Raw genomic sequence first — 285,341 nt, forward strand, 5'->3', positions numbered from 1 at the left:
TCCTACATTATTTAGATGTATTTCACCTTCTGGTTATACAGTGTGGATGACTGTCATGAATTTGCTGTCAGGAAAACAAGAGATTTTCTTGTAGATTTTCAAGAGATAATTCGTGATTCTCACAATTTCATAGAATTATAGAATCATAGAATCTTTAAGGTTGAAAAGACCTCTAAGGTCATCAAGTCCAACCATCTGTCCAATGCCACTGAGTCAACTAAATACCATTATGTAAACCTTATGCTGGCCATACTTTTCAGAGGGATGGGCACTTCCTGAAAATGAGGTTCCTGACTGTGAGCTGAATTTGGATCCCTGGTGGTCCCTTTCTTATGGTTGGCCAAGTTCAATGGCTAAAATCTGTCTTCTGCCATGCACCAGCCTTCCCTGTCTCATATAGGGTTAGCAGTGAAAAATGAAACCTTCTAGATGAGACAGGCCCATGAAAGAGGATGGGACACAGAAAAACACACTGTATGTGCCCTACATATACATTCTTGCTGTTTCCTTTTCCCAGTTCCACATTCACACTAAAACTGTTGTTTTCTTTAAAGCTCTTCCTCAGAAGACAATCCATCTCTTGCCTCAGAGCATAACATAAACACGAAGCAAACATCACCCACCAGAACAGCACGTCCCCTTACGCCTTGGTTATTTGTGAATTACCTTCACTGTTTTGTACCTAATTAGTCTTAATTCTCCTCAAATTGCCTTGTTTTGGTACACTCGAATAATCCCACTGATTTCAAGTGAGATTATTATTTGCTGATAAATGGCAGTTTTAGGATGCAGTGGGTAGAGGAAGGGCTGCTTAGTGTCTTATTGATAGCTCACTGCTAAAAGAAAATTCCTGTAGGCTTTGGTGGTCTTTTCGGATCAACTCTTCTTTGTGGCCAGGAATTAGGAGTGGCTTTGTCTGCAGTCAATCGCATATAGTTATGGAGCTCACAGCTCTCTAGCCTGGAGGAGCACTGATATTTCTAGCGGTGTCACAGGGCAAGGGAAAGGGCATTGCACTGCTCCTGTGCAGCACAAGCCCCTGGACAGCTTTGTGAGTCTGAGCTGCCTCTCTGAAATCTTCCATTGGACTTGAAAGCAGGACTGCATGTAGTGCAGTAACTTACTATCACACGCTGGAGGACTGGGCTGGGCTCCGCGTGCGGTGAGGCTAAGCCCCGACACCCTTCCCCATCGGCCAGACCTCTGCAGGCAGGTGGGAAGAGCTGACCTCATCTGCACCTCGGTTCTGCTGCTGCTTCCTTTTGGATTTGTACATGTTGTCCTTGCAGTACCTTTTCGCTTGAAAGTCTGATGATATCCCTCATTTTTTAAAAGCTGTTGATAACTAATAGAAACTCAGCAGTCCCCTTGCCATGTGTTTGTTTCTTCAACTTTTTGCTTTCCATTTTCTCTTCAGCTTTAAGCTGAAAGAGGGTAGGTTTAGGTTAGATATTAGAAAGAAATTCTTTACTATGAGGGTAGCGAGGCACTGGAACAGGTTGACCAGAGAGGTTGTGGATGCCCCATCCCTCTAGGCATTTAAGGACAGGTTGTATGGGGCTTTGGGCTAGTGAGGGTGTCCCTGCCCATGGCAGGGGGGTTGGAACTAGATGATCTTTGAGGTATCTTCTAACCCAAAGTATTCTATGATTCTATGACTTTGCTTTCTCATCTTGCACAGCTTAGCACCCACCATGGTGGCCTGCATACACACCAGGTGATGGGACATTAAGCTGTTTTCAGCAGAACAGACCCATTGACTCATGGCTTAAAAATTTGGGCCTTGCCTCAGGATTACAGCCCCAGAGAAAATGAAGGGAGGTCAGGGGTAAGCCCTCCCCTGTGATGGAGGGGGAGAGAAAGGAAAGAAGGGTCATGTGGATGTTCAGGCTGCGAGGGGAACTACTTGTGTGGTGAACTGCCTCTTTCTGCACCATTGCTGAACTGTTGAATACTATCATAACCTGGGGGGAGAGTGGGTGGGTTGGCAGGAAGACTACAGTGAGGGAAGTGGGTCCCAGCTCATAGTTCAAGGGCATACTCACAGCCATCTTCTACAAAGTGCTGATGAATAAAGTAAGATCCCTCCTCCCAGATATCACGGTGGGGCCACAGGAGTGAATGGGGCTGGAAGCAGTGGCACAAATCCTGCACAAAGCAGTGAGGTCCCTCTTGATTTCTTGAATGGTCTGTTCCATGGCTTGAGGAAGTACTTGGATGTGTATCTGCTCACACTACAAACGGACGTGCCAGTCTTAGGTGACACGGGAGACAGAGAGACTGTTGATATACTCACATTTAAAAATCCTCTCTGGTCTCAACTGTGTGGCCAGAGTGTCTGGAAATGCATTTTCCTTTCTTGTCTTGGGTGTTCCTGATGCAGTGCAATTTGTCGCACTCTTTCAGGCAGAATGCAGAAGTCTTTAGGTAATCCAATAAGACAGGTGCAAGGAGACTCCTGCAGACAATTGTAGGAGCATTATTGTAAAGGAAAGGGCAGGTTATGGTGAGGTTTACCTCTTGCAACAGGGCCCAACAACCCTCTTGTCACTCTAGTTTATAGGTCTCTAGAAGATGTAACACCAAATTACCTGAAGGATGAATTATCTTTCACCTTGTATTTCGCTCAAATGACACCAGGCCAAATGCCAGTGATGACTGTTTACTTCAGAGGCTTAAAGTTAGGGTTATTTTCTTCTGCTGTTAGTGCTTCAAGGAGCTGAGGCAAATCGCCTCTTGTGTTTGAAGGTAAAGGGCTGGCTCTCAGTGCTACAGGAGGAGGGAGGTCTGCACGTGTAAGGACCAGGTAAGAAGAAGAGGGCCATTAACAGAAGAATGCACAGACAGCAAGTTGTTCCTGATGGGATTACGACTACATGTAGATAAATACCTCACCCCGTGCTGGGAAACATGTTCCTGCTTCTGTGCCTTCAGACACACCTTTTCTCCCAGCTGTCTCCCTCACTGTGTTTTAATGTAGTATTTGTGAAGAAGCAGGAGGGGGTCTATGGATGCCCTAATGCTGAGCTCTGGAGGGGAGTAGCAGCAGTGATGCACTTTGGTCATCTGTTTGTCTTGTAACAAAGTGATTTGTGTTCTGTTAGAAGAAATAAGGTGCTCCCTTTCCAGCGGTGAGGACGCTGACTCCTGACATGTCCCTGTACATAGGCAGGAATGACACATGGATGTGCAGCTTTCTACCAGGCACTTGGGAGGAGTCATCTCACCTAATGTCAGGTATCCAACAAAGGACATCCAGATCTCAGCTTGTCACTCTAGGCTTTCCTTCTAGTCTGTAGGAAGAAATTGGCACCCTCAGCCTGACCTCTCCTAGACAAACATTTTAAGGTGGGCTGATCCTTGCTGTAGCCACCCGCTTCTCTCGCCTCTATAATTACTTTGGGGGACATAAGCTCTAACTTGGATGTTCAGTTTGGAACACTCTGAGTTAGAGGAGACATATCCTGCCCTCTGAGGGAGATCCTTGGCAGTCCCGAACTGTGGAGGTGCTTTACCAGGTGGTGAAGTGGCATAAACTCAGGAGTGTGCGCTGCCAATCCCGGTCCCTGGCTTTGCTTTGTGTGAGATTCCCTCATTAAGCAGCTGCCTCCCACTGTGTGGGGAAATTATTACTTTGCAAATAGAACTGAGTTAGTCTGGGCAGAGCTTTGCTGTCAGGAATACATGTAGGATCCTCAGGGGAACACTCTAATTCTCCCGAATGCTAGCGATGTTCCTGGGGGATTTAGATTCTGTGAGCCCTTCATGCTTTGATCACTGCTTTGGATCTTTGATTTTCCTGGTTATAAAAAATCTATATTTGGTGTATGATTTTTGGCATCTCTTACAGAGGCGTTGAACTGAGTCCTGCCTTAAAGGTTTCTTCAGGTCTGTGATGTGCTGAGGTAACGATGCCTGTAACGACTGCCCAGCGCTTAATCTTGCAAAAGACTGTGTGATAAACTGTCACAATCCCAGAAGGTGCCAGATCTCCAGTCTGTGCTTATTTAGTTACACACTGGACAGAGTTGGCAACAACAGTGGAGGATCACTTCTGGGTGATGGGAGAAAGTTAGATGACTGTGAGTATTGCTCTGTCTACATGGGTATTGCTCAATTTGCTACTCCATGTTGAGGTCACAGATGGTGAGGTTTGACTGAGCTGTCTGTAGAGCACCACACGACTGCACAGGGATGGTCCTAAGCACTGCCCTTCTCTGCTTTGCTTCATGCCCCCAGCAAGCAGGCATTCACCTCTTCAGTGTGGGCAATCTCAGTATCCCACAGGTCTCCATCCAGAGTGGGTGGTGGTGGTGGTGGTGGTGCTGGGGTCACAGCTTTTGTGGCCTATTAAAGTATTAATGGAGGAAAAATGCAGCAGCAGGTATTTAAAGGAACAACTTGCTAATTATCGTAACATTTAGGCAGGTTTGGGAAAAAATGGGGAAGGCTAAATTTTTTTTCCCTAACCTGTTCACTAATTTACAAGTCCCTGGAAACTGATAGCTATTCTGGTTTGAAATGGATAGGTGTCATTCTTATGGGGCATAATTTACCTTTTGCAGAGAGACAAACTTTCTGTCTCTCTCCTTATTGTTGCTGATTAGGTCCTTATTTTTGCACTACTCATTTGTCAGTACTATTTTTGGAAAGCTGGGTTTTTGGCAAGGTCACCACCAGCCGCTTTCTTCCCTTTAAATTGGATTATTGCCTGTAGCTGGGCTCTGTGCAAATGCTGACTTTCCTGTTCTTGTTTCTTATTAGGCAGTCTAATACAGCTGGTTTTGTACTGTCTTCATGTAACACCCACCCTGGACTTTTGTCCTTGTCCTAGCAGCTCAACTGCATCCCCCATCCCTAAATTGCAATTTGGGATTTTTTTTCCAAAGTGTTCTGGGCTTCCTTGAACCTTGGCTTGCTCCCATTACCCACTGAAGAATTTTTCCCAGAGTTTCATTTGTGATTTCATTAAGTCAAGGATTTGCTTCAGAAGCTGTGGTGCTGGCCAAAATCCATGTTCTCCATGATGGTGCAGGCTGTTCCTTGGGATCCACAGCAGCCCAGTCTGGTCTTCCTAGTGTTGGTCCCAGTTCAGCACAGAATTAGTCATGAGTTTACTTTTAAGTGCAGGATATGATGGAAGTTGTTCACGCAACCTTTGTGCTGAAACAGGACTACTAGTAATCTTTTTTTGACATTCAAATTTGAGTGCAGACCATGGTATTCATGCAGTGAGGTGCAAAGAAAGCGGGGGAGGGGGGGAGCAGCTCTTCAGATAAGGTGCATCAGGAAATCGTTCTCTACAGAGGCAATTGTCTGCTTTAAAACAATACCACACTTTCCAAAGTGGTGTTCATTACACCTAGGTGAAAGCACTCAAATGAAAGTAGTGATGGAGACCCATGGCCAGCTGAGGTGGCTCCTGCAACCAATGGAGGAAGGCAGGCCTGTTGGAGAGATCCTCTCCAGGGGTGCAGGTCTTTCCCCACAGAGAGCCTGGAGTGGCCAAGGTTTGGTGGGAAGAGCCCAGGCCTGAGCGATGGCACCCCAAAGGATACCAAAGGAGAAGGAGGAGGGATAAGGGGCTTGGAAAAGGTTGCTTGTCTTGCTCTCCTTGTAGTCATAAAGCAAAACTGCTTTTCCTGAACCTGACCTCAGCTCAGCCTGATCCCAGTGGCTCCCAGCCATTCACCCAGCCTTGAATTTGGGGATTGAGCCACTGAGCAGGCTTTCAGCGTTGTGTCATCTTTGAAGCCTGTGGCAAAACTCCAGCTGAGCTGAGCGTCAGCAGGAAGGAGGATCATAGACCACATGAACAGCACCAACCAAATCTCACCAAAGTCATTGGGAATGTATCCATTTTAGCTCTTCAGTCTTTCTATGCCTCTGGGTTAATAGGTTTTGTTGTTGGTTTGGGTGCAAAAGGTAAAATCACAGAACTTTCATTTTTTCAGAAAAATATAACTGATAGACATGTTTTCTAAATGAACATTGAACATCTTCCTTTTGATTGTGGGCTATGCCAAATCTCTAACATACATCTTTGATCTTACGGCAGTGTCTGGAGAAATTATGGGATTCTAATATGGAATAATAGATTCTCATCAAGACTTCTAGCTCCAGGAAATTGTTTAATCTCCATTCTCAGTGGCTGTTTCTTTGATGCAGCTGTGACTGAAGGGTCCCAAGTGCTGGGAAAAACAGCTCACCAGCTCAGAACAAAGCTGATTATGTAAATTGTGCATTAAGATTCAGCTTCGATTTAATTTTATTCTGTAAATAAATATCCCATTAACATCCATCTGTTAAAAGTCAGGTAAAACATTTTCAAAACCTCCATTGCTATGGCAGATGTGACTGTACCATAAATAGTGGGGGCACGAGGATATCAAAGTATAAAGTGCAAAGCACATTTCAAGACGCAAGGAAGGTGATAAAACTTATTATAACAAAAGGGACCTTGTCTAACTGTTTGAGACACAGTGCTTCTGTTTGCAGTTGTACAGTTTGAATCATGCAAAATGCTTTCTCTGATCACTGCCTTTGAGATCACTAATAATTATAGCTCATTAATTCACTTAAAATGGGGAAAAAAAAAAAATCAGCTGATGAAGGTCGTTACTGGATGATGTCCAAGCCTTTTGCTTAACGTCTTTTTATTTCAACAACTTACTTGTGAGTAGTCACCCTCCCTTGGCCTAGCTGGTACTCTAACACCAGCAACGTAAATGATTATACTGATCACGACCAGAATGATGAACCCTATCAGGTTTTCTAAATTAATCTTCAAAGAGTATGAAAAGGTTCAAGTGCTCTTCACCCATAGCTATTTTTAACTATTTTATATAATCAGAGAGTTCATGGGCACTGCAAAAGAGCACTCGAGAAAGAAGCAGGTAGGGGATTGGAGCAGATTTCACTTAGAGTGGCAGTATAAAACTGTGTGCCTCTCTCAGCTGGAGATCAGAAGCAGGTTCCTTATATATCCTTTAACATCCTGAAGGAGGAATTGCAGCAGTGCTCATTTAGTTACATAACGGGAATGGAAAAGCGATTTTCTATGGGCCTCACTGTAGGGAGTGGTTAGAGGTAGTGGGTTGCTGTATGGCTGCGAGATGGAACAAGCAAGGGAGAAATTACAATTCTTCAAGGTACTGTCAGACTTAAATGCAACCTTCCAGTGCTCTGCTATTCTGCCTCAATTCCTTGTCTACAGGAAATCTGCGCCATATGTGCAAGCCCTTACTGCTTGGCAGAAGCTAGCCTTAGGCGTAAAATTGCATGCCTGTAAATATACCTAATTGTTGATACAACAAAGTACCATATGCCATGCTAAAGCTGACAGTCCGATTCCCAGTAAAACCAGTGTACGTTAATGCTGCACTGGAACCCTTTTTACCAGAGCAAATAAAAGGAGACAGTGTCCAGAATGGTTCACTGCTCCATTTAAACGCATTTGCAAATCCAAACCAGCCCAGTGGTTCTCCAGGTATCAGGTATCACTAGCCATGTCCTCATTCCTGTCCAGTTGTCCAAAGAAGGTGCGAGCTCGTGGGGACTGTAGATACAACTGAAGAATACATCTGATATTATGGCCTCTTGCAGCCCGTTGGTATGCAGCAAGTCTGTTCTGACTGCGCATCTTCTCTGTGCCTTCTCAGCTGTCTTAGGCTTTCATCTTCCACCAGATTTTCCAGTGATGTGGGTGTAGGGCAAGGAATAGAGGATCACACAGCTTTGATCACCTCCCATGTCCCCAGCTGTCACATGTGCAGTCAGATTAGAAGAGGGAGGGTATCCTGCCCCACCAGCGTGTTTGCTCCAATGAAGCGAGAGTGACCTCTGAGGGGGACATGGAGGGGGATCTGAAAGTACTGTTTTTTGGCACGGACACCAGCTGCTCTGTAAGTAGAAAGCTCAAACTCCTCCTGGGAATAAACACAGATAGAGTATGGATGCCCTCAGTCAATGGAGGTATTCTTCTCTGGGCCAGTAAACAACTGCAAACAAAGCTTGTGTGTTTTACAACATATAATGAAGGTGTCATCTGGTCTGGTTTTCACAAGATTCAGATGCAAATCTTAAATATTCTTCAGAAAAATGCTTGGGTTTCTCTCCTCTTTGGCGCCCCATCTCACAGATTTGGTCTGACCCTCTGCCCATGACATGACACCACGGTTATCCATTTCCTCACTACAGCCTTACCTGGGACAAGGTACTGTAAGAGACACAACATGCATGTTGAAATAAAGGGATGAGGTTCCTGGGAACCCTTGGGTGTGTGACGGCTTTTGCAAGTATCTAAAAGTAGGCTTGGATTTCAAGCCCAAAACTAATTTCAGGAAATTACTTGAATGCAGGACTGATCAGAGTTATTTCTGTTCTACCTATTTACATTTGGCAGGGAAGAAAAGCCTTTCCACAGCTGATGGATTTTCTATCCTGTGGCAGACAGAGATCAGTAGGACTCATGAGGCTGGGTGGGCTTAGTGAACAGCCCCCTCACCCTGCACTCACAAAAGGGACATTTCCGATTCATTATGTGTTGTCTATCCAGAATGAAAATCTTTTTAAAATAGGATTTTTAGAAGACACACGTTATTCTAATCAGATGCCTCTGTGATCTTTGCAGCAGAGAGGCCAGGGATTGTTGGCAAGCTTTATTGAATATGACTTAAATGCATTAGATTAGAAAGCACTCAATTTAGCTTGTTGTTTTTCCTGATTTGCTTGGCTACTCCAACCATCTCTCCCTCCCGCTCCTTTATTGTGATGGAGATGCCGTGAGGCTGGCATGCAGAAAAGGCTGTGTGTCAGCATATTCAGGGTCCTAAAGGCAAGATACATCCATGATTGCATAGCTCTATGATGAACCAAATTCCAGGGCTTCCTAATTAACCTATCTAATTTATCTTCCCAACGTAGGGTAAATCGGAAGTTGAATACAAGAGAGGAGTAATTCAAGGCCTCATTTTCAGAAGGTCAGCCTTGCAATTTGCACCGACTCTTTCCACTTGGGATTGAAAAGCAAGCTCAGAAAACACTTGTGCCACCTCCAGTTACTTGCTGGGGTAAAGGGGAGTGGGGGAAATGCGAGCCCATGGGGAAGACAGAGTTCTACGTTAAAAGGGAGACTTTGCATAAGAGAAGATGGTGTACTGAGATCCTGTATGGACTGAAAGGAGTTTTTCCTCCTGACGGCACAAGGTGTATTAGTTCTAGCCCTGCAAAAACTGCTTGCAGGGTGTGTGAGCGAGGTGGATTTAGGAGAAAGACTTGATGACAAGCCCCTTTCCCAGGGCTTGCATCCTACTGGGGGTCCACCATCAGTCCTCAATCCTTTACGTCATCCATTCCTTCCATTAAGACCCCTCTCAAATGGATGTCCTTGTTTACTGGCTGATCATCCATCTACAGCTATGGCTTTCCTTTCTGCCTGGCCTCAGTCTCTCCTGCTGTTAACCAGTATATGTACCCAGTAAATATCCCAGGAGACACTATGGTTAGAGATGTGCTGGTCATTTGGGGAGAAGGGGCCCATTTTCTTCCCCAGCACCGTGACTTTGCCATCCTACATCTGTGTTGCATCGTGTGGAGGTGTCACTAACAGAGGCAGCGGCAGTGGAAATAAGGTGCTTGTGTAAATATGTGTATCAGAGGTAAAACGAAGGTGAAGAGGCACAGTTCATGCCTGGTTAATTCTTTTTATGGATCATCTATTTCCAGTATAATTCCAAGTTATTCTATGTGTGTGTGTATATATATCTATCTAAAAAATATGTAAGCCGTATGTACACACACATACGTGCACTCACACATGCATGTGCACACACTCAGATATAGAATTCACTAGAATTAATTTCCAGGTCCTTTAAAGGTGTCCAGGAGTAAACAAATAGTGCCCACTCACAAGCCAGGTTTCGTGGATGTTTACAAAGCATAGCAATATGCACAAGCATGCAGCCATAAGGCTGGTGATGGACGGTCTTGAGAACACAGCCCAAATAATACTTACACGGCACTTTGATGCCTCAGAGTGTGCTGGAAACACGAATAAATCCTGTGAAGCAAACAGCTTGGTAGCACTACCTGTCTCTTTCAAATGTATTACGAAGGAAGAAATGCCGCCATTAGCAGCAGCCGGCTTCAGGTTTTCACTGAAGAAAGAAATCAATGACTTGAACTAAAAGCTGAAAATGTGGGGAGGGTTGCAAGTTTTAAGGAAAAAGTAGCATCAAGGAAGGCTGTGGGGACCCATCACAGCCACTGTGAAGGTCTTCAGTGTTGGTACGGGGGGGTGTTCTCTCACTACCACCTGCACAGGGGGACTGCGGCAGCACCCTCATGAGTGCTTATTTCTTTGGCTATAAAGGAAGACACAGTAATTGGCTCAGGTGTAAACACCTACATTTTAAACTACAAATCTGGGCGAGAGATCTCGGATTTCTTGTGCTGCCAGATTTGCTGCTGCTAAGTCCAGCTTTCTGTGTAAAGGAAAGCGAACAGCGGCAAAAAAACTCCAGGAGGTTTCACACCATCGCTTGTTTCCCTTTGCTGCAGGAAGAGACAGGTTTAGCACAGACACGTTTTTCCATCCATTTACAAACCGTTTGCAAAACAACCCATCGAGTATTAAATGCATGTTTGGGTACTCTGCTGAATTAGGACTTTAAGAAAACACGTTATGTCCACAGTAAATTCAGATGGTGAAATAAAAGAAAAAAAAAAAAGAAAAAAAGCAAAAAAACAAGCAAAAAAAGCCAAAAAGCAAAAAAGCAACTGATCTATTTTTATGTTGTCTGTGACAATGACTAAAATGAAACCTCGTGGGATCATATTTCACCGAGGAGAGGCAGAAAGCAAGTGGTCGTGAGCTGGTGAGATGTGTTGCTTCATCCCTTCTGGCTCTGCATGCGCTGGCAGGCGAGGGCTCTGCGCAGCCCTTCCATTTCCATATGCTTCTGGGACTGATGCTTCTGCTGACACTGGGAAGTGTGTCTGCATGATCCATGTTCGCGGTGTTATTTCCTAATGTGCAATTTGCTTTTAGGTAGAAACCGTTGGAGAAATTAAGTTGTGGGCGACCAAGCTTGAAGCAATACTGCAAATGGCACTAAAGGTTCCTTGCAATACGGTACACCCTTCAGAGCAATATACTCCAGTTTAAAAGGGCAGGTGACAAGCAATACCTTCGCTGGGGTTTTTTCCCTTCTGTGCTTTAGCAGCTCAGATAAATTATAACATCTCCTGCACTCCTTTTCCCTTGGAGTAGAACTTTAATTTTAAATTTCATAGTATGCTGGAAAGAAAAGCAAAGCTAAAAAAAAAAAAAAGAAATAAAAAAAGAAGCAAATGGCAGAATAAATCTACTGGGGAAAAGAAAATGATGGGGAGTCGCTCCAGTGACTGCCAAATGTTCGAGTTGTCCACTTGATTTCATGGGTATAGCAGCTTTGACGTGGTCAGAGCTACCACTCTGTATTGCAGTCACTGCAGTTTGGTCATGAATGTTTGGCTTCCTGTTTTCACTTTAACCTTTTTAAGTCCTGAATGAAAAGAAAGACAACGAACATAGAAAGAAAATGAAAAGCTCAGGTAATGGCATATTCCCTGGGCTTTGGTCTGCCAAAGTGTACAGCCCACCCTGGGGGCTCGCACATTGCTCCTCTGAGCAAGCAGTAGCAGTGGGGACAGAGCACTGAAGACAAAATTAACAAATCATTTCAGTTATTATTTTTTTCTGCAAAGCATTACCAGTACTAAAAAAAGAGGGCTCCATAAGCAACACCCCTCCTGGATATCCTCACGCCTTGTTTTCTCACTGTGAACCTTGGAAAGCAATCAGGTGTCCTCCTAAAAGGCATGCCATGGGTTGGCAAGGAGTTTTTGAATTCAGAGTGAGAATAGTAAGTGAAATCACATGGCCCTTAACTGTGCTGAGGAGCTCAGACTAGACAATCACCTCCTTCCTGGAATAAACATTTATTAATTTTGCACCAGCAGTGGTGGGAACCAGGAACTTTAAGCCAGGAGAAAGTCTTTGTCACAGGTGATTTCTCCTCTGGTTTACCATTGTGATCCAGCCCTTTATGGGCGACCAAAGATTATTCACATAATAGAGAGCTGCAGAAGTGATCTCTTTATTACAGCTGCAGGACTGGGGAAGGATGAGAGGATATTCTAGACTTCAGACTCCAGGATCAGTGAGAAATGTCTCTTTTGAGGCTATGTCCTTTAAGATGTGTGCAGATTTAACCATACTGCTCAGATACAGCTCCTCAGACATGTGAGGTTAGGGAGATGTGCATCAAGCAGAGGATCACAGTGATGCTGTCTCTGTCAGACAAGGTGTCGCAGTTTCAGCTGAGATAGAGTTAATTTTCTTCAAACAAGGTAAGAGTCAATTTTCTTCAAACAGACACTTTCAAGTTGCAAGAGCTCTCCTAGCACAGAGATCCAAAAGCAATCAGATGAGGTAGATGCTAAATGCACTAATTTCTTCCCAGAGACAGTAAAGGGAGCTTAGAGTGAGGCATTCAAGAGAAGACTTCTCTGTTGGCACTCCAACCTAGTTGGGACAAATCCCCAGTCCTTCTATCCCAATTAGCAGCATGCTACCCCTCCAGATCAGCTTCACTGTTGGAAAGCTGCAATGGTTCCCCCATGTCAGTGCTTCATAGAGGTATGTGAGTGCATTGGTCACTTCCTAGCAAAGAAGAAACCTCTAAAAGGTGTGCATGAGTATATGTGCATGTGCAATAATACAATGCAGTGTATTACGGGATTTATACTGAGTGTCCAAATTAAGTACACGTGCTCCAGGAGGACAAGGAGCACTCACCATCTCACTTCTCATCTCTCTCGATTGGTCCTTGGAGTCACCTACCCTCCTGGAGCTGAGGCTCTTGACTTTGTGCTCCTTGTGCTTGTAGCAGAAAGGAGGTGGTCAGGCTTCAGCCTGTCATACAGACAGACAGTAAGGCTGTGTTTATGTTCCAGGGCAGTCATAGCTGTGGCCTGTGTTGTTTGCTGTCCTCACGTGCACACCGTGCAAGTGCATCCCAGCAAAGACAAAGCTATTCAGGCTAGTCAAATCAGGGAAATAATCATTACTTGCCAAATTACTGCAAGCTGATTTTCTCATTAAAATTTCATTAATGTATTTTTTTTTCCTTGACTGTGCTAAATCCCACACTTTTAAAAGCATCTCATTCTATTATATTTCCATTAACACTAGCCACCATATTAATAGCTTGAAAACACAAGTCGGTGCATTTATGCTGCTAATGAGCACTGCCCTCCCTTCTCAAAACATAGTTATGCCACACAAAATAAATATCACAGTTAATACTTTGCATTCCTCCCGTGGACATGTTTTAAAGGAATCAGTGGGGTTCCCAGTTGATCTCAAAGGTCTCATCTGTGTTTGGTTTGGAAACAAAACGACACCAAGTTATTATTTTCTCCATCCCAGCACAGTCAGAGCCCGGCTCACAAAAGAAAAGTGTCACATTAATGCAGGCTGCTGCTTTATCATTTTCTCTGGGCTCTGAGATGGGCTGTTTCACAGGCAGAGGCTCATCCAGCTGCCCCTCAGTAGGACTTGCTGAGCTCTCCAGTGCCATGGATTTCTGCGATGGGACCCGTTTCCTGTGGCAGCTGCACTTCTCCAGAAGGGCTTTTCTTCTCCATCCCTCGCTGAATGGCTTAAAAAGTTGAGGGAGGGAAACTGGTCAAGGACATGCCTCTCTGGGACAAGGAACCGTTGGCACCAGCAGGAGCTGGAAGAAGCCCTTCTGCTGTCTTTGGTCCTTCCCTGATGATTGTGCAGCAAAGCCTTGCATGCCTGCCCTCACTGGGGTGTCAGGCAGGAAAAAATGCACTCTGGGCTTGCTGGAGTGAAGGATGTCAGGAGGAGACCAGTGGGGAGAGTGTTTCACCATGCGCCAACATTGAGCATCTTCTGAACGCTTACCCCACTGCCGGCAGCCTGCATCCCCAGAGGACGCCAGCCATCACAGGCCCCAACGACGGGGTGTGGGCTCCTTAGTTCAGACCACATAAGCGCACCCCTGCGGCACGCCGCCGGGAAAGCAGCCCTCACGCCATGTCCCACTGACATTAAAAGCCGCTTTTAGGGTTGCAAAGGTTTGGCTGGATCAGCAGCCTCAGAGGGATCAGGATCACCCCTGGTGCACACAGACCATGCAGAAAATAATCCCATTTAAAAAAAAACCCAACCAAACATGAAATTGCTCCTAATCACCATAGGATCAAGTGAGGCTGGAGGGAGGCAGATGGGCTGTGGTGTACCAACAGGACATGACACGCAGGCCGCTCTCCCCAGCAGCGCGGCTGCTTGATGCGGGTTCGTGTTGGTGTAAATGGGGGGAGAAGTTGATTGATTGCCTCAGCATCTTGCAAAACACCACGTAACTCCCAAGGGCTGGGAGAGGCCCCCCCGCCGCTCAGCCTCCCTGGCTGCGTAGGTGAGCTTGGCGTGCTAATAAAGCAAGCGGAGAGCACAGGGCAGCCCGCTCCGCTGCGCCAGTTGTGGTGCAATCAGTGGTGTTTACTCTCTCTTACTTTTCTAATTAGGGGGAGACAAGAAGCAATATCCATGCACACTGTCTCGGGGGAGGAGATTGAATTTTAACACATAACTTAAGGAAAAGATAAAGTTATCTTTTTTTTTCAGGAGCTAGGCTAATCTCCCCTTTCCACAGGGGGGGATTAGGGTTAGGGTTGTAGGATTTGCCGTTTTAATCAGAGGAGCCTTGACAACTTTCATTGTCTGCTCCAGATTACTCCGGTGTCTCCATAGCCTCCCTTCCCTCTGAATAATGAGGATCCACAGACTGAATCCTATCTTACTGATACTGCTGGACTTCTACAGCTTCATGGAAATCGTCAGTAACTTAGTCTGCTGCCTCTTTTCTCAGAGCAAGATGAAGGTTTTGTTGGCGTTGGGTCCTCACCCTGCTCCCCTCAATGACCCAAAGGATCTTGAGAACTTAATGAAATTTTTTTATACTGATGGTGGGAGCAGTAGGTCCAGTCCTGCCTGACCTGGGTGGTGGTTGATAGATGGCCCAAAACAACAGCTAAAAAGAGGAGAGGGGAGGAGAGAGGGGAAAGGAGAGGAAGGGAGGGGAAAGGAGGGGAGGGGAGGGAGGAACTCTCATCAGTGGACTCTGTCTCTCAGACCTCAACACACATTTAAGCTCCCGCCTCAGAAAGCCATAAGATTTAAGGGGAAAAAACCCAACACTCTTCAAGACTGGAGGATTCAAGAAATTGATTAATTATTATGGAGGGTTTGTTTTGTTTTGTATTCCTACAAGACAAATTTTGTTAGTAGAGGCCGATATATTTTGGCAAACCACTATTTATTTATGTGGAATGGAAATGAAACCCCATTTTCATTACTGAAGTAGAAACAAACACACTTGGCATTTTTCTGGCTCAGAAATCCCATTCTGGTGAGTTCTGGCAACAAAAAAATCTCATCTCTGTCCTTGTGTGGCCAGCCTGCCATTGCAGGTTGTTCTCACAGGTCAAATCTCGGGGATCAGTTCTGGCTTGTGCACTCCTACCCCATGACCTACATTAACCAGCAATGACCAGACCTTGAGATGAAGATAATTTTCTTGGTTGAGGAGCTAACACAGTGCCCACCTACCAGACAACAGAAAGAAACTTACTTTTTGTTTCAGCTGGGATGTCTGGGAAGAAAATGTGCTTAGCAGAGTTGTAAAGAGAACTCTGTTTCTTTTTTTTTTTAAATTTAAAAATATATTTATTTATTTACCCAGAATAAGGTATTTTGTTTTCATATATATATATGACCACTATATTTTCACATTATGCTACAGTGAAGTTTGAGGTGGACTGTCTGGTTATATCCTTGAGGGCAGGAAACAATGGGGGAGTAACACAGAAAGACCTGAAAGCCCCAAGCTTTTCAATCTTCCTGAGAACCTTTTCAATCTGTTTTGACATAATCCCCTTCTGTGAAAACCATCAGAAGCTATGGGATTTCTTCTAATGGGAAAATTAAAGCAGACTTCAGAACCTCGAAAAGTCTTGTGACACCAAAGTGAATTGCCAGCCTCCATCCATCCCTCGTGCCTTGCACAGCCAGGTGCTTCAACTGGACCTGCAGCTGGCCTTGAGTTATACTTTGCTTGCTGGTCACCACTTGCTTCCCTCATCTTCATGAAACGAATACTTCAGTTTATGTATAGCATGTCTGTCCTTATTGCTTATGGCAATAAGCAGCCCCAGAAGAGGGTTGAGGCAAGGAGGTGGGGGGTCCCTCTGTGTGGGAAGCAAAGTGTGGGTGTGGGAAAGAGCTTGGCTTGGTGTTCTTGGAGGAAGGACACATACAGATGTGCAGCAGGACCCAGCAGCTGAGGACACTCCTGGGTCCAGTTATCTAGGGGGAAAAAAAACACCCTTTCACCTTGGGGCAGCTGTGAGGGCACCTGGTGTCCCATATAAGGATATCGTGCTTGCTAATGAAAATAGCCCTGAAAGATTGCTCAGCAGTTGAGCAGCAGCGATCCAGAAAGGGGAAAAGCACATATATAGAAGGTTTTCTAAGCAAAAATTTCAATGGCTTCCTCAGTGTTTGTGTATTTATTTGTATTGAACACAGACATGCCTATAATTGGAGTTGGGTAGTCTTAGCCCAGGGATATCAGAATCTCCATCCACTGACATAACCGAAAAGGGGCCCAAGAAGCTGGTGTTGTACTTCCTGGGAGAAAAGGCAAAATTTGCACCACCAGACACTCTTGTAGCTCTGCAAATTGTTTGGTATTAATCTCAGTCATGTCAGTGATACCGGCGCGGTGATAACTGGCTTTTTTCCAATTTCTCCGGTATTGCTTGATGTAGGGCTGATCAGCTTTCAGTCAAAGCTGATGTTTTTAAAAATAAATCTGGAAGCAAATTGAGTTTACGTTCAGTCTCTTTGTCTGTAATGCAGTTTACATTGATGCAGTAAGTTTGCAGAATGAATTTCTTCTGAGAGTCTTTATTATATTTGTTAACAAGAGCAGGGCTATTCCAACGGAGTGTTTTTACTGTAGCATTTTAAATACAGAGTTTGTTTTTAATCTCTCAGTTGCTCTCATTAAACTTAGTGGCTTGAGCAACTTGACTCCATGTGGACATTTGCAGGCATGAGGAATTTATCATTTGTTCAAACATAAATCCTGCTCATATCCTTCCTGAATCCACCCTTGTTTTGCCTGCAGCTCTGGGAAAACCGCTTCTTTTTACGGATGTCTGCAGCCTCCTGCATTACCCTGTCACTTCCAGAAAATAGGATTTCTCACCTACAGATGGTGAGGAGAGAGGAGGATAGCCGTGAACATTAGGTTGAAATTGCTTGTCAAGTTTGATCAATTCATGGAAAGACAAAAATCCCTTTTGAAAAGGCACAGTTGATATTTGAAGATTAGTAGCGGTGTCCTCGCAGCTCCATTGTTTGGGTAAATTATATGACGGGTGCAGTTTATTACCTAAATGAAAGATACATTTGCATGTAGATGGTACATAAATTATTTCATTCTGTTCTGGACGGTGTGATAAACAGCCCCTCTCCTGTACACGCACACACACAAACCCACGCTCGCACACCCACCTACCCAGGACTTATCGAACAGGGGGTGGTTCTTTTCCTTGTGTTTTCTTTTTTCCTTTTATCACCTTGTAAGTATTACTATTTGACAAAGCACCAGGGAAGGAGTACATGAATCTATTAAAGATAACAAAGCTCCATTATGACCTGAAACTCAGGAAAGCAGACAAATAAATCTTTCATAATGTGGACTCACTGGTCCCTAGCTCTTCAAGCAAAGGAGTCGATCTCGAGATGAACACTAATCTGAATCCCGCTGTTCTTGTGGTGACTTCTTGTTGCAGCAATTTCTTCTTACAATTTAGTCATGTCATGATGCATTAATTACCATCTGTGCGGTGCTGTTTAATGGGAGCATTAAGAGACAATACCTGTTTTGTTCCCTCCTGGAGTAGCATTTGCAGGAGACAAGCGTGCGTGTGCCAGAAAGCAGCTCCTGATCTGCTGCATGCTTTATGGTCTGCTGATGTAGGCTCTTAACAGGCAGGCAGTTGACTGTCTTTGACAGGAGAAAAAAGATATGTTTCACAAACAATTCCAGCTTCCCACTCTGATTTTCAGTCTAGTTTCATTCAGAGATGTGGTTTACGCAGCCCTGTGCCGTAAACGTCCTCGTCATGCCTGAACCTTAGGACAACTGTGCCTGGGTGAACCAGAGCTGTGAGTGGCTCAGCCTCACTGCCAGCATCTGTATTCAAGGTTGGATTTTGGTTCTGCTCCTCACAGATGTGAGCAAGTCTTTCCATCTGACCCACTTCTCTTCCAGGCTGGAGAGACGCCCATGTGTCAGCTGTATGGGCAGAGGGGGAATTGGGTGTCCCATGAAGCGAGTATCCCAGATTAACCTGGAGCTGACAGGTGGGCCACTTTCAAGCCTGCAGAAGTATCCCAGGCTTGTGGAGAGGTCCAGCTGCAGCTCACAGTCCATCTCTTACACAAGGCACATGTTTAAGCTTTGGGTTGGAATAAAAAAAGTGTGAATGCCTCAGCCTCCAGCCCCTATAAATTGGGGAAAATAAAACTGTTTCTGTCTAAGAAATATTCCAATTGCCTGTCTTGGGCAGTGTGGAAATCCACCTAAAATACTATGAAAGCCCTCTCTGACCCACTTTGTTTGCTGATCATGTGCAAGCAGCCTCAGGAAAAATAAAGCACCTCTTAACTTCCAGTGGGTTATTTCCTTTGTCCATTAACATCTCATTTTCCTAAGATTAAGGAGGAAAAATTGAAGACTCAAACAGCCTCGTGTTTCTGATACTTTGCAGCAGCAGAAAGAAACAAAATGAAACAATACCTCAAATTATTGTATTTTCAAAAAGAATCATCATCTCATCATAGATACAGTGTGCACCAGGTCTTCATTAGCATCCTGGGCTATTTTTAACCCCTGTTCTTGCTGTGCATGAAATTTGGCTGTATTGCAGGAAGTACCATGCTGCCTTCCTCCCAGACATCATTTCAGTACACAGGAAGCATTCTGACCCTTCCTGCTTTGGGTTTGAAGGCACAAGTGCCTTCTCTGCAAATTAGCAACTGATCTGCAACCACAGGGGTATTCCCACCAGGGGAGTGGGAAAATCACCTGCCAAATCTTTTTCTGACATCAATTATGGGGTTTTTTTGTTGCTGTTGGTTGTGGGTTTTTTTGTCTGCTATGAAAAAACTTGTTAATCCTGAAAGATGTGGAGTCCTCCTCTTTAGACCTTGTTGAAACAGAGTCTAGGATTGTGTTGGCAGGCCAGAGAAAGAGAGGACTAATTAAATTAAATTATCCATTTGCTGCTGAACTGGAGACAGAGGCTAACCCACAGCCCAGGATGCTCCTTTGGAAACCTTCTGTCACTGCCAGCTGATAAATGAATGGATTCCCTGGGGAAGTTTAGCATCTGGCAGGAGCGCAAGCGTGAGGCACCATTTGCTTCTAGCCTGCAGTGTTTGCAGTAGGTGACACTCTGGTTTTCCTGGAGATTTGAGCCTTCAACAGAGAGTGGAAGTTGATGTGAGCAATGTAATGACTTTATTCCTTTCCTCCCCAGGTAAGTGTCTAAGTAGCTGAAATGAGTTACGTCCTCAAAGTTCCTCTACAAGGGAAATTATGGGTGACCTGCACAGACCCAGGCACTTATCTTCCAGGTGTCTAAAATCAGAGGGGACAACATCCGTGCTTCATGTCCAAGAGAAGTTGGTTCTTGTAGTCCCTTCAAGTCTACTTTTATTTGCACATGTAGCAGGGAATCTCAGGTGCCTCCACTCTTGATCAGAGAGTTTTCCGTCACTGTTCTGCTGAATTATTTAACACAATAATCTCATGTCTCTCACAGCTAGGTTCCAGAGGTATGAGTAGTAATGAGGCAGTGATTTGTATGACAGACAACAGGTCAACTGAAGGCACCCTGTTCTGAGAAGAGGGTGGAGGTTGCTCCAATAAACCATGAATATTCATCTTGCACATCTGGTCAGTTTTGATCACTCGGCTCTTTTCAAGGCAATTTCTATCAAGCTTCATGAGCACTCGAAACAGGTTTCAGCAATGAGAGAGCAAAGAGAAAGATTGATGTTAAAAGGAATTGACAGGCAATAGGGTTAGAGATCCTGCCCAATTCTGATCCTGCAAATAACCGCCCTGAAATTAAAGAATTAATCTGTGAAGGTCCTGGACAATTTATGGGCTAGTGCTAAAGTCTATTCCCTGTAAATTGTCCAAGAGAAAAATAAAAGTGAACAAAACCAATGCCCTGCAAACGATGTGGAGCAGCCTCGTGCTGCTTCCATTTAGTCAAATGACAGAAGGATCAGAAAATGCCAAGAACCCCTTTCTTTGTTTCCTGGCCATGACCAACTTTGAGCTAGACACAGGCCCAAAGCTCCAATTCCCTCGTGGGTTTCCAAGCTCTCACCACCAAATGCAGGCAGTGCTCACAAAAGCAACCAGGAACAGCCCAAACTGGAAGTCCTGGGACCTGTGTTTTGCCTGTGGTTGATGGTGACACTTTCTTTTTCAAACTGGCTGTGACTGTAGGAGATTAAAGGTAGGCAGTAAAGAATTGTAAGGCAAGCTTTTGCAGGCAGTGCACTTTGGCAATTGTTCTTTTCTTCCCAATATTTCATTTCTACCCTCTCACGATGCACTACCCTCTTCATAAAAGTAGCCCTTCAACACGAGCGGGTGATACAAGATGAGAATGCCAAATAGGATTTAATGGTGTTTTTCATGGCAGGCATTGTGAAATACTTTACAGATACCAATAGAAGGGTTTATTGCTGCTCTTTCATGTAATGCATCATCATAAGGATTTCTAGAAAATTATATGTGTTGGTTCAGATGACGAAATTCTGTCTGAGGCACCACTGCTTGTTAAAGCAGAGCACTTCATGCAATGTAATATATTAAGTCGATATCAAATATTGGGGGGATGACAGTGGAATATCAACACTAGCAAATACAAGTACATTTTAAAAAGTATGGCATAAAACGCTTCTCAAGATTTATACACTAAATTTCTTACTTATTCCTATGCTGCTTTCTTTACTTAAATTCCAATCTGGTGTACTTCACCTGGTTTCAGGCCAGTAATCCATGCTTATCATTGAGTTTGTGCTTAGTCCTTCCTTGTCTGTGGAAGTGCTTAAGTATATGCACAGATCTCCTGGCTGAAGTCATAGGAAATGATTGCTATGCATGCATGTCCTGAAATGAAGCAGCTGCTTTAGGAGCTTTGCCATCATAAGGTTCTTGAGTGGCACAGCCATGTACTGCTCATCAGAAAAGGAAGCTTCAGTTTGTCAAATTAATAATCTTCTAGAGGCATTAGCAGAATGATACTGATTGAATTTGAAAAGAAAAAAAACAGGCTTTTGAAGGTACTGTCATTGACACTTACAGATGGACACACCTCAGCTTCTTGGAGGTTAAGCAAAGCATTTGGATTAAATGACCTGAACTGTAATTAGATCATGGACTAGTCATGTTTCACAAATGCTTCTTCTCCATAGTCTTCTGCTGAGCTTCAGGGATGTCCACCTTGCCAGGCCAGCTCCAAGTACTTCTTATTGGACTCCTTCTTTCTCACTAAGTGAAACTGGAAGTCTGTCTCTCTGTCTCTTGCCGGTTGTCTGCCTAGCGCAATGCTTGCACTGCTTTGCCTTAGGGTTTAACATGCCTATCCTGGGAAATGACACTATGTTATGACATGTGGCATCTAACACAAGGCTGAAGAGATCCCCTAACCCTTTGGGAATATGAAGTCTTGAGCAATTATGTTGACATAACACAGAGGGTTGTTTGGGTTGACTTTTTCAGTGGGAAAGTTCTCTTTAGAGGAATTAAGTGAGGGTGTTTGGACTGGAGGCAAGGCTGCTTGCCAGGGAGGGAGACTGCTCTGGGGTGGGGTGATGAGGCTCCAGCTCGCTCTGCTGCCTTTGGGGCAGTGACCCCACACCCCATCACAGTATCTAAGCTGGAGCTACAGCCTGGAGGATGTGGTCTGCGGGACTGAGGACCATTCTCAGGGTTATGTGTCACCATGACCACAATTAAAATCTCCCTCAGACAAAGTGATTTCAAGGCGGTCATCACCACTGGATGAGAAGAGAGCAGTAAGTCACAGGAATTTTAGTAAGCATTCTTCCCAGCATCACCACTGCTATTTCTGCCTTTCCCTAGGGGACCTGAGACCAAACATGTGTGTAGCTGAGGAGTCAGGAGGACATCTCCTGATCACAGGCTTGTGTGGGAGCTGCCAAAAGCAGACTCTAATGACACAGCTCTTTTCCAACACGCTCCAGCTTGACAACAAATAAGTCCCCAAGACAGTTCAGTTAGTGCTTCTCTGATCAGAGATGACTGCCATCGAGTCTTTTAACATGCAATTATACTTTGAAAGGTCACTCTGTGAAAGTGGTGCCGCAAGGCTCCATGTTTATTGACTCCCTTCCCTGGGCAATTTGCTCAGTTTACATGTAATGAATAAATGCTGTTCTTGGCTGCTGCCCAGCCCAACGGTACTGAAAGCCAAGCTGTTTCAGCTTTCTGACAGGGCATTATCACCAAAACTACAGGTTTCTTCAGAAAAATCTCTTGACCTGTAGCTTAGGAACATCTTTTCACATTTGCATTTGGGCACTTCGTCATAGCCTTCCTTATCAGCATCCCTGTTGCTTCCTGTTTTCAGCTGCTGCTGAAGTCCACCACTCCTTATATCTGAGTTAGATTTTGGAGCCATTTTGTCCTACTGTCAATGTTCACCTGTAGCTGAGCAAATGACTCAACCTGGTGAAGTGGTGGGACTATTATGTCAGGACTGCTTCTGATGCTTGTTCATCAGATCTGATCTGTGGTCAGATCATGGACCTCACAGCAGTGCAGTATGAATGTAACTGCTTTACAGATCTAAGGCTGGAAAGGATCACTCTGAGCTTGTGGCTTAAAGGCGCAGATGTGGTTTCTGCACCAAGCCTGCATCTGGGTAGCATCATCAAGTCTGGAGAAAAGCTACACTATACGTACACAGAAAAGCAGTCATGTCAGTCACTGAGGAACTGAGAGCCCAAAGTGTTGCCCATTTGACCTGATAGCTATCCAGTCTGAATGGGAAGTGCAACCATCGCTGCATAAGGAAACTTCAAGAGCCACGGTAGGGCTTTTACTTAGCCTGCAACTTGAGTTGTAAGTGCATTCTGTTTTTATCTGGATGGGAGGATATCTGCAGTTAATGCTTATTTTCAAAGACTTCTCAGCATTTGGGTCTGTGCTGTTTAGGGTTTCTCTCTGTGCAAGCAATGGGTTCTTCAGGATGGACACGCCTATGGTGCTTCTGTGCTGGCCTCAGTGTCCTGGAAACCTGTGACTCAGCTCTGGTTCCCCCAGGTTTCCATCTGAGAGAACAGCAATCAGGAGGCATGGGTGAGATGAAATCCAGCACAGGCAGTATGATTAAGTGCTTACCTCGATGTACTAAGGACATTCCTCATGCAGAAGTGTTTTTTTCCAACATGACTACTCTGTGTATACATAACCACCAGTCAACATATGTCAGCCCCGAATAACAGGCCACAGGGCTGGTGAGTTTGCCATAACCCACAGCCAGCTGTCAACATCAGTTGGTACAGACATACAATGCTGGAGGGCCCAGGTTTAATCTCCACTGGTTTTCAATGCAGGAGTTATCACATGTAATCGCTGTACAACAGCAGCAACAATTTACAGGCTGTCAGTAATGCAACCAGTCCTTCTCAGACCTGGGGCTGTTCCTGTCTTCTGCCAATCCAGCCAAGGACCTGTGTGGAGGCTTTCCCAGAGGAGGCTGGATAAATCTCCTTGGCAGCTCTCACACTGGTCACACCGCTCTGTGGAAATTTATAGTCTTTTTTTTCCACGGTCCCAGCTAAGTATTTCTTTGCAAAAACTCTGGAAGTGACAGAGCAGAGGCTGTGACATGCCAAAGTTCAACCCTCTCTGCCTACTGGAAGTCCTTATTCAAGGCCACAAGTCACAAGAAACTGCTGCCCAAAGGCGACAGCAATATATTCCTGCTTCACTCAGGAGTCTCTTAGCTATTTTTGGTATTTTTTTTTCAGCTCAGCATTTCTTTGTGTAACCAGGATAGCCCTGAGACTGTCACTCTTCTGTATATCTTCTTCCACATCTCAATAAGGCAAAAGCACAGGCATCACCTGAAGCCCATTTTGAGTAATGATCCCTTTCAGTATCAGCTGCTGCTTTAAAAGATGTTATCAGCCCTAAAAAGCCTCACTGCATTATTATTTTATGTTAGTATATTATACTATTATTCATTTATATTACTGTAGTTCCCAGAGACCTTTCTGTGGACCAGGACCCTACTGTGGAAGGGGCAGCAGCACCTAGCCATGCTTTATAGCCTACTGTCGTTATCTGAAGCCAGGGAGGAACCCATATCCCAAAATAGGAGCTATCTAATGGAGACATGAAAGGGGCTAATGTTTATGTGCAAGATCCTGTTTTAATTCTCAAAGCTAAGGGAGGGACTCCCATTGATTTTGGCTGCTGTTGGACCGAACATCTCTAGAACTGGTGGCATCCAGTGCTGTGGACCAGCCATTTACCACTGTTCATATGACACCCAGACTGGTCCCTGCGGATGTATCTAATGCTCCTGCTGTGAAATGCAGAGGCAAAGACACTGGGTTTGCCTGCATGTCTCCCATGCACACTCACCAATAATCCCAGCAGAGCCTCAGTGGTGCCTCACTGTCTTGTGCCCTAAAACTATCTTGGCCTAAAAGTCAATATTAGAAGGTATTTTAGTGAACACTCTTGAAGTCATCAAAGGCTTCAAGCCAGCTGCCTGACAGCTGTTATCTTCCATAGTTGACAGACGGATAGGTTGTGTTTGCAGCTCTGCTTTCACCCTGAAGAGGTAGGAGGTGAAGTACTCTCCCCACAGTCTGCTTGCCAGGAAGTCTAGTCTGAAAAGAAAGATCCTTTCCAGACTTGTTTCATACATGACAGTGTTTTCTTTACTTCTTATAGCAGTTTCCCTTAGTAGAGAAAGGAAGAATATCTTGAGTTTCTCTTGTACTCAAGCCAATAGGACATGACTGTCAGTGAAGTGACTCTTGCTATGCAGACATCCAGTCTAAGGCAATAAGGAATGTGCTTTTAAGATCACCTGGAAACTCTGCCAGCAAATCTCACGTTTACATGTGGATGTTTATTTCTTTGTCTAAAAGCTCTCATTTTTCAGCCTGCACTGCATGGATGTTGAAGCAGTTCATCACTGTTGCCATGAAAGTTCAAAGCCATTTATCTTCAATAAGGTTACTTGATGCAATTTCTAACAGCAAGAACCCCTCAGTCCTGAGGCTTTCTACAAGATTAAGTGATCTATTCAGATAGGCAACATCTCAGGAGGATTTTTAGTACCTGGAAGATATAAAGCTCATTCTAGTTGAAGGACAGCAGGCTTTCCAATTGGTGTTTCCCATTTGCCTCCCACTAAGGTTCGTTAGGCTCTTTTTTGGAGCCTGGCATCCCTTTGTAAAAGCACTGTGAGAACAGCCATCCTTGCAATGAACATTAGCCCTCATCCTTTTTTGGAGATGATTACTGCCTGGTAATGCTTGACACCAAGGTTCTGGAGGGGCAGAGGCCAAAGTGGGATAAAAAAAGCTATGCATTATTCTGTTGTTTTTGTGGAGAGAGAAAGAAGTCCTAACCAAGGGTATGAGGTATAGATTTAATGTGATTGTCTGCCAAAGATTTTTTTTTTATGGTTTTCAGCAAATGCTCTCCAACTTTGGTGAGAACCATGCAAGTGAAATGCAGCAAAATTGCCATGTGTCATGACTTGGAGGAACCACTAGCAGCTGCAGGTAGCTGAGTATCCACAAAAGCCAGAGGACCTATGGGGCAGGAGAGAGGCTGGATGGCTGCACTAACTATGTGTCATTGGGGTCATCTGCATGCAGATCTGCACTGACTCTGAGACAAAGGGTACCAGTAGAGGAGAGACCCTTCTCCAGGTAGAGGGTGCTGGTGTGAAGAGACACATCTGCCCACAGAGCCTCTGCTCCCCACTGGTTTGCTGAAGTTTGATGATTTTCCTGTCAGCCCCCGTTGTGACCTCACTATGAGTGGCTTCCATTGAATGATATTTTTGTCTGGAGGTTGAGATCTTCCCTCTGTTGTATGTGTACACCTCTGGAGCCTGAAGGAGCTGCCTTGTGCTACCCTGCTCTGAAACCCAACTCGTTCTCTGCAGAGTCATCTGTGCAGAATAGGAATCACCTTTTTGTGTGAACAGTTCTAGCGATGATATGTGTGGCAGAGTACAATCTCTGTTTTCTGTTCTTTGCCTGGACTGTGTGAGCATGTAGAGTTAATTGGATTAAGAAAAAAGAAAAAAAAAGTAAAAAATTTATGCTTGTGTCTGAAGTCTGGAAGCTACAGCTCCTCCATGTGAGAAGGTGTTTCTAACCCAGCTGGAGCAGAAGTGCACCTCCGAGTCTGTTCTCAGGGACTCCCTCCAGATCAAACTGTTTTTCAGGTGTGTTATGGGCTAGAAAAGCAGATAAATCAGCTGTAGTGACAATACTCTCAATCAAGTTTAATTCCTCTGATGCCCAAAAGAGAGAGCTATGCAACAGTATCCAATAATTTATTAGAAAGCATTCATTTTTTATAATGCTTTCATTGTCCAGAATTTACTATCCCTCCTTTCTTCAGTAGCTTGCTGGCCTGTATCTAAAGGATGGTATGAAACAGAGGATGGGATACCGGAGTCCAGTGGGAAGAGGACTACTGCCCTACTTCTCAGCAGTCCCCCTGGCTGGCACTTGTACAGCAAGATCCTTTGTCATCTTCAAGATGATGAGACTTTGGATACTTCAGCTGATTTATAAGGAGTCATGGATATGTGATGTGAGCTTAATTCATAATGGGATTGAGCTGAAAGCACTAATGCTGTTTTACTGCAGATCTGACATTAACATTCACACTGTGTCTGATGGATAGTGCAGAAGAACCAAAGTAGGTTTTCTAGTGGGGTCTGGTAGCAATCCATCTGGCTCAGCCTGATGAAATTATTGTTGCAGTTACCTAATCTAGGCACAAGAAAATCCATCCATGAACACAGATACCAGAAAATCTAAAAAAAAAACCCCAAACCCACTATTTTTGCTATGTACCCTCACAAAATAAAAAGGAAACACTGCTCTCACATAGCTAGGTAGGAAAACAGAATTTTGTAACACCCACATAGCAATTTGGCAAGTCCTCATTTGTTCCTGCACCCAGTGAAGGGTATTTCCTTACTTAAAAGCAAAGTAGGGCTGTATTTTTCATTTTTTGGAAGGAATTTTGGATTACTGAGTATAATACACTGTAAAGGTGTAAAATATTGGAGTACAAAGTTAATTCTAGAAGCCCCAATTCCAGCACAAATTTGGGAAGTCAAGTTACAGTTGCCTTTCAACCATGAGTAGAACACTGTAAAAAGAGGTATATTATGGGCACTGAAAGAGTGCATGTAAACTGAATTGCACTGTTGATCCTACTTGCCAGCATTTTAGGATTTATGTCCCGCTGTGCAGAGTATTTGCTTCACCTTCGCTTTATGGCAGTGAAGAGCTGCTCTTAGGCTTTGGATTATGACAGAATGACAATGTCTTCCACGGAAGAAAGGCCTTAAATATACCCTTAACATTTGAGTTTTATGGTGAGGTGCATAGGAAGGTGGATTTAGGTCCCTGTATCTCCTTTCTCCCCAAAATGTGTATCCCTTTTCCATACTTTGAGTCTTACTGGGCAGATTTTCCTCAGTACCCCAACATATCTGGGTTTCTGAAATCCCTGCCAGACCTGGGGCTTTGCAGCTGTGGAGGGAGCTGAGCAAAGAAGTTACTTGGTTGGCTGCAAAGAACAGCAAGAACAATTTAAGCAAAGTCATTGAAGAGGCAAAAATGGGAGGAGGCAAGAAATGCCATGGGCACTGAAAGCTGGAGAGGGAAGCCCAGGTTGAGAGCAAGAGAGAGGGCTGAGAAGGTTTGACTGCCAGATGAGGGAGAGAACTGGGAAGGAAATGAAAGTGTTGAACTTTGGTCTGTTAGTGGGAAGGCTCTGGGAGAAGGACGTGTGGGGTGTGAGAAGGTTTGTGTCAGGGAGGTCACATTTCCACTGTGTCTCCTGTAGGTTTTTCAAGAAGATAAGGTGCCAACTAGCACAAAGTATATAGTCTGGAATAAGGGAACAAGTATCCCTTCCCTGAGAACTGGCTGTCATCAGGCAACTAAAGCAGTGTTGTGTTAGGTCTCTACCATGGCGTACAAAGAGCTCAGGAAGTTTGAGCTAGAGGAACTGTTTTCATTGGGATTTTATTGCTTTTATTGTGTTTTAATTCAGCAGCAGAATATTTGCCGGGGGATCTGGAGGAGCCAGTTTCAGTCCACAAAAATGCCAATGATTTATTTATTGCTATCATTTAGGGAAAGGGCAGCAGTTGCTGGTCCTGAATATTTAACATCACATGGAAAAAGCAAGCCCATCTGAATCCTACATGTTCCAGTGAAGCGCTGCAAACCAGCATACCCCTCTGGACCCCAAATTCAGAAGCAGGAGAGCTGTGAAGGTATGCCCCAGCATCCCCTTACAGGAACTGAGACTTCTTCTTCAGTCTGCAGCCTGTGTGGTCACAACCAGGGTGTTGAAGAGACCCTAGGTCCTCTCTGAGTGGTGACCTCCTATGAAAGCCCAGGGAAGGAGGAGAGGCTCAGTCATCACCTGCAGAGCATCCATCTCAGGAAAGTTGCAATTTGTTTTACTTCACACCTCATTTATAATAATTCCCAGGAGAACAGCAGGTGGGACAGATTAGCATCAGAGCTCTTCCCTACCCAATGCTAGCTGTGGCAAGAGGAAACACTGAAGAAATGTTCTTAGCTCGTTTCCCCCTTTCCTTGGTTTTCCAAGGGACTCAAGCAAACAGCCTCAATCTCTCCAGCTACTAAATGACCCAACCAACCGTTTCTCAAAAAAGCCTTCAGGAGCAGGCAGGCCACAGCCACACATGGGGAGAAGGGAAAACAGCAAAAGACAATTTCCCATGCTTCTTGAGTGTGTCCTTTCCTTCAACATGTCACTGTTGGTGGGATTTCACTGTTGTCTTTGGCTACAGAGGAAAGAAACATGCCTGACTGCAGATGGGACTGAGTATCAGGTGATGGCCAGGACCTGCCTCCGGCTCTCCCAAGGGAGAAGTTCTTAGAGAAGGCCATTTTTTTTAATTGTGACCATCACTGTCTGTGAAACACTGTCAGCAGAAGAAAAGGAGGTGTATAGAATTAAAAAAAAAAGAGGTTATTTTTAGAGGAGAGCATTTAAAATCTCGTAGTCAGTTTGCAAACTGATATTCCAGCTACGCTGTATTAAATCAATATATGGCAGCACATGTTGTAGGCCTAAGTGGCACAGAATTCAACAGCAAGAGCAGTACACAACTTAGGACCTTCCTGATATTTTATTTTCTGAAAAATCTCTTTCCGAATGCTTAAGGAAATAGTAGCTAAAAAGGTGAATGCCCTGATGGCTGGCTATGGTTATCTCCATCCTTAAGCCAGGCCATCTAGCAAGCCTCTTATTGTGTATCATGATACAGGAGTGAGATTTAACCATGCTCACAGTGACCACCCACCAGCTGTCATTGACCACTTAATGCAGGATGAGGGCTCCCGGGCCCCAGCTCTGAGTAGGTGATGACTTTTTTTCTGAAGCTTTGTCTGGGTGTTGAACATTGCTTTCTCAGAAGCTGAAGAGAGCTCTGAAACTATGTGCTCCCTGGGGCTTGTTTGTGACCACAGTGTAAGAGTTAAATCATAGAATCACTATTGCTAGTACAGAAACCCATCACTGTGTGCAGGGAAGGTGAGTGGGGAGAGCACAGACATCTTCTGATAGCCCGAGACCTGCTCCAGTTCAATCCACTTGAGGTCAACGGCAATAGGTTTGTGAAGCTGCTCTTGAGCCAGTGGTCGATGAGCCTGTTGCAAATCATGAGCTCTTGCCCCTTAGTGGAATACTTTACCTTTTACCAGGCATAGGGGCCTCATTAGTACCAGGCAATTAGGCAGGCAATAAAGGAAACACATTTGCATAGAATGCTTGGACGAAAGGCTGCTATGAGTCACCCTGGGTGCACTTTCCAGGAGAAAGTGTTGCTTCCAGCATTGCTGGAGGGCGACAATAAATTGATTAGCCTCTTTAAAATTTCTCATAAAATTGTATTAACAAAACGGTAAATACATTACACAGAGACTGTGACCACAGAATGTTTACATAATGCCCACTGTGGACGAGTACTAAATACCATAAAAGACCTGAGACCCCCCCTGGAAAAGTCCACAAAGTTCTGACTCTCGCAAGGCAGCTAGAGCACCACTGTTCCTCCTGCTCCTCTTCTTCTTCTCCTTCCTCTTCCCCCTCACATTTCGTTTTCGGCATTGTGAACTTTGCTGGTGGTTATTGCGATTCCTATTGCTAGGCTTCCGTTGTCGGAAAAAAGCTGAGCCAGGGAAGTGTTCAGCACAAGGCAATCCCCGTCCGAAATGACAGAGTCAACACACTCCAGTACCGACCTGGGGGTCGCCTCCCACTTGAGGCGCCGCTGGTTCCTGTTGAGCTCAAGACGGTAGGTGAAGTTGTCAGCTTGGGTCTGCGTGCCGATCAGCATCATCGTAGCGAAGAACTGGGGGTGGCCTTCATACTTCTCCTGCTTCCTGAGGACCAGCAAAAACTGGTGGCCAAGGCAGGAGTGCATGATGATCCAGTCCGTGGGTGCAGGCAGGTGCATGTCCGTGGCCAGGAAGACAATCTCTGCCCCCTGAAGGATGTTGATGCGGTGGGTCTGCCTCAGGTGGGACACCACCACCTCCAGGTGCCCTTCCCATGGGCAGGAGAAGAGTGGGCATGTGCAGGGAACCAGCTGGGGGTCATGCACTGCTTCGTGGTGATGACAGGGAGGAAGGACGCCTTGCTCCGCGGACGTCTGCGCAGCTGCACAACGGGTCGGTGCATACTACGAGAAGAGAGAAATTGCACATTGGTAACAGGTGGACCAGGAACTAGTGCAGATACACAAGGTACAGACCCCACAGACACCTACCCCACCTAAAACAGCACCGATGAGAGCACCGGGAACTCAGCACTGCTGAAACCAGGCTGAGATCAGGGGCAATCCGGGCCTGGATCTGAACAGCAAAAGGTGCTTGTTCTCCAGGAGAAGAGAGAAACCGTTTGAGCCATGATAAGTCATTTAAAATGAAAGTGATGTATGTGTTTAAAGAGCGATTTCATTAGTTTTGGGGGGAAAAATCTGATTAAAAAGGAAAAAAAGGACCAACAAAGCAAGGACAGCATGGGGCATTTTATATTGTTAAGGCTCTTGCAACTCAGAACAAGGAAATGAAATATGTATGGCTTTATTATTCTTTAATGAAACACACTGGCAAATACAGACATTTCTCCTGAAACAATACGCTTTATAACACCCATAATTTGTGAAATAAAAGCCAGTTTTTATTGCATATGATACCTTCTTTTTTTTTTCTTTTGCCAATGTATTTGTGCTTAATTGATGTGCTTGCCTCCATAAATCTTAAATGGCTCTCAAAGGTGGATGGATGGAGAATTAACAGCATTTTTATACTAAAGTAAATTTGGATTAAGGTAGGGCAGCTAGCTGAAAAGGCAGCAGTTCTTGGAGAATAGTTCCACGTGAGGACCAGGAAGCAAACCTCTCTGCTTCTGTCAAGTGGATGTTTTTGAAGAGGGAAGAGTAAGTCTTTATTCAACCAAAAGTATGTTCACATGTAATGCTATGCAGGAAGAGTAATGGCTCCCCTCAATAGCTACATGCATAGATAAGCCCTAAGGCACAGGCATAGTGGTTATGATTCATCCTGCCCAATTTTTAGCATTGGGTTCAGCCACCCAAGATGGAAACCTCACTAATTTGGACTGCCTTTGCAGCCAAAAGAGGGAGGCAGCCCTTCCCAGTGGCAGATTCAGCTCTTAGCTGCAGCAGGTCACCGCCAGAAGATCCCAGCTAGGGCTGAGATCTCTGTCTAGTTGTACCTAAATTTTAGATGCTCAAATGTAGGAGGATGTTATAGGCTCAATATAAGAGGACATAAGCTGTGCCATGGCAGGTTCAGATCAGATGTTAGGGAAAAAATTTTCACTGAAAGAGTTGTCAGGGCCTGGAACAGGCTGCCCAGGGAGGGGCATCCCTGGATGTCTTCAAAAAAAGGGTAGATGAAGTACTTAGGGATATGGTTTAGCATAGGACAGGAATGGTTGGACTCAATGCTCGTAAAGGTCTTTTCCAAACTTGTGATTCTGTGATTGTCTCCCTCTAAACTCCTTTGGAGATGTTTGTAGGGAGTATGAGAATAGAGTACACACACACATATATATACACATGTTCATTTTGCTTTAAGATATGTTTTAGGTAGGTTCATGTAATTTCCTGGATACTGCCCCATGCTAGCTCATATTGACATATGCACCCAAAATGATAGGAACAAGAGTACAGTTCTAACATCTAACAGTTGTTCTCCTCCATGCCATGCCATGCCATGCAACACAGCAGATATGGGCTTTGTTCAGCTATTTGTGAGCAAAGGTTTGTTTTAAGCAGAGTTAAGCAGAATGCCATATAATAGGTACCAGGTACGTTGCAAGCGGTGTGTTGTCTCGCCTGTCCATGGATAGTGTGATGCCTTTCACTACAGCCTTGGCATTACAGCAAGCATTCATACCACAGGCAGTTCTTTGTCACCAGAATTTGCACTTTTGCTTTCCAGCACATTTTGGAAAGCAATCTCTTGGGTCAACCATGCCAGCCCTCAGGTGACAGGGGCTTCCTTGCCAACCAGGATGACCAAGTCCTGGATGTCCATTCTCATTTTGTCAGTAGCTGCCAAGGAACATGATGGGCACAGCAGTGCTGTGAAGGCTGCTGATGTGAAATTCATGGTCATGCCCAAGGCACTGGGTGTCAAAGGGAGCTGCTTCTTCTTCCTCTGACATTTGGTATGAAGAATAATTGGCTATTTAAGCTCTGTTATTGAACCTTGCAGCTTTTTCTTTGGAGAAATATTACTTCAATAGTACTGTTCTACTTTTCCCTTCTTCATATTTTATTTGTTTTGCTATATAAAAATCAAGAATATAAACTTTCCAAGAGGATAATGAATTGAGGACAGATGAATGACTATCATTGTCTGGGAAATAAAACAGGTCATTATAAACTAATAGAGGTTTGTGGCTTTAGCTGCCTGCTTATCACGGTGGGATTGCTGGTTCATACTTAATTCTACATTAATTTTTGCATCCCATTAAGATGAAAGTTATGGTTAATTTAAACTCTTTTTGGTGAAGGAGGCTACTGCAATGGTGGATCATAAAAACCTTTTTAAAAATCCCTGAAATGCTAATTACCTCATAAAATGAATTCTAATCTCCCAATCTAATACAGTGGGTGTGAGCAATTACTTTCTCTCACCAAACTGTTAATGCAACATTAGTGATTATACTAATTAAAACTAATGAACTCATACTCACATGCTGATAAACCTCTCAACCACTCGACAAGTTCCACCCTTCTATCAGTTTTATTTAACTCCTCTTTAGGAAGATGAATCTTAAATTAACCTCTTGAATAACATTCAAAATTAGGTTTTGAAATGTGAAGCTTTATAGACTGTGTATAATTTCTCTCCAAAGATTACCAGTCAGAGAAACCATTTCCAGTGAGGATGTAATTGAATTTAGAAGTGCATTCTCCTAATTTGATAAGCATGGAGAGCAATGGTAGCTTATCCATCTAAACTGTATCCATGTTAAGAAAATACAAGTATCTCTAAAAACCACTTCACAAGCGTGTTTCTGTGGCACGGGAACTGAAAAAATAAATTACCATGTGCAGTTTATTCAGTGTAACGTTCTTCTTTCCTTCATTTGTGATTTTGTGTGTGTGTGTGTGTGTGTGTGTGTGTGTGTGTGTGTGTGTGTGTGTGTGTGCAAATAATTGAGAATTCCCTTTCACATCCATGGAGTTCATGGAAACATTTCCACGAATTACTTCAGCAAAGGATTTTTGGTCTGGCTTTGTTCAGTTCAGGCTTATTGAAAAACCCAGAAATCCAACACAAACCATGGGATTTGTTTTTATTCTCTGACTAGGTGAGAGCCATCTTTAAAAACAGGTTTCTGGATTATTCAAAACAACAGTTTCTACATTATAATTTTTTTAATATTAGGAAAAAATATTTAAATTTTTCTGCGTGTGAAAAAGTTTCACTGAAAACTATTATTTTACTTTTACTTTTGAGGTGTGAATGTAACTACTGGGGTGCCTGTGCCCTTGTTGGCCTTCCATGTGTCTGTGAATCAAACCTCTAAGATTGAAATGCAAAATGGGCATAAAACGGTCACCTTCAGTGCATTTAAATGCTTGAATAAATATTTATGAACATTTTTTCCATGTTTGATCTTCTCCAGTGTTTACTTTCCATCATTTATTGCCTGATTACCTAATTAAATTATGTTTATTATATTGTTATGTCAGTCCACTATTATTCTCAATTATCTTTTAGTCTGTTTGCCATAACTGTGTGATAGAAGTCTTAAAGTTGAGGGTTTTTTAATTCTCAACTTGTTTTGTGAGAAAAGGTGGCAGGGTGGAGAAGTATGACCCCATCAGGTCTCCAGGGATGAAGAGCTTGCCACGTGGGTGATATTACATTGTCAGATAGGAAAGAACCTAAAAAACAGCAGTTTGATCGCAAACGTATTATAGACACCAGAGAACCCACACGAGACAACGCCTTTATGAACAGGAGAAAAGGCTTCAGCCAGAGTGCTCCTCATTAGACATGAGATAATCCCATTGTGACACACCAAACTGCAGGAAACCGGGCTCTGCTGCTCGCAGAAAAAATGTCTTTTTAATGATGCAGCTTATTGCAGTGTAATTCTCTTTAAGAACAAGTCATTTGGCAAAGAGCAATTTATAAACACGCAGAGCTTTTCTCATGGGAAACACACACACACACACACACACACACACACACACACACACAAAAGCTTATATTTGAACCTGGAACACAGGGTTTCTGGGTCCTGCCCCAGGATTTCTACAGACTTTCTGGGGAAATGGCTTGCTGCAAACCCCTCAGGGAGGGCCGAATCCAGTCCTCCCACCCTGTGGGCCAGGATCCAGACACTTGATGATCTGGAGTAAAAGGAGGAGAGCTAGCACTGCCGCAATGTAGAAGAGTAAATGTTGCTCAAGTTTCTTTGGTGAAGGCTAAATATGCCCTCTCTGCACCTTCCAGTTTTCCCAGGTGTTATACTGGGAGTTCGGATGCCTCACAAGTGCTTTTACTTACAGTAATGTGCATAACGTGCAAAAAATCAACCTTTCCCATGCCCATGAACAGTGCAACATGTGCTGAGGACAACATCCCAAAGGAGCGAGGACAAGGACCTGTTTGTTGCCCAGTCATAAGCGGTTTCTGACAGCAAAACAGGTGCTGTGAATGATCAACCTTTTCCAGACACTGCCCATCTATGCAACTGTATTCTATCCAGTGATCACACATAACTCTGCAAACGCTCCTCAATTCGCCCATGGGCTGGGTGATTTCACCTGTCCGCTCGGGGAAGTCAGCAGTGGTGTCTGATGGCCATCAGAGCTTCACACAGAAAAGGTCAGGGATGAAAATAAAGCCATCAGACCTGCCAGCCAGCCTGAACTAGCTAAAAGTGCTCCCTTTGTACCCTGGTCCAGCTTCAGCACACCCTGAGGCACCAGAACCTAATCCTTCTCCTGAGAGGAACCTGCATCTGGTCCTTCTGTGGATCCAAATTCTTCCCTCCTCAGCCACAGATTTCTGGGTTGGATTGCAGGACCCTGGTAGCTGTGGGAGCCAGGGATTGAGAGGGGCTGCCCTCATACCCCTTACAAACCTGCTGTCAGTGCCAGTGCTGCCTGCTGCTACCCCTGCCTCCACTGTGAGATGCACTTTCCTATTGTGCACAACCCTGTAAAACTTTTGTTGTTTAGGATAACAGGTGACTCAGGCTGGCTTTAAAATACATATTAAATTATACATGAACTCACATAAGCACACACATGTCTTTATATAGACCTATAACACAAGTCTGTTTGAATGCTTCTGAGGATAATGCTGTGGGGAAAAACACATTGTTTTGTCCTGGTTAAACCAGTCTGGTACCTTTTTCATTTAAAAAATCGGAGGACCTGGGGGATGGAAGCCCATGAATTTTGATGATGAGCTTATTTTTGCTGTGAAAATAGTCCCAAATTTGAGACTCCACATTTTCTTAAAAGCTGTCTCTGAGAAGAGTGCATGTTGTCATGTATATTTTCCTCTATGAGGGCCATTGCTGTGGCTGTGCATCACAGGCATCCCTCAAATGATACGTACAACGTTGAGCTAAAGAACAACAGCAGTATTATTCCCCAGTTGAGGGTCTAAGCCTTAACCTTCTGCATCCTGGGAGCAGAGGTTGACTGACTAGGAGCCATCCAGGAACAGCTTGCTGTAAGTACCTCTCCAGTATCATACAGGGCTTTCCAGGCAGAGGCATGAGAGGAGACCTGCTCTCCATGACAATGTGGTCTTCCTCCCAGCTAACCTGGGACCTGCTTGCTAACCTGATATCACTTATCTCTTCTCCATCACCCTACATGTGATAAGGGACAACAAGGGATGCAGTCACCAGGTAGGTACGTAGGTGAGTAACCTGGAAACATGCCATGAGAGCTTGGTGTATTTTTGGCTATGAACTAAGCATTTCTCCAGACAAGGAAGGACCTGGGCCTGCAACTCTGGGATGCTTTAGGTGAGAGCTCCATTGTGATTTTCAGGGTTTCTGTTGAAAAAAACTTGGCATTTTCTTTGCTGGTGGAAAGTGGCATTTATTCAGTTTTCTTACTGTCTTCCTCCTCTTCCCTGGCTTCTCAGGGTCTGATTGCTTCTTCTCATCTTAACGGAAACTGCCTACAATAATTTTCTAATTCTCAGCTTCTTTCTGCCTCATAAAAGCTTTGCCACCCACTAACATCCACCTCCACGTTACTTACACCCACCACACAGGGACAGATGCTCAAAAGAACTATAAAGGTGACATGAAGAAACTAGTGAGTCTTTAAATCCCAGTCTTCATTTAATTTATCTTCTGCTATTTTTCAGTATGCTAATGAGATTTTGTAAATCTCTCAGATGAAAGAAAAGAGTAGGAAGAAAAAGAAAACCCCTCCTCAACCTATTTTGTCAAAAGCTGTACTTCTATATCTGAAATTAAGAAGCCCAAGCCAGGGCTCATGTCGGGGATTTATTTAAAATTTTAATTACACAAAATCCTATTCATTATGAATGCATCAGTTGAATTTCTTAAGTACTGAATATTAGTTGCAGCTTTGGCAGTGGAAGGATTTGTTTTCCCTACTATCAAATAGCAGCGAGAGGACAACTTGAAGCTCATTTTGCTAATCTCACTTTGCAACATAATCAGGCATGACTTGGTGACACAGCGCAGGGGATGTGTTAATGGCTGTCCTCCTGCTAATTACACACCTCCAAGCGTGCAGAGAAAATGCTGCTTTAGTACATGCACACCCCGTAGCACCACACTTCTCTGCATCAGAGCACCCTGAATTTCAGATGAGGCCACATAGTTTTAGAAGTGTTTAGGAAAAAGCATATTGTTTGTTGTGGTCATTAGAAATGTAGTAAAAATACATTACAGTATTTTAAATTTATCCCAGGTGGGAAGAAAGACATTATTCTCAAATTCAAATCCCTGTCTTGCTTTTAAAAATAATTCAGGTGTTTTAGAAAGAAATTTGCCACCCTTTGATATATCAAAAGCAATGTAATTATAATGAAATATAAACAGGACCCATATGAAGGCTTTTCAGTCCCATAGATGCTTTCTGAGCGAGATGAAGGTGTAATACATGCTGTCAGGTGGAGCAATGTAATGCTCTCCTGCTTTAAAATTAAGTCTGATGAACCATTCCCTGCCCAGGTGGGAGGACACTGAAACTCCACACATTTCAGGCTGAAGGGAGTCATGTTGCCTCGCTGACCCAAAGACAAAGCTGCAGATGGATCGTGGACACCCGCACACATGATCCCAGTTTAGCTGCAGCGTTTGCTGGGTCTTTCTTGAGATCCCTTGCTGTGCTTTCTTTGAGCAATGAAGTACATTGAGACAAGCAAAACTATACACATGGACAATTCTTGCGGATCACCTGGCAGAGTTATTTGCTAGCTAGCCAAAATAAATGAAAAGCTGGGAGATGAGTGACATGGAAGCATCTGGACCTGTGGCAGGTTGGCAAGTTGATATACAATGCTTCCTCTGGGTTAATTGTCCCATTTTTACTCCAAGGGCTTAACAAAGGATGAATCTTAGCTTTAAGATCTGTTACAACAGAAAAAGGGGCATCCTGGCTTGGGTAAACACATCATCAGACCATGACTGTGGGAACAAATAGTCCAGGCACACTAATAGCACCAAGAGCATCCTTGCTCAGTGTGGGTTTATTCTGCACCCATGCTCACTACCCTCAACTATTTTGCCTTTCTGCTCTCTGTTACTTGGGCTTGGGACCCCCTGACAGGAATGGTAACATCAAGGAAATTTTGAAGGACGTTTAAAATGAAAGGGAACAGTAGAAGACAACAATCAAATGCTCTGGTTCCTCAAGGAGAAGCCCATGGGGGCACTCTTGCCAGTACCATTTAAGGTGCCCCTTTGCAGAGGTACCCAAGAAAGGAGCTGAACTGAGGCTGCTGTTTTCAGGGCAGCAGGAACCAATGTCCCTGCTGTCACCATGGAGGGAGCAGAGACACACTTTGTCTCTCCCATAGTCAGCTTCCTTAAGTGCAGACTGCTGCTGGGGATGAATGCTGATCCAGATCCTGATCTACCATCAGCAATAGAGGTGGGTCAGGAGCACGGCCTTCTCCTCTCCTCCTCTAGCTGTTTAGAGAGAATCTGAACATTCCACTTTCTGATTTGTTTCTGAGGGACACAGAACCTCCTCCTGGCAGACTTCTCAGGCTTACAGATTAGCTGGAACCACTAGACATACAGAAGAAACCAGGCTGGAGGGTGGCACATTCCCCAGGGACCTGTTTTGCAACTTGAACCTGTTTTGCTGCATTTTGGGGCCAGGCAGAATGTGGTGAAAACAAACTGTTGTACAGAGTATTTGATGCTGCACCGGGGCATGGAGGAGTTTATCATCTTCTCCTCAGACAAGCAGATTACTTTATACCTCCTTTAAGCAAGGGTGAAGCCTCTAAGCACCATCCCTTCTGGTCACACAGGGAAAGTATCTGAAACCAAGGCACAAACCGCCAGCTCTTGCTCAGGAAAGGCAGGCTACAACCACTTGTCTGTTACCAGATCACTCCTGAGGCAGTGCTGGCTGTGGGTCTGGGTGATGTAGTGAATGGCCTGCACGTGTAAAGAGAGATAATCCAAAATGTAGAACTATCTGAAGATTCATTTCATCCTTTATTCACTTTGCATTTTGTATAAAGTCTGTTAACAAAGTGCAAAACCCTTATAGCCTTTAATTAAAAGCAAAGTGATAAAGTAGTTCCAGACTGCATCTGCTCTGTCTGATAGGGCAGGCAGAGTTCACGAGAGCTCTGTATCTGACCTGTGGATTTTGTGTTTTACATTCACACTGGAGAATAAATTAATATGGAAAAAGGAAAAGAAAAAAAAAAGAAAGAAGTGATTGCCCACTGAGCTCATAAACTTACCAGTTCAGACTGGCTCTAATAACTCATCATCCAATATTCATTTACAAGTTACTACAGTAACAGCATGTCTCCAAGAGGAGCAGATTTACTGGTGTCATCTGAGATAATTAGACCAAATCCACCCCGAGACAATCGAAATTCTTCACTTCCATCAGGCAACCTCCAGCTATCACAATTATACGACATTTAAATTCACAAACTGCTCTTTCAGGAGCACACCCTGGGAGTGCCAAAGGATGACACAAACATTACTGGTCTGTTGGAAGGAGAGGAGAGATGAGGTGGTCACTGTTCAGGAAGCCCATGACCTCTTTTAGCGGAACCCATGTCTGCAGTCCCATCTGCACGCACCTCCCGGGCAAGGATTTGCTCTGAGGTCTATGTCACAGTGCTGTTGCAACTGGCGTGGGGTAATGAACCATTAAGCCCAGGCCAGGTATGTCACAGCTGAGGTCAAACCTTGGGCTGGGGCCACGTAGGTCAGGTAGGAAGGCAGCACAGGACATGCAACGCTGCCAGCACTGGTTCTGTTTCATAGGCTGTGTCTGTGCCTACACCTCTGTAGCAGTCGCTGATCAATGTATCAGCTGTCAGACACTTGGCATTTTTGGTTAAGACTGTGTCCTGAGAGCTGTGTCTGGGGGAATGCAGGAGTGGCTTAAATCACGCCTCCCTCCCTCCCGCTGAGGTACTGGTGAGCAATGGCATCCTGGACCCATCCACGATGGCCTGGTGCAGTGCTCATATTTCAGGAGCATTAGGCAGTGAACAGAGGGGAAAACAAATTGTGCTGGGCTCAGAGTAACTCCCCTTTCCCCTACACGTCCCTGCCCTTTCTCCACCAGTGACCTTGCCTTGAGCTTTCAGCTCACCCTTGCTCTTGGTACCTACAATGTCAGTGCAGCATTAAATAATGAAAAAAAAAGTCTTCCTGTTACAAAACAGCCTAAAGTGTGTCTTGAGTTCGTGCAATCAGTCTTAAGGAAGGGGAAAAAACATGAAAACAATCCAGAAAACCTCTGCAAACCATTAGTCTTGGGCATGAAAAACAAACTGCAAGCCTGATGAAATTTGTTCAGTGTGTGTAACGTCTGCTGCTGCTTCATTGATATATTCTTTTCAGTAAGGAAAGGGACATTTCTGTGGGAACATTTGGCTTGTGTCACAAATGCTTCTTTTAATTTTGTGCAAATCATAGCCTGTTCCTTTTTTCTTTCTCCCCCTCAATTTCTCAAAGAATAGTTCTTCTAGAAGTTTTCTGCACATGGGGAGGACGCAGGTGGAAAGAAAGAACAGCAAGGGAGGCTCAGGTTAGCCAGAGAAGACAATGCTACACCTACACCAAGAAAATTATCTCTATTAATAGATTGAACATTTTAAGGGTTTTGTTGAAGAAAAAAAAACCCCAAGCAATATTAATGCTTCCAGAAAGGTACTGTACTGACAGCCTCTGAGTTTGCAGTTCTCTGCCTGCAGAAGGAGCAGAGCATGGAGAACAACTGCATTCTTTTTTTTTTTTTCCCAAACTTTCTGTCAAAATGCCTCAGACCTGGGACAAAATGGTCTCCTCTAGCCAGAAGTTGAGTCAAGGTGAGTCAGTCTCCACACTGCTCCTCCTGCATCACTGCCTTTTTGGAGAGGGAATTTCTGCACTGCAAGTACACATTGCTGAGTCCTCCATGGGTAGGCTCCTGATCCATTCACCACCCAACCTGTGTTGACACCAGGGGTTGCCCCAACCAGGTGCAGGACATTGCATTTGTCCTTGTTGAACTTAATGACTTTCACAAGGTCCCCCTCCTCAAGAGACCCCGAGGTCTCTCTGGATGGCATCCCTTCCCTCAAGCAAATCACCTGCATCACACAGCTTGGTATTGTCGGCAAATTTGCTGAGGGTGCATTCAATCCCACTGCTTATGTCACTGATGAAGTATGGACCCTTGTGGGACACTGCTCATTACTTTTTTCACTTGGATATTGAGCCATTTACTGTAATTCTTTGGACACTGACACCCAGTCAATTTCTTATCTATCTAACAGTCTATCCATCAAACCCAACTCTCTCCAATGTCGAGGTAAGAATGTTGTAGGAGACAGTATAACAGACCTTACAGAAGTCCTGGTAAATGACATCCATATCTCTTCCCTTGCCTACTGGTGCAGTAACTCCATTGTAGAAGGGCATTAGACTGGTCATGCATAATTTTCCCCTGGTGTACCCATGCTGTCTCTAATCATGACCATGTCTTCCATATGTTTCAACGTCTTCCTGGAGAATCTGCTTCATCATCTTACCAGGCAGATGAGGTTGGCTGGTCCAAGGAATGACAATGTTGTTCACGGACAAACCATGAACAATCCAGAGACAAGGTATCTGTCACCCACCAGAGCTGAAGCTCCTGGAGTCCATTTTTAAAGTTGGGGAGGCTCCTACTGGAAATCCGTTGGTTGTTATTCAGTGCATCTCTGACTGCAGCACCACAGGCTCTTTCTATTGGCTCTGGTCTCTCTGTCTCTCCATCCTATTTCAGTGCAAATACAACATTGGAGAAAGGGGGAAGAGCTGCCACATTTCTTATTCAAAGCCATTCATGCATTTTAATACCTCCCCCCCAACCTTTATCTTGTGGGAGGGTTTTAGGTTTTCACTTCAGCCAGGTTCTTCTTATGCAGGTAGCATAGTACATGCTCCTGTAAACTTCTCTGGCTGCTCAATACTCCATACCTTGCACATCATAAAAGTGAATAATTGTACAACTATTCTGATACACTCATGGTTTCAGGGTTTTGACAGTGGAATGAGATTTTTTTGAGCTTTTTTGTATTTTCAGCTTTCTATAGAGAAATTTTTATACAGCTTTATGTGCGATATGTTATTGAACATGATGACAGACCACTCATCACATCAAAGGCGTTTCAGCCTTTCTTTCCCAGGACAAACCTCTCTCCTTCTTCCAAAAGCATTGCCATGGCTAAAGGGAGGAAGCTTGGAGGCTCAGGGATGGGACACCAAAGGAAGATCCCTGCAGTGTTGCCTACCTGCTCCCTGGGCCAGGGTGCATGTGGGCAGGAGAGGGCACATCTCTATCACCCGGGGCTCAGGCCACTGAGCTCCTGGCTGTAGTCCCAGCTCCCTGTATGGACATCACCCGGGGTGAAGAGCATGGCTTTGCTGCAATGAACTGCATGCCTCCATGACAACCTGAGTCAGTTGGGATGACCACTACACTCCCTTCTGTTTTCACACAGGGATAGAAGAGGTCTGGGCATACTTCTGGAACCAGGGTTGAAAAGGAGGAATGGCTGTGTAGTGTTTTTTACAGCCTGCCAGGCCAAAAGCATAAATCATGTCTGTCATTACTGCAAGAGAGACACCCACACTCCCAGGCGGAGCCACTCAAGTGTTTCTGAGACTTCTCAGGCAGCTACTTGCTCAGTGAAGGTTGTTAGGCGTCTTCATACTCCTATCAACATAGCTTCCATCTGTCTTTAACACCCTTCATTTCCCTCCTTTCCACTGTATGAGCATGCAGTGATGGCTCACCCTGCAATTTCCAAATCCACAGCGAGTCCATGCTAACTCAGAATAGTATCTTTGAGACACATGGGTCTTGCAAAGCCTTCAAGGAGAAGGATAACGCTACTTAGCAGAAGAAATGCCTGTGACAAACAACTGGATAAATTTTGGGTGGAATTTGTCTCACCTAAATGTATATGTCTAAAAGATAGACGTGTTCAGGTCTGAGTTACTCACCTGCAACTCCCATAATAATGAAGATAAGATGTAGCTCCACAGAGCAATTAATCATCTCTACCTTGAACATGCCCATCTTCAGGGAAAGATGAAATTACTGTGCAGCACTTTAAGAAGATGCTCACTTCTCTTCCATGGCTAGAACTGGAGGTGGGGTCACTGGCCCAGAACTGGTCATCAGACTTGAAAAGTTTCAGTTTGGTGCAGCAGGAGAGTCAAAACTTGGAGTAGCAAAGGGTGCCAGGAGGCAGCTGCTGTGACTGTTTAATGAGTGATTATGAGCTGCCTATTTGCCTAATGCAGAAAATCCCTTGAGCTGACACATTTTCTTACTAGCTAAGGGCTGGTCATCCTAATTTTCAGGCCTCTAGATTTAACAGTGAAATAAAACTAATTTACAGCTCTTGCCATTAGGAGGACAAATTTTCATCTCTGTCCTTCGGCTGAGAGGCACTATAACAAATGAATGATTACTGACCCATGATACCTATTAGAGATTGCAGTTGGGTCATCTCATTTGTTGTTTTAACACAAGAAATTAAGAGCCCTAGCAGGGCTGTCACAAAAATTGAATTGATAATGAGATGAACACTGCCTTTACCAGAGGTTTTTTCTAGAATTACATGCAGGAGAAGCTCAGCAACAAGAGGACCTTGAGCAGTGGGCCTGAATCACGGAGCCCAGAAGGACTTCCCACTTGCACTGGCTTTCTCTTACTGCTACCTGGAAGTTCAATCTAGCTGCTGTGTGCCAGACTTCATATAGACAAGGAACAGTCAGACATGTACTTGGTCCTTTTCTGCCCTTCACTGCCTGCAGCTAAATTGCACCACAAAGAGGTTTTGAATCAAAAGGGAGTCAGTGGACAGTTTGCTCCCAACAGCAGCCGCTGTGACAGGCTCCTGGTGCTGCTACCACGTAGCAAAGTTGGTCTCCTTTAAAAGCATCCTCAGTGCTGGGAAACCAATAGCTCTTAATTTTTAGGGGAAATATTGAAGAACATCATGGATAACCTGACTCTAAGCTGTGTGAAGGCAAAATTAGACCCTAGCAGTCCTGCAGAGGCTCACATACATATTTGGCTTCTGTTCAGACCCTTCTGCCCCTGGTATGGGGGCTGTACATTATGCGCATGTATCTCAGCACTGCAGTGCCTGTCCCTGTCTGAGACTGTGTTCCAGCTGCATCCTGAACCCTCAGATCTGCCAGCCAGCTCTGATCCAGCAGTGTTGATCCTTCCTGCAGCCCACCCAGGGTTTTCTCATCTCCAGGCTGTTGTGGTTTTGCCCCAGACCAGAGCCAAACACCACACAGCCTCTCTTTCTCTAAAAGGATGTGTGTGGTGTATCAGGACAACAACTGAAAATATAAGGGTGTTAGATGCACTGCTCCCATCCTGACTCCCAAGCACTATTGCACCGGCTGCTAGAAAGAAAATTTACTCTATCCTTGACGAAACCAGGACAGAAGGAAAACCATTTTCATGCCCACCACCAGGCATTTCCCATCATGTGGCACAGTGCCCCGGCACTGTCTCATGTACTAAAGGGAAGGAAATTGTAAGAATTTACCTTCACTTAATTAACTACTAGCAAGTTGACTAGTTGTTCCTTTTTTCAAATCTAATGTAAGATAGAAAACTGTGACTTTTCTCTTTCACAGAGGTTTGTTTAGTGCATCCACAGGCAGAAAGTTCTCAGAGCAGTATCCTACCCTTACTTTCTGGAGTTGAGATATAACTTTGTTCTTCATAGTGGTTTTCAGCTTAGCACTGGATAGAAGGAAATCAGAGCTATAACTCTTTCTTCTGTAGCAGAGAAGCTGAACTGAATGCCCCATTTTCATGGGCTCAGGGAAGCATAAATAGGAGGGTCTGCAAGGTTGTGGTGTGACCCTACATGGCAAGGCCTGCTTCAGATTTAGACCATAGCACAAGAGCTAAATGATCAACGAAGAACTTAATATCTTCCCTGTTTTCCTCTATTTATCAGAAATTCTTTTTTCCCCAGAGTTGCTTTGCCTTTCTGGTGGACCTGAGGTTCGGAGGTCAGCATTGCAAAGTTGGACCTGCGAGTCACCTCCATGCTGCTTTCCATGTGAGCTTTCTCCTCATATATTTCCTCTGCCTCTTTTACACAAAGATCTGCTCTAGCTTTTGGGCTTGCTAAAATTATGTCAAGTATTGATTGGTAGCAGATATATTACAGGGGCAATGCTAGTGAGGATACATTAAGTAAATGGCGGAGCAGGCCCATGCTGCTCTCTTCCTTTCCCTCTCTTGCTGTTTATCAGAATGGCAATCATCATCATCAGAGATGTACAGGATCTGAATCAGGAGCAGCTTAAACTGGCCAGAGATCATCCAAATTAATAGGTTACAGAGAAGACTCTCTTGTGTTAGATAGCTGTGGGCCTGATCCTGCCCATGATTATACAGCAGTTACATAGATGAACTTGTGAAAGGAAAAAGGAAAAAAGTCTCTTATGATTCAAGAACCTCAGCACTGGGGTGATCTGCCATACTGCTTTGTGTTTCATTTTCACTAGCTATCACTCAGTATTTTATTTCTTTCTGTAGTTACATAGATGCCAAGCACTGGTGACAGTGATGACTGGCTGCTATTTTTCAAGTCATGCAACTAGGGTGGTGAAGTAGAAAAGACAGTAAGAGAACAGGAAAGGGAAGACAGAGCTGCACCTGCAGGCCATAGACATCAAGGGGACACTGGCAGAAGATAGGAAAGTGAATGTTTCAGATTGAGAAATTGAGGTTAAAAAAAGAGTTTTAAGCAGCAAATTTGCACCAAGATATGGAGTAAAATAAACTACAACCCTTTCTTATCAGTCAAATATAAAAATGAGCATCAGTGACATCAGCATCAACCTAAACTGACTTGCTAATGCCCTTTTGCCAGAGTGCCTTGCTGTTGGCCTTACACAGGTGATTGCTGTTAAAGGATTGCAGGCTGAAAAATCAGACAAGCCTGTATTTGAAATACCATCAGGAATAAGTTAAACCAGCCGAAGATGTAGAGTGGCAGAGTAGTAGCTAAACTTCCTTTCCAGCTCAGTCTGGTTTTGTACTGATTCTGGCATTACTTGGCTATTTCTTTCCATTTCCTGTAAGGGAAGTTGAGGGTGAATAAGTCAAGCTTATATGCAGACATCTATTTTTCACCTCCTATACTCAGATGGTATGACTCCCATGCTACTCCTGAGCTTCCTGATCATCCTCAGCCCTTTGATTCTGTCTCTTCCTGATCCGTCTGCCTGTCTCTGCACTGGTCTGACTCCACATTGCCTCAAATATGGTCCTCTTGATGTCCCCATGTCCTTCTTCAGATTAATACCTTCATTAATTTCCTCTGTCCTAATGACATCTTTGTGCTTCCCTGAATTCTACCCTGAGCCATAAGACAGGACTGTCAACACCTCACTCTAACCCTAGACTGCTTTTGGGATCTCAGCTAGCCTCCGTGTCCTCACAGATCACACAGATCTTCCTGTGTGAGGGCACACCTTGACACTGATGCTCAGGCTGATAAACTCTATAGCACCTGTTCCCTTGTGTGAAAGAGTCCCCATGACAAACCATGTATCCCTGTTTCCTCCATGGCTTGCAGCCTTCAAAGGACAGTGATGCACACATCTTACATGCAAGGCCTAAATTGCCTAATAAAGGAGGTCTAGGGGTAGATCTCTGATCCCAAGCTCAGGTGACACAACCTGGCTTAGAAACAGACCAGCCTGAACCTATGCCAGCAAACAAGTCTTGCAGATGGTCAAGGTGCAGACATTAGACCCAGACCTCATCTCTAATTTATCATCCTTTATACAGGCAAATAAACCAGACTCTTCCCTGGCCCTGAAGACAAGTGCCGTAGCTCGTGTCCATGTGGTTCAACTCGCCTCCTCATTGTGCCTGGTGGGAACAGCCCCTGGTCTCTCCAAAGCCATCAAGGAGAGACCTTGCTGGCATGGGGCAAATCCAGGGAGAGTGCCGGCCATTAGTCAATGTGAATGATTGCAAGTTGGTGCTGTGTCCTTGGTCTGCTGCAGCTTGGTGGTGGATACAGCCATACCCGAATTTCCCACGCTCAGAGGTGGCTCAACTTGCACAGGCGTGAGGCAGAAATTCTCATCAGGGGAGTTCATGTGCTGCTTCTCAAGCCCTTGAAGGTTAATGGTTGCACAGAGATTGTCATCCCTCAGGGACATCTTTTGGCACATTTCCTAAGTGCTCAGTCATTTGGCAGAGAAAATAATGAGCGCTTTCCCATGAAGACTTTTCTTTTGGCAACTTATGTCAAGATGCAGTTACATGTCAGAAACGTGTTTGTTTTCATAAGGCACTATGTTAAAAACATCTCTTCCTTCAAGTGCATGTTATGTCAGCAGATTTTTTGGACTGGTTTCAACTCCTCAGCCGTGCTGCAGCTCTTTTACAGGTAGAAGAGGGCATTCAGGCTTTACCTTCCCTGTCAGCTGAAGAGTCACACTGCTCTGCAAACTGCCCTTGAAATCAATGTGGTTGTTATATTAGAAATACTTAGCACATAAATTGTAGGACATGGAGGCAGCGCATGCTACAAGGCGCAGTGAGCCTGCGGTGAACCTGCTGTACAAGCTCATTTCAAAATCTCACACAGACTCCTCATTCTCCTACCTGCTTGGTTCACAACTTTAGGGCAGGGTGTGCTTCTGAGGGTATGCAGCTAAGACCATCCAAACTCCAGACAGCCAGAAGTGCAGCTGAGCTTTCTCACATATTATTTTTTTTATATATAATGATACGCCCACACGGCAGGTTTGATGGTAAAATGAGCTTTCCCACCTAATTTGTGCACTTTTGCCTGAATCCGAGGATATTACTGGGTGGGCAGTGTTTAATGAACAATAAAACAGGAATAGAAGTGGCATACCCACATTTCAGCAGGTGCCTCTGCAGGGCTCGATGATGTACACACTGATAAATAATTATGAAAGGGCACCTTATTCTGGAGGAGTGAGACAGTGAGGAAAAGAATGGGAACTACCCGTGCAAGTTTTCATGTGACTGGGCATTTGAAAGTCAAGGAGAGTAGGGTAAAGATGGATCCAGAAGGTGTTTTCATTTCCAAGCCCACCGAGGAGAGCTGTGTCTATACCTGTAGCTATTAAAGGCGTATCTTCCATGTTCGCAAACCCGAGCCTATAAAAAGACAAGCTGGTTTACTGAGGAAAGGCTTTCTCTGTGAAAAACCTAAAGGCTCTTTAGACGTGCCAAATTGATTTCTTTGTCTTCAAGCACGAATATCAATTAAGCTGAGGTTATGTCCTAGCTTAAAAGCAGGGTGAGATTTATGTGAACAATCAGTTTCAGTTACAGGGAATTAATCTTAAGTGTATAGTACGAGCCTAGGAGTGCATTACTTTCCTTTTATGTCATTTGTTTCCTGGTATTGGCACTCCGGAGCAAGGGTATCTCAAGTAAATTTGGCTTCTCATTATACATCCAAATCCCATCAGCACGACTACAGACACCTGGCAAAGGGTCACATTCAGTTGAATATGCTCAGCTGTGTGCAGGTGACATCATGTTTCATTGGAGGCACCTCAAGGTTTCATAGGTATTGCTGGTAGAGGAGCTGCGGCTCCAGGGAGAAGAGCAGATGCTGAGCAGCCGGAACAGGTCTCATTTCCACCAGACCAGTGCATTTCTCACTTGGCTGCTTTACTGTCGTGCCACCCTCATTATTTCTGCTATGGGCTTGATTTTTTTTTCTCCAGCACTGAGAATAACAGGTACCATGGAAAAGGACTGTACAGAAAAGGTGAACTGCTATAAACCCAAATTGTTAGCCGGATGAAGCCAGCATAGCTCCGCTGTAGCCGTTGCACCACTGCTATGGAGCTGTGCTGCTGGGAGCCGGGAGACACCAGGAGAGCAGAGCCTTTCACTGTTTACATGCTGACGTGAGGGAAGATAAATATAGGATCCAGTCCTAGTTTTTGTGGATTTTGTTTTACAAGAGACAGTAAAAAGAAGACAGCGAATTGCAGCTAAAAGAAACCAGGCTGCAGCTCACAGTCTCCACAAGAGACATGGGTATGAAGTCACATTTCTTCTAGCCCAAGGCACTTATGTTTTTGACTGCATCTTGCTTCAACAAAAAGAGTGGAAGATGATCCTTGCCTTGATCCCTTTCACCTTTAGGGAATTCCTGTGGGAAGTAGGAGGTGTGGTTCCCACCCCACGGGAGAGGCTTCTCACTTCTAGGTTGTTCTGCAAACCATGAATGAAATGTAGACTGAAAACTGCTGCCATGGATTTGTGTCTTCTCCTTCCCTCTGTGCTGTCACTCCATGTTGGGTACACTCACAAATTAAATAGCATCCAATCCCTCAGGAGCTGATTTTGCATCCAGAGACATGCGAGTGGGAGATGGGCGAGATGTCAGGCCTTTCAAGGTGGAAAGGCACACTAGACACATTAGCCCCTTTTCAGTGCCAGCTTTTGTGTACAGGGGCTCTTACAGTGTCAAAGTGACCAGGTGAGTTTTTCAGAGTTAGAAATCAAATAGCATCTAATTATATATTAGGAGCTGGATCTCACCCAAAGAAGTCATGGACAGATACAGGAAATATTACATTTTCCCCTACACTGGCTAAAGGACCATTCATCATGGGAGCGTCTCCATCTCCTGTATACTGGTGGACCACTGAAAACCTCAGGCATCTCAATTTATTGACAGCAGAAGATTTACCTTGCTCTGCCCAGCAAAGAGAAACTGAATGAAGACATTGGGCAAGTGCATTCCAAGCAGGAGCTAGGTACTGGAGGTGTCTGCTCTGCCAGTGGGGGCTAAGCATCTGAAACTAGGCTCAACCTGACTAGGGGTTCAGTCTGAAATGCTAGTATGGGGGTTCCCTAGATGTGGAGCACATGATATTGGTTGCATGCAAAGCCTGGCATGGTGCCAGTACCTGGAGAAGAGGATTCTGAGGGGAGACCTTATCACCACCTACAACTACCTGAAGGGAGGTTGTAGAGAGGTGGGCGATGGTCTCTTCAGCCAGGTGACAGGAGATAGGACAAGGGGAAATGGCATGAAGCTGTGCCAGGGCAGGGTTAGATTGGATATTAGAAAAATAATTTTTACTGAAAGAGTTGTCAGGGCCTGGAACAGGCTGCCCAGGGAGGGGGTTGAGTCACCTTCCCTGGATGTGTTCAAAAAAAGGGTAGATGAGGTACTTAGGGATATGGTTTAGCTTAGGATGGGAGTGGTTGGACTTGATCTTAAAGGTCTTTTCCAACCTTGTATTTCTGTGATTCTGTGATATGCATCCTCCCCAGACTTCTGATCTTGGATCCCAGAAGAAAAAAATCCCTCTTGGATCTGCACAACCATAAATCTCCTCTGCCTGGACACAATTGCAACTTCCTCTCTTCCTAGAAATGTAGCTCTCTGGGATCTGGTTCAGCCCAACTGAGCCTTGGCTCAGACTGCTGAGGAAGAGCTGGGAGAAAGTCTGTAGAGCAGTGAAAAGGCAAACAGAGGTAGGATTGCAGATATGGGGATAGGGAACAACAAATATTCAAGATGAAAAACAGCAGCATGGAAAATATAGTCTTATATGGCAAGACAGAGAGTTGGAAATTGCAGCTCAACAGCACTGAGGACCTGTCAGTAGAAACCAGCCCTTCCCCACCTAATGGCTGACTGCCTGGACAGCAAGGTGTCCCCTCAGGTGTCTTGCTGGGGACACTGAGCTTACTAAGGCTTAGCCTAGTAGCACACTAATGCTGAGCCTGGTAGCACATTAAATCTCAGCTGTCTCTTGTCTCTGTCACCCAATAAATAACCATGTCAGACTTCAAAGTTGGGTATATCCTGCTTTCAGAGTCTCTTTGTGCATAGCAAAGGGTGCCTGAACAAAGTGACCTAGAAAGGAGGGTTACACTTTCCTCTCTCCAGCATAGAAAGCCAGCATGACCAACAGAGGAAAATCCGGTTTCTTTGTTCTTGTTCTCCCTTTTAGTCTTCATCTCCACCCTCCTCCCCAACCCCTGTGTTGGTGTGTGGCATTACCAGAAAGGCAAAGGGGTTAAAATCGCAGCCAGAGTTGTATGTCCACTTAGTGCACAAATGGAAAGTGATGTATGCAGTATGTCATGGTGTTGACTCTTTTTAAGGACAAAAATTCAGATTTTAGTAAGAGTGCCAGAACAAAGTACCTTTGAAGATCTGGGCCATTTTGGAAGAAGAAGGTGACAATCTGCTGGGCTAGAGTATCTATGGCCTCAAAAAGAGAAACCTGGCTGAAGTTTTATCCTCTGTCTTTGAAAGTTTTGAGATCATAGAAAGGTTTCACAAACAACTAAAGAAAAAGTGCAATTCATCTTACTTAACATCACAGGTTTGCAGGCATCTGCATCTGACCTAGTCAATAGAGGCTTTCCTAGCAGTCAGTGTAAATAAAATAGTCCTCTGGGCTTGCCTCCTGATCTGCTTTTGGGTCTAGTTAGGCATGCCTATTTCCCTCCACTGGGTAAAACAGGACCCTCCATTTAGTCAGGCATCTTTTGTATTGGGCACCAGGAAGGGAGGATTCACTGAGGCTGTGGAGGGAAATCAAAACAAGGAGCATTGGGTCTGCCTGGGATGGAGTTAGTTTTCTTCACAGTAGACCTTACAGTGCTGGATTTTGGATTTGTGGCCAGAACAGCATTGACAACCCAAGGATATTATAGCTATTGCTAAGAAGTGTTTGCACAGTGTTGAGGTGTTTTCTGTTTCTCACTCTAACGCCCTCTGGTTGGCTGGGGGTGGGCAAGAAATTTGGAGTGGACACAGCTGGGACAGTAGATGCCAACTGATCAAAGGGATATTCCATATCATAAATGTCATGCTCAGCAATAAAACTGCTGGGTAGACTTTCCAAGGTAGCCTTTGCTCAGAGACTAGCTGGACATCAGTCTGCTAGTGGGAGGTGGCAAGTGACTGCATTTGCGTCACTTGTTCTTTGCTGCTTCTTTTTCCTTCACTCATTAAACTGCCTTTATGTGGACCCATAAGTTTGTGTTAGTATTGCTTCTCTGATTCATTCCCCCACTCTAAGCTGGTGGGTGCTCAGTTGATGGCCAGGGTTAAGCCACCACAAAGGGCAAACAGGGCAAGAAGTGTTAGTGAAGATCAAAAGTAAAGGAAGCAGAAAATGGATGTTTACATAAAATAAACCAAACTGTGTAGTGCTCTGACAGCATTGCTGAAATATGGAGGAGGTGGGAAGGGGACTTCCAGGGCTCTGGTGCCACAGAACAGGCAAGGATCCACAGCCTGAAAGTGGCCATGTTATTGGAAGTTCATAACATCTGGTTGCATCAGACATAGAAAAAAACCTTCCCACTTTGTATAAGGTCTGATGTATAAGTGAACGAGCAGTTTGGCAAACGAAGCTGAAGCATGACCCAAAGCTAAGACCAACAAAGCAGGAAGTGAGAAAAAAATCAGAATACTGAGAATGACACATTTGGAAACAAACTTGTGTTTTATCCATTTATGGAAAATACAGTCTGCAGGGCTGAGCTATCCCTGCATGCAGTCCAGTAGCAGGGAAAGACCTGGCAATACAATGCTGAGACAAGGCAGAAGTGACAAACATCAAGCAAGATGGTCCCTGGCCAGCTACTACTGGCCCACTACACCCCTGGTCCACTACTACTTACATAGAGAAAGCCCAGGATGAGCAGCAGCCTCAGACCTCCACTAGAATCACCGACAGGGAAAAGATAGTCAAAACTCCTGGGCTGTTTGGAGAGCTGATGCACACCACACACCTCTTGTTTCCATTGGAGGAGCCATATGAGCAGCAAGCAACTTGCAGCACCAGGAACTGGAATTGCAAGGGTAATTTTGTGATTTGCATCAGGACAAACAGAGAATAAGTGCATAAGAAATGAGAGGTCAGGGCAGCACGTCGGCATGAGGCCAAGATCAGCATGCTAGCTTTGTCAGAGGACTCCCTGAAGGACATGGACTGAGCTGGTAGTGAAGACTGGAAGCGTGGTGTTCAGTCCCTGCAGATGAGGGTTTACTCAAGCTCCCTACTGCTGTGGTGAAGAAGGGGGCTGTAGGCATGAGGTATCATCATGTTTTTAAAATTAGTTTGTTTGTGACCTATGCTGGAGAGCCACAGCAGAGGGAAGTGGTAATTTACACCCTGTGGGCATATGAAAGGAGTCCCACAAAAGCCTGTCAGTGTTTCCATCCGGCCCTGTTCAAGGAAGAAGAGAAGTGATCTTCTCTTTAACCTTTCCACGTGTCTCCTTGGTGTAGGGCCATCCCAAAATGCAGAGCAGATGTGTCCTGACCACGGGCACATTTAGCATCACTTACGTGTCTCTCCTCCAATGGGCCCTTCCTTCCCTGCTGCTCCGGCCCCACTCTGGTAGCACACAGCTCGGAAACCAATATGACCTCTGCAGCCCACCCCCACCCTCCAGTCTGCAACTTGCTGTCTGTGATGTTCCCCATGCTGGTAGCCAAATCTTGGCCCACTGGCCAACACTGCAGCACTGTGTCTTTAGGGTTTCCTCCCTGTCTCAGTTCCTATTATTATATCATAAGAACTCCCGGTGGTTTGGGAACATCCTGTCATTTTCTTACCCTAAGCTAAACTTCCTTATGACTACATGAACTTCTCCTTGTCTGGTTGTGTGTGATATGAAATGCTTAGGAGTTCAGTGTCAACCCTTTGGCAGCTTGCTGCCCGATGCACTGTTGTCTGGGGTTTTTTGTGGTCCTCCGCCACACTGAAGCGAAGCTGTGTAATAAATCAGATGTGATGAACCCAGCCTGACCTGCTGCAAACGCAGGGACCAGGTTTGGGAGCCTCTTTTCATATAAAGTGCATTTGCAGAAACATGGCAGCCTGTTGCTTCCAGATAAATGCAAATAAAGAAGGAATGACTGAAGTGGGCTGGTTTCCCCTCTCTTTCTACATGATGAAGGACACCACATTAACAAGTCTCCTAGCTAACATTTCTGAGCACGGAACCAGCGCTGGTACCCTCAGTGTCTCTTTCCCTTATGTCCTCTGAGACAAATTGACCCTGCCTAAGTAAGAAAGGACTTTCCTAATCACATTAGGATCAGCTTAGATGGCAGAGAGGGTAACAAAATTAGAGCTTTTAAAGCATTATCTCTTCTTCATGAACATCTGCGTTGATACCAGCCTGCAGAGAGTTAAGGAAAGATGAGCCACAGCTGATCTCATTATAGCTTTAAAAAACAAAAGTATGTGGTGAAGACCTGGTCCATGGCTGTAAGAAAACCATCAGTAAGAGTCAGGAAAGGGCTCTGCTCAGGCCCAGAATTGTTACATTCTGATTCTTGATTTAACACCCACCCCCCAAAAAAAAATCCCCATTAAAAAAAAGATTATCCTCAAATCTTTTCCTAGATCCCATATGCAAACTAATACATACACATATACCTAGTCAGGTAGTGTGCCTATAATTTCATATTATATGTGTCATGCCATAGTGTTTTAATCCTGTTGTCTGCATCCTGCTTGATGTAATAATTTACTGATGTAATATTTTACATAACCAGAGTTGATATATTGTATGGAGAAGCCAGGGAGCGTGTCTGATCTCCTTTCTATGACAGCAATAACTGAAGCAACATGGTTATTGTACTCAGAGAGAAACAGGAACTCTGCAGAAAAACTGGACTGGATGCAATAGGGGATAGGACTGGATTTCGATTAATGCAAAGTAGACACCTATATGGCAGATGATACGGTGCTCAGGGGTTTTACTGGGCAACATGTTTTTCTTAAAAGCACTGTATAGGAGCTATTCACATATTTCCTAACATAATTCAGGAAAAAATAGGACTTCCTCCTGACTTATTTGAAGTATAATTTACTGTGAAAAAAACCCCACCTCCTTTTGTTTATATATTTCCATATAAATAAAAACCTAAGAAGGTAAAAAAATCAAACCAAAATATTGTGAATTTGATTACATCAAATAGATGGGCCCAAAACTCAAAGCCAGTGTCTTATGGCTATGTCCAGTAAAAGAAGGTCAAGTAGTGAACCCAGGCACTGGGCGTCTCATCATCTTCTTCTTGGACTTATACAAGGCATTCAACACTGTTCAGCATTACATCCTTGTCTCTAAATTGGAGAGACATGGATCTGACAGATGGACCACTCAGTGAACAAGGAACTGTGTGGATGGTCGTCCTCAAAGCCTTGTGGTCAACATCTCAAAGTCCATGTGGAGGTCCATAATGAGTGGTTTTCCTCAGGGGTCAGTACTGGGACCAGCACTGTTCAACATCCTTGTCAGTGACATGGACAGTGGGATCAAGTTCACCCTCAGCAAGTCTGCTGATAACACCAAGCTGTGTTGTGAGGTCCTGCATGTGGGTCAGTGCAGTCCCAAGCACAACTATAGGCTGGGTGGAAAATGGATTGAGAGCAGCCCTGAGAAGGAGGACTTGGGGGTGCTGGTCAACAAAAAGCTCAACATGAGCTGGCAATGTGCTCTCATAGGTCAGAAGGCCAGCCGTACCTTGGGCCGCATGAAGAATAGCGTGGCCAGCAGGTGAAGGGAGATGATTCTGCCCCTCTGCTCTCGTGAGACTCCACCTGGAGTATTCCATCCAGCTCTGGGGTCTCCAGTACAGGAAAGACAGGAGTTGTTGGAGTGAGTCCAGAGGAGGGCCACAGAGATGTTCAGGGTCTGAAACACCTCTCCTATGAGGACAGGCTGGGCGATTTGGGTTTGTCCAGCCTGGAGAAGGCTCCAGAGAGATCTAATTATGACCTACCAATAAAGGGGTCCTACAGGAAAGCTAGAGAGGGAATTCCTGTTCATTAGGGAATATAGAATAAGAATAGAATAAGAGGCAATGGCTTCAAGCTGAAAGAGGTTAGGTTTAGATTAGATGTTATGAAGAAATTCTTTACACTGAGGGTGGTGAGGTACTGGCACAGGCTGCCCAGAAAGGCTGAGGAAGCCCCATCCCTGGAAGTGTTTAAGGCCAGCTTGAATAAGGCTTTGGGCAACCTAATCTAGTTGGGTGTACCTGACCATGGCAGGGGGATTGGAACTAGATGATCTTTGAGGTCCCTTTAGTCTGTGATTCTATGATTTTATCATATCATTCTATCATCTGCATACCCAAATTATCAACTCACTCCCTGTCTCTGCACCACTCCAGCTACATCTCTCCGAGGTGGAATCGCTCCAGTGAGCGCTAACCCAGTGGAAGAGCTCATTGGCATTTAGCTTCAGGCAAGAGATTGCTTCCTGTCCCTCTTTCATTTAGCAACACAGACATAATCTGCCAGTCTCGGACTTTGATACCGCACGTTCCCCGGGCACACATGGCTCCTGCAGCACCCTGATACTGATGTGCACAAATGCACACGTGTGTGCACACACACACATACGTCTTCTTCCTTGCTCCAGCTCGGCAGGAACCAGAGCCCGGTTTTGAAATGTCACAGCTCAAATAGAAACACCCAAAAGAGTTTGCAATGCAGATCACTTCAGCAATCTGGTTCACAGCGCAGCCCCCAAAATGGTAATATTGGTAACAGACTGAGATGAGAAGAGCAGAAACTTTTTAAGCCAACCTCACCGCTGAGGTCTATTATGAAACTACCCTCTCCATCTACTGACATTTAATTGCTACCTGACTTTTGGCCTCATTAAATTCCAGATAATTAATCCCCAAGTACTAGATTTTCACTCTGCCCCAAGACACTTCAACAGGTTTTCTTAGCAGTGGCCCTGAAAAGATCGTTTCCTGCTCTCAGTGCCGAACATGCTGTGCCAAGCAGTTTGATGCATGTCCATTAATAGCAGACCACTTTGCTGTATTAAAGGGAAGAAAAAGACAGGAGGAAAATACAAGCCCTGCACCATCATCAGTTTTGTAGCGAATTTGAGTGTTCAGAAAAATGCAGATTCAACCACTCGCGGGACAATTACCCTGCCGTGTTCTCCGGGGAGATCAGTTTGCAGAACAGCCAAAGGCCCATGCTGAGCTTCAGAGCTGACGCTGCCAGAGATCCATCTGCTCTGGGGTTGTCACCTGCCCCACGGGGACAATCATAGAATAGTTCGGGTTGGAAGGGACCTTAAAGATCATCAAGACCCAACTCTCAGGCCATGGGCAGGGACACCTCTCACTAGACCAGGCTGCCTAAAGCCTCATTCAACCTGGCCTTGAACACCTCCAGGCAGGGGGCAGCCACCACCTCCCTGAGCAACCTGTTCCAGTGAGATGACCATATCCACCCAAAGGGAAAGGGCTTCTTCTTCTACTCTCTTTTCTCCAGTTCAGGTCCAAAGGTGGCCAAAATCTCAATGAAATAATACACTCCCCATTGTGAAGTAGGGACATAAGACTTAGCTGCAATTTAGTAAATTCTACCACAGATTTAATTCAATCAAATCTTTCCTCTTCCTCTGAAATAATCCGCAGAAGGCGTTTGCTGCATGTGTCCCCTCTGTGACCATCACCAGCAGAGGCATAGCTGGAAGGCAGCATCCTGAGAGCGATGCCCAGGAGCTGCTGCCCTCAGGGACAAACAAAAGGCATCTTGCATGAAATCTGAACTTCTTCCCCTGGAGACTCAACAGCATCTTCATTTTCTCTATGATTTGGATAACTAACTCAACGTAATCTTTAACGATACAGCACAGGCTTGAAAGTAACTTTCCTAATTGATTTTCTAGACTGTTTGGTCTGGCAGAAAAGCCCTATCAGGAGCTGGAGTGTCCTCACAGAGCTTCTGGTTCATGTACTTTGTTGTGAGATAGGGAATAGCGTCTGTCCTTCAACAAGCATCTTTTCTGGATTATAAATGCTATCAGTTTACATTTACTTTTTTTGTTGTTGCTTTTTTAAGCACCATATTTTGGTTTCTTCTATGTGGCAGGTGCCTAGACTGATTATCTCTGAAAACAGCATAATTAAGGGCTTTCTATGACTTCAAAAATCAAATGTATTTTGATCAACTTCAAAAAAAGTCCCTTCTTTCTGCTGATAGGAGATGTGAACCTGTAAGCACCGAGCCCCTGAGACTTTCCCTGACTTCAGAAGAGGTTTCATCTCTTGTTCCACAGAATTGCTGAGAATGAACACCTCCTTAATGAAAAGAGAGGAGACTCTGCAGACTTGGCTTTAACCTCAGAAAGGCCTTGTTTTTTTCCAGCTCTACAACATGGGTAACAGTATTTATAAGCAGGCCCTGAGTTTCTACTTGAGGAGCATTTTATGAAAACCTGGCTATTTGCCAAAGACAAGCATGATATTTTCCAGACCAATGAGCCATGGACTCTATACTGCAAAAAAAAAAACCCAACAAAACCCAACCACAGACATACAAGAAGATCCAGTCCCCCGCAACGAGAGTTTCAATATTCAGTTAGAAGTGGGGCATTAAGGCATTGTAACACTGCCAGGCTGGTATCCCCAAGGCTGAGGGAGCAGAAAGCCTGATGTCCCTGATGTGGGATAAGCCAGGCTGCTTCAGGAGCCTGCAAGAGCAGATGCTCTGCCAGGAGAGAGCTCTCTGACTGCTCCTGGATGGAGAAACCAGATGGATGGGTCAGGATGTGACTGGGGGGAAAAATAAAGGGGCAATCTGACAAGATGGGGTAGAGGGAGGGTGCTGTGGCTACTGTGGGGAAGCAGTGGGGAGAGCTGGGACTCTGCTGTGGGGGTAAGAGGTGTGTACAGGCATCGCTGTCTCCAACAGAGTGCTGAAGCACCACTCAGTAGGTTTGCAAGCTGGGGTGACTTTCACAAAGCCTCAGAGGGCAAGATGTGCTGATCCAGCAGTCAGGATGAGCTGCAATCGCACCTGCGAACACTGGGAGAGAGAGGAGCACGGGGGAAAGGTGCATGGAGGGAACAGGCTGATGCAGTGAGTGCGGGTGGATTGTAAAGCTATTGAAAAATTATCCCATGGAAGGGGATTCTCATCAAACCTGTGCAAAGCTCTTACTGTTGATCAGCTGTAATTGAGATTTCTGGGGTTATTTCATTGCCCACCCCCCTCCCCACCCCAGACCCCGGCAAAGGTAGTCTGTTTTTTACAACCCACACAGTGTTTCAGTGGGGATATCAATGCTCACCAGAGCAGAAGGGACAGGATACTTAATTTCCAGGCTTTTGTGTGGGATCTCAAGTTGCTACTATTTCTATTTTGTTCACATTCAGGAAAAAGGAAACACCGTAAAGCCCCTTCCCAGCTTCCCCAAAGCTCTTCCAAAGGTAATCAAATGTAGCCTTTTTTTCTGCTGACACTATCATTTCTAAAAATACCGTATTTTGTCCATAGGCAAGTGATCTCTATCAATGAAAGTCATTGTGTCTAACCTAGAGGTCTTTCTAAAAGACATCAGGGAGCTCCTGAGAAAGGATCTTGACTGTGGATTTGTGCAGCTAGCCTGGTTATGTTACTGTAAGAGCCTTTTTGAACTTTAAAGGATGTGAATTTATGCCTGAGAGGCAAGAAAATGTCACTGTACCCTCACCAAAGCTTCACCCTGTGTTATGTCAGCAAAGTTTCAAAACAGGATCCCTCCTTACCCCTGTCCGTTCCACCAGCTTTGCAGGTTCGCTCCAGATGCTTGTCCTTAATGATGGATGAACGTGCCATGGGTATACAAATCCAGCGACAGACAGTTCCAGATCCTCAGCCTTGTGACTTGCACTTCATTTAGGCCAAAAAAGACACAAATGTGATGCCCTGTGGCTCCTGCAGCTGGCGTCTAAGAGGCAGTTCTGCTGTCCCAGGGGATGGTGGCATGAACCCTGTTCAAGGGATTGTTGCTGCACTTCCCAGGAGAACTACATCCCCGAGCACAATGCAGAAACAAAGGAGCCATTTGATTTGTACAATTCCCATCTCGTCTAGGGAGCTACAGTTGTAGGAACCCTTGACAGACTGCACTGTCAAGGGTGCTGACAGAGTCAAATTCCCTTCCCAATTAATATTGGTTTATATATATACAATATATATATTCCCCTTCTCTGGAGATATTAAAGATGGATGCCTATCTGTGCGATATGTCCTGCTTTGGCAGAGGGGTTGGACCCAATGATCTCTTGAGGTCCTTTCCAACCCCTAGGGTTCTGTGGTTCTGTGTGATTCTGTAATATATATTGCTTAACCCAGATCTGGGCACAGAAAGGTTTTGTTCGTGGTTAAGTCTCCTCTCCTTTGATCATGGCAGGCCAGGAGTTTTATGAAAGTCTTTTGTACCTGCTGTGTCTACAGAAGGGCTGATTTATGGTTTGCTTAATTAACGTTGTTCTATTGCATATTGATTTTCTGTGTGGTTAATAGTTTAACTTAAAAATGATGTGAAGGCCATAACTACATTAAGCCTGTATGAACAGCAAAATGCCCCAATGTAATAAAGCAAAAAATTGTTGCTGACCTGCAGCTGGTGCATCCTGTCTCTGAGAACCTGCTTAAGCATTATAGCTAACACAGTCTCTCAAATAATTTTTCTCAGAGGTGAGCTCATAAGCAAGCTAATTAAATACCAAATTGGTTATTGCGTGTGCATTTACTGGGCATGAAAAAGTGATGCATCTCTGACATTTCCCTCTGTAAATACATTTTAAATAAGTCGTTGGTAGTTAATTACCATACTGTAAAATTAAGGCAAATATAGATGTATTTTGGATGCTGTAAGGCAGCTGCTTTATGGTAATTAAATAACATCAATGGATTGTGCTTAGATAAAAATTCTGGAAAATCAGGACCATCGCATCATTGTATGGCATTTACTGCTTCCCCAGGCATAGTTTCTGGATTAAAGGAGAGAGAGAGAGAGGATATGTCCACATTAGCAATGAGGACAGCACAGAGCAGGAAGGAGGTGGCCAATTTGCAGCAAGCTGCTGTATTGTGAGGATGACCCATCCACACTCGCCATTCCCTGACCATGAAGTTTGGGGCAGCTGCCAATGCTGCATGTAAAACCATAGGTTTCTTCCCATGTGTGAACTGCAGGTCACAACTGCATGCTTGTGACCTTGAGGGACACCTCATCCCTGCCACTCTTGTCCAGAGAAGGATTTATCCCCTTGTACACATGCACTTCTTTCTTTCAGCTCTGGGACTGAGTTTGAGAGACAAGCCCACCCACCAGAAGGGCAGGCTCCCTGCTCTTGCTCCTCTCTTTGCTTTGCCACTAAAGCAGCCACCCAGGGCTGAAGGGGTGTGCACCTTTTTTTGAGATTTGACTGTGACCCTGTTATTGTGTCTAAGATGCAGTTCAGCAGGTCCCATAGACTAGCCAGCCCAGAAGTAGCCTCAGCCTTATCTTGCATACTGGAAGTGAAGATAATGCTTGAAAAAACTTGTTTGGGACTGTGACAGCCTCAGCACTCATTTTCAGTGGTGACAGGCATCTGGAAAATTAGGTTCCCTGGCAATAGAAAGGAAGACCTTGCCTTTGACCACGTAGTATGTGCACATCTACTATTGCCTGCCATGCCCCTCCATTCCTGTTTTACCCTATCCAAAGGCAGTACAACTCGATGATCTCTTGAGGTCCCTTCCAACTTCTACAGTTCTGCAATTCTGTGCATTTTCTGCCAGCTAAGAACCTCCTGAAGGTCACAAGGTCTTTTATATGCTGTATGACTTTTGGACATTTTCTACAAGGATTATATCCCTCCCCTGACATTAAAGCTCAGACTGGCTGGTTGTACTGGAGACACTGTGATTTCTACCTCTGCTGCAGTGCTGGGGACTCGCCTTGCTTGGGACTGAATGAAGTGCAGCCTGATCACCATTGTGCATGGGGAACCACCAAGAAAGCTTTACTGGTGAAGATAAGGCAGGTGAATACTGCTCTCTCCACCCTTTTTTTTTTAATTGTGTCATTGGTGTGATGAAGCATAGATAAGTTGTGATTTATCTTATATTGACCTATAATTATCTAAAGAATAGGTGTCAGGAGGATGGGGTGAGTCTTTTTTCATTGGTGCCCAGTCACAGGACAAGAGGCAATGGGCATAAACCTGAATATAGGAAGTTCCACCTGGACATGAGGAGGAACTTCTTTACTGTGAGGATGGCAGAGCACAGGGACAGGCTGCCCAGAGAGTTTGTGGAGTCTCCTCTGGAGATACTAAAAAACTCCCTGGATGCAGGCCTGTGAAATCTGCTGTAGGGGATCCTGCCTTAACAGGGGGTGAACTACATGATCTCCAGAGGTCCCTTCCAACCCCTGCTATTCTGTGATTCTGTGACCTGCCACAAGTTTTGCCTTTGCTAACTTAAAAAACCTGAATTTGCTGCACTGACACTCATTTTTGTGAAGCAATACCTTGACCTAGGTTGAATTTTACTCTGGTTGGAAGCTAAAAGAGGCATCAACATTTCTGTCTTTGTTAAGGCAAAAGTCAAGATGTTAGTGCAGATCTGTCAGAAGAGCACAATGATAAGGGAGGTACACAAGCCTTCATGGTGTCTTTCTTAGACTGTCTCTCACCTCTGTCTCTTCCCACAGTCCCAGGTGGAGCAGTAATCTTTCATGTCCCTCCTGAAGGCAGGCAGGGACAGCCTGCTGCATAATGCTGTAGCAGTGTGATTGCTTCATTCCCTCTCAGTGGTGGATGCATGTTAACTGCGGATTAATGACCCCTCTAAGTATTACTTAATGCTCCTAAAATGCTTTATATTTTCTACTTACAGTATAATCATCATTAAGGGATTAAGGTAAAAAAATGATAAACTTAGGTGGCTACAATTAAGCTTCAGCATCCTCATTTTGAGTCTTAGGTATTTACAGCCCGACCGTGAGATTGTCAGGGTATACCCCCCAAGTCCCGTTGACACCTAAAGGATCATCAGCTTCACAGTGTTTATGGCAACTTGACCAGCTTTGCAGATGGGTCCCCCCCACACACACACAGCAGCTTAACCTACAGAGGGAGATTTCACTATTTTGGCCTCCATCCCAAACCACCTAACCGATGATGGAGAATGTTGTCCCCCACCTCATTTACAGAGGGAGAAACCAATGGCATAGGCACCTGCAAGAGCAATCCAGTTTGCTGATCCCCACCCCGACACTGCTCCGGTGGCGTGATGGGCCACTGCAGCACACGGATGTGCCCATCAGGTTTAGAGGCAGATAACCCCCAACGCCTCAGCAGGATGCTGCAGTGAACAGATCCTGTCTCCTGCAGGGATTATTAGTTCAGGCACAGCACCCGCCTAATGCAGCTATTTAGCTCCCAGGCTCAGACTGGCTCGTATCCAGCCTCTGCTGCATCCCGGCTCCATCCTTTCTCGCACCTCAGCTTCTGGGGTGAGCAGGGCAGAAGACAGGCAAGCTGCCAGTGCTGTCGGTGAGCTCAAAGGTTGTGTTTATACACAGAGGGGAAAAGCAGTTTTGGGTACAGAGATAAGCACGGCAAACTCTCTATCACTGTTTGCTGTAGCCTGGGCTCAGAGCATTAGGTCAGTCATCACCGAGTGATCTCCAGGGAGCTCAGCCCCATTTTGCCCAAGAGCTCAGGAACGGATGCTCATTGGGGAAACCTGATGATGCCCACCAAAAGGTAGGGTTCTTCACCACCGTGCAAACAAATCATCCACAAACCTGGAGTGAGGCTGCATGAATTCTGGCTTGCAGAGAGCTAGGCTGGGTTCTCACTCGTTTTTCAAGGCTCCGCAGTTCGCAAGCACCAGGTGGCACAGGTCTTACTGAGTGCCTGAGCTGTAATTACGGGTCAGCGAGGACTGGATCTGGCTGCAACCCACTGCGTGACTTGCCTGTAGAGAGCATCAAGGTCCTTTTTCATGAAAAACAACTCAGAAGCTACTATAAGTTTCTCCCATGTTGTAAAAACCAAGAAGCAAAAGCTACTTTTACAAAAAAATGCTGAAAGGCTGCTTTTGGCATCAATTAATTTTCCCTATGAGTGAGTAAAGAAAAGGTCTTCCTTTCCCCAACATCTGCTTCATCAGACTGAGTTCTCCTTGCTATAGGCTGTTGATTGGCCTCTGGCAAATTAAAGTTGCTTTAGTTAAAGCAGCAAATAAGCAAAATACCCAGATGCAGCCTGGATTTATTTGTGAACTGGGATGTTGTTTTCCAACCACTGGCTTATTATTAAAAAATCATTAAAAGCTTAAAAATTATTAAGAGATGCCTCACCAGTAAGCTTGCATTTAGCTGCAACACTAAATTATCTCCAGTTGCCTTGTGAGACTTCTGGAGATTAAGCTGGCTTCAGATCTGTTTTCTGATAGTGCCTTCATCTTTTACCAACAGCCTGAAAGAAAAGCCAGTCTTTATAATCAGTTATTTACAAACCAGTGGTTATGTTTGTGCAATCTTGCGTGACCTTAACATTTTTCGAGTCTCAGTTTTTCAAATATCCTCTGTGGCAGAAGAAAACCAGCAAAAGTTTTGTTTTATTTTTAAAGCTGTGTGCTATTTCCCACATGATTTAGACCTCTGAGATTCTAGGCAGGAATTGCAATTGGACGAAAGATTCCAGTTGTAAGGGCAGAACCAGATGAAGTGGTGGTGAATTAGTACAAGCACTCGTGTCTGTTCTCCTGCCACATCTTAAATCTTGAGCTGGGCTTAGCCAAAAATTGCCTGCAAGTAAACACATCCCTATTTTTTAAGGAACATGCTCCTGCTAGCTCCTGCCTTCTTTGAGTTTGCATTCTGGTGAGGTTGGTGTGTGGCCATGGAAAATGTGCCTTTGCACCCACTCCCAAAAGCACAGATAATGAGAGGCCTAAGCCCATGTATTTGTCTTGAGGGAAATACTTGTATGGGATACTGCTTGTGTCTGCATTTCAGCTGCCTCCTCAGCCTGACATACCAATGCCAACTCTTTTAGTAAGCCCACAAAGACCTGTGAAATCAGTTGGAGGTGGCATGAGGACCAAGCTTTATCTCCCTCTCTGCTGCTCCTGCACTAGGGTAGTGACAGCTTTTAGGGGAACAACAATGTCATGTGGGATGTAAGCTGCTCCAAAAAACATACAGGTCACCTGCAGACTTCGTCTGCAAACTGGACTAAAAAGTCCAGGTAAATTGGCATTTCCTCACCTTTAGTGATGCTATTTCATCCTAAATCACCTCTGGCTTTCACTGATGAAAGTTGAAAAGAAACAAACTCCATCCAGCTTGGGATCAGACCTAGAATCCAGGCAGAGAACAGAAGCAACACTGCCTAAGTAGCCTCTCTGCTTTGTACCTCTTCACATAGCTAATTAACAGAGCTCTCGTGCTCTCATGCCAAAAAGTGAGTCTGAAGCATTAGGGATCCTGCCGTAGGGGGAAAGTAATCATGAAGCAGTTAATTGAATAAACCTCAGGAAAGTTTGTTCTGCTGGAGTCCATCCCACGAGGAGAGTGAAAGGCAGGTATTTCTGAGTGGATTATTTGCTCCACATCACTTGCTCCATGTTATTTTCTCCCCTCAGCGCTCTATAAGAACACATTTACTCTTGTGCCATGGTGCAAATACTTCACTGATAAATGTTGAATAATCTGTCCTCTCCCCTTCAGAGCTTATTTCATATTGTTTGTAGTTACCAGTAAGGTTCCTTATCCCAAATCATATTTTGAAGTACTTCTTACTCTCTTTTGCCATCCATCATCTGCCCCAGTGACCCTCTTTCCAACCCAGACCAGTTTCATTAGCTGGTAATATCCTTGGGCTTTGGACTACAGTAAGGATTTGTATTTCTGATGAGTTTAAATTACCATTATTTGTGTAACTGGTGTATCTCCAGTCTCCTGTGATGATCCTTGGCTTCCAGAGTGTGTCCCATGTGTCTGTCTGCCTTCTTAATTATTTTCAGATATGTCTTGTTGTCTAACCACTGCTCAAAGGGCAGTCAACTTCAAAAATAGACCAGGTTGCTCAGGCTTTAGGATCTTCCAGCACTCAGATGGCAGAACCTCTCTGGGCAACATGTGCTATTGCCTCACCACTTGCATGAGAATGACTTTTTGCTTCATATCTAGTAAAAATATCCATTATTTCACTTTATGTCTGGTCCTTGTCCTTCCAGTGTCCATATGTGGGAAGAGTCTGGCTCTGTTATCACTATACAGTCCCATTAGTTAATTGTAGACAGTAATTCCCTTCTCTTCTTCACCCTGAGCGAGTGCAACCCTCAGCCTCTCCTCCTCCATCCCATGTTCTAGCATCCTGACCAGCTCGGTGTCTTTCACTGGGCTCATCTCTGTTGTCAGTGCCTTTCTTTTAGTGGGCAACCCCAGATATGCTTGGTACTGGATGCGGACTCACCAGTTACACTCCTACTGATTAGTTCCATTAACAGAGCCAAGGATGAGGTTGGCCTTTGCCACAAGTGTACATTGCTGGCTCATGTCCAGCTTGCCCCTTTGTCCATCCTTGTGTCCCTCTGTCCTCACAACAGTGACAATCATTTATTTACTTGCTTTGCCAAAAATTCTCTGTTATTAACTCACCCAAAGACTTCCTCCCTACCTTTTTCTAGATGAGAAGTTCCTTCCAGTAGAAATAAATTAAAAGCTTCCACCCTTAGGCTATGTTGCCAGATTGTGTTTTTTCCCTGCTCTGTCTGGACTCTCCAAGCTTGCTTTTGAGGAGTGGAAAAAAGATTGTCTTACCTTGCTCTGTATAAAATAGTAGTGAATATAATATTTGGTGTTACTGTGCCGAAAACTTTCTGGATTTACCATAAGAAGACCATTATCCAATTGAGTTTTCTTTTGCATAAGTGAATTGAAATGCAGAGTATCTATGGGGTTCATTTCATCTTAGTCAGCTAGACTAAAATTACATATCCATTCTAAGCTGATCTTCTGGCTTGCTTGCTTGTCAGTGCCAAAAAAACCAGCCATCCTTTGAAGACAATTCATCTCACTGATCTTAGACTCCAAAAGGTTCCGCACCACAGAGATGTCCTCAGATCTCAGGTGATACAAGTAGGGAACTCAAAGTATTGCCCCACAGGCAAAGCCTGCCCCACTGGTCTGTAATGCTCCTTTTCACACCATGGGTGTCCGACCAGCAGAAATAACACATCCCTGTGTGCAACAGGGATCCTCATCTGAGTAAATGTTGTGACACAGCAATGAGACATCCAGGATCTCTTCCCTATTAAAAAGGAAGGTGTCTTCAATCTTCTCCAGCACTATTCAAAGAGATGGGTAAGTTTTCTGGACTCCAGCAGGTTTTTCATAGCCTTTTTCTCTATCGAGTTTGATAATTTTTAGAATCAATATGTCTGGAAAAGGATCTTATCCTGCAAAATATGCATGTTTTTTAGTCTGTGCACATGCCTGACACTGACCCCCTGCGTGGTCTTGCCAAGTTTGGGGCACTACTGTCATCACCCCACTTGCTGCCATCCTGCCCCTTCCATTTCAGCCCCTCATTCTGCAAGGCCCAAAGGTGACCTTAGCTGTCCCCTTACCCCAGCTGCCCTGCATAATCCTTGTGTGATGGCTATTTACTCCATTTCCACACTTATTACTTTGCTTATTTTCCACATGGCAGTCCCTAAGAGAGGAAGAACATTTTCATCCTCTGCTGATGTGGTTTTCTGCTCTGTAGCATCCGCCTCTTTGCTTATCTATAGTGTTTGTTTTCTGCACTAGGGGATGTTGCCGATTTCATCTTTTTCTGTCTCATTTATGCTCCATTTCCCTGGTTCTCTTTCCATTTCAGCTGGCGTTTGATGTGAGAGGGTGTGTGATCTTGTGTTTACGATATTCACAAGGACTTGTGACTCTTCTGTACCAAGTATTTTCCAGGTGTGAATGGGTGGTTTGCCAGCCACTCTGGAGCTTAATATTTCCATGTGTAAAATGCAGGTAGCATTACTAAGGCTGTGCAAATGGTTTATTTTTTACTGGGGAGACCAATCCGGAAGGAAAAGGGGTTTCAGTTTAATTCAGCTCAGAATGAAATTGCTAAGGAAGAAAATACTAGAACTGAAAGCACTTCACCTGCTGTGGGAACAACTGATTAATTCCTTTCCAAAGTTGTTTCAAATATTTCTACCTTTTAAAAAATGTGTACCAAAATAGACAGGCAGAGTACTCAGAGGTCTCTGCTGTTCTCCCCCAGTGATGCTTTCAAGTTTCTGCTGAAACCAAAGGGGGAGAGCTAAAGATAAATCCATTCATGTTACATAAGATGCTCAGAAATGCCTCTAAATAAATAAAAGTGCTTCAAATTGTACACTGTGTATGTGTCAGGCAATTTATTGGCAGTGCCAGGATGCTTTTCTCTCTTTGGAGGAGAACGCTGTGAGAGAGCCGAGCAGGAGTATTGCAGGCAGCTATTAGCAGCAGGTCACACAGAGCAGTTTTCAGGAGAACTCTATGCACGACTGAAATGTCTCCATTCAGCACAGCCCTCAGCAATCCCTAGGGATAAGAGCTTCATGGGATGCTGTGAAATGCATTTGAGGCCACTGCCCTGCCCAGCTGCTTGCTTCCGCAACATGGAAGCAGAAGGGACGTGTGCCCACTTCCACAGTGCACACACCAGACCATCACCTTAAATCCCTGCTGAAAGTGGCTTTGCTTTGCCACACTGAAGCAGAGGGAAGATATTATCTTTTTTTCAGTGCTGGTGAGGAGGTCACGGTCACAGGTCACTGTGCTGGGTGCACAACAGGCAGCTGTGACACCTCCAGCAGGACCTGCCTGCTCAAGTCCTGATCCAGTGCACAGTGGCAATTAGGTTTTGGAGGCATGTGAGGCACCTGGGCTTCCTTGCCAGTTGCATCCACAAGTGGTGATGACAGCACTGTTTTACTGCTTCTTGTAGATCTCCTTGTCTTGCTGGCAATCGTTTTAAAGCGGGATTTCATCTGTTGATAGGGAAACTGGTGGCACCAAACAAGCTGAGAATTGAGCAGTTGAGATTTCCTCTGAAAGAACTTAGAGGAAAATAAGAGATGCAAAGTTGCAATGAAGTTATTGATGCTTTCCTTAGTGGGAGTAAAAACCCCCAAATTAGGTTATTGAATGACAAATGGGGAGAATCTTCTGCCTTAAGACATTGTTACTGCAGAGAATGGCAGGATGAGAGTGAACAATAGCACAGAAGGAAAGGTACTTAACGAAAAGAGGCAAGCTATGGAAAGAAAGAAAAATAACGCAGTCAGATTAGGTGCTTAATGTCTCAACATTTCCAAATGCAGTGCATGCATACAGAAGTTGGCAGGGAAGTTGCCGCCATGTTCAGCCAGATCCAAGGGGAGACTTTGGGCCCAGGTTCTCCACAGATCCATCAGAAGCTGGACCCAGATGGCAGCTCAACTCAGCTTGCCTCTGTTGCAGAAATCACATCAAAGTTGTCCCAGCATATTCCTAAATCTTGTTCAGCTCTCCAAAAGAATTAACTCCTTTTCTGTGGCTTGTCTGCTTCCTGGCACCCACCTCCAGCAGCTCCCAGAAGGACCATGGCTCTGCACCATGCTGTGCCGTGCCCTGCCACATGTGTCTGTGGCAATGCCACTGAGAGAGAGGTGATGGGGCCAGCCCATCGCAGTCATCACTCCCATGGTCATTGCTTCCACTGAGGCAAGGGAGCAGCAGTCCTTGCTGCCCCAACCTTCTATAGCCAGAAGAGCTGGCTGTGTCCCCCCATGCTCCTCTCTCACAGGACAAGGATAATGGGCACGTGAAGCAGCAAAAGGTCCTGGTGAGACAGGGCACAGTCACAGCAGTTCTTTTCCCTCACTTTATCAGAGTGTCTGGGGTCTGCTGTGCTTCCTTTAAACTCAGTTTCTTGAGAACCTCAGAGTTCTTATTGCAGGAATGTCAGAGGGTGACTTACATCTGCTGGGAAGCAGACTGAGACCTCATCACTCATTTCATGTAATCAAGGCTTGTATTAACACATCCCTCTTTCCTCTGCACCCCATGTGCTAGCCACAGCAATTGCTTTGGGACAGTATTTCTCCTGAGGGAGGGATCTGCACTGTTATGTCTAACCCAAAGGGCTGCACCGAGAAATTCTTGATGTAGTGAGCTGTACCAGAGATTACAAAGTGATATGCAGCAGTGTCTGATGGCTACTGCTCACCCTGCTGTCAAACACCCTGTCAAGGGGAGAGGCATTTCTCTAATATTAAAATAACAGCATCCTCTTCCATTGATTACATCTGACTGGACACATCCTGCAATGAGGTCAGGTTTACTATTGAAATTCACCCTCAAAATCAAACGTGGGAAGGAAAAGACTCGACCCACTTCATCCTGTCTCTGGAGCTGTAGCATGATAGGCAGGGCCAGTTAACAGCATTAATTAATTTTCCACAGTGCATTTGGATATGGGATGGGGAGAAGGATGCCGGAGCATATTCACAAGAAACTTCTGAGGTAGCAGCTCTTCCCTTCTCTCTCCCTCCACTGAGGAGACACTGTAATTGTCAGCCTGGGAGACCATGCTCAGTCTCCTGGGATAACACCCGGTGTTGCAGCATGCTTGGAGCAAAGCCTGTGATGTCCCATGGAGTGGCCCTGTGGGTTTTGCCTGTGTGGGGGTCTGTGGGCTCAAGGTTAATGGGTTTTAGGAGAGGTTAGCTCCTGGGACCAGGCAGCAGCATCAGCAGATGGAGAGCCCCCAGGGAGAGCTGTCAGAGTGTGCCCTGCCTCCACTCTGCAGAGCACCATTAAGGTCACATCTGTAAGCAGCCACGGACACATGGACAGAGGAACCTGAGGTGCTTCCAGTCAACTTGGTCTCCAGTTTTTCCCACTGAAAGAACTTCAAACACAGGCAGGGCTGAAGGAGGGGTGGCAAAGCAGTGCTGCTTGCTGTTGTCCGCATCCCTACCAAAGGATTTGAAAGTCTGAGGTGCCCCATGCTCACAGAGCCCAGTCCCACAGCTGGGAGGGGACCCAAGCACCTGACCAGGAGCCCAGGTTTGCAGGCAGCAGGGGGGTTTGTAGCCCCTCTCACCGCATGATCTTGCTGAACACTGGGGCCAAACATGATTTGGGCTCCCAGAATCACAACCCCATGTGGGAGATTTGAGGGCTGAGAGGGTGGAAGAGAATGTTATGGGGCTGCCAGCAGCAGGTTGCAGTCTCTCTCCTCCCTTACAGCAAATAAATAAATAAATAAATCTCATGGGGCTATAATGCACCATGGCACTTTAATCCTGCTGGGGAGAAAGTGGATTACAAGGCTATTTGGCTGGCCACTGCGTGCAGAGCCAAACTGTTGTAACAGGATTCAAATCCTTCCCTAACTCGGAGCAGATTTGCTTGTTGCTTTAAGAAATAGCTGGAAGACAGCCTGGCCTCATAAATCGTGCTACAACCCTTTCTGAGTGTACAACTGAACTATTTATGCCCTCCTTTAAATATGCTGCTTTTTGTAATTCAACCAGTTCCTTGAAGTCCTACAGAGATGGAAATGGGTGGGTTTCACAAGAACATCGGAAGCACACGTTTTTTACTCTTTGCAAGGACAATTTTCACAGTCTCCAAAGAGTTAAAGTTGTGTGTAATAATCTAGTAACTCCTTGAATGAAGAAGATCTGTTTTACCCAGCCGTACACAGCACCTTGCAAGGCATCAGCACTTGCTTGGGCTGTGATTGCACTGCAGTCTCATGCTGCATATGGCCAGTTTTTAGGACAGGGACTGATGCCAGCTAAAGGGTGAAGATATGATACCCACCTTCACCTTCTCCCCAGAGCACAACTAGAAGTTCTGGGGAGTATTGTTATTAACAGGGGGTAAATGCAGAGGAATTCACGAGGCTTCATCTCAGCAGGGACCAGCAAACCCTGCTGTTCTCTTCCACACACACAGAACACCCTAAAAGTTTCCCCTGCACGCTGGGCCTGTGGCCAGCAGCATAAAGCAGTGCTCCTCTAATCAATATGGTCTTGGAAGGACCAGACACTTGGCTGGGGATGTCCACTGCCTGGCTGTGCATCTTCAGGGTGTCAGGGCAACCGCACATTGGAGGGAAGACGGGTTACAAGGTAATGCATAAAATGCCATCGAGAAGGAAGGTGACCTATGGAAGTGCAGTAAATATGTGGTTTTCTCTGCTTTGCAAGTGAATTTTGATCCCAGCATAGCACAGCATCACAAGGTGCCGCTGCCATGCCCGGGAAAGATCACGAGAGGACAAAGAGCAGAGAGCAAGGAGGACAAAGAGGCTCCAAAACAACCCCCCCACAAACACACCCTATTCATACCCCTGCTAAAGGGGTGAAACAGAGGGGGATAGCCACCAAATTATCTTTCCTTGTTTAGAGTCAGCCGTGTCAGCCTGTCGTGCACAGGGAAAATAGCAGCAGATCAATAGAGGTGTCTGTGCTGACACTCTTAACCATCTTCTCCTTTAAGATAGACTGAATTGCTCATCAGCCTTCCCAGTTAACGAGCCTTTCAGGGGGAAGAAAGACGCGGGTTTTTTTCTAAGCATGTGCTTCTCTGCCAACCTCTGGACCTCTCCTAAAAGAAGAGGTAAGTGGCAGGTTTTTGTCACGGTCAGAGGTCCAGGCTGTGACTGTGGTGACAACATGCTGACATAACTTTACTGAAGGCCCCCCTCGATCTAGCTATGTGTCTGTGACAGCAGAAGCTGGTGTAACCTTTCCCTGGAGGGTACCAGGGCTCTCCTACCCTCCGCTGCTCACCCAGTGCTTCACGTGACGCCAAATCTTTGACAGCACATATGTCATCACCAACATGATGACATATGTGCTTGGGGTGGGCTGGATCCCACCACCGCCTCTGAGCCCTCCCTTGGATGCAAAGATTGAGAACAGAGGTCCTGCTGCAATTTGACTTTAATAGACTTACGTGCATTGGCACTGATTGAGGACCTGACCTCAATGCGAGGGATGTCAACGTACATAATCACACCAGAATATGATGCCTGTCATTTATCATTTGCACCAGCCAGCCAGGAGCCCTCTCGCCTGGCTGCTGTGGAGATACAGAATGAAATAATCTCTTTGCAAAGAGCTTACAATTTTGGAGTAAGCACAAACATTTCAGCCTCTAAGGGAAGGGACAGGAACGACATTGCTCCTAGCGCTTGTTTCCTAGCAGTCTTGTATTCATCGACCACAAACCTTAATACAGTTTTCACTCCACTTGTCAATTGTTAAGAGAGATTTGGGGGCTGTCAACAAAATGTTACAGTTGAAGTGACCCAGCTAGAAATAATAGACTATGAAACATCAAAGTAGTCATAACACTGTAAACCACCACAGAGGAATATTCACAGATTCACAGAATTTTAGGGGTTGGAAGGGACCTCCAGAGATCATCAAATCCAACCCCCAAATACATTCAGCCATTTCATTTTTAATGGTCCCTCAGGTGTTGTTTAACATGCAGGACAGTTTGGGGGGAAAATTCCCCGTCCCAGCTTCAGAAGTCTCTGTTGCAGGCTGCTGGAGGCAGCAACCACAACCTCCCCATGCATTCCTTGGGGAGAAACAAGTACCCTGAGAAGCAGGTTAATCTGATTTGTGTCTGACAACAAACAAAGTCCCTTGCTGTCTGGAGGTGACCACCTCTCTGCCAGAGGAGAGGTCTTCAGGCCAGAGCAGGTGGGGCAAAGTTTCTCCCTCAGAGACAGCTGCATTAGCCCACAGGTTCCTATCACCTGTGGGTGGGCACCAGTAAGCACCATGCTGGGCACAAAGGAGTCTGACACGCTTGTCTCTTCTGGGTGCTGTCATGAAGTGAGGATACATTCCTTACACAGCTGGTGGGAAACCAAACTGACTGAGAGCAGATCAGAGCTAAAGCCCACTGTATTTACCCAGCTGGGTGTGAGCTGGGGAGCTCAGGGGTACCTTCAAAGCATATTTCACTTGACAGTCAGAGAGGTTTTTTTTCCAGAGCAGAGAGATTTATTGTCAGCTTGTCCATCTGCCTGGTGTCTCAACATGCCTGTGTGGGAAACGTGCCGTCAGGTTCCCACTACAACCCTATCACAGGAGCAATTCCCACCCATGTGCAGATGACTCCCACTAGGGCTTCATTGACACATCAAACCTGTTTCCTAGAGGCTCCCATTTGTTTCCAAGAGAGTTTTGAATCCAGTGCCTACTCTCAAAAGCTGCCAAGACAGTACCAAGATTGCTCGTCTCTCTGCTGGGCTTTGGGTCTGAGCAGTGAAAAGTTTTAATAAGCTGAAATGCCCTTTGTGTTTAGCAGAAAGCAGCAGCAGCATCAACTTTTTTTTTTTTTTTTTTTTTTTTGTATGCTCAAAGGTAAAATGCTGCAGCTCCCACAATAGCAAATCTGCAACTCAAAAACCTGCACTGATAAATAAATTCAGGGCTAGTTCTAGATACCAGTCAAGCAGGTCAGTGGACACCCCTCTATGTGCTTCTGGGACCTCATCAGACAGTGCCACTGGCACTGAAATTGTGTTGTGACCTTCAATAACCTTTTTTCTGACTTTTTTTTTTTTTACAATTAAAATTGTAGATGAACCTAGGAGGAGATGGTCGCATAAAAGGGTTCGAACACAGAAACCTTCACTTACAAAATCTCCCCATACTTAGGAATGTACCTATTTCTTTTATCTATTTGGATGGCCAGATGCTTTCAGAAAATGACAGGGCTGAATGTTTCTTAAATAGCTTGTGTTGGCAGAGGAACGTGATGCTGGGAGAGGCGATACCAAACCCTAGCAATCTGTCCCTGGGAGTGCCTGCTCCAGCTGTGAGTGCTTACCAGGCTGAGCACAGTCTTTTGGGGAAATCATCTTGAAGCTGGTGCCCTGCTAGAAACTACCTCTCCCTGTCTGACCACAGCCTGACACTGGAAATATAACTCCAGGAAAACTGCCTCTTCTGGGGGGATGCTGCCCCGAAGAGGGATTTACCCCATCAATGGACCTTCCAGGAACCTACAGCCCAGGAAAGATGCTCCCTTCATCCTCACCAAGTTCCTTGCAGGGACCCCAGTGGAGACAAAGATAAGTTGTCCTGAATTAAATTGATTTCCAAGCTTGTGGTGAGCTAGCGTAGCGGTATCACAAGTCAGGTTCATAAGGACTTCCCACAAAAGAGGAGCCACTTTGTTAAAGTTGGTCATTCATGACTGTGATAAAGTAATTAAAGCCTCCCAGTCGCTTTCTCCCCCTGCTGTTCTTTTTCTACGAACAAATGTCAGGGCTCTGGTATAGACAGAGCTGTTGACACTTTGTCAGTAAAAATCCAGAACTGTGTGAGCAAGAGAAACGCTTTTACGGGGACTATAAATAGTTTTGCATTAAGGCAAAATGTATTCTCCTGCCCAAAATAGAATCACCTTGCAAACAGCTTAAGGACAGTTTCAGCACCAGAGGAATGTGTTCAGATTCCCCTCAGGAGACAGAAACAGCCTTTTTCACTTGAAAAAGCAAACAAGACCAGCAGCTGGAGACCCCTCTGCTGCCACCACACACTCCCCCCCCGCCCCCCACCATCTCCCTGCTCCCCACCGACTGGCAGCATCCCGCTGTGCTTCGATGTCAGCCCGGGAGACCACCCAGCATCCTTCCACCAAAAAGGGATGTTAATTCATCCAGCTAACTTTTCCAATCGTTTTTCCAGATGCTTGCAACATGCAACACAAGCGAAAGGGATGAGGAAACTTTGGGGAGGGAGAGCAGCGACTTCCCACGATCACTCGGAGCAGCGGGTTGCTGCTCCTTCGCTCCGAAAGGAATCACGCAGCCAGACAATGCAAACATCCTCTCTGCCAGAGCTGCAGTGTGTTAACAGCAACTCTCCCCTTGCTGCCAGAGCATCGTCTCATTCCCTGCGGAGAAACACCGGCGGTGGTGTGGCGGGGAAGGCGACAAGATGTCAGAAGAGAGGAAAAATCTCTTTCACTCACCTTCAGGCTGTGCGTTGGGTTGACGACGCAGACGAGTTGCCCGGCAGCTGAGAAAACCCTCTTTGCCTTGTAGTGCTGAAACCGCAGGTGAATAAGATCTAACACAGCCCCAAAGCACTGGGTGAAGAAAAGCATCACAACTTTTGGCGTTGCTGCCGCCGCCGCCGCTGCTGCTGCTTCTGCTGCTGCTGGCGGTGGGGCAAGGGAAGCGGCGAGGGAGCCCCTGAGTCCTTGAGCCCAGGGAGGGAGTGCAGTGGGTGAGAGCTACGCTCCGGCACGGCTTAGCATGCCTTCATATTCATCATCAAAATAAGACGGGAAGAGGCTTGCAGCAGCGGGGCGGCCAATGGAAAGGACAGAAATGTTATCCTTGAGGTCCGGAGACAGCCAATAACGAATGCCTCCCCTCCAGAAACTCCCTGATGAATTGAGCCTGGTGGAGAATGTATTATTGAACATTACCATACATCAGCACATTGCATTTATCTTGTGATTACAGCCAGTCATACGTAAGGCTGTGGAGATACGCAGGCAAAATTGATTGCTTAACATCTCTATTTATTAATTGCCTTAATTTAGCAAAAGAGCGCTCGGATACCGAAGCTAAATGAAAGGTGTAGAGATGAAACCCACCTGTGAAACTGTTAGAAAGTAGTGAAAATAGATTGAGTAGACTGTGTTTTGCTGAGGGTGAAAAATCAGATATGCAAAGAGAGTTACAGTTCCTTGCAGGGGTTAAGCAGAAGTAGAGCTCGCTATATAAATAGATTCACGTCTGTGCGTTTGCAGGCTTTGATTTAGATTTTCACCGCTCTGAAGTTTTCTGAATTTTACATTCTGCTACTTCACAAGGGTGCTGGTGCTCCAATAACGTTTCCCATCACCACTAAAAATAGGAAAGGTCAGGTCTCAGGTCTGGTGTAACTTGGAATAGCTCCATGTAAAGTCAGCGGGGTTTTCCTGACTTACACCGGCTGGGTGGATCAGGTCCGCTGGACGCAAAACGTAGCAATTGCTGGATGCTGGAGCTATGAAAGCATAAAAAGGCACAGACCATGCTTCTAAAAATAATGAAATACATGATGCATGAGAGCACACACAGAGAGAAACTTGCACTGAGGGAGAAGCAGCTTCTAAATCAACAGAATAATTAAACATGCAGAAGGCTTTTGCTTGTCATTCATCTGCATATCGGTGGGCAGGAAATTACTAATTAGCCATTAGATTGTCCTAAGCATTAAAAAGGAATTAGGGAAGTGCAAGGAAAATAGCATGCTTTTGGGTACTGCTACCAGTGTGCATCTCTGTTGGTGGGCAGGGATCCTTCGCGAGCCATTGAGTCTCATTAAACTTGAGTCCCCATAACCTGTTTTCTGGGAGGTGACTGCGCCGAAGCAGCCCAGGGAGTCAGAAAGCACATTCATTTCATGGGACAATCCTGTGTGATATGTTGCTCTGCTCGTTAATAAATCAAAGGGGGTTAATTTAATTAGCTCTCTGCCAGAACTTCCTATCAGGGTGCTATTTAGGCTTGCTAGCTAAGTATTTAGATGGCTTATACAGTCTTGGTAATCCTTTTTCCCTTCAAAGCAGAACAGATAAAAGTACTTTGCTTTCTTATTTTTTTTTCTTTCCCCTTTTTCTTGTGGTTTTTTTTTTTTTTTCTTCTTCTTTTTAAATGTGGGGCCTGTGATGGGGGTGGGGCTGCTGCCCCGGACACAGCAGCCCTGGTACAGTGTGGGCTTCAGCCCGGTACTGGATTGTCACAGCAGCTTCTTCCTAAATCAATACTGCAATACTGGCTCTGCCAGACTGCAGAGAGCTTGTGTGTAAAAAAAAAAAAAGAAAAAAAAGAAAGAAAAAAGGAGGCCTGAGTAGATAAATAAGTGGGAAATTGTGAATGCTGGAACAGCTGATGACACATCTCCTACCCCAGAAAAAAGCATTACAGACAGGAGGAATATGTATCTCTTGGTTCTTAAAATTTGCTTGTAAATGAGAACAGGAGATAATTTTTGCAGCGCTGAGAGACACTTTGAGAATATTTTCAGACAGACTTGAGGACAAGCGAGTGAATTGATTTGCTTACATGTATCCTTTTCTCTGTTCCCAAAGTAACTGTAAGCATCCAGCTATTTATTATTTATTTCTTCCTGGTTTGTGTCTGGGAGCTGCACAAACACTTCATACCAGGAAATTCCATTCTGCAAGGTATCAGTGCAAGTATTCTGTCATCAAAACCTTAAATGAGGAAAAGGTCCTTGCTATTTACACTGGTTATCACCACCAAAATCCCATGGGATTATTTCCATTTGCCTGGTTGACTCAACTGAATGCCTTGGCTTGTGAGGCACGACCACATCTGGAGGCAGCAGAGACAGCACCCCTCATCCCTGCTGTCCAGCCAGCTTCGGGGCTCTGGCAGTGCCATGGACCAGCACCCCTGAGACCCATCTGCCTTCCTGAGCGGGGGCAGGGGAGGTGTCCCTGACCTCACAGGCACTCAGGGACATCTTCAACATGAATATGCATCCTGGCCGTTGAGGTGGCATACAAAAAGGGTTGTCACTCTTGCAAAGGAAAGACCACCTTCAAGGGTGAGCAAGGGACCTTTGCTGTGCCTAAATCCACATACAGATCTGTGCTTTCTGCATGTGGCCTTCTGAGGACCATCTCCCCACCAGCAATATTCCAACACAGAACTTGGCACCGGCTCGACAAGGGACCCTATTTCCACCAAGCCGTGGCAGCTGGCAAGCAAAAGCTCAGCTGCATGGTCTGGTATGGAGGTGCAGGTGTGCAGCTGGTACCAAACCATGGAGCAGGTCCTCAACAGCATTATTGAGCTGTACAGATGCAGCCAGAGAGGAGGAACAAGTCCATGCACAAGGGGCACTTGATGAACACCATTTAACTACTAGTTGAAAATTTCTAGTGACAGTAGCTCTTATTTCCCAGATAATTAGTTCTGTGTCATGCAGATATGATGTGGCAAAAGGCTGTAGGCTATATCTTCATTAGGGTCCAGATTTTGCCAAATCAGCAGCTGTAGTGGCGTCACTGGGATATACATGAGATTGTAATGGTCCAGCAGCTCAGCTGCTGCTGCAGGTGCATCAGGTTAGCATGATAATAGGATAAACTAAACATAAAAACTGGTTGCCACTGTGATAGCTTTCTAGTTTTCCCACTTTGCTTTTGGTCTGAGCTGCTGAGGTGAAAGGGAGATGCTCATGGGAAACTGTGGGTGTCCAGGCACCATGTGATTTGGCTGGATGACAGCGAGGGGGATGCATTGCTCAGTCCAAACTCAATGTTAAATTGCAGGGCTTGGGTTTCAACCAGATTTCTTTATCTTTCTGACAGGGTACTTTTGGGGGTGACTTTCCTACATGCCCTTTCTCCTTTCCTACCCCATCAGACACCAAAGGGAAATCTCTGCTCTGGCACCTGGAACACCTCTTCCCCACCTTCTTCACTGGCCTTGGTGTCTGTACAGTTTCTTACATCTTCTCACTCCCTTCTCTGGATACAAAAGCTGCTGCTCCTTTCCTCACCCCTCCCTTTTAAAATATGTTATCCCAGAGGTGCAGTCACTGTTGCTGATTGTTTCAGCCATGGTCAGAAGTGGGTCCATCTTGGAGCCATCTGGCATTGGCTCTATTGGACCTGGTGAAGCTTCTAGCAGCTTCTTGCAGAAGCCACCCCTGCAGCCTTCCCACTACCAAAACCTTGTCATGCAAACCCAATGCAATTGCCAAGAGCCATGGGGGAAACAGAACTTGCCTCAGACAACATCAGCACTAGTCTGTGTCCCAGGGACAGGAGAGGCAGATGCTGTGCTGGCCATCATTAGTATCCATTCAGGCAGCTTACCAGGCTGGTTGTGTGTCCCTGTGGCTGACTGCTGTTAGGGAGCTCGGCAGTGTTGGCTGATTCAGGATGTACTCTGTTTCCACTATTTATACTTCCCTGTGCCCTGAGGGCAGACAAGGACCCCCTTTACATCCTGAGCCCTGCCTTTTAAGGATGCAACTTGGTCATTTAACCAGGTCCCTTACACCTTCTAGCCAACATCTGAGCCTGGCCAGGGGTTGGAGGAGCAGGACCTACGTCAATGAGGCACCTCTCTGGCGAGTACATCTGAGCACATCAGCCCATCTCCTTTTGTAGGCTTGCAGGGAATGGGGCACACTGAGGATGCATTTCCCCTGACCTGGCTGGGACATCAGGCAGTTTTCTACATCCTTTGGATGCAGACTTAATATGAGAAGTCTCTGCTCTCCTGGGTGTCACGGCAGGTTTTTTGGAGAGGTCTTTGCACTGTTAGTTATAATTTTTCCTCTGTTTTCCATCAGAACTTTTAAGGAAGAACATAAGAAATGTCTCACCAGCTCAGTGCAATGGTCCCTCCATCCCAGCTCCCTGTTCCCAGCAGTGACTACAGGAGACAGCATTCCAGATTGACTTGTAGGCAGGGCCCACCACCTGCTGTCCATTCCCCTGGTACTCCCTCAGCACATACAAATGTTGTATTGGGGTATTGGAGGGCACATCCCTAGGGAATCCGAGCAATTTTTGAAGTGGGGAGGAGGGCTGCAGCCCTCCAATTTGCCCCCTGTAAAGCCCATGTCACTTCATACTGCCTGCTCTGTTCTTCGGTTGGAGACCATCCTTTCTGAAAAGCCTGGCTTTGAAGTTTTCTGGGAAAGACATCAGTGGCACCTCCTGGCAAGTTCTTCCAAAGGTTATTTATCTTCACCACTAGCATTTTTTATTATATTTCAGATCAGAATTACTTTTCTGCACAAGCTTCTCTCTGCATTAAGTCCTTGTGCCTTCCCTTGCTGAGCTGGAGCAGCCTCTGCCATCACAGACTTCCTCCATGTGAAGACACAGTTTTTGACTAAAACCTCCTTCAGAAAACCCAATAGACAGATAGTGCAAAGCTCCTTCCTTGCCCAGCAGCAGACTGCTCTTGCAGTGTCTCTATGCATTTTCTCTGCCTTGTCCTCGTCTCTCCTCGAGCCTGATCTGCTCCTCTCTATTGGTGAGAGCAGAAGCAAAATGACCCAACTGGCTCACAACAGGGTGAGCTGGTTACGGGCGTGACACATCCACTCCTTTGGGACCCCATTCCCACACCTCTTCTTTGTTCTCAGGGCAGATTTCACACCACTTCATCACAGCCATGTGGGAGACTCAGCTGCCTACGGGCAGGGAGGAGAACCACAAAAGTCCCTGGAAGAAGGAGGTAGTCCCTCCCCTCATCTTGTGGGAGAACATCAGGGAATCTTTTTTTCTTTTTTAAAAAATTATCTTTCTTTTTCCCCAAAAGCAAAGTGCTGTCAAAAGTTGTTGGCTTTACCTAAGTTCTGCATTTGTGGTGAATTATTTTGCCAAATATGTTTTTTTAAAAGTCCATTTTGACACCATGCAGCAATACAAGCAATAAGTTCACTGGAATTGTACGAATCCTTTAAGCAGAAACTGATCTTTAATGTCCCAGCAATTTTCATTTTCTCAAATGGACAGCTTTTATTGGGCAAGCATTATCAAAAGCAGCCTTTAAAGTAGTTAAACAGCATGACAATTAAGATATCAGTGATATATGTAAGATAATCTTTCAAAACTAGGGAGAAGATGGAATTTGCCGAACTGGAACCAGTTTCACAGTTCTGATGTTCTTCCCAACACTTCCTCAGCGCTGCCTTCCTCCTCCCTCTGGGCAGCTCGCCTCCAACCATGAGTGGCTGTGGCCCTCAGCACTACTTTGCCGTGCTGCACTTCCATCACCGCTGCTGCAGTAACTGGGATGCACACCGTCGACGTTCGCGCCACGTCCCCCCCATCTGCCGCAGGGCAAAAGTCATTTCTGCACCCCCAGCCACTTGTAGAGAGCCGTCAGTGCACGGCTGGTGAGCTGAGCTTTTCCTGCTCACCTCCCTTGGGCAGAAACTTACGCTTCCCTCTGGTCTTGAAGGACACTGATACGCCAAGAGGTGTTCATCTTAATCCTTTCAGAGCCATCCTTCCTACACTATTATTAGCACTACATGAGTTTTCCGGTTGCTGGGTCAAGATGAATTCTTCACTTCTCCTTGGGGAACATTTGCTGCCTAGGGAAAAAGGTTGCTGCCTCCACCTTCTTAATTTTGGCCCTTCACATCTCTGTGTCTGGTATGCTCTCCCTTCCTCTGCTCGCTTATTATCACGAGAGTTTACAGCAGTATCTCATGCCACTTCTCTCTGCAAATGTTACACCCGAGAGAGCATCTCCTTTAACTCTCACCAGCAAGCCAGCAGCTCAATAGAGACACTTTACATTTTCATGCTGTTATTAGATAAAGTAACTGCCATAATTTCCTATTCAGAGTGGCTGCCTGGTGCCCACATTACCATAAGGATGTATTGCTTGCAATTGCCAGCCCAACACGGTGCCCAGCGCAGAGTTCTGCTGCCCCGGGCCATACTCGTGTACAGGGTGGATGGACTGTAGCTGCCTTGGTTGCCTTGTGCAAGAGAGAAAAAGCACCAAGTGCCGGTAGTGATGGATGGAGGAGGCTCCTTTTCCTGCTGAGAGCCCAGGCAGCAGCTCGTTCAGCAGCTTCTAATTCTGAGAAGGTTGTAAGACCTGGGGAGTTTCTCATTTGCCGGGGAGCCTGCCTGAGAGGCTGCCTCTGGTCATGCTCTGCAGGCTGGCGTTCTGCTTCCAGACCCTCACACAGCCGGGGGAAGCCGCAGTCAGCAACGCAGACCAGCGGCAGCGCCGGTGTCACCCTTTAATCTCCTTAGTGTGCTCTCAGCTCCAGTGCTAGTTTGTAATCAGGATGCTGGAGACCTCCCTTGGAGCCTGCTAGAGTCACAAGAGGCCTTTTTTTCCCAGTCCAACCACTTTAAAGCAGATATGGAGACACATGCATGGAGACGTTAGAAGGAGAGACAGACAGACAGGCAGCTGGAAGGAGACAGACTTGCTGCATTCTTGTCAAAGTGTGAGCAGCTTCTAGGAGTGCAGATGAGCCCTGACAAAACAGGTTGTGCTGCTCCTGTCTCACCCCATGGAGGAGGGGGGCCTGGGCAATGAAGAGGTGGGGGACTGTATCCAAATGACCCAGCAAGACGGACTGAAGTCTCCGCTCTTCTGGGTCATAGGGTGATAAATAATTCAGGCTTGCTTCATAGCTTTGGATCCTACATCCATGTTTTCCCGGTCTTGTACTTTTTTTGTCTTCAAAATCTGGTCAAGGCAGATTAAGGAGACATCCATTGAGGATTTTCCAGTCATTGGAGGTGGCACACACCTTCTTCCAGCAGATGCCCATGCCAGAGTTAGCCAGATGTGCCTCCTGAGATACAAGGGAGAGGTAGCTCTGGGGCATCTCAGGTTAAAAGAGGTATCTAAAATGGGTTAGGTGGTTACCCACCTTCAAGTACCAAATTGCCTCCAATGACTGTACACCTATGACTCACAGATGCAGCACCACACTCCTCCATAACCAGGTGAGATGAGTCCCAAGCCCAGCAGTCTGGGCATTGCCACACAAGCAGTGGCTCCAATACATGGCATCCTGTAGCACAGACCATGCTGCTGTTCCTGGCAGCAGCATCCCTCTGGCCCCCTATCCCAAAACAATCTGTGTATATGCCAGTACAAGAGCCTCTGTGTCCCTTCCAGTCCCCACCTTGCTTTGGGCAGTGGAGCTCCCCATTTGCAGCCATATCCCTTGCCAGCGCACACATGGGCTGGGGATTGTTGGACAAGTGCCAACTAGGTCTAAATTTTCAACTGCTTTTCTAAATTTTTGAACCCTTTTCATGAGAGTCTTTGGGACAGAGCCCAGAAGCAGCCTTCCATGTGGTCCTGGTGAGGCCAGGGGTCACCACTACTATCTGAAGGTCTCACCAACTCTGGCCACCTAAGGGTTTGCAGATCTCACTGATGACACTGGCCAGACGGGACACGTAACCTTTCCAAATCTGTATTTACTCATTTGAAAAATGTGCCTGCCAGTGCCAGTGTTGCTGAGGTATTGCTGTGAAGCTCAATTAGCTAATGGCACAGAGATATGGCGAGCAATGTGGATGGGAGGCAGCACTCAGTGCCAAGTGCTGTTAAGATGATTACCACGTCCTAGTGTATTCCCAGAGGCATCCGTCTTTCATGAGCTGCATCCAGTGATGGCTTGCCTGGACCATGTCCTTTCACATCTGTACATACACCAAAGACACCCTGGCAGCTGGTGGCATTTTTGCAGCTCACAGATAGCTAAGGTTGTGTCCACCTAGGTGAGAGATGGAGCAGGGACTCATCTGTCCAGAAAGTGTGCACAAAAAAAGGGTGGTCAACAGCATGAGCCTCACCTGGGACACCAAATCCTCTTTCCATGTTCACATGTAGTGCTTCCATGACACTGGTGGCATTTATACAGACATCTGATAGCAGAATTTCATTCTTAGACCATTTATTTCACCTTCATGATCTTTTCAGGAGGAATAAGCAGGGGTGGTTAAACTTCCCTGAAATGAAATTTGGGCTGTTCTTGAGCTTAATATACCCATGTAATTATACTGATGTGAGCAGAGATGAAGCAGACCAACAGCTGGTCAATGCAGTGAAAGCCACTCAGATCCCTCCGGGCTGTGTCCTGCAGTGACCATTTCTTTCCCCACATCTGGACTAGCATCTTGTGAGCTAGAGAGAGGCTGTGATGTCCAGGACCCACATCACATATGTCTGGTGTTGTGGTTTTGCATGGCTGGGTTCTGGTAGAGAAGCTGCAGGGGTGGCTTCTGCAAGCAGCAGCTAGAAGCTTCCCCTAGGACTGACAGAGTAAACACCAGCTGGGCTCAAAGCTGGACCTGCTGCTGACCAAGGCCAAGCCCATCAGCAATGGTCATAGAGTCTCTGTGATAACCTATTTATGAAGAAAAGAAAAACCTTCAAGCAGGCACATTTGCCATCAGAGAAGAGAGTGAGAAGATGTAAGAAACTCTGCAGACACCAAAGTCAGTGAAGAAGGGGGGAGAAGAGGTTCTTCAGGTGTCAGAGATATTCCCCTGTGGCTGGTGGAGACCATGGTGGAGCAGGTTGTCCCCCTGCAGCCCATGGAAAGTGATGGGGAGCAGAAATCCCACCTGCAGCCCATGGAGAGACCCCACACTGGAGTGGATGGAGACATATGGAAGATGCTGTGACCCGTGCTGAAGCAAGCTGCTGGCAGGCCCTGCAGCCATGGAAAGATGGGCCCACAATGGAGCAGGTTTGCTGGGGGGATTGTGACTCTGCAGGGGACCAGGCTGGAGCAGTCAGGGCCTGAAGGGCTGCACCCCATAGAAGTGACCCACACTGGGGCAGCTGGTGAAGAGTTGAAGCCCTGTGGGAAAGGACTCAACGTTGGAGAAGTTCACGGAGGACTGTCTGCCGTAGGTGGGACCCCACGCTGGAGCAGTGGAGGGGTGTGAGGAATGTTCCTCCCCTGGCTAAGAAGGAAAACAACTCATGAGGAACTGGCTGAAACCCCCATCCCTGTCTTCCCATGTGACAACTGGGGGAGGAAGGGAGAGAAATCATGAATAAAAGTTGACTCCATGAAGAAGGGAGGGGTGGGGGAAGGTGCTTTAAGATCTGGTCACACTTCTCATTACCCGACTCTGGTCTGACTGGGTGTGCAGTGCAGTGTAATAAATTAGAGTTTCTTTCCTTTGTTCTGTGTTGAGTCTGTTTTGCCCATGCCACTGATTGAGGAATGATCTCTCCCTGTCCTTATCTCAACTCCTAAGCCTCTCAATATCTGTTTTCTCCTCTGTCCAGCTGTAAAGGGGAGTCATAGAGTGGCTTTGGTGGGCGTCTGGCCTCCAGCCAGGGTCAAACCGCCACACATGGCCGATACCAAAGTGAGAAACACTGGGAAGGGTTGTCAAAGTATGATTTCATTTTACCTCTTTTCCTCTTTACAGTTGGAAATGTGCCGTGCTTCAGACATGGTCAGAGTCATGCACAGGGCAGAGGATACCGGTAGAGCAGTGGAGAGGGGCAGCAGGTGGGAGTTAAGGGCCCAGAACACATGCCTATAAATAACTCACCCTCCTTGTGCGGTAGAAGGACATACATCTGGAGTTATTAACCTTGATTATAAACCCTTAATTCACTATTTATCTCCTTGGAGCAAGGCGGCACACCCCCCCTTCATACTGGTGTGCATGTCACCCCACTGGGCCCCTCTGGGCAGAGGTTTCTCACCAATATATATTTTCAACAATGCTTGAAATAAATTTAAAATATGTAGCACTGGAAATGACAACAACCAAATAAATGTTCACAGCCACATCGTGGCCCTGGTTTCCCTGGGGAGAGCAGTTTTAATACTGACAGTGTTGCCTCTGATTTGGGGCACAGCCACAGGACAGACCTTATTGCTTTTCTCCCTGCTTTTGTAAATTTAACTAAATTAATTTGATTTATATAGCCAATAAACAGGAGCTTCTGTCCCCTGCTCTCAGATACAATTGTCAAATGGACTGTTCCTGCAGCCACCTCCCTGCCAGTAACAACATCTTTTAGTCGAAAATAATCATTTAAAGGGGCAACTGTCCTAATTGCTTAATGTCTTAATTCTGGGCCTGTTTTCCAGAGAATAACTAATGTTTTTCATCACAAGACTGGTTATCATCTCTGGGGGATGCGACCACCTTTTTTCCTGGAATACTTTTCATGTTGAAACCAAGAGCAATAACGTCTGCAAACCCCCCCTGGCTGGTGCTACGTGTGTTTCTGCCTGTGATACAGCCAGGTCCCGAGAGGCGAGTGGAGCCTGACCTCTGGGCAGCCAGAAGAGATCCAGGCTGCAAGCTCCCAGCTGGGGATTTAACTCTGCGACTTTACGCTGCTGAAGGGAAAAGTCCCAGACCCTGCTCTCCACGACTTTTCCCAATGAAGCAACTGCTTTGAGTTGAGTGTCTGGATGAGGAAACATCCCTCTGCTGGCAGTTAATAGCTGAGGGAGAGTTCCCAGTATGAGTTGTCTGTCCTAGCACAGGGACTAAATCTGGATGTGTTGCTAATCAGGGCACATGGAAGAGTCAGGCGGTAGTTGAAGGCTTGGGTTCTCTTCTGGGGAGGAAGACCCAGAGTTTCAATTTCTATTTGGCATTTCTTACAAAAAGAAATCAGAGCTGGCAGCAAAACTGAGTGTCCAGAAAGCTCAACACATAACCTAAAAGCAGGTTATTGAGACCATCCCTACTGTATCTTACCCCATTACAGGAAAATAAACAACTCCTGCAGGTCTTTTGTCAGCAATTAGCTAGCGGGCAGCAAATTGCCTCCCCCACACCCCTCCCCAAGCCCTTCCAGTACCGCCATCTACCCACCCAGCTATCCCCTTCAATCAAGGAAAGCCCCACTGAGCAGATGAGCCCTGACCTGTGGCCTTGAGGCCATCGTGGTCCGGCTCGAGGTGGGTCTCGAGAGGCTTCCTTCCAGCAAGCGCCCTGGCTTACATTTTAAATGGCAATTTATAAACCCACGACACATCTAACACCGAAAACTCAACGTGTCTGAAAGCAACCCCTGTCACACAGCATGACAATGGCACGCCTCTGGGTTTGCCTGTTTTTTTTTTTTGTTTTCCTGAATGTAAAGATATCAAATGATCAGCTGACTCTCCTGGTGTTATTTCACCTCTCTGTATGAAGTGAGCCCATCAGAGACACTTTTCTTAATTACTCAGCAATCCCACTGAGATTCATCTATCTCCAGGGTTAAAATATGCCAGGCATTTAAAGTGCAAACCAAATGATTGTATTAAAAGTTTTCCAGAAGGGCTAGCAGAATTTTATGTGTGTAACATCCCTGTTTGAATGATTAGTAAAGGTGGTATGATAAATTCCCTTTAATTATTTCTTTCAAAGGCTATATAAATGTGCTCTCTACGATCTACAAGCAGCGTACATCTCGATTACATATGACATGTTTGTTTTTAACTAAAAGCAAATCAATAAAGAGACTCCACTTTTTATTTAATGTTCCTATTGGGTGGCTGCTCACAATAAAACCCCCAGAAATATTACTCGAATCATAAAAATCCAAACAGGCTACTTAACAAAGCATAAAAAATAAATGTCAGCCTTTGTTTTGGAATTAGATTACAAACCATGCTCCTGCATCTGAAATGCACCACAGCAGAGCTGCAGGATAAGGCATGAAGCAGGACCTTTGTCCCTCTGCCTGCTGGTGCAGTGGCTTTGAAATGAAACTTGAGAGGAGGCATCCTGCCTTGGAAAATATCTACCACCCACTCTGGGCCCACACAGCCCATCACAAGAAAGAAAGACCTGTGACAAATTGCACTCACAAAGTTCAGATCAAGATTTGGTTTTGCTGTTTGTTTTGGTTTTGGGGTTTTTTTTTAATCCAAACCTCATTCAGCCTCTGACCCATCCTGTGAGTTGTCTTCTTGTCTGCATTGCTGCTGTGCCTGCTGAGGGTGAGATGCTCCAATACACAAGCACAAGTGGGACTAAGTCATGATGGAGGACCTGACCCTTCTGGTGATCTTAGCTGCTAAATCCATTTCCCTCTAGCAAAGAAAAAAAAGCTCATTTCCGTTCTCCTGGAACATTGCTGGAGGAGACTTGGCCACCCTGTGTCTCTCGGCCCTTGATCCCTGTCTGGGGCTGGAGCCCCTCAGTAGGAGGGCAGAGGAGCAGGCCTGGGGACAGCAGCAGCCAGGACACAGGGAGCATCCCAGCAGCAAGACTGGGCATGGAGAGGGGATGGGTGCTTCAGGGTGAGGCAAGGGTGGGGATGATCCTGACAAAGAGGTTGAGGGAGGTTGTCCTCCCCTTCTGCTCTGGTGAGGCTTCATCTGAAGTATTCTGTGCAGTTCTGAGCTCCCTGGTTCAAGAAGGATTGGAGAGGGTACAAAAAAGGGCTACAAAGATGCCATAGAACATCTCTCACGAAGAGAGCCTGAGGGACTCAGGATTTTTTAGCCTAGAAAATAGAAGACTGAGGGGGGGGTCTCATCAATATTTATAAATATTTGCGAGATGGGTGTCAGGAGGATGGGGGGCATCAGTCTTTTTTCAGTGGCACCCAGTGACAGGACAAGAAGCAATGGGCACAATCCTGAATATAGGAAGTTCCACCTAAACATGAGGAGAAACTTCTTTGCTGTGAGTGTAGCAGAGCACTGGCACAGGCTGCCCAGAGAGGTTGTGGAGTGTCCTTCTCTGGACACATTCAAACCCCACCTGCATGCTGTCCTGTGCAGCTTGCTGTAGGTGATCCTGCTCTGTCAGGGGGGTTGGACCAGATTCACGGATTCACAGGTGTTGGAAGGGACCTCCAGACATCATCGAGTCCAATGCCCCTGACAGAGCAGGTTCCCTAGGATACCAAAGCAGGTTCCCTAGAAAAATGATCTCCAGATGATCTCCAGAGGTCTCCAGAGGCCCCTTCTAACCCCTACTGTCCTGTGATTCTGTGACTCACAGCACCCCAATCTCAGCTGTGCGACACTCTAAGCCCACATAGGTGTCCCAAGCCCCTGGAGGAGTCCAGCCTTTCCCAGCCCATGTGTTTTCCAGATGCGGGTTTTGCTCTGGCAGCCCTGTTCACCTCCCACCACCAGTCTTGGAGTGGTGATTTCCTGCCTCCCACATCTGGAAGTGGCTGCATCCATGAACAAGATGGAGTTTGTCTCAAATGTCAGGGCAAGGAGAGAAGGAGAACAGCACCCATGTGAATTCACGCTTAGCAGTTATTGCTAATATTACTGGTTTTCATCATGAGCAAGGCGAGCAAAGGGAAGGATTTTGCTTCTTGTACATCCGATTTTTCCACCATTTGCAGATCCCTTCAATTCATTTCTCTCCTGGAGAAAGGAAAGCCCTTCTAGATTGTTTTCCAAGGCTTTGTAATTAATGTAAGCGGAGCCCTGAGGGGTGTTCGATTTGTGTTAAGAGTGTCAGTCTCATTTACGGTTAATTTGGGATGGATCCACTCCACTTTGCTTTACTGGACTGTAGCATGGAGAGGGATCTGTTTATGAGATGCACTTTATTACCAGCAGAGGTACCCTCAGGGCACTACATCAATTTACAAGTACTTAGTCCCTGCTTTCTCTTAACCCTCTGTCTGCCAGCATATTTACATTTCCTAAGTTAAACAAACAGTATTTGGTGGCTCAGGGGGAAAACAGCGATTTCTTTAACTAATGGATCCTAACTAACAAGACAGCAGAAAGGCAGCCCCCCATATGCAACCAACACTGTCACTGCACCATGATATTTCAGCTGAGGACCTCTGAGACCTCTCTGTGATGGTGCAGGGCACAGAAAGGGCAGGGGCGTGGGTCTGTAGTGTGTATGAGAGTCTCCTTCTGCAGATGGACATGGGGGGGCTGAGTGGCCCATTGCTGCCTGCACAAACGGTCCGAGCAGTGCCTGGAAGAGAGCTTGGAAGAAAGCCCACATGTCCTGAATTTCAGAGCTCTGCTCCTCTTTACATGTCTACCCTTTGCCTATGTCTGAAATAACTGGGGAATCATTTAGGTGGTTTCACCCCAACACCAGAGTACCATGAAATCCCATGGGTCTCCAGAACATTTAAAAGATGTTGTGAGCCTTCAGTGGGGGCTGAGCAGAGGAGTGCTGACCCTTCAACCATGGCACCATCAACCATGCAAGAGGGAGAGGGGGCATTTGGGGAGAAGGAGGCAAAATAAGCAAAAATAAATCAGTGTAAAAAAAAAAAAAAAGGAGTTGAGGCTCAGGTGTGACTCGATCAGCTAGAGCAGAGAAAATTGCACCCCATGTTTTCCAGTGAAAAACAGCTTTCCCACTAATAAATGTTTTCAAGAACATTCTAATTCCAATGATTTTTTCATGATCTGAAAGGTTTTCATAGCCAAGAAACTCCCAAATATTTCCATTTTAAAAACTCCGTGTTTCTCATGGATAAACTTGAAAAAAACATCAGCACAGACAGCAAAAGTCCTCAATTCCATGGGAAATAAAAAAAGATGCCTCTCAGCTCTGGTGACAGTCTAGAAACAACCGTGCAGATAGGATCCAGGATGAATTTCCCAGCCTGTTTGCTCTCTTCATGGGCAAGGAAAACTTCTCCCTCAGTTAGGGCTGCAGAGCAGGCTTGTTCCTCCATCCTCAGGAGAGGAAGTAGTGGTTATACGGTGTGAAGCACGGGGCAGATGCAATGACTTGGGTCCTATATCAAGGTCAGTCTTCTTCTAGACTCTTAAGAAGAAAAAAAAACAGTGAGAGGAGAGAAGCAGACCCCCATTGTAGTGGCTTTTGAGCCATTTTACCCTGCTCAGAGCACGCTCTGATTGAAAGCGGAGCAGCTTAAAACCCGAGAGAGAAGAGCAGTAAAAGGGGGATCTGCAGGAAACGATATCCAAGAGAGTGTGTGGAGAGGATTTAAATGGACAGGTTACATCAGATGGGGAGTAAATGTGGTTAACACAAAGCATTTTAAAGCTGATGGTAAATGACAACTATGTTCCTTTGTGCCTTGTTATTAAATCGCGCTGGATTAATCTGGCATTAAGTGGTATTTCTGTCTCTCTCCTCTCTCACACAGATGCATCATCCCTGTGAAGCACCGGCCGTGATATGTTTCATACGAGCTTCAACCAGCAGCATGGGATCAGCCTCTGTTTGCAGAGGTTAGAAAGGGATTCCTCTTCCCTACTGCCCTCACAAACGTTTTTTCTAGCTCTTACACAGGAAAAGAAGGTGGCTGCGAAACTGGGGTGTTGACTTTTCAGATTCAGCCCGGCTGGTTCTGTTCTTCCTGATCAAAACCTGGCTGTTTTGGAGAAATTTTCTCCTTGTGAAAATTGCAGTGTACCCTCACCAGGCAAAACTGTGATGTTCCATCTTGGAGAAGACAGTAAGGGAGAGGTGACCCTCCAGGACTCATTTTCTCAGGTGGTCTAGGATGTCTTGGGAAACAAGGGGCCATGGGTCTCAGCTACACACAGAAACAAAGACAACCTTTAGGAAAGTCCACTTTCATTCCAACCACACTGAAGAGTAAAATCAGCAGCCCTGAGAGTGGTTTTGCTCCTCTGGAAGCAGCTCTTGGCCTGTAAATGAAAAGTTCTCTGTGAGACTTTCTACTGATCTCTCAGGTCATTTGGACAAGTTTCGATTATCCTCTCCTATAATTCAAAGCTGAACTAAAATATATTAAAAAAAAAAAAAAGAAAGAAAGAAAGAAAAGAAGATAAAATACCAGCAATTCCTGAATTTTCTCCTGAGCTTTCTGGTACAGTCCTAGCAACATGTATTGGGAAGCAGAGGACGCCTTCATAAAGCACTTGGCATTGATCGAATACACAGATTGGTGATGTCTCAACTTCTGTTTTAATCTTTCCATTACCTGTGGTATTTTTACAGGGAAAGCCTTATTATTTAGAAAACAATTTCTATCAGCCTTCAAATAGATGAGAAGCTGCAGCATCTTAATGGAAGGTAAATTACTGGTGCTTTCACAGCCAGAGCCTCTCCCTGCCTGATGGAAAGGTTAACCATTTAGCATCTCCCCACCCTGAACGCTCTTTTCCAAGCGAATGAGAATTTGGTGGAATTCGTCACAGTCTATTAAATACTGGGATAAGCGCCTCAGTGTTTGCCATGGGGGATAGTCACTCTGTGCCAAAGGGGGTTAATTTTTTAGCAGTGGGGAAATCCCATCTGGCAGGGGAATGACTTACAGGGACATGTGCATCCGCAGGCCACCCCATCTACCCACGCTGATGGCCCTGGTCCTGGTGACAGCCACCCCTCAGCTACCAGGTAGGGGGTTTTTGGCTGTGGGGGTAATTTGTGTGACCTGTCCCCACCTCCCTCCCCCGAAGCAAATGAGCAATTTCACTTGAGCGCCAAAATCAGATTCCAGCCGAGGTGCCTAGGTGGGGAAGGCAATTGCTTTAATCCATTAAGCTACTTTAGCTCCCCGTCTTTATCTGAAACTCACAGACAGAAAGTGTCACTGGGAACTTGATGGACTTAACTACTTAGTGGAATCAGCATTCCTGGGTGCAAATTGGGGTTTCTTGATTACCTTGCTTAAAAGGGAAACGGCCAACACCAGAAAAGGGCTGTGTTATAACCTTGGACGTGCAATTTTGGAACCAAATCCTCATCAGACAATCTGTGCCAGCCAAGGAGCATCACAGAAAAGGATGGGGATGGGAGTGGTGTGGGGTGTTTGATCTGAAAATGGATGCAAACCTGAAAGCCTGTCTACTTTTTAAAAGCCAAGAAAATCCAACAAAAATGCTAAAAAGAGCAGAGCCAGTCAGACTGCCAGCAGACACTGGTGTGACATGTTGATTTTCCCATCTTTCCCTGTTATTTGGTAAATGACAGAGGCTTCCCACACCTCTGTGCTGAATCCAGCTGTCACAGATCCATAATTTAGGGTGTACACCGGCATCACAGCATTTGGATGACTACAAGCAGCATGATGCATAATGTAAATTACTTTAGCATCAGGCTTTTAAAGACAATGCCCCTTTCAGCTGTTATTGTGCTTAGATTTTGATGAGGGGGAACTCTTTTTGACAAGGGGGAACACTAAAACCCACCTCCAGCTTTGCCCATGGGTGAGCAGCAGACACAAGGCTCAGACACTCCCCTCGCTCCATCCTGAGTCCTTTTCCTGCCTCAGCCCCAAATTTCCACACAAAAGTTCACAAAGGGTTTGGGAAAGGGAGTGGAGCTGGCAACAAACATGGGGGCATGTCCCCAGGCTCACAGGCGAAACTGTTGCATCAGAAGGACCCTGTCCCCAGGGATGACCCTTGGGACGCCTCATCCCCACCCTAGGCCCCTTTTCAAAGGCATCTTGAAACCTTGACCAGGTGTCCCAAAGTCCTCATGTCCCACTCCCATCACACCAGCCAGCTTGACACAAAAACCTAAAATGCTTCATTACCTTTCATGAGGTTATTAAAGGCAATTAAATGGGGGGCTCTGGGAGGTGAAGGCTACTTCCATGTCACTAAATCAGGGAGAGGTGTAACAGTTGAACAATGTGCCTTCTTACAAGGTTTTGAAAGTCAAAGTCAAAGGCACTGGTGAGATTTATTGCTATATTGGCCTTCATCATCTACTTGGGCATTTTTTTTCATAAGGGTTCCTCTCTACGTTTTGCTCTGACCCCCTGACCAGCTGCCAGGGTCCCCAGCTTTCCCTCTTTATTCCCTGGATGATCCTTGGTAACTTTCCCCCTGCCTGTGTTTCACTGGGGAACAGTGTTCTGCCACTATGTCCACCAAGTCCATCTTGAAACAGGGGTCATTACCCAGACCTTCCTTTTGTCTGTCCCTCCTGATGGGAGGTGATGCTTTTTCCTTACACACTCAATCCTGAGGTCTTTTTCCGCACTATTTTTTTCCTCACATTCTTTTTGCCCTGTAAGTTGCTAATTTCTGGGTTTTCTGGCCCATCTCTCACCTTAGGGTCAGGGCTTTGTTTTTTCCTGGGTGTCTAGCCTAGGACTCAGCAGGTGGGAAGAAGAGACAGACCAGTGGTGTCCTGGGGAGGAGATCACAGCCGCTTGCTGAACAGTGATGTCATTTATATAGCCCCATGTCCATCTCTGGGCCTGAGGACAGCAATGCTTTCCCTGTGTTTCTCTCATCACCTACAAAGAAGGTCTCCAACTGTTTCCTAATCCCGTAGCTGCTACAATTGTCCCTCCAAAACTGAGATGTACAGTGATTTAGAGGGTTTTTATCCCACATCTCAGATTCTGTTCCCCACACCCAGGGCACTACTGGATGATGGTTAATGGTAATAGCCGTGTGGATGAGAACCAGGAGTAAATTGAAGGCCCCCTTGAAAACAAGGGAAACAGATGTTCAGAAGGCTCACACTCCTCATCGTTAGCTTCAGAATGTAAATGCCTGCTAATTCATCATTTTATTGCCCAGCCTCACGCTCAAAGTCAGAGAGAACAATCCTGCAGGGATGCTCCATACATCAGCTCTGAAGGTCATGACAGTGTGGAAGAGTACCTAAGTGGGAGAGGGGAATGGGGATGGGGAGGGGGAAGGGAACAATGTTGCAGCTGGTAGGCTGTGGTTGGGAAAAAAAAGGGTCTCCTGAGCAACTGTGAGAAAATGAAGTGTCGGGGTCTGACATCAGAGAGAGGCAGGGGGATCCTTGTCCTGGACAAACAGGACTACTGGCGTTGAAGATTATCCTTAGCTAGATCCTGGCAACGTTTGGTTCTCAGCTGGGTTGTTGTTGTGGGCTTGGGGGTTTTCTTTTGAGTTAAAAGCCATTTTTTTTGCTTGTGTGGAGATTGTGAGAGACAATTCTCTGAATGAAACAGGACTTTGTTGGGAGCTGGGTCTGTACTGGAGAGAAAAGTATTTTTCTCTGTGTGGAAGGGCAATTTCTACTACCTGATGAACAAAGATTTAACAATATCTGTCCCGTCATTTTCTCACCCTCTTGTTTCTTTTTCAGACATTTATTCATACCCTTTCCCCCTGCTTTTCCATTTCAGATTTCCTTCCCTCTTGTCCCATGCACTGTCAGTGTTGAATGCCAGCTGACAGTGCTCAGGACCGCAGATGTGGTGGTGAGATAGGGGAACGGGGTTTTGCAGTCTCTGACCTCCTCACTTAGACCTCTGCACTGAAGCTCACACTCCCTCAGGATCTAACTCCTGATGTACAGAAAGAATCCTGCAAAAAGAGCATCCACAGGGAGATTTTACCGAGGACGACACATGAACAAGTTAATGGTGTTGGGTCTAGGAGGTCCCTGCACTTCCTGCAGCAGCTCAGCTGGTCGCCACCGCAGCAGGATGGACCTGGCATTGCTCACGGAAGAAGGTGCAACAGAAAGCAAGAGCCAAGAAGACACAGCACCAGCAGTGAGTCCTCCAATCCACAGCACAGAAGAATGGTTTACAGGACCTTGGTGCACAACGGGAAGCGCTGCTGGTCGTATTAAAGCTTTATTTACAATGCAAAGCCTTGACTGGTGAGTATCCATTTGTATTTCCATGCAAATGGGTTTCTGTGAAGGCATGTATGAGAAACAAACCAGCAGCATGGATGGGTGGGGCAGACCTGAGGCAGGCATTCAGCATGAGAAATTTACTGTGCTAGTTGGAAGATCGGCAGAAAAGTCCTCTCACGTTCTCTTAATGTCCAGAGTTTTGCCTAATAAGCAGAGAAAACGTTCAAATTTATCTTAACCTTCAACTGTGTGTATGAAGTATAGGTCAAATATATATTTGAAGACAGCGTGACCTCAGCAGCATTCCTTGGGGATCTGAGTAATAGGAAGATGCCTAAAACTTTTCCACTTAACAGGCCTCTGTACATCATCATGGACACTTGTCCGCACTTGAAATGTGACAGTTTAATAACTACGAAGCAACTGGAAATAATAATTGACAAAATGGCTGACTGGACGGATATTAATTATCTGTAACAAATACATCAGGCCAGGGTGCTGCTGTACATGTAAGATTAGCTTCGGGCAGTGCATTGAAAGGTCAGCACGAAGCGAGGGGCGGGAAAGCAGCGTCTCTGATTTGTGGGCACACGCAGTCAGGAGTGAGGCATTCCAGCCCTCACCCCAGCGTTTACAGAAGCACAGGGGCCTGTTATTCTAATCAATCACTTCCCATTTATGGATTCCAACTCGTACTTGCCAAACACAAAGCGCGTGCACATGTACAATGGCTATTTTTGATTAGCTGCTAAGCCCCGTGCCTGAAAAGGCCACGGGCACAGAGGGACCCCACAGCTGTGCCTACAACCACGACAGCACCTTGGCTGGGAACGAGCCTCCATTATCCTTGAGGAATAAAAAAATGCACGGTAATCAGGCGAGGGAGATGTCCAAAGTACAGTTAATTTTGGTGAAGCATATTGATCATTTTGCAGTAGTAATGAAGTGAGGCAATATTTAGAGGTCTCCAAGGGTGCGCTAATCAAGAAGGCTTTGCCTTGGCGCTTCATCGCGATGCATTAGAGACAACGTGGACAACACGGAGAAAACAGTCCACAGACCACTAAGAGATGATCTGTACTATGACCACATCCCCTAAGTGCAAGACTCTCATCAATATTCAAGCGTGCATAGCAAAAGACCATAAAACAAACCTGCAAGATGTCAAAGGCCAGTCACAGAGGAGTCAGGCAGACAAGGATTTCACCTCGTCTAGACACGCCCAGGCTTTTGGTGAGGGGTGGGGAGGAATGCAGTAGATTAAGCCTGAAGCCAGCAAGAATTCAGACAAGATAAAACCCTAACATCAAAAATATGGGCATGCATGAATGCATTTTTGTCATATTGCTACTTTCATGTCAAAAATGCTTTGCCTAGTCTTTCTGAGAATGTTTCATACAAAATGAATGTAATCACGCCTTGGAGTATAGTATTTGGATCATGGGATGCAGGCACACAGAGTCAGCACGTCCAAGTTGGGTGTAAAGGTGGAAGTCAGTCTCATGAAGGACCAGGACTGGAGTGGAAGTGACTGTGGAGATAGACCAACATCCCTTCCGAGTTACCAGCACCAGACATTCAAGGGTGAATTATCCCCTTCCAACACCTCTTTTTATGGATTCCTTCTCTTCTCCCAAAAAGTGTAACACATATGTTAAAAGGGAGTGGAAGACAGTAGGTAACTTCTCGTGCAGGGAATTATAATGCCTTGCAAAAGGAAGGTTTAGCATTAAGTATGGGCACCTTGCTTCACGACTAAGACCCCATTACTAAAAATGCCATGAAGCACAAGGGCAGTCTGGCCACTGCACTTAATGTTGCATCAACTTGTATAAGCAGGTTAACTCCTTAATATGAAGATATTTTTGATTTTTGTTTGTCTTTTTAGGCTAAGCAGATGACAATTGAGTTTGCTGCAGATTCTTCCTTCCCAATCAGTGCAACCTGCTTACTACAGGTAAGTGTGACAAGTTTAATTCATGCCATAACAGAACAGTGATGAAAACCACTGAACCTAAGTAGGATATTTGATGCAGCTTTCTTTGCAGAAGAGGGAAGAGCAGAGTAACTCATACATGTGTGTACACTCACTCATACACACACGGCCACTGAATCTTATGACATTACTAATGAAGATGTTTGGCTTTGTTATTTTTAATGCCTAAAATATCTTCTTTGTTGGATGGCTAACTTTAATGTCATATTGGTCTCAGATTTCTCCCTGAGGGAACTTGCAATCTGTATTAAAAACCCAATTCAACAGAGAGGCCCATTTAACACTCTTATTAGCTCAGTACAAAGATTAATTAAGTAATAATCTCTTCCAAACAGCTCCTCATCAGTGGTTAATAACTTGTTTGTTAGTTAACTTCCTAAGGCTAGATCTGTGATGGGGAATGTTCTACTGAGCTGGTTAACTGTTTTAGCAATTGTTCAAGGTTTTATTGCCGTTATAAACTATACTTCATGATTTGTAACAGGAGCAGTGTTCATAAAGAATTATTCACAAAAAAGCAGATTTAACCATGCAGATAGAAAGCCAGTCATTTAACCAGCAGGGGTCTAAGACCCAATTAGAAAGAAGGCTGTGCTGCAGATAACTGTATCTCTACCAGGGTCTCTGTGATATTCTTTACAATGTAGTTTTAAGTGCACCTAGGACTTCTGTTGGCTTTTTCTATTGCTATCTAATAACCCTTTCCATGATTACTTTTCTAGCAGGCCTGCATGGAGCTGCCAGGTGGTGAACAGCAGCACGTGCCAGCAGTGGAGGGATGCAGTGGACAGGGCCAGCAGCTGAGAAATAGTTGGTATCAGCCTATATAGTGCTCTGCCCGCCACTCATCCAGGTCAAATGCTGCATAAAATTTAATTTTTGTAAGGCTAGAAGAAAACTTGCTGTGATGGTTTGACCCTGGCTAGAGGCCAGATGCCCACCAAAGCCGCTCTATCATTCCCCTTCTCAGCTGGACAGGGGACAAAATATGTATTGAGAGGCTTAGGAGTCAAGATGAGGACAGGGAGAGGTCATTCACCAGTTACCCTCACAGGGAAAACAGATTCAATGCAGAATAAAATGCATCAAATTTATTACCCAATCAAAAGAGAGTAGGAAAATGAGAAATAAAACCAAATCTTCGAACACCTCCCCCCACCCCTTCTGTTTTCCTGGGCTCAACTTTACTTCTTCCTCTCCTCTCCTTGGAAGCACAGGGGGATGGGGAATACCAAAACCTTGTCATGCAAAACCACAACATTCAACATGAACCATCAATGTGCACTCACTGTCAAGAAAGTAAACTGTAAGCATGAAAAGGAGTGTGACCAGCTGGTTGAGGGAGGTGATTCTGCCCCTCTGCTCTTCTCTCCTGAGACCCCATCTGGAGTACTGTGTCCAGCTCTGGGGTCCCAAGCACAAGACAGACATGGAGCTGTTGGAGTGAGTCCAGAGGAGGGACATGAAAACGATCAGAGGGCTGGAGCATTTCTGCTATGAAGACAGGCTGAGAGAGTTGGGCTTGTGCAGCCTGGAGAAGAGAAGGCTCTGGGGACAACTTAGAGCAGTGTCCTGGTTTTGGTCAGGATGGAGTTAACTTCATTTGTAGCAGCGGATGGGATGCTGTGTTTGAGAGCTAGAATGAAAGCAGTGCTGGTAACACCCTGATGTTGTTAGTTGCTGTCAGACAGTCAAGGACTTTCTCAGCTCTTCATGAGAAAGGAGGGGCGAAGCCAGGACAGGTGACCCAAACTGACCAAAGAGAGTATTCCATGCCAATTACGTCCTGCCCAGGAAACGGGGGGCTGAGGGGAGGAAGAAGAGCAGGGGCGGCTCCGGGACGTGCGGTTCCTGGGGGAGGATCGGGTTCCGGGATGGCTCTGGGTGGCACGGTCTGAGTTGTGTGGTTTGGTGAGAAACTGCATTGTGTATCAACAGCTTCATATATTTTTGCTCTAAAGTCCTGTTAGTATTGTTACATTGTATCTTTCTGTTATCTTAGTAAACTATCCTTATCCCAACCCACGGACCTCTTAATTTCTTGGTTTTGGGGTTATTTGCCCCTTCCTTTTCTCTTCCCTTGCCTCTCACCCCCACTCCCTTCCCTCTTCCCCTGCTCTTTTCTTTTAAGGAGCAGGCAGCTGCCTGGGTATCGGCTCTTAGCCGGGGTAAAACCACGACAAGCAGCCTTCCAGTACCTGAGGCGTCCTACAGGAAAGATGGAGAGGGACTGTTTACAAGGCATGGGGCAATGGCTTTAAACTGAAAGAGGATAGATTTGGGTTAGATGTTAGGAAGACATTCTTCCCTGTGAGGGTGGTGAGGCCCTGGCACAGGTTGCCCAGAGAAGCTGTGTCTGCCCTCTCCCTGGCAGTGTTCAAGGCCAGGCTGGATGGGGTTTTGGGTCTAGTGAAGCGTGTCCCGGCTCATGGCAGATGAACTAGATGGGCTTTGAGTTCCCTCCCAATCCAAACCAGTCTGTGATTCTATTGAAATCACCCTAAAGATGCAGACTGCAATCATTTAGGACATCTCTGCCCATGAGCGTTCCAACGTGTGATCAGCCCCGTGGGGCAGTTGCCAACGTGTTGATGCTCCCCACCAGGGCTGCCTCCTCTCGCATGCATGGCTGGGAGGGGGCATGCTGAGCTCATGGGCCCCTCCATGGCAGTGAGACCACTGCAGAGGCACCTGACATGCTTCTTCTGCACGATGGCAGAAACTCTGCTGCCTCTGTCAGTGCAAGTCTAAGGCAGATGGCTGCCCACACGCTGCTCTGTCCTCTGACCAGGCCAGACAAACTACCCCTTGGAAACTTTAGAGAAACCCTGTACATATATTTCTGTAATGATCAGGAATAAAACTTGAGGAAACTCCTGCTCTCTTCCCGATATTCCTTTTCTGATACACAAATCAATACAACAGTGATTAGGGACTTTTAGAGAAATATGAAACACTGCTAAAGAAAACAACCACCCCAGCACAACCATCTGATAAATCCTCCCTCCTCTGCTCTTCTCTTCTCGTGTGAGCAGCTGCAAACCAATTTCTACGGTTCAGAAGCAAGCCGGGAAGGAAAACATCTTTCCAGATATTGGATTTATCACTTTGGTAGTATATCAATTCAATCATGTCCTTCTCTTCACAGTTCACATTGGTTTATACAGGTGAAAATTAGAGTTGAATCTCCCATACATAAACGTGATCTTTCCTTTCTACCCAGATGTGCACGGCTGAGCTGAGGCTGGAACTGATATATGCCTGTTGCCAACAAAAATAATTCTGACTCTGAAATTCTCTATCCAGTTGCCTTATTTATTAACTACCCAGTACATTTTTATTACAGGCTCCAGCAATTTAACGCAAAATCAGGTCCTTTTATGCTCCTATGGTGTTGGAGCAGTATTAAATTGCCTTTCCTAAAACAGTGCTGAAGTGGGACTCTAATTGGAGCGTTTCCTTATGAACAAACCTTGTGGTCAGCACTCCTCTGATGACATTTCCACGTAGCTGGTGATGCCATTGGTTCCACATTCCAGGAAAAGGCTTGTGTGTCTGTTCAAACACACACAATGAGCAGAACAGCTCTGTTTTTCACAGGTTTAGAAACGCTTTAAAAGTGGTGTTTATCAGTCTTCTTTTTATTTTTTTTTTAGAACTTCAGATCTGCTAAGATTCCCTGCTTCCACCTGGGCCAGAGGATGCCGTGATTTACACTGAGCTGTCATCAGACAGCACTCTCCATTTTTCATGTGTAGTTATGAATGCGGCGCTAACTAGATCAAACAAGAAGATAGACTCGTGCATCACACACTGCACATGCTTTGGAGTCTGCTGATGAATAGGCAAGGCCATCCTTATAATTTATGCACCAAGGAGGAAAAAAAAAAAAGGTGGGTTAGATTATAGCAATAAAAATGGAAATTACAGGGATGAATACAACGAATAGATCATGCTATCATTCCAGAGCAGACAGCAGAGAAGTCACAGTTGCCCATTTATGTTTTGACAGTTCATGCATCAGATGAGATTTGCAAAGAGGGGTACCACTCCTTAGGGAAAGTGGAGAAAAGAATATTTGCTGCTAAGTGTGAATTTAACAGTGCATTTATTATTTGGGACTCTTGCTTTCAGATAAGCTGGCAGGAAAGTCTTTTGCATAAAGAAAAAAAAAAATAATTCAGATCATGTAGGAAGAATGGTGCAGTCAGGCATGTTATCTGTCAATTTATCTCTCTTACAATGGTCCTAACCGGACACCTCAAAGGAAAATCCAAAGGCTGTTAGACAGGATCTCCTAACTTCTGCCAGAGTTTGGCATGGGCTGATACAGCCTTCTCAGCAGGTTTTGCAGTCTCCCACCAGATGACCGCTTTAAGCCCACACATATGACACCCTGCAAGATTCAAACATACCCAGGACTGTTCCCAAGCATGGGAATCTCAACAACTTCAGGACTTAACCTGCCCCTTCCCAACCCAAATTCTCCTCCCTGTTTTGATTTGGCAGCTGGGTCAGTGGCTTTTCCCAACCCTCAGCCATCCCGCTTTTGGAGCTAGGACATAAGCAAAGTGCTGGGTACTCACAACACCCAAGAGTGTATAAATTCATACACCTCATTGTGTATAAATTAATATATTATAAGGTATTATAGTCTTGGTTTACCTCCCAGGAACAGCTATATTTACACTCGCAGCATGCTCAATCCTTTTGGAAATATTACTAAGTTTAAGTTTCTGCAGCATCCTACAGCTTGAACTCTCAGCTTAATTAAGCACCACGAGGAAAACAAAAATTTCTGTTTTATTATTCAATTCTGCCACTCTGACTTTACTGAATTATGACTTGGCTCCATCATAAGCAGCAGGAAAAAAGTATCTTCCAAGCTCCTTTTCCTGGACTGCTCTGTCCTGTATTTTAACCAAAACTACTATTACTCCTTACCTTTCTAAGGACACAGTCCCAAGGGTTTTAATACCTTTGACATGAGATCTTCTGTGCCTTCCTTGAGTTCTCACCTGTTTTGCAATAAGCTTTCTTGCATTAGGAGCCTACTTACAGCGCAGTTTCTACCTTCGTGTACGTCGTATTTTCTGTGTATTCTTCTATCTTTAGCTTTACACACATCTCTACATCAGATTAAAGTTTGCAGGGAACTTCTGGCACTGGCATTGCTAACTTATGGCACTATAAGGTATAGAATTCGATTAAATTTTCCCCTTCAGTGATGTGTCAATGTGCACATCTTGATGCTGCCTTGCAGGAGGACTTGAAATGAGCCGAATGAATGGGCCACATGGCAGCATGGGTTTGTTTTTTTTTTCTTTTTTTCCAGTTTGAACTGTGATTTGCAAGTTTTCTAGTCTTCCTTCACAGTCACCTCCTTTCCAAATCACAAATGTACAAGGAGGTCACGCAGTGTGAGCTGTTTGTGATGCGACATGATCATTTATTCCTCTGTTTTACCTTGTTTCCCAGCTAATTTTTAATTCATGTAATTTCTTTAGCCTTCACTTGCACAGCTTAATTTTTTCTAGTAACCTTATGCGAGACATTTCAGAAGTCCTGTGAAACCTCTTGTTAACACACTCTTGGTGAGCATGCAAGACACAGACACAGGAATGGTGTCTAAGATAGAGGCGACTGCAGGTTTCGTGCTGATACAAAGCACTTTTGCAACTCAGAGAGAAGATAAATCTTGCATGAACTGGGCCTTAGGGGGTTTCCAGTATCCATCTTAAAGGTACCTATGGGCAGCTTAGGCTCACCTGCTCTTTTGCTGACTTTCTTCAGTTTTTTCTCCCCTTTTCTCACTTTCCCATTTTTTTAGGAAATAGCAATCATATAACCTGTGCTTCTCCTCCCTTTCAGGGTTCTGTGCATCTTTAAGTTGAATCCAACTTCTGCAAGCATAGTGGAGCAAACCAGGAAAGACTAGGTGAGAATTCAGAGATACTACAGAGTACTAAGCCCACTCCTCTCCCTGCTGGAAACTCCCATTTGGAGCCACATTAGGACTACACTGCCCATTTCCAGAGTGCTCTCACCAGTGCATTGTGCACCCAGTCAGCACACCTCCATCTTTCTGTCTCCATGTTCTGATGAGAGAGTTCATGGCCTGTAGATGTGTGAAGTCTCACTCCCAAGCCAACAACTACAGCTCATACTACTCAGTCATGTCCCATTTCTAAAGCTCCCTTCCTCAAGTATAATCATAGAATGCACTAGATTGAAAGGGACCTTTAAAGACCATCTAGTCCAACCCCCCTGCAGTAAGCAGGGACACCTTCACTGAATCAGGTTGCTCAGAGCTTCATCAACCCTTACCTTGAGTATCTCCAGGGACAAAGCCTCCACTACCTCTCTGGGCAACCTATGCCTGTGTCTCACCAACCTCACAAGGAATTTTTTCCTCATATTTAATCTAAACCTCCCCTGCTCTAATTTAAAACCATTGCCCCATGTCCTATCACTCCATGCCCTTACAAACAGTCCTTCTCCAACTTTCCTGTAGGCCCCTTCAGGCACTGGAAGGCCGTTATAAGGTCTCTCCTGAAGCTTTTCTTCTCCAGGCTGAACAAGTCCAACTCTCTAAGCCTGTCTTCACAGGAGAGGTGCTCCAGCCCTCTGATTATCTTCACATCCCTCCTCTGGACCTGCTTCAAGAGGTCCACATCCTTCTTGCATTGAGGACTCGAGAGCTGGATGCAGTACTCCGGGTGGGGTCTCACCATAGCAGAGCAGAGTGGGAGAATCACCTCTCTTGATCTGCTGGCCAAGTAGTCTCTGCAGTTCGCCAAGCACCCCTCATATGCAGAATATATTCAAACAGCAAATTTAATCATTAAGTAGATTGAGAAGAGCATTTTCCATTGGCCCCAAACTGCAAGCTTTCTTAAAATCCCCATCCGCTACCGGTTACTTCAATCCTCCCCCTTGTTCAGGAGCTGCATGTTTGCAACCAACACAACCGTTTCAGATGTGAACACACCCTTAGAATCTGGCAGCCCATCTCATTGTAACTCAGCAGTTGGTTCTAAGCAGGTCTCCTGATGTCTTTAAAGATAATACCTTAACTTCATTACTAAGGAAAAAGCAAGCCTGTGGTAGGTGTATTCCTGACAGTGAAAGCTGATATCAAGAAATTAAACTTCCTCGGAAAGCACTTATCGTCCCTCTGAATCATCTGCTGGTTCCTTCCGATTGGGCACAGGCTATGAAACTGGCTGCTCTTTAGAAAAGACTGTCTTCTTCCAAAAAAACTTGAGACATTCGCTCTTTGAATGCTATTTTAGCATTTCTGTCACCACACATTTGGACTCCTGTATTGATTCTGATGGGACAAATTTCCAAATTCTTAAGAGGTCAGTCTGGCCTAAGAAATCCATTGCATCTTGATGCTAGGCCACATTACTTCTGAGATTAGGACTTAATTTAGATCCTTTTATTATTACCATAACAGTACATTTGCCATTCTCAAGCTGTCTCCTGACATTGCATTAAAAAAAAAGAGAATAAATTCCTCTACCACACTGCCCACAAGCCCATACCTACAGCAGAATGTGTGTGCCAAGACCAAGTTACTTGGTAACATCTCCTTGGGTTTCTCCTTAGCATTAGGGCGAAGGCCTGTAGGGTAAAAACAACTGTTTGCACAAAGACCCTCTGAAGATCAGACTCTGCCTGTCACTATGAAACAAAGGAGGTTCCTGAAGTCTTTAAGCTGGCAGCAACTGTTTGAGTCACATATATATTGCGCGCCCTGCCTCCTAGGGCCAGGGCAGCTTCAGCTCCTCTGCTGAAGGACATCCCTACAGCGGAGAAGGGAGAACAACTATGTCAAGGCAATTCAAACAAAAAGCCCTAATTTAGTAAAATTGCCTGAACTCTTAACACTGCCTTTTTGAGTAGGCTGTGCAGATGGCCCGCTGTCAAAATCTGTACCTCACCACACTAGCTGAAGCAGTAATAGCCTGAAAGTACCATTTGAGATAATGAACGTGACAACATCCCACCATACAGGTCACAGCCCCATTTGTGCCTCCAGGCTCTACAAATCTGCTCTGTCTGCGAATCGGTTAGGGCTGCAAGAGCTGGGCACAGCGCTTCACCTGGGCAAACGCCTGCCTCGTCCTGCCAGCGCATGCGGCAGCTGCTGCTCCTGCCGCTCCTCGTTCCCTTCTGCACCTCGGGGGTGCTTCAAACTAATTTATCATCCAACTAGGCACAGCATGGGCTCAGCAGCACAGAGGGCTGACATCTCTGCTTTGGCACAGGGACCACTTTAAAGTTGCTGCCACGGCTTAAAAGGAGAAACTGAGTGGGGAGAGATGCTTCTCTGCTTTGAGACTCGGAGCTGAGGCAGGCAAGGACAGGTGCGCGTTCAGCCCTGTCCTCTCACCGCTGGCCGAAACGTTACAGGCTCCTCTGAATTGCTGCTGAAGCCTTGTGAGATGAGAACGGGACCAAAATTCTTCCATCTACTCTTTTCCACTCAGAATCAAGCTAGGAGACAAGCAGGGAGAAAGGCAGAAATAGGTTAAAAGGGCCTGCAGACCACATGACAAATGGTGACCAACACAGGAAAGGGGATAGAAGGTCCTAAAGCAAGTTGGAAGGTTCAGAAAAGTTTCACATCTTATTTTTCTTCTTTTTTAACCAGTATGTGGGTAAATTTCCTTTTCCTGAAGTTACTATAAAATTCCCTGAAGACAGCTTTGGAGCTTACATTCCCTGCCAGGAAGAATCTCTGCAAACTATACACTATTTTACATTAAAATCATGGGAGACCAGGAAGAGTCATACACTGGAATTTCACACTTGCAGTAACTCCTGCCAGGTGAGAGAAGAATTGCTTGAAGGATTTTAGTGCTTCCCACAGAAACAGGCACATTTTCTGCCAGTGCCATCATGTAATTCACCACTCACAAGCACTGCAAATCAAATCAAACCAAAGGGAAATCCAGAGGGAATTTCAGCACCTTTTTTGTTTAATTCCAGCAAATGACGGTACAGGTCAGCTCTGGCTTTTACCATCAGTGGGACACTAGCACTTCATGACTTGCTCATAGTAGCCCATCAAACCTGTTTTATTTTGCATTTTCCAGGGTAACGTGAAATACTCTTCTGCAAACTAAGTGCATATATACACCTTGACTGTTTTACAGGAAGAGTGTTTAAGTAAGCACAGTGTAATTAAATGCCACACAGTGAATCTAGTTTGTGTACTGCAGTCTCAGACAAGGCTGTTTCTAGCTATCAAACATTTTTATGTCTTTTAGAGACAGAGATTAAAACAGGCTTTAACATAATTGGAAGCAATGATGTAATACTTTCAGCTTAAAGGCAGCATTATTGTAGCTATAAACCAGGTGAGAATGCATTTAAATGCCAAAGAAAACAGGTTTGTTAACTCATGCTCGGGTTAAAGTACTAGTGTGTTTAAAAGACACACTGTTTTTTATAAGCATATATAAAACTACCAATGTGTGGTGGTTTAGCCCTGGTTGGAGGCTAAATGCCCACCAAAGTCAGTCTGTTACTCCTCTTCTTAGTTGGACAGGGGAGAAAATACATATTAAGAGGCTCAGGAGTCAAAATGAGGACAGGGAGAGATCATTCTGTCAGCAATGACATGGGCAAAACAGACTCAACACAAAGTGAAGAAGAGAGAAACTACCTACTTTATTACACTACACTACAACTACAAAGAACAGTGAAGAAAAGACCGGATTTGGGAGCATGACCAGATCTTAAAACACTTTCCCATCACCACTCCCTTCTTAGCAGACTTCAGTCATCCTGCTCCCTTCTTCTCCCCTGTTCACAGTACAGGGAGGGGCAGAGACTGGGGAAAATGGGGTTCTTGGTAGCACCTTCACCCCACCCTTTCATTCTAAGCAGACTTCCCTTCAGCCATAATCTTGCTCCCTTCTTTCCCCCTGTTCGCAGCATAGGGGGGCAGGGACAGGAAGATGGGGGCTTCCGTCAGTCCCTTGCAAGTTGGTTTCCTTCTTGGTCAGGTGGAGGGGGGGAGCATTCATTCCACACCCTCCCCCTGCTGCACCGTGGGGTCTCACCCACAGGAGACAGTCCTCCACAAACTTCTCCAATATGAATCCTTTCCCCAGGGCTTTATCTATTCACCAGCTGCCCTGGCGTGGGTCACTGCTGTGGCAGGCAGTCATAAATCACAGTGTCTCTCAGTCCCAGTCCTCTGTGGGGTCTCCAGCCTCGCCCAGCAAACCTGTTCCAGTGCAAATCTCTCTCTCGCTCATCTCTGTGTCTCTGATTCTCCTCATGGCTGCAAGTGCTGGCAGGGGCTTGTTCCAACGTAGGGTCACAGCATCTCCTCTGTGCCTCCACCTGCTCCATCCAGCGTGGAGCCCCTCCACGGTCTGCAGGTGGGGTCTCGGCCTTTTCCATGGGTTTCTCCATGGGCTGCAGGGGCATCTTTCTCTCTGGCACCTGGGCCGCCTCCTCCCCCACCCTTCTCTGGCCTTGGTGTCCGCACAGCTCGTTACATCTTCTCGCTCCCTTCTCCGGTGGCAAAATGCAGCTGCTTCCGGGTTGTTTTCTCCTAAATGTGATTCTCAGAGGCGCTTGACTATCTCTCGGACCACGACTTTGGCCTTGACTTGCTCGTTGTTTATAGTTTAGGCTGGCAGAAAACTCTTAACTGCTGCTTAAAAAACCCGTCTCAGCAGCACAGCCTCACAAAACTGCAACACAATGACATTAAAAATAACCCCCCAAATCCCTTAAAAATGTTCAAATGAAAAACCTAGGAAGATAAAAGTTTTGCCTGGATCATATAGTTTAATAAGAATCAAACAAATGGTAGAAATTTGTCATGTCCTTTATATTTGATACAAGTACATACACACTAGCATGTGGGCACTTACAAAAATATAAATAAAACTCCCTCACATTTTCTTTAACAACAATTCTTTAAATGTAGTATAAGAACATTTTACTGAAAGTTCTGTATCAGGCATTGTAGGGAAGCATCATATTAAGAAAGCTTTGTGTTTGAACAGAATCGTTATTTTTATTTTGACCTTTGCTTGAAGCAAAACTGACTGTCAGTGATCACAAGGGATGTATGACTGGCCTGCTGTTAAACTGTACAGTCAACATCCCACCTCAGAGTGCTGGTTCCAGCAGAAAAAAAACAACCCAAAACCAAAAAATGGACAAGAAATTAATATAAACCAACTGTCAAAACATTTAATGGTTCATAACCAATTTTCAACCTGGATGAGAACAACAAAGCCAAGCTGTTTTTCAGCAACCCGGTATCAAGTTTAGGCTATGGCTCCCTTTACCACTCTCTCTGATCAGAATTCAAAGCAACAGTTCAGGTTTAAACCCAGGAAAAGTAGAGAGGTGTGTGTGGAATTAATCTCAAGTTTTAGAAGTCTTGGTTTCACACGAAGGCCCTCCACAGACTACTTAAACATACCTGACTGCTACAACCCAAAGATCCCACACAAGATATTCTCAAACTGAAAACAATTCTTATGAAATTGAGTCCAGGCTTGACAAGTCGCTACCAAGGCCCCTGAAATCTGTAACACTCAACAAAACGTCACTGTTCACTGTCATTACTGCTGACATCCAAAAACTCCTGAAACTTCAGTGTTAAACACCCTCAGGTTGCTGCATGGGATTGATCTGCCCTGATATTTAACAGAATGCAACAACATAAGCACTAGTCCTCCTTCGTAAGCAGCAGGCATGTCCAATATGCTGTTAGTCTCATAACTACAGGCATCTAAAAACTGGTCATAAATCACTTCTTGTTGGTGAGAAGAAGTAAAAGATCTTCCACAAAGGGGAGCCTTAAGAAACTACACCGGATTTTTGTGTCCAGAAATTAATTATCAGAGAAAACCTATGCTAAAGATGGGAAAGAGCTAAAGTTTTGTCCAAATCCAGATACACACCAGAGGCTGTCATGGTAAGAAATGGATTTGGAAAGTGGAGGTAGGCAGACTCCCAGGAAGCAAGCTATTTATGAAATTCCAGACATGCTCTGAGGGACCAGGGTGGTGGTGGGAAAAAACTATTTATAACAAGAGAAAAGATATGCAGACACTTTTCTTCGTTTTAATATCAGGTGCTGTTATAAACTGCTAAAACCAGACATTTTCACATTATTACACTTGATGCACCATAAAACAATTTTATGTTACAGTGTGAGATTCAACATTACAAAACTTGCAGCAAATTTAATACAGAAGTCTTTATTTCTTACCCCTTTTATTCACATCCAAACCCAGTAATTCTTATCTGTGTACAAACGGATTATTTTCTTCCATCTTCTACAGCTGCTTTCCAACCAAACAGTTCTAAAACATCAAAACCAACCTCAGTAGTGGGAAATCAACCAGAAAGTGCCACCGTGGTCATTCTCTCAAGACACACACACTTCTTGCTGGATAGTGGGTTGTGGGATTTTACTGTCCTCTGTCTTCTCCTGCCCAGGAACTTGGCACACAGTCTTTCGCTTGAATAACCGTAGACTCAACCGTAACAAGTCACTGTCCATAGCTGCAGAATTTGTGTAAGTTTGCTTCGTTGCACCCTGTTGAAATTAAAAAAGAAAAATAAAAAAAAAGAACTTAAACCAGTGGCTTTTAATTTGTAAACTGAAATTAACCTCAAGGACTCTAAATAATTTAGAGGTTTAATCATACATATTCCTTAGAAAAGACTCTAAGAACTAATGATTTTTCTATCAGCACGCAAGATCCAAAAACCTACTGCAACACAAAAGATGGTCAGCATATTTTTTCTTACAATTTTAACTTGGAAGAACAGAATCTTTTAATTCTTATAAAAGTATAAGGAATCTCAGAAGCAGGAGAATATTCAACAATTGTCTCTGAAATTATTTTTATTACGTATTCTCTAAATATAGAAAATGTACCTCCAGATTTTAAACCTCAAAATGAGAAACAGGACCTACCTCTGGTCTCAAACTTAATCTCTCATCCTAAGTAAAAAACCAAACACCCTTTTAAATAATAGAGAACAGACTTCAGAGAGATTGTAGGAACAAGTCTACTCCAGAACATGGCACAAAAACTATCTCCCTACAGAAATGCTTTGCACAGTGTTTCCACATTTTGACCAAGCCCTGTAAATGAACCACTTGCCTTTTCATTCTTCATGAGCTGCTTACGAATTGCAGAATCCCTTCGAAAGCACAGCGCTTTGCAGCAAGGACCCAGGTTACTGAGGAGACCTGCTCTCTCTTCTTTTCGTAGAAGTGCAGCCATGTTCAAGGCCCCCAGTTCATGTTCAAAAAGGTTTTCTGCATCTAGAAAGAATTGGTGTTTGCAGAGATCAACATATATATAGTATTTTTTAACTAGCAATATACAGTAATAAGAAGTTCTGTGAAGTTTTACTATTTGTATTTCTGCCTTCTAAACAGTACCAAGGTTTACTAAAAAGGATATTGCAGTTTATTAAAAAACACATCCTTCACCTTTTAAAGGGAAGGATGGACGTCCTTGTATGTAGCTTCAGCAGCAGAAAGCCTATTGAGATGAGAAAGCAATCACTGAATGGCCTAAAAATCAAGTTGACAGCTCTGGGACAGAAAAGGGGGTGTCATTTCATTATATGATAGTCAAGCATGTGTGACGAACGGCATTTATTACACGTGTTAATCACAAAGTAGTTTAAGTTTCACTTCTGTGCAAGACATCGGATAACTGTACCTGTGTCAACACAGGGTTTGTCTGGCTATGCAGAAATTAAATACAACTATGCAGAATAATTCATGGTGGATGAACCTGGAGAACAAGTCGACAGATACTGATTATCCACCCCCTTCTACTGGCTCATCTGAAGCATTTGTTAACGTACTCAAAGTGGCAGGGTTAGTTCTTTAATACATGTATCAAAAGAAACAGTGTGCAGCTAGAACGCTTTTAACACCAAAGATGGATCCTGAGGCTAGTCACTTTCTGCAGCAAGTCTGTTTCTACAAAATGCAAAGACCAAAAAAAGCACACATGGCTGGACCACAGCTCACTGATTTATAACCCTTCTACAATAAAGAGGAAGAAAATCGAAGAAGGGATGGGGAAGTATATAGCTAAGTCAAATCTATATAGTAAAAGATTTGGTGTTCAGCAGAGAATCTAACACAGAACTAGAGACAACAACAAACCTGGGGAAGGAAAACCCAGTAGCTGAAATCAGACTGCTACAGCAGTTTGGCAGAATGCACACAGAAGAAAACAAAGACGCAGTATTAAACCCCTCTGAGAATTTGGATGATGCTGAGTAAGACTAGTTTTTAAACAAGGTGAAAAGAAACACAAAAGTTAGATGAACTCAAGGGCAGGTTAAAGAGAACTGCACTGAAGTCATGAATACAGCCTCAGTAGACTATCAACACAAAAAAAGTCCACTTCAAAGGTAACACTGACAAGCGTGTAGAATCTGCCCAGGTGTCGGATGCTGAGCACAGCTGGCAACCAAGCACGTCCACATCCCTAGAGGGAACAACTGCATGTAACAGACAGAGGGTAAGTCAGCTACAAACCTCAATTCCATTACACAATGCAGGGTTTTGTTTCCAAAGAAAATGAATTCTAAGAAGAAAAGAAAAAAGGTCCCTGAAACAAGCTATTGTTCCCTTTTTTCTGCATTTCCATGTACAACCAGAAACTTTTCATCCACAAAAAGAACAAAGAAGGGAACACTAAACTGAGGGCTAAACCAGGGAAACAAACTATAGCACCATGAAGAAATTCAAAGTGAAAACTCTACATTTTCACTGAAAGTCACATTGAATATCTTCCTCAAAATTGTTAATTTTTCAGGGCACCCTATTTGTGCCTTAGTTGAGAATATAAGGAACCTTCACATAGCAGATCACAGAGGAAATGTACACACTTGGTACAGGAAAAGCACAAAAGCACTTCTCACAGTATCATTACTAATGACTGCAGAAGTTATTTAGCTCCCCAAAAAACTGTTGACACACCTTAGGCTGGGAAAGCATGAATGGTCACACAAAAAAGAATATTCCACTAGAATAAAAAGCTTTGTTTAGACTATTATTCAAGAACTCACCACCAATGCTGGAATTAAAACACTGATTTGGTTGACATACATCTGTATTGCACTCCTGTAGTTTTCACACAATACTCATTATACACTTCCTATGGTCTTGAAACCTAAAATAATCAACTAATGCACATTTTTTAAGGACTTTCACTAAGTACAAAAGACAGTTTAATCCCTGTGGAAACAATTACCTTTAGGTTTTTCTAACATCCTCTGGCAAGTCTCTTTAATTTTTGTGAAGAGTTCTGGTCCTGCCAATCGCTTGGAAATGCCAACTCTCAACGTAACAGCACCTGGTGTGAATTTCAGAAGCGCAGCCCCAGGCTCCCGTGGTTCTTTAGGCTGCTTTGGCATAAGACTGGACCAATCTACATCTATGACATCGACAGGATCTGCAAAAACATTGACAGAGAATGAGTTACCACATCATCACCTCCTACCACAGTCGATTTATTTCATATGCTGTGTATATCCCCTGTCTCCTAAACGGATTCACAGTTCTCAAAGCCAGATACTCAGGCATGTCAGGTAAGAAATCAAAACTCTGGCTGGTGGAGAAAAGGAGCAGAGAAATATAAAGCTTCCTGGATTAAAAAACCAAAAGCACCCCAAGACTCTCCTTCATTTTTATTTCAGCCCCTTTTGTGGAAGGCTGCTTGAACCCTCTCTAGCCAGTAGATTTGGGCACATTACTTAGGCATTCACAGAAGTCACAGTACAACTAAACGTGCTAGGACAGATCCAAATTAAATGCTTAAAAAAGCCTGTATTTCAACTTTAGATGCTGGATTATATATTTTGTCCAAAGGAGATATTCTATTTATTGAATAACCGTACAACTTTGTCTTCTATGTTTATCACAGAAAATATGAAGAGCAACCATACAGACCAGATGACCCAACTGAGTTTACAAGATTACATGCTTCCCATTCAATCTGGGAAGCATTCAAGCACAGATAGAACCTGTTCATAAAATTATCAGTTCCAAATAATGATCAAACCCAAACTGGATAAATAAAAACATGTTTATAAAACCAAAAAGCTTACCCTCCTAGCTTCACAATACAGCTCCCAGTACTTTTTACTTACCTCTATACTTCTCAGGATTGCCTATTACAGAATAAATGAGAAATACTGAAGAGCATACAAATGGCATTCCTAATTCAGAAACACTGTCAGCATTATATGCAAATGTATCTAATCTTTCTATTCAAATAAGCATAAAGAGGTTTTGCTATACTTTTACCAGGCATCTTCTCATCCTCTTGCTGATCCTCCCGCTTTTCAGCATCACCTGCCAGAATTTCATCCAGTTCATCATCACTGATTGGCTCATATTCTCCAGCTCCAGAGCCCAGTGACTGTACATCATCAATCTTTGCTTCATCTTCTCCTCCTACAGAGACAGATGCAGGCTGTAGCTTTAAAGCAATCACTCTTGTTTTCTAAAAATCCCTTACGCAGCCTGACGCAAGGGTGTTCATGTAAACTAAACTGTGAGTTTTTGTACACAAGTATATTCAACGTGAAAACTAGTATTATTAACTCATGGAAACATAGAAGTTAGTTCACCCATACACTATGCAGCAGTTTGAATTTTATACATCTTGGTCATTTTTTTGGGTGCAGTATTAGTCAAACTACACATAGAAGACTACTCAGAAGAAACACGTGTTGATTATCTGATATCTGATATATAGCTAATAATACAAATTTAAGTGCCACAAAGTCTTTCAGATGCTTTCGCACATGAATCCAAACTCAGGAATCAATCCACTGCCTCTACAAGAGAAAGAAATAAGAAAAATCCCAAAACACAAGAAAGTTCAAGAGACCCTGAATGAAGCAAATATTCAGTTTTATACTCTGTGGAAGTAACAAGAAGAGCTTTTGGAAAGCCATGACAAATTTCTTCAGTAGTTATTACACTCATGCCCATATACTATATGCATATACAAACACCTGTGCTGTATGTGTAAACATATTACTTAAAACCTGGAAACTCAAGACATTCAAATGTTGTGTTTTGCAGTTGATGAAAGAATTCTCTTACCATAGTGAAAGATTCGATTCAAGCAAAGACTCTCACTACAAGGAAGACATCAAGGCCCTGGACTATGCCCAGAGAAGGGCAACAAGGCTGGAGCAGCTGAGAGAACTGAGACTATTTAGCCTGGAGAACAGGAGGCTCAGGGGAGACCTTATTGCTCTCTACAACTGCCTGAAAGGAGGTTGTGGTGAGCTGGGGGTCAGTCTCTGCTCACAGATAAGTAGCGAGAACACGAGGGAATGGCTGCAAGTTGCACCAGGGGAGGTACTGGTTAGAAATTAGGAGAAATACCTTCTCAGAAAGAGTGGTTAGGCATTGGAACGGGTTGCCCAGGGAGGTGCTGGAGTCACTGTCCCTCGGGGCGTTCAAGCAAAGATTGGATGAGATACTTAGGGACATGGTTTAGTGAGTAATATAGGTGGTAGAAGGACAGTTGGACTAGATGATCTTCAAGGTCTTTTCCAACCTTTATGATTCTATGATTTAAGCATTCAGAAACTCTATTGCTCTAAAGAGTTCTCCACCACAGTATTTGCAATGAGCAGTGTCATACAAAATAGACAATTTACAGGGGTCCTCCCCATCACCTCACCATAACCATGTGCTTGGATAGTACAGATGAACCATTAAAAAAATTGCTGTATGAAGCAATTAAAAACAATAACCCATAGTTCTTAATACATGGTTCAAAAAATTACTTTCACAATTTTGAATTTCAAATCCAAGTTTGATATTTTATAGATTATATTCCTATCACTAATTTTACTGTTGGTTGTGTTTTGTTTTTTTTTCTCCAGAAACATAATTTTATATTAATTCTGCATTAAAACCACAGCATACTGGTCTGCTACAAGGAGCAATGCAAACAGGAGTAACAATGTCACAAAAGACAATAAAGTACATGAAATCTTAGAAAAACCACAAACATGCTATATAGTATGCTTCAGTAAAATGAAATGCCATCTAATATTTTACAAAAGACACTTCTCTGTGCAAATAAAATAACCCTAGGCTAACATGTCTTCCTGCAGATGATAGTTTTCAGAGAATTTAGAACACAACCATTGAAAAATATACCAAAGAATATACATTAAGACACTAAGAAGTCTGAGTAAAGGCTAGGCCTAAGAACAACACATTTAACATCCAAAAGCAGTTCAGTTACAGGCACCTTCTCTGAAACAGATGACATAGAGGAGTAGCCTTTCACAACTCTTCTCTGAAGTTAACACATTGTACTCTCAGATTTCCTGCACCATTCCTTCCTCTAGCTTAAAAATTGCTGAATTCTATCAAGCAAGGCAGAGCACACTTTCTTGTGCTCACTCCAAATACCATCTTTGATAAGTGCTTCCACTCTACAGATAATCTCCTTAAATGGAATTTTCTGAATTGCACCAGTCAACCCTAATGACCACTTTGCGAGTAATCAAGTAGGAGATATAATAAGTAATAAATATTCCTCATCATCCTCTCCAGACGACATTAAAATTAACAATGAACAGCTACTGATAATTCTTATTAACGATGCAAATATGATGAGACAATGTCTTGTTACCTTATGTAAAACAGCAAAAGCTTAATTAATTCGCTTCTCTTTCTTAAGACTATGGACTTCAAGCCTTATCATTCCAAATATCCAAAAATTCCAAATTCTACAATGCCTTTTTTCCTCTCAACAGACTTTAGAGAAGACAACTCCTGCAGTCACCAAAAAAGCCCATAACAACTCACTGAACACAACCATAACTTACACCTCTTACTCTGGATTTAGACTTGTTCCTTTTATGTTGTTGATATAGGTTAAAAGTCCTTCCAAACCCCCTATCCATGCAAAGCTCAAGCTGTCTAAACCATGTGACAAACTCTTATGAGTTTATTTAAAACTCTTTATCTATTAATCCTAAATGTGTTTTCTCAGCCAGCAATCTAAAGCTACATTTAATAAGATTACCTTAAGAAAGCCATTTTTGGATTGTTTTACAAAACCATACATGTTTCACCTAATCAGACAATCATTTCTATGATAACTGGATTCTACAGAAAAAAAACCCCAACAAACCACCACCAAACCCAAATAACAGTTCCAAGTCACTCTGTTCTTTTCCCCACTCATTTCCTGTCACTTCCAAATGAAGAAATAGATCTTAAAATTACATAACAAGGCGAACAATTATTGGCGAGATTCTTCAACAAACTGCCTATTTAAGGTTGTTAGACCTTGGCAAATTATACCTCAGACCGTATCCATTTCTTTGTCTTGAGTCTTCTTTAGAAATTAACAGGTAACATTAATACAATTAACAGGAAGACGCTCATCACAATTCTCCCTTATTGTGTCTGCTTTCACAATAGAGAAGCTGAAGTAAATACACCTTTCAGTGCAAAATTACTCTGCTGTAGCTCAGTTCAGCACTATGCTAAAACAGAACGAATAAAATAGTTGACAGTCTGGGTGCTTTCCCAGAATATTTTACCTTCTAAACTGTCCACTTTCTCAGCTTCATTTCCGTCTTCAAAACCTGGCAAAGATCCCACATCTTTGTCTGTTCTTTCTTTCTCTGAAGCCGCTGAATCCCGACAAACACCATCAAATTCCTTTTCATGATCTCTGTCCAGTTTTGTTTCACTGTGTTTTATGGATTCTTTTTGAGAGGAGATCTCAAGAGTTCTGTCTCTCTCTCTTTCAGCAGTTTCAGGCAGTTGTCTGTCTCTCTCTCTGTCCAGCTCCCGTCTTTTTTCCCTTTCCCTCTCCCTCTCTCGTTCTCTGAGCCTCTCTCGCTCCCGGCTCCTTGGCCAGTCTTTGTCAAGATCTCGGTCCCAGTCTCTCTGTCTTCCCTCTCTCCTCTCTCTCTCTCGTTCTCGATCATGTTCATGTCGATCTCGCTCCTGGAGCCTTTCCCTGCTATCAAAAGACCCAGATCTGGAATGGACCTGACGATCTGATTCAGGAGAACTTCTTCTTGAACTGTGGCTTCTTGAATCTTGACGATCTGAACAAAATATTTTAAATATCATTATGATTACAACACAAAAGTCTAATACCATTTTACTAGACTAAAACACTTTAAAGATTCAGGTATGATAACATACTTCTTAAAATCATCATCTTCAAATTACTAATGCCTTCAGATTGCACATAGATCTAATCTTACTTAAAAACGTACTGTATTTCACCCACTAGAAATGATTTTTAGTGGCTACTTTCTACTGTGACAGAAGCCAAACTCAGAAATTCAGGCAGGGGGAAAAATAAACAATCAAACATCTCATATTTAAAACATTTATTCTAAAAGCTAAGAATGCCCTGGCTAGCAAATGATAAATTCAGAAAAACAATCTCAGGGACATAACCATGAGGAGAACAGAGAGCCAAAGCACTTCAGGAGGAAGATATTTTCCTATTGATGCTGCTTAAGTTTTAAAATGTTTTACCTACATTTTTTACAGGAACCACATAAATAAAACAAGTAAATTGTGATTATTTCGATTTGCAACAAAGATGATGTCCATATGCATTACAAGTATGCCTAACAATGACAGATTTACCTCAGTGAAAATAGCTCCTGAGATGATAATGGATCTCTCACAGAGCGAAGAGGCATATTCATTTTGTATGGATTTCAGCATTTCCATATAAAACTGAATGTTATTAATGAATTTAAGAACATTACTTAGATGATAAATCTACCTCAGTGTTCTGTGCGCTCACACATTTTCTGGGTTTTTTTTGTTATTTTGAATAAATTACTTTATGACTGAATGTTTTGGTGTAAACAAGGTGGTAATTTTGCCCTCCAAGGATCCGCTTTTCAAACACAGTAGTATTTGTAGGAATCTTACTTCACTCTAGTTTTACTATGAATGGCAGAGAGCACCTCCCTCTCCCTTCACACAAATTACAAATGAAAAGAGCACATACAGCCATGCAAGAATGATTTGGTATTCCTATCTTCACACTTTTATACAGAACAATAGGTCAGTCTCACTAAAGTGAATCTCATTACCTGAAGATGTACTGCGACTGGGTTCCCCTCGTTTCAACTGATCAATTCTGGACTTCCGTTCCCCAGTGATTTCTAAGCTTTTCTTCTCTCTGTCCCTGTCCCTGTCCCTATCCCTGTCTCTGGAGCTACTGTGCAGGATCCTCTTCCGTCCAGTTTGGTCATCTCCACTGCGATGAGCTGACTCATTGGAAGGGGATCTGAGTCTGCTTGAGGCATGGCTTCGGTTGCTCCCAAGGCTGCTGCTGCGTTTCTGATCCACAGGTTTACGGTGAGCTCCATCATCAATAGTAACATGAGGAGCTTCCACCTTTTCACCTCTAATCCTGTGACTTTTTCTATGGGAGTCCTCAGTGTTTCTTTCTGGAACAACAATGTCACCACGTTCAGGAACATCTTCATCTGACCAGTCACTAAATGTTGTGTCTTCTCTTTTTTGGGGGGCTTCTGCCACAGCTTTCTCAGGTGGTGCTTCAACCAATTCTTCTTTTGTTACAGGGGGGGTTCTTGGGCCTTTCTTCTTTTTATGATGTGGAACAATTTCTTCATCAGAAACTTCAGAATCACCCTTGGACCTCTTCCTCTTTTTCTCTACATTTTTCTTTTTTTGACCTTTCTTGGGTGAAAAGACCTGGCTCTCCTCAGTTGTTGATTCATTAGTATACCTTTCCGCCCCAGTGTCATCATCTTTCTTCTTCTTTGTGGCCTTTTTCTGTACCTTAGATTTCTTCTTGCTGTCATCATGCATTCTATCAGAAGCATCCCTTTCTTCAGAAGGACGGTGTCCAAGATTTTCCTGAATCCTGGACCGGGAGCCTTCTGAAACATCTTGTTGCTCTCTCTGCTTATCTGCTGAAGAAACCCTCTCTTTGAATTCTGGTTCTTCATAACGCCGGGAACTTTCTTTTCTGTCCGATTTCCGCTCTTCCTCTTTCCAGCGACTCTGCCTCTCTTCTGCAACATGAGAGGGACTCAGTGACCGGGATTCCTGTGGCCGTACAACCTGGCTCAGAAGTCTGTGCTTTTCATCTACAAAACGGGAAAAAGATGTATTTTGGTATCTTGTGCACGCCCAAAAGTGTCAATCAAACAAATAATCCATTATTTCAATTACATGTATTTTTTTCTACTGCTGCAGCAGCAACAGACTGTTTCCATTTTTGGTCCATTTTTGTATCTTAAACAATAGGTGTGGAAGCTACTATCACCTAGCAGACATAACATAGTGACTAAATAAAGACAAGCATATAGATTAAGACAAATGGCGTTGCTCATAAAAATGAGCTTGCCCCCTGTTCTATTTAACGTTGCAAGTTATTTTCCATAGGCAGAGGGTAAGCTGGATCCTGCTGCAGGGAGCGCCAAGCCTTACTTACTTTTATCATCTCCACTGTTGTAAGCGTCGCTATCAGGAGAGTGCTCACGGCGACGTTTTGGTGACTGACGAGGACTTGGACTGCTTTCATTTCTGTGACGCTTCCTGCAGGAGAAACACATACAGTCAAATTTCTTCAGGATTCTTTAAAGAAAACATTCAGTAATTGAGTTTATCATCAATACAATCCTTGAAGACCAAGCACCTCATAGAGATGGCAACATATCTAAGAATGCCAAGAAATCTTTGTAGTTTTCTAAGTTGTTATTCCAAAATTTCAGTTTTCTGATCATACTGTAAGGTATCTTAAACTGAAACTCTTAACACTTAAGACAACTATCATCTGACTTAAAGTTAAGACACTACTAAAATCAACTTTTCCTGTACCAATGATCCTTGCAGTGAGTTGATGCCAGCTGGCAACCAAGCCCCCACTTAGACACTTGTTTACTCCTTCCCTAATAGGATGGGGGAGAGCCCATACACAAAAGCTACTAATTACTTCCAAGCCAAGCAGCTGTTGAAGGCAACAGTGCTTTGCTTATTATTGATGGAATCACGACAATTTAATTATGGTGAATGAAAACAAGAATGAGTGCTACACACTTAAAGGAAGCACCACGCACTTACTCCGGATATTGTTCAAACCTTCACTGGTATTCTTCTGGTACTTAAAATTTTGTCATGCGAAAGGTAATTTATGTTCCACAGAAATTTAATGAACAAAGTCATAAATCCTGACTTAGTTAGCTGCTATCTGTCTTGAAAGTTTTCAACAGGTACCACAGTCTAATATTATGCTTCCAAGAATGGCTGCATTACTAAAGAAAAGACCACACAAGTGTAATCTGAGAGGAAAACTACATGGTCTGACTCAACTAAGTAGCTCCACAATTCTGCACTAACAAAGCATCAGGTTAACTTCACTAGTGTAATATTGATTTTGGGACCACCAGTATGTGCCACACAGATACAGGGGAGACTTAGCTAAAACTGAGCCTCTGCATAAAGAGGGTATTTTCTTCCTTAGGACACCCCCCGCTTAGTAACTTACTGATATCAACGGTAAAAGACTGATCCCCCCCCTCCCACTTTGCTCTACTGAAGTAAGATTCAGATCAACTCACTTGGATTTTCTCTCCTCATGGACATCTCGTGAACTTCTTTCTTCTCGGATATCTTCTCTCTTATCCCTGCGGTCTTCCCTTCCTTTGTCTTTGTCATCCCAGTCTCTCTGTCGGTCTCTCTCTTTATCCCTGTCCCGACCTCTCTCCCTTTCTCGTTCCCGCTCTCGATCTCTTTCACGTTCGCGCTCCCTTTCTCTCTCCTCCCGCTCTCGTTCTCGCTCCTTCTCCCTCTCCCTCTCTCGTTCCCTGTCCCTGTCATGGTCCCTGTCTCGGTCCCGCTCACGGTCACGGTCTTTGTCCCGCTCTCTCTCCCTCTCCCTTTCCCGAGCACGATCTCGTTCCAACTCTCTTTCCTTCTCCCTTTCTCTTTCCCGGTCTCTTTCTCTTTCCCTCTCACGCTCTCTCTCCCTTTCTCGCTCTCTTTCCCGGGCTCTTTCATCTCTCCTATCATCAGACCGATCAACCCTTCGCTCTTCCCTTCTTTCATCCCGTTCGAGGTCATCGCTTCGCCCTTGATGTCGTACTGGTGAGCTTGCTCTCTGATCTGTGAAGAGAGGCAGATTTGATTACCAAGTGCTAAAGGGGCACAACACTGGTTCAACTACACTGATAAAAACCTGAGAGCTTTTGTTTTGATAATCTACATATCGGTTTACATTAAATGAAAAGCAACTCCCTACAGAAACTTGGAAATTCTCTTTGGGGAGGGAAAAAGATAAAAAGCAGTACTAATTTTGAAAGTTGTTTTCAATATTCAGGAAGTGGCCTTTCCTTATTTTAGTCAAAAGTTACTAGAAAAAAATTGTTTTCTATCAGATTTTCCTGAACGGCTTCAAAATATAATTATACGCCCCACAGCCTACCTATTGCTACTGCATCAGTCAAAGATTCAAAATCAGATATAAGGTCTTAAAAAACTCTGAATGATATACATATGAAAATGAAGTGTTAAAGATTTCTGCATGAAAATTTTACTTCCTCAAACTGTTAAGACTCACGGGCTTTGTAAGAACTCATACTATTTATAACACATACTAAATGTTACTGCAAAATAAGAAATACTAGCCTGTCTCTTCACAGAAGAGATCCCAGCACAGAATACACAGCCAAATCCATGAGAAAGGGAGAGGCAAGGATGCCATAAGTAAGCGGAACTACTGGAAGTTTCCATATGGATTCACTGCAGAGCCTTACAGTTTTAGAAGTAGAGTTTTTCAATGTTCAGACAGTGAATTAGTCTTGAAAAAAAGTAAATTTATATAGAAAATGACTCATCCAGGAGGACAGTGAAACCTGTTTTATCTAATGGCATTTACAGACTTAGCCGCATTTTTAGTTATATTTTGGAATTTTTAAAAAATATTTTTATAAATGCTGACCACATTGTAACAATTTCTACTCTGATGTTAGTAGTGTTTGAATCATAATGAATCAATAAAACTATTTTCCCCCAATATATGCTAAAAATACTGTACAAAAAGAACAAAAATGGCATGAAACGAAGGTCAGTATTTTTTGGTCCATTACTCTGAGGCTAGGGCACTTCCCTGCAAATTGAGACAATGTTGACCAGGGGTGAAGCAGGCAGAGTTTGAACAGGACTAAATCAATAAAATATGCATCTCTGTCAGTTTAATCAATTTTCATCTCTGAGTAAATTAACACTAACAATGCTATCCTGTTACCAGGTAAACCAGAAAGCAAACTCGAGTGGTATTTCTGTCATGCATGTTCTTTTAATGGTGCCTATAACATTACAGTATGATTTATTGTGCATACTAAGTGCTAGATTTTATAAAGGAGTTCTGTAACTCCTGCTTGTTACGTCAGCTTTGGTGACAAAGACCCTGCACGAAACTCTGACATGAATCAAGACATTGGAAGTGCATTATACGATTAAACATGGATAGTCTGATGTGTTTCATTACTTGAAACGTTGTTCTAGCGGTTGTTTGGAACACCTACAAATTTGCTTTAGTTGCATAAACAAAATCCAAATATGCAAGCTTACATTTTAAAATCATATTAAAAAAATACTAAAGAGATTAAAGAGAACTAAACACCAAAGTCTATCTCCATTCTTCTCTGAAGAGCAAATGTTATAAACCGTGATCTAATTACAGAAACCTTGGCCTGAATTATAACTCTGAAGGGGATTTACTATCACAGAAAGCAAACTAAATTTTTAAGGAAGAAAAAAAAAAAATCTTATTTACATTCAAGCTCTTTACATCCCCTCACCCCGAAAAAGGAAGAAATAACCCATTCAAAGCAACTTCCCTTCTAGAAATTTTTGTTATGATATATTTTTACTTCTAAGGGTGTTTTTTTTCTGGTTGGTTTATTTTCTCCTTTTTTGGTGGGGTAGGGATTTAATGTTTTTTCTTAATAAATTAAGAACTCTGTGATACGGAAAAGCACAAATTACTTCATAGTATATCTAGGATTTAGTGGGTGTGCCATGGTGGAAGAGATGAAAGTTAGTCTGCAAAAGCCAACCCCCAGGACACATTCAGACTGTAGAACTTTTCAGCTGACAAGAAAAAGGAAGCATGGAGATTAGGTTTGTTAAAATCCTGCCTTGAAGATGCAACAGAAACTAAAGCAGAACCCGTCACAAGAAGCAATAATAGATCAGTCAAACAGTCAGACAGTCAGACAAACAGTCTAGCAGCCTTTCCCTAAACACATTCAAGTAATTTACAGAGCAAAAGTACAATGTTTCCATGCAAACAGAATCAGTAATGAAATGCAGTCATGACTCTAAGGTTATGTGTATATGTACATTGAGTGTGGGAGGAATCAAAGAAGAAGAAAAAATATTTTACACTGAAGTTGTACAGTGAAATCTCTTGAGGAAGTTCATTTGTTTAAGACTACTTGGATGAATAAAAACTGAAAGTGCAAAAATCTAGCCACAGGAACTGAGAAACGCCACAGCATTCATGCACACACTGCCAAAGTGAGATCTTAGTAGGGAAAAGTTAACTTACGTCAAGGATAGAATTAGTGCCAGTGTACCGTGTTAAATGAGTTATTTATTCATTAGTGGAGTGGGTGTGAAATAAGGAAAAAAAAAGGAGGTAGCAATACACACATTCATTCAAATTCACTTGGCTACATATGTTATGTGAAAAACTATGCATTAAAAAATACCTCTTTCTCTGTTGTCACGCCTGTCCCGTTCACTATGTCTTCTTTCAAAGGAGGAATCCCTTGCTTGATCTCGACTATCATAGCGATCCCGATCAGCATAGCTGCTTCTTGATTCCCAGCTGTCATGGTAATTTCCACTACTGCTGTGACCATCAGCCTGGGATCCTCTGGTCCCCCGACTTCCTAATGGAGATGTACCAACATAAAAGATGAGCTTCCACATACAAGGAAATTCACTGACATTTTATAGCAACTAAAGTAGTAACTTTTAATAAACTTGAGTTAATGCTCATGGAAACAGAAATTGTAGCATTACACTTGACTTAACTAACAACTCAGATTTCACATGTTTTAATTGTTAAGTTCTTATTTTCAAGTTGCAAACTCAAGACTTTCTAGATCACCATTCTCTGGTCATAGCAAAAGGTCTCCTGACTAGAAATATGAAGAGTCCAAAAGCCAGTTCACATTTGTTCTGAGCAGGATGTAAGCTTATAGACAGAACAGTAGGAATAAGCAGAGAAAGTAGAGACCTTTTTTTCCTGTAAAAACTGTACGGCATTTCCCTATGGAAGCCAAACTGTATTTACTACAGATGACTAAAAGGTGGCAAGGTGAATCAGACTTTCAAAAACACCTAAAAACATGAAAAAACCACCTTTTTTTTTAATTTGGTCAATCAAGAAGGGGCTAGGAAAGGTAGGTGGGTGGGTGTGAAAGACAGTTTTCAAGTACCAGTTGCTTTTGAAAGAACACAAAACACCTGCTGCCCAGCACTTCAGACACACTGCCCCCTACAAATCTTCCATTACACATCAGCCTCTTACTTGTATTTGTAGTCCATGGGAAGAATCTAGGGTTACAGAAACAGAGTGCTGCAACAGTTAGGGTTTGTTTAAATATGGAGTGGCAGAATACCAATGTTGTGCTATTTTAATGAATAGAGAACACAGAAGTGCTATAAATTTAAGCAACTGCTCTAACTTAATAACAAAAGAATTAAAGATAGCTTTAAAAGCATGAACTGTTTGATTTGGCAGCACTTCCATATCGAATGCCAAGATAATATGGATGTCAATATTCAATCTCCAATGATAGGGACACTAATTTTTTAAATCATACAATACCCTTGTCAGATAATTCTGGTCCTCTGCCTCGACTTCTACCAGTTCTATCACTTCTGCTCTCGTTTCTGGAGTCACTTCTGGAGTCATTCCTCGTTTCAGCACGAGAGCTCTCCTCTCTGCCATGGGATCTTCCATAGCTGCGTGACTCCTCCTGATACTGGTCATCCTTTTTATGGGCATCGCGGCTCTCTCTGTCTCTGTAGTCGTGGGAATCTCGCGTGGAACGCGAGTCTCTCTGATCACGGCTGTCTTTGGTGTCTCTGCTATAATCCCGCGTATCTCTGGAGTCTCGAGTGTCTCTGGATTCTCTCGTTTCCCTCCGATCCCTGTTGTCTCTTGTGTCCCTCCGATCTCTTCCATCGCGAGATTCTCTGTCATCTCTGTGATCCCTGGAGTTGCTCTGCTCCTGGTCATAATCACGATCATCTCTGGTTTCTCTTTCTTTTTCCCTTTTCCCTCTGGTTTCTGTAAAATGTTTGAAAGAACATTACATACCTAGCTTCATCAGAGCAAACAAAAAAAGACAAGTAACATTTAAATAATACAGCCACAACATACTTCTGTGACACACAGAAAAATCAAAATTATATGTAAGTAGGAGAAGATTATGTTGGGTATCTACCTAAAGATCTTTCTGTGACTTGGTAATTTTTAAATATTTACCTGTTCAAAAGAGAGGAAGTATAATAAAAATAAATTTCAAACCTATGAGAGAGCTAGTACTTCACAGTAATTTTAAGGTAGGATCGATCATTTTCCTCCCCAGCCTGATTCCTTTTCTTTCTCCACACGTTTTCAGAAAAGTTGTGCTATAGACTACTTGGTTTAAAAGACCTCAATGCTCTCCTATTTTTTTTTAAAAGTTAAGTTTAGAGCTAGCCTAAAAAAACCTGACATATGCAATCTTTGTAATCTGATTCTTGAGACAAACAGCATGTTTGCCCATCACAAACTGCTCATACAGCTTTATAGATTTCCATAGGGAATGACTGTTTCTTTGCATACACCTACTTAATGTCAATTTAAAAGACAATGGATGGAGCAATCAGTGAGGACTGGATTAGCATTTAGGCACCTTGTTGTAAGTATCAGGCTGTCATCCAGCTAATGCACTAGTATATGCCTGATACCAAGCGATCACTTACGCACTGATGCCACCATTGCATTACACATAGATGCCTATAGGATTTCTACTATCAGTTGAGCCTACATAAACAATCCTATCAAGAATACGCCATTGCACCAGGCCCTGAAAACAGCACCAGCAACACAGACGTCTGAGGTAAGTGTAGACAATGTCTGAATTTGAAAAATCAAGATTCAAAATGCAATTTGAAAACAAAGAAAAATTAAGATTAAGTGTTACTTTTATTCATACCATCCCGCCTGTCGTGGCGTCTGTCGTGAGACTGTGACGTTCGGTCACGATCATGCCTTCCCTTCTCTCTTCCAGGAGATCGATGTCTCGAAGGGCTTCGCTTCCTTTGAGGAGACGAGGAAGAGTGTGGGGGATAGGGAGAAGAAGATCGCCTTGCAGGCGGGGAAGCTGTCCTTTGATAGGACGGAGAAGGACTTCTTTTTCGATGTGGGGAAGGAGAATGTCTTTGAACAGAGGAGCCTGACTGTGATGAAGAGGAGTGATGTCTGGAGGATATAGGAGAATGATGCTGACCTGATGGGGAAGCAGACCTGCAACAAAGACTTGGAATGGGCACACGTGTAATAACTTTGAAAGGTTGATACCATATACTACAAATAAAAAAAAAGGATTAAAATAACTTGTGCACTCTCTAGTCTCTATCTAATGAAAATAAATGTTTTTATAAAACATCAAACTAATTTTCCTTTAAGGGTACCAAAGATATACTTACCTGTAAACGGTTATAGCTTATTTAGTATCCAAGAAGACATTGTCCAACCAAAATTACATTATTCAGCTAACAGAACGCTTTCCCAGGGGAAGGGAGAAATCAGGAAAAAAGTGATCTCACCCATCCCCAAACCAAGAATAATTGTTTTCTTCAATATAAGATGTTTTTTAGAGTTAATGGTAAAATTAGGCAGGTAACTTTTATAGTGTTACCCGAGGGGAATTTTTGTTTCCAACAGTATTCAATTTTTTGTAAAGCAGTCTTCTTCTTTTGCATTTCTGACCTTTTATTACATGTATTGATCTTTAAACAATTTAGGTCTAGCTCCTGAAAACTGCATGCCTATCTACTTAAAGGTTTATCAAACATGAATGTTTGATCCTTCTCTGCTTCTATCAGACATCCCATTTATCTTCCCTGCTTAACATTCTCTCGCACACCTGCTATGTCTGCATAGAACCCACAAACACTGAGCAAAACACTGAAGTAGGTTAGAAAAAAATGTGGAGAAGGGTACTGCAAAGGTATTTTTCAGCCTCCTTACTAATGCCAGCTGCAGGGAGAACAGCCTCCTCTATTCCCTTCCCTATAAACAATCCAAATTGGAGAAAACGTCCATCAGTGATACAGCACAACATTGTTTAGCTGAACTGAGTCACCACAACGGGACAAAAGCTTGCTTACAACTTAGGACTGCTGAATGGATGGGGTTTATTTTGCTTGTTTATCAGCATGCAGACATATGAGAGATCTGGCGTCTTCCCCTCACCCTTCAAAAGTGCAGAAAATAAGCATGCCTCCCTCTCCACTATACAATCACAGAACTGCAGTAGCGTTTAGCACTGACATTCTAAATTTAAGTTTACAGACTCCTTCAGACCAAAATAAGAAGCCTCCTCCTTTCTTTTTAATGGGCGGTAAATGATTTTTTCTAAGGACCCTAGAATGAGCAGGATTTTACCTCCCCTAATGCTTCCTGCAAGAAGAGTCCCTGAACACGTCCTCGTATTGTACCATTTAGCCAGTTGTGCTTGCTTTTCAGAAAGTATCAGTAGAGCCAGGATCTGCATATCACTTCGGCCATTACAGAATGGAGAACCTCTGACCCTTCCCATTTTCCAAGATAGAAGACTTGTCACATTTTATACTTTTTAAGAAGGTAAAAGGTGAGGAAAAAAAGAAAGTTCCCAAAGCATCACAGACCAACTACGTCTCGAATGATACTTCTGAAGTTCCACCTGAAGTCAGAACACCTCAAAGGAACTGGTATGTGAAAGCCTGCACAACTCATGTTCCTGACTAGACATGTACTCTCAATGTAGCACCTTAGCAAAAAAACACCCAAACAAGTCTTTTGAGGCACACAGATCCCACAACAGACACAAACTACTCAAACCAACAGAGGAAGTTCCTAATCTAGAACTATTCATGGAAATTAAACCACGCAATTGACCTCCCACCTGCGAGAGGGTGAGAAACTATGTTTGTGAGAGGTTGACTTGGCTGGAGCTCGGGATGTTTGCCTTCGCCTTGCAGCAGGCGGTGAATACTCCCTGGAAGGGGAAGAATTACTGCCAGAATGGTCTGCAGGACTAGGGGAACGCTTCTGTCTGTGGGAGCTTTCAGAGGGATCCCTGGAAAACATAAACAACAACTTGTTTAACAAATGCAATACAGCATTAGCATATTTTCTAAGAAATTACAACTCCAAGAAAGAACCTCTTTATCTTACAAGATAAAGAAGTATCTTATAGAATTACTTGTTTCACCTACATTTTCATACATGACATTTCCTTAAGCTAGAAAAACTCAAGACAAGACATGCACTAAATTTTTTGCTAGTCACTGGACTGTAAAACTAGAATAAGGTAAAACCAAAAACATATGCTTGCAATTTTAACTAATACTTCATGTAGCAGTGAGACAGAACTCCCACATAGAGAATTATCTTATTTCTGTAGTGTCAGAATTTTACTTAAGAAGCCTCAAGCCTTTTCAAACACTTATTACAGTAGCAAATGAATGACACATACATCAGAATCTTCAACTAAACTTACTGTACATTATTTTTTAATTTTTATCATTTAGGGAAAATAAGACAAAAATCAAACATTGAAATAAAAGGTTGTAGTCACTGTAGCATCAACTGATTACAACGATAAACCAAATACTCTCTTGATTCTTTCAGCACTACCTAGAATGTTCTTTTCTACTGCTGGTGGCCTGCTTCCAGTAATGGAGTGTGCCAGTATGAGGGAAATAATATATTTCAAAGAACCGTGTGGTTCGTTTAAACAATTAAAAATACACATATCACTGGTCTTCCACTCCTTTGACTTTGCTATGCTCGTTATGAACCAGAACACTTACAGACATGTACCCTATTTTCATCAAGGTAACACAGGACATAAAAATGCAGATCCTATATTTTATAACTTACGGACACATAACCTTCAGGAAATAATGGGAATAGTCATATTAGTCCACTATTTGATATGTATGTGTATGTATATATATATATGTATGTGTGTGTATATATATATATGCAGAAGTGAAAAAATTCTAGAATTGCAGTAATCTCTGACTACTTCAGAAAAACTTTTAACCAAATGAATATTAGGGAGAGTTTAAACATGCCACTGCCAATTTAGAAAGATATTAGTCCTCTAAGATTTCCAAGGAGCAGGCAAGCAGGCAAATGAATGACTTTGATAAAGATTTTGGCAAATTAATTACTCCACTGGTGAAGGTCCAGCTTCCTCAAAAGTAATGAACCTTTCAAAAGGCCATTTTACAAACTTAGTAAAGTTATGCAATTAAAACCTACCAATCTCTTCGTTATATTCTATCAATCCATCTGTATAATGCACTTAAAATATTTAATAAGTACTGAAAAGGTTGTTGGCAAAGCAGGCATAAATCCTTTTATTCAGTGCTCTATATAAGATAACTTTAATAGCAAGGTTACAGTAATGTTAAAAGCTAATAATGCATCATAACTTACCTCTGCTTCTCTTTTTTCTCCTTGTGCCTTTCAAAGTCACGCCCTCTCTCTTTCACATCCCTTGCCTTTTCTTCTGAACGTTCTTTTACTTTATGTTTTTCTTTGTGTTTTTTCCCCAGGGGAGTTTCCTCTTGTACTGGAGGAGGAGGACTAGGGGTACGAGGACCTTTCTTTTTACTCTGGTTACTTTTAGAACTCCTAGAGATAAATTAATAGAGAGGTGGAAAAAATGAAGGACTGCCAGCTATTTCAAGTAACAATTTCTCAGATGTTGGCAGGAAAGTTATAACATAAAGGGCCTTGAAGCTTTTAGGATAGGATTCTCCACTCCATTAGCAAGCGGCATTCAATAACTGTACTTGACTGAAAGGTGAATGCAGATGGTAGAAATTCACATTGAGCTCTTCCATTTATAACCTTTATTTCTGAAGCAAGTGAACAAGAACAGGAATTGCTCCTGTACAGACAGAACCAGTTTTTAAGTTAAAATGTCCTTGCATGAAACGCATACAGAGGACCAGAAATCTATAGAATATCTTGTCTGTTTACAGAATCACAGAACGATAGGGGTGGGAAAGGACCTCTGAAGATCACCTAGTCCAACCCCCTCTACCAGAGCAGGATCACCAACAGCAGGCTGCACAGGACAGTGTCCAGGCAGGTTTTCAGTATCTCCAGAGAAGGAGACTCCACAACCTCTCTGGTAAGCCTGTCCCACTGCTCTGCCACACCTCACAGTAAAGCAATTCCTCCCCATGTCCTGGTGGAACTTCCTATATTCTGGTTTATGCATATTGCCTCCTGTCCTGTCATTAGACTCCCATTTCTGCAATGCATTACCCCAATCACATGCACAAAATTACTTAAAACAACTCATGTCTTCAATTGAATGCGTATTAATTATGAAAACCCCAGTAATAAAAATCATCGCCATTGTCTATTCTTGCTTTCTTGCAAGATGCATCTACATACTGACCTCTGCTGATCCAAAAGTGGGGAAGACACAGTAGATGCCTTCTTCTCTTTCTTACTGGCCGAAGAAGATGATTTGGGACTGGATCTTCTTTTCGGAGATTTACTAGACTTCCTTGGTGATGGCGATGGTGATAATTTAGATCTAATCACCTCTGGAGAAATCTTGAACAAAATAATATATTAACTGTTATGATATTGGGGCTCAAATGCTTACCTGTATGCTGATATATACACCAAATATCCAAATTCAGTTACAGTCTACACATCTGAGATCTTAATCATGTACGCACCAACCTTCAATAAGCTAACCACATTGTTATCAAAGAATTCAATAAAAGATGACAGGAAACGTGTATGTATAGAGATGATGATGTGCTCTGTGATACATGCACAAAATGTAACCCAAAGTTTAAAACCAGTACATTCCCAGTTAGCACTCAAGTTTATCTGAAAAAATCAGACCTCCTTTCAGGCTTTTTTTTTTTTTCTTAAATCTTGCCAAAAATTTCAGGGTTTCTAGCACTTACAGCTTTGCCTCTGTCACTCTGCTCTACTCTGTTACCACAAGACATGTTGGAAATAGAGCACGACCAATGCCTTGTGAATTTTTTTTCTACATGGTTTCTCTGCAAAGGTCTTACTAGCTTCATATCATTAAAACACATTAAAGTGTATTCATTTAATAGCTGACTTCATAGAGCAGAAAGCTGGTTATGGTGCTGGATGACCAACCAGATACTCACAACTAATATCCACGTCACATACAAAGTTATACACGTGCCAGTTATTTACTGCTATGTAACACTTCCAGGAAACAATTGGAAGCCTATGAAGTGGCTGATAACTTAATACAAACCTCTTTCTTAATGACTATTTCCTCTCGTTTCTCCATGTTTTCCTGTTCCAACTTCATAAGTTCTCTCTGAATCTTTTGGCGCTTCATTTCCAAAGACAGCTCATGATCATAATCATAATTAACATCTCCATTATCAGAGTCTTTATTTTAAAAAAAGTAAACAGATTAGCAGACAATTACATAAAACATAAGTAATGATAATTAGCATACTGGATGCCAAGTGTATTTCAGTGACTTTTAAACACTGCACAAACAAATCAATGAAGCTAAGCCAAATCTCTTCTCCAATTATGTGTTTAGACCTGAAATTACTCCAGTTAGTTCCATACAACCTGCAGTTAAATTCTTCAACTGCATTAAAAAAAGACACCTTAACTTCCAAAGACTTTCATCAATTAAGCTGAGAGTAGTGAGAAAACCCAGTAAAACAAAACAAAAAACTTTCTGAGAGTGCATCTTCACATAGATCAAATATGTACAGCACTATTTAACTGAGAAATATCACATGAAATATTTAAATAGCAATGCCTGAATACAAAAATCAATTGATACACATTTAATTACACCTATAAATTAATTTTAATATAAAACAAGAGGTCTGTATAGCCTCTTTCACTGGGTAGATACACACTTCAAGAGTTTATTTCTGTTTTTAAAATATTATTACAGTTGGGTTTTCACATCAAGAAAAGGTGCTATTTCTGTCGCTTTTTCATTAAGTCATGGCTAGTTAACTTCATATGCTTCAAGCCTTGCAAGTGAAATCTTACTGAAGATTAAAAGTTTTACTCTGTTTACATTTCTTGTTTGTGGCCATTCAATTCTAATGCTCAAGAAAGCACTCTAGGAAAATAACTGTCAGAGAAAAGATTACTTCATTAAAAAGTCGTTAGATTTCACTCCCCTTTCTACACACAGGAACGGTATAAAACACTTAGCAATAACTAAACTTAAGTCTACAAATTCCCTTCATCTGTCATGAATGCCTGGGAGCAGTTTATAGAGAGCTCCTAACAGCACAGGGTCTTTCCCAGTCTATCTCTCTGCTTAGATAGCACTCACTAGAACTTAACAGATAGTAATTCTACTTCATCCACACTATTAAAAAAAAAAAATAAATCAGATTTTCAAGCTGAATGTATCAGTGTCTAAGTCTTAAGTCATTCATGCTATATATTTATATAGAACTTGAGGGTTTTATGTACCAAACCTTTTCAATTTAGAATCTATTTCCATGCATACGTGTCATAGGTCAATGTTTCTTAAATCACACCACAATCAAAATTTAGAAATGAGTGAAAAAATATATTATGGCTACTTTTCTATTCCTGTACTGTGCTTAAGACACAGCAAAACAGTATTAGCAATACTAACAGCACATACTATAGAAAAGCCACCTACTTAATGAAACTTGCAAGCAATTTATAGCATACTTTATTGCAATTACATTCATTTTATCTGAGTTCACTCAGAATGGATCAGGTTTTCCATCTTCCATTGCAACACTATAGCTGCTTCTGAGACACTGACACTTACAAAACTACATATACATCCCCATTAATTAGAAGCTGACATAATTTGGTACCTACAAGAAAGCTGGGGAAGAACTGTCCACAAGGACTTGTAGCAATAGGACACAGGGTAAGGGTTTTAAACTAGAAAAGGAGAGATTTAGGTTGGGTATTAGGAAAAAAGTTACTCAATATGAGGGTGGTAGGTCACTGGAACAGGTTGCCCAGAAAGGTAGTGGAGGGCCCTTCCAACCTAACACATTCTATGTTAATTTCACTGTCAGGTGAACTTGGTCTCTTAACAAAACTGAAACTCAGGACAGGGAGGAGAAAAGAGTCTTTTCCTCAACTGCCCGCATATTAAATAGATAACAAGAATAACAAAATCACCTTTTTACCACTAACCACCCCCAAAAAACCTACCCTCTATCAAACAAAAATGGCTACAGAAGGCAACACAAGACTTTTACCACTCTTCAGGTGTTTTCAGAACATAAATTATTCACTGATTGCTACCTTCAGCTGTTGTTCTGCTCTAACAGAACCCTCGTTCATGAGACAGTTTTCACCATCACAAATCATGCCACAAAAACCTCCCAACTTTTAAATTCTAAGAGCTACATTGTCTCCTCAGGCCGACCAGCTTGAAAACTACTTTGGATGTAACTGGGATTCAGCCAGTATCTATCTAAACGTGAAAGGTTCAGCCATGGAGTAGTTTATGGCCAAATTCCTTGCAGTCTGAATAGTCAAAAAAAGAGAAAAAAAAAAAAGTATGTGTTTTTAAAATAAATGTTTTACCATTTTAGCATTCCAATTCAGATTGCTTCTTTGCTCTCCTTCAAAAAATAAACATTAATGGCTACTGCATAAAAGTGTTGTCCTTAGAGACCAAATCTTTTAAGCTTTTAGCTTTATATATGGCCCAGTAATCTTGTAATTCTTTGAGCTGTGAATGACCATTAGGTTAAGTATACTTACCTTCTCTATTTGTTTCCCAATCCCCATTTTCCTCTTCACTTTCTGGTGTTCTCTCCTTTGTAATTTTGATATCCTCCTTTTCTCTATGTCTTCCTCGTGAAGACTCTTTCTATAAAGGGAAAAATGCTGCATTAGAGTAAACAACTTTATTTCAAACGAAGCCTGAAGAAGCAGGTATATTTTACATGGTATTTCAGCTGTTTCTTTTTTATAGTACAAAAAGCATTTTCCCCTTTAGCCTGCTGAACAATAACCTTCTTAAATAAGCAGAGACTCCACAGGAAACACGTTCTAATGCAATTTCATGTATCAATATGCAAAGAGCAGATGGGGGAAAAGAGAAGAAAGGATTCATAAAATAAGAAGGTTTAAAGGCAGGGCAAGAATCAGGAATGTATCAGAGAATAAAGTTCAAATCAGGAACTGAAAGAACAGATCAGGTTCTTAAGACCAAAAGTTTAATGAACATTTAAAGAGTGTAATTTTAACAGCTTGAGTTCTCAGCTGTAGTTAAGAATATTTATGTGCAAGGTAGATGAGCCTCACAAGCTGAACCGTTTAACGCTCCAGAGAATAAAGAATGGGAGGCATAATAAAATCTTAAAAAAAAAAAAAAAAGAAAAAAAAGAGAGACCCTTGGATGGCAGAAGGAAAGACAAAAATGTCTAAAGCAACACAACGGAATCAAGTTTAGTTTTATATTTGAACTTTCACTGGCCCCAAGCTATTGAACAACTTGACTGGACAACTGCAGTAGCACCCATTTTGCATGTGGCAGATGGTCCTGCAGATAACCAAGGAAGCCAGAGACTGTTCTTACAAGAAAGAAGGTAATTTCAAAAGGCAACTGAACCTGTGCAGCTTTTCTCCCCCTACTGAATTTCAGTAGTAAAACTGCCTAACTGCATCACTGCCCCTGCTGAACGGACATTCTTTAAACAATCGACCTGGGCTCAAGTGGAGTACAGGATACATTTTTTTCACTATTTGCTAAAACCCAGAACATTCAAGCTCAGAAGTATCTCAGGTTAAACTATTCAATAGGAAAACAGCGCGCAAATAATGAAAGTCTGTCCCATATGCCTTTTTTCTCACCTCCCATAGTGACTTCTTTTGGCTTTTGGGGAATCTTCAGTGTTGATATGTAGGAACCTTCGATTTTATGCCAGGAAAAGCAGATGCCTGAGAATTTCACTAGCTATTTCTTACTGGGACTTAGATCTTGACTTAATTTAAATCCTAAAGATCACCTTAGAAATACATTAAGGAAATAACATAACTATGTGGGCAGTCACTCCCAAGTAAGAGTCAACTGTTCCTTTTTATTCACTAACAATGTTAAAATCTTCTCTCTTGTTTAATGATGCAAACAATGACAGAACAAGTACCGCCTTTATTTTATTTAGTGAACTAAACCAGATGCTTCAATGCAGTTATCTTCAAGCCTCTCATCCTGATGCATTCAGTACATGATATTCAAAGCCTTACAAGGTTTGGAAAATGCTGACCAGTCACTACATGACATGAAGGAATTTCACATAAAAGAACTAACTTGTGTAATGTGTCATCTAAAGCAGCTTCCAGAATAAGAAACAAAGGAGATTTTTTTCTTCATGACAAAATCTCTAAAGATCCTAACCTATCAAGTTATATTGGTTACTGGCATCAACCACAGACAAGTCTACATCAACTAAGCCATCATCATATACGTACTAAAGGCATTTCAGTCCAAGATCAAGTTGTACTATGCTCCAAAACAAGTTACATTAAAAGAAAATTACTCTGATAAGATCTGAAAATCTGTATCACTGTCAACAAGCCTCCTCTGCAACCATTCTTTTTAGAGTATCTTCATTTTTCTAGTGTTGAAGGCTGAATCTGTTATATTGAACTGTGTACTTCTGCTATATAATCCAACTAATTCCTACAACATAACCAGACATAATTCCTTAAATACAAATACTAGTTTCTATTAATTCATCACTATTTTTTACTAGCAAACTAAAATACATCTTAGGACATTGCCTATGTACTGATTTTTATATATATATATACATATATATATATAAGTCTCAAAGCCGATAACCTGCCAGCAGAGAACATACAGGTAAGTCAGAATGCTTCAAAACCAATTTCATAACCCACGTTAAAAATTCTACACAACTTGTAGGTTTCTCCCCTACATCCAAACTTACAACCAAGCACAAGCATCTTGAAACAGCCTGTATTTCCTCCTTTCAGTTGACAGATTCAGTAGTAGAATCATACTTCTAAAGAAGAATTGGAAACAAAAACATCTATGAAAGGAATTTTACTGAATTACTGAACAGAAGGTAAGGGAATAGATAATTTTTATACAGGCATGCCATCTTACAAGTCAGGACAACTTGATCTGAGCCCATTTGTACACTAAATGACTTCAGTTTAGTCGTCAGAAAAAAGGATTCTGTTAACACTGCATCTTGGAAAACAAATCTCAGTGTAGAAGTTGAATGCATTTTCCTGGAGCACACAAATCCAGAATTCAAGTTCTGACTGTTTGGAAGACATATTTGAATTCTCATCAAAAAGTCTTCAACGTATTAATTTTACTGTACTTGTTTCACTTACAATGCATTTAATGACCTCAGACTATGGTAAGTATTTTCTTCATATCCTTACAAATTTTCTTTATTTTACACAATTTTTTTCCTCTCTCCTTTAATGAGCCAAGACAAAGCAAGTCAAGCTCCTAAAGGCCAATAGCAATGTCTTTCACTTATACTTAAAGATGCCATATCCACTTCCGCCACACTTGTAAACAATTTCCCTGCAGACTCTGAAATAATGCCTTTTACTAAACCAGAAACAATAAACTTTCATAATAATATAATTATTTACTAAAAAAGCGTAGACTATCCCAAGAATAAAAAACATATTAGCAAACTATGCCTATGCTGTTTTCACGTATGTGCTCCCGGTTGAACTATTTACATGTGTTGACCAGATGATTACAGGTTAATGTCGATGCTAAGGAGAGCAGTATAAAGTAATTCAAAAGCACATGTTCCTTTAAATCTAGAACAAGCTACAATGTATTAGCTAGAATCTTTTGGGCAAGCACAGCACTATTTTGCTTTATGTATAACACCTTTATAGTGTAAACTACCACCACACTACACAAACACACAAGAAAATGAATCTGACATTTCCCTGAAACAAAGGAGTGCTGTTTCCATTTCAGAGATGGAAGACAATGCTGACTTCCATTTCCAGTGGAAATATTCGAAAGCCACAGTGACAAAAACCCCACAGATATGAAACAAGTGATACACACATTCCTTACAGAAACCTTTCCTAAATGTATATTCTTCCCCAATGACACACATCTCCCAGAAGGGTAATACTTTAGCTATACTCCAATGTAACTGTCTTCTTATAATACGGAAAACAATTGAACATTAAGATTTCCAACTAAACACAGTAACAGCAGGAACTTTATCTAATTATTTGTATAGTAACTGCTATACTAAGGTACAGTGCTGACGTAATTCCAAACAGAAAGCTAAGAAACACAGAAACAACCGAGTTCAATGTAGTTGTCCATGTAACACAGCATATTGTCTCTTAAAATAATAGTACAAGACAAGAAGGAATAGTAAGTGATATATTCTATAAGCTTTCCATATAGGAAGTTTCTTCCTAAATACACACAGATTGCACTAGTTATGTCTCCAAAGAACAAAAATTCTCTTCAAAAAAGATTTTTTACTAGTTACAGCGTTGCAACTTTTTGCAGAACCTATTGAGGCTTTTGACTGTATCTTCTGGCAATCAGATAGAATTGTCACATATAAAGTAAACCGCACATTCCCTTGGCATTTTCAAACTTGCCACTCTTTCTACTGGGATGAAGTATGAATATGACGCACCTAATTTACACTCTCTCAACCATACGTCACATGCATTCACCACATGATCTTTTTTTTCTCTCTCCAGGCTCTTTCTCACCTCCTTGTCTGCTTCAAAGAGACTTTTGTATTTTCTTGCATACAGGTGATCACAACCAAGTAGTATTTAAAAAAAAACTGGACCATAAATTTCTACACCACAATATCAATCATTTTCTATTCCATTTTTATATACCTCAGTGTTTGCTTCTGCAACTGTGACTGCACTTTGAACAGATGGTTTCATTGAGCTGTCCACAATAACTTCTTTTTCTAATGGATGATTTCAGTTACTTCTAAAATATTCATTCATGATTTTTTTGTTTTAAATACTTTCTTCATTGTGCATTATCTTGTCCTTGCCAACACCAAGTTTCATCTGCCATTGTACTGCCAAAAACTATCTTTCCCGAATCCATATGGCATTCCTCAGACTTTGTAATCTCAACTACTGCTTTCATATCTCCTACAGTTTTGACATTTGGGATCTCCGACATTTTTTCCACTTTCTTAAAAAATCAATCCTTTAGATGAAACACCATATCATCCTCTGTAACTTCGTATTTTGAAATTAATCTAAACTTTTCTCCTTAGCTGGCTTCTAAACCTGACAATATTATAACGGCTATTCTTTGACTATTTATATGCCTCCAGAGTCTCATTTCAAAAGAAGCTATTTAAGGTTTCACATGTATCAGACAGTTCTTTCTTAGCCACTATTCTCCATTATTGTTCAGGCTAGTAAACTGGTGAAGCACGGATTTTGTCCAGAGGAACAGTGCTGGTTTTCTGAAACAAACCCCAAAAAACCCACCACAATTATGAAGCTTTTTATGGAACGAACTACTTTTTGTTATTTCAAAACAGACAAGATTTCTTATCCAGCTAAGGCTTTAATGAGAGATGGAAAGGTCAGATATTACATCTCCACGCTAACAGTAGCTCTAACGATGGAGCGAGATTTTTGTGAGCAGTACAGTCACTTCAGTCTTCTGTTCTTTTAGATATGCTGGTTCTTTGAAACGCAACTCTTGACAACTGTCCCTCTTCATCTATTTGCTCCAGAGTATTTTCTTTGGATATTCCGTATTTTGAGAGTTGCCTCCATGCAACTAACACAAAAGCTCAATGGTTTCCTCAGCCTTCTGTTTTACGAGATTGAAGCAGAGTCTCTCTCTGCAGCGTGCTTATCCTGTAAATAATTCTTTGATATTTTTACAGACCCACTATTCTCCAATTCCTTTTGATTCCTGCTTCCAGTTCACCTTTATGGGGTTTAGATGTTTATTTTATTATTACTTTAATAGAACACTATAGTTAGGGTTAACTAACCAAAAGAATTACATCAAAATTAGAGTGGCACCAGGACAGAAGTTACAGTAAATTTTCAGTAACGGTTGGAAAAAAAACTTTTTCCACCAACCACACACTCAGTAACTCAACACTTTATTCAAACTATTAGGAAAAAAAAACCCCGAACACATTTAAGTAAAAGAGGAAGAAGATTGAAAGTTTACACAGATTGACAGCAACTGAAAACATGATTGGAAGGTAAGCCATTCTGTTAATTTAATAGCAGCTGCTGTTCATTTCTTTACACCTGTCAAAAATCCATTTTACACAGCAAGAGGAAACAAGAGGAAAAAAAAATACTGTTAATACCTGCAGAAGCAAAACTGATTTTTCACAAATAAAACTTTTAATAACTATTCATATGGTCTTAAAAACATGATGCAGGAATACACTGGTGCTATTTGTTACACAGGTGCAGGGTCACAGACCAACTCTGCCCCTATTTATTTGTAACATCAGTAAAGAAACAGGTAACACAATAGAAAAATAAGCAACTTCTGATATTTGAGGGTTATAGGGTTGCAGAAAGATGACTGGAAAATGAGAACAAAAACTATGTTTTTGCAAAATCCAAAAGTGAGCAGTTGGGATGGCTGACAAGTATGTGAGGAGAATGGCAAAATGAACCAGCACAATAACTGCATGGGTTCATGAAAAGCCATCTGAGATGGACAAATCGAGTCAGGATGCACGCACACAATGGATATGAATAAATGTTGGGGGGAAAATAGTGGATGATTGGAACAATGGTTAATACACTTTCTTGGTAATAATTAAAGTCTGCACTGCTATTAAATACCCATTTATCAGTACTTAACATATTTAGTAAAATCTTTGCGAACCAAAAGACCAGAAAGTGCTATAAAATTGCAAAATAATACAACTGTTAAAACTTCATTATAAAAAAAATGCCACATGCTATGTACAAAACAATCAGCTCATCAAAACATTTTGAATATTACAAGTCACCACAAGCAGGTTTCTAGAACACACTGCCCAATTGCTACTGAGGGATTCCGGAGTTCTGCAACTCCATTCTTACCCTAACAGGAGAGGACGATTCCTCTGTACTTCGTTTCTGTGGCTCTGCCTCAACGTCTTGACGTTTGTTCTTCATTCTTTCCCGAAGATCTCCAGTGGGTCTTTCTGGTGACCTGTACAATACAGAAACATAATATAACCAGTTCTATGGGATTATACTTAAAGGAATACAATCTGTCTTTTAATTATTTTTATTAGTAAATATGGAAAGATCTAAACCTCCCACCCAGAAGTGGATCAATTAAAACAAAAAAACCCCTCTGTTCTAATGGGCTTAAGCATTCTTTAAAAACCCAACTCCTTTCAGAACATCAAGGATGACTTGACTCTATGAAGAAAAATTACTTGTATGTATATATAGCATGATTCAGTTACTACTCTAGATCAGCTTCAGGTGATCCTATCTAGAACAAATCTTTTCCTGACATTCATGCAAATGTGTTTCACAATCACTCCTACCTACCAAGTCTTTCAAGGTATCTTTAGCCTTCACCATATCTAAGTGGCACGTTTTTTTAATATACATATAATATATAGAGAGACATATATATATATTTTTAGAAATTAATGCAGAGTCAAATGACTGTAAACTAGCAATGAAAGTCTCACAGAAGCACAAGTCTGGATATGGATGAAACAGGCAAGTGGAGATAACCTGACCTAGGTTCCACACAAAAAAATGCTGCTGTGAGACTATGCAACTGAAATTCACTCTTGGAGGTCTCCATCTCCCACCTTGCAGTAAGGTAATTATTTCATCATTTAATTAGAAAATATTGGATTAACTCTACCAGTCATGCAAATGTACGGTGTATTTTCTATGAAAGGTATTCATAGAATACCTTTGTGATATGGAAAAGGAAGGGCAAACAGACTACACTAATACAAGACTTTTATGTAATTTTGTCACCTCTTAGAACAAATTCACAAGTTCGTTTATACCTTATGGGTTAAAAGAGAACCACCCTTGCATTTAAATAAATAAGGGGATGTAGAAACTGCTTCAAATGATGCTTCAGTTCAAGAAAAGAATTTTTCTCTTCCTGTAAATCTGACTTGATATTGAGTTTGGTACCTCTGTGATGGCCATCAGCTGTAATTACAGATTCTTCTGTGAAACAGTTGTATGAAAGTGCTGTAATTGTACCTATCAGTTTACACTGAAGAATCATGAAGAGATACTGATGCTACCTCAGTTGATTAGAAGAGTTTATGTATAATACTTGAATAATGAAATTTTCATTTGTTTTGTTTTTCAGACTGGAATCGTTTCCATTTAGAAAGTATTGTTCCTCCCACCCCTCCTCTGTCACAAAGGGTAAACTGTCTTTCACAAATTATGCATACAGAAAAATCTATATTAAAATGATTTCATTTTCAACCAGTGCATATTTGAAAAACACTTATTGGTTTCCACTTCCTCTTTTGCAATCTATATTTAATTCTTTAAACTGCATCGTAAGGTTAAGTGTCTTAGGATCTAAGAAGAAAAAGACCAATGACTGCTCTCATTTTTAAATGTATTTAATTCTTCATGGAGCTGTAAATACAGGTCACTAGATCTAAGGAAAGGTACAACAGTAGCATGCTGCTTCTTTCAGCACTAAGAATCAAGTAATACCCAGCACACAAATATAAACAAATTATCTTCTTTAAAGATGATGTAATAATGCATGCAAAGTGTCTGGCTTTAGCAATGGTTATGATTCAAGGTATTTGGTTAGGGTTATTTTCCCTTCTACATCTTAGATAGAGAATTCCTTTGCATAACCAAAATACTCTGAAGTATACTTCAAGTAGGATACCTAAGCTACCTGAACAAATAAACTGTCTTTCAACGTTAAAGTGGCAATTCAACACCTTAAATTTCAATAATGCTTCAGCTGTGGCACAAAGGATTTGGATTTGTGAAACTGAAAATTAATTTAAAGGGCAAATAGGTTATAGATAATGTACGAGTAACATTGTACCTCAAATTAACATTGTTCAAGAGGAAGAGGAGTAATTTCAGAAAAAAAAAAGTAGTTGTAAGAGAAAGCAGGAGAGCTTACACTACATGCAGCTCATTGGTATTTTAATACTTCCTTTTTTCTCTTTTTCGTTAAAATTACATGCTGGAGGGAAAAAAATCCAAACCAAATTCATGCTCAATCAGTACCTTTTTCTGTATGGGAGGGAAAAAAACCCCTTATTTTGCTAAAACACTTTCAAATCTATTTAAAGATTACAAAAGTTATCAAGAAATCACAGGATTAGTAAGAGCTATAGCTTCAGGGTTGGGGCTTGTTGGTAGCTCTGTTGGGGGTGTGTGTGTACAGCGCTCAGCTTTGCAAGAACACTGGAGTAAGCATCCTACCCATTCCCAAAAAAATCACAAACCCTCCCCCCCAAAATCTAATATTATAAGAAAATCTGTCAAAATTTTTTTTGCTCAGGAAGCTGCGACTGTTTTCAGATACTTTGGCTTAATGCACAGAAAAATATGCTGGTTTAGTAGATGATTTCTCTTTCAGGTATATTACAATTTAAATTTTTACACAATGGCTTCTTTTCTATGTAACTTCCCTCTGCCCCTCATCTAAAAGGGGCTTTCAGTTATCCCAGGTAATGCACACTGCTGAATTTCAACAGATAACTACTGGTTTACCTCTACATTTTAATAAGATGATGTGGTTAGACTGCAACTGGTAGAACCTTTTACACAAAAGGTTTCACAGCATTATCCCTGTACACAGAAAGAATAAAAATACTCAGCAAAAAATTTCTCTTTAATGACTTAATATTGTTGTGCTGGGCCCACCCCTTTAAATAAGGCCTAAAATGCAGCATTTCGTCATTTCAAATTTTAATCAGTACAGTTAAATAATTTTAAGCAGCATTACTTTCTGCAACAGTTCAGTTCTCTGTATTCAACAGCCCAGTTAGTTAAATGCACGTTCATAACAGTGCCTCCATTTATTTGCTTTTGTACCTTTTACAGTGTCAGGAATGAGTCTCTAGCAACAAAGAAGCAGAGAATCATAGAATCTACTTAGTTGGCAGGCACATGTTACAACACAGCTACCTGACAATACCTGTGCACATGGGTGTGCGCGCACACATGTGTGTGCATAGGCAGGTGACAATTATTAGTGTATAAGGTACGCATTATAATTGAATGCTTCTCATACAACAGTGTTTGAACCTTGCAAAATCTGTATGTTCTTAACTAATACTACTGCTGGTTTGTTTTTTAAATCCAGTGTAATGATCCAGCATGAAGAGGATCAGACAGCCTAAGAGAGGGACGCTATTATGGCACAGATTCTGACAATAACCTAAGAGAACCAGCTGAAAACTTCCCAACAACTAAACAACCATCTATGAATGAAGCAAGACAGCAAAACTCCTTGTGGGACAGCACATTTACACACAGATCTTTCCTTGTTATCTTCTCCTTATGTCAGACATCTGGAAGATAGGCAGATCTAGTACTGAATTTTTAATACCCTCATCAGGAGAGCTTTGGAAGTAAAAACATGCTAAGTTTTACTTTTGTAACAGCAAGATTAATATTAACGCTGTGAGAGGCAGCATTAAGGCTGAAACAGTTATAACCAAACTAGATTTAAATCTTTTTCACACTTGAGAGTCAAGTTTTCCTACTGTGTGGTAATGTTCTGAACTATTAGAGGCATTATGCTCTAGTAAAACCATTAACAATGAGACTGATTTCAGACAAGTATGAAATCGGACAGGCAAGACAGAAAGGCAGGAAGATGTGCTTTGTCCTACCAAACTGTCTGCAAAGCAGACAAGAGGCTTCACCAGCAGGCCAGGCTTAACACACATAGACATGCTGCCATTACGTTGTCCCAGATACTTTATCAAGAGTCCTGCTTGAACTGAACTGATGTGGAAGCAGCTTGCAAGAAGCCAATAAAGTTGCATCCAAAATACCTGGATAACATTTTTTAAAAAAAAATCTCTGTAATGTTAAGTGGCATGAAAATGCCAATATTTTATTATGTATATAAACCAGCATTTTTCTGTGCCTGGCCAAGAGCTATGAGTAAAAACTTCTGAAGACAAGCATGCTTTTCTTCCCATTTGTCTGTTTTGGTGTGTGTATGGGGGTGGGTAAGTAGGGGCTTCTTCCCTCATTTATTTTATTTTAAGAACATCTTCATTAAATGTTGAATGCATCAGACAAATAAGCAACAAGATCCGTGCCTCAATACTTTCCTACAGTCCTAATACAAAGTTAGCAATAAAAAGTAAATCAACGTTATTCTTAATGTCAGTAGTGACAGTGAAGCAGAAACAAAACTTTAATCGTTAAAAGAAATGTGACTTTTCTTCACATGACCAAGCAGAACCACAAATTGAGTGTTCCAAATGCTGAACTCAAGGAGAAAATTGAATCTCTACCAGTAAATCACTCCTTTTTCCTATTTGGAACATTCAGTACAGAAAAGAGTAAGTCTTACACACTGAAAGAAATATTAAACTCAGTGAGATGTTTCATATCCCAGATACTACCTCTTTAGAAGCAAGGGAAGATCAAACAAGCAAAGTCAAGAAAGATCACCCTGAAAGTATGCCACAGGAATAGGAAAAAGAACCAGAGCCCTAACCTCATGCCAACCTTCCTGTTGTTGCTTTGCACTTTGATGCTTCACTGTGCCCATCCATAATCTAGAGGGAACATTGACATTACGGTAGCATTATGAAGCACGGTTGGTTGCAAAATGTAAAACCTTCATGCAAAGAGGTATGCTAAAACTGTACTATCTTTTTGTCCTTAATAGCAAGAGTATTACAAACTTGCTGCCACATTTAGTTTCAGTTAAGTGTTATGTCACACAAAGGACAGTAATTTTTTTTTCCTATTACAGTAGCATATGAAGAGGCTGATAATAAAAACTATTCTCTTTTGAAAAATAGAACTTATTGGATCTCTTGCTATGGTACAGGATATCTGTTCTATATATAACAGATAAAGTCACAAAATTAGGTTTTGAAGAGAAGCGTTTTCTCACAACAGGAGAGAAAGGATAGACACCTTATTCATCAAACAATATAGCAAAGGCAGAAGGGCTGGAAGTATGTGAGTACTGCTGTAAGTACTTGCAAACCAGCATTTTAGTAAAGGACAGAAAGGCATCAGAAGCTGCAGTTATACTATGCCAAACAAACAAAAAAAAGTATTAAGGTACTTGATCTTCCCATTTCAAGTAAGATGAGAAGTTCATCTGCATACAGTGGACATTTTTTAAAGCTACATACACATAAAAGTGACATAAAAGTCCTGGGGAAAATCCACTGCTAGTTGCCACATTAATTGTTTTGAGCAGCTTCACAATGCAATTGGTTATCAATAAAACACACCATTAGGCACACCACAGCATTTCACTTTAAAAATAAAACAGACCAAAACAGAAGACATAGTTGCAAAAGCTATTTTCCTACAGCATGTGAAGAATTCAAAGTGAGTTCTTGATTTACCTTCTATAACTGCTGCTATAGCCTTTACCTCGTGGTGAAGGGCCATGTACGAATCTACATGTGTTCCCATAGAGGCAGTTGCCAGTCTTCAGCCAGTTACGGCACTGTGTCTAAGAGACAGACATTACTGGGTGAATTTCACACTCATTTCTGGAAATACCATTGGTGTGAGTGTGGCAGAACAAACAAATGACTCCACATTAACTCCCATTTATCTGTAATTTCTGTCCACCAGTAATAGCTAATTAAAAAAAAAATCAACAATGAGCATCAGGTCTGGCAGAGAAAAATTTAGGTTGGTGAAATACTATTAATATGTACAGTACTACTGCTCCTCTGTAGAAGCTGGGACAACACACGTTATTTGAAAACTCTAGTATTAGCATGTTGAACGTCCAAGCGTTAGGGAGTTCTTTTCACCTCTACTAACATCAGTGACATCTGGGTATTTGGCATTTGTGAGCTATTCTTTCCCACCACCTAAATCCTGGAAAAGAAGATGCTGGGGTGGGGAGGAAAAGAAGAACACTTTCACAACTCACCTCTGCAGTACTTCCAGTGCTGGGTCCAAGCCTTTCAAACACACTGGGTCTTCGGGATGTGCTATCGGATATGGTCTTGGTATTTTCCACTGTGACCTTCCTTCTAATTTTTGACATTTTGTACTACTTCAACCAAAAAAAAAAGCAAAACTGTAAAATCCTTCAGTTTGGGGCTATTGACACTGAACTCAGATGAATAAGATAGCATGATACACGTTGTAACACTTGCTGCAGAGGTGATGAAGAAAGAAAGTAACAAATGAATGAAATGTATCTAATAACAAGGAATGCCTCTGATTTGAGCCAGTCAGCTGAACACCAGTGATGATAATTTTTCTTTTTATTTTATGACCGCTTTGGATTCTTCAGCTTTCCTTTGGGAAAGATCATATGATATGTTATTCATTTACGTAGCAAACACCACACAGAACAGATGCTTTCCTTCATCGTGTGTTTTTTGTGCATCAACTCAAGTAACTTCAGGTGAAAAGAAACTTTTCGTATTACTTCACCAACCCCTCAGAAACCTGTTTCAGAAACGAATCTGCAAAACAGAAAGCTCCATTTCCCCCAACTCTGTTGTGTGTGATAACCTACTGAAAACCACCTTGATATTATCCATAGTCTGTGTTTGTTACTGGTTTGTATTTTACAGCTATTTGGAACTACCTGATTTTAGAAAAAAACAAAACCTCAAAACCTCCACATCGGTGACACGCTTCTTAAGCTTCTCAAGTAACTCCCTTTCATTCTATGATTAAGAAAAAAATTTTTGAAGCAAATCTAGCATAATTTTGATAAATAAGAAGTTACAATTTATCTTACCTGAGAAAGGAGTTAATTGAATATAGAAAGAAAACCAGATTAAAAAAAATATATACATATTGATCATTAGAGACAGGTTGTAGAAAAAGGGCAAAATGGGCTCCAAAAACTACTGTCTTTCTGTAAGTGCTTCTTGATCAAATAGAATCAACTTGGGAAAATCTGCCATTTTCTGGACAATTTCTATACAGCTCAAAAAGCACCTCTGTTGTATTGCAAAGTGTCATAATTCTGAGCTCATTAGTCAGTGTAACATGATTAACCAACCACTAATCGCCCACTCTTCTGCTGTCTCTTCTGCTCCTATCCACGTGTCACTGCATTTAGAACACACATACTTAAGCTAATTTCTCAAACACAAACTTACAAACAATAAGCTCATCCATATATTACAAATAATATGGAGCTCATCCATACAGGCAAAATAATACAAATTTAAACTAACACCCATCAGATTGGATTAATACAAATTTTCACTGATCTGATCAGCAATATGTTTCCATAGCATTCAGATTCTAAAGTTCCATTCTACACCAAAAAAACCTGTAATGTATAAACATGGACAAATGTACATAAAACAATGTTGCTGTAACCTATATTTTACACGTGATACTTTCATAATACCTGGGGTCTTTTTCCCCTGTACCTTGTGAAACTCCATTATCAGAGTACTATGGTTACTTCAACAACAAGACTTCCCTAGAAGCCTGACCTTCATGCACTTTCTCCAAACAAAACCCTTCTGAAGCTTTTGCCAAGCACTTTAGCTGCTTTATAAACAACGGTAAAAAGCAAACTTACACTATGTACTGGAGAGATCTCTCAGCTCAGTTCTAGTGACTACTTTTCCAAACTTTTGATTTGCTGAGCAATATTATCTCATAAAAAAGGTTCAGGTAACCAAGACGTTAATCAAGATGCTCAGAGAGGGTAGAAGTTAACCATGTGGTGTATACCAGACATCAAAAACAATGGTTAACATCAATTAGTGGAAGCAGATAGCAAAGTAGTAGAATTTGCCAGTATAGGAAATTATTTGGGTTAGTAAAAACTGGAGAATAGAAATTTCCAGAAGTATCTAATTGAGTTAGAAAATTGAGTAATACAACAGCAGATGAAATGCAAATAAATATAATGTAATGCACACAAGGAGAAATGATTTTATCTAAATATTTGATGAGATCAAATTAGTCCAGTCTTCTGAGAAAAATAATTAGGAGTCATTGTGGACAGCTCAATGTGCAGCAGTAGTTATAAGGTCTGACAGGATAAACCATTAAAGTTAGAAAGCAAAACAATACCACATCTCACCTAGCTGATTACCCTTGTATTTCGGGATTGTTTTCCACTGCATTTAAGCAAAAAAACCCCCACTGAATTTGTAAGGTTTCATGCAGCTACACCCTTTAATAGAGGATACAAAAATCAACTGACATATGCAAAAGCATTTTTAATAAGACGATCATACACCAAATACTGAATTTGGTTTAAATATTTACAATAAAAAGAACCATATCTGAAATAAAAAGGGTTAGAAGAACGGCACTGGCAATGGCATAGGGAGAGGGTTCAACATATGAAGGACAGATAAAATGAGCGCATCTAATACATAAGTACAGTACACACTGACATGATAGCAGTATACAAATACAAAAAAAATTACATTAATTTTGCTGCCTAATTTGAATGCCCTTTTATTTTCAAAGAAAGGAGGACAAAACATCTTTTTTGTTTAAACATTACTTCCTCCCCAGCAAATAGTACCTTCTTGGAATTAGCTTCTGTAGGAAGTTATGATGATGAGTAGGCTTAAAAGAATAGTGATGAAGAGGACGATAGTGATGGAGAGGATGAAGGGGGGGTAACATCATCATAACCAAACAGAAAATTTCTTTCTATCTACTTCCCTTTATTTTGGCCAATTGTTTTCTATAAGGAAGTTAAGGGAACACCATCCCGCTCTGAATCTTCTAAGGCTTCTAAAACCCCCTATTCTAAACAAAATGAAAACTAGGAATGTGGAAAGAAAAAACCCCATACTATCTCAGGTAGCATCCTGTCAATTCTATCCTTATATTCTAGCCCATACCCAGTGGTTTAGAATTAAAAAAACAGATACTTTATTAACAGAAGAGGTATTTAATGAGAAATTCTTCTAAGCAAACAGAACCAGCATGCTGTGACTTCATAGCACACTATTTTCTGTCCTCAAGTATTATTGCATGAGGGTATCACTCCTGGAACCAGAACTGCATGAGATTTCACTGCTAAGTTAATATAGCTGTTATATAGACTGCAGGATTAGACTCCAGACACATTGTTCAGAAGCAAACTGAGGAATTTTCACTAATCTCAAACATTACATTTGAGAAACCATTATCTGAAAATACAGTCGCTCCCGTTTCATTCTTCAGAATCCAAGCAAGTTGGAAAAATAAAAAGACTATTAAAATAATATCACAGTTGAAATATCAGATGCACGATGGCAGCTTTGTATTACTGACAAGCTTCCTTTGCTTATAAACAAGTACTGTGAAGGAGGGGGTGGTTCATTACCAAGTTTTTCAGACTGCAAATTAAGGGATAAACAACAATGTAAAATGGGACATCACATACAGATTCCTTGCTCAATGCTCCCACATTTTCATCTTACATTGCTTTACCCCTGACGATCAGAGTTCTGCTATCAATTCTATACTGATGACCAGCGCAGTGATTTTTCTTTCCATCAAACTCCTGAGTCTCTGAATTACCATCTCCTTATCAAACAGGTGGATTAGCTAGCGCTGAGTTACAGTGTCAACTAAGCCTTAACTATTCAAAAAGTTTAATTATAAAATGATGTACGTCTCTATTTCAGGTCCCTAACATTATATTGCTAAATCTACTTAGGAGTGTTAAGGTGTCTGCAACTTCTAAACCAGCTTATGACAACTAAGTGAAATTAACTTCATGCTCCTAACATGAATTCTGTAACTGCAAAGTATTGCTTTTCCATACTGAAGTAAGATCCAAGGAATGTTTAATAACAACTTAGAAATATCTTAATACTACAACAACTTACAGATGCATCTCTGTTATTCTCTAAATGGATTATCTTTTCTGGGGAGAGACAATCTGTAATTATACTGCCACTTGAAGTATAACGTACCTTAGAGTTTTACTTCACTAATAAATCTAGAATGGAGATAGACCTGAGAGAGGTGAGTATACCTAGTGGGCACTAACCAAATAACTGAAATCAATGAAGCATAGTTTGACTGACACAATATTCAGTGAAATTCTGCACTTTTATTATCAGTACTCCCACATTCTGGTGTCAAGCACACTTAACATTTTTCTTCAATAGAAGTATGATACTACATAAGCCACAATCAAGAGAAACACATCTGAAACAGCTGCTTTTCTGTTAGAAAAAAAAAACATAATCCAGCCCTCGGCAAAAATTAATCCTGCTTCTACAAGAAAATTAGAAACTCAGATGCAACAGAACAAAAGCAAAGTTCACAAAAAACTATACAAAGATAAAAATCTAAGAAGTTCAAGATATCACTAGAAAGCATGTCAACGTCTGTGCATGCATACATGCACAAAGCACACAGGCAAAACATTACATCACTTAAGCAAATCCTACCTGTGAAGTGATAAATAATACGCCATTTAAAACAACAAGCAAAATTTTCTTTTTAAAGTACTGCAGAAGTTCAGGTACAAGGCGACTGTAACACTCCAAGATAAACTAAATACCTGTTGACAACTAAGTAGCAGCTTCGAAAGAGGGAAGTGTCGGTGCTCCCTTTTACTTTTTCAAATTACGACCTTTTGCCTGCAACTGCTTTATTTCTGATTATAAAGTTAACATTTCCATGTCACAATATTAATAAAAGTAGTGATTTTTGACGGAGCTCCACAGGTTTACTACCTAAAAATAATGCTAAAAATAGTAAAGCTCACTGTTAAGCAACTTTCAAAAAAACCCAGTCAAATACTTATTGCATATTTATGCAATGTCAGTCTAGCACTTTGCAACTCACAAAAGAAGTCTGTCTGACAGAAAACTAGAAATTGCTCCAAGTTTACTTCAACAACTCCATGCTGTTAACCCATCGCTATATTAACTCGAACCTATCCCTCTAGTTTAACATATGGTATTTCTCCATTAGTAGTTATAAGCAACGGTTAATTATGTTTTCACAAGTATAAAATCATGGTTGGCTTTCTACGTGTAAACAAATAATAGTCAGGCCCTAGTATCACAGAAGAAAGTATACAGTATTCCGTAACCTGTCTAACAAAGTCCTCCGGCTCAAAGAAGGTTTTTTTACTAGACTAAGGGATAAGCTAAGCAGACTGGTGCAGACAGATCAAAGCTCCATTCAACTTAGCTGGATACTCATTATCTCCAACCTGTAACGTGGACCACCAGGTTAGCATGTCATCACACTCAGGCAAACATGCTGAGAAGTGGGCCACTTTCACATACAGCCACACTTCTATAGCTTCCAGATGCCCTCCGTTCATGGGCTGCATCTGTCCGCTCCTGCCTGCACAGACACACCGTACGTGTTTTGCCATCAGAGAAAGATCCCATAAGGTCCTGGATGCTAATCCACTATCTGTCATAATCAATTCTCCTTGCAGAAGGTTGACAAGAAATTAATGGTGGAGTGAGAATCCAGCAGATAAGTCAAAGCTGAGGACCTTAGCAGGCCATCTGTAACGCTAACCCAACATGTCCAGCCTAAGAGTTCTGGAAGGGATAGGAGTTAGCTGTAGCAGCTATCTAAAGAAATTGCAATGAGTGAATTTGTACGAGCGAAATTAGCAATTCCTCTAAGCACATAAAGGAGAAACTCTATCACTGCCTGGAAGTGGGAGAAGAGCCCCATTGAAGTGAAAAATCAGCAAGATCCGAGTCCGCGGGAGGCAGGCTCTAGCACGGCCACTGACTGATGGAACTGCGACTCGAGCAAACGGCTTGAAGGCCAGCACCGCCAGGCCCTCCCCCGCGGTCCCAGGCGGAGCGCCTCCCCACCCGCCTCCGGGAAGCCCCAAGGGCACCCCTCCGCCGCGACCCGTGCTGGGCTGCCGGGGCAAGGGGGAGCGCGGCCCTTCCCCGCAGCTTCGCTCCGAAGGCCGAGCGCCCACAACTCCCGCTGCACCCGCTTTCCCGGCCCAGGACAAGGCGGGGGAAAAGGGGGTGGTAAAGCGGCTCAGGGGGCCGCCCCGCCCCCTCCCGCCTCTCCTTCCCTCACAGCCCTCCCCTCCCCCACCCGCCGCGCCCCCGGCCGCTCCGCCGCACTCACCTGCTCCTTCCGCTGCCGCGCCGCTCCCCGCCGCCTCCTCCGCCGCCGCCCGGGGCGGAGAGGGTGGGAGGGGGCGAGGGGGGAGTCCGTCCTCCCGGGCCTGAGCGCGGAGCGACACGGAGAGGAAGACGAGGAGCGCCACCCGCTCCCGCAGCCCAACGGCGCCCGCCGCTCGCGCCCTGCCCCCGCGCGCCAGGGCCGTTGGGTAACCGCCGCCGCCACGGCCGCGCGCACTCCTCCCGGCGGCCCTCGCGCAGCCCGCCGCGCCGCCGCCGGTGATGACGTTAGAGGGGAGGAGGCAACGGCAGGGACGCGGGCGGAAGCGGTAGTGCCGCCATGTTGAGGAAGGATGGGGAAGGCGGGACGGTGTTGGCGCGTGGGGCCGGCCTGTGGGCGGGAGCTGCCTTCGCTGGCCGGGGCTCTGACGGGGGCACCCACCTCGGGCACGAACTTTGGGCGCCGGGGCTTTGGCAGTGCCGTTTCCCTGCTGGGGCCCACCAGGAGTGTGCGGCTGATGAACAGCGTGGCAGAGGTCCAAAACGGAATGGCTGAAACGGGCCTGCACTAGGCCGGCTTGCCCAGAGCACAGAACCACAGAACGTTTGGGGCTGGAAGTGACCTCGAAGGATCATCTAGTCCAATGCCCCTGCCAGAGCAGGATCACCCAAACTAAATCACAGGAACACACCCAGCCCGGTTTTGAATCTCTCCAGAGAAGGAGACTGCACAGCCCCTCTGGGCAGCCTGTGCCAGGGCTCTGTCACCCTCACCGAGAAAATGTTCCTCCATACATTCACATGGAACTTACATGCTCCAGCTTGCACCCGTTGCCCCTTGTCCTGTCGCTGGCCATCACTGAGAAGAGCCTGGCTCCATCCTCCTGACTCTCACCCTTTACATATTTATAGACATTAATGAGGTCACCCCTCAGTCTCCTCCAGGCTAAAGAGGCACAGCTCCCTCAACCAAAGGATGGAGCCCAAAGCATCCAGCCTGGCCTTGAGCACTGCCAGGGAAGGGGCAGACACAACTTCTTTGGGCAGCCTGTGCCGGTGCCTCACCACCCACACAGGGAAGACTTCCTTACTAATAACTAATCTCAATCAATTAACCCTCTCAGTTTAAAACCATTCCCCTTGTCATACCACTACAGGTATAGAAGACTGCAGGCCCTTGGTATAAAAGACTGCAGGCCCATGTTGCCTTGCACAACCCTTTGGCCGCAGACTAGAAAAATTTAGCTAATTGTAGTGGAGGAGCCTGTGGCCAGCTCCCAATAAGTATTAGAGATTGGAGCACCACGTATCCTTTTTTTTTCAAATGTGCAGCATAAGTTCTCATATGGACATCCTTTCTCTTTGACAGTGAAAATTATTAAGAAGGTGTTTGTTTTGTAAGGAAGTCCTCTAATAACTTGAATGACCAAAATGGACAAATCTCTTCTGCGGATGGGGTCTGACCAGCATGACATATATCAGAGGCACATTGAATGCTGGAGTTCCCACCATCTAGAGGGTCATGAAATTATCTATGCCATATTCCCCTTCTAGGGTGCACTATATATATGTTGTGCATTGAACTATTATTTTACGTAAAGATACATAAGTATGGTTGAAAATAATTGACATATTCGAATATCTATGGGGGGGCATTTTTTATGCCTATATAAAAATATTTTTAATAAAGCAGTAAGCTTTTAAAATTATTTTATTTGAGCTAAGTACAATCACGCTGGAATAAATTATATTCGACGTCACAAATTTTGAAGAACATGTTGAGCTATCTCTTTGACAGCAGAAAGTGCTTCTGAGCAAGTCGGCCTTATTTCTTGAGGAGGAAGCAAAAATCCGTAACGTCCTTTGTCCCGAAGCTCAATGGTAAAAGAATACTTAATGCCAAGATCGTAAGCCCAGTCATCTGAACCTCCAGGAGCCAAATCTGTGTAGAGAAGGGAAAACAGGTAAGCTAACTAAAGCCAGAACTTCTGTTTTCAGTTAAAAAGCTATTTTGTGATACCAGCAAGGATATGCTGTCATGCCTGTTGCTGTAGTAAAGTCATACTTACAAATGGTTTGTGCACCAGCACCGAGTCTATAAATTGTATTTGTTGTCCTCATTATAGCTTTAGCTGCTTTCTGTGCCAGACTTTCCTGAAATTAAACCAATCTATATTAGCTTTATAGCCTTGTGGTAATTGTTAATATGTATACAGTTAGGATTTACTTACATTGTGCTCTGGATCTCACAGTAGTTAAATATTCTCTAATAAAAGACTCCAGAAAAGCCACAGAATGTGGTTAAAATTTTCAGCATGTGCCCATGCTACAGATTGCATTTCTGCTGTAGTTAGATAAAAAATATCCATGGGACCTTACCACCACTTCAGGCAACAAACTGTTGTCAAAGCATGTGTTCCCATTTGTCTCATATTTTTTACTTTTCCACCACAGTATTTAAGTCACTGTTGATTTATGTAGTATTGACAAAACCAGCAAAAAAATATTTTCCTTGAGGGAATTCTACTCTTAAGCCATGAAGAAGACTTAAATGCCTGGAAGTAGCACGTCTCTTTCTGATTTACAGGGAAGGAGTCACAAATGCATTATTACTGTTCACTTGCAACTGCACTTTTTAAAATTGAAATATACAAGCCAGTTTTTTTCAAGAAATTAAACATTAACCAAGACACCACAAGAATATACGTTGTTTGGAGTAAGCTTGTCCTGTATTTGCATTAATGAACTTTTTCCATTTCTTCTGCACACACTGGTACTACTTACCAATGGAAATGCTATATTTGACTGTCTGGGGTTTTGTCTAATGAAGTAGAATGCTTCCAATGCATTAATCTTGTCATTTTTGCAGTCCTCTTATCTATGCAAAGTTTATTTTTTTAAATATAATTTTTTTTAAAAAAAAAATAAACTATGTTAAGTGACAAAGGAGATGTATGAGGTTGAAAGGCAATAAAAATGACAGCAATGTGTGCAAATGTCAGTCCTGTATCTTTATAAACTCTCTTATTGTCTGTCCTTGTGTCATATAGCATGTGAAATGACCTCTCTGCCTTAGGTATGCACTGTCTTCCCACATTGCAAATCTCAAAGTCTGCAAGCCTGGTAACCTTTACATGGTTTCTGCTCCTTTCTTGGGCAGGAGCCCTTGCTGCAGATAAAACAATTTGTTGCCTCAGCACCTGGAGCTAGAAAAACACCAAAAATGGGCTAGGAAGTGCAGGAAAGGGAATTCCTTGCTTTAGGGAATTTGATGACTTTACAGAAGAAGAATATGATTAAGCTTTCCACCTACACTTATGGCATGATTACTCTGTTAGCAAATCCCATTTTGATCTGGACACTGTTTCCAGATCCTGACAAACTCAGAATTTTATGGGGAGTGGGCAAAAGAAGCAGCTACTTTTTCTGTTTTGGAATCTGTCTGTCTTCTGGAAGAGTTTTTACCATGTGATGTCCTGACCCAAGAATATAAAACTCTAGATAAGCAGGATGCATTTTCTGTCCTACCATTAGGAGCAATTTAACTAAGTATCCCTAGCTGAAACCTTCACAAAAGTAGCAAGTGTCCACCAGACTACCTCATTGCTTAGGTATGTGGAGGGTATTTTTCAGTTACACACCCAAGTCATTTGAGAGTCTGTGTAAACCATACAAGATAATGAGGAATTTGCACAAATATCTTTTCAAGGTGTCAAAAAAACCCCCCAGGAATCTGATCTTTTAGCAGCAGCTTCAATGTTGATGTCTTAACAATTTGGAAAAAATATTTTCATTTTTCTACAGTCTTCAGAAGAAGTTTGCTAACTTACATGCTGCTAGACCAGCCCAAACTTCCTTAAGTTATTAAGAATATCAAAAGAAATCTCATTTCCTAATTCTTGATCTCCAGAACCCTGTGACTCCCTCACTACAAACCTAATCAAGCAAATTAAGAAGTTCTGAAATAAATGTGAAACTTGAGGGCATGGGAAGACTTACCAGCTCATCATGGTCTTTGCTTTTTTCCATAGTGTAAGAATAAGGAAACAACAGCAACTGGGAGTAAGAGTGCATGGTTATGTAGGCTTTAATGATGTCTTTGTGATCTCTGATAAAGCGAGCCACTGCTTTCACTTCAGGCTCAGACTCTGGGTAGGGTCCACAGTATGTCTCAAGGCATTCATTGGGAGAGGCTCCTACCCCTGCAACAAAAAAGTACACTGTGTTACTCCTTAGCTCCCTCCCTCCTGCATTTCTGTTTGTCAAATAAAAGAGCAGAGTCTGATGCTAACACACAAGAGATTGTGGACTCTGCCATGGTATGGAAAGAACTCTCACGCTTGCAGCACGAGACGAGGCTTTCTCACCTACTAACTCTTAAAAAATACAATTTGAGAGGGTGAGAAAAAAAAATACTTAAAGACTGGATAAAAAAACCTTAGAGAAAAGGAGGAATACTCTCCGTTTAAATTCATCGAGAACAAGATCATGAGATCCCTTCTTAAAATCTAGAAGTGCTACAAGAAAAAGGGAGTTTTGAGGTATTCATCTCAGGGAAAAGCAAACTGCCAACTGAAAGCTGAATAAACACAAAGTGAAGGTTTTTAAGAATGAGAAAAACTAGGCACAAGAATGAGTTGAAGACAACTAGCATTCACCATTTTTGCTATTTCTTCAGAATAAGACTAAATAACTTTCTGGAAGCAGCCAGGACCTTTAGTGTTAAATGTCAGTTCTTGTTTTAATATATTTTGTAAATTTTCCCCTTTGCTACTGTCTGTACTTTAGATGGACATATTATCCTTAAATCTTACTGAAGAATAAAGCCCATCGAGTACTTTAACACCCAGAGGAATTTCTTCATCCTTGGGCACTGAGACACTTTAACAGATGCCTGTCTCCCAAAAATCAGTAGTGATGGTTGCAGCTGCAGAGTAGCAGCCCTATAGAAGCAGACTATTAAAAAAAACCTGTCAAGTAATAAAATGCTGGTGGGTAAGGAAACGTGATACAACATTGACAATGAACACTGAAAGCCTTCTTGGTTAGCCAGACATTACTGAAAGAGGGCTGAGGTGATGAGTTTGTGCAACACAGTGGAGCATCTACTCAACTGGGTTGTGCAACAGGCATTGAGTGACATGGCAAGGGTCACTTCTTCCCTCTTTCCTCCTTTCCCTCACACAACCTGCACCCCATTTGTTATCACAGAATCACAAGGTTGGAAGAGACCTTTGAAGATCATCGAGTCCAACCATTCCCATCCTAAGCTAAACCATATCCCTAACTACCTCATCTACCCTTTTTTTGAACACATCCAGGGAAGGTGACTCAACCCCCTCCCTGGGCAGCCTGTTCCAGGCCCTGACAACTCTTTCAGTAAAAATTTTTTTTTCTAATATCCAATCTAACCCTGCCCTGGCACAGCTCCATGCCATTTCCCTTTGTCCTATCTACTGTCACCTGGCTGAAGAGACCATCGCCCACCTCTACAACCTCCCTTCAGGTAGTTGTAGGCAGTGATAAGGTCTCCCCTCAGCCTCCTCTTCTCCAGGCTAAACATCCCCAGCTCCCTCAGCTGTTCCTCATATGATTTGCCCTCCATGGTGTGATGCAAGGGACAGGATCCAGATTCCTGGTCCCCTTCTCTCTTGTCATCATGCTGGGAAGAGATTAGTCTCTGGTGTGGCACCTGAGGAGAAAAAATCCCGGGTCCCAACAAAAAGGGCCTCAACTGCTCGCCAGTTCATTAAAATTATTCAGCTGCATTGGACTTGATACCAACTTTGTGAATTAGTAAATGGAGATGTTTTCAAAGTGAAGAATTTGAAAGGCTAAAATTGAGACAGGAGTACAACGAGACGAAAATGATGTCATACCACACCACTGTGCATCAAAATTCCTGTTCATGTCAGTACCGATGCACTTGCTGTTACCGTGCGATGAGCGGCTCTTTCTCCACAGGCGGTTCTACAGGAAGAGACACATGAGCCACGTTCAAGTAAAAAGCTGAGAAAAACAATGGCACCGTTTCACTTGTCACTCCAGTGTGACTTCCAACATTTGCCTCTACAGACCTTGAGCCAACAGAGGCAAAAGACCAATGGAGATTATAAAAGCCCAATCTGATTGCCAGCAAGGCTGGATGATAAAAGGAAGTGCTGGGTAGGATCTGGTGGTCGCATCTGGTTTGATTTCAATGGATATGGACTGTAGGTGGAGAGGAAACGTCATACTGTTTGGCCAGGTATGAGAGGTTTAGGAATTTAAGTCCAACCTTTCTGTAGGCATTGCTGACAGCACATGAAAAGTTTGAAATTTGGTGTGTAGCTGCTGAAATGTCTATGTGTGACAGTGCCAGTGGGAGCCAGGCTGGGTTGAAGGTCAAATGAATAACAGTGGAGAAGATTATTTTTTTAAACTTAAGTGAATGATCTGAAAATCAAAGAACCATCTCAGTGACTCAGAATTTCCAAACAATAAATAAAATCCTGGACAGCAAGTACTTGTTGCCCCTTCATTTATCTGAAACAGAAAGTACTGGGAGAACTAGACTACCTTGCAGGAGGAAGAAGTAAGTTACTGGCTGTGCTCTGTATGATGCAGCACACTGCTCCCCTTGTGCTGGATTGTGCCACTATTTGTAACCTTGCTGCTGAAGCCTGACACAAGCGTTCCTTGACATCTGGAAGTATTGATGTCGCAGGATGAGATTCATTTCCAAATGTGTTTCCAGCAGCTTGGAAGACACAGAGGTACTGTGAGTCAAATGCCAATTAGTCACATTATTTGCTGTGGTGTAAGTGGAGCAGAGATGTAGAAATTCCGAGCAGAGACGGAGAGTTTGATATGTGCACTTCCAAGCTGGAAGTTACACCCTAAGGATGCACAGTGATAGTCCCACACGTAGCACATCAGTACATTACACAGAAAATCCCTACGTACAGAGGGGTGGCTCCATGTGTACTCGTAGCCATCCACGTTTATCACAGGCATGACGTAGAAGTCAAAGTGCTCCAGAAGCATTGTCAGGGTCTGATCTCTCTCACGCGCGCGGATTGCCTGCAATGCACAGGGGAAACTTATTAAAATCATTCCTCACAGTGTTGTCTTACCTTCCTAGAAAGGCACCTGATGACATCTGTAAAACGAGTGTCTAATTGTCAGACCACTCTACGTCATGATAAAGGTTCAGCACATCACAGAAATAGCTCAGTAATGAATGAGCTCCTTGGGTAGAAGTGCCCGGGAGAGGTTAGGGATTGAGCTGATGCAGTCAGTCAGACACACTGCAGGCCTTCAATGTTAATGAGAGGTCATGAGAGAGAATTGAAACCTAAAATAGGAAGTGTTGTGGTTTTGCCCCAGCTGAGAGCTGGGCAACATGCAGTCACTTGCTCTTTAAAAGGAAAGGGGGGGTGGGGGGAGGAATTGAGGGAGGGGAGAAAAGGGAAGGAGAAGAAAACCCAAGGAACCAAAACCTCTTGGGTTGGGACAAGGATAGTTTATTTGGATAGCAGAAAAATAGATATAATAATAACGGGACTTTATAGCAAAATATATGAAACTGGTGATACACAATGCAGTTTCTCACCGAACCGCACAACTCAGGCTGTACAGTTTGGAGCCATCCCAAAACCAGACCATCCCCAAAATTCTTCTCCTGAAGCTGCCTGCTCCTCCCCCACCAGCCCCCCTTTATGCTGAGCATGATGCAATTGGCATGGAATACCCCCTTTGGCCAGTTCGGGTCACCTGTCCTGGCTGTGTCCCCTCCCTTCTCATTAGGGGGAAAATATGAACAACTGAAAAGTCCTTGACTGCTTGGCAACACCTAGAAACATCTGTGTGTTACCAGCACTGCTCCCAACCTAACTCCGAAACACAGCATTCCAACCACTGCTAGAAAGAAATTAACTCCATCCTAGCTGAAACCAGGACAGGAAGATTGGAGCTTTTGCTGCTTCTGTAAATTATAGGACACTCCACCACACCCAAAATACACAAAAGCAAGCACAGAAATAGCAAGAAACATTTCAAATGGTTGCTGTACATAACAATATTTGTCTGTGTTGCATTAATAGTTCAGTGCATTTGTATGCAAAGATGCAGTAAGAGCTACATTGCTAATTGTGCCTCACAGCCTATTTTGAAGGCTTTAGTGATATCTAACCTAGTTGTGGGTCCACGACACAGGGATAAATTTTAACCTAGATTAATAGTTTTGTTACTATTACAATACACTGAGTCGTTACTCATAGATATATTTTTACATATTTATATGTATATATTTATACACCTTACTTAAAGCGCCTTCATTCATTTTAAATCCCTCAGTTTTCCTCAGGCAATGGACTTCCTCAAACTTAAAAGAGAAATGTCAATCTTTTGACAATCCAACAACAAAATTAAATGATAAAGAGTGGAAACATTATAAAGAATGCCTAGGATTTGCAAGAGAGAGCTGCTGATTTTGATGTGTGTGTGCAGATGCGGATTAAAGCCAAATTTTAAAATGTTACTTCTTGAAGTGATAAGAGAAATAAAATTTGAATTTAAAACACGTAAATTAGATCAAGTGGATGGAGAATCTTAATGTTTAGCTTGTTAGTTCTGAAAAATGCTGCACGGACATGTCACTGGAAAAGTGACGGCACAGCTGGTAATTATTTGGAGCAGCATGAAAAGGGCAAATGCATTTCTCTCCAAGGGAACCTTCAAGGCTGGGATTATCAGCGGGTCACAAGGTACATTCAGCTGTATTTGTCCCTAACTCCCACAATCTCCTTTCAAATGTTATAGTCATCGAGGCTTTATAGTTGTGACTGAGGAGAGAAAGAAACATATTATTATTATTATTATTATTATTATTATTATTATTATTATTATTATTATTACTACTACTACTACTACTACTATTATTATTACTACCACCATCATTATTTATTTCCATCAGAGACAAGCCATAATTCATGTTTCAAAGACTCATCTATGTTTTTTTTTCTGGCTACAGTACTGGTGATTGTGAAGTCTCAATCTCATCTAGCTTATTTTTGCTGTGAACTTTGTTTTTCTGAGAAAAGTAATAATAAATAATATCTCAGGACATTAACTGATGAAGTTGGGAAACCTTGTCTGGGCCAGAAAAGCCTTTGGAGCCTTTTTCTTGTCCGTACTAAAAATCAGGCCAGCAGCTCTGCACGGTGACTTGAGCAGAGATGCCTTAAATTCAAAAAGACCAAGGAAACATATGCTAAGATCTGGGTATAAACCATGAATGAGGTATCTTTTGGCATACCTTTGTTCATTATCCTAAGCAGCATAACTATTAAAGATAATTAAGATCAGATGTGACCGTCAGTCTGTGGCTGCACAGCAAGGCTGGTCAGGCAGAGCCCATCCTACGGTGATTTACTAGTTCCCATGAACTGGTACTATGTGTGTGGCTGACAGTTGTTGATCGTGTTCTGGACATCTGAAATGCCAGTGTCTCTAGCAAGGATGGTGCCTTCAGGAGAAGGTGGCTTGTGTGGCCTCATTTGCTGAATGAGGCAGAACCAGAAAAAAGCATGAGTACAAAACTCAGAGGCAGGAGGCAGAGGAGCAGTCGCAGCAGGCAGGTTACACAGCAGAGGAAGGGCTGAGTGTGCATGTTGGTGTGCATGCTCTAGGAAGGCACGTAGGGAAGAACCAACGGTTGAGCTTGAGCTCACGCTAGGTGCCCTCTGATCTACTCTAGGCAGTGCCAGCTGGAATGATAAGGGCATCAGCCTCTGTGCACTATGTGACCAACATCATTCCATGGATCCATGCAGTAGTATAGACATACCCCTCGTACTTGCTTTTCCTGACACGCCCTTTCATCCCTGACTGTTCATAGCTGTAAGTGTTTCTGTTGAATTTGCTGCATAAACTTTGAAAAGTTGCTTTTATAGTTGAGAAAACATCAGGGCTCTTTGAGATTTGATCTTTATGACTCTCACACACACACATACCTCCAATCTACTGTCACATGCTGCTATGTATAAATAGACACAAATCTCCTGTGTTGGTGTTCTGGAAGTAAATAGATTAAGACTTTATGTACCTTAGAGTGCAATTGGACAGAGAAGGTAAGTGGCATCAAGGATTTTTGCTTTGCTTTGAAAAATGGTAGTCGGGTGTGATTGTCTACTCACATGGCCTATGAACCACACACAAAAAGCAGGAGAAATCCATTCTCTGGCGTGGATACCACAGTCAATCCATATGGCACTTCTGGATTTTCCTGGGCTTTTAGAAAGCTGGCAGAAGAGAAATTGTATTAAAATGTTGTCGTGGTTTCACCCCGGCTGAGGGCCAAGATCCACGCAGCTGCCTGCTCCTTAAAGGAAAAGAGCAGGTTAAAGGGAAGAGGAGGGGGGGGTGAGAAGTAAGGGAAGGGAAAAGGAAGAGGAAGGGGTAAATAACCCCAAAATCAAGAAATTAAGAGGCCCGTGGGTTGGGATAAGGATAGTTTACTAAGATAACAGAAAGATACAATATAACGATGCTAACAGGACTTTAGAGCAAAAATTTATGAAGCTGTTGATACACAAGGCAGTTTCTCACCAAACCACACAACTCAGACCATCGCCCAAGAACCACGTGTCCCGGAGCCACCCCCATTCTTCCTTCCGTCAGCCCCCGATATCCTGGGCAGGACGTAATTGGCGTGGAATACTCTCTTTGGTCAGTTGGGTCACCTGTCCTGGCTTCGCCCCTCCTTTCTCATGAAGAGCTGAGAAAATCCTTGACTGTCTGACAGCAACTAGAAACATCAGGGTGTTATCAGCATTACTCCCATTTTAACTCCCAAACACAGCATTCATCCGCTGTTACAAATGAAATTAACTCCATCCTGACCAAAACCAGGACAAATGTCATCATTACAAATTGTACCCCTAGAAAGTGGGAATGAAAAGGGTAACGAAGATGGAAGAAGTAGCAGCTGTCTTGTAAGGAGAGCTTGGGTTGCTCCTTGGCCAGGATACTGCTCTCAGTTGCATTCGGATACAGTCAGAGAGCCATATCCAGACTGCTGGCAGCAAGCTCCTGACTTAGAATCCTGGAATCATAGAATGGCATGGGTTGGAAGGGACCCCAAGGATCATAGAGCTCCAACCCCCCCTGCCACAGGCAGGGACACCAACCTCCAGGCCTGGATCTACACAAGGTCGCCCAGGGCCCCATCCAACCTGGCCTTGAACACCTCCAGGGACGGGGCATCCAGCACCTCTCTGGGCCGCCTGTTCCAGCACCTCACCACTCTCTCTGTAAAGAGCTTCCCCCTAATATCTAATCTAAACCTTCCTTCCTTTAGTTTTAATCCATTCCCCCTTGTCCTGCCATTATCTACCCTTTTCAAAAGTTGATTCCCCTCCTGTTTGTATGCTCCCTTCAGGGACTGGAAGGCTGCAGTGAGGTCCCCCCGCAGCCTTCTCTTCTCCAGGCTGAACAAGCCCAGCTCCCCCAGCCTCTGTTTGTAGGGAAGGTGCTCCAGCCCTCTAATCATCTTTGTGGCCCAACACTGCATGTAGCAAGACACGAGGTCAAGTTCACCAAACACACAGGGCTACAGACTAGACTGGCTTCATAGTCAGAAGGGGAAGGTGGCTACCATGCCAGTATTTCACGCCTTTGGATGACAGCCTAGATGCGACAACTTCTTTGTGACCCAGAAAGGAACGTGATTAAACGCCTTTGTCAAAGGTAATGCCCCCTATTAGAAGAATTTAGCAAACTTCTAAAAAAGGCAAAAATTACACATTATTAAAATACGCATGTAAGTATAGATGTAAGCAAGTGCTCTCGCCAAGCCCCATCGCTTGCTTTACATTAGTAGTAGGAAAGATTTCGCAGTATGTCACAGCTGTACCTTCAGAACATAAAGTGGTCGTTTTTCATATGATGATCCAATATATATTTTCTGGAGGAGGTCAGAATGGACTTTCACTACTTCTTCCATCCAGTAATAAATCTGCAGGGATGAAGTTAGTAAATACATCTCCCTATTGTTTTCCTTCATCCCTGAAAATGGTCTAGACTTAAGTGAATTTTCCCTCCCAAAATCCAACCTCTTTAGCTAATGGAAAAGAAAAACTAGCAATTCAGAACACTTAACTCTTGCCTGACTCTAATTTCTCTTAAACAGTGCAATACAATCACAGTACAGTCCAAGTACAGCCCTGAGATTCCTCTTTGGTTCTGTTTTGTTGAATTATTATCCATTTCATGTTTAAATATTTATGTGATGTTTTGTGGCTTTGTTTCACTTCTCCATTGGCTGCACTTGAGTGGTTGAGCAATATGACAGTAATTATTTACCTGTTGATGTTTTCTTTCCCTAGGTCCATTCTCAACCATGTGACACATTTCATCCCTTGAGTCTACAGAGGACTACAACAAAAATGTCTTACTTCTTTCATTGAATGGTAGTTTTCATAATATGATGAAGACCTGCGTGGGTTGACTGTGTCATTGATAGTCTGGTTTTGAATAAGTCCTGTAACATCTCCCATCAAGACTCTGAGTAACAAAGAAAGAGCACAACCTCCTGTTAAGTAAACAACAAACAACTTTACAGAAACATTCATGACAACAAATAAAAAGTACATACTTGTATGTGATGTTCAGTTTCCATAACTGAGCTTTTATGCTACTTATGCTGGATGCCCTGACATAGAAATGGACTTCGCTGCCCTTCTTGATGTTTTCAACCACAACAGGTTGCCAGAGAAGGACCTGCAAAGTTTCCAAAAACTTTTATTTTTGAAAATTTTTTTTTACTGAGGAAAGCATTTAGTAAGCATTTTGAAAATAATTGAAGCATATGTTTTCAATTTAAGAGACTGCTTGTATCAAGCAGTTTAATATTCTCTGTGTTGTGTCATAGCGTTCTGCTACTGCTAGAAATCAAACGTGTGTATTTAAGAAATGTTTATAATTATTTCTGCACATAAATTCATAAATCAAGAACAAAGACAAGAACATAACCTTTTCTGAGAGTATTTCTATATAATAGATATGTTTAGCTGGTTATTATGTTACACGTTTTCAAGTCTGCAGAGAGTTGTTTTCCCTGAGGGCATTTTGAGAATTAATGAAGATCAGACCAGTCTTTGTAGTTGTTGTATTTGCTGATGACTTTGATCAGGGAGGAAATAAATGCCAGAAGGGTGTTGAATATCAGGTTGAAGAAGCAACACAGAGATTAGAAATGGAGGCTAATAAGAAAATAAGATTCTTCTTGGTAAAATTAAATCTTTTACAATAATAAAGTCAGAAGCCAACATCTTCAATAAAAGACTGAAACCTTAGAACCAATAATACCAAAAGATGTAGGAGTGACAGTAAGCAGAAAATCAGGCATGAATTTACAGTGTGAAAAAGGTCAACATATTTCTTGGGTGTGTTTTTTGAAGACATACAGCATGGAGTCACCAGACAGCAGGGTTCATTTTTTTCCTTTCTGGTGCAGTTGCACCAGGAATCTTGTATTTGATTTAGGACACCACATCTCCAGGCATGCATCAGCCATCAACTGTTTGGCTCATTTCTCAGAGAGAATGTATCTGCAAAGTCATACAGTAAACTCACCCATGCGTTTCATCAAGGCTTTGGAATGGGGAAACATTTTGCCCCTGGATATATTTCTGCTCTGTGGTATACAAATGGCTGAGCTAGTCTCAGCATAGCAATCTCAGGCATTATTGGCAGGGCAGCGACAGCATCGCATGGCTCTGCGCCATTTGGGAAAGCCATTCAAGCAGCAAGCTGGATGCTTAGCTCCCCAGCACGGATTTCCCTGTTGCTCCAGTTCGGATTTAGTTGCCCTTTGCAGTGGCAATCTTTGAATTGAGAGTAAGGAAAACTAAGAACTCTGGATTGACACAGCTGAGGTGCCAGAGGAGCAATGAGTGGAGGTAGATGAGGAACTTTGATTTGCATATGATTACTGGTCTCTTTGCCCATTATCAGCAATGGTCAGTACTGCCCCAGGAGCAGCCACAAATGACTCTGCTGTAGGTGTTCCTGCATCGGGGTCTTGTGCTGGATGCTACGTGCAAAGTGTGTGCTGTAAGAACAAAGCATTTGCTTTGGTTTAGGTTTTTCTTTCCAACTTTTGCAGGGGTAGCATCTACAGTTATCCTGATAATTCTTCATGTAAGATGCTGATTTTCAATTGCTTCTTTTTTTTGTTAGATTGCAAACATTAAAATGTGTTGGGAGGTATTGTTTGTTTCTTCCCTTTCGTTTTTCTATTCCTATTGCTTTTCCTCCTCTCATTCCCTTTCCCCTTTCTTCTTCTTATAACTCACCCAATTTATAGCCATGGGGAAAAAAAAAAGGCCAATTTATAACCTTTGAAAAACATTTGGTTTGCGTATTCACATAAGTGACTTGGTAGCCAAGTCACTCATGCTCTCTCTGCACTGAATGTGCTCCAGTTGGTCTTCATGGCTTCTTGGTGCTCCTGTGTACAAGAAAGTGAAGAATGACAGGAAAGAATGGGGAAAAGATGGAGGAGAGAAGATTTGTTTTGGAGATGGACATGTGGAGGTGGAAAAGAGCAAAGGAAGGTTACAAAGGTTTGTGTGAACTGAAGTATCAAAAGATGCTAGGAGGGACAGCAGAAGACTAGTAGGATATTGGTGTGGAAGTAAAATGAATAGGAGCCAAGAATGACAGAGAAAGACTGGGCATAGGCACTATTAAAAGCTTTCAGTCATCTGAGACACACCTTCAATCATCCTGTAAATTATGCTGTTTGAGGGAATGGCTACACCTATATTACTGAGTGTTGGCTTCAAACCGTGGGGGTGTGATTGGGAAAAAGCTCTTGAAAAAGAAAATATGCCTCATTTTAATTAAACACTCTCTTTTTTAATGACAGGAATAATAATTGAAAAAAATTATTGCTTAATAGATTTTTATCTTCTAAATGCCACTTTAAAATAATATATACCACAATAAATCCAGTCCTGATCTTCAAACTGTGCAGGTCAGATTGGTCAAGATTCCATTGGTTTGAAGTGCTGCTGTTCCCTAGAAAAAGTGTTTCTACTTACTCTTTGTTGGTGCTTTGCCAGTTTTGCAGTGCCTTAGTACAAAAATCAATTGCAGAAACCTGAGCTCTGATAAAATACACTGCTATGACATTATGAAGTGGAGGTCTCCACGTGCAAATTAGAAGATAGTGGACTAATGAAAACCAAGCTTTTGCAGAGTTGCTGTATTAGGACAAATGAAGGAAAGTGGGCTAAATCTTTCTCTGGGGGGAGGGAAAGGAGGGGGAGGAGGGAAGGGGAAGAAGGGTATTAGTGCACTTGGGGGAAGAATTTGGCCTAGAGACCAGAGAGACAAAGGGATCTATTTACCTCAGTGGTGTTCAGCAAATCCTTAAGGGCTTCAACCTGGTTGTCTGTTGATGGGAGAGTGCACAAAACTTCATCACTGAAAAACAAGGGTGTTTAGGTAAAGCACAAGTACTTGGAACTACTTTAGGTCACGCAGAAGTAGAGAAGCAGCCTTGGCCTTTCTCATCTTCCTGGGCTTGGCTGCCGTGAACTCAAAGAAGATGATGAGCCCTGTTCCAGCCTTTGCTTCTGCTAATCAGTGAAGTCAATGAAAGAAGTGTGGCAGGGTTTGGTAGCCAGTATCTACTGCTGGACTCTGAGATCACTCCTGGGAGCTGCCACCAGGACCACAGCCACTAGCCCCAGCTAATCCTGGGTGCAAGAGCACCAGTGGAAAACTAGCCTGGATGGAGAAAAGACCTCTCCTGCTCTCCCCTGAGTTTCTCAGTCTCTGCTCAGCAGAAACATGAGCCCACCCAGCCTCCTGCCAAGGCCAAACATGATGTTTGCTTAGATGTACAGAGGCTGCTGCCATCATCATTCCTACTCCAGTTTTCTAGTATCCTAATTTCTGTCCCTCTGCCAGGAATGGTTTCAGTTGGTCTGTCTACTCCCTCTTTCCCTGGTAGCTTATATTTCCCTTCTACATGAAACCTGTGGTCTGGACATGCTGGTACATGAGATGGTGCTTTCCTTGCCTGAACCCACTGGTAAAAGAAGAGAAATTCACTTTCAGTAAAGAAAAAAAATCACTTTGCATTGTAAATCCAGCCCTGATCTTCAGTGTCCTGCAAACCATGTCATTCAAAATTGCATTGGGTGGATAGTAAAAATAATTCATGTGTGTAGAACAAGAAGACTTAGGGGAACATCAGACCCTTATGTCCATTTTCTGGGCTGGGGTGGCTCTCAGCCCTTGAATCATGTAGAGTTGGTGTCAGTGCACAAACCAGATGCTCTGGAAGTCCCTGCCAGCCCTGTCTGCAAAGGCTGTGCTGAAAGGAGAACAGGCAGAGCTCTCAAAACTGGTGTGTTCAAGCCGCATAGCACGTTTGTTACAGCTTGTTGTTGTGCTGGATTTCAAGCAGAGACCTGACAGAGTCTGGCAACCAGGTGATTGATCTTTTTCTGCTTTTAGCCAGGCTCCAAGTAATCACTGTTGTTTCTCATGCAGAACCAGCAATATGCCAGCCCTACTCTTGCCCCCACCATCATCTGACAGAGCATCAAAAAGCAATCAGGGACAAGCTGGGTTGGCAGGTCCCAACTTCTTTAGGCAAGCACACTCCAAAGCTTCTGTTTGGGGCTACTTTAAAAGTGAAATTGTCTTCTGTTCTCTGGGATAGTCTTTTCCCAGGGGAGACCAGGAAAGGGTGGCTGCATACAGTTTTGTCCCGTGATTCCCACAGCCTGGGAGTGCCATAATGAGGGAGATGGTATGTACTTGTACCCCACCATTTGTTGCACAAGCATTTCAGCTGAGTGTGGTAAGTACCGTGCAGGCAGCAGCGATTCCTCTATAGCTCTTGTTGGTAAGAACTAAATACACTGAACAAGATGATGCAAGTTCTGGCCTTGCTCTTGTAGTCATGTTTAACATGGAAAGTAAGAAGAGCTGGAAATGTAGTCATTTGGCTTCACAGTTCCTTTGCTTCCATTTGCCATTATTCCCTCCTTCACCTGTCTTCTACCCCACTCCTGTTAGAAACACCCAGACAAAAGCTCGAATTATTGCCTTTATATCGATGTCAGAAAAAACTCACCACCCCCAGCTTCCTTGCCCTGCCTGCTGCCCGGGTACAGCTGGACGTGTTCATCTTCAGCACATCTCTCTTCTTCCCCTTTCTGTCCTCATTCTGTGCTTCCCTGGTTGTTCTTTGAGTTTGTCCTTAAGCAGATCCCTCTCATTCCCCTCACCCAACTTTTTGCCAGGGTCCCACTGGACTCTATCACTGTTCTCCATCTCTTTTTCCTCTCCCTTTTATCTATGGATAGATAGAAATCCACCACTACAATGGCCAGGTCTGATCCCGAGAGAGTGGGATGAATTACAGTTCACTTTAGATGGCATTGGTATCTTCATCTGAGATAGTCACTCTCTTAACGAAGAAACAGGCACTTTCAGGGTCTGTTTAACCTGAACCAATGTAGATGTGTGTGCTAAACTTGAATTAATTATAACCTAATTACATATATTTTTCTCCAGTAGCTGTAGAGGAAAGTGAAAGGGACTTGTTTCCATGAGGAACTGTGTAGAAATCCCAGTCAGTCAGATGAATTCTACTCAGGCACCCTGACTCACAGATGACATCTCTCTGCAGGCACCTCAGTTTCTTCATCCCTCCTCTCCACTGCATTTCTCAGGCGCTAGGAAGATTGTCAGCATTACATACCACACAGGCCCACAATAAAAAACATCAGCATGGATGTGTGTCTCTCTCTGTCCTCGTAGCCTGGCTTCATTTAAACCTCACACGTTCTTTCTGACTCCAGAAAGGCCTCCATACTCTTGTCCAGATGAATGTCTTGCCCTGGCTCTAGCAGGTAGTGTCACTAGAGGAGTGCTGCCAGCATCTTCTCTTGTTTTCCTGGACCATGTAAGCTGTTTGTCTGCCTGGAGCACAGATGTCTGCCTGTGGGCTCTTTTTTCTCCCACCTTGCTGATTTTCAATCATCCTCCAATGTTGCCCTTTCCTTACAGGAGAGATAGGAGTCTTTCCAGTGTTACCAGCTCTTTCAGAAATCTCAGTGTTCGATATGTTTCTTAGAAGTCCATATGCAGTAATCACACTGTAGCCTTGCAAAGGGAAGCTTTAATACATGACCATTAAGTCCTCCAACACTAGCACTCAAATAAAAGTGAAAAGTCAGACATACCACCTTTAAAATCTCATTATTTCAGCCATTTTCATAACTGGGACTGGAGGGTTAGGCTCATGCTTTCCAGTGGGAAATGCCGTATTCCTCTGTAAGGGTCAGATATCCATCACTTTATTTAAACATGAAATAAATGAACCTTCAACTAGCACAGAGAAATATTGCCCCACTGAGTTCACCTAAGAACATGTTTAACTGTCCCCTTACTTTAACCCTCACACCTCCCTAGTGTTAATCCACAAGGAAATACGGTTGCCACACAAACAGAGATGAGAGATGCTCTTTAAAGACATGAGCTCCAGAGGTGCTCACCTGTCCTTGGTCTGCCCCTGGCTTGTGGTGCGGAGTCAGGGAAGGGCAGAGAGACATAATTCCCTACTATTTGAGCAAGTATCTCGGTTCTGGGAGCAGGCTGTGTTTAATTGTGATCCCTGTAGATTCTTCATCTTGCTTAATATCACCACGTGAGGGGCTTATCCTTTTAGTCCTACCTATTAAAACATTTCAGGTTCTTAAGCCAGATGTACATGAAGAAAATAAAGGCACTTTGTCTGTCTTCATCTCTGACATATGTTCTCGTGTTTTAACAAAGCATTTGGTTTCAGGGCATTTCTGAAATTTTATCAGTAGGTAACAATAAAGCTGCTTCTGAAGCACCGTGCAAATACCAAATGGTTATTCAAAAAATGATTTATGACTGGAAAAACAACCATAAAAGCTGCTTTAGAAAGAAAACAGATTGTTAGCACTTTCTGAAATGGTTTCACTCTCTATTGCAAGGAGTAATTCATTTAAGGTCTTGTTTTAAGGCAAATGAAGCAAATTATTTTTTCCCATTACATTTCAGAATGGCCTTTATTGGGATTCAAAAGCACTGAATGAACAGAATTGATTTGCACTTAGACCAAAAAGAATAGTTTTAATATGATTAAAAACATAGGATTTATGGATGCAAAGGAGGCTTGGAATAATTTCATTTCCTCTCCCGTCTATATGTTAAATTGAACCACATATCCAATTACAAGAGCAATAAATAAATGTCAACCTTTGCCAAATGTTTTCTTATGCAACTTGGAGTTATTTTGTTTCAATACTTTCCCTGTCCCGCTCACGACACACTAAAATCCCAGTAGCATCGTCAGGTATTTACCTTCGAAGAGTGAAGACATGCTTCTCTTGAATCCAGGTAAATAGGGTAAAAACCAGCAGGTAAAACTTCATCTTCACGACCTCCACAATGAAACCAAATGCAGTTGGAAAGCCAAGGGTTCAGGACCCACATTATTGATTTAAAAAGTGTTATTTAAAAAGTGGTTAAAATTTAATACTCACTCTTACCGCAACCCCAAGCTCCTGGTGGCTAAGTCAATATGACAGAGCTCCCTGGGGAGATCCTGCTCATACTGCTGCTGCCCATCCATGAAAGAATAAGGTGTATTTTGGACATTTTCATATTAAGTCACTTTGGCATCTCAACCTTCGTGTCATTTCATTGCTGTGATGAACCACAGATGTAAGAGAGAATACTGAGCTGAAAGGTGTTGTGATCTTCTGATATTTATGGACTTCCAGCAGCATACTCTGCTGAAGCACTCTTGTAGCCCACCACAGCCAACCATCATGCTGGGTGAGAGAAGTGGGAATGAGGGTATTAAGTCTAAATGGAAAAACCCTGAGCAGGAGAGCTGTTGCTGGCAAAGGAAAGAAGCAGCAAGAGGGACGTGACCCTCCTGCTGTTGAGGGCTGTTCCTCTAGTTCAGTATGGAGCACACCAACTGGGTCTCCACCTTCTGAACTGTCCTGTACCTCTTTGGTTAACACCTGACTCACTCATTGAAGGACTTCAGATTGCTTGTGTTGTTCTATGGCTTCCTCTCTGTGTATCTTCCACATGCTACATTGGGTTAGCTTTTACAAAAAAAGTACAACCATCTCATTGTTATTGATCTTTGCATACCCCAAGATCTGGCTTACATATTTCTCTTCATGATTGTCCAGATGGGACATGATGAAAAGCTGGATGAACTAGACTTAATCAGAATAGGTGATCTCCATGCATGTTCTGTGCTTGAACAGTAAATCCAGTTTTTGGTACATGGTCCAAGTCCTCTTCCATGCACCAGTATGTCAGCCCAAGGCATGGCACTGGTTAGATAGCACCCCAATGGCAGCTTTTTGTGGAGGAGAACAGCTCATTTACATCTCCAGCACCAGGCCCACCTTAATTAGCACTTTGCTGAGCATGTCATATAGGTGAAGAATGGAGGAAACCAACCTGGGGCAGTTTCATCCACACTGGCTGATGTAAAAGGTTGTTCAGGTGAGTGGCCCCAGAAAAATTAGATGGTTTTGTTCCAGGGGCATCTCATTCCAGAGGACGGCCGAGGAGCAAATCAACACGTGTGCAGCAGGGACACCAGGGATCCAAGACCTGGGAGTGAATGGGGGAACTAAATTATTTGATGCTATAGGTATAGCTTAGCGTTGTAGCTATACACCTGGGTGAAGAATGAGTGGGAGAAAGCCCTGGAGCTAGGTTTAGGGACTTGGTTACATCCACCAACCTCCTCTGAAACAGCTCTGGAGCAGTCTGGATCAGAGCCAGTACTCCAGTTTGGCAGGCAGTTGCAGCTTCAGGGCTCAAATTTAGCACTGTCTGTTTTTTATTTAGGAGGGCAGACCCACCCTAGAGATGCCAGACATACGTTTTAGGTGGCTGAAGTCAGCAGAGGTGAATCACGCTCCCCAGTGTCTCTGAAAATACACTGGAAATCTCCAAACTGGAGTTGAGCACAACATGGACAGCAAAGGGAAAGAAATAAGAAAGGCTCATGGGAGGTTAAGCTACTGACACCTTACCTAAATTTTGTAGTTCGCATTTTGTCTGTATCTAGATGTTGTTCAAACAAACACGAAGGTTCAGAGGTCATTCCTGGCAAGGGCACAGGGATTGATTTTTAAATCGATGGGTCGGATGCCCTTCCATCACGTAGGCAAAAGGAAGCTGCCAGCAGTGGATAAAATATAGAGAGACAAACCTTGGTCATCCAGGCACACTTTCATCTGAAAATCTCTGATGCACAGGTGTGAATTTAAAGAAAAACTGGATCTACTGAGGAAGGTGTGACAGAGGAGACGGAAAAGCTGATGGAATGGTGTTGATGGTAATGAAGAAAAGGGTCGTGTTTCTCTACATCTTAAAGCAGGAAAAGGGAACACATTCTGCTGTCTACCTGAGAAGAACGTGTTGGAGAATTGTAGGTGTCGGACTTTTTTGTATGTTGGTTGCTTTTCCTATGGGTTCCCCGGGTTCTTTGCAAAGAGATGGTTCACATCCCATTCGAAAGCTGCCGTTTTCCTACTTGCTTTTTGGTTTCTGGCATGCATTGGAAAGATTTCACACCAGAAGAAAAGGAACAAATGAGTGTTTGAGGAAGCTAAGGGCAGTAGAGGAAATTCTGAGGGAAAGAGAAAGCAGAGCCTTGTGGTGGTTAAGGGATCACACAGGTTAAAACACAGTGAGTGGAAAAGTAAATGTGGGATGAAAGAGCAAAAAACAAGCAAAAGGCACAATGGAAGATGTGGCTGGCTAGAAGGCAGAGATGTATACCACCACTCCTCTTGCTTGTCTGAAAACCTCAGAGAACTCCTGGATTAAGGTAGGACACAGATCCATTGCCTTTCAACCATGTGCTGGACATTATGTATTCGGATCAATCATCTTCCTAGTTTTCCCCTTCCATTGGTATCTAAACAACACAGATTGGGTCCTCTGCTTATACAACCTGTCTCAGCAACAAGGTCATGCACAGCACCCAAAACCAGTGCCTCTGGTCATCATCCTTGGGCTAAATGGCAGCTCCACATGCACAGCAGCTCCTAGCTCCATCCCATGGAGCTCCAAACTACCTCACTAGCAGTGGCCCAGTTGTTTGGACCTCAGTGCCTAAAATGAGGTTCCTGGTCAGTAAGTTCCTTCACGAAGCAGGCAGATCTTCAGAAGCATGGAGCCTCCCCCCACAAAGGCACGGTGTAATACACATTTCACACACAAGGACAATTTCTGTGACAGTTCAGAAGATCAGTAAAAATAACTACTGACAAAAAAAGGAATGGATGGGAGTGCGCTTAGACACCAGGCTTAAGCATTAACTTCCCTGCTTCCACCCAGCTATTAGGGTTTATCATTTGTCCTTCAACTTATGTTGACGTTTCCCCTATCCACTCGTCTCATCCTCTTAGGAAGGGAGATTCTCCTCCTCTGGCTTTTCCCAGTGCAGACCTCTATTCCTGAGTGAGCCACCTCGTGCCGCATGCGTAGGTGCTGCGGAGAAACAGGCACTTTTGTAGGGAGAAAATAACCTGTGACCTGCTGTAGGCATCTCTGAGGGTATCTCAGCTTGGACGCCCCAGGTGCTCGCTATGGCAGTTTGCTGTGTTCTGGGCTACTAAAGTAATTAATTAAGATACACTACGTACAACAGCAAATCGTTTCTTAACCTTCAGGGATTTCTGAGAGCCTGGGAAGTGTTTCCCAGCTAAGCTGGGAAATAAAACAAAGCCTTAAAAAACGCTGTGAAGGGCAAGTATTGAAACAATTGTGTTAATCAAAATAGTTTTGAACATTTCACCAGTTGTTTGATTTTTAGTCAATTTAAAACCTTTTTCTTAGTTTTATTGAAAATTGCCTATTTTTTTCCAAGGCCTAGGGGAAATATGATTGAATTTAGGAAGTGTTGCATGGGAGGTTTCAGTGGTTTGAAAGCTTCCTTTCTGAAAGGAATGTATTTTTCTCTAGTTGGGAAATTGATCGAAACCCAGCCCTTCCAGCAACCCTTTCTGCATCTGCTGAATCAGCATTCCCTGCTGAGGAGCTGCTTGGGTCAGAAATTCTGGCTGAGTTCAGAGGTGTTGCTGTGCCTGGGTTTATTATTACTTTTGCACTGGGCAGACTGTGGCCTGTGCCTGTCAGTGTCACTGTAGCAGATGTGACCAGTAATGGGGGGCAGTTTGAGCTGTGTTGGTTGCTGTTGACTTTTAGAGTCACCTGGGAACACGCATGGGCTTTTGTTTAGAAAGGGGTGATCAGGTCCTAGCTTTTAGAGCAGATAGATGGTTAACAAAGTAGTCTCCTGAGTGCTGTTGAGAACTGTTCTTGTGGCAATTGGGACTGGGGGTGTATGAAGTCTCCTGGTGCCACTATTGTGTTGGTTTTTTAAAGCATACTCACACTTGAAAGGCAGTTCTAAAGAGGTATCTCCAGTCCTTTGGCTGAACCTGCTGTCTCTTCCATCTCTCTCCACCTCGGCATTTAGCGACACACAAGCCCTCCTGACGTTGCATAGATGTGGTATCTCACCCAGTCAAGGCTCTGGCATGTCTTTGTATGGTGGTTTATGATGTCAGTGGCCAAAAAGGCAGCAGCAGAAGAGGCCAGGCACCTGTTTCCCAGCTAAGTTGGGGTATCATTGCTCAAGCGCCCTTTGTACCAGCGTAGCCTCAGATGCCCGGCTGTCCCTGGCCATCCTGCTGGTCTTCTGCATCTGGTCTTCTGGTAAAGGAGAGCCAGAGCCAAGAGAATGGTCAGATAAAACATGCCAAAGGAGGAACTGCTTGCACTGCTGTAGCCAGATGGTCTCAAGCAGTTGCATCAGTGCCACTGAGTAATCTCCAGTGACTCCCATTACTGGCACCCTGGGCTTTCAGCAACCAAATGTCACAAGATTTCCTCTAAGCTCAGCCAGCACCTAAGCGCGGCTGTTGCCTTTGATCCCTGGGCTTGCACAGCATCCAGTGGCAAGATATTCATTAGCAAGCCTCATTCTGCATGGAGATACTCAGATCTGAGTCTGTATTTCAGCATGGGCCAGAGCCCATGCTAGGTTGGTACTGCCTGTCAGTAACCACGGACCTGTTAACAAGCACACAGAAGGGGCAGGAGGGGGGGAGGTCAGCTGTTAGCAGCAGCCACATCCCTCAGATCCTTTTCCTTGTCTGGGATTAGCGTAGTCATTGTTTTGATCTTCCTGAATTCTCTTGTTTGAAGTTAATCATCAACTGAGTCCCTCCAGGGATGGGTAGTTACTCAGATGGGTCCCTGTGACTGCAGGAGAACACAAAAGCTGAGTGAGTCTGTGCTGTCCTTCTTGGTTCTTTACATTCAGATTCAAATGCAAAATCAATCTCCTGAAAAATATTTACAGGCTCTTGCCCTCTTTTTTTTTTTTTTTGGTGTTTTATCACTGCTGATGAGGCCAAAGGTAACTGGTTATCATCCTTCCTACGGGAGGCAAAGGACGACAGTCTCACTGAACCCTGATCTCTGTTGCTTGCTGTGAGACGCAGCTGAGAGCCATTGCTCATGAACCACACAAGGATGCAATTAGTTTAACAGCTCTTTATTACGAATGCGGCAGAACAGAATTAGAACTCAATTTACAAGTCTCCCTTTCAAACCCATTCAGCCGTTAAGGCCGCATCATCTCTCAGTTTTCCGAGGCATATAATTGATAAATGATTTCTCCCTGCACACCTCAGCTCCTCATCTTTATTCATGAACCAATTAATCTCCATAGGACACTGTGATCATTTACATACATGGCCAATGTCACCAACCTCTGTCATTTCATTCTGGAAACAATTTTGCAGCCCATGAAACCACCGGGAGGGGAAAATCGGGACTACCTCTACATTTCTGTGGTTCTGGCATTTCTCCCTCACACCGTTCCCAAATATAAAAATCAGTTGGTAACTGCTGGGTTATCCTGGGAGGAAGCAGACCTCCCATCATCCTCAGGTGAGTGCTGTAGGGGCAGTGTGTTTCAGTCGTGGTGATGGGTATGAGCAGAGGCTGAAAATACATGTTCACTTTTTGAGTACTCAGCTATGACAACCCACCTTATTTGTTTTCTTATTCTACTCTCCTTGCTGTTCAGGTCTCCAGGGCAAGCAGGGAGAAAGATGCTGGAGTGTTTTTGCTGCTATGGGGAGGTGAGGAGGTGCCTATACTGGTTAAACACTTTCCTCATGAGCTCTGTTTCCTGAAGGTCTATTATTAACTCCGACCCAAACAACAAGTTGTCCAAGTGACTCATGTTTCCTTATTGCCAGCAGATACTGATTTGTTTGCCAGTATCTTAACAAGGAGCACCTGCAAAGCAAGTTCAACATCATTAAACAAAGGATATCAAAGGGAACCAAAGGAGCTCTCCAGGAAGAGACACTGAGCCCTTAAGAAAGGTGCTCTGAGTACCACCTACAGAAAGCAGACTTTGGCTAAGGTGCAAGCGAATGCATGTACACCGGTCCCCTCTCTATGTACTTAGGCCTGTGTGTGCATATCAGGGACACAATTAGCCCTGGAGCAGTGACAGGTTCTGCCCGTCTCCTGCATGCATGGAATCATAGAGTACCCTGAGTTGGAAGGGACCTGTAAGGATCGTTGAGTCCAACTCCTGGCTCCACACAGGACCAGCCAGGTCAGAGCATGTGACCGAGGGCATTGTCCAGATGCTTCTTGAACTCAGCCATGCTCGGTGCTGTGACCACTTCCCTGAGGAGCCTGTGCCAGTGCCTGACCATCCTCTCAGTAAAGAACCTCTTCCTAACATCCAACCTAAACCCTCCCCTGTCACAGCTTCATGCTGTTCCCTCGGGTTCTATCACTGGTCACCAAAGAGAGGTCAGTATTTGCGGCACTTCTCTGCACTGCTTGCACTTGTTCACATTCCTTGTGCAGCATCTGGCAGAAGTTAGAATAGTGGGCTCTTCCTTAGAGCTTTTTGTGGATGCTGGGACCTGTTTGTGAAGAAAACCTCTATGGAGCAAAGGTCCTGCCCCCTTTCATTCATCCATCCGTCTTGGCTGGTGTGGTCTCCACCTCAGAGAGGCACATCTCACTCTCAGCTCACGCTGACCATCCACCATGCAAGCACATCCACCCTGAAGAGCGGCTCATCACCATCCCAGAAAAACAGCTCTTACACAAATGCAGTCAAATAGGTGCTTGACTTTTCTTCTATCCATCCAGAGATGAGGAAGGTAAGAGATGAGCCTTCCCACAGTGCTGCAGTTGCAGACCCCCAGCAAAGCAGTGTCTGTCTGCTCCAGCTTAGCATTGTGCAGCTGCTCTGGGAGCTGAGGGCACCTGTGCTGAAAGCTGCTACAACCTGCATGCAAGAGCCATGTTCTGAAAATCCCATCATTCCTGCCTCGGATGGCATTTCCAAACCTTTAGGAGAGTGCTGTAGGCTAGACAGGTATTTCTGTCACTGTGCTGGGCATCCCCCTGCCCAGAGTTCGTGTGAGAAGGGTGGAGTGAAATGGCCCTATGAAAATATGTTACTCTACTAAGCTCAAAGCCTCTAGCTGTTCCTGAATGGATGCCACCTGGTCAGCACACACTGAATCTGTATTAGTAGGTTGTCCCCACATGTTGTAAAGCTTCACAAGCCCAGGAGGTTTCTGGTAGAGCAGGTCCCGTTAGCACAATTCAAAGCCTCTGAAGTCAGCAGAACCTATATTCCTAGAATTTGTCTCCAACAGTGAATTTGGGGAATTTCTAGAGGCATGTGATTATTCAAGGTCTGATCACCACATGGGCAGCATCACCTCATGCTGGTCTGAGAAGAATCATCACTGAAGCATTATGGGGCACTGTGACCACATTTCCCTAAGGTGAAATGTAATTTGACAGTGCACCAAGCAGAGGAGTTAGGGCTGGTGGTGAGAGCCTGCCTCCCTCCTCAGAGATCTCCAGTACTGTTCAGCAATGTGGCTGATTGAGCCTTTCACTGACATACTACTTGACCACAGGACTGACTATCATCCAAACAGACACAGGTCTTGAGGAGAAGGTATTGGAGAGGTTGAGGTACCTAAGGCTTATTCATTACCTCTCAGGTATTCAGGGTGTTCTGCTCCAGGGATGGAAAATCAAGGGCAGGACACATTACTGAGGGGCTGATCAGAAGGTGTCTCCCCACCTCAGTGACCATTTGACACGTCCTCTGAGCTTTCTGCTCCTTTCACAAACCTCTGGTGTATCACTTGAGCACAGGGGCTGAGGGAATGCCAGCCCTTCTGGGCACTGGGCAGCTTCTCATGGATCTGTAAGACAGATGGTAGCTCCCACCCTGGGAACAAATCAGGCTTTCTGTAAAACATTGTTGCCTTTAAAAAGTGGCCAGGGAACAAAAAGTATATAAGGTGCAGTGCTTTAAAAATGTAGCCAGTCTTCTTAATGAGAGGGAAGACTGAGCAACAAAGGAACCCTCAGGGGAAGGACAGAGCAAAAGAGAACTGCCACTGATGGTCGATGGATGCAGAAAGAATATGAGCAAAATGAGAACACTATCAGGTGATGTTGGTCCTAATTCAGAGTTTGCTCATGCTAAGTTATATAAAGTCCACAGGTATCATCTTACCAGCACACAGAGCTCCTCTATTTGCTGCCTTGTTTAATGAAGTGCTCCTTAGGTTTGTGGATAAATTTGTCATTGTTGCACAGAGCAGGCAGTGAGGCTCGGGCATTCCCTGGTGCTGCTCTCTGCTCTCGCCTTCTCTGCTTGCCTGAAAAGTGCTGGGCTCAACGTGGCTGAGCAGCCTGGAGGAAAACGCTCCCGAATTCTTGACAGGTCTGCTCTCCAGACGGTGGAGGAGGCTGCCAGAAGTGACAAAAGCTGGAGAGCTGGGAAGTCTCAGTAGCAGTTTAACACATGGGTCTGCAAGATCGGGGGCAGCAGAATCCATTTCTCCATCAACCTGAAGGCAGTGGTAGCTGAGGACTTGCTGTAGGACCAGCGCTGCTCATGTGTTTTTCACAGCCGCCTGCCAGAGGCAGGGTCTTGTTTTCCAAGCAATAGCCAAAATGAAGCTGCTGCATGGTTAGGCAGCAATGGATGCCAAGACCTGAAGTTTATGATCTGGCTCACTTGAGCTGCATGTGGAAGGAGGAGTGATGTCAGGTTGGCATTTCGGTTTGATTCCATCTCTGGAGGAAGTGGAAACAGGACTTTATCTGTACAAGAACACAGCAGACAGCCATACTGCTCGCTATCCCCCTTCTAAGGCCAGAATAGATGATTTCTAGCCAGGATAGATGATTTACAAGAAGGTGTAAAATCCTCATCATACACCTAATTATGCTTTACTACACTATGGAGGGAAATTTCCTTCTAAGTCCATCTGGTGATCAGGCTGTACCCTGAAGCATGTGGATTGATTGCCCTCATGGTTTTTTCTCCTAGTTAGTATAACTGCTGATGCCTTATTTTTATTCATATGAATGTCTAAGCCTTTCTGAAGCATTGAAAATTATGATTAATTGTGCAATGAAAATCAATAATGGAAGTGCTTACAAAGCCAGTTTGATTTGGGAGTGAATCCCAATGACAGCTGCTTTCTCTAAGAGTGATGGAAAAAGTTGGAGAAAACCAACAGCAAAAAAATTCCAGATCCTGGTGGGTTGTTTGTTTGTTGGGTTTTTTTTTTGTGATGTTTGTCATGGGTTTAACCCCTTCAGCATCTGCTGGGAGCTTTATTACAGGCTCCTATACCTCAAGTCCATCAAATAATCAGGAATTAAACAGAGGTGCATTGAAAAGTGAAAATGTTTATTGTCCTGTAAGAACACAGCTATTCCCACACCTTCAGGCCCGTGACAGCTTTATATTTCAAGGGAGATTACAGAGACAGGAATGAAGATCTGGTAAGGCATTTGCTACGGTTCCCCTGCCAACAGCACTTACCCCTTTGGCACACTGGCAGGTGCTAGTGTTCCACCTAGGGTTAGATGTTCCAGCTTTTCTCCTTTTGCCCAAGGAGAGCATCTTTGGAGCCCATGTGTGCCAGCCCCTAAACCTCCAGAGTCACTGCCATCTAGTGGTTTGCTCTTCCTGACATGCTGGTGCCAGGGCTCACCTCTGGTGCAGATTTGCAGGTTGGGGCTTGGAGGTAGTGTCCCAAAATGCAGCCTGGGGGCAGGGGACTAGAAGGGAGGGCTGAATGGCAGGGCACCTGGCACCAGCACCGGGATGCTGAGGAGGAGGAAAAGCAGCCCCCTTTGCAAAATGTGCTTTGAATAACAGCCTACATCACCTGGTCCCTCTCTACAGCCTGAGCTAGCGGCAGGTTTTGATCTCCAGGGATGCTGAAGTCCTACATCTTGCCTATGGGAAATGCATGATGTGTGAAAGTCTTCTCTGCCTCCCTCTCTCAGCAGAGTCCTCTAAAATTCCTCCCCATGTGCAGAAAACCTGAGTTGCTAAGGGCTGGTGAACAAGAAGTGCCTGCAAATCCCTCCTTTTCTCTGGGGATAGCAAGTGCCTGCATTCATTTGGGACCAAGGGAAAAGCACAGTGCTGCTATCATCTCCCATCTGTCATCTATTTCATCCCTCACATCCGCCCCTGAGTCTGAGCATCTCCCTCACCCCAGAGCAGGCCTGTCTTCAGTCAGGGTTACCTGTCCCTTTCAGTTCTACACTGTTTATCCAGCCAAAAATGGCCATTGCAGTTTGCAAGCATATGTGCATGCCTACAGCACACACAACACACATGGTTACCCCACTCAAGGGAAATGCTCTGCTCACAGTTTGCACCTGCAGTTTCCTCTCTCCAGTTTACCTCAGATGCACTCCCAAGCCAAACAACCTAAGGGAAGAGCAGCTGTCTCTTCAGTGCCACCCTTCTTGTATGGCAACTGTGGGTCTTATGCTTGGAAAGAGGAGAAGCAGCATGAGGGCCATGCTCTGATAATTCACCCTGGATGGGCAATAAACTGGGGTGACACCTCTGTTATATAACACTCCAGATGTTCTCTTCCTCTGCCAGCACTGCCATCTGTGACCAGACAGGTTTGGTCTTGGGATGCTGTTCCTTTCCCACCCTGTATTAAATACACAGAATCATGGAATATCCTGAGTTGGAAGGGACCTGTAAGGATCATCAAGTCCCAATTCCTGGCTCCACACAGGACCAGCCAGGTCAGAGCACCTGAATGAGCACATTGTCCAGATGCTTCTTGAACCCAGTCAAGCTCAGGGCTGAGACCATTTCCCTGGGGAGCCTGTTCCAGTGCCTGACCACCCTCTCAGTAAAGAACCTCTTCCTAATATCCAACTTAAACCTCCCGTATTGCAGCTTCATGCCGTTCCCTTGGGCTCTATCCCTGGTCACCAAAGAGAGGAGATCAATGCCTGACCCTTTGTTGCCGCTCGTCAGGAAGCCACAGACCCTGGTGAGATCTCCCCTCAGTCTCCTTTTCTCCAGACTGAACAAACCAAGGGACTTCAGCCTCTCCTCATAAGACTTCCCTCCAGACCCTTCACTATCCTTGTTGCCCTCCTCTGGACACTCTCCAGCATTTTGGTGTTCCTCTTGTACTGTGGCACCCAAAACTGCACCCAGTACTCAATGTGAGGCTGCACCAGTGCAGTGCAGAGCAGGACAATCCCCTCCCTGAACCAGCTGGCAATGCCGTGCTTGATGCACCCCAGAATATGGACACATAACTTCATGAGAGGAACAGGGCAGACAGATCTGATCAGGAGCAGGATCTGACCATTAACACAGAAATCAAGTGGCACATTTGCATTTCAGAATGTCTAAAACCCCAAAGTTTATGGGTGTGTGAGCAAAGGAAGATGATGACGGGTACTGTGCTGAATGGGGAAAATCACACTGGGTCAGGCTACAAGTCCAGCCAGGACAGTGGCCCATCTTTGGCAGTGTCTCAGAGTGGCATGTCCTGAAATGGCCTAGGAAATGATTCTTCCCACTTTCTACAATGCTGTGGGCTTAATAAATATATGGAAGGCACATCCTTAGCGAGCCTGCAGTGTTTTGTTTTTTAAAATCCGCCCCTATGTCAGCTATATGATACACGTTTCCCCATTAGTACAGATTAAGCAAAGAAAGACTACACTTTTGGCTTTATAGAATAGTTTATTTTGAGATAATTCTGTTACAGAATTCTTTGTTAAGGCAGTTCTGAAGGGGCCAGAGGGGAGGGAGCAGGGAAGGGCAGGAGGGAGAGGGAGGGAACCGAGACTGTCAACGGGGTTGCATTAAGGCAAAATTCCCTCTTCCTGCATTTCAGCACAGTGAAATCCATGTAAAGGCCAGAACAGTAAATGACTCATGCCAAGGAAGAGATTCAGTGCAAATAGAACCCACTGATTATCCATAGACGGGGCTAGATCCTCAACTGAGGCAATCTGACAGCGCCTTGTTAGCCGCAAAGCCAGCTGATTTAGCTCCTCTGAGGATCCCAGCCTGGGTTCAGGGAAGCATTTTAGTTTGTGTTTCATATGCAAGCACAGAGTTAAATGCTCTCCTGAACCAGGGCCACAGCCCTTTGAGTGCAAGTCTGTGAAGTTAAGAGAGGTGGGGTTTTTTATTCACTAATCAAATAGGTCATTCTGTGTCCCTTTGGTTCGCTTCTTACTGTATTGCCACTGACTGAGTAGATCCCCTCAGTTTCTTTAACATGGTTCTTATTTCTATCATACTTTTAAATCTGCTTATCCTTTTAAGTATTGTGACATAAAAAATACTTCTCCCTTGAAGAGTATTTCTTGCAAAGGTTCCAGAGTTTGCAACTTGGCAGACCAGGTTAAGGTATATATTTTTCAGTGAGCAGTGATGTGCTCTGTGAGTAATGCCATGAAAGGCAGAGGCATAACTTGCAAGCAGAAGTACTGCTCAGTTCACATACCAGCATCACACACTGCAGACCCCAAACACTTCTCTCCTTCCACAAGAATTTCCTAAGAGGATCCTACTGTTCCAAAAATATATCCACTGATACTGGCATTGGCTCTGGGAAACCTCTGTTGTTATCCTAGGTGAAAACTGAAGGGAATTACAGGAGAAATGCTACCAAAAGCATGAACACATTTTCAGGCAGAAGCAGTACACAACATTTCACAATCCTAAAAGCTGTCTGTACCTCCTAAGACAAAGACCTCCAGGTGACCTCTGACAGAAAATCCTGGTATCCATTAATAAAAGGATATGTACAGGCCTCTCTATTGAAAACTTATTCAGGAATATGAAATGGGTATATCTAGCAAAGGGGAAAATAAGGCAAAGAAACGAAACAAGTACTTTGGTTCAAAACAAAACATTCCCTCCCTCAAATAAATGCAACTTCTGTATTTTCTGGAATTCTGAATATATAGAGTTCGTGCCTTAAATGGGCACTTTCAGAGAATCAACAGTGTGAATACCAGCCATCAGTACGAGTCTTTTGTGCTTTAAACTTTCTTCATGCCTTTTCCCATGAGGCAAGCAAACACTGTCATGACCATTTTGGGTTTTACTTCAACCAGGTCTTCTGGAAGGGCATAGACTCTTGCTCCAATTTTTCTTGCCATAGAGATGGCATATCTGCATTGCAGGGGTGAAAAACAAACAAAATAACAAATCAGTGCAATAGCATTAATTTTCCATCTGTTAAGAAGTGTCATACATGATCGATAGCAGAGTGGGTTGGGAAATTCCTCCTGATTCGTCAAAATTAAACTCTTCTGTAGGAATGTACAAGAGAGGTTCCTAGAGAGCTACATTTCTAGTAAAAGGTGGAGTGTACTCCCTGGCAGTGAATGCACTGGTTACCAGCAGCATGGGAAACTGCCAGTCAAACTCCGGTATGAAACATTTAGCCTCCCATCCCATGAAAGATTATCCTCACAACCAACCATCCTGGTCTTGCTCCCCCTCAATCTCTGCCACTCAGTCTTTGCCCATAAACAAACACACAAGGATGGAAAGCTGGAAGCTGATGTTGGCAGAGACCAGTGTTGATGGAAGTCAACGTTCAGGGACTGCTCTTCTGCTTGTGTCAGAGCCAGAATTTGCAAGCTGACCTTCCCATCCCTGTGCTCAGTGGGTATGTCTCATCTTTCTATTTTTTTTCATGGAAAAAAAGCTAGAAAATCCCTGGGTTTTCCCACTGCAGAGCACATACACTTTTTTAAATTCTCCCCAAAAATGCAGAGAAACGTTGGAAAGAAAGGGAGGGTAAAAGACAAAAGCATAAGCATATGTAGGATTGCAAGGAAAGAAAGAGAACAGATGGTAGGAAATGGAAGGGGAAAAGAGCAGTGGGAGAAGTCCTTATAAAAGTTACGGCAGTTTTGACTGCCTTACAGTCATCCTTTTCTCTTTTGCCACATAGCAAAGGAGAAGCTAAGCTGATGGTCAGACCAGGAGGTGATCTGGGTAACTTTGAAAGGAAAGGAAGATGCCCCCAGGATTGGCTCTCTGTCTCTGCTAGGAAATGGTTTCCACTCAGGGAAAAAAAAAAAAAAAAATCAGTATCCACACCCATAAAACCCGTTTTTAGTCATGAATCCTGCCCTCCCCTCTTCTCTCTTAAATATGCCCTTGTTCCAGCTGGATGTGACTAAAGAGGTATCATGACCTCTAATCACCAGTTTCTGCAGCTCACTGTTGTTGGCATTGTTCCCCCATCTCTGAAAGAATTTTAAATGTAATGAGAGAAAATAGGAGCTTGTGAAGCCAAGTGATTTTGATCCCTTCAAGGGGATTATAAAGCAGGAATTATAACATTACACACTTCATTTCCATTGATAGCCTTTTTTACTGCCGAACTCCTAGCCTTCATGCTTCTCACTCCAGAGGTATTTCTCAGCTGAGGTTGTGCCAGATGAGAATGATAGCAGAGCAGTTTTCAAAGACAGTCAGGCAAACCTAAGCAGGTAACTAGTGTTAAGTGTCACTTGGCATGAACGTACTTAGCATTATTTAGTTTCTCCTCATCATTCAGGTTCTCTGTTTTCAAGAGGTCATAATTGATTGACCCTGGTTGAATGGCATCAATGAGATCCAGGACTGGCATGCTGGTGCTGATTTTACTATCCTGCATAGATGAAAAATACAATTAGATGCAAGAACAGGATGACAGATCTCCCACAAAGCCAGAGTCTAAGCTCAAGAGCAATGGACAGCTCAGTTGAATACCATTTAGATCTTCACAAAGGGCTGCTTAGCATCATTTTTTATCTAAGGCAGACAGAGAACTCTTTCAGGCTGGGTTTTTTTTTTCCTCAATGGATGTGACATAATTAAAGCAAAAGATGGGGTGCTGGGCTAGTGAATTCACTTCCTGTGGGGAAATGACGCTGATACATGTCCACTGACAGGAGGTGCAAAGGGAACCAGCTGTGTGACTCGTCAGCTCATTACGTGAAGTCTGATGGATCTGTCCTCACCCTGGTGCAAGCTGCTGATTTCCATCCACTGTGTTCTCCAGCTTGGGAAGTGTTGAAGATGTGTTAGCGCAATTGGGAGCTCTTGGGAATTGGTCTGTCTCTGTGTTTATATGGTACCTTGCAAAATAGGGCAAGGTACCTCTGAATGGTACTACCAGACTGCAAATGTAATGCTATTCTTCCTTTTCATACTGTATTTTGTAATTGCTGTTGTTTAGTAAACAACAGTGCAACGGTTCTTGCTCTAATTCCAGTCATCATTCCTGGCTCCTGATTTCCCATGTCAGACTGGCACTAAGGGTGTTTCCTGTTTCATTCATATCATGTTTCTGTTAACCTTTTCATAATAAAGCTCCTTCAATAAACCTGTATATCTGAACATGCCTTTAAAAGGGAATAAAAAACAATCCAACTACGTAGTTAATTACGCCATAATATAGTGTGTGTGCATGTATATACATATATACATCTGTATACAGGCAACTTGTATAGCATCCACACAAACACACCAAATAAAGAGACTTCTAACAAAAGCTATACCTTGAAACTGGAGATGGTTGAATCCTTCCCGGCTGCAGACAGTGTTTCATTGACCCAGCTCACAATGATTTCATCGTTGACCTTCTCTCCACCACCAATGTCTTCAAGGATATTCAGGGTGTACCTTCAGAGGGAAGCCAGGATACCTGCATTTGCTCACCGTAACCCCAGAACCACGCTGCACGAGCGCAGCTTGAATGGGGTCACTCCAGCAGTCCTCATAGACCCCTGCTTCCCATGAACTCACAGTGCATATGAATTATATTATAACATGATAATTAATCTAATGAGGTTTATTCATCCCTAATTCCCTAATCACTGTTTTGGGAGCGTGAAAAATTTTTTATACTCAAAATTCGTAAAAGGTCCCTCTTGGTGGATCTCAGTGTAATAAAAACCCCTCATTCTCATAATGATTTAAAAAAAATAATCACCGACTTTAAGGTCAGAAGGGAATTGTTACACTTATCTAGGACTGACCTTATGCATAAACACATGCCTGGAATATGTTGCTTATATGCCAGCATGCACCTTGGAAAGACATCCCAAATTGAGGTAAGTAATCACAACATCCCTAGATTAATTACCTGCCTGATAACCTTGCTTTATAGACTGAACTTTGTCTGTATTCACTTCCTAACCACTGGGTCTCTTTACACCCAATTATGGAGCTCTTACACATACACACAAACACACAGAGACAGAAGTACATTAAAGAGGGGAGAGCTACTGAATTGCATATGCAATTACAAAGCTTCTGCACCAATTCCTTGCTTCCAGTACATTCTCCCAATTCCCTGATACAGAGACCTTTTGACTTCTTCTTCTCTCTTCCATGCAATGAACATTTATTCATGCTGTACAGATAGTGACAATATTAATCTTCTGCATGAGCTGACTGCAATAGCCTTGCCTGCAAGATAATGTGCTTCCTGATCGCACCCCTAACCACGGGGGAGCAGAAAGTTACTCTGTCTTTGCATGTAAGTGCAAACCAGGTGAGTGAGAAAGCTGTAGCCTCTACAGCCTTCTCAGTAATAGCATCAGGAAACTGCTACCATGCAAACTGGGTGTACCAAAACACTCGAAAGTTTGTGTGGGGCTGCCATACCTTCTCATCAACTGCCAGAGTAAGGCCAACGTGAGCGTACGGTTTCCTTCATTCAGATCTTGCCCAGCGATGCCGACAAGGGAAAACTTGGCCTGATTCTTTCCCAGTTCCACTGCATAGTTGCAGTTTTCAAGCTGTTAATGACAGGGTCAAAAATAGAGAAAAAAGACAAGATGCTGTTACTTTAAATTCTGGATCACTTTTGGGCAAACAGTAGCTTTGGGGCTCTGTGGTAATACAGCTGTTTGTCTACCAGCAGCCAGTTCCATCCCAAAAATACTGGGGTAAACAGGCAAGATAGAAGGAATGTTACACTTTATCAGGGCCTGGAAAACAGATTACCATAGAAAATATGAATCTACAGCTCATGGGTACATCCAGCAGCATGGTGTTGCACTGAGACAACAGATCAGTGTCCCAGTCAATATTTTAGGTCAGTTAATCACTCTGGCCTAACTGGATGGAATTACTCATCCAGATAGCTGGAAGAAAGCTTTGTATTTAGCAGCCACTCTGTGATCGGTTCTTGAGGCATCTGGTCAAGAACACTTATCATCACTGTCTTCATTTGATGTGGTGGGCAGTGATCCAGACAGCTACAATTAAGCTGGTGTCATATGACTCACGGTGAAGATGCATTACAATTGGTGACTAAAACAGTAGCAAAAGTGGTCTGCAAATACAGTTTTAAAATATTGACACAAAAGGTGTCAGGTCTTTTTACTTTACAAATACTGTTCACCTGCCAACAGAGCCAGTGAATCAAACATATGTTTCTTTTTCAGGGTGAAAAAATTATTCACAGAGTAGAAAAAAAAAATCATTTAATATGCTGCACTTAGGACTTGGAGCAACCCAAGTGTCCACATCACTGTTTGAAATGGTACAGGCATCCTTTAAAGATCAGGCAGTGCTACTGTAGCTATTCCAGCTTTTCATACCTTCTTCATGTTGCCTCCCAGTTTAGGATATGGAGGTTTGTTCACTCTGTTCCAGTCTACTGGCACTTTAATCTTTTCATACAGCTGGAAGATAACCAAGGCGTCTGACAGGTCACTGAAAACAACAAAAAAGATACATCATTGTCCAGAGAACAGAGGAAAAAGAGGTAAAATTATTATTATTATAGCTTCCTATAAATAAATAAATAAATGTTCTTATAGGGCCCAAAAGTTTTTCTGTTTTTGTGACAATTTCCTAGCTGCATTTATCATCTGAAGGAAGTGTAATACCTCCTCTTACCTATATAAGTGATTTACACGTGGATTAACGCCCAGGGAGTTTATCCAGTTCCTGAACGTCCTCTCTTCTCTTGTCTCACCTAAAAACAACAGATACATCAATCAACAGGCCTGCAAAACATAACACTCCAGTATAACAAGTGTCTTGTGATGAAACCATAACTCAGGATTTACAGCACACTGAACCATAAGCAGGAGGAGACACTGGTTGACACGTGGTATAAGAGAGCACAATGCAGCATGTAATATTTCTTCCTGCCCTATATATTATAGTATTTTGGCAGATTGGCCTTGAAATGCCTTCAAGAAGTCAAGAAGAGCCTGTGCCTGACTATGGACAGCTTCACTTCCAGGCTGAGAAAGAAGGACCGGGAGCTAGCAAATGATCCATCCAACAGCAGTCCTGACCCCAACCCAGAGCAAGCAGGCAGTAGGTTGATGCAAGATCAGATTTGTAAATTATATTCTTAATTGAGGGAATGCCAGATCAACTCTAGTTGCACACTCCAATAGACTGTATTGGTTCAGACATCCCACAAACATTTTTGGCTTTTAACATGTCCTATCCACAGAAGAGACCTCCCCCCCCCCCAAAACACCAGAAGCTACATGCAAGTAAAGAGCCGACTCCCTTTCTTAAGGATGCCTGTGCTACCAGTGCAGTGAATATATGACTGAAGGGCATATGGTTGGAATAACACATGGTCAACTCAGAGCTGGGGAAACTGGCACAGATGGCTACAAACACCGTTTGCATTTTATAGAATCATAGAAGACATTAGGTTGGAAGGGACCTTTAAAGGCCATCTAGTCCAACTCCCCTTCAGTAAGCTGGGACACCTTTATCCGGTTGCTCAGAGCTTCATCAAACCTGACCTTGAATGCCTCCAGGAATGGGGCCTCCACTACTTTTCTGAGCAACCTGTTCCAGTGATCTACTACGCTCATACTGAAAAACTTTTTCCTAATATCCAACCTAAATGGCTGCTGGCTCATGTTAAGTTTCTCATCCACCAGAACCCCCAGGTCCTTCTCAGCAGGGCTACTCTCAAGGAGCTCTTCTCCCAGTCTGTATCTATGTCTGGGATTCTTCCAGCCCAAGTGCACTTGGCAGTGTTGAATCTCATTAGGTTCACCCAGGTCCACCTTTCCAGCCTCTCAAGGTCTCTCTGGATGGCTTCCTTTCCTTCTATGCTGCCAACCGCACCACTCAGCTTAGTGTCACCTGCAAATTTTCCGGGATGCACTCAATTCCATCATCAGTGTCATCGATAAAGACGTTAAAGAGCACCGGTCCCAAGACAGACCCCTGGGGGACGCCACTTGTTACCATCTTCACATCCCTTCTCTGAACATGCTCCAACAGGTTCCTTACCTTCAATCTCAATGTCCTGGTTCTCTGGCTTATGCAGGGCAGGGTATTTGTTGAACAAGTTGGCAATGAAGGCCAAGTTCAGCTTTGGGTTTCCCCGGACAACGTCGGTGGCCGTGACGAACTGGCGGCAGCCCAGCCGCTCGGCTTGCTGCAGCATACACTCTGCTCGCTGCACGTCGTCCTTCTCCTGTGCCAGCAGAAAATGGGGCTGTCAGCCTCACCCACCAAACCCACTTTGGGGGCCCCACGTGTGTAGGGTTTTTAAACCCAGTCCTTGTCAGATTTACAGCTATTTCCTTTCCTATTTTTACTAATGGCAGTGTTCTCAAATGGGATTTACGTACAGTACAGACATCTCACCATCTTTTCTTTACAGTTATATTCCATATAAAAGGGGATGGTTTGATGAAATTCCCAAATAAATGTGCTTAAATATACTTGTAACAAGTCACTAGTTCCTCAGTGCCGTTCAACCGTTGTTAAAGTTTCAGTGATAACATCTAATAATAAGAAAGGCAAGATACATCATTCAATTCTTCAAAAGCTTTGATTTCTGAAAATACAAGATGATGTTGCAACACTAAAAAGAGTTTGCTTGTTCTGGCACCCCAGTGCAACTCCGTGTTGGCCAGCAGTGCGAGCAACAGACAGAAAATATCAGCATTTACTCTAAACTCTTCTCATCTTACCCTTAATCCTGACATGTCAATAGGAATAGCTGGAATGCCTTCTTCGTCTCCCTTGGGGGCAACTTGGTCCAGCAAATGGTAATAAGCTTTTGAGTCCTGTGACAGGCAGAGAAGTTGAAGGGAGAAAAAAATTACATCTCAGGCTTGGGTTTTGCATGCTAGTGCTCTCCTGAACAATCTGGCTGCATGCTTCATTTTTATTACATCAATCACTGGGCTACATAATTAAATTAATTAAGCTGGAAGCACTTAGGAATTCCTACTTTATGCTGTATTTGCCGGATCTGTTTCTCCCCTAAGCCAATATATATACGCTGCAGAACATTAAATGCATGAGACAAAGTGCTGTGTGTTGCACTTAGAAAAAGGACAGCAACAACAAAGAGATGTTAGAATTGACTTGATCTGAACATTAAATTAGAGGTAAGAAAACACATACCTTTATAATGCTGTAGAAATCAGGCTGCTCAGCATTTGATAAAAGAAAATGCAGAAGAAAAAAGCAGATGTTTAAAGCAGATTTCAAAGCAACGCTGGAACAGTTATGGAAGACAAGGACAAAAGTTAAAACAGACAGCAGTATCAGCAGTTTTCAGGCAAAAGGGAAGGACCAAGATACAGATTTAGCTTGTTGTGTCTTCAGTCTTTCATGAAATGTAAATGTTGGTTCCATGTGTAGAAAATATTAATCTCACTTCAGAAAAAATTAAAAGAACCAAGAGTAAAGCTACATGTTAGTGTCTAGGGACTTGAATAACTAACTCAAAATACAAAGCAGATTACCTGAATTATTTTAAAATTTATTAATCTGCATTACTACCCACCATAGCTAGAAAGTGGTTATTTATAACAGAGGTGAGGTGGGGAGACTCAATTAGGCAGTGGCTGTAAAGGCTGAAGTCTTGTCTCTGAGACATAAACTTGAGCCTTGTTTTCCAACTGTAAATATGGTAAGTGTGATTTTTCTTTCAGTTGCAGAAAGGATTTAATCATTTGCACTATAGTCCTCTCAGCCAGCCTACAGAAAGGTGGGAAAGACTCCATTCCATTCCTTTTCAAAGGATATTCTCCAGTCACCTCCACCCAGTGAACAAAAATCTCTTACAATAAAAATGGTATCATCAAATGCCACTCTCAGAGTCCCCTTGCTGCCTTCCCAAGTGTTTTTCTTTATATCAAGTAATAGTAAATGACTTTTCACACTTTGGTCCTTGGTGAAGCCTACAACCAGGCATCTCTGAAGCAGGGCTTTTCCTATGCTGTCCTGGGAATGGGAAAGTGGCTGATGAGGTTGGTGGGCTGGCCACCCCTGACTGGCCTAGAATCCAGATCAGACAACCTCCCAGATATACTTCCTGCAGCCATGGGATGCTGTCTGGGCCTCACACTGTGTAGTTCTAGTGTCTGAAACACACCAGTGTGCACCACTGAGGTTCAGATACATCTCTCTAGGAAGAATGAAGGTCCTACAGAGAAAACTGCTGAAACCTGCACCCCACAGTCCATGAAGTCCCAAGGATGTGAAATATGCTGCACCCATCCTTGCAAGTGCCCCCCCACCCATCTACCTATATTATTTTGAATAGTCCCACTGAATTAAAACTTGTAGGCAAGTGCATGCAGGGTTATAGCAAAGGCTGGGACAGAGGAGCATATAACCAAGGTGCTGTACTGAAGGAAAAGTCAAGTGGGGGAAATTGGAAGAGCCCCATCCTTTTCCCTACATCTTGTTATGTCTGGGTAAGGTTCAGCCTTTTCCAAACCAAAGCCAGGTCAAGAAGCATTTAAGGACATTTAAGAAGGAGAACAGGAGAACAACAGAGACAGGGAACTGAAAATACAGCGGTAGCAACCATATATCCAGAGCCAGAAGCCATTCCTTTCCCAGACCTTTGGTGTGCTGGGGCTGGCGGTGGTGACTGGGAGGCTGGCAGAAGGAATGCTACTGAGTGGAAAGGTAAACCCCACTAAAATGATTTCATGCACCCAGCTCCATGTGTTTGGCAGAGCAGTCTCAGCTGCTTGGATTGCTTCAGCACAAAATCCCTGTTTGCAGGACAGGGACTTGGGTGTGGAGCTGCTGTTTTGCTACTGTTGGTCAGTGTTTCTCATACCTTGATGTCTGAGCTGAAGTTGTTGATTTTGTTGCATCCTGCATTCTCCAGGTGATAGTTTGCCCACCTCAGAAGCAGTTCCTCTGGAGACAACTTCATCAGATCCTCCAGACTCTCTCCTTCTCTCAGAAGAGCAATCAAGGCTATTCAGGTGAAAAAAAAAAAAAAAAGAAAAAAACTATTAATGATGTTGTGAATACTTGTAGAGGAGAATGCATAACTATTTTCTCTCTTGCACATTTTGCTACCCTAGTTTCTAAAAGTGAGCAACTATAGTGTTGCCAAACTTCAAGCTGGTCTAGCATGGCATAAACAGAAAAAGGGCCTCATCAGTAAAATTGGGACAAGGCTGATAGTTGGTTGTGCATCTAGTAGTGGATCATATAGAATCAGAAGACAATTTCATTGTGGTCTAACAACTACCCAATTTCCTTGCCTCACATCTTATTGAAAATATGATCATTGAATCATAAAATAGTTTGAGTTGGAAAGGATCTTTAAAGGTCATCTAGTTTAACTCCCATGGAATGACCAGGGACATCTTCAACTATATCATGTTGCTCAGAGCCCCATCCAAACTGACCTTGAAAGTTTCCAGGGATGGGGCACCTACAACCTCTCTGGGCAACCTGTTCCAGCATCTCACCACCCTTGTTGAAAAAAATTTCTTCCTTATATCTAGGATAAATTTAGTCTTTTAGTTTAAAACCACTACCTCTTGTCCTATCACAACAGGCCCTGTTTGTCCCCATCTTTCTTATAGGCCCCCTTTAAATATTGAAAGGCCACAATAAGGTATCCTTGGAGATTTCTCCAGGCTGAACAAACCCAACTCCCTCAGCCTGTCTTCACAGGAGAGGCATTCCAGCCCTCTGATCATTTTTGTAGCCAACCTCTTGTCCTGCTCCAATAGGTCCATGTCGTTCCTGTGCTGGATGCAGTGAGGTTAAGCACAGGAGCAATATGGGAGTGACAAAAATGAACACACACTCTCTGCAGTTTAGAGGAAAGAAATCTCAGTGACTTCCATAGTGAAACTGGATCCACAGAGGTATTTTTAAGAACTTGCACATGACTTTGTGGGCTCACGGGTCAATAGGGTTATCTCATCTGTCAATTGGAGAAGACACCCTATCTATATAGAAAAATTAACATAGCTGTTATGTTCATAAAAGGGGGAAAGGGCAGGAGGGAAGGAGAAACCCTTGCAACTGCAGGATGTTTAGTTGATCTCTGAAGCATGAAAGGCTTTAGAAGAAGTTTTGAAAAGAACAACTAATAACATGTAAACAGTCCTGTGATAAGAAGGAAGAGTGTGTCACACTACTCTGATCTTCTGATATCTTTTTAAGCTTTTTTAAGAGGAAGAAAGGTAGGTTTAGATTAGATATCAGGAAGAAAATTTTTGTGGTGAGACACTGGCACAGGTTGCCCAGAGAAGCTGTGGCTGCCCCCTCCCTGTCAGTGCTCAAGGCCAGCTTGGATGAGGCTTTGGGCAGCCTGGTCTAATGGAGGCTGTCCCTGCCCATGGCAGGGGGTTGGAACTAGATGATCTTTGAGCTCCCTTCCAAACCAAACCAAACCAAACCAAACCAATCTAGAACTCTGTGATTGTATGATTCTATGGTCTTTTATCATTAATTGAAAGAAATACTGATTTCCTGCATAAAAGAAATAGTGGAGACCTACTATATCTGGAGGTCCATAGGTAATTTTATATAGGGTACTATAGGGTTAAACTGAACCAGAAGGGGATAATAAAAGCATTTGAAAGTAGAGAGTGGAATTTATGGAGAGAAAAATGTTAACAATGTGAGGGTAGGCTGTAAGAAGGTTTCTTATAAAGTTAATAATGGATTGATTTTTGGACTAATGCTTTTTTGGTTTTTTTTCCCCATCAATTAACTTGGCATAAATACTAGCAATGTGCTAAGAATGCTATGATTATATTCACTAGGTGGCACACTCAATACAGAGGAAGATCAGGAAGTCAGACAGAGAGAGCTAGGTGACTAATAAAAATAGAAAGTAATTTAATAGTGACATGTTCAAAGACATTCACTAGGGAATTCATACAAATAATTTTTATTAGCTAAAAGCTTATTCAAACAGAGACTGAGAACAACTTGAGTGTATTACATGTCTTTTGAGCTACTCTGAGCCACCATGTGATATGACCAGGGGAAAACCGAGCATGATATGAGTGCATCCCAGGCATTTCCCATAGAGTCTGGGGTGTGTTACTGCCTTGATACCATGTGCTCATCAGACCTCACTGCAAATACAGTCTCCCATACTGAAGAAAGGGGAAATTTGCCTGGAACTGCTGCAGAGAAGGGATATCTGGGAAAGAAAGAACTTGGAAAGAAATAAAAATGATCTTGGCTTGTCAACCCTGACAAACTAAGTTCTGATATGAGAAGTGAAGGAGAAAATATCAAAAGGGAAAAATAACTATTAATCAGGGTACAAAGGTATGGGAACTGGGAACCCTGGAAACTGATGGTTCTGACTATGAAAGGCATAGGAATGTGCAAGGTGTGAAGCAATGAAGGTAGCACCTGCATGGTAACTGGAGAAAGGAGTGTCGCTGCTGTTTGAGCAGACTGTCCAGAGGCACAGGGAACAAAGCAGCAAAATGATGTGCTGTGTGGAATGCAGGTACACATCCACAGCCTCCTGCTGAAGATATTTCATGGAGAATTTTGGCACTGGTGAAACACATCTGGAATGCTGTGTCCAGTTCTGGGCTCCCCAGTGTAAGAGAGACATTGAAACACTGCAATGGGTTTAGTGGAGAGAGACCAAGATGGCTGGGCTGGAGTACAAGTGACATGAGAAAAGGATGAGAAAAATGGGGCTTTTTAGCATGGGAAGAGGTCTGAGAGGGGAACAGGCATTGTCTTCAACAGTTATAGAGGGGTCAGAGCTGTATTTTCCCAGTATTCGCAGCAAAAGGATGAGAAGGTAGAGACACAAGGTGCAGGAAGGGAAAATCCAACTAGATCTAAAAAAAAAAAATCACAGCAAGATTGGTTAGGCTCTGAAACAGACTTCCCAGAGAGCACTGGAAAAGAAAGACCCTGAGCAACCTCATCTAATCTTGGGACTGGCATTGCTGTAAGTGGATAGTTGGATAGCTGAATCAGAGGACCTCCAGGATGGACTCCCAGAAGGTTCCTTCCAGCCTAAATTATTCTGAGTCTGCAATTCTTTCACAAAGAAGGAGAACTTGTCTGGCAATCAAGAGCAAGAAAGGAGCAAAGCTTCCTGAATACAGTGTAGCGTTTTCTCAGCCCAGATTTAGTGCCAAAACACCAATATACCTGAGTGTGGAACATCTTTCCTGACTCAGTGAGCCTGTGATTGGCTCTGCACACACAAACCTACGCACAGCCTTGGACTTTGGAGTGCTGTAAATTGTGGGAAGCAAGGGAAATTAGAGCAGTCAAGAAGACAGGCAACACTCTAACAGTTGTGGTCAACAGCTCAATGTCCAAACCGAGACCAGTGACGAGTGGCATTCACCAGGGGTCAGTATTGAGACAGATGCTGTCTAACGGATTTGTTGGAGACAAGGGCAGTGGGATCAAGTGCACCCTCAGAAAGTTTGCCGATGCCACCACGCTGTGTGGTGTGGACGACATGCTGGAGGGAAGGGATGCCATCCAGAGGGGCGTTGACAGGCTCGAGAGGTGGGTCCAAGTAAACCACATGAAGTTCAACAAGGCCAAGTGAAAAGTTCTGCAAATGGGTCAGAGTAGTCCCAAGCACAACTAAAGCTGGGTGGAGAATGGATGGAGAGAAGCCCTGGGGAGAAAGGCTTGGGTGTACCTGATTGATGAAAAGCTCGACATGAGCCATCAGTGCACACTTAAAGCCCAGAAAACCAGCCATATTCTGGGCTGTATCAAAAGAAGTGTGACCAGGAGGTTTGGGAGGTGATTCTGCCCCTCTACTCTGCTCTGCTCTCATGAGATCCCACCTGGAGTACTGTATTCAGCTCTGGGGTGCTGAGTACAAGAAAGATATTGAACAGGTTGGGTGAGTCCAGAGGAGGACTCACAAAGGTGATCAGAGGCCTGGAGCATCTCTCCCATGAAGACAGGCTGAGAGAGTTGGACTTATTTGGCCTGGAGAAGAGAAAGTTCCAGGGAGACCTTATTGCAGCCTTCCAGTACCTGAAGGGGCCTACAGGAAAGATGGAGAAGGACTCCTTATCAGGGAGTGTAGTGATAGGACAAGGAGTAATGGCTTTAAACTAAACAAGGGTAGATTCAGATTGGACATTAGGAAAAAATTCTTCCCTGTGAGGGTTGTGAGGTCCTGGCACAGGCTGCCCAGAGAAGCTGTGGCTGCCCCCTCCATAGCAGTGTTCAAGGCCAGGTTGGATGGGGCTTTGGGCATCCTGGTCTAACATAGGGTGTCCCTGCCCATGGCAGGGGGTTGGAACTAGATGATCTTTGAGTTCCCTTCCAACTCAAATTATTCTGTGATTCTATGAAATATTGAGTTAAGATTTTTTTTAAAAAGTCTTTGTCCTAAAGACTGTTCAGTGGTAACAGCAGAGCCCTAAATTGAAGAGCTGTACATACCTTCATTTCTGCTGATCTCTATGTCAGCAAAGAGTCCAATTTTGATGACTTGCCATAAAAGACCCAAAACCAGGTAAGGTTTCCCTTCTTTCAAGTCTTCAGCTCCAATGTTAACAACATGGCATCCAATGGCTGAAGCAGAGTTGAGGGCAAGGTTCAGATTTTCCTAGGGAAAGAAGAGAACTTCTGAATGATGCAGTAACTGGAGAGATGAGGATACAGGAAGGAAGCACAGCCAAAACAAATGAAATCTGTGAGCAGCTTCACTGTCAATGCATTTACATACATGTCTGACCATAGGGAGCAGGAGGACGCAGAATCTCCTGGGATTATAGGTAGATTCTGGATCCCAACACAAAGAAGGAAAGGGCCTCTCTGGCAAAGGCAAAGGACACTGTGTCACAAGGCCTTGGAGCTCAGGCCATATATAAGCATTCACAGTGATGTCCTGGCTCAATCTGGTTATCAAAGCCTTTACAGCTAATGCACAAGCTGTAAATATGTTCAAGTGCAGATTTAGCATCAGGAGAGGCAAGATCTCCTCCACTCAGGCTTGCACACATGGAGGAATGAGGTAGCTACAACCCAGTCAACTGGCAGATATTCCAGGCTCAACTCTTCCTAAACGCTATGCAAAATCCCTAACATGTAAACTACACCTAAGTCACTAAAGTGGCAATGTGTACAGAACCCACATGGTCATAGGAATCAGTAACAATAAACCTGTTAAGTTTTTAACGTTGCAGTTTAGCCAAGGTCAGAATTAGGCAAGCCTGGATATGGGGTTTTTCTGGAGTCCTGCTTTGGAAGTGTTCAGCAAAAGCAGAGGGATTCTGTGATTCACAGTGAGGGGCAGAAAGTTATGTTTCAGGAAAGTTATCTTCCTTCACCACTTCATACCCATTTAAAAGAAAGGGTGTAAGAAAATCAGACCCACAGGTCAGCTCTCTTCGAAGAGGTGGCTTGGTAAAGTCAAGCAGGCAAAGAAGCCTGGAAAATATAATTCATCAAACAGATACACTATTTTTCACATGAATTTAATCACTGCTGGCATGACAGAGAGATTTGATTAGATATAAAATCCAGAGAGAGACATAGTGTAAATTCTCATAAGCTAAAAAAATTGGAGCATTTCAAATTAATTACCTTTTCTCCACCAGACAGCTGTAAAAGGGTTAAGTTAAAGTGGAAACTATATTGATCAAATCATGTCTACGTGTGACAGGGATTGATCTGAGCTGCGTCACTAAGCTATGCTGCTGCCCAAAATGATTAGAACTGAAAAATGTGGTATACAGCATAAAAATCCAATTTAATGGCTTCTGAGCTTATTTGAGCCTAGCTAATGTTCCATCAAATCAGAGTAGCTGAGGGCTAAACTGCGTTAGGTTCATATATATATATCTATTTATATTCTGTACCCAGATACATAGATCCTGTTCATATAAAAATACCTCCCCACATAACCACTGAGAAACACAATAAACTTTAAATAGAAGAAAATTAGCCCCTTTTTGTTCATTTTTTACATCATATACACATGCACATAATAGAAATAAAGAAGGGATTAGTGTTCAAGAGGAAACTGCGTGGACCATGAAAGGCTGGCAAAGGCTATGGACCCATCTCAGGCGAGCTGCACAGCCTGGTACACCATGGATCATGGTTAACAGTTTGGTGGGGACATCAGACTGCAACACACCATGGCCATGCCTGCGTGACCTTGGATGTGGGGTTCAGCCTTCTGAGAGCTACTCCAACTAGAACTGGTCACCTTGTTACCTATTTGCTCTTGGACCCGTATGGCTTCTACCCCAAAGGTATATAAAGCCTTGAACTGGTACACTTTATAGATTGGGCTAAGGGCAGTTTGCTTAGTCAGGTTGCTCATCTGTTTGGAAAAGAGAAATGTGTGGCTTTATCCTTTATGACACAAACCTAAGCATCTCACTTTGCAACACTGCCTGATTGTATTGGGCAGGACCAACCTCTCCAGCCTTTGCTGGAAGTTATTACATCAAAGCATTCTAAGGTGAAAAGCAATGAATCTTGTTACAGTTTAGTACCTGTATTGTGAAGGGTGTGAGTTTCTTTTTGTTGATTGTTCTCTCATCAATGGTATCTGGCACTGAAAAGTTGATCATCTTACTGGAAATAAAAGGAAAATCAGTAAGAACAACACTAATGCAATCTAGCTTTTGTCATCACACTGTGGGACAAGTCAAAGAGCTGGAGAGTTACTGAACAAATATAGATAGGCAGCCTCTGTTTTCACACATAAACGCACAGGCACACACGCGATACTCAAGAAGTTGGTCTGGGTCACGTGCAGACACCAGTACTACTGGTGTGAGGCCAAAAATACCACAAGTTGAAGTTGTGTGGAAAAATTCTGTGAAATCACTATCTCAGGCTGCTTCACATGAACCCCCAAAAGTCCTTGGACAAAAATAAAACCAAGTAAGTCCTCATATTTCACTGACTTAATCTTATTGCAAGGGGCTGGAGGCAAAGAAAAAAAGCTCAGTTAACGTGATAGAAGCTTTATGTTTTCAAGAAGAAAAGGGGAGGCGAGGGGAGGGGAAGGGAAGGATGAAGGGAAGGATGAAGGAAGGGGGAAGGGAGGGGAAAAGGGAAGGAGGGAGGGAAGGGGGAGGGAGGGGGGAAGGGAAGGGGGAAGTGAGGGGGGAAGGGAGTGGGGAAGGGGGAAGGGAAGGGGGAAGGGAGGGCAAGGGAGGGCAGGGAAGATGAAGGGAGGGGAGAGGAAGGGAGTGGAAGGGAAGGCAAAGACTCATGAGCTTAATGTAAAGTCACATTTTCCATTTAAACAGAGGTGTGAGCTTCTGCAGACTCACAGTTCCCATCTGTGAGAAAGATAATTACTACTTACCAAAGCACGATGCCATCACCGACTGCCTGAAAGAGGTCATCTGTTTCTGGGTTCATTGGGAGCACGTGTTTACAGTCAGGGTCCTTCTCAAGGGCTTTATTAATCCAGTTGACAAAGGCATACTTTTCTTCCTCTGTGGACACAACACCAAATCCATCAGTTTTCTGTGCAATACTTCTTACTAGTATTTTACTCACAAGGGCAGAACTCTTGGTGTGTAAGGGGGACTGTCCCGTCAGTGTAACTGATCAGTGAACCCCCTGCAAGGGAAGAAGGCTCTGGGGAAACAGGCAAGTGATATGAAGACAGCGATGGTCTTGAGATGGTTAATATTCCTTCCATATTGCTTCCTCCTGACTGGGGTTGCCCGATGGGTGTATTATAGAGACTGGAAATGAAGTTCATGGGATTCAACTGTATTTGAACACGTTGTTTCACTTTGCTAACTTGAAATCCCACATAACTTCAAACAAATTAAAATAAATGAACTTTGTACTGTACATTACCCCCTCCATATATGAAAGGTCTATAAGAGCATGGCCAGGGTGTAGTGGAGTCCTACAGGGATGAGTCCAAGACCTCCTCCCTGTGAAGCTGTTTTGGAATGTTCTGTGCCCAGGAGGCATGAGAAGCAACCATGGCTGCCCCAAACCGTCAGCTTGGAGAAACAGGCTGGGCAAAGAGCCCTAATGGGTCATGCTGATTCAATGAAATGTAATCATGCTGAATAGATTGATATAAGTGTAGCTTAAGAGACAATTAATATAACTTTAGTATAAGAATTTTCATGGTTTTAAGAATAGGTTAGTTTAAGAGAAATCTGCAACTGTGTAAGCTGCTTGTGAGAGCAGCTGCAAAACTTAACCATAACAATGCAATAGTAACAGACTTGAAGATAAAGAAGTAAGAATTTGTGTGTTTTTAGGAATAGATTAGGTTTGGATTTTAACAGAATTTGGCTGTAATCACATAAGCTACAAAACTTAACCACAATAGTGTAACAGCCTTGAAACTAGAGGAAGCAGAAGATAGGGGAGTCATAAATAATGATACTAATGACCAATTAAGAGACAGAGTATATCTTGTTTTCAGCGAAAAACTAACTAGTTGGTGCAGGTGTTGGGAGCCCAGATAAGCCTGGAGAGGAGACATGGGGAGCGTGCGCTGAGAGCGAGGAGGGTGTTCAGCCTTCATCCCTGGGGACCACCGAGGGACCCCCGGGTGTCACTGAGCATGCTCTGTCTGTGGGGAATTAATATAAGTGACTTCTTAGAAAATAATTTGCATAACTCTGCCTTTTCCTAGAAATTCTAATGAATACGTAGAGTTAATCTGTATAAATATGAGAAATGTGTCTTTAATGGGCACACACATCCGGAGGAGCGATCCCCTGTGTGCCCAGCGCTGCAATGAAGGATACCTGCTTAACAGTCCCCAAGGCCTTTGAGTTTTGATTCCAGCTTTCCGAGGCATCAATGCCCACTTTAGAAAAAGGTCAGGAACTATTTGGTTACAGGTGAGTTTACCGAGAAACTGCTGAAGAACTGGTAAAATGTACAAGGAAATGGGTGAGCAATAACAGGGAACCCATATCTTGTTTCTCAGCTGGGACAGCAACAGGCGAGACCTTGTGGTGCTGCAGCTGTGCCAGGAGGCTGTTCTCCAGCAGACCCGCAATGCCTTTATGGTAAGGGAACCCACCTCAGCTGGAGCTTCCTTCCACAGCAACAGCTCTATCCACCCCAATAAACCAGCTCATGCTGTTCTTGACAAAGACCCTGCTCTGGTGCTTTGTCACCTTCACAACTCTCTGCCTTGCACCAGACTCCCCTGAACAGCCGCCGAATCACACCAAGGCCAAAGCACCTTGATTTGCACCAAGGTGCAGGTGATCTCCAAAGGCACACTTGTTCCTAGGTGTTGTCAGTATAGTACAGCTGTACTTACCTGAGTAAGAGTGTTGTGTGCCAGCAGTGGACTGCTCAGATGTCCCCCCAATAGCACAGATCCCCTCCTTTTTGTTGATTTGTTTTCGGAATGACTTAGCAACATCATCGCTCTTCAGGTCTTGGAAAATCTTTCAAGCACAAGAGGCAATCTTAAATTTTTTTGGCAAATAAAACCAAGCTAAAACAGTGAGCTCTTGGGCCAGAAGACATGTCCTCTCTGCTTCATACATAGGGAAACACAGCTTGTGCATTATTCAGTGGGTTTCTATGTAAAAACTGTGTACCTGCTGTGGTAGAACAGGATCATGTTTTCAAAGCAGTGAACAAAGGTCATCTAAGCAGCAGAAATGTACATGGTATGAAACCACAGAGGTAAAATGTGCAGGAGGAGGGCCTTTAAGTTTCAGTTTGTAGAAAGGAGCAGTAAGAATGTTTCTCTGTTCCAAGAGAAATTCCACTATTGTAGCTTTTTTTTTTCCCAGTTCAGACCAGAGAAAAACCCACCTTTTTAACAGAAAAAAACCCCAACCCATAAAGTTTTCAGTTTCAATCTGCTGATACTTTTCATAACCCTCTAGCTAGAACATAATATTTCTGCAACTTATATCTGAAAAACTTCATCCCACTGAATTGACCAAGGTAAAAGATATTTAGTCTGTTCAACATGCAGGTGCATTCATGAAGCTTTTCTCGGTTAATTGCAGGCTTTTCAGTTTGGATACCTGCCTGCTCTCATCAAGAGGATTCCTTAGATTAACTAGGTTCCCATGAGACCTTGTGCTTGTGCCTCTGCTGTGCCCTGGGAACCACCTTGAGTATCCCACCTGGCATTTTACTTACTAAATAAATAACATCTTACTTACTGAAATAAATTCATCAAAACTGATCCTGCCATTCCCCGTGGCTGTCAAATTCTGAATGAGTTCTCTGGCTTTATATCCTGGGAGAGGGAGATTGGCTGCCTTCAACACGTCTGTTAAATCATTGGCGTGGATATAGCCGTTCCCGCTGATATCTGCAAAGATTAAAGCAAATATTTAGATTCTACATCAGCCTAATGAAATCCCATGCACACAAAGACTGTTGTTTTTCTCTTGCCTGGGGAAGTGTACATTATACATAATTATTTGTGATCCCAAAATCTAATGTTTTCAAACCCTGCAGTGTCATTCACTCAAAAATAGAATTACAATCAGCATTTAACAAACTTAAACTCACAGTGATGAATTTATGTGTTAGACTTATAGTAATAACTTAACAAAACAAGGTTTAGATGGATATAATTAACTTTCCAAAGTTTATATATAGTAAGTGATTTACAGAGAAAGTATCCTGTCTACAGAGCAAGCAATGAAAATGGATTTGATGTAATACAGAGTTACATCTTACATGTGTAAGGTGTAATATATATATATTAATAGATATTACTTGTGATTTTGACTTCTTCGCTGCATCTAACATCATCAGAAGCCACAAGTTTAGTTTGGAGGCTTGGAATTGCATATGGTCATGGTTCAAATAAAAACTTGTGTGTTTCTCTGCAATGGTGCTAACACAAATAGTCCTGCTGAGCCTGTTACGACAGGCACCGCCAGATATTATAAGAAGATCACAAGTTTCTGGTAAAACGCTATGGTTATGTACATATTTATATATATATATATAGTTATATATATAGTTATTGTTGTGGGTTTGTGTGGCAAGGTTTTGCTAGCAGGAGGAGCTGCAGGAGTGGCTTCTGTGAAAAGGTGCTAGAAACTTCCCCTATGTCTGACAGAGCCAATACCAGCCAGCTGAAGGCTGGACCTGCCACTGACTAAGGCTGAGACAATCAGCAACATCAGCTTTGTGATAACACATTTAAGAGGAAAAAAAACCCACAAGTGTCAGCCTTTTGGCACCAGAAAAGGTGGCAGAGAAGGGAGTGAGAAGACACTGACACCAAGGTCAGTGAAGAAGGGGGGAAGTAGGTTCTCCAGGTGGCCAGAGCAGAGATTCCCCTGCAGCCTGTGGAGAAGACCATGGTGAAGCAGGTTGTCACCTGCAGCCCATGAAGGGTGATGGGGAGTACAGATCCCACCTGCAGCCCATGGAAAGATCCCACAGTGGAGCAGGTGGAGACACCTGAAGGACCCTGTGATGCCACTGGAAGCCTGTGCTGCAGCAAGCTCCTGGCATGACCTGCAGCCAGGGGAGAGAGGCCTACACTGGAGTACGTTTGCTGGCAGGACTTGTGATCCTGGGAGACCCATGCTGGAGCAATCTGGTCCTGAAGGTCTGCACCCCATGGAAGCCATGCTGTGGCAGTTTGTGAAGAACTGATGCCCCCGTGAGAAGGACTCATGTTGGAGAAATTCATGGAGGACTGTCTCCCATAGGAGAGGCCCCATGCTGGAGCAGGGGAAGAGTGTGAGGAGTCCTCCACTGACCCCAACCCCCATTCCCTGGCCATCTGTGCTGCTTGGTGAGAGAAGGGAGAGAAATCAGGAATAAAGTTGAGCCTGAGAAGGAGAGGTGTGGGGGGAGGTACTTTAAGATTCGGTTTTATTTCTCATTATCCTACTCTGTTTTGATTGCGCAATGTTAGATGCATTTTATTCTTTGTTGAGTGTGTTTTGCCTGTGTGGGTAACTGGTGAGTGATCTCTCCTTGTCCTTATCTCAACTGGTTAGCCTCTCATTCTCCCTGCCCAGCTGAGGGAGGGCAGTGGATAGAGTGGCTTTCATGGGCATCTGGCCTCCAGACAGGGGCAAACCACCACAGTTATATATTTATATTTGGGTTTATATATATGTGCATGTTTCATATTATGCAGGGTTTTTTTTTTCCCCAGCCCATAGGCAGAGGTGATTTCAAATTTGCCGATTTCCTGCTTGGTAAGTTGCAATGTGAGTCACTTTTTGCATGCAGCAAAGAGCACTCAGCTCTCAGCACCAGTAGCACAGCTTAATAGAGACTGCCAAGAGCATCCTGGCTATTTCTAAAGTCTTACAACAAAAGGATCTGGACTTGGAGAGGGAAATGTCTGGGAGAGGAATGAGAGCTGCTTTCTAGCATCTGCTTTGCCAGTACATCAAGTGTACCAGGCACACACAGTGACCAGATGTTTCAGATTGTCCACCTGGACTACTTTGTGCTCAAAAATCAAATTATCATCACCCAAAGCAATAAGGACAATGAATTAACACATAATTGAGTGAGGTTGACAGATCTGAAAATAAAAGTTAAGTGAGCATTGAGAAACACGAGGATTTTTCTTAGAATTTGGGTAGACAGTGATGGATCTGCATGACTTTAATGGAGACAAATCAGACAAGACCTTTAGAGTCCTGGAAAGGAAAGACAGACTTAAAAAACACAGAGAGCTTGAAAGGTCACAGTAAAGGGATTACAATTGTTGTAGCCTTTTCCACATTTGTCCTCTTCAGACTCTTCCTTCCCCAGAGGTATGCAGTTTGCTTTACAATAAAAACTTCTTGCCCTCCAAATAATTTGCCAATAATATTCTTAGGAAATATTCTTAGGAAAACATGTGAGAGTACTTCTGACAGGAGTTTGTGCAGCTTCTGAGGTTATTTCATAAGCCCTCCTGCTCAGTAAGAGGCCCCTGCTTTTCAGCATGGTTCTGTGGTTTCATCTAGCAAGGGCAGGAAAAGACTGTGGTTTCTGTGACACTGCAGGTCAGTGCTAGAGTAAGCTCTGTTTCCTTGCAGCTGGTCAGTGCGTGAGAAGCTGCTGGAGCTTCACACTTCTGCAGCCTTTTTACTGTTCCTGTACTCACCAACTTTGCTGAAAGCCTCCCGTAGCTCTGCCATCTCCTCGTCTGAGAAGTGTGCTGTCGATGCCATTTCTTGTTTCTCCAAGTGGCAGCCCTGCAAGAAGAAAGCACTTCATTGTTTTGGATGCCTTTTGGGGTTTTTAATCGCAATGAGAAAGAGTGGGGGTTCAACTGGATTCTCAAAGTCTCAGAGCAGTTCCTCATAGCTGAAAACCCAGTTCCGATCTGCATCCCCAAAGCAAATGAAGGGGCAAAATCCTGCGTACATGAGGTACAAATCCATGCCCCTCCTGTTGTTTTGCCAAGCTCTGCTCAAAATGCCAACAGATTTATTTATATAAATTTCATTGAAATTGAATCCTACCTCTGCTAACTTTTGTTTCTCATGGAGAAAGCTGACAAAATTGTGTTGGTTCTTGTTATTCTTCCTTTGGAAATACAGTTCACAGTGCTGGCAGAGAAGCAGCAGCCATGTCTGCTCCCAGGGCTTGGGGCTGGAGCCAGAGCCCAGGGGCATGTTTGCACTGCCTGCCTTTGGGTACCTAATGAGAAGGCCAGTCACCCTTATGGGAGGGAGGGCGGGCGGGATGGATGGATGGTTGGATGGACGGATGGGGAGAAGCTCCTTCACAGGGTGTTCAAAGCACCAGGTCGGGCTCCCAGGAGGGCAACTTCTCTTCCTGAGTATGGGGAGAGTTCAGGGACTTGCTCTGTGATGTACCTAAGTCAGTGTTGGAGGTTGGATGGCACTTTAGGAATGGGTGGCTGGAAGGGGTTTTCTTGACTTTCTTCTCATCAAAGATATAAAGCAGGAGGAAGGATTAGACTTCACCTTTCTAGTCATCCTTCCTGATAATAAGAAAGTTTACTTCCATTTGTCACATCGTTTAATACTCTGCCAGAAGATGCACGTTATACCTTCCCTGCTTTTTCATGCAACTACTGTCCCCTGCATCTATTCATGAGGAAACTGTTCAGGAGATAGACTATCTATTATTCTATATTTGTGAGAATGACTCTAGTTTCCTATGTCTCTTTAAGTATTAATTAACCAAACAACTATTTAAATATAATAGAATGGAAACCTGAGTGGATCCTGGAAAGTGGTTGCTGTAGCTACAGTGTTCAAATGAGGTGGGGGGGAAATCAGAAATGCCTCATTCCCAGACTAAAACCAATGTTACATCCTGGAAGCTTGTATTCCAAATATAGAGAGAGATATAGGGATAATTAAAAAAAAACCCAATACATATTTGCTATAGCCCTCTACAAATGCAGAGTTTTGTACAGCTTACATGGGCTTCAGATTTAATGCTCTCCTGAACTCATGGATTGCATGGATTCCTTGTACCTGTGAGAACCACTACGGACATGGCTTTGAAATGGCCCAAAGGCAATCTCATGTGGTTGGCTTTTTGCCTGCTGTCTCCCTATAGTATCATGCACTCTTTACCTGCCTCATCACTGTAATTTTAGGGTGAGGCCAGTTTCCAAAGAAAAAAATATTCCATCTTTGAACCTTCATAAGTAGGAAAATGCAGCATAATCCATAATGCAGTTGCTCTTGGGACAGGAGAACCCATGTGTAGCTTTCAGCACAACAGAGATGGTGATTGCTACTGAAATACTAATAAAATATTAAAAATGGCTCTAACCACTCTAAAGGATTATCTATAAAAACCCCTGTGATCCACTAGCAGCGTGGGCTATGTAAGCTACAGTAAAATTAGATCCCTAGTCTTCCTCCTGGAATCTTTCCTGCTTCTAGTTCCTCACTGCCAGTCTTTCTGCTGTGTGCTGTGTGTTTCTGCAACATCTGGCTTACCAAAAATGCACTGGATGCATGAAAAACTTAAGCTATCAACAAGAAAATCCATATTCCACTGCAAGATCATCCCTTCCAGTCCAGCCACTTTAACAAACAATATAATTTGCTTAATAGACAAGAAACAACACAGGTTGTTGCTTGTAACAATACTTTTGCAAAGAGTTTTATAACCTTGAAAAAATCATATCACCAACATAAAATGGATTTTTCTTGATTGCATAAGAAGTTGTGGCCTCTGATCAGTAACTAACTGATCTGTTTAATACAGAGAATCATGTTAAGAGTACATCTGTTTACATGTGTGGGCATTTATAGGAATAATAGGATGAAGGGCTTTGATATAATGAACCCTTATGATGTCTTTTTTAGATCAAGATCATCTGCTCTACTGTAAAGGTGGCTGTGCTTAGCTGAGAAATGAGATGGATCTCTGAATGTGTCCTTGATCACCAGAGGAGTAGTTGTATTTGGGCGATGGAGGTATCGTCACTGCCTGCTTGGACACCCAACCGAGTTTCTTCTGCATCTTCATCCCCTTAGTAGCTCTCGATTTCAGCCTGTCAGCTCCAGTATCTAACATCACCTGGAACTGCTGGCTAAAAACCTTCTCTCTACTCACACAGCGATGAGATTCAGACAGACCAGCCTTGTGCTGCCCTCTGCACAGCTCTTTTGGTAGGTCAACTGCATCGTCTTTCTGAGGGATTGAGACTGGTGCCCATCACAGCACATCTCACCTGTAAAATCCCTACCAGCAATAAAATTCCTTTACAGCCAGCACTTCTACACAGTTTCAGGGTTACTTCTAGTCCCAGTTATGGCCAGGGACTGCAATAAAGGCAGGGAAAGAGTTGAAAGTCTTCACTGAGGGTCTTCTGGGCTCACTTGCAGCCAAAAGACCTCCGTGAAGTGCATGCAAGCCCTCAAGTTTATGCTCAATTAATCAAACCCAGAATTTTCAGATTAAAGGTTTCAGAATTATTCATAATTAAAAAATGGTAATTTTTTAAATTCATAGAGTAGTAAAAACAAAACAGAGGAATCAAGAGAGTAAAAGTGCAAAGCTTTAGCAACACACAGCAAAAAGGAGCAAATCAACTTTGCTGAAACTTTTCAGGATGTAACCTGCTTGTTTTGATTAGATCATTAAAAGACAATTCTGATATTCAGGCATACAGAAATGTAAAATGCTTCTGAATAATTCCTACTGATTTTATCAGTCAAGAGCTGAGTCATTTGCTCCAGAGGTCAAACACTTCCAGCACTTCACCATCCTCAATGCAAACTGGAAGGATCTTGGGCATACTGTCAGCATCCCTGGGTGAATAGTGTAGTAACTGGTAATCCACAAGGTATTATAGGCATACGGTGCCCTGCTCTAGTCCTAACTGTTTGCAAAATTAGTATGACAAGGCAGATGCAGATAAAATAAAAGAGTGGATGGTTGTCGTAGTTTTGCATGGCAGGGTTCTGGTGGAGGGGAGGCGGGCTGCAGGGGCGGGGGGCTGCAGGGGTGGCTTCTGCAAGCAGCAGCCTGAAGCTCTCTGCAGGCCCCAGAGAGCAAACACCAGCCGGCTCAAAGCCGGAGTCATTGCTGACCAAGGCTGAGCCCATCAGCGACGGTCACAGCGCCTCTGAGAATCACATGTAGGAGAAAAAAAACCCACAAGCAGCTGCTTTTTGCCACAAGAGGAGAAGATGAAAAGATGTAAGAAACTGTGTAGACACCAAGGCCATGAGGAAGCAGGGAGGAGGTGCCCCAGGCACTGGAGAGAAAGATGCCCCTGCAGCCCATGGAGAAACCCATGGTGGAGCGGGTGTCCCCCCACAGCCCATGGAAAAGGCCGAGACCCCACCTGCAGCCCATGGAGAGTCCCCACACTGGAGCAGGTGGAGACACAGAGGAGATGCTGTGACCTGTGTTGGAGCCTCGGCCAGCACTTGCAGCTTGTGGAGAGAGACAGAGAGAGAAAGAGAGAGAGAGACCCATGCCGGAGCAGGTTTGCTGGATGGGGGGAGGAACACAACACTTGTGACCCCATGCAGGACCAGGCTGGAGCAGTCAGGACCCGAGAGACTAAGACACATTCTATGATTTCTCACTGCACTCCATAGAAGTGACCCACAATGGGGCAGCTGGTGAAGAGCTGAAGCCCTGTGGGAAAGTGCTCAAGTTAGAGAAGTTGGTGGGTGGGACTCCATGCTGGAGCAGGAGAAGGGTGTGAGGAATGCCCTCCCCTGGCTAAGAAGGAAAACAACGCGTGAGGAACAGACCAAAACCCCCATTCCCCCAGTCCCTGCCCCTCCCGGTGCCACAATGAGGGGAAGAAGGGAGCGAAATCATGACTAAAGTGAAGTCTGCTAAGAAGGGAGGGGTGGGGGGAGGGGCTTTAAGATCTGGTTACGCTTCTCATTGCCCAACTCTGGTCTCACTGGGTGTGCAGTGCAGTGTAATAAATTACAGAGTTTCTTTCCTTTATTCTGTGTTGAGTCTGTTTTGCCCGTGCTGCTGATTGCAGAATGATCTCTCCCTGTCCTTATCTCAACTCCTGAGCCTTTCAATAAATATTCTTTCCCCTGTCCAGCTGAAAAGGGGACTAATAGAGTGGCTTTGGTGGGCATCTGTCCTCCAGCCAGGGTCAAACCACCACAATGGTACAATAGCGAAGGTGAATATGTGCAATATGGGTGATATGAACAAGTTGAAACAGTTTCTTTGAAGGGAATAGCTGTTGAGGAGCTGAGGGAGGAGCAAAGGGAAAGTCAGCTGATAGAACCAGGGGATAGGTTAGAACACAAAGATGCTTATAGCAAGAAAAAAAGAGAAAAGCTGGGCAGAGAAGCAGCATGGCAAGAGGGGCAGTTTGAGAAAGAATGAATGCAAACAGCTTAGATATCTGCGAAGATGAGATTTTGAAGGTCAGCAGTAGCTGCAAGGAAGAATCTTGGTCTTGGTGTGACTGAAGGTCAGCAAAGGGATTGAAGTTCCTTAAAGCGAACATGATGAACATCAGAACATCAGCACAGATGTGGAAGAAGGCAACTGAGGAGGAGAAGACAGCTACAAGGGTTAGCACAAGAAAGAGTGGAACTACTAACAAGAAAGAAAAGGAAGGTAATAAAAATTCAGAAGGAAAATAAAACACCCCTCGAGACAGACTGAGCCTCAGGACATGTGAATTACACACTGCCTGGAAGTGACACACTGTTCCTGTTTGTCAACCAGCATAAACCCACTGTTGCAAAAGCATTTAAAAAAAAAAATTGTGTAAATTCACTCCTTCCTCCCCAGAAAACTCTTGAGTTACAGGTTAATGTAAAAAAAAAAAAAGGGAAAATGGTCTCACTCACTAAAGCTGCTGAGAACTTTAACAAACTGGCATCAAAAGATCCTCTACAAAGCACTCCCTTCCCTGCCATCATTTCCAAACCGATACATTACAGCCATGCTGTAAAGCACCCTTTTGTTTGACCTTATCCTCTGAAGAACCTACTATCACACTGATGTTTTAAGAGACCTAATAACAAACTATTTTCAGGCTGGCATATAAAAGAACAACTAAAAAAATCTCAAACTTGAACGTTACTGCTAATTTTAAATAGAGTGATAATGATGCTCTTTCATTTCTTTCAGTTTTGCAGCCATAGTCTGAGAAACTGGCTCGTTATGTATTACTTGGCAAAGTGTGCACCCACCATGCAATATAAATAATAAATGGCAAAGCTGTTAAAACCTAAAGGTTTTCCAAGACTTGTATTAAATGGTTACCTTGGTCCACATTTTCCTCCACTTCTCTGGTGTTTAAGCTTTAATTGCAAGCAAGGCAACGAAAACCTTGAAGATGTGAAACTGCACTTTACAGCTAGACATAAAGTTGTACCTTTCCCCAGAGCAAGCAAACAGATTTCATGGGGAAACATTACATTCCACAAACACATATTTAAGTCATCGGGAACAACTCAACTGTAAATTTGGTGCCAAGAAAGTTGAATAAAAGGCTAATGTTTAGTCACTTTCCACCATCAGGGTATTATTTTGTTAACACAGTAGCACTTTGTTAATAATACAATAACCCCTCTAGCTGCTGATCAAGGTTTTTTACATGTGTTCCCTGTCACATATAAATTTGCCTTTTTCTTCTGCTATCTCCTCTTCAAACTTGTTTATTTTCTCTGAAAGTGGTGAAACCAGGGGCACTCACTGTTTCAAAACACAGCTGTTAGAGTTGCATGGGGCAGCGTAAGACCATGCCCCCCTCCACACACAAAACACTGCCTTCTACTTTCTCAGAGCTCACAGCTCCAGTTCCTTTTCTTTTCTCTCTCTTGTCTCGTCCACAAATTCAATTTCCAAATATCTGGCTTTCTGTAAGGGTTGGGGAATACCTCCTTGGCTCTTCTCTGCATCAACCTTTCCTTTCTAGCTGATACCAACAAGCCACCACCAGTGATCCTCCCCTAATGCACACCCTGCCCCATACAGTGCCACCAGCCATCAGGAATAAGAGAAGTGGCCCCAGAATTGCACAGAAATTCTTGTGATAGATCTGAAGTGTCTGACAGGCCAGAAAAATATATGGGGAAGTAGAGAATCTCAAGCATACTAGTTCTTTATCCTATACTTGTATCTTTGGAGCCCTCTTCACTCCTGGTCATTCATCAGAATATCCCTGAAATATTTCTGTCTACCTTCCTCTCATAAGGTCCCACACATGTGTCCATATATCCATATGCATTTCTGTTCAAATTATTTGCCTCAGGTGGCTTATTTTGTACAGTACGGAAGGGTTAAGGAGAGAACAAGAAAGGAGATTTGTGGGTTAGGCTCTGGTAACTGTTTTTCTTCTGGAGACAAGTTTTTGTTATTTTTGTTCCCACTAAGGGGCGAGAGAAAGAGAAAATATCCAGTGGATCTTATGGTGAAAGAAGAATCAATGCTGCAACCAAAACTGTGGCCTAGAAGTTCGAGTTTCCTCTTGTGCTCATCATCAAAACCAGCCTTCCGCTAAAATGCAACAGGCGAAGACATCTTGTTGGCACTCAGCCAAATATCTTCTTTTTGGCTAATCCAGAAATTAAATAATATTTTCAAATCCTAATTAAACTTCATATTCTCAGCATACTCGCTATTATCCTGCTTCTCTCTCATATATTTATTATTATCTGCTGTTATTGTTAACAGCACTGATCTAAATAATGTGCCTGTATCCCTGCACTAGCAGGGACATCCACAGTGCTCCCATAGCAAATTAGGATAGTAGCAGTAATGGTAAATTTCTCCAGCCTTACTGATGGTTTGGAGCAGTCATAATTAGCAGCAATGGCTTTATGGTATCCACCCAGCCTAGAAAACCAACCAACCCAGTTCAGACAAACAACCAATCCCACCCATGTCTTTTATTCTTGTTTGGCATGACAACTTCCAGGCAGATAGCATAGATATCTTTTTGTGATAGGCTGTTTGTTTCTGTTAATTATAGAATCATAGAATATCCTAAGTTGGAAGGGACCCATAAGGATCATCAAATACAACTTCTGGCTCCACACAGGACCAATCAGGTCAGAGCACGTGACTGAGTGCATCATCCGAACGCTTCCTGAACCCAGCCAAGCTGGGTGCTGTGACCACTTCCCTGGGGAGCCTGTGCCAGTGCCCGACCACCCTCTCAGTAAAGAACCTCTTCCTGACATCCAACCTAAACCTCCCGTCGCAGCTTCATGCTGTTCCCTCGGATTTTATCACTGGTCACCAAAGAGAGGAGATCGGTGCCTGCCCCTTTGCTCTCCCTCGTCAGGAAGCCACAATTATGAATTAGGTAAGAATAAAATTAAGAATTAATTAATGTCAGAATATAATTACGAGAGAAAAGCTAGAATACATAAGTGTCTTCCTCCTTTTGTAATTCAGCTACCCAGCTACTCGCCATGACTGACAGCATCAGCAAATACCATCACTGTTTGAAGCACATGTCCATTAGATGAATTTCTGCACAACAACCTTGAAAAACATTGAAGAGGCATGCGGAATTGCAGCATATTTAAACAGGTAAGGAGGTTTGTTTTAAAAAGTTGGGGTTTTTTTTTAACTTTAGCAGCTGAAGGAACTGGGGTTGTTTAGCCTAGAGAAGAGGCGGCTACCTTAAAGAAGGCTTTAGTGAGGTGAGCGTTGGTCCTTTTTCCCAAGTAACTAGCAATAGGATGAGAAGAAACAGTCTCAAGTTGCATCAGGAGAGGTTTAGATTGGATATTAGGAAAAATTTCTTCACTGAAAGAGTGGTCTGGCATTGGAACAGGCTGCCCAGAGAGGTGGTGGAGTCGCCATCCCTGGAGATGTTCAAAAAACATATAGATGTGGCACTCCAGGATATGGTTTAGGTGACATGGTGTATTGGACAGACAGTTGGACTTAATCTTAGAGGTCTTTTCCAACATTAAAAATTATAAGATTTTCAAGCTGTGCACGTAGAGGTATAGCTATTTCCCTATGTGATGATCTATGCTATAGATACACACATGGATAAGAGCTTTTTCTAATTTCCTCAAAAATACTGAGTTAAATCCCTAAGTAGACAGAAAGATATCTGGCTCTATTAGCAGTGTGTAACCTGGATATTACAGTACCTTCCTCCAGGTGGGATCTTGCTGCTTAAATCGGCACAGAAAATAGAGAGACGAGTCTTTAAGAAGTTATAACAAATAGTTACTGCCTGGTACATGATAAAGATTCCCAATGTAGCCCACAATAAATGACACTCTTTGCCTCAAAGGCATTTTAAATGAGTGGTGCCTGCAACAGCAAAATCTCACTGTGTATATGCAGGCACTGGAATTGTTGGGCTGTTGCACTTCATGCATTTTATTTTGTATACAATTTGAAGAAACAGAGAGAAAAGACATTTATTGCTGTTCAGAAAGCAACATGATGAGGCCCATGAGTTATTTTCTTAATGTTCCATTTTATAAGTGACCTTATTTGTCAGTGTGATGCCTGAGTCCTAAATCAAGTATGAGTCAACAGGTCTTAGGAAGGGAAAATCCACAGAGCTTGTAGAGAAATGGAGATCTCTTTCCAATATACTACTCAGTGGCAGGGAGTGTTAATCCTTCAAGGAAATTAAGACATTGAAGAAGCAGAGCTATGAACCCATAAATATTCTCCTTATGTGTCTTTTATCTGTCAGATGCATCCTACCAGAGAGACAGCATACATGTGCATTGTTTTTTAAAGCCTGTAGGTTATTTTTTTTTTCTTAAAAAGAAAAAAATTGATCCAGTATGCTACAATTTTAATTGGGTCACTTAGGGTTTCAATCCCTTTACCAACACAGCTAGCTTTTAAACATTTTTCCATAGGAAAAGGGACATTTAGATTCTCAAATGCTTTCCTGAGATTTCTTTTCTTTTTTTTTCTTTTTTTTTTCTTTTCTTATTTTTGGCCAAAGCTGTTTTTTTCAGCCAAACTCACAAACATCTTCAGTTGTTCAGCTGACATCCTATTTGGCAAGGAAATCTCTGCCCCACCTTGTTCCAGCTTTGCTAACTGAGATGGGGGAAGAGAAGAACATCTACAGGTGCTGCTTTGGATACAGGTACGTGGAGTTACCCCATCTCTGCCCTATCATGACTGGGGTGGTGACCAGGACTCAAAACCTTGGAGCAGATGGATAAAAGCCTCTCTTTCTATTCCTGTGAGTTTCTCATCATACTGCAGAAGATCCTGTGAGATACTGCAGAAGATTCCTGTGAGTTTCTCATCATACTGCAGAAGATCAGGTCACGAAGTACTGACTCAGTCCCAAATGTCCTCTGAAAACCTGGTGTTTGATACAAAAACACATGGCCTGTGTTTCCATCTTGTTAGCAGGAAAACAGTTCCCCTGTGCATGGAAAATACTAAAAACATGTTCCAGCTGTAAAAAGGAGGTGGATATATCATTTTTAGTTACAAATGTATATTCACATTTGATTGACTTCACCTGCATTTAGGAAGCTATTGTTGGTGCTCCCATGCTGGGTGCTGGATTGTCCTTAGTTTTGCAGGACTCCTGATTTCAGCTTACCAAGCCCCTGAGTGATCAGACCTTTCCTCCCACCAAACCACACCAGAAAACAGAGCACATATCTGAACATCCTTACGGGCTGTCCTGCTGCTTGGGACCCCCTCCTGCAGTGGTGCCACACAAGGAGCTATGAGTGGAGAGCTGGAGCAGCAGGAGGCACAGCCCTCTCATTCCCCTTTCCTCTGAAGAAAAATAAGGTCTTATGGTGTGGTCCCAGAGCCCCCACTGCCACTGCTGCCTCCATGTCTGGGACCCCTGGCTTGTCTCATCTGGGGTGGGCATCTATTTCTCCTTTGATAACTGCAAAGATCCCCTGAGCGACCCACGCAGAGCCTGCTACTCTCCATCTTGCAGCACAGCTGGTTTCAGTATCCTAAATTCTGTGTTGTTTTGTGGGGTTTAAATAAGTATTTTTCATTGTGATAAATATTTTACATTTTTTATCAGCATTTCACTGGAGTATCCTGTTTTGCATGAAAGGGCAAAGAGTATGAAAAGCAGCTATGTTTCAGAATGCTTTGTACTCTCCTGATCTCCATCTTCTTCCTTTACTCAATCTCTTTTGTAAAGTTCTTTCATACTTCAGAAAAAAAAAAAGAAGTATGGTAATGACTTTTCCTGGAGGATTTCTATCAAGATAGCTCTGCTGCCTGCTACACAGCTGCATCCTAAGCTGCTCATGACTGAAATCAGAAGGAAACAGGGTTGTAGCATAAAGCAGCATGGTGGAGCACACGGCTAGTTCTGTGAGAAGGGGGAGAGAAGCAACACAACCAGACTTGTTGAAGTACAGTGAGTTTCGTACCGGAACTGAAACACTTGATAACCATACCAGTGTTCAGTGCACAGCCCCTTGGTTTCAATTGAGGAAGCAGATTCAAAACCAGTAACAGAATACTTTTTTTTTGGTTTTGGCCTCTTGTGTGACTACTGTTTGCAGCTTCTTGAGCTAACTAAATCTGGACCCTGTAGTTGGGATTCAAGCAGAAATCCCCACTGTCATTACCAGTAGGCCGATGGGTACTTCCCAGTCCCTCCTGCATCTAACATGCTCCTTGGTGGGGTTTCCCACCACAGAGGGGCTTTCCATGTCAGTTTTCACATTAGCATTTACCCAGACCCCCCGAAAGACCCTCTGGCCCCATCTTGGGAGAGGCAAACCCCTCCTGTGTCACAAGCGAAAGAAAGAAAGAAAGAAGATGGTGGATGCTGGAGTTTCTCTACCAGAGAGGTTTCAGGGCATGGCCTACTTTATCAAGATAATATATCTGCTGAGCACCCATCTGCACTTCTGATGGCACGATCTTGCCTGCCATTTGCTGGAGATTATCTTCCCTTGATACCTGCAGCAGCGAGGAGGCAGCCCATGAGTGCTGTCTGTGACTGGCTACACTAACAAGGGTCTGTCTGCTTGAAAAGTCAAGTTACTCAGGGGCTTAAGGGTGAGCTGGACAGACATTGTACAAACCAAATGCACATACTGGGGAACCAATTGTCTGATAAAACCAGCAAGTCTCACAGAGCAAAAAAAAAAGGCTCCTGTTCACCATACTACTGCCTAAAATGTCTGCAGACCTTTACAAGTCACAAGTTTATCTACAGCCTGAGCTGGCATCCCAAAGAAGACAAGGGACAAGCTTGACGATCTTCAACAGACAGGATCTTAAAAGGCAAATATAATGTTAGGACCACCACATATCATTTTTGAAAGCAGAAGTTGCTACTACAATCAGGCTCCATCATGAATCAGTTTGATTTATTCTCTGGAGACTAAAATTGCATTTGTAAAAACCTAGTATGAACATCTTACCAGGCAGCAGAGTGTACTGTAAACAATACAGGGCAAAATACATTAGCTTTATGAATCAGTGTTTTTCATCACTGGAATTAGAATTACCCTTTTACGAGGATTCACTCTGCAATCTAAATAGCAGCTTCTTACTTTATCACACCCTGCCAAATGAATGAAAAGCCAGCAAATGCAAATTCAAAGACTATCAGTCTGCTCAGTTAAAGACCACTCTGCCCAACTAAATCCATCATTTTCCTGAAGGTCAGCAGAAACACCATGCACAAGATAACTGGAAAATTCTTTGTGCTAATACAGAGCCTGCATTGCTTTTGCACAACCACAATTTCCTGCCGTTAAACTGCTCGTACCCAAAATGAAGGCAGCTTGCTGCAAACACAGCAAGTGCTGTGATCTTACCTCGTGGAATCAAGTGGTGGGTCCGGTTGCTGGAGCAACTGCTTGACAGCTGCAAATCCAATTGCAAGTGGAGATCTTCTTAAACAGACAAACAAAACCAACTTAGAGGCTAAGCTGGGGAACTGAGAAGTAGTATGTTGAAACAGGTTGCTGCGTGACTTGACCAGTTAGTCAAGACCAAGCCTACAAGAAACCCCAGACTCTGCGCAGAGAAGGAAATGAGTGAGACACTGAAGAGGTTGTCTTTATAAGGAAACGTATTCATCGTGTTGTTCCTACTTGATACACTAGTAGGAACACTACTACACCTCTACTCCACCTTCAGATTTAGCCTCTCTGGTTCTGTTCTCTCTAATCATATTCGCCACACACCCACATCCCTGACAGCTCTGCAGACATTTTATACTCGTAAATGAACAAGGTCTCCGGTCCTGCACCACGGCCAACGCAAGGCTGGCTGAAAAATGAGGCTGGGGCACTCAGGGCAGTGTCTCCAGGGATGGAAACTCCTCAGCATCTCTGGGCAACCTCTGCCAACATTTGAATGTCCTCACCATGAAAATTTTTTTTCCTGGCATGTGGTTGGAATTTCCCTTGATGCAACTTGTGACTTTTTATTCTCAGTGTGCACCTCTGACAAAAGGCTGGCTCCATCTTCTCTATAAGCTCTGATTAGGTAGATGTAGACACCAAGAAGTTCTCTCTGCCCTCTCCAGCTGAACAAGTCCCACCCTCTCTACCTCTACTTGCACCTCTTGTGTTCCATCTCATGAGCATCCTGGTGGTTCTCTAAAGTTTGTCAAGGCCTTTCTTGTACAGGAGAGCCCTAAGCAAGACACAGTGCTCCTCATGTCACCTCACAACTGACACCAATTTTAAAGACATATTTCCCAGCTACAATGATGGTCAAGTGTAAAAGTGCTTGATGGATGCAAATATTAGATGCCTTTCAAGCCTGAGGAGGCAGCACTGCACAAGCCTTAACAGAACTGAAAACACAACATCAATGTATAGAAGTGATTCATCAACCCCATGGGGATTTTAAGAAATGTTCTGCCTTTAGAGAAAAATTCCACTTTCCACAGGCTGAAGAATCATCGTTCTACATTTTTAACAATTTCCGATGGGCAGCTGAAAAAATAGCCAAACTGAATAGCTTTGATGAAAAAGGTGTCATCCACGATTCATCAGAACAGCCAGACCATCAGCTACATGCTAATAAAGAGAGCTTCAGGAAAACATTCTCAAAAAGAAATCCCCACAATTAAGACCCATCCTTGAAGCATGCATACATTCTCTGTATTCAAAATTACACTGAAACTTGTTTCAGGCATTTTTTATGACTTAATGTCTGTTAGAAAAATACATCCACTATGGCATTTCATTATTTGATAGACTGTGCCATGGCTTCTCTTCTTTGTTTATCTGAGGTGTTTGACAAGCACTGTTAACATCCTTTCTTGAGTTGTTATAATTTATGCAGAAGATAGGTGAGGGACTCAGATTTTGCACCCACCCTAGCATATGAAAATAAATTCATCTCACTTACAATCACAGAATGTGCATTAAGTTGGAAGGAACCTTTAAAGGCCTTCCCCTCTGCAGTAAGCAGGGACACCTTGAACTAGATCAGGTTGCTCAGAGCTTCATCAAGCCTGACCTTGAATGTCCCCAGGGATGGGACCTCCACCACCACTCTGGATGACCTGTGATGATCTGTTCCATGGTCTCACCACTCTCATAGTGAAGACCATCTGCTGTGGTTTAGCCCTGGCTGGAAGCCAGACGCCACCAAAGTCAGTCTATTACTCCCCTTCTTAGTTGGACAGGGGAGAAAATACATATTAAGAGGCTCAGGAGTCAAAATAAGGACAGGGAGAGATCATTCTGTCAGAAATGACATGGGCAAAACAGACTCAACACAGAGTGAAGAGAGAAACTACCTAATTTATTACACTACATTACAAAGAACAATGAAAACCGGAGTTGGGAGCATGACCAGATCTTAAAACAAATGCAACCAGATCTCAAAACAATTTCCCCCCACCACTCCCTTCTTAGCAGACTTCAGTCAGGATTTTGCTCCCTTCTTCTCCCCTGTTCGCAGTACGGGGGAGGGGGGGGGGGGGGGGGGGAGGCAGAGACTGGGGAAAATGGGGTTCTTCGTAGCACCTTCCCCCCACCCCTCCATTCTAAGCAGATTTCCCTTCAGCCATGATCTTGCTCCCTTCTTCCCAGCACAGGGGGCAGGGACTGGGAGATGGGGGCTTCACCCAGTCCCTTGCAAGTTGGTTTCCTTCTCAGCCAGGGGCGGGAGGGGATGGGGCATTCATTCCACACCCTCCCCCTGCTGCACCGTGGGGTCTCACCCACAGGAGACAGTCCTCCATGAACTTCTCCAACATTAATCCTTTCCCCAGGGCTTTATCTCTTTATCACTATGTCTCCCACTCCCAGTCTTCCATGGGGTTGTAAGCCTCCCCCAGCAAACCTGTTCTGGTGCAAAGCTCTCTCTTGCTCATCTCTGTGTCTCTGTTTCTCCTCATGGCTGCAAGTGCTGGCAGGGGCTTGTTCCAACGTAGGGTCGCAGCATCTCCTCTATGTCTCCACCTGCTCCATCCAGCGTGGAGCCCCTCCACAGGCTGCAGGTGGGATCTCGGCCTTTTCCATGGGTTTCTCCATGGGCTGCAGGGGCATCTTTCCCTCCGGCATCTGGGCTGCCTCCTGCCCCGCCCTGTTCCGACCTTGGTGTCTGCACAGCTCTCTCCTCCAGTAGCAAATGCAACCGCTTCCAGGTTGTTTTCTCTTATATGTGATTCTCAGAGGTGCTGTGACTGACTATTGGCCGCGACTTTGGCCTTGAATTGTCCAAAGTTTACACTGAGGCTGGCAGAAAACTGTAACTGCTGCTTACAAAACCCGTCTCAGCAGCTCAGCCTCACAAAACTGCAACACCATCTTCCTAATGTCTAATCTAAACTGCTCTAGTTTAAAGCCATCGCCCCTCATCCAATTGCTCCATGCCCTTGCAAACATTCCTTCCCGAGCTTTCCTGTAGGCTCCTTCAGGCACTGGAAGGCCACTGTAAGGTCTCCTCTAAGCCTTCTCTTCTCCAGGTTGAACAAGTCCAACTCAACCTATCTTCGTAGGAGAGGTGCATTCTTTACACAAAACCCAGATGACTTCCTGACATGATAACACACTGTTTAAATTCTGCACTGTGCATTCTTAAAACATTACACAAACAACAATTTCACTGGGCAGTGTCAATGTTACTGTGCAATAGTTAACTCCTACCTGCACCTGGTTAACTTGTACTCACGTGAGGCTTGCTTGTGCAGTTGCTGACAATGTATGATTATTCAAGGGGAGATTGTGCTTGACCAATTTTGTAGCCTTCTGTGATGTCATCACTAGCTGAATATATCACAGAATCGCAGGGGTTGGAAGGGACCTCAAGAGATCATTGGGTGCAACCCCCTGCCGTAGGGGTCTGCCTTGGGGCCAGCACTCTTTAACATCTTTATCAATGACAATGATGGAATTGAGTGCACCCTCAGCAAGTTTGCGGATGACACCAAGCTGAGTGGCGTGGTTGACACAATAGAAGGAAAGGAAGCCATCCAGAGGGATCTTGACAGGCTGGAAAGGTGGGCCTGGGTGAACCTAATGAGGTTCAACACTGCCAAGTGTAAGGTGTTGCACTTGGGCCAGAAGAATCCCAGACACAGATACAGACTGGGAGAAGAGCTTCTTGAGAGTAGCCCTGCTGAGAAGGACCTGGGGGTTCTGGTGGATGAGAAACTTAACATGAGCCAGCAGTGTGCTCTTGCAGCTCACAAGGCCAATGGTATCCTGGGCTCCATCAGCAGAGGGGTGGCCAGTAGGGACAGGGAGGTGATTGTCCCTCTCTACTCTGCCCTCGTGAGGCCCCATCTGGAGTTCTGTGTCCAGGTCTGGGGCCCCAATACAGGAAAGATGTAAAACTGTTGGAGAGGGTTCAGAGGAGCCACAAAGATGATTGGAGGGCTGGAGCACCTCCCCCACGGGGAGAGGCTGGGGTAGCTGGGATTGTTCAGCCTGGAGAAGAGAAGGCTGTGGGGGGACCTCATTGCAGCCTTCCAGTACCTTCGAGGTCTACAGATCAAGTGCCATAAATTAACGTGCACTGTGTCTACTGTGTCTGCAGTGCACATTAATTTATGGCACTTGATTTGTCACAGAGATAATGGCACGTTAATTTGTCAGTTCATCACTCACAGAGGGAGGACTGTAATTATAAACAGGCCATGCCCCCGAGCCACAGTTGAACAGGTAAAAACCAATCCTTTCCCCTCTGTTGTCACATCTAAAACACTTCAGAAGCCTTTCCCCTTATCTTCACTTTGCCTGAAGGACCCTTCATTCCACACACCTTTTGCAATGCTGACACTTAATCCTGCTGCCCCTGCAATGCAGGCAGGCTTCGCTGCGAGTCAGCCAGACCGTGTCACTGCAGGCTTCAAACCTTTCCATGGCTTTTCTCCTCCTGTCCCACAGCTTCAGCTCTCCTCTGCCTCTGCATCAGCCACACAGGTCTGAGCAGCAGCACACATCCACTCCCTTCCACCTCCTTGCCTGCTGACAGGCTCTCACCTTCCTCCCCTTCACCCCCGGGTGCCTTGGGGAGCTTTAGGAGGAGCAGCAGCTGCCCACTTTCTCCTGTCACCATGCTCGGATATTTCTTAGCAAGGTAAGTGGCAACCCAGAAAGCCTGGAGGAACCATCAATCCCCTTTCCACCAATGAATAGAGATTATATTTGGAGGAACTGGGGCGTCTGCCTAAGAAGAGCTACAGCACCTCCATCTTACTCAGCAGCATTGCGTATTGGCAGTCCAGAGGGGGTTTGCAGGGATCCCCAGCTGAGAAGGGGGTTGGGACCTGCCGTAGGTGAACAGTTTCCGTGTAGGAGCTAAGGTATTCCCATGGTGGCCTTTTCTGTCATGACCACCTCCTGGCTCTTGCATTTGCGACTGCCCACTGCGGTGTCCCAAGACCTTTTCCTTCCTGCAGGCTGCTTCTGCTTCAGAGAAGAGTTCCTCCAACATCCATTATTTCGCAAAGTCACATTTGTATAATGCAATGTCTTCCTTGCCACTGCTGATACAGTGATGGGGTTGTGGATGTGTCCTCCATCCAAGAACTTATAAGATGGGAAGGGCATGGTGGGGAGCAGAGCAGGGGCAGCAGCACAGATCCTCCAAGCTCAGTGGAAGCATGCTGTGGACCTTGCAAAGTATCATTGTTTAAATGACAGCACAATTTTAAATGAACCCTTTGAGGGGAACCTCCTGGTCCATGAAAAATTAGGGCAAATAAAAATGAATAGAAATTATTTAGAAGTGATCTCATTTAAACAAATAACATCCTGCCCTTACATAAGTACAGAGGACCCGATCTAGTTCCCACTGCAGTTTGATTCTATCTGAATGACATTTTTGTTCCGTGTGACCCTGTTCTTGTTCCTGTTCAAGTCACTGACACTTCTTGTAGCCACTAGTGATTTAGGTACTGAAACACCTGCTTCATTTCTGAAAATGGACCCTGAGCACTTAAATGCTGTTGAAAAGTAAATGAGCCCTTGTGAAGCAGGAATCATTACTCTGATGGCATGTTCTCAGGTGGGGGCAGGTAATTTGACCCACTGCTGGGACTGTCTATGTGAGCAGTGTATCCTGAAATGCCATGTGTGATCTCTGCAGGAGAGAGAATACTAAAGACTGGGGGGCTTTGCAGAATTCATGTGAAAATAATACCTTTAACACCGTATTCTTCCTGCGTTGCATCTGCCAGAAAAAAGCCTTGAGAATGCAAAGCAATGGCGGGGGATCCCATCGAACCTGTCACAACATGGACACTGGGGTCGTTTGGAAGTGTAGCCATGATGTCATGAAATACCTGTTGGTGCAACAAGAGCATCTTACTCTCTGCCTCGCTCTATTCATGCAGGAAGAAGTGAGGTACACCTAGCCCTGCAGGGCTTCACCTCTAGCTGGAGTCTGACACTGTGCTATCCTTCCTTGAGACACAGAATCTCTGATCCCCACACAACCACTGCTGTCCACACCAGGACCTGTGAACCCCCATGGAGCTCTGGTAATGGCATTCCCAGTGACACCCTGCACAGCTGCTGTGTGGAGCTGGAGAAGGACAGAGAAGGTAGCATGGAGAGTAATGACCCGTGCCTACAAAGATGAGGAAATGGTCTCAAGTTGAGTCAGGAGAGGTTTAGATTGGATATTAGGAAAAATATATTCACTGAATGAGTGGTCAGGCATTGGAACAGGCTGCCCAGAGAGGTAGTGAAGTCACCATCCCTGGAGGTGTTTTGGAGGCATTTTGGCGATAGAGGCATGTAAGACGTTCTCTCATACTGAAAAGGGTGGTTTTGGTGGGGCCATTCTGGGAAGCAGCGTGTCTCCAAACCTCACCCCTTCCCATGGAGCTGGGTACAGGAGCAGCTAGTAGGATAATGTCCTGGTAAACTTATGCTGGGAGACTCGTTTATGACTTTACATGCTTGTGCAGCATTTGGTTTCCAAACCCTTAACTCTGAAAACCTGTCTTTGATTCTTCTAAGGAAATATTTATTTCTGTTTCACTGTCAGGCTCTCATATTTAGAAATGAAGATGATCCACAAAGATCAAACAACCTGTTTCCACAAAGGAAAGCAAAAGATGATTCCTAAGCAGGGTGTACCACCTACAACCAACCTAGAAAGATCTACAGCCCCCCAAACATATGAGCAGAGGAGAGAACAGTGTCTGCTGCCAGAGGAGGAGATAGGGCAACAATCAGTCACTGGTCTTGGAGCAGATTGTTCCCTCAGCAGAAGGAGCCAAACATCCCTGTGAAACAAAAAGCAGACACCTCTGAGGCCAGGGATGAGCTTTGGGCTGTTGGACTTGAATCCAAAGTCCCAAAGTCATTTACTTCAAAGAGATCTCCTGTGCTAAAGTGACCCTGTCTGAAATTTCCCCTTATGGCCCAGCCCTAGGCCCTTGTGGTAAGACCTTAGCCTTACTTAAAAGGCATAAGGAGTGAGATTAATTTCCTGCAAGCAGTCTGAACTTTGAAGGAGAGGCATTTAAGCAAGTGAAAAATGAAATATCAGGGGGAAAAAAACCACCACCTGCAAAATGAAAGCAATGATAAATAAATAACATGAAAGTGTACACCCCCACTACAAATTTAATAGGCTACGCCCAGACATGAATTATTGAGCAGAACCATCCATTTGCTGCCATAGGGAATACTAGTCAAATGTTAATAACAGTGCATGAGCTAATCTTAGCTTTTACTTGGTGGGAAGGCAAGGGGAGAAGAGGTTGAGGCAGCCTGTCCACCATTAGCCAATGAAGCAGCCACGGCCCACAGCCAATCCCCAAGTCGACTGCAGCGGGAGGAGGGCACAAACCCTTGGCTCTCCTGGGAAAGCATCCAAATATTGCATCCCAAGTGACTTCTATGGTTGGACCCGATGATCTAAAGAGTCTCCCAACCCAGGTGATTCTATGATCCCTCAGCTGATAAACACATTTCCAAGAATGATATGGGTCTGGAAGGGTAATTTTTGGAGACTGTTGTAACACTATTATCTCTCATGGTTTTTGGTAAACTGGAGTTTTAGTTAGACCCTGACTCAGCTCTAAATCCATCTCTTAGCTGCTCTGTTGTGGGGTTTTTTTCCGGAAATATTTCACCTTTGTGATGGGTGGAAAAGGTGTGAAAACGTGACTAAGCTGGCCAGCAGTTTACAGGTATAAAATCATAGCAGAACAGATGGGAAAAATGTTTTATTTTTAATATTTATGTCAGTTTTGTAGGTGCTTTTTAAAATCTGTCTCATAGCTAACCAACCTTCTCATTTACCTGTTCCACTGAATGGCCTCAATCTTCCTCAGTTTTTGCTGGGTGAAGCATACGTGGCTTTGGCATGGTAGGAAGATGGGGGCTCCCCCAGGCCCCCTCCCCTGCCTGCACAGGGCTGTGACACATGCCCGGGATGGCTGTCATGGGAAAGATAAAGCATCTCTGCTGGGAACCCAGGCGCCACCATCCCAAAGCCACAATTCCAAGTACCTGTCTTCTACTGCAAACTGGCAGGAAGAAAACCCACAAAAATACACAATTATAAATGAAGCTGCTCTCCTGAACAAATTTCTCCACAGGTGGCTTTTTGCCAAGAAAAGATAATTCAGTTTGTTTTGGATCCAGACAGAAATCTGCACACACACAAAATGCTACATGTACCTTCTTGTATCATTATGGTTTGATTTTTTTATGGTTTTAAATGCTGGAGATTTTAACCTCCCAGGCGCTTTGCTTTGCCTTTTAGCTTATTTTTGTTATCTTTTTCCTCTCAGCTTTTTTAAAACCTATATTCCTGTATCTCTTCCTCTTTTTTGGCATGTTTCCCTTTATTGTCTCATTTTCCCTCAGCAAATTTTCTATGTTTTTCTCCTTTCTCCCTCTGCCTCTTGCCATTTCCCCACTCCCTGCCTCCTGCCAGTTTCTGTTTGCTTGCTGTCACACAGCAGTCTTCTGTCAGCATTCTTCTTAATATTTCTATGAAGCCCCACTTCTTTTTGCTGTCTTTCACTTGTGTTTTCCAAGTTGGAGGGGGGTCAGTGGCCTGAAATCCTGGATGGAAACTGCTGCTCAGAAAACTGTACAAGCAATTGTTAGTTCCCTGTTGGGAAGGGGAAGTTGCCTCCTCGAGGCAAACTTCTCTATCTCTTCTTCTCCTCTATCTTCCTACAGCAGACAGAAAACAATTTTAAAATCTCAGCAGGGAGCCTGGAGAGCCTCAACCAAGCGTGTTTTGTTTTCAGCCTGGCTGCAGTTGTGTTGCAGAGCTACCTCTGCTTCTGGCTCCGCATCAGGGGGACTCGACACCCTTCTGCAGGTGAAGGATAAAAGCCAGCACTAGGTTGATCATGTGCTGTGCTGGGTGACAGCCTTTCATTTGGAAGGAACGTGTCCTGCCTCCCCTGAAGCTGCAAGAAGACAAAAAAAAAGACCAGGTGGTGCTTGTTTGGGTTTTTTTTTTTTTGGTAGAGGCATTAGTATGGAAATCAAACACAGGAGGTATCTCAGGTGAAGCTTTCCACAAAGGTCCTGAATCCAACAAACTCTTACTTGGTGCATCTCTATTTTTTGAAAAGAAATGTGTGTAAGGCCACTCTCTTCCCTGACAAATTTAGTCCCAGTATTGTTTTTACATAGTGATTTAAGCAAACCTCCGAGTCAGAGCTTGTATTTGGGACTAATTCCTTCCATGACACACATAAACTAGACAACTATGAGGGGAAAAAAAGCTTGGGGAGGGGGTGCCATTTCTGCCCCTCTCTGCCTGCTAGTCACCTGTCCTTGTTTCAGCAGGGATAATTTTCTTCTTAGCAGAAGAAGGTAGTAGAAGATAGTGCTGTGTTTTTGATTTAGGATGAGAGCAATGTTGATAACACATGGATGTTTTCAGTTGTTGCCAAGCAGTCAGGGACTTCTCAGCTTCTCACACTGATCTAACAATGAGAAGGCGGGTGGCACCCAAGAAGCTCGTGGGAGACACAAGCTGGACAACTGAACCAAGCTGGCCAAAGGGGATGACATCAGTGCTCTGTATATAGCTGGGGCTTGGCCAGGAGTACAGCAGTTTGGGTCTTGCATAGCACTGGCTTCAGGGGGTGAGAAATTGTACTGTTCATCACTTGTTTTGTATATTGCTGTTGTAGTAGTTGTTGTTGGTTTTATTATTACTACCACTATTATTATTATTGCTATTAATGTTATTACTGGTCTAGTGGAGGGTGTCCCTGCCCATGTCAGGGGGAGTGGAACTAGACGATCTGTGAGGTCCCTTCCAACCCACACCAACCTGTGATTCTATGATTTCATAATTCGATGATTTTAATGATGATCTTCCTTTTTTTGTTCTATTAAACTATGTTTATCTCAGCCCACAGTTCTATTGTTTGGTTGTTTTTTTCTTTTCCATTTTCAATTCTCTTCCCATTCTACTGGAATGAGGGACTGAGCAAATGTCTGTGTGGTTGGTTTAGCTGCCAGCAGGTTAAACCACGACACAATCACGAACACTAATTACATCTTGGGCCCCTTAGAGAGACATGAAAAACCAGTTATGATACCTCCATGTTTCCAGTATCAGCTTTGCTTATCTCACACAAAGAAAAGCAAGCTTTTCCTTGCCTTTTTTTTCACCCCTTTATCATATTTCAGACCAAGTATCTTCCTGTCCTGATTTCAGATCAAATAATTTCAGATCAAATGATTTCAGATCAAATATCTTTCAGGGTGGCACTGCTACCTCTTGGAAGTTCAGCTGAGATAAGATTGGAAGCTCAGCTGAGGTAAGGTTAGAAGCTCAGCTGAGGTAAGGTCCAAGAAATGTGGATATGCTCTGCAAGGCAATTGAAGGGTATTCTCCAAAGACCTATTGTAGGAGTATGTATTAAAGAGCAGTAGCTGGGCTTTGGCAATAACAGTGGACCAGATTGTGAGGCTTTGCACATCTAATTAAAAGTTTGAGGGAGCCTGGACAAGTTCTAGCAAAAAAAATATTTAGCACCTGACTAAAATATGGTCAGGAAGGTGCTCTGATGGTAGTTAAATTAGCAATCATACACATGTCATAAAAGAGAAAAATAGACTTTAATTTTGCTGACTGCTTAAAATGAAAGACCTTTGACAGAACCCAGAGAGATGGAAGATCCACTACTCGAAAGCAAGTACTGAGAGTGAAGTGTCAAGTGCGTCCCAGGTGGCATGAGTCTGCTCACACAGATGGTGCTTGTGTTGTCACCAGTAGGTATCACACATGAGCTGCCTGCACTGCTAAGGAACAGGCAGAACACATCCTCAGACAGTGTCAGCAGCTCTGCTCCCAGCCAGCTTTGCTGCAGTTTCCATACCTCATTGCAGAGCTGAGCCAATGACTTGGATGGCTTTGTAGATGATCTTGAGTAGATCAGTTTAGCCCCTTCTTGGATATTTCAGTGCCTCATGCAATGAATGGCAAACTCCATCAGCTCTGAGCTTAGTTGTTCCCAAACTGTGGGTGCATAGACCACTGAATACATTCAAGAAGGAAGAAAATCTCTGCAGATGATACCACTGGGCAACTTATGTCATGGGCAACTGGCCGGTATGGACATCAGCCCCACTGTCACTCTCCCTGGCCAGGCAGCTGAAGCTGTGACAAGGACAAGACATGGGCACAAAGGGAGCCTGAGGCTGGTGCCTGCTGGGCAGCAGGAGGGAAAAGGGAGAGCATGTGGTCCATGGACAGAATTACAGCATCACAGAACAGACGGGATTCAACGGATCATCTAGTCCAACCCCCTGCCAGAGCAGGATCACCTAGATAAGGTCACACAGGAACACATGCAGGTGGGATTTGAATGTCTCCAGTGAAGGAGACTCCACCACCTCTCTAGGCAGCCTGTTCCAGTGCTCTGGCACCCTCACAGTGAAAAGGTTTCTCCTTCTGTTCATGTGGAACTTCCTGTGCTCCAGCTTGCACCTGTTGCCCCTTGTCCTACTGCTGGCCATCACTGAGAAGATCCTGGCTCCATCCTCCTGATGCTCAACCTTTACATATTTCTGGACATTGATGAGGTCATCCCTCAGTCTCTTCTTCTCCAAGCTAAAGAGGCCCAGCTCCCTCAGCCTGACAGGGAGAGGATGCAGCTAGACAGTCTTCCCAAATAGCTGAGGGCCATTTATAGAAGCTTATTCTCTGCCTCAGTCTCCTCTGCACACCCCTTAACTGAAGAGACACGGAGGAGGGATGGGCACCAGGAATACCACCTGAGAGGCAAGATTTCTTGGTGCACCGTCAGTATGAGATTATTTCCTCCTGGAGGTCCGACATCCTGCAGTACTGACAGCATTTTCCATGCTTCATGGGCACAAGGACCAAGCCAAAGAGGCTACAATGTAAGTCCTCTGCAGATCTCCACAGGCAGGAGTATCTAGACATCCACCCCAAGGTTGCTAGTCCTGTTCTGTGGGGCATGTTCTCATTGAAGCTGGTGGCAAAGATGCACTTGGCAAGCACTGCCATGAGCAATATATGCACAGACTGGCCTTGGAGTCCACTCCAAAACCCAGGACTAGGTACGATGAGCCACATTACTGCTCAGAGACGAAAATGACCTCAGTTGCTGTGAAATGCTGTCCAGAAACCATCCTGCCCAGAACCTCAGATATGCATAAAGAAGTGAGTAAGGCAGCTGGGATGTTTTCTTCCAGAGTGCTCAGCTTTTATTCCCTTCACACCTTTGTGTCTTCCTTGTTCCTATGGCTGGTTTCTACAAGAGCTCCTAGCGCCTCCAGGCACTGTCGTTCCAGGAATGAAGAAAGACCAAGGATAAGAGAGAAAGCTTCCCCAAAGGGCTCTCTCCCAGATTGGACAGGTGGGGAGGTAAGAGGTACCTGATACAACAGACAGACAGAAGGATGGTTTGTTCTCAGAGAGCTACAAAGGGTGGTGGAGGTGAATAAAACAGGGGCATCTTCAGTTTTCATGCCAATCCCCTTTGCTAGCCAGGGTGGAAGGACAGGCACACGGGAGAGGTGGAATGAGACTGAGATAAAAGATTAACACAAAGCACCATATAGCTCAAGGGAAAGAGGCTTCAGTGTCAAGAGTGGCAGGAGCAGTCTGCCTCCTGGTTAAACTTGCTTTGGCTGGTTTAACGCTCCTCCAGGCATTTCTTTGGCTTTTTCCACCTGGTGAGTTAGGAGCTTTGCATGAGCAGCAATGACTTTCCTACATGACAGTAACTCTAAATCTAAGAGTTAGCATGGAAAATACCTAAGTTTTAGGTGTAACAAAATATGCTCTTCAGCATATTTCACAGCATTACATGTTACACAATTGAGTAACGTGTCATGAAATAGCCATTTTAGTGGTTAGAAACACTGGACAGCCAAACCATAGCAGAACCAGGCAAAGATCTCACACTGAAGAAAGACCCCTCTTCCTCCTCTGCATGTGAGTTCTTCCTGAAAATTCAACAGGAGGAGGAACCAAAACTCGGGGGGGGGGGTGGCTCTGATGCCTTGCAATGATTCCATGCAAACTAATCTTCTCCCAGTTCACTTCACTGTGAGCTAACACACCCACCGTGCTCCTGTGCAACATACTGATACTGTCAGGGCATCCCCAACTGCGTGCTGCAGGCTCTGGCTCACGTTGAAGCACAAGGGTTGCAGGTGTCTTTGCAAAGCCTAGTTCAGCCTGTTTAGGTTTCCTCAGTAGCTTCAGCTGTATGGTGTAATCTTGGTTTCCTCCAGGCTGAAGAGTTTGCTACCTTTCATTTTGAAAGTAACTGTATTTCCACTTCCCAGTGAGATTTCAGTACTGTGGTAATCCTGTACTTAAAGCTCAGGGACACCTTTGGCAGGTGCATTTCTGGCTACAGCCACATGAATGAGGCATAGCAAGGACAGCTGGTATGGAAATTATGATCTCCAGCTACTCTGTGCCCAAGGGTATATTCCAGCAATGAATGCAAGAGATGTTGTCTCATGAATGAGAGAGAAATTACCGGGCATTTACCAAGATCCTGTGCACCAGTGGCTCTGCAGCCTCCTGCAAAGCTTTGTAGTCTCCCTCCCAGCACGCAAGTACCTGCATCCCTAAACCCCAGCTTTTATAAAGGCCATTGTTTCAGCAGGTCTTCCTACCTGCCCTTGCAAGGTAAGTCAGCATTGAAGCAAAGGCTGCGTGCTTCTGTACAAAATTCCGGGGACATGCCACTGCATGGGTTCTGTGCATATGGGGCAACACAGGAGAGTCCTCAGTTCCCACCACAAGAAAGGGCCTGGGAGTCCTGGTGGACAACAGGTTAACCATGAGTCAGAATTGTGCCCTCATGGCCAAGAAAGTCAATGGCATCCTGAGGTGTATCAAGAAAAGTGTGGCCAGCAGGTACAGGGATATTCTCCTTTCCCTCTACTCTGCACTGGTGAGGCCTCATCTGGAATATTGTGTGCAGTGCTGGGCTCCCCAGTTCAAGAAGGATAAGGAACTACTGGAGAGGGTACAAAAAAGGGCTATGAAGATGGGACTAGAACATCTCTCTTATGAAGAGAGGCTGAGGGACTACTGCATGTAGCAATAGGGCAAGGGGTAATGGTTTTACACTGGAAAAGGGTAGATTTAGGTTGGATATTAGGAAAATGTTCTTCACTATAAAGGGGATAGATCACTGGAACAGGTTGCCCAGAGAGGTGGTGGAGGCCCCATCCCTGCATATATTCAATGTCAGATTTGATGGGGCTCTGAGTGACCTGATCTAGTGAAGGTGTCCCTGCTTACTGCAGGGGGGTTGGACTAGATGGCCTTTAGAGGTCTCTTCCATTATTCCAGCATTCTGTGATTCTATGACTTGGGACTTTTTAGCCTAGAGACTGAGGGGAGATCTAATCAATGCTTATAAATACTTGAGGGGTGGGTGTCAGGAGGATGGGGTCAGTCTGTTTTCAGTGGTGCCCAGTGACAGGACAGGAGGCAACTCCCACAAACCTGAATATAGGAAGTTCCACCTAAACATGAGGAGGAACTTTACTGTGAGGGTGGCAGAGCACTGGTACAAGCTGCCCAGAGAGGCTGTGGAGTCTCCTTCTCTGGAGATACTCAAAAACTGCCTGGACACTGTCCTGTGCAGCCTGCTGTTGGTGATCCTGCTATGACAGGGGCTTTGGACTAGATGATCTCCAGAGGTCCCTTCCAACCCCTATCATTCTGTGATTCTGCCGGATGGATGAGAGAAAAAATACACAGCAGATAGCTGGTCACTGCCTCAGGGGACACGTCTTTTGCAGCTACTAGGACTTCTGGTCATTATTGGTTTCACAACCCATTTAACTAAGGGCACACAGACACTGAAGGCAGACTGGTACAGAAACACTTGAGTCTGCTTAAAGACGAATGCTTGGCCACTCAAAGCCTTGTAGCAAGGGCAGCCAGAAAGGGTTACCTGAACATCAGTGTGAAAATGCCAACCCTCATCTGAGGGCTGCTTTAGAATTGGCTTGAAAAATTGTCTTCTCATCTATAGGTGCAGCATCCACACAAAAATACTGGAGCTCACTGGTTTATCACAGCACTAAGAACTGCATTGCCTTTTTCAACTGGATGAACACTCAAAATGGAAAGAAGGCAGGAGAAGGGTGGAATTTCTTAAAAATACGGGAATAATATTAAAAAATGTTTTTATTCCTTCTGATACTAGAAATCAGATGTAAGATGTGTCAGTTACACTGTGACTTAAATGAGCCTGAAGGTTTGCATCATGTAAAACATTCACCATCATCAAGACACAAAATGTGCAAAACATTATTTTGTCCTTGCAAGGCTTTTCTTTTTCTAATTATTTGTCCCAAATGCCCTGTGCATCCTGACACCTCCAGTACTACCTAAAACCCAACAACTTCTGGAAATACCAGTTTTCCTACTGACATGCATATTCAAAGACAGTTTAAAGAGTTTCTGCTGGTGTCAGTTCTGCCAAACACTCTCAAGAGCATGGGAGATCTTCAGTGGCTGATAACCCCAACTCATCAGGAAGGGAGCAGGACAGTCTTACCTCCTCTGCCCCAGTGTCCCCTTGCACCATCTATCCATGTGATTTCCATGCTATTACTGCACCACTTCACAGGCAGCAGATGCCCCAGGCTTATCATTTGATGGTACCATAGGTCTCTCCCACCAGGTACAGGGAACCCTGTTCCCACATTCAGAGATGGCTGCTTTACTGGGGCAACCTCCCCCCACCAGCCAGCTTGGCAAGGCACACCTGGTCAGGAGGACACTTTCCTCTGATTCTTGGTCTTCTTAGCAAGTCCAGGATTGGAGTTACTCTGCCTAGCCTTACAGCAGAGGAGCTGGTGAGGACCCCCATGATGAGCAGAGTCCAAGCAGATGGTAAAGCATGCCCATGAAGAAATGGCAAGGTGGGTATTTTAAAATAGAGCTGGCAGCAGAAACTAAGGGTTTTTTTAAAGAATGCATAAACTATTTCATTTTAATTCACAGGCAACAAGAACTGTTGTGACATTGTTGCTCTTTGCATGTCACAGCTCACACTTCCTGTGTTCTCATTAACTTTGCTCATTAAAGCCCAGCTGGCCAAGCCACTAATGTGCAAATGACCTCACTATGACTGCAAAATGTGTTTCAAGTTATTTCCACTTCTGTTGTGTAGATGATTTTCTCTAATCCTGAGTGAGACTGGGTGAACTCCAAGAACTTCCAGGAACTTCTAATCTGCAGGTCTTCCAGAAAGCCTGGATGCATTTCTCTTCCCTGGAATATTAAGGAGTACAGCACAGTTTTCTGACAGTAGCTGCTCAACCCTTTCCAGAGACTGCTCCATTTTTTTTCATGCCTTAAATTGGGTAATCTGAAATCTAAGTTTTATTTTGAAAACCCTGGCCTGGATACACAGGTAAAAAAAATTGAGGAGCAAAGTCACAACAACTGCCTGTCCATACAGACACCAAAGATACAGGGAGGGTAAGAAGAGAAAAATGGTCTGCCAGAGCTAACTTCAAGGAGTCAGTTAATTTTTCAAGAGTTTATTACTATCATTTCATGATAAAAATTTCACAATGTGAATTTTTTGTGTTTCTTTTTACAGAATGCCAGGCAAGCAAGGACTGTATACAAAAGAAAACAGGGCTTAAAGGCTATAGAAGTTTGCTGATACCTGTGAGTACAGATGCTTTTGAACTTAAAAAACAGGGTTAAACTTGCATAGTTTATAAAGGGATTTTGCTATATGGCGTAAGTATATTGGGAAGTCATGTTTGACTAATGTAATAGCCTTTTATGAGGATAAAACCAGGTGGATAGATGATGGTAGGGCAGTAGATGTGGTCTACCTGGATTTCAGTAAAGCATTTGACTCATCTCCCACAGCATCCTCGTGGCTAAACAGAGGAACTGTGGTCTGGAGGATCAGGTAGCGATGTGGATTGAGAGCTGGTTGAAGGGAAGAAGCCAGCAAGTTTTGATCAATGGGACAGAGTCTGGCTGGAGGCCTGTATCTAGTGGAGTCCCTCAGGGGTCAGTACTGGGACCTGTACTATTCAATATATTTATTGATGACCTGGATGTGGAAATAGAGGGCACAGTCAGCAAGTTTGCTGACGAAACAAAACTGTGAGGGATGGCTGACACACCAGAGGGCTGTGCTGCCATTCAGTAAGGCTGAGACAGGCTGGAGAGCTGGGAGGGGAAAAGTTTAATGAGATTTAACAAGGGCAAGTGTAGGATCTTGCATCTAGGGAAGAACAACCCCAGGTACCAGTATAGGTTGGGGACTGGCCTGTTGGAGAGCAGCACAGGTGGACAGCAGGATGACCATGAGCCTGCAATGTGCCCTTGTGGCAAAGAAGGCCAGTGGCATCCTGGAGTGTGGTCAAGAGGTTCTCCTCCCCCTCCACTCTGCCCTGCTGAGACTGTACCTGTGTCCAGTTCTGGGCCCCTCAGTTAAAGGTCAGGGAACTACTTGAAAGAGTCCAGCTCAGGGCAACTAGGATGATGAAAGCAGTGGAACACCTTCCTTATGAGGAGAGGCTGAGGGAGCTGGGCCGGTTTAGCTTGGAGAAGAGGAGACTGAGGGGGTGACCTTAATCATGTTTATAAATATGTAAAGGGCAAGAGTCAGGAGGATGGAGCCAGGGTCTTCTCAGTGATGGCCAGCAGTAGGACAAGGGGCAACAGGTGCAAGCTGGGACATAGGAAGTTCCATGTGAATGTAAGGAGAACTGTTTCACTGTGAGGGTGCCAGAGCACTGGCACAGGCTGCCTAGAGAGGCTGTGGAGTCTCCTTCTCTGGAGACATTCAAATCCCGCCTGGGTGTGTTCCTGTGTGACCTTATCTAGGTGATCCTGCTCTAGTAGGGGCATTGGACTAAATGAGGTCCCCTCCAACTCCTGATGTTGTGGTTGTGTGAAATTATTTATTGTCTTGTAAATGCAAAGAAGCATTTGTCAGTAAGGGACACTGAAATGTCATCTTCGGGTTCTTCCCATAAGCAAGAGAAGAAAAAAATTTAGCAAGAACTTCCTAGAGTCAGTAATTCAGAAACTTGTTTATATAAAAATTAGAGAATTTTCTCATGTATCTTTACATAATCATGAAACAAAGAAGTTGTTTCTAAATACACTGTGTTTAGGTACATCTTCAGTGACTCAACTTGAGACTTCTGCTTAAGAGCAGACACTGGAGTTTGCATTTTTCCTTGATTTAACATGATGAATATATAAAACTATTACCCCCCTCAAAAAAAAACCCCAAAAGCCAAACAAACAAACAAAAAAAAAACCCAAAAACCCAGTAATTCTGGTGAGGTTTTTTTTCCCAGATTTTCTTTTCATTCAATTTCACTCTTACCCAGCACACTGGCTCTTTTATCAGTACACACAAGAAAGCGAATCATTTTTTGTGGTATTTTTCTGTCCTGAGAGGGATAGGTAATTCAATCTCAACATGGCAACAAGAATTTATAAGAAGTTACAAAACTGCTTTCATTTCAAGTTTGGGCAACAAAACAACATGGTGACAGGAACTGCAATGAGGAAAGAAATTCCACTTTGATAAAAAACATGGCTATTTCTGCTCACAGGAACAAAAACGTTTTGAAAAACATCCAGGTCTCTGAAACAAATATTATTTTACTGCACTTATACAGTGCTTTATCTTTGGGGAAATCAACTCCAGAATGATGCTGACCTCATTTTCCAAAAACTTTTGGATTCATTGATTAAAATGTGGTGTGAAAGGCACGTGCTGCCACTCTGCTGTCCCAAATATTTTAACACTAGTTTTCACCATGCTTTTCCATCCTGTGGTACCTACTTTAAACAGGTTGAGAAGAAAGAACCACAGATATCTTGGTTGGAAGGGACGTCTGGAGTTCATCTACCCGAATCTCATGCTCAGTGGGTTACATTAAAATGCAATGCTACAAAGAAGGAAAAAATTATAATGTAAAACATGCATGTTTACTTAGCTGACATATATGAGTTTTTCCAACTAGAACAGTCCACTTTCTGCAGGGTAAGGGCTTGAAAGTGCAAAATGAAATGCGTTGACCTTCTTCTGAGATTTTCCTTAAAGAAAACCCCTACAAAACAACTTTGTCGGCCTCCTGAAACAGTACTAGTCAAGGGTGCACAAGCACAATCTCATAAAGGTCTAATACTCCTAAAATATCACAACAGAAAAGGAAGAGTAAATATTGAAGGTTCGATAATGAAAACCAACAAAAATAAATAAATCTTAAACTAGGGAAATATGTTAAATATCGATTTTGAATAAAACCCTAAAAAAAAAAAACCTGTTTAAGGATGATTACAATAGAATCAGATTAAATATGACTAAAGCAGATTTTAAAAATATATCAGGTTTAATATGCTGATTAAGCAAACGAGCTATTTTCCCGTGAGAGAGAAGGAAATTTGACTGACTAGCTGTCTTCCCCTAAGTGAGAAGGAAATGAATACACTGTAAATACTAAGGGTCACAAAGTCACTAGGTAGGGTAGGAAGGAAAAGAGGAAGCCTACAGGCTGCAGACACCTACACATGGAGTGTTCCCCTCCCTAACACTGAGCATCTGTCTCAGGCTCCTAAGCCTGGATGCGGTAGGACCAACTTGAGGGCTCAGAGAGCTGGCTGGGTCAGGGGCTCTGCTCGGGGACTCTCCAGAGGGTCTCTGCCCACAGGCAGCACAAGGAGGGCCTGAAAAAAGCAAAATATTGAGAGAAAAGAAGCAGATGCCTTCTTTGCAGAGTTCACCATCAATCTAGAAATCCCTCCCTCAAACCTACGTTGTAATGCTATTGCAAATTTGTGAATTTTCCAGTTGTATGCTCACTATGTGGCCAACAATTTAGGGGGGTTGGACTAGATGACCTTTAAAGGTCCCTTCCAACCTAACACATTCTATGACTCTATGATTCTATGATGCTAAAGGCCAGTAGGAGGACTAGCAGCATGCTCCTAGCTTCTTCTTGATGAAAATCATTCAATTTTGGTAACCCACACTGTTAAAATTGGTACTTATTTCATCCAGCCCTCAAAACTGAAATGACCAAACTAGTAACAAGGAAGAGACTGTAATTACTGGTGAATGATTGTATTTTCATGAGAAAAACCTGCAGGTTATCTGTAAAATAAATAAATAAATACATAAATAAGTTTGGTTATTTATCAGTAGTCCAGATCACACGTGCATGCAGAGGAGCAGAAGATGTTCAGGAACAGAAAATGGAAAAAGGAACTTCCTCCTCCAGGGAAAACTCACACAAGCCTTTGAGTGAGATGGCGTTTTAAGCTCTCATAACCATCTTTTATGCTGAAACAAAAAAGAAGATAGACTTTGATCTTACAAATGCAAAGGCTACTTTGTTCCTTTCATCTGAAAGAAGGAAAACCCAATCCCACTGAAGCCTGGAGAAGTATTGCCAGGAGCCGACTGAATATGAGCCAGCAGTGTGCCCAGGTGGCCAGGTGACATCCTGGCTTGTATCAAAAACAGTGTGGCCAGTAGGTCTAGGGAAGTGATTGTGCCCCTGTACTTGGCATTGGTGAGGCGGCACCTTGAGTACTGTGTCCAGTTCTGGGCTCCCCACCATAAGAAGGACATTGAGGTCCTTGAGTGAGTGCAGAGAAGGGCGACCAGGTTGGGGAAGGGGCTGGAGGGCAAATCACATGAGGAGCGGCTGAGGGAGCTGGGGATGTTTAGCCTGGAGAAAAGGAGGCTGAGGGGAGACCGTATCACTGCCTACAACTACCTGAAGGGAGGTTGTAGAGAGATGGGCGATGGTCTCTTCAGCCAGGTGACAGGAGATAGGACAAGAGGAATTGGCACAAAGCTGCGCCAGGGCAGGGTCAGATTGGATATTAGGAACAAATTCTTCATTGATAGAGTTGTCAGGACCTGGAACAAGCTGCCCAGGGAGAGGGTTGAGTCACCATCCCTGGATGTGTTTAAAAAAAGGGTAGATGAGGTACTTAGGGATATGGTTTAGCATAGGACGGGAATGGTTGGACTTATCTTAAAGGTCTTTTCCAACCTTGTGATTCTGTGATTCTGAGCCACCTATAAGACCAAGACCTCAACTTGCAGAATACAGGATGCAAAACTTCCTTAGGAGAGGGAGCATAAAATACATCCTGGTATTCACCAAACAAGGTTTTTACATGTGGGGTCCACATATTACCTAGCTCTGGTCCATAGAAGCATGGCTGCAGAGCCAGCAGACAGCACTACAGGAAAGACTTCCCCTTCCAGCCCCGGTACCCAGTGGGGTACCTGGCAGGAGGCATCTGGCCAAGCCCAAGTGCAGTGCCCTCATCTGCTGTAGCTGGTCTGACCTGGTGTCCCACCTGCCAAATGCTTGGCTTGGTGCATGTTGATGAGACTACTAACCTCACTGAAGCCAGTGCTCCAGTGAAGAAAAATGAAAAATTCTGGCAAGGTTTTGTTGTTTATCCCCCTCACCAGTTATAAAATTCCACATTTACCTCCAAGGGAAGACTGCAACCCAGTATTTTACTGTCAATGGCATGAACAGATTAAAAATGTTTTAGTAGGAGGATTCTTGGCCATTCTTCTAGCTTTCCTCAGGGTGCCATCTTCAGTGCACGTGCCTCCATCTGATCAGGAGGTCAGGAGTGTGCCTGGGCTCCCAGGTCTGGTTGCTCACCCTGGTCATACCCTAACTCCAAAGACAAAGTCAGGGTTGAACACCCCCCTCCTGCCCTGCACAGAAAGGGGTGCAGGGGTGGGAAGAGAGGTGTCGCACCAGTCCTGAGCACCACGTAGCGGGTGGCCCCACCACGTCGGAGACACAACCGTTGCTAGTGCGCAAAGATGGTGACACCAGAGGTCCTGCCCAATGGAGCGTAGAGCTCAACGCGGGGGGAGCTCACGGTTTCCTCCCGATGCCGTTCTGCTTTGGATCAGGCACCACTAATGCAGAAGCCCATGATGAAATAAATCACTCGGGCACAGTATTGATTCTTGAATGACGATTACGTAAAAAATGCAAATGCTTTTGGTGCGTTACATAAATAACTCCCCTCTGGCATCTATTGTGCACATTGCAGCCATGCCTTCAACTTCATTTATGCCGCTTCTTGTCTGGAAAGACATACAATTATTTCCCCCTCACTTTACATAGTGGAGTACGTGCAAAGGGAGAGCAGAAGCACAGGCAAGAGAGGGAAATTGATCGCTGCCAGCCTGGTAGGGAAACGTTAACCTTGCAGGCAGGGGACAAACAGCAGAGTCATCTGCAACATGCAAACCAGCTTCTTCACTTCCAGAGTGAGGCAAAGGAAATGCCCTTCAGAAATTCTCAAAACTATCACAGCTATAAAGAAGTTGTCTTTAGCAGGACCCTGTGGACAAAAAGGAATTTAAAAAATAAATACTAAGATTAAGTGTATCAGCTATGCAGTTTTTGACACAGAAAATGATGGTGGGGTGGTCAATGTTCACATAACACAGATGCAGACTACTCATCGGTCCCTAAACGTAAGCTAATGAGGTCATTTTCAGCGAACAGAGATGCTGAAACTGGTTCTGCTTCCCTGTCCCACCCCTCCTTACCCTACTCTGCATCCCTGTCACTCACACCAGACTTTATACCCCGGCAAGATCTGTCTCATACTCGATCAAACAGAGTTCACTTGAATCACGGCTGCAGTGCCGGGTCTGTTTCCGAAATTAATTCTATTTCTGACATTAACGTGAAGGAGGTTTGGCTCAGCCAGACCCAGTTTGCACGAAGGAGCACCAGACTGATACCCGCTATCCCATCCAGAGCTGAAACCCAAAGCAGCCAAGCCCCTCTGGCGATGTCCGTCATCCCGGCACGGCTCCACACCGGACATCACGGCTCCACAGCGGACATCACGGCTCCACACCGGACATCACGGCTCCACAGCGGACCCACCGCCCGGTGCTGAGCCGCCGCCGCCGGGAGTCCCGCACCGCTCCCCGCGGCGGATCAGGCTCACCGCCCGCCCCGCCGCCGCTCGCCCCGGCCCAGCCCTGGAGAGCGGCGTGGGCTCAACTTGAATTTTCTGTTCCCGTGAGCACCGAGGGGGAAAATAATAATAATAATAATAATAATAATAATAATAATAATAATAATAATAATAAAGTGGCATCCATATACCTATTAATTATAATCATTAGAGAATAGTTACCGGCGAGGAGCGGCGCTGCAACAGGCGATGCCGGACACCCGGGGCGGGCGGGCGGGCGGGCTGCCGCAGCCCCCCTCCGCCTGCTCCCAGCGGCGGCGGGCCGAGCCGCGCCGCGCGGCCCCGCCAGCGCCCCGCCCCCGCCCCGCCTGGCCGCGCCCCTCCGCCGGCAGGAGCGGCGGGTTGTGAGGCGGCTCCGCCGGCGGGCGCCGCTGAGGCGGGGAGACACGGTTTGGGTGGGGGGTGAGAGGGAAGAGCCAGGCCAAGGGCGGCCTTGTGCCTTGCGGGCGGTGTGTATCGCGCTGCGCGGCTGCTGTACGTGTCAAGAACGCACATTTTTAAACGGGGACCTCTGTAAACGGCTTGGCTCTAAGTTCGCTCGCTGAGCAGAGGCTTGATTTCCTGATCGACGTCAACCTGGGTTTGATACTGTGCAACATAGCCGGTTGGAGCAGGGTACAGGTGTATCGAGGTTTCTTTTGACCCACATCTGAAGTCGCTCTGTGCTGCTCTCCCTCTTAATTGAGGGACTGTTCATTGAATTGTTTCCCCCCTCCTCCTCTGCTCCTGCCTTCGGTCTTCTCGCAGAGCAAGGTCTCTGCCTGGTGGGGTTCATCCCAGACACTTCCTTCCCTCGCCCCTGTATCCTTGCCTCTGTTCCTGCATCTTCACCAGGCTGAATTTCCCCACTACTCCTTTTCTGCTTCCCTTCTTCAGCGCTGATGAGTCTTGTTGGCTCCGTCGTCTGCTGTCTTGAACTCAGCTAGTCCCACAGTACTAACCACGGTTCTGTTTCCACAGGCTGTATACTTCTTCTTTCTGCTTTCATTTTGATTTTTACCTAGAACCTCACCAGCTATAGCAGCCACTTTTATCTCATGAGAAAATCATGTTCCCTCTCTCTTTGGCTTGCTTTTATCTTTCCTGCCTCTTACCTCTCTCCTCTGCCAGAAACACTAGCACTTGCCTGTGCTGCATTTGCCCCCATACAGTCTTCTGCCTCCTTTCTTCCCTACATGTTTACCTCTAACTGCAGGGTTTCCTCTGGTGCTTTCACCTCCTTCCCTGTCTCTGAGGCAATTAAATGTGCTGTGTTACATTTGGTGTCAGGAGTTCTTTCACTTCACTTTCATCCTATGCCTCCATTTCTTTCCAGTCTGGTCTGCAGGCTCCTCAAGCACTGATTGTTTCATAACCAAATCTGAGAGCATTCTTCATCCTCCTTGATGTCAGACAGTTTCAACAGAAGCTACCTATAGAAGAGAAAACAAGAACATTTATCTATTTTTAGATATGTGCCTTAACCAGGTGTGCACTCTGTGTCTTGATTTTTGTCAGTGTTGGAAGGAGGCCTGGAGGTTGCCCAGAGCGTTTGTGGAGTCTCCATCCCATCCTTGGATAAAGCTCTGAGTAATCTGCTCAGAACTTGTAGTCACCCTGCTGTGAGCAGGAGGTTGGACTAGATTCATGAGGTACCTTCCAACCTGAAATACTCCATGAGGCAGATGCCAGAACCCTTCTCCTGAGAAGCAAAAGACTGGAATGATAAGATGCAGGGAAGTCCAGACCTAGGTATAGTTCCAGTTATATTTGTGGAGTGGTAGCTCATCTTGTGGCAATGTTTGACCATTTATTCAAACTCAGGATGGCTATAGTTGAACTCCAGGCTTCCTGTTCAGGCTTTCCCTGCTCCTTCCTTTCCTCATCCCCTTGTTCAACTGTTATTCAAGTCCATGAGCTAAGTGTCAAATCTGAGCTTAGTCGTGCTTATACACTTCAGGACTGGGTTTGTTCTTTTTACCACAGAAGGTTTGTTTTTCTTTGCATCACAATTTCATAAAATGCTACACTTAATTTAAATTAATCTTGTCCATGTGCAAAATTGCACCAAGCTCCAAAGTTTATCTACTTTCAAATAAAAGTATTGGGAGCTTGGGGTTTGGTTTCTTTTGGGGGGGGGGAGGTTCTGGTTTGTTTGCATTTTTTTGTTACAGATGTCCTTGCTTCTAGCTGTATGTGACAATTTTCTTAATCTTTGTGAAGCTTCCTGTGAACCATTGGTTTCCTGATGGCACTTTCAGTTTCTCTTCAATGTCACCTTCATCAGTGCTTTCTCTACTCTGTTTTCCTTCTGATTTCCAGTTCGTTAGGACCAAGTCCTTATAATGTGTGATGTCTTTTATGTTTTTAGACATACAGCAACAACAAAACAAAACCCTGAACTCTGCAATGTAGGGTGTATAATCTTGAAAAATACTGCAAATTGGAGACTTGCTACATTTGGCAACTGCAAAGAGAATTTCTGAACCCCAAATCAGGGGTTCTTTGATTGCAATCAGTGTCATTGTATGCATAATAGGATGCCAGAAAGGAGCATAAAATAGCTACTTATAGACTTGGCCTATTACCAGGGTTAACTTGTTCTTATTAAATCTGTTTATCCAGCAGAAAACTGTTTCCGGGAACATTCAGAATGCTTGACGTGGAGTATTTCTCTATTCTTCTGTTCCTCCTTTGGCTGAGAGATTAGAAACTCCAATTGCATCACTTTTTTTTTTTTTTTTGACAGAGGTGCAGAAGAACATCCTGTAATGCAAATATTCCAAATAGCTCTTCTATTTACTTTTTTTTAACTTTTAAATAACATCCCTGATTTATTTCCTGAAACACTAATGATAACTAGAAAAACTGTTGCAAAAGTCACTAAGAGAACAAGTGTCCCTTATTGCATTCTCTCCTGTTTTATGGTTCTTTTATCACCTGGTTTATCCAAGCAGACATTTATAGTTCAGGATCTTAAACTAGAGAGGACTATTTCTTTTGTTTTGCCTTGTTAGATTTTTCTGAAATATCGTCTGGTGGGAACAAAGGCAAAGCAGAAAAATGGTTGAGCAGCCAAAACCTCTTCCTAGACCTCTGCTTCTAAGCTGTTTACACCAAGGGTGAACATTGGTAAAGGCAAATTGTACAAAGGCAGTTCCTGTAGTTTCAAATACCGTGTGTTCTCTAACACAGAGGAAAACAGATTTGAAGTTAAGCTACTAGTGCCAAGCCATGTGAAGAGAACTGCAGTATGACCTCTATGACCTGTATCCCTCTGGGAGGTTCTTCATGTAAATAGTGGAAGAGTCATCATTGGGGCAGGTACTGGAACTTGGGTCTTCTACCTGTCAGGCTTGAACGCTATGCGTGGGATAATGGAGGCATTCCCCTTAGTTCATCCAAAAAATACAAGAGGTTACATGAAAAACTATTGGCACCACAAAAAGTTAAATTAGAACAAATGGAGCCAGACCACAGGGGAAATGAGATGCAACTTTGACTCATACAATTTCTTTTTTATTATAAATGAGGGTTTGGGGGATGGTTCTGCTCTACTCAGAATATATATCCATGTCAAAAGGCATACCTTGGCTTGTATTATTTTTAAGGCATCAGGGATTTCTAATGAAAACAAAGGACTTGCAGCGCCATAGGGTTTGGGAATAGCTGGGTATTTTGTGTGCCTGCATATGTGAATGAAAAGCTCTTTCCAGTTTACATATAAAGTAGCTATTAATTAAATATGTAAGAACTAACCTTTAAAAATAAAAGTGAAAAACAATAATATGATCTGTAATCAAAACATTTTAACCTAAGTAATAATAATAATAAAAAAAGAACAGAAAAAAGCTGGAAACTAGGCACTGGTCCTGAAACCAGATCTGTAGAGAAGAGCCCAGGCATCTAAACAGGTTCACTGACTTCTGTCAAAAATGCCAAGTTCCAGGATCTGCTGTAGGAGTTTATACAAGATACAGATATTTTACAATTTTTTTCACAGATTGGCATGGTAGAATAAAGTTGTAGCATGATAAAGCAATGCTGTCCCTCCAAACTGGTTTAAAGAGACTAAAGCATCTTTTTTTTTCTCCCATTCAGCTTCTGTAATTCTGTAGGAGTATCTAAATAGTTAAAACTGCTCAAACTTCACATAGACAATACAGCAGGCAAACAGAAAGAAAATGAATTGAAAAAAAGGTTATGATGTTTGAAATACATTGTAAGTAATTTGTCTTTTGTGTTTTTTTAGAGAACTGTCATGCTATATTTCTTGTTATTATTATGTAATATTAATTTAAAAGGAACAGTAACAGTATGTTAAAAGTAATGCCTCGATAACAGTATTTTAAATAGTACAGAAAATTGAGTTAGAGATGTAAGGTTGAAAAGCCTGATGACACAATTATTGGCCCCTTGATATTATTCAGCCCATCTGAATATTATTTTGAGAGGCTGGTAAAGTCTGTTTCTGTACATTTCCAATCTGGCGCTGTCCAAACAGGTGTAAATATTTCTTCCACACAACCACAGCTGTGCCTCAATGATTTAATCCATTTTAAAAGTGATAGATAAACCTTTTACCCTGAAACAAAGCTCTGTTGTGATGGCTCTGCTTGTAGTAGTACATGTTAGTGATGGATGTTATTTATAGATTATGTATTTTGTATAGTAAACCTGACAAGAATGTAAGAGCTGCTCAGTAAAGTTTGTTCAAGGATCATTTCTCCAAATGTAACCATTACCCCTGAAAATATTTATACAGCAGCATGCCCATTGATCATCAGGCAGCTCCTCAGCAAGGGCAACTGGATCGTCTCGGTACATGGAATTGTTTTCTGCTTCATGAAGTCTGGGTCTGAGACCTGACAGGAAGAACTCTGGGCAAGGAAAAAAAAGGCAGTGTGGTGTGAGTCTTTTTTTCCTCTGCAGGGGAGTATAGAAAGTGAAGATGTAACACAGTGAGACGGTTGACTGAAAAGGCAGCAGAAACGGATTGACTGCGCCCAGAAGAGATCCTGCTGTCACTGTTGAGACAGTTTCCAGAAGCTGACTCCCCTGTTCCTTTCATAGTCTGACCACAACTGAACTCGCTTGTATCATCATACTTTAAACAAGTCCACTTCATGCTGCTTTTTTAATATGGGAGTTCTCTGAAAGTGTGCCCCGTTCAGTAGGGTGAGCACGAGGTGTGTGGGGCTATCGCTATGGCACATACAGGGGAACATTCCCCAAAGAAACTGCATCTGCTTCTCAGGTGAAAGATCTCATTGCATTGTCATATGGCACCTAGCAGAACAGATTCAGCCTTGGCTTGGATGGGTGTTCTCTTTGCTGGGTAAAAAACTGGCTGGATGGCTGGGCCCAGAGAGTGCTGGTGAATGGAGTTACATCCACTTGGCAGCCAGCAGTGTGCTCAGGTGGCCAAGAATGCCAATGGCATCCTGACCTGTATTAAGAATGGTGAGGTGAGTAGGACTAGGGAAGTAATTGTCGTCCTGTACTTAGCACTGGTGAGGCCCCACGTTGAGTAATGTGTTCAGTTTTGGTCCCCTAGGTACAGAAAAGACATTGAGGTGCTGGAGCGTGTCCACAGAAGGGTGATGAGGCTGGTGAGGGGACTAGAGAATAAATGTTATTAGGAGTAGCTGAGGGAACTGGGGTTGTTTAGTTTGGAGGAGGTTGAGGGGAGATCTAATTGCTCTCTACAGCTATCTGAAAGGTTGTGGAGAGGCAGGGGCTGACCTTTGCTCCCTAGTGACAAGTGACAGGACAAGAGGAAATGGCATCAAGTTATGCTAGGGAAGGTTTAGATTAGATATTAGGAAAAAATTCCTCACAGGATTGTTAGACACTGGAATGGGCTGCTCAGGAAAGTAGTGGAGTCTCCACCCCTTGAGGCATTTAAAAGATGGTTAGGTATGGTGCCAAGAGACATGGTTTAGTAGTGAATGGCAGGTTAGGGTGATGGTTGGACTTGATGATCTAAAGGGCCTCTTCCAACCAAGGAAATTCTATGGTTCTATGATTCTATGAATAGGGACTGTTGGACATATTGCCACGTTTCACATGCAGTACAGCACTGCTCCTGCATTCTTTAAACTGTAATTCTTAAGAAAACCTCCCCTTTCGATCCTGTGTGTTATTAAACTCTCCCATGCTACACATCATTCAGTACAGTGTGTATGTGAATTCCATCAGTGTTGACCAAAAATGCTAATGCATTTTGTGATTGGTGGTGCTGAGATGCTTAGTTTTAATTGTGCATTTTCTCTGAACAAGAAAAATCCATATGGGACATAATGAATTTGTCATACCAACTTTTCCTCAGGAAAGATGCCAGAGTATCATTATAAACAAGTGATGAAAATGGAAAAGCAGTGTCTGGTGGTTATGTCAACGCTCAAGGGCAAGTCAAGCAAACAGATTTTTCCCTTGACAGTGATCATGTATCCCACAGTCCAGTGTAAATCCAGGCCAAAGACACATGGTTACCATTGTGGTCAAACACAAATCCAACTCCAAGATCGCCCTCTTCAGACTCAGTTCCAGCCTGACAGTGCACAACCCCAGTTTGACCACATTTCCAATGCCTGCAGACATACCTTCTTAATCAAGATAGTGACCATGGGCAAACACTCTTCCAGCCCAAAACTACAAGTTTCTATGACCTAAGCAGTGGTTTGATTCTCTGTGAATCAAGTTTCCCTGACAGTCAAAGTCGAACAAAAAGGTGATAAATATCATCCAGGTCAACTTCATAAGAATAACAACTCTGCCTGTTGGTCTTTACCAGGTATTACTGCAAGAAGAGTTGATAAATATTGTTATTCTTTGTGTAGAAAAGCAGGCAATTGCCAAACCAAAGCAAAGAGAAAAGCATTTTATCATTGCTAAAAGTCGTAGTGGGCCTGATAGCTTCTCATCTCACAAAATGTTTCTGTTATGACAGGTAAGAGAAATCCTCTGGAATCTGTAAAATTACTCTGTCAGATTGTATCTGAAAGGGTTTCAAGCAGGAGGTAAGTGGTTCACACAAGTTATACTGCATGTAGGTAGATGAACAGAAAGAGTATGTATTTTAGGAGATATTGCTTGTCCTCCTGCTATTTGAATTTCCTCACCTATATAAACTTATGCAGCATATGAAAGTGAAAGAAATAAACAGTAGATTCTCTTCCACTCAGTCACTTTTCACTAGTCTATGTTGTTGGCTACATCAAAAATGAAGATAATATTCCAGGAGAAACTTACATTTTAAACCAGTGTCAGAAATAGGAAAACCCTTTATTTGAGTTAAAAAAGGAGTTGGACTTGGTGATCCTTCCAACTCGGTGTATTCTATGATTCTATGAAAAATCATAAATTCTCCTGTGTGAAGCACTTTTCTTCTCACCCTTTGCCTCTGAACAACACTCAGAAAGCCACTTGTTTCCCACTACATCTGTGAAGTCCTCAGTAACCAGCTAATGGCCTAAAATAGGAGCTTGCAGACTGAAGTTCACACAGTGGTTTTATCCGATATTGATTTACCCCTATTTGAAACAAGAAAGCCTGAGAAACAGAAGATTCTGGGTAATTAATATTAAATATCTTAGTACCTTTTCGTTGGTGCATTGCTTTACTGAAAGCTTTTCCTACACAACTTGCAGGGAAATAAAAATAGCCCCACATTTATGTTTGTGTATTAGAAGTTGGTCTCATCTCCTGAGAAATACATGGTGCAAAGTAATAGATTGAAATGAAATTGCAAAGGTTTATATACATAGAATATAAGGTTGAGATATTACTTAATTTTTGTAATAAATGTAATTATAATGATAAAATAATGATGGTACTTGAAAAGCCACAAAAAACTCCTTGTCCTTGTTCTCTTGCCCCCTCATTAGTAAAATGCATCTTTTACCCTATTTGTATGAAATTAGAACAGGCTGACACCAGTCTTTTTGGCCACACCAGGCTCCTAACATGATTCCTAGACCACAGAGCAGTAGTATTTGCTCAGTAGAGTAGCGTTGCTCTTCAGTAGCAAAAGGCTTTTGGTGCCAAGGCAAACTTGCTTGCACTTTGCTTTCATGGCAAAAATGACATGTTCAGAGACAATGACCTCATGTCAAGTTTCTGTAAGCCCAGGTTTCCAGTGCAAGCCACACTGTGTGGTGTTGGCGCATTATGTTGCTTCTCCTGTCATACTCTCCTATGATGTGGGTTTTAAAACACTACTGGCATCTTGTCCCTTCCCCTGCACAGCATCCACCATCAAGACATACCATCTACCTCTTCAGCAAGCATTTGTGTGGTCATGTTGCAGACCAGATCAAGAAATTAATCCATCTTAAAAAAGGGGGGGAAGGGGGGGGAAGGGGGGAAGGAGGAGGAGGAGAAGTGGTGTTTGCCTCATCCTTCTGCTGTGGTATTCTAGAGGCAGGTGTACAGCTATTTCTGTTCTTGTACTTCACATGGTGGAAATGGCATTTTGATCCGTGGTATTGATCTGATAGGTGAAAATGCAGTCTCAGCTAATTGTTAGACGCGGGTTTTGCTTGTGCTTTGGCACAGAGGATGTGATTCTGGGTTAGTTCTCACTGCTGAAGATCAGTTCTGAGTATGGGCAGATCTTCAGGAGGGCAACCATTCTGCTGGTAACTCTGCTGTGCTCAGAGTTTGAGAGGTGTGCTGCATCTGGGAAGAACAAAAACAGCACTTGGAGATTTTCTGACAGATGCTTTGCTGTAAGGTCCATGTTCCTAGTTGTATCCAGCCTGCCCAAGCCTGTGAAAGGCTAAAAGCAGCAATGTAGATGTTTCAGATGTTTTTGATGCCACAGATGTTTCTGCTGACTGGTTTGATCCAACCTCTTTGCATGGGTAGGAATATAGTTGCTGTGTCAGCAGGGACTAGAGGAGTGGTTTTGAGGAAGTGGATAATAACATGTGGAGGTTTCATGCCCCTGTTAGAGAGGTACCCTGATGTGTACCCCTGATGTGTATTGAAAGAAGAAAAATATATTTGTTTCCAAGCATTTTCTAAGGCCTTGTCTCAGCCTCTCCTGTCCCATTCAGGGAGGCCATCAGAGCTGGGATGCTGTAGTGTCCCATTCTCCCTCTCCTTCTCAGGCAGGTGCAGCCTTACCAGACTACAACCACTCCATCCTGTTGCATTAGTGGAATAGTGATATTATAATGCAATAAATTAATCTGCATTTGGCATTAAGTGACAGTGAGGTCGAAGGCACAAGACCTAAAGCACTCAGGAGAAGGATGCCACTTCTGAACTGGTTTGGGTTGTTGTGCATTCCAGCACAATGAGAAGCCCATAGTCTCTGTAACTGGAAATGGTGGCTATGGAGGAAGGCAAACTACTGGTGTTGCTGAACCCAATTCTATTCACAGGCCCCTTTGTTTCTGTACACAAAGATTTACTCTTCTCCCATCAAAGGAAAAAAGAAAGGGAGTGTTTGCAAAGAACCTGCAATCTTTATACCTTTTTGCGGGTATTCATGAGTTGATTGATTACTGTGTGAGAGCTACATCCCTGAGATCCTCTGTAGGAAGTTTGCCAAACACTTCTCATTCTGTCTTTATTTTCTGATGTTTGTTTTCCCCTAAGAAGTTCTGCAATGCCTGACATCCTTTTTTATGTCATAGACTTGAATGATGCCCTGACAGCGATAGTGCTGAGGATGTTTGGGAAACTAATTTCCATTTTATAGCAAGCAAGTAATACGAAGAGGAAAAACCGATGACTAGGTCCCCAGTGGAAGTATTATCTTCCTTCTTGTACCAGAAGATTGCTGTTAGCCTTCAGGTGTATCCTTTAAAGATGCACCACTGATGTTTCTGTATTTAATAGTCAATAGTAGCTTTCATTCAAAGTGTCTTTTGGCTTTGTAAGCTCATTCACAGAAAAATGATCTTAAATTATTTACTGTACCACTGAATGAAAAAGAAGTGCTTAAAATGATTTAAACTTCTTTTGTTAACATTAGAGTAGCTGTAGGCATACCTGAATTACATGCTTTGTTTCTATAGTTCCCTTGCCTTAAATTCTTCATTGTTTTTTTCTTCTCTTCTCTTGTTTCACCTTCTTTTGCCATTTTTTTTTACTTGTACTGTGTCTCATTTTCCTTCTGATTTCATCCTGCATAATTTTCATGGCACTTGCTCAGCACTGTGCCTATTGCCAAAGTGGAATTCAACCCAAGTTAGGTCAGCACCATATAAAGTGGTTGTCAGATGCAGAATACAAGAGAAGGTGTCTCTTGCTTTTGGCAAAGAGCCAGAGATTTCGTATTTCATGGGGTTTGGGAATTTGCCTGCTGGTGTCAACTTTTTCCATTGGTGGGTCTGAACCAGCAGTTCAGTGTCTTACCTGAACAAGGCAGAGGAAGCTTCACCCAAACTCTCACGTGGGATCCTCTGCCAGAATGTATGTTTCTGCCTTTGTGGGGAACACAAATGGCATGGAGAAACAGTTTTTTAAGCCACCTTACATAAATAGTTTGGAGGCTCCACCAACTGTCTGCTGCAGGCTTCCAAGGGAACAGGAGTTGCTACCTGGATAAGCAAGCTCCTCATGGGAGGTAAATAGTGGATTTCAGTTAAGGACTTTAAATCTCAGAATAAATATATCTAGTGAGAGGGTGGATCAGGAGTAATTGATTAGAGATTTTGAGAATAATTCTAGCTGGAAAAATTCTGCTTCAAATGAACTTCAATCTTTAGCAAATGCTCTGTGTAAATAAACCTTAAATATTCCATTTCTTTTTCCATTACCTTGAAAGAATTGGTTTAATTGTTTCCTTTCCTGTTCTATCTGCTGAAATTCCAGTATTCACAATGAACTTGCTTGGTATCTGGTATGCTGGGATATGGTGGTGTTTAGAAGATACAAGTATGCTGTGTTGTAGCAACACAGCACAATTTTTTTCTGATACCTGTGTACCATATGTGTAAGAAGTTTAATTATTGAATCAAAGAGATTATGTCACTTTATTATCTATTTCTGCAAGTATGGAAATTGTCAAAGACAAAGATGGAAATAGCAGAAATACCATCACAAGGAAACAGTGTTGGGAGTTCTCTTTCTTGGTACTATAAAAAAATATTGATTTTTCATGTTCTTGCCAGCAATATCCTTATATAGGTGTAGAGAACAGTATTTATAGATCTTTATTCTCTTTGCCCAAAAGTGTGCAGTACACATACATTCCTCAGCTATATAAATCATCTCCAAAGCATCCAAATCAATGGAGCTACTCCCCAATTTACCAGCTGAAAGCCGAGATCCTCAAATGACACTCCCCCCCCCCTTATTTTATCAACTTATCTACACTTTGCCTAGGGTTTATTAAGAGAATGATTTGCTAACACTACTATAATTTTGCTGACTTTTAAGAGAGGGAAGCACTGGTCTTGTCAGGTTATTTTTCATAGATACTCAGGCCTTGCTACATATTGAAAAGATTCTTGGTTCATGGTTCTCACTGGTGAAATCTTCTTTGCTGTGCTGCATCTGTTCTTTTCAGATGAGATGCTTAAATTATTTAAAATCAGTTAAATGTTCTTAAATGCCACAGCATTGTCCCAACCTTACGAGGGTCTGTTTGCCTTTTGCATGTTGTAGAGAGCTCCAGACTAGTCTTGGGTGGGCTGACACATCCACACAGTGAGGTGGAGTGACATTCAGGATGCAGGAACACCAGCCAGGTCTGTGAGACAGACAGGGCAGAGAGAGACAGAGCCCAGCCCTGCCTCTCAGCTCACACATTGCCAAGGTTGTGATGCTTCTTTTTCTGGAGCAGGTTGACTTTGGTTATTCCTAGAGTCTTCCCACTTCTGCCTCAGGTCACAAACACCTTTTTACGCAGTATACACAGTATAACCTTATGCAGCATCTGAACACAGTGGTCTCTGCAGCTTTGCTGTGGCTTCCAATGAGGGAAAGAAGGATTTGTCATATTGCTTTGGTTTTGCTTGGTTTGATTTTGTCTATAGGAGCATTGAGAAACTTGATGCTTTGCTGAGGTTGGGCTTCTGTTTCTGAAAATTCACCATGTCCAGAAATAGTCTGGGTCACCGTGTGTTGGTCTGCCATGTAGCAGTGAAGATCAGTGTGTAAAGAAATTTCAAATTCCAACCTGGCCTTGACACTGACAGGGAGAGGGCAGCCACAGCTTCTCTGTTCCAGCGCCTCACCAGCCTCATAGTGAAGAATTTCTTCCCAAAACATAATCTAAACCTACGCTCTTTCAGTTTGAAGCTATTATCCCTTGTCCTATCACTACACTTCCTGATGAACAGCCCCTCTCCCACTTTCCCGTAGGACCCCTTTAAGTATTGGTAGACCGTAATTAGGTCTTCCTTGAGCCTTCTCTTCTCCAGGCTGAATAAGGCAAACTCTCTCAGCCTGTCTTCATAGGAGAGGTGCTACAGCCCTCTGACCAACTTTGTTGCCCTCCTTTGGACTCACTCCAACAGCAATATGTCTTCCCTCTACTGGAACCCCCAGAGCTGGATGGAATACTCCAGGTGGGATCTCATGAGAGCGGAATAGAGGGGCAGAATCACCTCCCTCGACCTGCTGGCCACCTTCGAGTTAACCTAGCACTGCTACGTCTACCACTAAAGCCCATCCCTAAATACTACATCTACAAGTCTTTTAAATACCTTCAGGGATTCAACTATTCAACCACTCAACTATTGATTTTCTGAGCAGCCTGTTCCAATACTTCACCACTCAGTCAAGAAATTTTTCCTAATACCAAATCTAAACCTCCCGTGGCTCAACTTGAGGCCATTTCCTCTTGTCCTATGTCATGTTACTCAGGAGAAGAGACAGACACCCACCTGACTACAAACACCTTTCAGGTAGTTGTAGAAAGCAGTAAGGTCTCCCCTTAGCCTCCTTTTCTCCAGGTTCTTTTTGCACAGGGTCCAGGAGATGCTGCCTCCAGAGCATTCTCTGGAGAAGGCGAGGAAGGCCGGTGTTGTAGTTTTGCATGTCAGGGGTTTGGTGGAGGGGGGATGCAGGGGTGGCTTCTGCAAGAAGCAGCTAGAAGCTTTCTGCAGGCCTGAGAGTAAACATCAGCTGGCCCAAGGATGGACCTGCCACTGACCAAGGCCAAGTCCATCAGCGATGGTCACAGTACCTCCGGGAATCACTTTTAAAAGAAAAAAAATCGAAGCATCTGGGTTTTGCCACCAGAGAAGGGGATGAGAAGATGTAAGAAATTGTGCAGACACCAAGGTCAGTGAAGAAGGGGGTATGAGGCACTCCAGGTGCCAGAGAGAAAGATTCCCCTGCAGCCAGAGGAGAAACCCATGGTGGAGCAGGTGTCATCCCACAGCCCCTGGAAGATGATGGGGAGCAGAGACCCCATCTGCAGCCTGTAGAGAGGCCCCATACGGGAGCAGGTGGAGACATATGGAAGATGCTGTGACCCATGTTGGAGCAAGACCCTTGCAGCAGATCTGCAGCCCATGGGGAGAGACAGAGAGAGGCAGAGAGAGACTCATGCCAGAGCAGGTTTGCTGATGTGGAACCTGTGACCCCATGTGGGACCAGGCTGGAGCAGTCTGGGCCTGAGAGCCTGAGACACATTCTCTGATTTATGACTGCACCCCATAGCAGTGACCCACGCTGGGCCAGCTGGTGAAGAGCTGAAGCCCTGTGTGAAAAGACTCATGTTGGAGAAGTTCATGAAAGACTGTCTTCTGTTGGTGAGACCCCACACTGCCACTCATTGTGAGGAATGCCACCCCCAACTTAGTTCCTTCCAACTGAGAAAGAAAACAACTTGTGAAGAACTGACCCCATTCCCTGCCCTTCCCTGTGCCACAATGGAGGGGGGGGGAGAAGGGAGAGAAAGCATGACTAAGTGAAGTCTGCTCAGAAGGGAGGGGTGCTGTAAGACCTGGTTGCACTTCTCATCAACTGACTCTGGTCTCACTGGGTGTGCAGTGCAGTGTAATAAATTACAGAGTTTCTTTCCTTTATTCTGTGTTGAGTCTGTTTTGCCCGTGCCGCTGACTGCAGAATGATCTCTCCCTGTCCTTATCTTGACTCCTAAGCCTCTCAATATATATTTTCTCCCCTGTCCAGCTGAAAAGGGGAGTGGTAGAGCGGCTTTGGCAGGCATCTGGCCTCCAGCCAGGGTCAACCCACCACAGCCAGAGATGGACCTCTTATCCAGAGGCACTGCCTGCCAGACATCCTGCCTAGGCCAACCAAGGAATTGCATATGAATCAGTCTCCACAATTTACACAGTTCAGTAAATGTCAAGAAGTTTGTTCTCAGTTTTATCATACTGTTTAGAAGACAAAGTGCTTCTGCTTTTGCTTCTATATCCTCAAAGGGAGTTCTTTACAAGCAGGAGGAATTGTTGCAGCTGTTTGCCAAATTAGTGAACTTTGTACTGCATAAGGAACAGATACTTGAGTGTTCTTATCTGTTGTTCATTAATTGCACAGTTTGAAACAATTCATCAACATAAATTAGAACTCCCATGACAAAATCCTTGAAGTATCACAGACTGTCCTGCTCCTACTACATCTCCTGAATGTTTTACATCTACCAATGAGAGCATCTGCAATGGATTTTCATTTTTGCTGCAACTGTTTTTCACCTTTATAACTGTATTTTGTACATTTTTGTTTGCATTGGGAAGAATTTTCATTTTGATTTGTAATTTTAATTGTAATCTACTATTACCCTGGGAAATATTCAGCACCAAAGCATTGTTTTTCTTGCAAAACAGATTCCAAGAATCCCAGAAAATTCTGAACTTCAATGCAATATATAAATCCTGTTTCATCATTATAATCTTCATTATTTGCATTCATGTGTCTCTTTATTGTAACGTAGATTTTATCCTATTATATTTTAACCCTTAGATTTAGGTTTTATGTGACTGCAGGTCATTTAATAGGTAGTTATATAGATACACTTCACCATGTATTTGTCAAAACCCAAGTCTGTCTTAGAAGGGATAAGATGCTAGATTGTATATAGTAACGTGTATTTGAGATTAGATGTGATACTGGTTAAATATCTCAGCATTTACATAGTTTAAGGTGGTATGTGTAACAGTAACTGTTTACTCTCCTGAGGAGTCACAGTAGTGCAGAAGCAGTGTTGTCCTAGCAGAGTTTGCATAAAATTTCCTAGGTTAGAAACAAAAGAAAGAGTTTAATAGAGCAGCAGCAAAATAAAGTTCCACCACCTGGGCTCCAGAGATGTCTTGGACTGGGTGTTTGGATGTTTCGGGTCCTCTCTGGAGGATGAGAATATTCCAGGACTTGGCTGTGCTGCCTGAGCTAATATATACATTATGCCTTAGGAAGGTCATGAAGGGAAGTCTGCTACAGTTTGAACAACATGGGAGAGTGGGGTAAAACAATGTAAGGCTGAAATTTTATAGTTTAGATACAAAAAGCAACTTTCAAAGACTCATGATGTAATCAGTGAGGCAAATGGCATAGCACAGATACTTAATGAATAATACTTTACAATATTCATCCTCTATGATTTTTTGGTTATTTGGAATTTAGTAAGAATTATGGGAAGAATAACAGAAGTCTTCACGGGTGGCTGACTGCCCACATGGGTCTTCCTGTCCTTTATCCACCATCTTCCCCTCAAAATGAGCAACCTGGAGCTACAGTTCCCAGTGGTCTCAGTCTGCCCAACTCACTGTATTGAAACATGATCTGCAGCACCTAAAAGCTGTCAGTTACTGGGAAGATCTAAGCTAGAGCAGGCTTAGTGTGAAGAGAATCACGAGGAATGAGTAGCTACTCAAGTCTAGAAAAGCTTTAGTGAACACATGTAGAGTCAATATATTGGAAACACTTGCACTTGGAGCAAATTCCAACTGATGTGTCCATCCTAGGGCACTGTGGACATTTCCCTACTCCTTGTTTTCACAAGCAGTGCCTGTGAAAGCACACACACTGCCATGGTACCTGATGCAGTGATAGCTACAAGGTTACATGTTATCTCCCTTCTTAAGGGGCAGGTCTGTGTCTGCCTTGGCAAAGGCTGTCCTGGAACAACTCAGAGGTGTAGATGCAGGCTGGAAGGCAGCTCTGGAGGTCATCTGGTCCAAACACCCAGACAGCACCAGTTTAGAGCTTCAGATGTCTTCCTTAAGAGCACAGGGTTCTTGAGCTAAGGAGCTAAACCAGAGTTTTTCACACTTCTTTAAAATGTGATCCTTTTCCTCACCACCTTTCTGACTCACCATCTGTACACAGCCTACCATATAAGACCTTAAAAAGTACCTTAAATGAAGAGGCATCTAACAGTCCAACCTCTCTTTTGAAAACTTTCACTACTCCTTTGTGGTTTTGAATGATTATTTGGAAAATGCCACCATTTCAAAATCAGGAATATATATCAAGAGGCATTTTTTTAGGATCTTTTTAAAATCAAACCAAATAAAATATTTTTCTGATGGGGTAATGGAGCGGTGAAACTAACTGACCGTGGTAATAAACAATGCTGCTATGTTTCTTGGACAGGTTTACCTCACCTTGGTAACAGGCCAAGGAATGTTGACGATGGAGCAGGTCGTTCCACACAGGTGAACTACATTACATAAGGTCGGTGATACTGTGCAAGCCCATGAACACAGGGGTGCAACCACCAATGACCACCCTCAAGGGTGTGACCTTCGAGGACCACCGACTCAAGTCACTGAGCATGTGTAACAGGGTGGAGAATATGAAGGAAACTGTCAAGAAATCATTAGCATAAGACTGCCTTTTCCATGAAATATAATGAATATATACATCTTTATTCTATATAACCTGTATGCTTTTGATTGGTGGCATGCACGTTAGGTGGAGCTATACCCTGTGCAGCCAGCACTGCAATAAAGCGTGCCTGGTTTTTAACACTGCATTGGTGTTAATTCCTGGTTTTCAGTGACATATCTATGTATACAGTAGTTGTACTAGCTAATAATTTTTTCTCTTCTTTTTTTTTTTCCACTTAACTTTCCCCTTCCCTCCTCAGGCATTTAATGTTAAATCCCTGGTGCTCCAAAACAACCCCATCAGAGAAATCCCTAATTACATTTACAGATGGAAGAAGAAATTTACAATTTCCTTCAATTCTCTATCACACCTTCCATCTGGCCAAGATATTTTTTATTAACTAAGAGGACTGCAGCATTTAAAAGAACAAATAGGGGTTTCTATCTCCACCTACATCATAATCACTCACTAATTCACATTCTAGCCAAAACAAAAGACGACTTGCTCATCACAGTAGAAGACAGAAGTACTGAAAGAATGCCTGCTCATTAATACAATAATTGCCATTAAAGGCTTTGTTTCCTGATTTCAGTCACAATTCTGTTTTCTTTCATTGGAGGTTGTTTTTACTAGGAGAAAGCATGGCTTCACTAAAGGCAAATTGTGCCTGACAGATTTGGTGGCCTTCTGTGATGTGGTTACAGTGTTTGTGGATAAGGGAAGTGCAGACAATGTCATCTGCCTAGACTTCTTGTGCTCCGCACAACATCCTTGTCTCTGAATTGGAGAGACATGGATCTGACAGATGGACCACTTGGTGGATAAGGAATTGGCTGGATGGTCACACTCAAAGGGTTGTGGTCAACAGCTCAATGTCCCAGAGGAGACCAGTGATGAGTGGCATTCCTCTGGGGTTGGTATTGGGACTGGCACTGTTTAACGTCTTTGTTGAAGACATGGACAGTGGGATCAAGTGCACCCTCAGCAAGTTTGCTGATGACACCAAGCTATATGGTATGGTCAAACACTGGAGGGAAGGGATGCCATCCAGAGGGACCTTGACAGCTTTGAGAGATGGGCCTGTGTAAACTTCAAGAAGTTAAGCAAGGCCAAGTGTGAGGTCCTGCACAAATACAGGCTGAGAGGAGAATGGATTGAGAGCAGAAGAATGAGTTGGGGGTGTACCTGATTGATGAAAAGCTCAACACAAGCCATCAATGTGAGGCTACAGCCCAGAAAGCCAACTGTATCCTGGGCTGCATCAAAAGCAGTGTGACCTGCAATTCAAGGGAGGTGATTCTGCCCCTCTACTCTGCTCTCATAAGACCCCACCTGGAGTACTGCATCCATCTCTGGGGTCCCCAGAACAAGAAAGACGGGAGCTGTTGGAGCGGGTCCAGAGGAGGGCCACAAAGATGATCAGAGGGCTGAAGCACCTCTCCTATGAAGACAGGTTGAGAGAGTTGGGTTTGTTCAGCCCAAGAGAAGAGAAGAGAAGAGAAGGCTCCAGACAGACCTTATTGCAACCTACAGGAAAGCTGGGGAGGTGCTGTTTACAAGGGCATGGATTGGCAAGTGTTAATGGCTTTAAATAAAAGAGTGGAGATTTAGATCACATATAAGGAAAAAATTCTTCCCTGTGAGGGTTGTGAGGCCCTGGCACAGGTTGCCCAGAGAAGCTGTGGCTGCCCCCTTCCTGGCAGTGTCCAAGGCCAAGTTGGATGGGGCTTTGGGCAGCCTGGTCTGATGGAGGGTGTCCCTGCCCATGGCAGAGAGTTGGAACTAGATGATCTTTGAGGACCCTTTCAAACCAAACCAGGCTGTGATTCCGTGATTCTATGGTATACAGTGGTTTCATGCAGGTGTGATCAATTCAAATTTTGAGTATATCTAAGTGAACATGAAACTACCATTAAGGAATATGCATCAGGCATGCAAATATTTTCTTCTGTTTAGTGTTTTACACTGTCACCTGTCCTCCAGACAAAACTGTGTGTTGCAACATCATGTTGTGGCTTTGTGTCAAGCCACTCTGTTCAGAAAGAAGATAGACCTGAACTTTACAGATGAGACAAAAATTATGCCAGGCCCATTTCTGGAAATTGCAGAATTCTTTTCTTCCCTCCCTCTCCACCCCTCTCCGCTGTACAGTACATCTTTCTATTTTTGATGTGTCTGTGTCCTTCCCCACGGGAGCCATGCAGACTGTGCATTAAGGCTAGAGTAATTGCTTCTTTGCAAATAGAGCGGGCCTTTATGAAAATGGAGCTGAGGAATCACAGAATCCCAGAACGTTAGGAGTTGGAAGGGACCTCGAAAGATCATCTAGTCCAATCCCCTGCCAGAGCAGGATCACCTAGATTAAATCACAAAGGAACACATCCAGGCAGGGTTTGAATGTCTCCAGAGAAGGAGACTCCACAGCCTCTCTGGGAAGCCTGTGCCAGTGCTCTGGCATCCTCACAGTAAAATAGTTCCTCCTTTATAGTCACGTGGAACTTCCTCTGCTCCAGCTTGCACCCAGTGTCCCTTGTCCTGTCGCTGGGCACCACTGAGAAGAGCCTGGCTCCATCCTCCTGACTGTCGCCCTTTACATATTTGTAGACACTGATGAGGTCACCCCTCAGTCTCCTCCAGGCTGAAGAGGCCCAGCTCCCGCAGCCTGTCCCCATAAGGAAGGTGTTCCACTGCCTTCATCATCTTGGTGGCCCTGCTCTGGACTCCTTCAAGGAGACAGCTTAAGCAACTTATCCACCAATGAAACATATAATCATTTGGAGGGCAGATAATTTCTTTAATTTGCATTATTGAAACAGGACATTGAAGTGCTGTGAGCATGTATATAGTCTGAGAAGGATGGCACAATTTTATTTTGTTTACTTAGTTTTTTCACCACTGTGGTCTTACTGCCTGTGATTGCTGCATTGGACCTCGGTGCAGCAAAGGGCTTTGTCTCATCAGACTTTACAGGATCATATTTGGAAGGCTTCCCTTTTACCTCCATGCCTGCCCAGCATCGTGCCATAGAAACCTGAAATCTCAGCCTCAGCCTCGGTTCTGGTACTCTGTGAAAAGTCACCTGGGTGACTGCAGAGGGATGTGATAAAATAGTGAAGAAATACAAGATCTCATATTCTGTTACTCTGTCTGACAAGGTAGGACCCAGCTGGAGTGATGTGTGCTGCTGCCGTATCTTTCTTCAAGCGCTGTCAGCTCTGAACGGTCTGTTTCGTATCAGTTTCATATCAGTTGAATCAAAATGAAAGGCCGACTCCACCCAATATAAGAGCAATGAAGTTATATGCTGACCCTGCCTTTCCTCCAGTGAAAGCTGGCGAGGTATCAGATCCTTTCCCACTGCTAACAGTATGTCATTTTACATCATGATACTTGTCATTGCTTAAAAAAAAAAAAAGGATAACCTTATTTCTGGGCTACAAATTACACTGAGGACCAATCTGTCAAAACTGCAGCGTTTTTCCAAGCTATAGAAAGTCTTGTAAATACTTTTTGGTTTATAAATATTTTGTTTACTATAGGAAAAAATATTTCAAAATGAGTTCCAATACCCGAATCTTAAATGTCTGATGTTTTTCTAAACATTAAAAAACACGACCAAAAAAACCCCCAGCGAAGCCACAAACAAACCCACCCAAAAAACCCACCCTTGCCTAAGTGGCTTGGTGATTAAGAAAGCCTGCAACAGAACTGGGATCAGAGCTCCAGCTTCTGGTTTGGTGCCCCTTAATGACAGGCTTGTTCAGTGTGGGCGTAGTCACTGCTTCGTGTTGTTTCACACATCAGTGCAAAGGATACACAAAAATAGCTAATGAAACTCAACTGCCACTTTCATAAACAAAATCTCAAAACCCCACCCTCCTGATTTTATTACCATTCAGTTAACTGGGCATGTGCAGAATTAATGCTGTGCAGTGGATTTTCATACTGTTTTTGTCAAATGACAAAAAATCCAGCCTTGTGTCATGACTATGCCTCAAGGGTTTTGTTCTGACCTCTCTAACAGCCATCCTACCTGTGCCTACTCCAAGTCAAATGTCATTTTGTGTCCAAGGATTTTTACCATGGGTCTGAATCAGACTTTGTCCCCTGATGCACTGAAGTCAGTGCCTGAGTCTTCCCTGACTCTTTCATGTCTGATGAAAGCTACGTAGCATCAGTACATGGAAAAAAAGTATTCCTCCCTTCCCCTCCCCATCACACCTTCTGCTTTCCACAGCACATCACTTTATTCCTACTGACTCATGGCTGGTGAGCTCTGCTGTAATGTGGTCACAAGGAGCTAAAACCATCTCAGATGAAGAAGGAATGCTTTTTGCCTCCTGGTAAGTGCTCCAACCACTGCATGGCTTTGCAGACAGTTTCCCTTCTTCCCTCCTCCTCAGTATTTCTAAAGTGAAATCAGCACTGTCTTTGTGTGCTTCCTCCACAATGGTAACCCCTCTTGAGTGTGTGCAGCCATGAGTCTTCAAGTGCCTTGGGGAACCTCAAGGAGAACTTAGGTGCCTGTGGACAAAGGCTGAAACTGAGGATGCAGGTAGGCTTCAGTCTCTTAGCTCAACCCACCTGAAATCTGGTTTCAGTGGAACTGAAGGATATAAGTAACTTCTTTCTCCACTTGCTGCACTAATTATAGGAAAAATACCCAACAAAAACCCCAGCCTCAAACCACTTTGTCTCTGCTGGGATTTTCACTGGAGTCAGTTTAATTCTTCAGAACGGTGTCTCGGTGCAAGAACCCAGCTACAGGCTGCCAGAAGTGGGACAGACTGTGTGGCTGGGGGCAGCGTTAGGGGAATGTAAATGCAGAAGCAGAAATGGATGTAGCAGAGAACTGAAAGGGGAAATTGATAGGATTAAGTAGAAGTCGCAGACATTGCAGTGAAGAGAGAGGTGAAGGAGCTTAGGCAAATTATAAGCTTTATTCAAACACAGAAAACGGGCAAATGTGTCTGTTACATGAAGATTGTCATTTGTTAACTGTTAAACATTCACATAGAGTAGAAAATTGATTTAGGTACCACAGCAGTTTCAATGCCTACCACAGAGCAGGTGATCTGAACAACCTCTACATGATAATGAGAGGAGCAGAAGGAAAGAAGCTCCATGGTACAGAAGGAAAGGAGGTTTTTATTCTTCATTAATGTTATTTGGGACTGTTGTAATCTAGAGGATTTGCGCACACTGAAGAGCCCATGGTTGAAATTCAATATAAATTCAAAGCATCACCAAATCCAGGAACTAGTAAGATCCCCAGTAAACTTACTGCAGTTTTTACCTTTCTCTCAACTGTTCCTGGTTGCTCATGGCAAGGAAATTGAGCTCTGGCACTGCAGGATACCATAGGTACTTCTGCAAGGGGGGATGCAGGCACAGATAGACATGGACACACGTATGAGTCTTTGTGCTTTGGGCTTGGAGTGACTGGCAGAGGGGGAGCTGTGAGGTGCAGCTACATTGTCTTCCATGCCTATTGCTGCTGCTGTTACTATTGTTATCGTCATTGTAGTCACTGCTTCACTCTCTGGTTTCGAAGCAAGAGCTGGGCTGTGCAAGGCTAGCATGGAGGATGTGGTATTTATCAGTTCCTGCCTGAATACATACATCTTTAAGGAACAGTAGTCCTGTGTCTTCCAAAGAAATAATATTTGTTAACATTGAGCTGCTCTAGGGAGATCTTTAAGCAATTGATTCCATTATTTTAGGAATGGCTGTAAAGCTTTCCCGGACTAATTAATAGAAAGTGTCTCCAGAGCTCCACATGCACTCAGGGTTTCTGGACCAGAAGCCTCTGCCAGGCTCCAAGGGTGTACTCTCCGCATTGCTGACTTGGCAGCAGTAGGGAGTCAGCATTCACTCGGTGTGTCTTTCACAGAACACAGATAGTAAAGGGCATTAAGGGAATATAGGAATAGAGGAGGGCAGGCTTGGAGATGTGAGAATGAGGAGCCAGAGCCTGAGGTGACCGCACGGTGCAGTTGTGTTCTCCAGACACTAGAAAATTGCTGCCGCCTGCGGGCACTGCTTCCGTGGGATGAACGTTGGGTTATCTCCACTTTGGGGCAGCTCTGCAGACCCACCATTGGAGAGAAGCTCCAACGCGGCAACGCAACACCGCTGCGCTCAGCACTCCGGGGCCTGGCCTTGGCTCTGGGCAGGCTTTGCAGCTGGTGTGGTTGCAGCCGCGCCGAGGCGCACCTGCACAGGCCGCTGGTGTCCGCCCGTCCCTTACTGAGGCCTAGATGGAGTTGCGTACACCCAGCCCCCTCTAGCGGCACTTCTTCCCGCGGAGTCTCGGTGCTTTGTGGAACTGAGGTGGTTGATTTAAATCCATACGGACATGGCGCCATGAGATAGCGGCATAACCGGGGCCTGAGCTGTTGGAATCGCTTACAGCCCCTCTTGCCGTGTGGAGCAAGGCACGGGGAGCGAGTCAGGGTGCAGGGAGCGGGACAGGGTGCAGTGAAAATCACCATCGAACTGTTCCCACGTGAGCAGATCTGCCACCTGGGAACGTGCAGCGCCTCAACACCAATGCTTCTCTCACCTCCGCTGTGAAAGGCTTCAACCTTCATTTTCCTTCCTCTTCACCCGGGGCCCTTCCCAACACACCTTCAAACGTAAAGCGAGCGGAAAGGGAGATACACCCCCTACAACTATCCCGCAGTACTTACTGCAGTGTAACTCGAGGCATCGGACCGACATGCCAGAGCACAGGCATCATATTTTACATGTGATGGTGTACATACAGAGCTCATGCTTAGCCAGTCCCTCAGAGAGAGGACTGGAGAAGCTGAAGTTACAGCCAGCTTGATCTCCCAACGAACTCTAGATTTTGAAATTGTGTACCCTGGAGGCAGAGGGCAAAGCTTTGGCGAGGTCAAAGGAAAAATCATTACCTTGATTTATCAAAATATCATCAAAAATATAACTCTGACTTTCATATCATGTTTAGACAGTGCAGCAATGGCATATTACTGGTGGATCGACACACAGCGTTCCTGCTTGGCCCCAGCTGGAGACAAGAGGTTGTAATTAAGTGAAAGTTCAATTTGATCATATCTTGATGGTTTTACATTTGGTCCCTGATCATCTAAACGTGTCTGTCCATCTGTACACATGCACACATTCACATGTGCACATGTACCAGGAGGTGTGTGTGGACATACCTGTCCAGGCAGGCAGGGTCAGAGGGGAAGGGACCTTTTTATTGTAAGTCCTTTCTGAGTTCACTGCTCCAGTCAGATGGAAGGTGGCTTAAGGATGCAAGTAATACAGATGGTGTAGTGAGACACTCCGAGAGGTCTTCCTTTTGCATGCAGAGGATAATGTAGCCATGAGCAACGTACACCTGTGCACTGGTTTTGCACAGCCAGCGGGGAGGATTTGGGTCACAGATTATGGCTGACTGGCACGTCCTCTCACATTTGTTATGGAGGAAAAGCCACATTGCATTCCTTGGCTGCGTGGCTATACCTGTGGCATTGTGCACCTGTAAAATACAGACAGGGTTCCAGGCCAACATGCAGGGGTGGGTGTCGGACCAGCTGGACCATGCAGTGTGGTCACCTGGTCCATTCTGGAGCATGTTTTCCTTCCAGGAAGCAACTGCTTGTCGCAGTCCAGTTGCATGTTAGGCAAGCACAGGAAAAGATGTTTGTGCAGGGGGAGTGAGGTGAAGCTTGCAACAGGAAAAACTGCAATGATCCATGCTTAACAGCACTGTACTCTTGCCCCATCAGATTTACAAAACTCCTGACAGACTTGCTTCTGCTGTTCTAAGCTCTTGCTTTTCACTCTTACCTGCTCCTTGTTTTGTCCTCTCTCACTAATCTCAGCACACTTCAATACTGTCTTGGCTATTTCTGTTGCCTGCAACCACCCACCTCCTAGGGCATCTACACTGCACTGTCTCTTGGAGTCCAGCTGAACAAGCTAGTCAGACCACTCACAGTGAGAAGAAAACAGAGGTTTCTGCTGTATTGATTGAGGCTGGGGGGAAGGGAGGTGGTGAACAGATTCAAGTCACTGCTCTCCTCTGTCTTTACTGCTGCCCAGCTTCCTGCCCGTGCACTGTGCCAAATCACTTTGGAGGTCAAGGCACATCTTTCCGATCAATATGTGGAACACGCCCCTCCTGATTGGTTTCTGGCACCTCATCTTGGCTTAGGGCAAAGTCCTTGGGCAGTGTACAGAGTAAAAGTTAAGTGATGTCTTATTTTTTCAGTGTCCAGTTGCCTGTGGCTGAGAGGCCCAGGCCCAGGCACAATGACATATCTACTTGTACAGGCACATACATTAAATACCAGGCTGGCCACCTGGCATTTCTACAAGCAGCTTACAACCATCACACGTAACTAGAATCTCAAACTTATGCATAAATTTCACAATTTCCTGCAGCCCCAGAGCATAAACCGCCACATGGTGGGTCAATACACCATGGCAAAGCATCAGCATCCCGGCACCCTCACCACTCAGTCTCAGCATGACCCTGGGACCACTGTCTCGCTCTGTGACTCCCAGGTACCAAATGCTGTAGCATTGCATGTCATAGTGCGAATGCAAACATCGCTCCCCTGCCCCAGCCCTACTTCTGATGCCTGTTTAGCAGAGAGGAAGGAGAGGACAAAGATATTGGGGTTTTTCCCAAAAAGGGGGAAATACCTGATTCAGCTTTTATTTCACTGGAGTACAAAGGGATGTGATTCAGTGTCAGTAACTTTCATCTTGTTCCTCCTTCCCTTGACTCAGGCAGAACTGCAGAGAGAGGTCTGGTGTAGCCACAACTCCTATAGTATGTTAAGTTGGAAGGAACCTTTAAATGCATTCCACCTAGTCCAAGCCCCCTGCAGTAAGCAGGGACACCTTTAATTAGACCAGGTTGCTCATAGCCCCATCAGGCCTGACCTTGAATGTCTCCATGGATGGGGCCTCCACCACCTCTCTCGACAACCTGTTTCAATGTCTCACCACCCTCATAGTAAAGAACTTCTTCCTAATGCCTAACCTAAACCTCCCCTGCTCTAGTTTAAAACCATTGCCCTTTGTCCTATCACTACATGTCCTTACAAACAGTGCCTCCCCAGCTTTCCTGTAGGCCCCTTCAGGTACTGGAAGGCCACTGTAAGGTCTCCCCTGAGCCTTCTCTTCTCCAGGCTGAACAAGCCCAACTGTCTCAGCCTGTCTTCATAAGAGATGTGATCATCCTTGTGGGCCTCCTCTAGCCCCACTCCAAGAGGTCCATGTCCTTCTTATGCTGAGAGCTCCAAAGCTGGACACAGTACTCTAGATGAGATCTCACCAGAGCAGAGTAGTAGAGGAGAATCACCGCTCTCAATCTGCTGGCCATACTCTCTCAATGCAGCCCAGGATGCGATTGACCTTCTGGGCTGCAAGTGCACATATTAATTAGACAATTTTTTGTACAACATCCTTGGTCAGGATGAGGTAGCAGAAAACAGTAAATACCAGCTGCCCCCCATCCCTGCATGAGCAGTGCTTGAAACAATCTACGTCACAGCAGAGTGGCAGGGCTGGCAGGTAAGCTTTATGCCATCTGCTGTCAAATTTGGATGATAGGTTTTGTTTGGGAAATCGGTCCTTAGGCACTAGTGTGATTTCAGCATTTGTTTCCCTAGTAAGGACCAGTGCACATGAAAAGCTGGAAACACCTGTGGACACGCTGACTTGGCAAATGGTGCCCTAAGGACACTCAGAAACTACAGCAGATGTTGTCACAGCCCACCTTTGAAGACAAAGAAGTGTAATTTTTTTTTCATGCCATGTGGTAAATGGTATTTCTGTGTCTAGAGCAGGTGTGACTGTCTGGATTACAAAATCTGAGGATTTAAAATCAATGTTATGGTGAAGTTGTTGAAACGTGTTTCAGGCTTCATGGGCAGTCAGGTTGAGTTGGAAGAAAGGATGAGTGGTGAAAAGGTACCTGTCAGGGAGCAGCATGGATTTCAGTCATGGAGACACTTAAATCGCTTAGTAATAGTCAAAGGCCAATTCACATGATATATGCTGGAAAAATAGAGTTCTTTGGGCTGCCTCTCTGGAGAAGGACCAGGGATGGAGAGCAGGGGAGTACTTGGGCCTGAGATGAGTGCCCAAGACTGACAGTGGCTGGAGGCAGTTAGCTGCAGGCACCAAGGTACACCTTGTTGGCAGGTAAGGTGTGAAGGAAGAAATTATGAAGGCTTCAGATGCTGGCAGATGCTAGATGAAGAGGGGGGGAAATGCTAGAGGAAAAAGGTGTGGCTCTGGAAGCTATGAACCATTGGGAAGGTAGAAGTCAATGATGCGTCTACAGGAACTCAAAGAGGTAAGGATGGCATGATGGCTTTTCCCATGGAAAGAAGATCTGAGAAGACAAAACAGTGAGGAAAATTGCTGGGAAAATAGGAGAGTAAGGTTACATACTCCTTTGGTGAGCATTCAGCACGGTACTGGGACAAGACTGTCCTAGAGACAGGCCTGGACCCTGCATGAAAGATCAGATCCAGAATGAGGAGACTGGCTGTTAGTGGATTTCCCATCTCCTGGAATGCTGACATGGGGAAGCATGATGGCCATGGCACCTGCTGGATGAGGAATTCTGCACATGTGCTCTGTAAAAGGGGAAGCACATGTGTTAACTGGCTAGGAAGCAGTTCTGAAATCGGAAGTGTGTAGGACGTGCTGGTAGTTATTTCTGCTTTTCCACCAGTCCGTCAAATACTGAAATCCTGGGGATCCGTGTTGAGGGGTGTCCAGCCTGTCTCACTCTGGTACAGGCCCTGTGCCTGACCACTGGAACCTACTACAGCAAATGTGATGCTATTCAGCAAGAAGAGAGAACCACGTATCTCTGAAGGCATTTAGAAGGGAGTCTGGGGCAACCAGTCCGTGTTCAGCAGACTCTGAGAGGGAAGGTTGATGGGCAGAGCTGTTAACATGTTGAACTAGTGAATAGATGAAACAAAAAAGAATAATTTTTTTCTTCCCTAGGGGCGACAGGACCTCTTTGCCCTTCTTGGCGTATTTTATCCTTCCTGAGAAAGTCTGACTCCATCACTGTGGTGCCTCTTAAGGTAAGAGAAGAAAGATGCTCCTCTGCTCAAGATGCAGGTCTAGATCTGGGGTGTGTTTCTCTCTGTACCATCAACTTCTTCAGCTGTTTCAGCCTCATCTGGACTGCACTTTGTTATCCACAAAACAATGCAGACACTTTTCTCCAATTTCTCATCATATTTTCCTACTTCAGTCAGTGACTTCTCCATCTGTTGTTATACTTCCGAGTAGCCCTTGGGCTCTGCTTCAGTAATGGATGAACAATTTTTTTTCCTAGCATGACATGCTGGCCATGTTAGTGCCACACCAAGGTGAGGAACATTGCTTTTGCAGCCAGATATTACTAGAGTCTGAGTTAGAGGATTTCCTAAGCTGTTACATGAGAGGCATGGATATATCCTCTGTGTTCTATTAGCACATAAACCACTACTCACATTCTGTCTCCTCCATGCGATGCGTAGGAGGCCTGAAAACATACCTATTCCAGTAAAATCATTCCTGCTTTGATTTAGTTTCACCTTCTGAGAACCCAGGGAGGAGAAACTTGATTTATAGTAACTGTTGGACCAAGATGAGAGTACAGTAAAAAGGCTCCCAGTTCCAGGTGAGGCAAATAAATTCTCCTTTCCCACACCACGCTCCTTGATGCACAATAGTAGCATTTCAGGAAGCCACTGACTTGCTTTGAAGTGACCACAACGCTGCATTCCTTCTGTTTTACGTGAGGCACTCTGACTTCTTCCAGGGAATGCTTCCTGGTGGTGTCTCCTCAGGCAGCAGGTAGGTCTTTCCAAGGACTGGTCTGCGCTGCTCTACAGCACTTTTCCTTTTCTTCAGGCTGATAACACCTCAATTAATTTGCTTCCCTTTTCTTTGCTAGCATCTTCCTCACTGTCATCCTAAGGTTATGGAATGGGAAAATAATTTTACTGTATTGTTTTATAATAAAGAGCATATTTTAAAGGAATTTATCTGAGCTGTAAAGAGGCAAAAACTGTGTAGAAAGTAAATAAAACAGTCATAGGAGAAGAGGGGATGGTCACAGTGGAGATATGCCTCTCCGTTCCATTTGCTTCTCTGAGCTGGAAATGCCTTGACTAAAGTATCAGAGGAAGGAACCCAAGAGGAGCTGCTGCTGCTGCTTAATGAGGTAAAGTGAGTCAGATCATTGCAGGTAAATGACACAGGGGCGGTGGAAGCAGCTGTCAAACATCATTCAAACTCAGCTCCTGCAAACATCCGTTGTCCAAACAGCTCTGTCACATCCTGTAACATTTGCAGCATCAGCAACACAGCACTGGGCAGAATAAAATTACACTTCCAGCTGAGACTGAGAGATGGCATTTTGCCTTGTTCCCTGAGCTCTCTTACAGTGAGAACTCTTACTGTCCATCACTCAGGCAGAATTCCCCATTTCCAAATCCCAGGCAGGGACAAGTACGAAACTGCTAATAAGGTGCTCAGATGTGGACAGTTCTGGACCTGAGAAGACCTGTGGACAATAGGAAAATTTTACTAGGAAGGACCATGGCAAATTAACGCCTCCGTAAGATCCCATTTTTGAGTCAGATCTTTCTTAAACCTGATTTGATCACTTTTTTCCGTACCAGACCACTGGTGTCTGGCTTCCTTGGCACTGCAGCCAGGAGGTAGGTGCCCACCCCAGGTCCATGGAATGGGCACTGTCACCATCCAAATGTGTGCCATGGATCTAGCCCTTGCAACTAGACATTCGATTACTTTGGTGTCTAACCCTTGCTGCTTTCTTGTGTCACATTTTCCTGATTACACAGTGATCAGACCATAAGAGCATCTGTGCCCTTACAATCTACCAGCTCCACCATGGTATTTCCACATCATTAGGCCCATGAAGGTCACAGATAACCTGGCTCTTGCCCACCAAAACCAGCTGGGCAATTCCTCAACTGGTTATGATTCTTCCATATAAACTGTGTGTGTTTTCAGGCAGAAGGTGCTCCAGTACTCTTACCCCTGTATATCCAGCACCCTCAGAGAATTTACTTGGCCCCCAAATCCCCAGTGATACACTGATGGGAAGTCTGCATGGCGGGGAGGAAGGAAAAACACATTTTTGTTTTCCTGAAGACATAAACTCTGTCAAAACTGACCAAATAAAAAATAATAAAAACCCCCAAAACCCCCAACAAACCTTCAGCAATTTTGTGGGGGGAAAATACCATCATTTTATGAAAGGGAAGCAAATGACAGCTACCAAGCTGTAAACTTTCTAGAGCATACTAGTGGTTGCCCAATGACAGCCATGGAGCTTTTTTTTCTAATTAAATCATTAATTTGCAAATAGTCAACATGGCAAACATTATCTCAAATTCCTATTTGTCAATGTTAAAAACTAGCATTGATCACATCTTAAAAATCTAGGCCCTAGGTTTTCTGCTCCCCAGCTATGTTCAAGGCCACACTGACAACCCCATAAGTGCCTGAAGCTAGATACTGCCAAAGACTACTCAAACCCCCCAACAGCTCTTATCTTCTGTGTACTTAACTTCCAAGTGAACCAGATTCCTCTGCCACAGAGCCAGAGGAGCAGACAAGAGGGAGAGGCCTCTCACACTGGGATCCGAGCACTGGGTCGGAAGGGAAGAGCCCCAGGTGCTGCTTTGTGCTCACTGGGCTCCGGTTGTGTCTATAACCAGCAAATTAAGAAGTTGTTCTGAGCAATGCAACATGGATGGCAAATTTGTTAGACTAAAAGTGGCACAATTCTGGCCTGTGACAGCAAATGAAGATGGGGATTTAGCATGGACCTGGCGCCATTCACAAGAGGCCTGCTGGATTTGGTGCCACCATGGTGAACAAAAGCTTGAAATATTTGAATTTGGCCCATCTTGCACCAGCTGCCATCAGTACCAGATGCTGGTCCTGGGCAAATTTAACAGATTTAACTTAAATTTTTATTTTTATTCCAGTCAAATGTAAAATACCACCATCCTTAGTAGACAGAATGGATAATTTATTCAGTGCAGAGCTGCTTTTACTGCTGGCAGTCTTGTTTGGTTCTCCCCACACTTCACTAGAGCTCACAGTGCCCAAGCCTTTCTTGTAAATCTATTCTGTCTCTCCCTCTTTTAAGGGCTGCATTTGCTTAAATGACCTCCTGGTTTTGCAATTTTTGGAAGACTTACCAGTCTACTGTCAGATGGGTACACAGTGGGATCAAATATGGTGCTTACATGTACAAAATGAAAGGGTCCCACATAACTTTGTTCAGACTCTTGAAGGAGAGCAAACAGATCAAAGGATACCAGTGGTTATGTCAATGCCGAACCACAGAAGTACAACTGGTACCTCAGAGAGAAGACTTCAGGCCTAAAAAAACCCCCTGTATTAAGTAGGAGCAGGCAGCCCTCAAGCTGCACTCAAAGACCAAATATGGGGAAATAATGATAAATTTCCCATAGAAAAAAAACCCCAACAAAACAAGAAAAATCAGAACTCATAAAAATAAGCACATCAAGAGATGAAAGACTTACTCTGTATGCAAAGCCAGGCAAAGTATCATTTCTAATAAAACAGGTAGATGTTGCTTCTCTTAAAGTAAATGGGTGTGACAGACATGCCTGGAATTATATGGCCCCATAAAGCTATTTAATTACTCGACGTACTTGCTTACAGTTGCACCAAGACCTGTATTTGTGCATCCATGCTACGCCTGGCAATTAGCATTATTGTATTATTTACAGTAACAGCTGTATTATGTACCATGGAAGATCCTGGCTGCAATGCACTGTACAAAGCCCTGGCAAAGCACTTCGAGCCCCAGACAACTCACAACTGAAACTAAGAGGGGGGGAAAAACCCCCCAACAAATCAATATAAACAAATAACTGGTGGAGAAAGCAGGTAAAATCGTTAGTGGTGAGAGTGAGATGTTTGTATTGTGTTCCTTTGAACACAATTAATTTCCAATGGAAATTAATAATAAAACTGCCTTGTCTTGAATTCTGCCTGTGGAGTGAGGCAGGTAGTTAATTAGGAATAGGTGTCTGTGACTCCCATGCCCCTGGGAGTGCTCCTCCTGTAGGGGCCTCAGAAGCACCCCTGTTACATCTCGCATGGCATCAAGGAATTCCATCCAAAGAATTCAGAGGTTTCCATGTGCAGGGTTTTACTTCTTGCAAAGAAGTTCACGGTAGCCATAAAGCCTTGTTTCTTAGCAAGTTCTTATCTTGAATCTGGTTTACCATTGGATTTAACCTCAGAAATTATCAAACTCAGCACTTATTCATAGAGATATGCTCAGGAAAAACATACTAAACTTCTCAGATCAATACTGAATCTCATAACTTGATTCAGAGAACACAGCCATGCCATCCTAAATACACCTTGAGACTGTGTAGTACAGAAGTCACTCCTTCCTGGCCAAGCCACTTTCTGTATTTGGTGATAAAGGTACAGTGCCTGCTTCCAGTTTCATCACAGTTGCTTTATGCCATCCCAGGATAGCAGCTGATAGGAAGAAACTCTCATCTCATCAATGCGGAGAACACCTTGTGGCTACAGGTTTGGTCACCCATGCCTTGCTTCTCATAGATGTTAAGGGCCTCGTCATGCTCCTGTAGTATCTCATGGTGGTACCAGCATACAAGAACATGGTTTTGGTATGACCCTCCACCAGGTCTAATGGTCTGCCCCCCCAAAAAAGGCAAATAGTGGCCACTGTTATTCCTTCCAACCTGTGACAAACCTGTTGGCTCCTCACAACTTGGTCCTTCCTATTTTAGCTTCAGCAGCAGAGAGTTTTAATTAATTTTACTTGGATTATGGACATGATCCTCCTATTTGGTCTTCTGCTTTCCACCAGCTATTCAAACTCATCTTCTCTTGCTGCAACACATGATGGAACAGTAGATGAAAAGTATCAACACTTGATGCTCCCCTTCCTGCATGCCACTACGATTTAGTGAGACTTGAACATTTGTGGAAGGCACAGCCAGGTATCAGATCAGCTCTAAACACATGAATAATGAAAAAGATGTATTCAGCTGCCCTGCAGGTTATCCCACAGGATTACTGAAGCCAGCTCCTTCCTAAGCAGAAAATCCCTACAGCAAGGCCTTTCATGTGATTCAGTTAGTCATGCAACCCAACTTAAATGAGAATTTACTCTTGCATAACATTAAGTACAGTCAGCTGCATAAGCAGGCTCTTTCTCACCACATCTTACTCTATGTCAGTATCCGTTTGGTGATCTTGAGTAAGAGATGGTAATCTTGCTTCTGAGCAGAAAGCAGGCAAGCTGGTTTTGGCCACAGAAAAAATAGCCAAATAGAAGTGTGAGTGAGCTTACTGGTACTGTGAGCATCAGCACGGAGGTGAACGTACACAGACGCTGCTTACAGGCAGCTGATCCTTTCCTTGCTAAAAGCTGGAGCCAGCAGGTGAGGAGAGGAAGAACAATCCACAAAAGGAGAACATACGGAAGAGTATCCCACTGGAGCAATGAGACCTTTGGTACATGTTTTCCATTTATGGGTCACTGTGCCACATACTTAATGTGTGGCACAAACAGAAAAATGGTTTTAGTCTTTACAGAAGCTGCTCTGAGTTGCTGAAGGCCAAGGGCTGCTTTCCACTCACCAGAAGTAAGCACCCAGGCTGGGGAAGAACACTGCTTTCAACTTCCTGCACTTCACCTTTAGGCAAGGACTCTGTCTGAAAGCATGAAGGCAGATTTAAACAGGAGCAATAAGAAAGAAACAGCAGTACAAACACCCAGATCAGTGAAGAAGGAAGGGAAAGAGGTGCTCCAGGCACCAGGAGCAGAGATTCCCCTGTATCCTGTGGAGAAGAGCCCACTGGAACATGGGGGAAGGAAGATCCCATGCAGGAGCAGCTTTATCCTGAAGGACCCCATCCCACAGGAAAAGCCCATAGTGGAGCAAGAGAACAGCATGAGGAAGGAGGCAAGAAGAGAGGAATGGACCTGGGGGTTCTGGTGAATGAGAAATGTGTGTGGGAACCTCATTGCAGCCTTCCAGTACCTGAAGGGAGCATACAAACAGGAGGGGAATCAACTTTTGAAAAGGGTAGACAACGGCAGGACAAGGAGGAATGGATTAAAGCTAAAGGAGGGAAGGTTTAGATTAGATATTAGGGGGAAGATTTTTACAGAGAGAGTGGTGAGGTGCTGGAACAGGCTGCCCAGAGAGGTGGTAGATGCCCCATCCCTGGAGGTGTTCAAGGCCAGGCTGGATGTGGCCCTGCGCAACCTTGTGTAGATCCAGGCCTGGAGGTTGGTGTCCCTGCCTGTGGCAGGGGGGTTGGAACTTTATGATCCTTGGAGTTCCTTACAACCCATGCCATTCTATGGCTCCCCTACACCACTTGGGGCAGGGAGAAGGAAAAGCCTGAGAAAGATGGTGGGTGAAGTTGTAATTGGCAATAAATTTAATTTCCCTAATTCAGGTCATTTCTGCCCATAACAGTAGTCAGTGAGTGATGTCCCTGTTGTTACCTCAGCCTACAAGCTCTTCCATCTTACTTTCTCCCCCTGTCCTGTTGAGGAAGGGGGAAGACAGCAATTAGGTTGGCATCTAGAAGCAGGCCAAGGTCAACCCACCACAAGCTGTTGCATATATCTGTTTAAAAACAAACCCCAAAAGCTTAAAAATCCATGAGTTCACATTAAGCATTTGTCAGAACAGAACTTCAGGTGAGCATCTGCAGTCAAGCTTTTTCTATTGAGGGGCTTTTGAGAGAATAATTTTTTATTCTACCACTTTCTCCTATTTCCAAATTCCAACACACAGAACCATTTCCAACACTCCTTTACTATTTACAGATTCTTTGCAGAATTACAGAGAAGAATAATTTTCAATGGAAAAATATAATATTAAAAATATTACAAGGACAAAACCAACAAAAGGCTGCTCACAGATTTAACATACAGTCTTTCTGTCACCAGTTAAGATGAAACGCCTTTAGGGTGAGTTCTCAACGACGATATTAAAGTGTTCATGATTTTTTCTTTTTAACCCCTCATAAAGGAGACACATGTTAAAAATAGTAATGTCTAAAACAACATTATTCCTTAGTCAGGCACCTGAAGATTTGGCTTTAAACATCTTCTGAAATTAGCAGTGAGAGGAACCCGGTTTCACGGAGACACCGGTGACGGGGTTTCTGACAGCGTCCTCCGAGCTGCGATCCGCAGGCATTTGGGGCAGCCTCCAGACTTGAAGCATGCTTTGTGAAAACATGTTTTGCATTCTGCTTGTGCAGTTTCACATTGAGGGGGGAAAAAAAGAAAAGAAAAATTAATCAGTAGCTGCACTCCTTCAAAAGATGTTCTAACCCGTTATAGAAGTCCATAAGAAGGACATTGAGGTCCTCGAGCAAGTCCAGAGAAGGGCAACCAGGCTGGGGAAGGGGCTGGAGGGCAAATCATATGAGGAACGGCTGAGAGAGCTGGGAATGTTTAGCCTGGAGAAGAAGAGGCTGAGGGAAGACCTTATCACTGCCTACAACTACCTGAAGGGAGGTTGTAGAGAGGTGGGCGATGGTCTCTTCAGCTGAGTAACAGGAGATAGGACAAGGGGAAACGGCACAAAGCTGCACCAGGGCAGGTTCAGATTAGATATTTATTGAAAGAGTTGTCAGGGTCTGGAACAGGCTGCCCAGGGAGGGGTTTGAGTCACCATCCCTGGATGTGTTTAAAAAAAGGGTAGATGAGGTAGTTAGGGATATGGTTTAGCATAGGACAGGAATGGTTGCACTTGATTTTAAAGGTCTTTTCCAAACTTGTGATTCTGTAAACAGAAGCAGTGGGAGTCTGGGACAAAACCCACCACTGTAGTAACTGTGACTAAACACTTGTGTAAGATTCACTGCAAGTGTTGGCAAGATCTGATCCAGCAGCAGTATAGCTCTGTCCCAGGCTCAATCTCGTGAGCAGACCCAAAAACCCAGCCTCCCTCTGCAGCCAGGATTGTGTTCAGGCAAGTCCCTGGCTTTGCTCACTGAACTCACTGATGCAAGAGAGCTGCCACAGGCTGGATTTCAAAGATGCAGGCTATCCACCGTTTTCAACTACACATGCCGGTTCTCTCATATGCCTGCTTTCAGTGAAGCAATTTCTCAGTGTGTTCCTAAAGTAAGTCAGAACAGTTTTACACACCAACATTCCCCTCATGGGAGAAAGAAAGAGGTTTGGTCTGGAACATACCTGTGCACCTTTTGCATTTGGCAATCTGATACGGGAAGAGCAGATCTGCACTCTGACAGAATTCACAGATGAAGCCCTTTGCTTGACACAGCTAAGAGGGGAGAAAGAGAGTGGACATACTTTTTAATCTGAGAAAAAAAAATTACTTGGGAGCATCAGCAGAGATATTCCTCACACTCGCAGCTGTGAGGATGCTAAGAGCCCTGGCTCTTCCTTACCTCACAACCATCCACATGGGAGGTGGAGCTCTTCAGAATATCTTTAAGAAGGGGCAATAACTGCCCTCGTTTGATCTTCATCAGATCATCCAGTGAGAAGAGATGCAACTCCTCTGTCAGATGGCTAGGGACCTGTTCAAATTCTTGCAGTGCACTGCAAAAAGAAATTAAAAACAGTTACAAATAATAGTCTATTTGAAGAATATAAGCCTCTTTCACTTCTCCATTCACCCAAGGATCTCACAAAGTAGGTTCATCCTACCTCCCTTCCCAATCTGAGATCACAGTAACAAAAACTGGAGGGTTTGTGATAAAACATCTGCTTTGAATATAGATTTCTCAGGCACTGGAGATGCCATGCACAGTTACCCCAGCTATGATGTGTAAAGGGCTCTCTCCTACCTCAGGAACAGCAGGTAAAATCTCACATAACTTCTAAAGTCAGTGTTATTTACTTTTTTTTTGTTGTTGCTGCAAGGAGAACTTTGAGGGGTTTTATCCTGCACAGGTCAGCATCAGGTGAAGCCCTGCATGTACTGAGCAGGTGAACACTGAAAAATATAGCTATTGCTTTTAAAATGTCACTGATGCAGAAGGTACAGCGAGGATTCTAAGGCAGGTTTCTCAAATTCACAGGTTGTCATACAGGAGATAGAAATTAAAGTATGTATCTATCTAATTTTGGGGAACACGTTAATTGATGCATAAAAGCATTCCACATCAAAGAGAGAACAGAACCTCCTTTCAAAGCTTATTTTGCTTATGTCTGTTTTTAAAAAGGTCAGGAGTTCTGCAGAGGTGTTATCATTCACATGTTTAGGCTCATAGTTTAGGGTGGTGAATACCAAAAATCTTTAATTTGCAGCAGCGAGCAAGGTCATGTTTTGATATTTATCACTTTTGGCTACTACTTCCATTTGAGTATGTTTATAAATTTAACTGAATGACCAATTTCTGGAAGAAATCTTTAAGCCATCAAAAAACCCTATTTGCTAGGTTTTTTGGTTGGTTGGTTGGTGGGGTTTTTTTTCCAAAGCAAATCATCTTATAGGTAAGTATCTTTGGCCTTTTAAGAACTAATGAGAACCTAACAGAGACAAAGTAGGAAAAAAACTCCTACATGTAACAAACACGACTGGGTATTTAGAGCCCAATGTCTCAATCTGTTACAAGACACGGAAAGCTACCACATAAAACCTTTTCTTCACTATTTGCAGCACAATAGAAGGAAGTTTTGTTATCAGAATTTTCTCTACTGCACTTGGGTACATTTCAGTAAGCTATTTTCCATGCACAATCATGGCCCATACCTTTCACCAAACCTGCAGGTTTTCAAAAGCTTCTTTAGGTGAAAAAGCTGTTCTTGTGCCTCCTAAAAGGTGAAGAGGAAAAACAAAATGATTTTTAAATGAAAAGCAACTGCGTTTATACATTCACAAGTGAGGAACACCCCCATCTGAGTCAGCAACCACTGCCAGCACAGCAAACCACACCTAACTTACCACAGCATTAAACAAACGGATCTAACACACAACAGGCCAAGGAACGCAGAAGCTGCTTTCACTAACAGGGGAAGTAATTCCTAATGCTACAAACAGCTCTGTGTCAGCATGCCAAGATGTGAGACCCAAACCTGTGCAGGAACAGGTAAGCGTCTCCTCAGCCAAGAAGTGAGCACATGGGAACTTGTCATCTTCAGCAGAGCACCCTCACTCAAGCTGTAGGAGGTGCAGCCCTTAAATGAGCCAAGGCTGTTTTCTACAATAGTCCACCAACTTAAGGAGTCCTGTTTACTGCAGGAGCTCAGCTTCTCACAAGAACAAAAACTGGAAACCAGTAAGGAAAGACTTGCTGAACACAAGGGGGGAAATTAGACCGCTGACATAGGTTGGGAACTCCTCCCTTCTCCCCCTTCATCTGAGGGGAGAGGGCAAGTCCCGGAAGCAGTGATGGGACAAGTCTTAAGTGCAGAGAAACCAACTCTGCCTCCTTCCCATGCACATGTCAAAGGATGACGTGACCTGAGGAGTTGTTCCAAAAAGTCTGAGACCCACATATTCCCAACAAAGAGAGGCCACACTTACCCTCACCCTGTCCATTTCTTTACTTTTTGTGTAGAGGGCCTTGTTAATACACGACACGTTGAAAATCGGGTGCTGCCATATACTGTCTAGCAGGTGTTTGGAGAAGTTGCACACGTAGTATTTTTTGAAGTCCCACTTCATCAGTATTCGGGCAGGAATGGCAGACTGGGCAAAGCTGTGGCAGCAGTCACAGAAGTACTTCCCCAGGTAGTCACAATAGCGGAGTCTCCGGATATATTCTGCGGGTAGAGAGCAATTAAAACAATCTACATAGTTATGGGACATATCTCTTGTCTGTACGCCTCACCTGTCTAAATTACATCTACTAGAGTGAGGGGCAAGGTGTTTTTTCCTGGGGTTTTTTGTTTGGTTTCAAGCAAGGCACTGTATTATTATGGTAAACACGTGCACAAGGTCTATACTTTGCATTGGAAGAGAAAGCTCTCCTCCTTCCCTCGTCTGTCACACTGCACTGATTGCATTTATCAACAGGAGATCTTAAGAGAAACCATTGTTGCTTTACCCACAAGAGACACACGAGGTGACACACATGCAAAATACTTCCACCAAGTGGAAAGACAAGCTGATCTTGGAGTTACATTTGTATAATATTTTTTCCCACATGAAGAAGTTTGTGCTGTCTCTGCATCTCTGGTGGATTTACTGTGCCATCACAGGCCACTGATGCTTTAGGGGCCATCACAAAATGCTGCTCTTTTGTGAACAGCCCCAGAACAAGTACTGAAAGCCACTTCAAAGGTTTCTTAGGCAAAGTGTGCTTGTCGGACCTGTAAATCACCATGTTTTCCAGCAGTTCCCACTAAGTATCACAAATACTCTTTATCTACAAGCAGGATTTTGTGATCACGATTTGAAGAAAAAGCAGTTAAAAAAAAAAAAGCAAAACCACAGATTGCATAAGCTCAGAGACTTGTGGAAATCTGGAAGTTGGCACAGAGAAAGAATTATTGAAATTAACCACTGGAAAACATAAAACCAGCACTTTCCAGCCTGGAGGCATGATTTTTAAATAGCTTTTCCTGTTTTGTTGTTGACCATCATTAATTTTTACTGTGCACAAGAAGGAAATCTATTAAGTTTTGTGTTCTGTCTCTAATGAGAAATTCCAGCAATGGGAATTTTCCCTTCTAACTCAAACAGAAGTATCACAATTGTAAAATTGTGGTTTTGAAGACTATAGTCTGATTGCCAGTTATGGATCTGGTGGGTGGGAGGGGGTGGTGTTTGTTTTGCTTTTGTTTTTTTCTTTTAGTGGATACTTACTGCTTTCTATTGGGGTTCCACAACCAACACACGTAAAGTTTTGGGCAGCCACAACTGCATCCCTCCTGCATACAGAGGCAAACAGTTATACCTTTCAGCATCCAGTACACTGTTTAGTTAACATCCTCCCAAAGTGCAAGACAGCTACACTGGCACCAGTGAAAATGTCCAAACTGGGAGCTAACTACTACTCCTTCACATGGAGAAAAGGGTTCTGGAAGAGATGTAGGCTATTTTATTTGAGTCTAAGCTATTCTGTGGACAATACGTTGTCAATTAGTGTGTCTAAACATGGATTGCTGCAAGAGTTAAATTCCTTTAACTTAAGGTGGCACCAATATCGGGGGGGGGGGGGGAGGTGGAGAATCCACATTTGGAACTGAAAAAGCAACTGAACAGGCAACACCAGAGGGAATTAAGCCACTCTGCCTGTTTTACACACTTAACACCACTTTATGCAGAGACAGTGACAACCACTACCATGACAACCACTACATGTTTTCTGCCCTCTTTCTGAGAAAACTACTACCCATGAAGCGTCAGCAAGGAAGTGGGGAAGCTTAAAATATTCTCCAGGTGATCTCACAAAATGAAAAATTTTGAGGAGTCCAGCTAAGTGCTCTGCCACCCCAACACCCAGCAGAACCTGCCTCACAATGTGTGAAAGCGCACGCGCCACGTTCATCGGGACACGCCAACAGAGGGGAAAAGGTGCTACCCACTTTCTTGCACGGTGGCAGGCACTGCAGAAGGCTGTGCCATGCACTAGCTCTAACCTCAGGTTCTGTTAAAGGACCCTGAGTCCTTCCATGAACTTCAGCAGGTGCTAGACAAATCCCCACACTGTACTAGAGCAACGAAGTTCAGGTCCCTTAAGACTTACTTGACTGAAGGGTGAATATTAAATATGATCTGTGATCTTGGTGGGGTCCAGCCAGAAGATCCTCTTAATTTGGATATGATCTTTATTTCTTCAGCCAGATTCAAACTGGACTCAAGCTCTCTTGGAATATCTTCTTTCAGCACAGTCTGCCGGGAAAGACAAACACGTGGAGATGAAGAGCCCATCATCTGGACATGTTAAACACTATGAAACATCTCCTGCTACACTCCAGGATTTTAAAGTTCAGTTTTCAAGTGTATGTAGTCCCCCATTGGTTAAACTCCCTTGTATTGGTCTCAGAAGAAAGTACATCCTGTGTGTTCACAACTGCACACCCTAAATGAGCTGAAAATTGCTAACCAGAGGGGAAAAAATAAATAATTCTAACTATTTATCTAATGTGAACTAATAAACTGTAAGTACTTGTCTGTATTTATTTTTGGTTTTAAGTGCAGCTTCCCCCTTTCCTTAACAGTGAAGCAGCTGCAGCGAGACAATGATTTTTTGGGGAACTGAATAAAGAGCTTGCTGTTTTCAGCTCAGACTCACTCTCTGCTTAGATGAGCTCAGGCAAC

At 43.7% G+C, this 285,341-nt stretch overlaps 5 protein-coding genes across 5 annotated transcripts in view; all 5 read right to left on the reverse strand.

The window, feature by feature from the left end:
- Positions 1-30,603: 30,603 nt before the first annotated feature.
- Positions 30,604-76,915, reverse strand: SIAH3 (siah E3 ubiquitin protein ligase family member 3; the record flags this gene model as incomplete). Its single annotated transcript, XM_084279203.1, has 2 exons — positions 76,651-76,915; positions 30,604-31,197 (listed from the first exon to the last, which is right to left on the reverse strand). The coding sequence occupies exons 1-2, from the start codon at positions 76,783-76,785 to the stop codon at positions 30,604-30,606; spliced, it is 729 nt and encodes a 242-aa protein (XP_084135329.1). The 5' UTR covers positions 76,786-76,915.
- Positions 76,916-109,208: 32,293 nt separating this feature from the next.
- On the reverse strand, positions 109,209-148,258 carry ZC3H13 (zinc finger CCCH-type containing 13; the record flags this gene model as incomplete). The annotated part of the gene is made up of 19 exons (XM_084280322.1): positions 109,209-111,248; positions 111,823-111,986; positions 113,944-114,144; positions 114,999-115,148; positions 118,280-118,795; positions 119,810-120,835; positions 121,183-121,286; positions 122,309-122,852; positions 125,465-125,647; positions 126,592-127,056; positions 127,970-128,280; positions 129,923-130,096; positions 131,467-131,664; positions 132,443-132,603; positions 133,298-133,437; positions 135,790-135,898; positions 142,114-142,225; positions 147,600-147,709; positions 148,142-148,258. 19 exons carry the CDS (start codon positions 148,256-148,258, stop codon positions 111,078-111,080), a joined length of 4,956 nt encoding a protein of 1,651 aa, XP_084136448.1. The 3' UTR covers positions 109,209-111,077.
- Positions 148,259-155,966: 7,708 nt separating this feature from the next.
- On the reverse strand, positions 155,967-173,747 carry CPB2 (carboxypeptidase B2). The gene is made up of 11 exons (XM_084280275.1): positions 173,673-173,747; positions 169,667-169,742; positions 166,906-167,030; positions 166,706-166,814; positions 166,165-166,266; positions 164,447-164,551; positions 161,214-161,330; positions 160,148-160,238; positions 158,268-158,470; positions 156,338-156,422; positions 155,967-156,210 (listed from the first exon to the last, which is right to left on the reverse strand). Exons 1-11 carry the CDS (start codon positions 173,741-173,743, stop codon positions 156,026-156,028), a joined length of 1,269 nt encoding a protein of 422 aa, XP_084136401.1. The 5' UTR covers positions 173,744-173,747; the 3' UTR covers positions 155,967-156,025.
- Positions 173,748-185,455: 11,708 nt separating this feature from the next.
- LCP1 (lymphocyte cytosolic protein 1) lies at positions 185,456-243,528 on the reverse strand (the record flags this gene model as incomplete). Its single annotated transcript, XM_084264262.1, is given in 17 exon segments — positions 185,456-186,912; positions 188,283-188,407; positions 189,300-189,423; positions 190,411-190,544; positions 191,352-191,466; positions 191,653-191,731; positions 193,027-193,213; positions 193,716-193,811; positions 195,830-195,972; positions 200,425-200,590; positions 202,491-202,572; positions 203,315-203,447; positions 205,262-205,391; positions 206,127-206,278; positions 209,045-209,112; positions 209,114-209,135; positions 243,489-243,528. Coding segments are annotated over 17 exon segments (1,929 nt in total). The 3' UTR covers positions 185,456-186,779.
- Positions 243,529-278,851: 35,323 nt separating this feature from the next.
- Positions 278,852-285,341, reverse strand: part of RUBCNL (rubicon like autophagy enhancer) — a gene marked incomplete at its 5' end in the record, with an annotated part of 22,148 nt that continues 15,658 nt past the window's right edge. Inside the window, 8 exons of the mRNA XM_084280077.1 lie at positions 278,852-279,342; positions 280,298-280,388; positions 280,516-280,669; positions 281,826-281,887; positions 282,600-282,838; positions 283,884-283,948; positions 284,767-284,912; positions 285,316-285,341. The exon at positions 285,316-285,341 is cut by the window's right edge and continues 107 nt beyond it. Of these exons, the coding sequence (XP_084136203.1) occupies positions 279,230-279,342; positions 280,298-280,388; positions 280,516-280,669; positions 281,826-281,887; positions 282,600-282,838; positions 283,884-283,948; positions 284,767-284,912; positions 285,316-285,341 (896 nt within the window). The 3' untranslated portion in view covers positions 278,852-279,229. The remainder of the gene's footprint in view (positions 279,343-280,297; positions 280,389-280,515; positions 280,670-281,825; positions 281,888-282,599; positions 282,839-283,883; positions 283,949-284,766; positions 284,913-285,315) is intronic.

The sequence above is a fragment of the Gallinula chloropus genome, assembly GCF_964237585.1.
Source record: "Gallinula chloropus genome assembly, chromosome: 1".
NCBI classification, from domain to species: domain Eukaryota; kingdom Metazoa; phylum Chordata; class Aves; order Gruiformes; family Rallidae; genus Gallinula; species Gallinula chloropus.

Bases quoted from the DNA above. Each gene is read 5' to 3' on its own strand.
- CPB2 (XM_084280275.1), bottom strand. From the start codon at position 173,743: ATGAAGTTTTACCTGCTGGTTTTTACCCTATTTACCTGGATTCAAGAG. The intron at 161,331-164,446 runs GTGAGTAGACAA...TGTGCATTGCAG, and splicing joins GTGTGTGGTTCATAGGCCAT to GCAATCCGCGCGCGTGAGAG. The intron at 156,423-158,267 runs GTAAGTCTTCCC...GTTTAATTTCAG, and splicing joins GCAAAGACCATGATGAGCTG to GAAAGTCTGGCACAGAAAGC.